The sequence below is a fragment of the Cetorhinus maximus genome, chromosome 10 (assembly GCF_964194155.1).
Source record: "Cetorhinus maximus chromosome 10, sCetMax3.hap1.1, whole genome shotgun sequence".
Lineage (NCBI taxonomy): Eukaryota > Metazoa > Chordata > Chondrichthyes > Lamniformes > Cetorhinidae > Cetorhinus > Cetorhinus maximus.
In genome coordinates this window covers 31,165,589-31,453,946 of record NC_135888.1, presented here as the reverse complement: position 1 = coordinate 31,453,946, position 288,358 = coordinate 31,165,589, and the positions used below count along the sequence as shown (strand labels likewise).

Genomic DNA, 288,358 nt, shown 5'->3' with positions numbered 1-288,358 from the left:
CGAGCCGCCTCAAAAGGCTGTTCTTTTGGTCTTCATCAGAGGCAAATATACATTCTGCTGTCAATTTCTTCTAGTTGCAGGTGGTTTGAGCATACAACCCACCATGTAGGCTGGTCGTGTGGTTTCCTGCAAAGTCCACTATGTGCAGACCACCTTCAGGTATCAGGGAAAGGATATGGCTACAAGGAAAAGCTACGATTTATAAGTTTGCTTGTTACTCTTTGTATTGTGGAAGCTGACTCCCAATATAAATAAAATGCTAGTGTGTCTGTAATATAAAGCACATTAAAGGAGCGCAGTAGAGTGAAAGGCTCTGCAAGAACAAATGGTTGAGCTGCACTCCTGAGATCAATGCATAGAAATCAGCAAGATATTGCAGAGGAGTGTCCATCCAGCTCACCCTTCTATGGAATCCTACAGTCCTAATCATGACAGCATCTCGGGTGTGGATTGGACAAAAAAATGGTGAACAGAGCTTTGCCCAATTCCAAAAGCTTGAAGGATGCAGAATGGGTAACAGGACTTGCCCCTTCTCATGATGTGAAATGTGCTAGAAAACTATTTAACTCTTTATTTGATGAATTCTGCTCATTTGTGTATTGATGTATGGAAAGCCAGCTGATGCTGAGCATGATGTAGGCTAAACTCCCTTGACATTGCTCATGATTAGTCAAATGAGTATGCAGCATCACAAATGTTGGCCTGTCTAGACAACTTGAGGTCATGCCATTTACAAAATTTTAGGTTGCTCCGGGCCTGTCACTTACCTACCAGAGCTAGAATGTTGGGCCCCAGTTAGCTGTTGGCTGCCAGGTCAACCTGTGATGGAGGGGCATTAGGCACAGAATATGATGATGGGGCATTTTGCATGGAACAGCAAGTGGAGCAAAGGAGGGATGGTAGGGGTGGTGAGTGGTGTGCATGGTGCAAAGCACTCACTAGACATGGTGAGCCAGTGTAGATAAGAGCATTGGTGCCAAGCATTTGTTTCTAGCGCTTCTCTCCCCTTCAGTGCTGGACAACTGCTCAAGTGTTAAGGGGCAGACAAAGGTCAGGAGATACTGGGTGACATATGTGGGTACCTCTCATTGCACTAGCAGATCCATTATATCTGGTAAAAATTGAAAGAAATTTTTAATAACCACCTCAACCAGAAAACAGGGCCTTGATTGATTTGTCATCTCGCCTGATGGATAGAATCTTTTGAATTAGCTGCATGTTAATTTATTGCAGTAGAGCAATTGTACCCACCTAGATTATATGTCCATGTCTTGTATTGGGACATAAATTTTCTTACTCAGAGGATCATGTCCGTTTAATATTTGGTACATTCAAGCGGCAACATCAATACTGTAACCTGGATACAGTAACTTAAAAAGAAAGTGAACTTTTCTGTATGTGATGAATAAGTTTTGTGTTGATCATGACTACAGAACTGGCTATGAGAAACATTCTAAAGATGAATTAGATTACAAACTGATTAGAATCTGCGGTTTTGTTTAACTACAAATGTGTTTTATCATAGTGAACTTGAATCCAATTGCCAAGAAATGTCATGCTCAGATCTAGACAATGCAGATAACCATGGTCAATTTGGACCATGGCCATTTGAGAGACAGCATCTCTAGATAAAGCAGAGAAGCATGCAGTGAAACAGCATGCTACAAATGTACCCTTCTGATTTTGATAAATTGAGATAGGAATATAAAAAACACATTGTGCATGGAATTTTACGGCCCTGTCACAGCAGGGGTGGGGCTGAGGTCGTAAAATGCAATGAAACATTCAAAAGTCCATTGACTTTGGAAGGAAGGAGACCTGAAGTGCCAGGTCTTTGTGACAATGGGAAAGGTGACTGTAAAATTAGTGGGAGTATTTTTAGAATTGAATACGGGAACTGTAACCAGACTTTTCTTCCCCTTTTTTAATGTAATCGTTCATTGAGCAACTCAATCCAAATCTGTCTGAAACCAATCTCACAAAAGACAAATGAAATTTGGACTGACTGCATGGATGTGACCTTTGGGCCTGGATAACTTAGAAATTGCTGTGGTAGAATCAGGACTCCAATACAATAGGAGTAAAGTAGTTTTGCACCTAAGTCTAGTATACTATTTAAGGTGTTTAGGTAACTGTTCTAGATACATCCCAACAGAGTAACTGCTCTGGTGGTTTTGATGAAATAAGTGCATTGACTGTTGGAAGAAGCATTATGCTGCCTGTCACCCTATTGTCCATACCCTGGTTAAGTGTGTTAACATTTCTGTCTTGCACCTTCAATGAATAACCTATTTTATGTTCATAAACAGAGGGAAATCAATGAAACTATAGATCTGGTCAACAAACCTTTGATCATATCACCCTGCTGATGTGTTTAACAAAGCTTACACATATTTTATAATTAAATTTAGGCTCTGATTAGCATAATTTATTCTTTGAAAGATATCTTTTAAACTCTATTATTTTCTTCCTCCAATTTTTATAGTGTGTTCATTTGTTATAAATTCTGAGAGTACTGAGAAATTGGGTCTTTGATGTTTTTTCTATGAATGTTAATGACCAGTAATTATGCTGTACTTGAAAAGGGGAGGTAAAAGCTTAACATGTGAAATTTGCAATAAGATCAGGAGCTTTTCTACAATGTACATGTCATTTACATCTGTATGTCATTGCCAGAGAATTTAAAGGCACTACTTAAAAAAGGAAAAGCATCTCATCAGTCTCAAAGTGAGCAGAATGCTGGGATCCCAAAGGAAAAAGTATATAGTTTTAGACAAGATTCTCCAGTGTGAAACCAAGATTCTACTCTGCAGCTTATTTATAGAGGCATTATGAAGCATTTAAAATTCCTGTCTTGCACTGAATTAGCTGTTTCATTCAAGTCTGAGGTTGGGGATGAAAAATCTAGCCATTTTCCCTACTTCAGAATATTATCCAAAGACTAAGGGGAGGAAAAAGCTTAAAATGCAAATTTTGCAATGTGATAAGAAGCAATAGCTTTGTTACATGTTGTAGGTATTGGATTAAGCTCTTTTCTGGTGCTCCTCGCAGTCAAATGCCCTACCAGCAGTCACTGTTATTGCTCCTAAATGAAGAGTGGCTGGCGTATGGGAAGGTAGATGGCATCTATGTATCTGTATCCCAGCATAAGACAACACCTTCAGAAGAAGTTATAGGAGCACTGTATGTCCTGACGCCAGTCAGAAGATGCCGTTGTGCACGGGCATTCACCCCGAATGCATACGCAGTTTACCCCATTGGTGATGTCACCAAACCACACCTGCCAGCTGCACGCTCTGCAGCTGCAGTGTTACAAAACATTGAAGAATAATGGCAGGGGGCATCTTCTCACTGATGGTCTGAAATCCTATGCAATATTCAACCATGGACGATTGTTACATAGTGTGCTCAAGCACTGGACTCCAGCTGATGAATTACAATGTGTTTATAGTACAGAGACAGGCCATTCAGCCCAATAGGTCCATGTTGGTGTTTATGCTTTATAGAAATCTCCTCCCATCAATCAATCAGGGGGGTGCCTGTATTGTAGAAAGATTTTAAGTGCTTTAAGAACTGTCTGCTAGGCTGTATGTTGACCACGTTTCCCTGAGTTCTGTCCTGGAATTTTAAGTTGTGTTTTATGACACCTCCTAAATTGATACCACAAAGCATTTCCCATTTGCTTTGACTTAAGAAGGTTGCCTCAAAGTTCCAGGTGAGCTGAACATTGTCAAAACAGAAAATGTTGCAAACATGCAGCAGGTATGTGTGTGTGTGTGTGTGTGTGTGTGGAGAGATATTAACGTTTCAGATATCACCCTCCATCAGAACATGGAGATTTATAGTATTTGGAATCATGATTTATAACCATGTTGCAGAAAAAAAAATTGGAAGAGTTTCTTTTTGTGGATTTTAACAACTCCAAACAAAATCAGATGCCTAGGCCTCAGTTAATAAGCCTCTAACATATAGAAGCAGGTCAAGGTTAAAAAGTGAAATTTGTTTACCTGCCGCAAAACACGGCCATTTTTTCCAGCACAGCCTGAGTGTCCTATCATAGAGCGGCACTAATGTGGTTAAATCAGGCTTCAATGGCCCATTTTGAAAATGCTCACGTTTCTCGGGGTTGGAAAACCTGGCAGTGAAAACTTGGTGGGGCTTTGCCAGTTCGTCAAGTTGAATGGCTCTTTTGGCACTCCTTGCAGTCTAGGAGGAGCTGGACTGTTTGTCCCCAGGCCGCTCAAGGAAGCTTTCAGTCTCTTAGGCCTGATCTTCAGCCCTCCTGGGCCTAGACCCTCGATTGCACTGACCAACCCCCCACCTTCTTCTTTGTTGTCCAGAGTTTTCTCACCAATACCGACCACCATCACCCACACTTCCACCCCATTCCAGCCCCAATTGTCCATTTGGCTGGCTGCTGGACAGGAGGCAGAACTACAAAATTCAAATGGGGCCCTGCCATTAGGATCGGTGGGTTCTCTCCGTGGCCAACCTTGCCATGTTTTTTCTCCATTTTCAGTCTCACCCTCTCTGCCTTCCTGCAAATATCTGGGCCATAGGCCCTGCAATTACGCTGTTACGTTGGAATGTGCTGCACAGAAATAGACCATTCAACCTACATTGGTCCATAATGTTTGTGCTCCACACAATTGCCTCTTCCCACCTTCGTCATCGAACAACATTACCTTCTATTCCTTTCTCTTTCATGTGGTTATCTCAATTCCTCTTAAATGCATCGCAAAGATTAAAATTGGTGTGTTAACCTTGGATCAGTACTAGCATTCTTGCCTCTGTGTTAGAAGGTCCCACTCAAGAGACTTGAGCATGTAATCAAGACTAGCACTTCATTGCAATAAGCAGTGCTGTACTGAGGCAGGGGCCATCCTTTGGACAAGACATTAAATCGAGCTTCTTCTGGACTCTCAGGTGGATGGAAAAGATCCCACGCCACTATTCAAAGGATAGCCAGGCCATTCTCATGATGTTCTGGCCAATACTTAACCCTCAGTTTTAAGTATTGCTTGAAAAACTGACAATCTGGACATTTATTTCTTCCCATCATTTTTATCCCTTTAGTTTTGAGCAGTCACGCATTAAAGGAGTCAGTTTTCCACTGTTTTACAGGGCTCCCTTCATTACACTCTCTGCTGAAGGATCAAACTGCATGATGCGCACGTCTAAAGAATCAACATCCAGTTAGGCTAGTTCACCAAACTGCTGGGGCACCTCCCACCTGCCGTAGTGGTATCAATGGCTTTAGCTGAGATTGCCAACTCAGCACTTTAAAGCTCCTTTAGATCAGAAGCACCTTCCTTGCTCCCTACTCAGTCAAATAGCCAGGACTGTTTGCAATTGTAGTCTATTTTACCCTGCCCTTATATTCATTCATTCATGGGGATGTAGGCATCACTGGCTGGGCCAGCATTTGTTGCCCATCCCTAATTTCTCTTGAGAAGGTGGTGATGAGCTGCCTTCTTAAACTGCTGCAGTCCATATGGTGTAGGAACACCCACAGTGCTGATAGGGAGGGAGTTCCAGGATTTTGACATGTGAACAGTAAAGGAACGGTGATATATTTCCAAGTCAGGATGGTCAGTGGCTTGTAGGAGACCTTGCAGGAGGTGAGTTACTCACTGCAGGATTCCTAGCCTCTGAATTGCTCCTGTAGCCACAGACTTTACATGGCTAGTCCAGTTCAGTTTCTAGTCAATGGTAACCCCCCCAGGATGTTGATAGTGGGGGAATCAGCGATGGTAATGCCATTGAATGTGAAGAGTCGATGGTTAGATTCTCTTTTGTTGGAGATGGTCATTGGCTGGAACTTGTGTGGTACGAATGTTACTTACCACTTGTCAGCCCAAGCCTGGATATTGCCCAAGTCTTACTGCATTTGGACATGAACTGCTTCAGTATCTGAGGAGGCATGAATGGTGCTGAACATCGTGCAATCATCAGTGAACATCCCCACTTCTGACCTTCTGATGGAAGGAAGGCCATTGCTGAAGCAGTTGAAGATGGCTGGGCCTAGGACACTACTCTGTGGAACTCCTGCAGTGATGTCCTGGAATTAAGATGATTGACCTCCAAAAACCATAACCATTTTCCTTTGTGCTAGATATGACTCCAACCAGCGGAGAGTTTTCCCCCTGATTCCCATTGACTCCAGTTTTGCTAGGGCTCCTTGATACCACATTCAGTCAAATGCTGCCTTGATGTCGAGGGCAGTCACTCTCATCTCACCTCTGGAGTTCAGCTCTTTTGTCCATGTTTCAACAAGGCTGTAATGAGGTCAGGAGTATGGATTTTCTAAAGTTGCCTACCGATGTAGGGGTTCGCACGTTAAAAGAGCATATTAGAAAGGCAGGGTCAGAGGTCAGGATGCTTACAAATTTTTTAAATCCACCCCAGAAAAAAAGCACCTTGCATTTCTATAATACAAGTCACACAACAGAATCACAGAATTGTTGCACCACAGAAGGAGGCCATTCGGCCCATTGTGTCTGCACCAGTTCTCCGAATGAGCAATTCATTTAATTCCATTCTTCCGCCTTCTCCCTGTAACCCTGCACATTCATTTCAGACAACACTCTAATTCCTTTTGAATGCTTCAAATGAACTTGCCTCCACCACACGCTAAAGCAGTGCATTCTACTCGCTGCGTGAAAAACCTTTTCCATGTGTCAATTATGCTTCTTCCACCAAATACTTTCAACCTGTGCCCTCTCATTCTTAATCCTGTCACGAATGGGAACAGTTTCACGCTACCGACTCTGTCAAAACGCCTCATGATGTTGAATGTCCTAAGGTGCTTCACAGCTCCTTTCACCATGTCCTGCATTAACTGCATATTCACACCAATATTGCTTTGTATTATGTTTTAAGGCCTCCTTGACCAATAACAGTTTTGAGGTTAAAAACCACATAGTTCAGCTTCACTCAAAGTAGATACAAGAAAGTAGCATTAGGAACAACAGATCACAAACTATGTTTAATTATATCTAATCCCAAAAAACTTTATTCATTTAAAAGCTTAGTGCAAAGCCCCCTTTGTTCTGAAATGGTCTGGTGTAGTCATGGCAACTGTTATAAATATGATCAACATAACTAGTGCTGAAGTGGAGCTTGTGGTGTTTTTCTGCCAATTTACACAAGCGCTAGTTCTGTATTTTGTAACTCATTATGCAGGTTGCCATGATACATATCACATATTTTCTTATCACATTAGGTTTCATGTATCAGTTTTTAAAAGGACAAACATGGATCTTTAAAATAAATCAAATATTGTACTCTATTGTGCAATGCCCCTCCTATACCTTTCACTTTTCCTCAGGCAATATATATCTGCTAACTGAGATTTTTGTTTGTAAAATCTTATTGATGCCAAACATGTAGAAGCCTGATGGAGTGTTTTGATACTTGTCCTTTGTGACACAGTGAGGAGCATAGTGTGGTAAGCATAGTGCCCCAGATAAGTTAATGAGTCCAGTCATACTGTGGCTATTGTACCTGAGTACTGTGCAGTCAAAGTGCACTCTACCTGCAATGGCAAAACCCTCATGTATTTTTGGTTCAACCATTTTAAACAGCCAGGTGCTCGCCAGCACATCTGCCAGAGCCAAAGGCTTGGATATGGCCCAGCAAATCCTGTCTCCGTGGTCAGGGTAAGCTGACAGATGTCCAGAAACACCAGCCAGAAACCCCTTAACACTGGGCCCTGGCCCAAAGAACCTGAGTTACTTACCTTTACGGCTTTTGTGTTTGCTGCCTTCCTTGAGGTATATTACTTAGCATCCCAATTACCTTCTCTACACAGTGAAAGTCGCCTCTTCCAGGAATTTGTCCAAATGCCTTTTGAATGCTTCCAGAGAATTTTTACCCACTCGTTCTAAAAAAATCAATGAAACCCAGGGCTTGGGGAGGGAGTGTTGGATGTGTGCTTGAGTGTGTGGGAATGGGAAAAGGAAAATCTCCTGATCTAGTCTAGTCCTGTGCTTTCATAACTGGATTGTATGTCCTGGCATTTTTCCTAATTTATCAAATTCCAATAAGCTGCAGGTACACAGTCTCGTCACACCTTTCGTTTAAATACTTGAGTCAGGTCTCCTTAAAGTCTACGGGCAGAATTTTCCGTTTGCCGGTCGGGCAGGCCTGACCAACTCAGCGGCGGGCGGGCGGCCAATTGCTGCTGGCGAAACAGGCCGCACCGCCATTTTCCATGGCTGGGCCAATTAAGGCCCACCCAGCGGGTAATCGGCTTCCTTGGAGAACGGGAAAATAGTCGCGGGGGTGGGCGGCCTCAGACTGCCGGTTCCAATGGGGAGCCGACAGCCTGTGTAAAGAGTGGCCAGGCAGCCTGCTTGAGGCAGTGCACCATGGCCACTCATAGCGAAGGACATGCTGGATTGAGGGCAGAGGAGGAGGAGGAGGGAGGGGGCGGAGGAGGGCAGGCTGCAGGAGAGGCCAGCGGGGGGCCCACTGTGCCCCCCGATTTTCCGATGCATGCCTTGCTGTCCTCCTGCAAGAGGTGGCTATCCGTCGGCACCTGCTGTACCCTGAGGATGGGAGGAGGAGGGCCCCCCCATGTAACCAGCCAGGCGTGGGAGAAGGTGGGCGAGGCTGTAAGTGCCCATGATGATGTGCAGCGCACTGGCACACAGTGCAGGAAACAATTCAATGATTTGCTGCGCTCTGGACGGGTGAGTACCATGTCTGTCTTGGCCATTTGACCCAGAAGGCAGCCTTAGCCTTTGACCCTCCCCCACCATGTCTTGCTGTCGTTACTGCATAGGGCATCTGTCGCACGCTGGGTGGGCAAATGGGTACTGACCATGCTTACACCAGCCTCAGTGGTTGAGGAGAAGATGGATTCTCCCCGCAGCATATGTTGGTCTTTGTGACATTTGAGTAGTCTGGGGCAACCTGCAGGGGAGGCCGCACGACACATACTCAGAACTCCAACACATGTCATATTGATGGTAATGAGCTGGTGCAAGGGGTGCCTCAAGGTGTTTTGGGCAAGTGCCATCTGCTGGCATTGGCACCGCACCTAGTTGCGCCTCCTTGCCATGGGCACTAAGAGCCGTGTGATATTCAAAGTGCTGGACACCGAAAGTGATCAAGGTAGCTATTGGGTGAGGGGGTTGGGACCAGCCGTACTGTCTTCTGGGGACTGATCACCAGTAGTGGAGGCCTCAGGTGGGCCACTGTGGTTGGGGTGCGGTGTGCGCGTGCAGACTACATGAGCGAGCAGCCCCAATAAATCCTCTTCTCTGTTTTTCAGGCAAAAACTCACCACAATGCCCGGGAGCGCCAGAGGACTGGAGGTGGGCGCGCCCTCCTGCAACGCCTCATGCCTTTTGAAGAGCAGGCCATGGAGCTGGGCAGCAGTCAGGAGGCCAGGGCGGCCGGGGGTAGCGAGGCTGGGGTCCAGCGGGCAGGTATTTGAGGTCCACAGTCCCATCCACTCTGTCTGCCCACCATCCAAACCACTGATGATTGTTGAAATCGTTAATGCTGAAACAATGCTCATTCACAGACTGATACAGTCAGACGTGTGGGTCATACAGAAGGGACCCTCGTCCCCTTGAAGAATCGCGTCTCCACCACCTTCCAAAGTCACCTTATCCCATTTGTGACCACTATCACCATGGTCTAACATGCCATTGGATCGCTGCTGCACAGCCAAAGACTTATTTCATCTGAGGGGGTTTGGGACCTCCAGCACCCTTTCAGCCAGTGTGCCCCACATTACTTTGTCCAAAAGGTCCTCAGCACCTCAGCTGTGAACCTCATGGCACTCAACTTAGATGAATGCCACCACGTTACTCATCCCTGTGCCAAGGGGAAATGTTGCCTTCTGCCCACCCGGTCTATGCCCCTCGTTATGGAATGAAGGCCAATAATGTGACCCCTCAGTCTCCTGTGATGGACAGCAAATGTCACAACTGTTTGCGATGTTTCCTCAGCCCCGCAACTATCCAGGCCACAATGCATCCAGGTCAGGTACCTCTGCACTCTCCCCACTCCTATGGTTCATAATATGCCATGTGGCATTCCTGAGGCCATCTGACCAGCCTGTCTGCATGTGCGTTTAATGTTTGGGGCTCGTCTTGACTCTTTTCCACCTCACCAATGTTCTACTTCTTAGAGTCTTGAAGGGTGAGTGACTTATGAGGGTCAGGGGGAAAGGGATGAAAGGTTGAACTGAATGCACGCTAACTGATGCATTGTCCTTGTTGTTAATTTCAGCATCACCACCAGAGCGACCCACACCTCGACCCCGCAGCACCCCCTCCACACCTGAGGGGCAACATGTGCAACTTGCAGCACATCATTTCAGCCAGCCAGGCACCAGCGCAGACACACACACCTCGGTGGGGACTTTACCGTCGGCTAGTGTCCCGGGTAACAGTGGAGTGGGCACATCACGATCGCTGGAGGAGATGGTAGGGGCAGAGAGTGCCAATGGCTCCAGCAGCCGGAGGGCTGCAGGGGACGAGGTACATGCTGAGTCCGGCACTGATGACGTGCCTCTGGAGTTGTCCCCATTGCAGCAACTGCAGGAAAGGCGGCAGGAAGTGCGTTTGCATCTGGTTGCATGAGGGAATGGTTCAGTTGCTCTCTGCGACGGAGGAGTCTAGGCAGAGTGAACGTGAAGGTTTGGCCCTCAGGGCAGAGCATCAGGCTTCCTTCAATGAGAGATTGGCGACTCTCATAGAGAAGGGCTTCAATCGAATAGAACATTTTATGATTGGGATACTCTCTGACCTGCAAGCCCTCACAGCAGTTCTGGCCATAGGTGGTCATTCCCAATGTGGGAGATGTTGTGGACACCAAGCGTCGGCACTCAGTGCCCATGCATCTGCGATGAGCAGAGAGGTAGATTTGGACCTCACGTCGGTGCAGCAGCTGCCTGTCGTCGCTGCGAGCTCCTCTCATAGTGCTCCGGATGAGGGCAGCAGCTCCTCCGCCCCTCTGCCAGTCAACGTTTCTTCTGTTGAGGCTGCAACAACTGGGGAAGTGCCAGTTCAGGAGCTGGCCACTAGGCAGGGCCATCACAGGCTCCATGGGCCAGAGGACTCCCACCAAGGTCATCGAGCCCAATAGGACAGCAGAGTCAGCAGGCTGTCTCTCAGCCACTCCGAGCGATGGGGCGGCACTTAGATGTCGCACCCGAAAACGTAAGCATAAGGCACCTGAGGCACTCCACGGGTATGTCACTGGTGATTTTGTGTTGGCCTTAGAATAGGCACCCATATTTTTCTTATTGCAAAAAAGTGCTGTGTGCTTTTCTTTTGGACACAATAAAGCCCACCTTTGTTACCATGACTGAGGGTCTTTTGTTTGTGGTGCAGTTTTCTTTTTCACATATTTATCATGAGTGTTTGAGTGGTCATTGATGTTTCTGTACTAAGCCCTTATTTGCAGCTGAACAGGTGGAAGATGTAGCACCTAAGTGCCACGTGTGGAAGCGCCAGGCAATGCTGTTCCTGCTGATCCATGTGTGTGGAGCTAGCTGAAGGTTCTTTGGATTAAAGTGTCCCGGGTGTCCCTGCCTCCTTGGTGTAAACGCGGGTCATCGTTCTGCCCCTCATCATCGCCCTGTGATTCCTCATCCTCTGAGGCACTGCTGGATTCATCATGTGCAGCCTCATCCAGGGCGTCAAGGTCTTCGTTGTCAATTGCATCCCCCCTTTCCAGCGCAAGATTGTGCAGAGCGGAGCATGCTACCACTATCAGAGAGAAACGATCTGGGGGGTACTGGAGTGTGCCCCCAGAGCGGTCCAGGCAACGGAAGCGCATCTTGAGAAGACTGATGGCTGTCTCCACTACAGCCCTTGTGGTGCCCTGGCTCCTATTGCACCGCTGCTCAGCTTCTGTTCCTGGGCGGCGTAGTGGCGTCATGAGCCACCTTCACAGGGTACAGCCCTTGTCACCCAGCAGCCAACCATCCAGCCGAGTCAGAGCACTGAAGAGCCCCAGCACCTGGGAGTGTCTGAGGATGTAGGCATCGTGGGAGCTGCCAGGGAACCTTGCACAGACTTGTAGAATCAGCATCCTGTGATCACACACTATCTGCACGTTCATGGAGTGGAAGCCCTTCCTGTTGACAAAGGCACCGGGTTCACCTGCTGGCGCCTTGATGGCCACATGTGTGCAGTCTATAGCACCCTGGATGCGGGGGAACTCAGCAATGGCCGCGAAGCCTCTGGCTCGCTGTGCCTGACTTGCCTGGTCGCAGCGGAAGTGGATGAAGGTGGATACCCATCTGAACAGAGCGCCTGTAACCTGCTTGACACAAGTGTGGACAGCTGATTGGGAGACATTGCAAAGATCACCCACCGAGCCCTGGAAGGAGCCAGAGGCATAGAAGTGGAGGGCAACTGTGAGCTTCAGAGCCGTTGGCATGGGGTGTCCACCCACACAGTTAGGGGAGATCTCAGTGCCAATCATCTGACAGATATAGTTGACTGTCTCCCTTGAGAGTCGGAGCCTCCTTTGGCACTGCACCTCAGTCATGTTGAGGTAGCTGCTTCGCCGCCTGTATACCCTGTCAGCAGGATAGTGGCGTCTTCTGTGGCCCCTTGCACCTTAGACAACCTCTTGGCCCTGTGCCCCTTGTGCCTGCGCCTGACCTCCCAAAGGTGGCTCCCCTGGAGGCTGATTGCCCTGTCCTGGCCTCCTCTTTATTCTATCCCTCCCTTCCTCCTCAGGGGAGCTGCCTCCAGTGGAGAGGTCAGAACCCATACCCCCAGGCTAAATGGAGGCCTCCAGAAAGCTGCAGGTCCGAGAAAGATTACTGTTTGCAGACTGGTTTCAAAGCACACAAGAAGCTTTTGGAAATCAATGAGAACTACTAACAATCACACAGGCAATTTTTAAACACTTTCAGCAATTAAAACATGAACAACCCCTCTGAGTCCACATATCCTGACATTGCAAAATTTTCTTTAAAAATCTCCTACCCGCCTTCCCGTTGGGCCCATGCTCCGTCCCGAAGTTCGCACGGGCCCCTCAAAATCCAGGACAATTGGCAAGTTAAGGGTCTTAACGAGGCCTTCAATTAATGGCGGGTGAACGCCCCGCTGCTGAGCACGCCCGCCAACTGAAATATCGCAATGCCGCGCGCTGACGTCGGCACGCTTGCGCGATGTCAGCGCGCGACATATTAAGCGCTGACATGCGGGCTCCGCCACCCGCACATCAGTCGGAAAATTCTGGCCGACATTTTTCTAGGTGCTGGGGTTATTTCTATAGAAAGCTAACACAGATTTCATAGAAAGTCCTAAAATTGTGAAGGTTCTGATTGGGTGAATGGATTGGGTTTACATCATTTGTTCTGGTCTGTGAGACGGTAATGCAAGGTCATTAAGTTAAAGTCTTCACTAAGAAAATGAGGAGCATAAGCTCAGGAGAAATGCAGAGGATAGTTGGAGCAATTTATTTGAGACAGGGTGTTGCATCTTTTAAGGGAAAAGTGGACAAATGTTTGAAGCAGATGAAGATACAGGGCCATGGGGAGAAAGCCAACAATGGGATTTGTTTGCAGTGTTCTAAGCAGACAGCTTGCGCAGGTGTGATGGGGAAAATGGTCTGTTTCTTTGCTCTCAATTTCCATGGTTCTCTGAATGATCAGATGCTATTGTGCAATGAGATAGGATTAATTAATGACCTCATAGTGAAGGTGCCCCTTGGTAGCAGTGATCATAATATGGCTGAATTTTATATTCAGTCTGAGGGAGGGAAGACTGGGTCTAACATTAGTATTTTAAACTTAAATAAAGGCAATTATGAGGGCATGAAAGCAGAGCTAGCAAAAGTGAACTGGCAATTTAGGTTAGGGGTTAAGTCATTACAGATCCAGTGACAGACATTTAAGTAAATATTTCAGAATACACAGAGTAGATACATTCCGACGAGAAAGAAAAAATCCAAGGGGAGGATCCACCATCTGTGGTTAACTAAAAAAGTTAAAGATAGTATCAAACTTAAAGAAAAACTGTGCAAAGATGGGTGGCAGGTCAGAAGATTGGACAGAATATAAAAAGCTGCAAAGAATGACTAAAAGATTAATAAGGAGAGAAAAATTAGAGTACAAGTGAAAGCTAGTTAGAAATATAAAGACTGACAGTAAGAGTTTCTACAGATATTTTAAAAAGGAATGAGTTAACAAAGTGGGTGTTGGTTCTTATAAAGTAAATTTGGGGAATTAATAATGGAAAATAAGGTGATAATAAATTAATTGAATAAGTATTTTGCATCAGTCTTCACTATAGCGGCACAATTAAGACCCCAGAAATAGCTATAAATCAGGAATTGGAAGGGAGAGAGGAACTCAAGAAAATTACAATCACTAGGGAAGTGGTACTGAGCAAATTGTTGGAACTGTGGGTTGACAAGTCCCCAGGTCCTGATGGATTTCACAAGTGGCTATTGATTTAGTTGATGTGTTGGTTTTAATTTTCTAAAATTCACTTGATTCTGGGAAGGTTCCATGAGATTGGAAAAGAGAAATCATGTTTAACCATTTTATTGGAGTTCTTTGAAGAAGTAACAGGTGCTGTGGATAAAGGGGAACAGTGGATGTGCTGTACTTAGATTTTCAGAAGGCCTTTGATAAGGTGCTATATCAAAGGTTATTGCAGAAAATAAAAGCTCATGGTATAGAGGTAACTTACTGGCATGGATAGAAGATTGGCTAGCTAACAGGAAACAGAGTTGGCATAAATATTTCATTTTCAAGTTATCAGGATGTGATGAGTGGTGTGCCACAGGGATTAATGCTGGGGCCTCAACTCTCCACAATCTATAAAAATGATTTGGACGAAGGGACAGATGGTATGGTTGCTAAGTTTGCTGATGACACAAAGGTAGGTAGGAAAGTAAGTTGTGAAAAGGACATAAGGAAGCTACAAAATGATATAGATAGGTTAGGTGAGTTGGTAAAGATCTGGCAAATGGAGTACAATGTAGGGAAATGTGAGGTTGTCCATTTTGGCAGGACAAATAAAAAAGAAGCATATTATCTGAATGGTGAGAGATTGCAGAGCTCTGAGATGCGTGGGATCTGGCTGTTCTCATGCATGAATCACAAAAGATTAGTACATAGGTGCAGCAAGTGATTAGCAAAGTTAATAGAATGTTATCATTTATGGTAAGGGGATTAAATACAAGAATAGGGAGGTTATGCTTCAGTTATATAGGGCATTGGTGACACCACATCTGAAGCACCATGTACAGTATTGGTCTCCTCCTTTAAGAAAAGATGTAAATGCATTAGAAGCAGCTTAGAGAATGTTTACTAGATTAATACCTGGAATGGGCAGGTTATCTAATGAGGAAAGGCTGGGCAGGCTAGGTTTATATCCGCTGAAGTTTAGAAGAGTAAGAGGTGATTGAACCATATAAGACCCTGAGGGGACTTGACAGGGTGAATGTGGAGAGAATGCTTCCTCTTGTGGGAGAATCTAAAACTTGGGATGACTGTATCAAAATAAGGCATTGCCCATTTAGGGCAGAGATGAGGAAAACATTTTTTTCTCAGAGGGTTGTGAGACTTTGGAATTCTCTTCCTCAAAAGGTGGTTGAGGCAGAGTCCACGAATATCTTTAAGGCAGAGGTAGATAGATTCTTGATAAGCAAGGAGGTGAAAGGTTATCGGGGGTAGGCAGGGATATGAGTTTAAAATCAGATCAGCTATGATCTTATTGAATGGCGGAGCAGGCTTGAGGAGCCAAGTGATCTACTCCTGCTCCTAATACGTACGTTCATAAGTTCTCAATGTTCCAGTTTCTTTTCTTCCATTTATATTGGCTTTCTGCATTTAGTTATCTTAATCCCTGTTCTAACACAACAGAATGCCAAAATTATATCAAAAAGAACAGGGTAATGGAGCAGCTAGTAACCATCATCTGCTGCCTTTCAAAGACCTAAGAACATAAGAACATAAGAAATAAGAACAGGAGTAGACCATTTGGCCCCTCGAGCCTGCCCTGTCATTCAATAAGATCATGGCTGATCTTCTTGCATTTCGATTTCCACATCCCTATCTAACCCCAATAACCTTTGATTCCCTTGCCTAACAAGAATCTATCTACCTCTGCAAAGTCGCACAGCCCTCTGAGAGACAAAATTTCTCCTCATCTCTGTCCTAAAAGGCCGACCCCTAATTTTAAAACAGTGCCCCCTAGTTCTGGACTCACCCACAAGAGGAAACATCCTTTCCACATCCACCTTGTGAAGACCGTTCAGGATCTTAAATGCTTCATTCCAGTCACCCCTCACTCTTCTAAACTCCAGAGGAAACAAGTCCAGCCTGTCCAACCTATCCTCATAAGACAACCAACAATCCTTGTTGAATCCCAACTGCTTCTTCCAGTGGATAATCCAACTGGGTCTTTTTTCTGATAGAAGAGGATGTTTCCTTCCAAAATACAGACAATTCTATTCTCCCGCTGAAGTCGTCTCATTCTCTGAGTCATGAAGTAGACTCTGACCCTTGGTAGGAAATAACCTGCAAATCACTTCTAATACACAGGCATTCAGCCCTGGCTTGATCAATTCCAAACTATGCAAGGAAGCTTTCTCTTTCAAAAATTGAGAGGCTAAGTTGACCTGTAGTGCTGGACCTTATCAAGGCTGAAACAAGATAGAGAGAGGCTCTGGTAAAACAAGAATAGTGATCAGGCAATATACCATGGTTGGGTTTTAAAACATTGAAATTGTCTGAAGAAGGGAAGATGGTGGGTGGTGAGTGTTCCATGCTTTAATCAAATCACCCCTCACTCTTCTAAACTCCAGTGGAAGCAAACCCAATCTGTCCAACCTTTCCTCATAAGACAACCCACTCATTCCAGGTATCAATCTAGTAAACCTCCTTTGAACTGCCTCCAATGCATTTACATCCTTCCTTAAATAAGGAGACCAAAACTGCACACAATATTCAAGTTGCGATCTCACCAATGCCCTGAATAACTGAAGCATAACATCCTTATTTTTATGTTCAATCCCTCTCGTAATAAAGGATAGCATTCCATTAGCCTTCTTAATCACTTGTTGTACCTGTATACTAACTTTTTGTGACTCATGTACTAGAAAACCAAGATCCCTCTGCACCTCAGAATTATGCAGCCATTCTCCATTTAAGTAATACCCTGCTTTTTTGTTCTTCTTACCAAAATGAACAACTTCACATTTGCCAACATTAAACTCCATTTGCCAGCTCTTTGCCCACTAACTAAACCTATCTATACCCATCTGCAACCTCCTCATGTCCTATTCATGACATACTTTCCTACCTATCTTGGTGTCATCTGCAAATTTAGCTACCATGTCTTCACTCCCCACATCTAAGTCATTGATGTAAATTCTAAAAACTTGAGGCCCTAGTACAGACCCTTGTGGGACTCCACACGTCGCATCCTGCCTATCAGAAAAAGACCCATTTATGCGCACTCAGCTTTCTGCCAGCCAGCCAATCTTCTATCCATTCTAATATGTTACCCACTACACCATGCGCTTTTATTTTCCGTAATAATCTTTGATGTGGCACCTTATCAAATGTCTTCTGGAAATCCAAGTACAGTACGTCTACAGGCTCCACTTTATCCACTGCGCATGTTACTCCTTCAAAAAACTCTAATATCTAAAAGATATCTGATTGGATACAACTGAACACCCCCACACTGTGTGTGTCTCAAATTCCTTTATTACGATCTGTGAGAACAGTTCAGTGTTCTACATATTCTTGTCTTTCATTTCATTATTCATGTGGCATAGGCTAACCAACGACATTCAGGATAAGAAATCAGTTCAAGATGTTTCACAGACATTTTGTGGTATTTTTAAAACTGCAGAGGGATGAAATCATATTTACTCATGAAGCCATTCATATATCTTGATCACCTTGTGACCTCAAGAACAATCTGGCTGAATGTCCATTCTGTGGCTGCATGATCAGGCCTGCTACTGAATTAACTTGGTCTGTCACACAGGGTCACGTTATAGGCAGGTCCTTTCTGTTAGTTGTAGTCTTGCAGCATGTGAAGAACGCGGCTCCTAAGGCAATGATTTTCTTCGTATGATATTGGCTTGTGAAGCTGTTGCAGATTTTTTTATTTGGAGCAAAACCATTCAAAAGATATCTGATTGAATACAACTGAACACCCCCACACTGTGTGTGTCTCAAATACTGGGGGAACTCAGCAACGTTATTGGCCTTAAACCTTCTGGAGTTTGAGTTGCCTGACTGGCCTTAGTGGTTAGAAGTCTAATCTTGTACAGATGGTAATCTGAGCAAGTAAATCTCCAGTAGCTACCAAAATGTTCTTGTTCTTCACAGAAACCATTAACCTTGAAATGATCTTTTGAAGAAACCATCCAATCTAAAAATATCTAATTGCGCCTGGGTAGTATTCTGAATATAGTGAGATTGGTGAAAACAATGATACCTGCAATTTTTCTTCTCTTTTGGATGCAATGCTTTGCTGTTGTCCTTTTCAAATGCTTCAGATGTACGGACTTGTATTTCTTTTCATACTTCCAGCCCCTCTTCCTGTATCTCCATATCTTCAGAAACAAAGGGCTTGATTTTAACTGAAGAAAACCGGTGGGTTTGGGTTGGGTGGTGGGGGTGTTAATGAGTCAGAAATATATTTCCTGACCCGATCCTGCCTCCAACCTGTTGATTTCGAGCTTTAACGGAGGTCAGAATTTGGGCAGACGACCAACCCAATCCAGGGAGACAGGTTTGAACTTTAAATATGATAATGTGGCTGCGGGCTTCATTGTCATTCTGCTTGTGAACTTTAATTGCAGTTGACCAGGTTTCCAAAGCTTCAAGGCAAAAACTTGGTGGATTCAGGAAGTAAGTGCCTTCATGCCCACATTCTGGATCCAGGTGCCTACCTGAGGATCTTCCTCAATTGAAGCTGCTCCCAGTGACCTTTCCCAACCACAGCCTCCCTCCCCCCCTACCATAAAGGTCTCCAACCTTCCGCAACCTCCCCTCAGGGCCTGAGCCTCCCTCCCTGGGATCAGCAGCCGCCTCTGCTCCTGGCATGGACTTACCTGCTGTTGCGGCTGTCAGTTCCCCAGGCAGGGAACAAATCATGGACATAAGAGACACGCTGTGGAGTTAAAACTGTGTGAAGGAACCCCAAATGGTGGACCTGCTCCCTGAGGGTCAGGCCATTAAGAATTTGGTCCAAAGTGAGGAACAGATTTATCTCCAATAATGTTTGTCTTTGCACTCATTCTCCAAATGAGAAGATATTACAGCCAAATCTTGTCCTCATCAATACCCATATTTTTACTTTGTCAAGCATTATTGAATAACGCTCAACTGTTGGAATCCTGGTTGAATTTCCTCACCCTTTCCCATGTATGAGAAGACCAACTGTTGCACCTCAATACAAAAACAGAAACAGAAATACCTGGAAAAACTCAGCAGGTCTGGCAGCATCGGCGGAGAAGAGTACAGTTGACGTTTCGAGTCCTCATGACCCTTCAACCTCAATCACTGTTTGGTGCAGGTTAGCTGAAAGAAAGAATTTGTATTTATATATAGCACTTTCCGTGACCTCAGGATGTCACAGCCAGTGAACTACTTTTGAAATGGAGTCACGGTTGTAATGCAGGGGAACATGGCAGCCAATTTGTGCACAGCAAGGGCCCTCAAACAAACAATGTGATAATGACCGGGTAATCTGTTTTAAGTGATATTGACTGGGGTATAGATATTGAGCAGGTCGCCAGAGTTAGCTCTCCTCTTATTGAAATTGTGCCATGGGATCTTGTACATCCACCTGAGAAGGCAAGGCCATTGTTTAACATCTCACCTAAAAGACAGTACCTCAATACTGAACTGAAGTGGCTGCCTAGATTTGCTCTTGAGTTTCTGGAGTGGACTTGAATCTATAGCCTTATGACTCTGAAGCAAGTGTGGGTGCTTTTCAGAATCAGTTGCTTAAATTATACCAGAAGATGCCCGAACTGTATGATTTAATTAATTGGCTTATAAGAAGGCCACAGAAACTGCAGGAAAAGATCATTTGCTAATCATTAAAATATAGGATATCACTTAATAATGTTGTCTCTAAAGCCTTGTGCTGGTGAACGTTGTGTGACTAAATTGCTTGTATAGAAGAATGACTATCTACATCCAATGTGTTCGAAAGAAGGAAAAAACAAGCAAAAACAAAGCAAAACCTCATATATGCTGGTGTGGCATGAAATTCTTTTCGATTGGAAAGCTGACAATCAAAAACACAGAATGAATTTTTGTGGCAAATGAAGAAACAGCAGAAAGAAAGCAGGATAAGATATTCACCCTGATTAATATGAAGGCAGCTGCAATATGGGAAAAAAAATAGAATAGTGACCTCAACATTATTACACTGAGCCAGCAGAAAAATCAATGTTACATAACCCTATTGAATGAATAGGCTGCCGTGTCAGCCCATTGATTGAATAGAAAGAGCATTGGCAGCAAATCCTTTATAACCACCACGTACGATTACACAAAGTCCCAAGAACCCAGTTTTCTAACCTATTTATCTGCCAAGAATTTGTTTCTCCCTCATGTTTGGAGTCATATTGCAAATAACAATTGGCTGTTAAAAAAGCACATGGGATCCATGGCTTTATAAATAGAGGTACAGGGTACAAAAGCAAGAAAGTTATGCTAAACCCTTGTACATTACTAATTAGGCCTCAGCTGGAGACCAGTGAGTGCACGTTTAACATTGCCTCATTTCACGTTTTTTTGCTTTAACATCGATAAGTTAAAGGAACTTGTAATCCTGCTGAGCGCCACGAGATTCCATTAAATCTCATTTTCTGTGTGATCCCATTGGCACCATTTTGGAGTGACCTCTACCGCTATCTAGTTCTCCAAATTGATGTAGGAGGGTTGATCAGTAAGTTCGCAGATGGCACGAAAATTGGTGGGATGGTAAATAGTGAGGAGGATAGCCTTAGATTACAGGAGGATATAGACAGGCTGGTCAGATGGGCTGATCATAGGCAAATGGAATTTAATCTGGATAAGTGTGAGGTGATGCACTTGGGCAGGACAAACAAGGCACGGGGATACACAATGAATGGTAGGACCCTGGGAAGTACCGAAGATCAAAGGGACCTTGGTGTGCGTGTCCACAGGTAGATAAGATGGTTAAGAAGGCATATGGGATACTTGCCTTTATTAGCCGAGGCATTGAATATAAGAGCAGGGAGGTTATGCTGGAACTGTATAAAACGCCGGTTAGGCCACAGCTAGCGTATTGTGTGCAGTTCTGGATTCCGCATTATAGGAAGGATGTGATTGCACTGGAGAGAGTCCGGAGGAGATTTACCAGGATGTTGCCTGAGCTGGAGAGTTTTAGTTATGAGGAGAGATTGGATAGACTGGGGTTATTTTCCCTGGAGCAGAGGAGATTGAGGGGGCATGATTGAGGTGTACAAAATTATGAGGGGCATGGATAGGGTAGACAGGAAGGAACTTTTCCCTTTGGTGAAGGGATCAATAACCAGGGGGCATAGATTTAAGGTAAGGGGCAGGAGGTTTAGAGGGGATGTGAGGAAGAATTTTTTCACCCAGTGGGTGATGGGAATCTGGAACTCACCGCCTGAAAGGGTGGTAGAGGCAGAAACCCTCATAACATTTAAGAAGTATTTGGATGTGCACTTGCAATGCCATGGCATACAAGGCTATAGGCCTAGTGCTGGAAAATAGGATTAGAATTGTTAGGTACTTGTTTGACCGGCGCAGACTCGATGGGCCGAAGGGCTTTTTTCTGTGCTGTAGACCTTTATGACTCTATGACTATAACTTGTGGCATCTCCTTCTGCCCAACCTTCGACTTGCAGCCTCTGCCCGTGCCCAACCTCTGACTTGCAGCATCTCCTGTGCCCAACCTAGCCCTTTGTTGAACCCCTTTCTCCCTGACTCACCCTCTCACTGCTTACCTCTCCTGAAACTGCGTTCCTGTTCAAGATCCAGATCCAGAGCCCTGAGATTGTGAAAGTACAAGTTCCAAGCTGGAGCTGTCATAATCCAAGATTTTTTAAAAAGACTCAAAGCTGCTCCTCCTGCCTCTCGCAGCTCACCTCCAGAAGCCTCGCTCAGGCTGAGGGTTCAGGAAAGGGAAGAGGCAAGTGGGATCATTTAAAAAAAAACATGGATATAAGCAGTCCCAGCTCAGCACATTCACACTCTCAGGACCCACACTTTCACAACCTCGGAGATCGGATTGGATTCTGTCTGGATCTTGAACAGGAATGCAAGTTCAGGAGAGGGATGTGGTGAGAGGGTGAGCCAGGGGATGGGAGGTTCGGCTGAGAAGGTAGGTCAGGCACGAGGAGAGGCTGCGTGTCGGAGGGTCAGTGTTGGACCCTGGTCACTGATTTAGTTGGACTAATGGATCCGGGTTGCACACTTGTTTCGGGATGGCCGAGTTGGTACCGTAGACAGAGTAGACCAGCAGACAGTTCTTATGTAGAACATATTCTATTTATTTACGAAGGCACTCAGCAGCTACACTTGTGTGTTTACAACTCAAACCCTGTCTCTACATTACAGACTCGAACTCTACACTACTCACTACTGACTACTCAAGCAGCCCACGCTACTCTGCTATTGGATACTAAGATCATGTGATCTTCCATTATAACATTCCTCTTAAAGGTATATTACACATCAGATTACCACATCCCTCCGCCTTTACTCAGAAATACATTTTACAGTTACAACTACAAGTTTTTACAAAATTTAAAATTATTTACACAGTAAGTCATTTACAAATTCAGTCTTCCTGGGGGTTCCCTTATGAGAATAAAATGTCTCAGCTCTACAGCTTCAGATGCTTTGTCAGGAATCTCCTTTTCTGGTGTTGTCTGAACATCAGGTTCTTTGGTGGGCACCTGCAAATTTGTTTCCTCAGCTCTTGCAGGTACAGCTGATCCTTCAGACCCATCTGTACTCAGTTGAGTTTTTTCAACAGAAGATATTGACGCAGTCATGAACACTCGAGGAATCATTTCCTGATACCTTATTTCTCACCTGCTTATATAATCTATATGGCTCCGTACGACTTGGTCTTCCACTTTCACGTGGAAAGAGGCCCAGTCACTACATTTATTTCACCTGATAACCACTTAGGTCCTTCTCCAAAATTTTTCACATATGCCATCTCTCCTACAGTAAACTTCTGTCATGATTATGCCAGCCGTGTCAAGTTTTATGAGTTCCCTGACTCCTTTCCAACTTCCCCACTAAATTTGGCGTTATTAAGCTCAGTCTTGTTCTGAGATGGCGTTTCATCACCAGTTCCACAGGTGTGACGCCTGTTGTCATGTGAAGGGCGGTCCTATAACGGAAAAGAAAATGTGGTAGCTTGGTCACTATGGAGTCTCCAGTTAATTTCTTCATGCCAGTTTTGAATGTTTGAACCACTTTCTCGGCCAGTCCATTTGAGGAACGGCGAAGTTTTTACATGAGTGATACCATTGAGGTGGATAAACCGTCAAAACTCAGCTCTCGTAAATGCTGTGCCATTATCAGATACGACCACTTCTGGTAATCCATTGATGGCGAAACTTTGATGTAGCTTGTCAATTGTGGCAAAAGATGTTGGTGTCTTCAACTCATATATGCCCATCCATTTTGAATGAGCATCAACAATAAGGATAAACATTGTTCTCATAAAAGGTCCCACAGTCAATATGTAATCGCACCCATGGCCTTCCTGGCCACTCCCAATGGTGTAACGGAGCTGTTGGAGGTAACTTTTGCCCTTGCTGACATTGCATATAACCTCTCACTAAGCTCTCTATTTCTCCATCCATTCCAGGCCACCATAGATAGTTGCGTGCTATGGTCTTCATTTGGGAAATACCTGGATGTGCACTGTGTGGCTCAGTTAACAATGGCTTTCGTACTTTTGGAGGAACTATCACTCGTGCTCCCCACAGTAAGATACCATCCTGGCTGGTTATCTCATATCTCCTGTGAAAATAGGGTTTCATTTTGTCAGATTCCTGTTCTTGTGACCAACCGTGAAGAACTTGTTCTGGATAACTCTGGGTCTTGACTTGTCCAATCTTTGATCTGTCTAGCGCATACCAGTGATGAATCTAAGAAGTTCAATGATAGGGAGCAGCTGTTCCCCTTAGTTGAAGGGTCAGTCACAAGGGGACATAAGTTCAAGGTGAGGGGCAGGAGGTTTAGGGGGGATGTGAGGAAAAGCTTTTTTACCCAGAGAGTGGTGACAGTTTGGAATGCACTGCCTGGGAGGGTGGTGGAGGCGGGTTGCCTCACATGCTTTAAAAAGTACCTGGATGAGCACTTGGCACGTCATAACATTCAAGGCTATGGGCCAAGTGCTGGTAAATGGGATTGGGTAGATAGGTCAGGTGTTTCTCACGTGTCGGCGCAGACTCGATGGGCTGAAGGGCCTCTTCTGCACCGTGATTTCCTGTGATTCTGTGATTGTTGAGGAACTGGAACATCCTCATTGTTTTCTTTCAAAGGCAAACAGCTAAGTGCATCAGCGTTTGCAATCTGATTTCCAGGCCTGTGGATGAAAGTATACTCATACGCTGCCAGAATCAATGCCCATCTCTGTATTCTTGCTGAGGTTGTGGGTGCTATAGCCTTGTCCTCGCTGAACAACCCTAGTAAAGGCTTGTGGTCCGAAACAATAGTAAAATGATGGCCGTGTACAAACTAGTGAAATTTCTTGAAACCAAAGATGATTGACAGGCCTTCATTTTCTATCTGTGAGTATCCCTTTTCCGCTGCGTTGAGTGTTCTTGATACATATCCAATAGACCGTTCTGAGCCATTATCCATTCGATGGGAGAGCACTGCTCCCACTCCATAGGGAGATGAGTCACATGTCAAAGCTTACTCTTTTCTTTGGTCAAAATGTACTAATAGGGTGGATGAGTGTAACAGTTGTTTCACCTTTGTGAAAGCTTCTTTCTGTGGTGCCATGACCAACATTGGTTTTTCTTGAGTAGGCAATACAGGGGTGCCAGTTCTGTCGATAAATTAGGCAAGAAGCGTCCATAGTAATTGACCATCACCAAGAATGATTTGAGCTCGGAGGTGTTCTTTGGTGCTGGTGCCTCTCTCATGGCTCTCACTTTTTCCTCAACAGCTAGACGCCCTTTGAATCTACCCTGTGACCTAAATAGATTACCTCTTTCGCTTGGAACATGCACTTTTTTAAAAAACTCACTCCCACCTGTGAGAAACGTTTCAAAATTCTTCCAATTTGCTTAATGTTCCTTTTTGGTGAGTCCTGAACATCATCTGAATAAACTATAATGTGGAACAGTCCCTGTAGTAAACTTTCCATTGTACTCTGGAATATAGCACAAGCTAAGGATACACCAAAAGGCAAACGGGTATATTGGTACAATCCTTTGTGTGTATTAATTGTGACAACTTCTTGGGAGGCCTTCTCTAACTCCAATTGTTGATAAGCATGACTCATATCAAGCTTTGTGTAGGCGGTTCCACCTGCCAGCCTAGCATACAGGTCTGCAATTTTTGGTATAGGATGTCTGTCAAACTTAGCCACTTTATTAACAGTCAATATGTAGTCTACACAAATTCGAAGGCTTTGCTCGTGTTTAAGTCTGGGTACTATTGGTGCTGCCCATTCTGAGAACTTTACAGGTTGTATAACTCCCAGTTTCTCTAATCTGTCCAATGCAGCATCTACCTTTTCCCACATTGCATAAAGTACTGGTCTTGCCTTCATAAATCAGTGGTAACGTCTTGATCCACATGAATTTTTGCTTTTAGCCCCTGGATCTTCCGAAATTCTTCTTGGAAAACAGAGGCATATTTTTCTAGTAGCTCAGGTAGCCCATTGGCTCTCAGTTGGAAGAACTCAGCCCAATCCAATTTAATTTCTTTAAAACCGATTGTATCAGCCTGTTCCTGCCCCACGGAACTCATTTCTTGCTATCTTGACTCCATTCTCTCTCCCCTTGTCCAGTCCCTTCCCACCTACATCTGTGATTCCTCTGACGCCCTACATCATATCAACAATTTCCAGTTCCCTGGCCCCAACCGCCTCCTCTTCACCATGGATGTCCAATCCCTCTACACCTCCATCCCCCACCGGGATGGTCTGATGGCTCTCCGCTTCTTCCTCGAACAGAGGCCCGAACAATCCCCATCCACCACTATTCTCCTCCGTCTGGCTGAACTTGTTCTCACACTGAACAATTTCTCCTTAAACTCCTCTCACTTCCTCCAAATAAAAAGTGTGGCTATGGGTACCCGCATGGGCCCCAGTTATGCCTATCTCTTTATGGGGTATGTGGAACATTCCTTGTTCCAGTCCTACCCCAGCCCCCTCCCACAACTCTTTCTCGATTATTGCTTCGGTGCTGCTTCATGCTCTCGTCGGGACCTGGAAAAATGTATTAATTTTGCTTCCAATTTCCACCCCTCCATCATTTTCACATGGTCCATCTCTGACACTTCCCTTCCCTTCCTTGACTTCTCTGTCTCAATTTCTGGTGATAGACTGTCCACCAATATTCATTAAAAGCCTACCGACTCCCACAGCTACCTCGACTACAGCTCCTCACACCCCGCTTCCTGTAAGGACTCCATCCCATTCTCTCAGTTCCTTCACCTCCGTCGCATCTGTTCTGATGATACCACTTTCAAAAACAGTTCCTCTGACATGTCTTCCTTCTTCCTTAACCGTGGTTTTCCACCCACGGTGGTTGACAGGGCCCTCAACCGTGTCCGGCCTATCTCCCGCGCATCTGCTCTCACACCTTCCTCTCCCTCCCAGAACCATGATAAGGTCTCTCTTGTCCTCACTTATCACCCCACCAGCCTCCGCATTCAAAGGATCATCCTCCGCCATTTCCGCCAACTCCAGCATGATGCCACCACCAAACACATCTTCCCTTCACCCCCCAGGCGGCATTCCGCAGGGATCGTTCCCTCTGGGACACCCTGGTCCACTCCTCCATCACCCCCTACACCTCAACCCCCTCCCACGGCACCTTCCCATGCAACCGCAGAAGGTGCAACACCTGCCCCTTTACTTCCCCTCTCCTCACCGTCCAAGGGCCCAAACACTCCTTTCAAGTGAAGCAGCATTTCACTTGCACTTCCCTCAATTTAGTCTACTGTATTCGTTGCTCCCAATGCGGTTTCCTCTACATTGGAGAGACCAAACGCAGACTTGGTGACCCCTTTGCAGAACACCTTCGGTCTGTCCTCAAGCATGACCCAGACCTCCCTGTCGCTTGCCATTTCAACACTCCACCCTGCTCTTATGCCCACATGTCTGTCCTTGGCCTGCTGCATTGTTCCAGTGAAGCTCAACGCAAACTGGAGGGACAGCTCATCTTCCGACTAGGCACTTTACAGCCTTCCGGACTGAATATTGAGTTCAACAATTTTAGATCATGAACTCTCTCCTCCATCCCCACCCCCTTTCCAATCCCCCCCCTTTTTTTCCAATAATGTATATAGATTTTTCTTTTCCCACCTATTTCCATTATTTTTAAATGTATTTCCATCCATTGTTTTATCTCTACCTTTTAGCCTATTTCGATCCCTTCCCTTCACCCCACCCCCACTCCACTAGGGCTAACTGTACCTTGCTTGTCTTGCTTTCTACCCTTAATTAGCACATTCCTTAGATAATATCACCACCTTCAACACCACTTTGTCCTTTTGTCTATGACATCTTTTGGTTATCTCCACCTATCACTGGCCCTCTATCCAGCTCAACCCCACCCCCCCCACCACCACCTTAAACCAGCTTATATTTCACCTCTTTTCTTTTTTTACTCAGTTCTGTTGAAGAGTCATACGGACTCGAAACATTAACTGTGTTCCTCTCCGGAGATGCTGCCAGATCTGCTGAGTTTTTCCAGGTATTTTTATTTTTGTTATTAATTTCTTTCAACCAGTTTCATCAAAGGAGGCTTGACCCCTCACCTGCTACCGACATCAAGGGTAATTTTACTGACTGACTTCCATACTGTGCAGTGATCCTGGTATCCTTTGGTGTCCTCCCGCATGTAAGTTTTCAATTTGGCATGGTTCTTCCAAATTTAATTCGCATTCCCCATAATTCAGGTATTTGAAGATATGCTCACCTATTACCATAGTGGAAGCTCCTGTGTCCACCTCCATTCTGATAGGTCTATCATTCATCCTCACTGTTATATAGATTGGTTCTGTTCTTCCTACCTTTAAGTTATACAGCAAATAAATATCTGAATCTGTTACTTTAGTTTCTTCTATGTTATGGAGCTCACGGGGTTTTTTCTTTGGATTGAAAGTCTTCCTGATTCTATCCTTGCAATGTCTCATGAGGTGTCCCTTTCGATGACAGTAAAAACATTTGATTTTTTTAAACTTCCATTCAATACAAGGTTGTCTGCTTCCACCTCTGTTACCATTATTCCATGTTTTCACTGCTAAGTCATTTCTTTTTATTTGTCTGCAAGCTGTGGTTGCTTCCTGCTTATCATCAGAGCTGTACATTTTCACACCCTTTTTGGCTGGGTCTCCCCACCCAATAACAGGGTACCACCTTGACTGCTCAATTCATTCCTTCGAGTGAAAAATGGCTTCAATTCGTCAGGGACTGGTTTCTGGGACAATCCTTTCAACACTTGGTCTCTCACTCTAGACAGGACTGGATCACAATTCGTCCAGTTTCTTACCTGCCTTGTGCAGACTGGCAAGGAATCCAGGAAATTCATCACTAATACCGATATCTTGGAGAATTGGGGCATGTTCATTGCTCTCCTGAAAAGGAAGGCAACTTAGGGCATTAGAATTGGCTATATGAATCCCTGGACTGTGCACAAAAGTATATTCACATGCGGATAAAATTAGAGCCCATCTTTGAACTTGTGCTAAAGCTATGGGTAGGATAGCCTTTTCTTCACTGAACAGACCCAAGAGCGTTTTGTGGTCCAACAACATGGTAAAGTGTCAGCCATGTGCGTATTGATGGAATTTTTTAACTCCGAAAATAATCGATAATCCTTCCTTCCTTGATTTGCGAATACCTTTTTTTAAACTTGCAAAATGTCAACTCTGCAGCAAGCATTTTTTGTATTGTTAACTCTGCAGTCATTTTCTCCTTACTGTGAACTGCAGGTAGTTTTTAAGCCTTTCTTGCACTGTTTTCAAGCTTCTCTAACCCGCTGAGCTTGCAGGGCTGCCACCTATTTTATTACCTAAGTACTGATTTTTTTTCTTTTTATTTTTCCCTCTGCAGGTCCTGTTTTTACTTAAATACCAGGAGTGCTCCGGAAGATCTCTCAGCCATTTGGATCCGGTTCCTTTTTTTTAACTTAAAGCAACAGCACTTCTGTTTCTCCTCTTTGAACTCTGCAGCGTACCTGGTGAGGATATTTTCTTTATCTTCTGCTTAGACAAGATACTCACGGTCACATGGCGAGGGACCACACCAGACCCGATTTATCCTCATCACCGGTTTGTTATGGACTCGATTTTCCAGACAGTTTTCTCATTAGAAACATCGAACTTTATTTACAGGCTGCAGTAGCAGTTACATACTTCCATCAAGGTCCACAACTAGAAGAAGAACTCTCACTCTAAGGCTCCCCGTGATTAGAGCTGATTCATTCACCCTGTCATGTGATACTATACAACACAATAAGTCTTAAAGCTACAGCCACTACGTTCCTTAAAGCTACAATTACTACACTTTTGATGAGAGAAAATAAGGAGAAACTGTTTCCATTGGCAGGAGCGTTGGCAGAGCAGAGATGAGAATTTCCTTTACTCAGCAAGATGTTATGATCTACAATATAATGCCTGAAGGGCTGTGGAGGCGTTTTTAATAGTAACTTTCAAAAGAAAATTCTATTTATACTTGAAAAGGAAACATTTCCAGGACAATGAGGAAAGAACTGGCACAGGTAAAGCAGGCTGAATGGGCTCCTCTGTGTTGTATAACTCTATGAATAGGTGTTTCTGGAACATTCTGCTAGTTTTACAATACTTTTTTCCCCAAAAATATATTTTCTTCATAAAATTTGCAAAAGTACATTACGAAACATTTCAACTTGAAATTTACAGAAATTGCCATAAAGCTTGCCTTGTCTCCATGCAGTGTGTTACCTCTTAGGTGCACCTATACAATATACAATTGTAATTCTTTTGATATTTCCAATATACATTCTGTCAGGCATACAGACTGGGGCAAAACATTTCAAATTGAAAAATTACAAAAAATGCAAAAGAATTCAACTTTCCTTCATACAGTATGTCCCTCTCTGGGGTGCTTCAATAAATTTCAGTACTTTTGTATTCACATTCAATGTTTGGTATACAGCTCAAGGGGGTTCTACAAATTTTCCAGCCCTTCAGTAAGGCGGCATGGAAACTGAGGGCAGAATTTTATGGCCCTGTTTTGGCGGGGACGGGGGCCATAAAAGGCGGCGAGACATTCTAAACCTCATTGGCTTCGGCAGGAACGTAAAATCCCGCTGCCGTAAAATTTCGCCCTGAGCGTTTCCTGGGAGTGCATCAATAATGAGGCGGGCTTGGGACGATACGGCGTGAAAACCCGCCATCGCGGCCAGCGGGTAAAATGTCGCTTTACCCGCCCACTACCGCACTTAATGTAAATCTGGGACGATTCCACCTAGCGGGTGGGGGAAGAGAGCATGGAGAAGGGAGGGAATAGATGGAGGGAATGTGGAGAGAGGGTGAGAGAAGAGAGGGAGAAAGAAAGGGGTAGAGAGAGGAGTGTGGAGAGACGGGGATATGGAGACAGCGGGTGGGGTAAAGGGGGTGGAGGAGAGGTAGACTGGAACAAGAGGGGGAGAAAGGTGGAGGGGGGAGGGAGGAGTGGAGGAGAGAGAGAGGAGAGGCAAGAGGGGTAGAAGAGGGGGGAGGAAAACTGCTGCAATCTGGGGGTGTGGTGTCAGGGGGTCAGGAGAAAATTATTCCAGGAGGGTGGTAAGGGGGAAAACTGCTGCAATCCGAGGGAGGGGGGCAGGGACAGGCGTGTGCTGTACTAGTCATGGGTTATGAAGAAAAACATAAAACTAGCTTATCAAAACATATACGTTAAAATATTGTCTGCTTTTTCTAAAGGTAGCTCAGTTTTAGGATGTTTGAAGCTATTAGGATGTTTGAAGAAATTCAGAAATATGGAGAACACATTCTGATCATTTTTGGTGCCAGTACTTACTTAAGGAAAGTAATTTTGCTAATTGCAATTGTTTGAATTCTGCGGTTTGATGGCACTTGATGGCAATGATGTCAGTTGATCACTATTTGCGATGTCAAATGATAGCTAAATGACTGCTTTTGAGCACAATTGATGTAAAATGAGTGTAAATGAATGCTGTTGAATGCAAATTATGTCAAATGATGTCAATATTTTCTGGTCGGAGAGGAGTACTGGAAAAGTCTGATCATGTTGCAGGTGCTCCCATAGTCTGACTTTTATAGTTACTGTCATTTGCAATGTTTGTACCATATACTGTGCACCACTGAATGTAATTCAATCCTGAAGACAAAAGGGGAAGTTCCATGGCTGTTAAAGTCTCACAGTGCCAGATTCTCAAATCAAACCCTGCACTTCATCATTCATTACCTTTCATGTGCAAACCAAAGAACGCAGATGTTTAATTTTCCCATAAGAAGCTTTGTAAGAGTATATATACTGTACTTTTGGTAAACGTGCTTTATATTATAGGATGCATTGTTAATGTTCTTCAAGAATGATTGATAATTTCATCAGTAACCATATTGGGATTGGATTGAAAAGGAATTGCTAAATTGTTACAGGCGATGTAATTACCTTTATAATGCCATTATGATGACACTAGCAACACCTTCATTCATATATATATATATGCAGGCCTCAGCAAAGGGGCAATGAGGATTAACGGACAGGGCAGGGACGAGGGGTAAACATAGGGTGGGAAGATGTGGGGCTGGCCTTCCAATACCTCCTTGACCATTGGTAAAATTGCAGCAGGAGCAGGCATGTAGATGCTGTGAACAGTGCCAACAGACACCCCATCCCCCCGCCTGCCAACCTGCCCCCATGGTGGAGGGCTGGTAAAAACATCCAGCCCATTATCTGCACAACATTGTTATTGAGTTTTGCTTTGCTCCTATTTTTACTTGACATACTGCAAAATGTTATGACCTTGAAATTAAACCTTTTGATTCCAAATTCCTCTCTGCAGTACTTCAACATTTCATTGAAGTTGTTATTCCAAATTAACTAACGGCCATACTAAAGGAGTAGAGAACTTAAAATCAAACATGTTCTGGTCAAGTTTACAATAGTAATATCAGCGGAACCTGATGAAATCTGCTGAACTAGCACAAAAATGTGGGGAATTTTAAACCTTAGTTACACCCAATACCACCAGCATTTATGATTTGCACAACCTCTTGTTCTGCTTCAAGATTCAGTTAACCAAGTTAACAGTTAAATTGTCAGATTCCGCTGATTGAGTTGCTTCGGCTTTCAAATTATGCCAATTTTCTTAGGCTCACGGACACTAAGTAAGCAGGTTTTAATTTTGTTTTCATTTGAGAAGTAATTAATTTATAAACCTGACCAATGAAACTATTAAATTATTTATTACAGTTTTCTTTAAAGAATTTTTAGCGATTTTATATTGGGTTACTCACACGATGAGGATTGGACACCCTTATTAAAAATGCTAATTTATGGTGATATCCCATTTTCAGCTGCATCAAGTTACCACTCTTAAGTACATTAAGGATTTTTTTATTGCAAAAAGAAAAGCGAAGAAACATTTGTGATTATGTAATGAATTTTTAGCAGAAACTGTAATCTAATCTGTGGTTCAAGTGCATCCTGGCTGGATTTCCCAACCTCATTAAATATATTTTGTGGCCTGAGTTTATTTTTTTGCAAAATTTATGATCCCCTAGACTGACAAAAAGTAACATTAGTATTTTAATGTTTACAGTAATGAATGCTAACATAGTCCTGACTAGTATGATTGACAGTTTTTCAAGTGCACTGCTAGACAATTAAGGTTCATAAAGAGCAACTTTGTCAATATTATACATCAATCATTCACTAGAACTTCAACATAATAAGAAACTGAATGTTCACTGGTTCTCTATAATGGACGTGAGGATCAGTAATTTGAATCTTTGCCTTCATATTTATAAAGCATTACGATACAGGCCACCGAGGATGTTGCTACTGGTAACTTGACAACAAAACAAGCAGTGCCTGTTTTAAAAGGTTGAATTATTTTGTGTTTTATTGACCCCAAAGGAGCAGAAAAATTCTGAAAAACAAGTTTTTTGTTTCTTTCATTTAATTTTTTATGATGGCTTTGTGCTTCCAAGTTAAGAATGGAATGCTAATTTTAGAATTTAGCATTTCTAAATGGGGTGTCAAGAAGATATAAAAATTCTCATAATGTTACTGGAATTTATCGTAAAATAGAGTAATAGTGGGATGTGTCTGTGTGTGTGTGTGTGAGATTTAATTGAATTAGAGGCAGCTAGTCTGAGTGCTTTGATCTAAAGTTAGGTTTGAAATGTTAATTAGATAAACGTGGAGAAGTTTAGAATCATAGATGTCAAGGGAACATTGGCATTTTGAAATAAACCAGACTAGATTGTTTTCAAAGGAGGGGTGCAATGTGTCACCCAGTCAGGTGAAGTTTAGAAACAGTGTGTTTATTTTCTCAAAGATTATTGGTAAAACTTAATGCTATGGGAGGGGTTTATTATCAGGGAGATAAAGTCCAAAGACATAGTGAAAGAATTTGCATTCAAAGAGGAAGATATGTATAAAGAAGGAACAAGGGCTATGTGTAAGGGAAGGCATTTTTAAGATCTTACTAGTGTGTGAAAAGCCCTTCAGCATCTGTGCCTCAAGCTACTGTCTTCAAAGAACTGAACTTAAGAAATCTCATTTGGAAAACCACTTGTTCAGGGTATCCTGTTTTTTTGCCTCAGTCTTTTCAAATCTATCTATCTTACTGTTGCCTTAATGAAAGTGTAACTGGGAGTTAGATTGATTAGGAGATTTAGAAGTTATCATAGTAGTAATTTGTAGATCTATGTGTGCATTTAAAATCATTTCTCTTATTAATAAATATTCGATCTAGTTTTATAAAAAATCTATAAGGCTAGGTGGTCTGATTACTATTGAATTCAAGGCATGCATCTCAAAATTTATACAAATTGAAAATGAGTTGTGCCAGTTGTTTCAAGCTTCCCTCTGGGATTTGAACAGCTAGCATTTACCATCGGCTGTGTCATAACATGGGGTATAAGTAATGTTTCATGTTGTTCAAAAATGGGTCTAACCCACCTCTGAAGATTACCCTTACTGGACAGCATCGTCTTCAATCCCAGTAAGACCACCTTGATGATCCCCTGAGTGCTAATTTGCATGCTTAGATTTGTGTCAGATATTTTGCAGTTTGCTGCCGTTTCTTCTGGGAACTGAGTTTCCCACATTACTCTTACCCAAGCTCCTGTAACCAACCGAGAAGGGACATCTTCACCCTCACAGTGTTGAAATCCTGGTCACAGGATAATACCATACCCTGTATACACAGACACACACATTCTCTTTCAACTTTTGCAATGTTATGGCAGTTTTGAGTGTCATCATTTAATGCATATTTATATTTTTGAAACTTGGTTCATCTGTATATTTAAAGACATACAATGAAGAACATTTAGAAACCGAAGTCCTGATTTATCCTTCCTGATAGGTTTTACACTTGCCAAGTGGATTAGGTTAAAATTGGGGCTCAGGTTACTCACAAATTTTCAATCTTCTATTGAGGTCTCTACATAGCCAGAGCTGTGTAAAGTTCCTCACTTTGCCAATGTGATCAACTGTGATCAAATAGTCAGGAATTGTCTTCCTATTCCCTCACTGGAGACTTTGTGTATGTTTATTCAGTTCACATAGAGTACTTGAATAACACCTGAACTGCCAATTTCAACTGAACTGGTCAAGAAAGGGAAGGTGTGGAATTTTATACGCCCTTGTCCCAGGAGTGGGCTGGGAGGTGGGGGAGGGGGGATGAAAAATCGGGTGCCAGGATGGGGACACCGTGCCTGTCACCTACATGCCACCGGTGCTATTTTAACCCTTGGGCCAATTGAGGCCCTTAAGAGGCCAATTAATTAGGGGGGACCCACACCACATGGTGAAGCCACCAGGTGGAGCCTGGAAGCTTTGTTACGGGTTGGGCAGGTGCCTCCTGTTCAGGCATCCTATGCCCAACAGAGGCTTCCCCCTATGACACCGATGGCTGTAAAATTGGCCCAGGGTTTCCCGGTCACGGAGAGGTGGGCTTGGCCTCAACATTTGAGCTGGGGATGCGAGGCCACTGTCCTCATGTAAAATTCCATCCAGGGTGTGCAAGAACAATATTTCCTGCAAGTTGTGTGTGCGCATGGCCTTGCAGCATTGTGGAATGTGCTGTGTAGGCCGCTCACAAATTCTGATATCATGCATACATAGCAGTGCAAAGAAAATTAACATTAAAAACGTTAAGGGTAGAATTTTTCCTATGGCAGGTGGGCTGTTCGGGAGAGGGCATGGGCGGGCGCGGAGCCCATCGGCTCTGTGCTGCCATTTTACATGGGCAGGCCCAGCGTGAATCATGGTTCCCGAGAACAGCGGGAAGGGGCAGGCGCGGCATGACTACTGGGCCCAGTGGCAACCTGGCGGCCTGTTTAAAAATGGCGCAGGGAGCCTTCCAAAGGCTGCCACCGATGTCACACAGGGGGATGTCCGACAGTGCTCTCGGCGAGCAGGCCAGGCGGGAGGGCAGGTCGGCGGGGCAGTGTGCCCCAAGATTTTCAGATGAGTGCCTCGCTGCCCTCCTCGTAGAGATGGCAGCATGCTGCAACATCCTTGTGCTAAGAGATGGGAGGAGGAGGCCCCCCGACATGACAAAATGTGCCTGGGACAGCTCCCATGATGTGGTAAGATGCACCTGGGTGCAGTGCCGCAAGTGGTTCAATGACCTCTTGCGATCGGGAAGGGTGAGTACCGTGTTGGCCTGGGTCACTTAGCACAGCAGTTAGGTTGGCCCCCCCAGCCCCCACCCCCAACTCCGAATTTTTTTATTGCATTCATTCATTCACAGGGTGTGGGCTTCGCTGGGCAGTCCAGCTTTTATTGCCCATCCCTAGTTGCCTCTGAGAGGGTGGTGGTGAGCTGCCTTCTTTATCCTCTGCATGTGGTGCCAGTGCACCCACAGTACTGTTTTGGGGGCGAGCTCCAGGATCTGGATCGAGGCGCAGTGCTGGAGTGCTGAAACATTTCAAAGTCAGGATGCTGACTGACTTGGAGTGGAACTTCCAGGTGGCAGGGTAGCCATCCATCTGCTGCCCTTGCCCTTCTAGGTGGTAGTGCTCGTGGGTTTGGAAGGTCTTATAGTGTGAGTGGCAAATGTGATGGAGGCAGCATCTGGGCAAGGGGGTCAGCCTTGGTTGCTTGGAGTGAGTGTATGGCGGCTTCAGGGTCACGAATCGGATGAGCCCTGCAAGGTTTTCCTCAGGTGGGAGTGGCAGGGCTGCAATGGCAATGCAGGTACAGGGTGGACTAATCAATGCTCCTCTTTCCTTTCAGGAGAAGACAGCCCACAATAATGCCGAGCGGATGTGGACTGGCGGAGGGCAGGCCCACTATTCATACTGACCAGATACGAGCAGGAGGCACCGGGTCAACCGACTGCGGTGAGGTTGGGGTGCCAGTGGGAGGTAAGAGTGCCGTGCACTGAGATCACAATGTCTGTCATTGCAACCATTCCACTGTTGACTGTTTATTGATTTCAGCATCCAACATGGGTTTCCCATTGATAATGGAAGGAGGAGCGCATCCTGATCCGGGTGCCAGGCATGCACATTAACAGCGTAACAACTTAAATCAAATGTCCTTGTTCTTCCTTTCAGCCTCTCCGAAGCACGCCCACACTCAGGAGGCAGAGGGACTGCCACTGACCCTTGAGGGCCCAGAAGATATAAATGCATCAGCATCACACCACCTCAGCCAGGCAGGCACCAGCGCAGACACCAGCAACTCGGTAGGGGTAAGATCGTCGGCTAGAATCCCGGTGCACAACGGTGAGGGCATTTCACACTCACTTGAGGTGCAGGCGGAGACGGAGAGTGCCCAGGGTGCCGGCAGTCGGAGGGTTGCTGGGGACCAGGAACATGCTCAGTCGGTGGCTGATGATGGGCCTCTGGAGTCGTCCCTGAGACAGCAAATGCTGGACGTCCAGCTGGGTGTGCTGGAGGATCTGGTGGAGATACATGAGGGGTGTGTGTCATGGTCTCCGTGATGGACGGGTCCATGCGGAGCATGAGCAATGCAGTGACCCTCATGGCCAAGCTCACTGCCTCCTCCATGGAGAGAGTGGCGACTCTCATGGACAGGCTCCTTCAGGAGAAAAATCAGGGCTTCCTGGGGTTGCGCTCCGACCTGCAAGCCCTCACAGCGGCATTGACCTCAGCTGGTCAGTGCCAATGTGGGAGATGGATTGGGCACCCAGTATCCCAACGGTGCCCATCCATCAATGGTGAGGTCCGAAGTGACCTTATGTTGGCACACGAGCTACCTGTCGTCTCTCTGGGTTCCTCTCAGGGCACTCGGATGAGGGCAGCAGCTCCTCCGCCCCTCTGCCAGTGACTGTGGCATCTGATGAGGCTGCAACGACTGGGGAAATGCCAGCTGTGGCATTGGCCGCTCCCTCCCAGTCAGAGCCAGCTCAGGCTCCACGGGCCAGAGGATGCCCGCCAAGGTCATCAAGGCCAACAGGACAGCAGAATGAGCAGGCTGTCTCCAATGCCTGTGCCAGCGAGGGGAGAGCACTTGGACATAGCACCTGTAAATGTAAACATAAATCACCTTAGGCACACCACGGGCTTATCACTGGTGGTTTTCTTTTGCCCCCATATTGGTTGCTTTTCATTAGGTGTGCTGCTCAACACCTTTTAATGCACTTTCATTTCTGTTTTGTAGTATGCAGTCATTAAATGTTTTAGTCCTCAACAAGCCTCTGGGTACTTCATTAGTTCTGCAGGTGAAGGGGAACCCATGATGTTATGAGTGACTTGTTTGTCATTGAGCTTTATTGACAAGTCACATAGTTAATGTTCCTAACCAGGCAAATGTTGCTCTCAGTATGTGTTGGAGGTCCAACTGTGGTGTGCTAGCTGAAGGATCATTGGATCAAAGCCTCGCGGATGTCCCTACCTCCCTGGAGGTTGCCCGGTTCAGTCTCTACTCCCTCAGCATTCTCCTGACCGTGCTCGTCCTCAGACTCACTACTGGACTCATCATCTGCAGCCAGAGCATCTGCGTCTACATCTTCTTCCTCCACTGCGTCCCCCCTTTCCAGCGCCAGATTGTGGAGAGCGCAGCATGCAGCCACTATCAGTGACACACGATCTGGGGTGTATTGGAGTGCACCTCCTGAATGGTCCAGGCATCGGGAACGCATCTTAAGAAGACCAACGGTTCTCTCTACCACAGCCCTTGTGGTGGCGTGGCTCCTATTGTACCGCTGCTCAGCCTCTGTTCTTGGATGGCAGAGAGGCGTCTTGAGCCACTTTTTGAGGGATATCCCTTGTTACCTAGCAGCCATCCATCTGGCCAGGCTAGAGCACTGAACAGCCTCGGCACCTGGGACTGTCTCAGGATGTAGGCGTCGTGGGAGCTGCCTGGGTACTTTGTGCATACTTGCAGGATCTGCATCCCATGATCACACACTATCATGGAGTGGAAGCCCTTCCTGTTGACAAAGGCACCTGGCTCACCTGCTGGTGCCTTGATGGCCACGTGTGTGCAGTCTATTGCACCCTGGACACGGGGGAACCCAGCAGTCGCTGCAAAGCCTCTGGCTCGCTCGGCCTGGCTGGCCTCATCCGAGCAGTAGTGAATGAAAGTCAATGCGCACCTGAACAGAGCGACTGTCACCAGCTTGACACAAGTGTTGACAGCTGATTGGGAGACTCCGCAAAGATCACCCACCGACCTCTGGAAAGAGATGGAAGCTTAGAAGTTGAGGGCAGCTGTGACCTTCAACGCCACTGGCATGGGGTGTCCACCCACACAGTTGGCGCTGATCTCAGGGCCTATCATCTGACAGATGGAGGTCACTGTCGCCCTTGAGAGACGGGCATCCTTCAGCACTGTGCCTCAGATATATTGAGGTAGCTGCTTCATCACCTGTAAACCCTGGCAGCAGGATGGTGGCCTCTTCTGTGGCCCCTTCCACCTTGAACTTACTGTTGGCCCTGCGCCCCTTGTGCCTGCACCTGTCCTCCCAAAGGTGGCTCCGTTGGAGACCGCATATGGACTCCTGGCCTCCTCCCCCTTCTGGCCCTCTATTCCTCCTCAGAGAAGGTGCCTGCAGTGGAGAGCACAATCCCCATTCCCAGGGTAAGGGAAGGCTGCCTGGAGCCTGCAAGGCCCCAAGAATTATGTTTCCTCCAGAGTCCTTACTGAAGGCTGTTATTCCTGTCAAAGCAGCTCTGAAGAGATTTGAAGTTCTCCTGTTCACACAAGCAAGTCGCAGTAAGTTTCTAAAGTAAATGACTAACAACTCGCATTTGCGAGCCCATTCACCCTTCTCATCCCGCCTGTGGATGAGGTTTTTAAGAATGTGGCCTACCCGCCTGCCCATTGTGACACTCTGAAAATTGCACAGGCTGAGAAAAATCGCTATGTATTACTGCCTCAAGGGGCTTAAGTGGCCTGTTAATTAATGGCGAACCACCTTGGAACTCATAGCGCGCCCGCCCTCCGAAATATCGCAATGGCGTGCAGTGACGTCGGGACGCACGCCCAATGTCATCGCACGTCATTTTCCGGTCGGCGTGTCGGGCCCGCCCCCGCACGCCGACCGGAAGGTTCTGCCTTAAAAGTAAAAACATTTAAATGAACAAGTTGCAGACAATGAAAAAATTATTGGAAGGATATTGTGAAAAAGTACAAAAGATGCTGGAGTCAAACCACACCACCCAAATTAGGGTTAGCTCCTGCTAAATGTCATTTTCGCAGAGCGAAAAATGCTGGCGGTTATTGTGACAGGAAGACTGTCTCTTTGGTACTGGAATGGGTTGCTGTAATGTTGCAGTCATTTATTCTGTCTGGGATTTTTCTGCTTCCCCAGCTTTCTGGGTGTCTTTTCAGATGCTCTCGGCATCAGGTACACATGTTAACATCGATTGACACAGGATTACAGCTTCCACAAATGGATACAAGAGTTAACGGGATAGGACGTTGGCACGAGACATGTGTCCTGTATTGGCTTGAACAAGACAAATGAGTTGTGGCTTCGTCTAAACCATGTATCTCTGGAGTCTTTAGTGCATGACAGGTTTCTTCAGCATACTGATGGAAAAGAATCATCAGTTCACTCTTTGTTTTTCAGAAACTTATTCAGGTTTCTACAACTTCTAACAATGCCCAAAATACAAATTCTCTTGGAAAGTAAGCCGCCCATTCTTATATTCTAATAGTTATTAAGCCAGAAAATGTTCTAGATGAAAATTTCTGAAGACATCAGGTTTACCTAAAGACTGTAACAGTTTGCGGAAATCCACAAAGATTTAGCATGTTTCATTGCCTGAAGAAGGTCATTAACTCAGTTTTCGCTTCATAGCTTCAATGATCTTTACATTCTTGCACATTAGACTTTTTGAGATCACTTTAATTAAACCAGTTGTGTCAGATAATGCTCAGGGTTTTTCTATTTGGAATGAACATTGATACTGCCTTGTGACATCACTTGGTTGCTCGAGCCCAATATTAGCCAGGTAGGGAAGATTATTAGAGAACTTCAGTGCAGTCTGTGAATCTAAAGCTTGACAGTATCAAATAACTCATTGCCCCTTCTTCATTAATTGTCCCAGCAGTGTAACTAAGCACAACCTTTAATTCATTATCATTCTGCGCGCACAGGATTTCTCACCATCTCTCCTGAAGGCATCAGTAAGTTCTGAGATGATGGTTAAAATTTTACAGAATTGTAATGGAAGAGGCCCAAAATGTATAGTCAATTTTAACTGCATCAAATTACGTATTTCAGGTAAAACATTGGATGCTTATGGTCCACCCATATTTTAGTGGTGCAGTTATAAATCTTGTTAGTTGCACCCAGTGTTATGTATAAGCACGGCTTTCTAGCTGCGCGTGCCCCCAGTTTCATTTTATTCTTCGCCTCATCCGTCGCCTCAACAAGAAACTTTTTCTCTTTCTCTCAAGTGCTAAGGAACTCAAGCTCCAACAACTCATCGACTCCAACACCCATCTGGGACCCTCCACCCCTGCTTGTCCCTCCGTCCTCACCCCATCTTCCAATTCCAGCCCCAGCCGCGTATTCACTATACCCCCTGACCTTCCCCTCTCCAATGCTGAACGTTCAGTGCTCAGCAAAGGACTTAGTTTCATACCCCTACGCCCTCATCTCAATGAATTTCGGGCTCGGCATGATGCTGAACTCTTCTTCCGCCGTCTTCGTCTCCGTGCTCACTTCTTTGGGCAGAAGTCCTCTCCCCGTTCAATGGATCCTTTTACCCACCTCCAATATTCTCCCTCCACTTGGACCCCTCCCTCTGGATTCTTACCTTCTCTTGATCTTTTCATTGAGAACTGTCGGCGTGACATTAGCCATCTCAATTTCTCTGCTCCTCTCACCCATTCTAATCTGTCTCTCTCTGAACTCACTGCACTCCGTTCTCTCAGGTCCAACCCCAACATTGACATCAAACCCGCTGACAAGGGTGGTACTGTTGTTGTCTGGCGCATTGACCTCTACCTCGCGGAGGCTGAGCGTCAACTCGCAGACATTTCCTCCTACCTCTCCCTGGACCATGACCCCACCACAGAACATCAAGCCATTGTTTCCAGGACTGTCACTGACCTCATCTCCTCTGGAGATCTTCCTCCCACAGCTTCCAACTTGATAGTCGCCCAACCTCGGACGGCCCGCTTCTACCTCCTACCCAAAATCCACAAACAGAACTGTCCTGGCAGACCGATCATGTCAGCCTGTTCCTGCCCCACGGAACTCATTTCTCGTTATCTTGACTCCCTTCTCTCTCCCCTTGTCCAGTCCCTTCCCACCTACATCCGTGATTCCTCTGACACCTTACGTCACATCAACAATTTCCAGTTCCCTGGCCCCAACCGCTTCCTCTTCACCATGGATGTCCAATCCCTCTACGCCTCCATCCCCCACCAGGATGGTCTGAGGGCCCTTAGCTTCTTCCTTGAACAGAGGCCCCAACAATCCCCATCCACCACTACTCTCCTCCGTCTGGCTGAACTTGTTCTCACACTGAACAATTTCCCCTTTAACTCCTCTCACTTCCTCCAAATAAAAGGTGTGGCTATGGGTACCCGCATGGGCCCCAGCTATGCCTGTCTCTTTATGGGGTATGTGGAACATTCCTTGTTCAAGTCCTACTCCGGCCCCCTCCCACAACTCTTTCTCCGGTACATCGATGATTACTTCGGTGCTGCTTCATGCTCTCGTTGGGACCTGGAAAAATTTATTAATTTTGCTTCCAATCTCCACCCCTCCATCATCTTCACATGGTCCATCTCTGACACTTCTCTTCCCTTCCTTGACCTCTCTGTCTCAATTTCTGATGATAGAATGTCCACCAATATCCATTACAAGCCTACCGACTCCCACAGCTACCTCGACTACAGCTCCTCACACCCCGCTTCTTGTAAAGACTCCATCCCATTCTCTCAGTTCCTTCGCCTCCGTCGCATCTGTTCTGATGACGCTACCTTCAAAAACAGCTCCTCTGACATGTCCTCCTTCTTCCTTAACCGAGGTTTTCCATCCACGGTCGTTGACAGGGCCCTCAACCGTGTCCAGCCCATATCCCGCGCATCCTCCCTCACGCCTTCTCCTCCTTCCCAGAAACATGATAGGGTCCCCCTTGTCCTCACTTATCACCCCACCAGCCTCCGCATTCAAAGGATCATCCTCCGCCATTTCCGCCAACTCCAGCATGATGCCACCACCAAACACATCTTCCCTTCACCCCCCCTGACGGCATTCCGTAGGGATCGTTCCCTCCGGGACACCCTGGTCCACTCCTCCATCACCCCCTACTCCTCAACCCCCACTTATGGCGCCTCCCCATGCCCACGCAGAAGATGCAACACCTGCCCCTTCACTTCCTCTCTCCTCACCGTCCAAGGGCCCAAACACTCCTTTCAAGTGAAGCAGCATTTCACTTGCATTTCCCCTAACTTAGTCTACTGCATTCGTTGCTCCCAATGCGGTCTCCTCTACATTGGAGAGACCAAACGCAAACTGGGTGACCGTTTTGCAGAACACCTGCGGTCTGTCCGCAAGAAAGACCCAAACCTCCCTGTCGCTTGCCATTTTAACACTCCACCCTGTTCTCTTGCCCACATGTCTGTCCTTGGCTTGCTGCATTGTTCCAGTGAAGCCCAACGCAAACTGGAGGAACAGCACCTCATCTTCCGACTAGGCACTTTACAGCCTTCCGGGCTGAATATTGAATTCAACAACTTTAGATCTTAAACTCCCCCCATCCCCTCCCCGTTTCTTCCCCCCCCCCGCCCCGCTTTTTTTTTTTCAATATTTATATAGATTCTTCTTTCCCCACCTATTTCCATTATTTTTAAATCTAAAACTAAAACCTTGTTAGCCTTTCCACCTCACCCCCACTAGAGCTGTACTTTGAATATCCTGTCTTCCATTCTTAATTAGCACTTTTCTCAGACAAAACACCTCTTTGACCCTTTTGTCTGTGACATCTTTTGATTATCTGCTCATCTCCACAATCACCACACCCTCAATGTCTCTCTCTCCCCCCACAACCCCCCCCCCCACCCACCTTAAACCAATTTATATTTCTCCCTTCTTCTAACTATGCTTCAGTTCTGCCGAAGGGCCATGAAGGCTCGAAACGTTAACTGATTTCTTCTCCGCCGATGCTGCCAGACCTGCTGAGTTTTTCCAGGTAATTCTGTTTTTGTTTTGGATTTCCAGCATCCGCAGTAGCTTTTAGCTTTTTGTTTTTAGCTTTCTCTATTATTCAATAACATCCCCAAATTTTAATTGATTATTGTAGTATATTAATGTTTTGAAAAGTGCAAAGTTCAGCTTCTTCATTTGAAGTTATATTCATTTGTACTAGCAAAAGGAGCCTGCTAGAGTCTGCAGAAGCATTTAAATAAAGGAAACCACTCTCGCTCATGCAATTTTAATTCTAGGTGCCTCTGTCAGTTTTATCCCAAGAACTTCATAAGTATCAGAGTGATCTTACCCTAGCTGGCAAAGTAAAGTGTTTACTGAAATGACCTACAAATGGTTAACCACTTTGTCATGGCCAGCGCATTGGGAACTTCTATTTCATAGTTCTCTAAGTATTAAGGAGGGAGAGTCTTTAGGGTGTACTTCAAGATAACAGTATTTTATTTCCATCACTGCTAAATCAGTTACCACTCCCAATTCTCCCAACAGCTACCAGTAATTGCTCAGCATCAGATGGCTGTTTCTCGAAAATATATCAGAGTCCCTTTGGATGCTTCAGCACAGCAACTTGGTGGGTTGGCTTCATTGATTCCTTTCCAACCTCTCTTCTGATCGTATTGTAACAATATGTGCTTGTAATTATTGCACTCTTATTCTCTCTGCCAAATTGCTTTTCATCCCAAAGGAATGTTCTTTCTCATTGGAAGCTCAAAGATCCCATGATCGTAGAACTACAGGCTTACAGATATCACCTGCTTTATTATAAGGGAAGCATACATTGGAGCTTGGTTGTTCTTAGAAGTATTTTGACTCTTTGAAAGGTGATCAGGACCCAAGTACAAAAGAGAGCTGATAAAATCCATTCCAGAGATGGGCTGGGAGGTGGGAGGCCTTGTAAATTAGTGTCAGGAGGCCTCAAGAGGGGAATCCAATGGATATTCTCAGGGGCAGGAACCCCACTGGCATAACTGCCCACTGACCTGAGGCAGGAAGGCAATTAAACCAATTAGGGGCCAATTCCACGTCCCCTCGCTGACATTTTACAGGCATCTGGAGGGGTGGCCCCCATGTGGAAAAACTGCCAGGTAAACTCTGGTGACTTATCAAGAGAGTTCTCAGTGGGACAGCCTTCCTTTTTGGTCATTCCATGGCTGTATTCCGCTAACATTTATATGGGTAGCGCCAGCCAAATCAGGTGGCTGCAGGTGGCTGTTCCCTTCAGTCATTGAGGCTTGCCTGCCTGGCCAGGCAAAATAAAGGAAAGAACCTGCCTGACTGTCGGGGTTGCTGTAACTTGAAAGCACCTTCTTCTTCCCAGACTCAGTAGTGGCCACCTCTGTCGCTGGCGCTCCGAGCTGCTGACCCTCTGATTGGGCCAGCAGCTCTGGGAGGCAGGCCGCCATCCTCAATTGGATGGCAGTCTTGGCGATAGCCCTTTAATTGGCTGTCATCAGGAAAATGCCGTCCAGGGTCCCACCATTGCAGGTTCGAGTTCGACTTTCTGGCGGTGTGACTATTTACCTTTTGGAAACATTCCAGCATTTGTTTCTGTCAGAGTTTCCATTGGGCAGAATTTTACGTTCCGTGGGCGGGCACGCGCCAGACCCGATCGGGTGTAAAATAGCAGGCGATGACGTCGGTGAGCATCCCAACATCACGCACTCGCGCAACATTTCCATTGGTGAGCACGTGCGAGAGTTAGCAGCACACCCGTAAACAATTAAGAGACCTATTCAGGCCATTAATGTATTAATTAAGAGCGATTTTTTCGCTGCCCATCCAACTTTACGGTTGGCGGGGGGGCGAATGGGCCAGGCTGCCTTTGGATTTTTGAGGAAATCTCATCCATGGGTGGGATGAGGTTTCCGAGATTAATTTTAAAAAATAAAAATGTTTTGACAAAATTTTTATAATCTGTGTGTCCAGGTGAGTGAATCCTACGTGAGGACATTTTTTCCAGAATTTCATAATCCAGCGTGAAATCGCGGTTAGGGGGCCAATCGCGGGCAGTGGCCCGTTTCCCAACTGCTCGCGGGCCTGCCCACCACGCCCGCCCGATGACCTGAAAATCCTGCCCAATGAGTTAAGATTCCATGGCATTTGATGAGAAAAGTTTTAACTAGATCATGCCAATTATGGTTTGGAACATATCCCAACATCATGATTTGGAATGGGTATTATTTAAGCTTTCCAACAAGTCAGTAAAGACAGACACTGGGATGAAATCTCCGAAGAATGTTTAACGTACACACCCCACAGGGTGAGTTTCTTGCTATGGAGATAAATGTTGGTGACTTATGTTGAATGTGTCCTTAAATAAAAATTATCCAAAAAGAAATAAAAGCATTCAAAATAGTTTACTTCCTCTCTAAAGCCAAGATCTCAAGGCACTAATCTGTTGTAACCCCATTCCTTCTCCGGTCTATTGATCTTTAAAAAAAGATTTTAATTTCCTTGTAGATAATGTTCACTTGATTCTGATTCCAGTTCCATTTTTTGGTTTAAACAATATTAAAAACCCCATTACCCCAATTTGCCCACCCACAACTTCATGTGATCAGTGCAATATAAAGGAAAGAAAAGCCCACTTATAAGGCGATTTACGACGGTGAGCTGAGAGAAAAAGAAAAACCAAAGGGATTTATTGTTAAACTTGTGCCAGCCAAGCCTTGGTCTGTTTCAAAGCTAAAATGGGCTAAAGACATGTGCATTTGCCCCGCTGACCAGGAGGACAGGTCTACTTGGTTTACATTTTTTCTTTAGTCATGAGGAGGGGTTTGAAATTAGGTGGAGAAAGAGTTTTGCTTATCACTGTTACTCTGTACATTCTCACTGTTTATAGCATAAAGCAGCTTAACTATTTATATTTAGCCCCATCTCATTAAAGTGTCATCAGCCCAGGCACTGAAGATTGGAGAAGTACATGTGAGAACCAATGTTCCCTCTAAGCCGCTCAACTCAAAAGCTCCCCCAGAAGGCTGCACGCATGTCATTCTCGTTAATAACGTTACCTGTGCCCAGGCAATAATGTTTAAAGGATCTGCACACTTGAATGAATTGACCACGCACTACACAAAAAAAAAATAGGAGTTATGTTGATGAGGACATGTGAGAAAAACAACATCTATTTCAAATAGCAGCAGGATTCTGTTGTTAAACCCCTCCAGGTCACACAATCATATCAGCCAAAGTCCTTAAGCTCTGGAATTCCCTTCCCTAAATCTCTCCACCTCTCTCTCCTCCTTTAAAACTCTGCTTAAAGCTTTGATGCGTGACCAGGCATTTGGTCATCTGTCTTAATACTGCCTTCTTTGACTCGTATCAACTTTTGGCTGATTACAATCCTGTGAAGGACGTTTTACTATATTAAAGGTGTTTTCATAAATGCAAGTATTGCTGATTAGATTTCGGGCAGCACCGACCATTTATTGGAATGGCCACTGCCCCCAGGAGATTATCAGCAGACTTGAAAGTTGTAATGGTTATATTTTCAAAATAAATTTTTAAATATATATCAAGTTTTACTAAAGCTATCCACTGGTTGTCCCAAATACATTCATTTCTTCAATCAATAAGTAAATAAATAAAATATAAAAAATCCAACATCTCTTTCATTTGAACTTTTATTGTTTTTAAGCTATTGTATGTATTGATGGGGTGAGCAACCCCTTACTACTCTTGACTAATGTAGATACTGGAAATTAAAAAAGATAAGACGGTAAAGTAATATCCATTTTAACAAAGTATTCATTATTAAATGTTTTTAGTAATAAGTAACAGCCAACTCAAGTTTTCAACTGCAAAAGTCAAATGCAAAGCAAAAAGCAGCTTCTTGAGTATGTTCAGTTCCGCACAATGGTTTTCAATCATTTAGCACCATCTAGAACCAGCAGGCACTGATGAAAACCACATGCTTTTGACTGTAAGCATATCTATGTACATTTGGAAATGAATATATCTATATACATATTATCAGTCCACAACAGTACTATACATTATATACAATGCTTAGCTATACACAAGTGTAACAGAAAACAGGTGAGAGTAAACTCTGTGATCAAAGATCACAAAATTACAGATTGACTTCTTGGCATACATAAAGAACCAGTGAGTCAAGTGCTCCTTTGCAATGAGTCTATGTAGCTCAAAAACCACTGCAATGCAGTTTCTTACTTGTTCAACCAGTTTCACAGTTGAAATTTTGTACCAGTTTCTGATAGGTCTTATGACCCTTAATGACTTCATGTGAAAAATAGCTCCTAGATTTTTTGATTTTGATTTTACACTTTCAATACCTATTAAAGTTTTTTTTTAAATGGTCCCTATTGGTATTCATTTCCCCATCAAGGCAGCTGGCATGAAACTTATTCCCTTGACATAGTTGATGCTGAGCCAGCAGTGTTGAATTGACAGCAGCTCAAAGCGTCTCTTCTTTGAAAGGTTTTCTCAACTTCCCTGCCTGCCTCAGGGAAGAGCCCAGGTCGTACTCAGATTGCTCAATCCAAACTAAGAAATTACTTTGGAACAATGGTGGGCAAAACAAGCCCTGCCACATCCTGGCACAATATACTGGTAGTCTTTGAGAAAATATATCGCCAATATTTTACACAACTGGGCAGGTTTTTTTAATCCTATAATTTAAGAAAAGCCCAAAAATGCTCACTGGGAAGATTTCACCTTAAGGTTGCTGGTCGAATGCTCCTTTCACAAAGTAAAATAATTTGATTGCACTTGGAACAGCCAATTAAATCAGAGGGCCTCCAAGTAATACAGTATCAAAATAAATTGACCAATTTATACAGAAAATACCGTAAATTAAGAAATATGTTGCATTTCCCTCCAGTTCTCATATTCTACATTACATTAGTGTATTAAGTACTACAAATCTGCAATACAATCATACAATATTAAATGCTACAAATCTATTTTATAGTCAGCATTAGAAACATTTAAAACATTTAGTTTGTATTTGTTCTATGGCAAATAGCAGGAGGGAAATAATTCAGTAATAAATCACCTTCAGTGTCATTTAAGGAACTGTACATTAACAGTTTGTCTGTTTTCTACCTCCTGGCATTGGATTTGAAAATGGTCAGCAATGAAAACTGCTGCATCATTTCATCAGTAAATACAATAAATGCACTGTCCCAAAGCAGCAGTGGCAGATATTTTGAACCAATTGAGAATTGAGATGATGACAGTTGTATTCCACCGGTTTGGGGACATCAAAAGTGACACTAAGTGTTCAAAATCTATTTAATAAACTGCACAAAGCTTTCACCACTTTACTGAGCTATCTTTAATGTGGTTTAACAGTCTCAACATGGAGCTTAGGAAAGCCAAGGGAGAATTTTCTGACTTTAAGCTCAGGTTTTCCCTTTATCGGTATTTTTGCCCAGCTGCTAGTAATATAAAATTATCTTTGTGTTCACTTCTATCTTTTCCTTCTGCCCTCTTCTCTTGAAAATATTGACTTATGCTGGGTACGGCTGCACCTGTGCTGGGCACTCTGAGTACCATAACTGGGTGTTTGTATGTCATCCCAGAGGTGACCATTTGCAGGCTATTTTAACAATGGACAGCATCACAACTGAGCCCAGTCCTTTCATTGTCTGATTCACACAGGCATTCTTTGTGGCCAGGATCTACAAACGGGGTGGGGAGCTGGTCGCTTTATTTTTTCCAAGTACTAGCTCATTGTTGTTAAAGCCATTTATACCATTATCCTAAATGAGATTAGCTAACATAGCATAGATCAAGAACCAAGCCTACAGCCTTGTTTATCTTTATATAGACAAGTTTCAGTTTGCAGCATCCTGGCCAATATTTATCCCTCAATCAACAGTCACCTTAAAAAATAAAAACAGATTATCCCATTGGGGTGTTTTCATTCCAGGGTCTGATGCCCAGGACATTTTCTGGTCCCAATCTTGCACCATGATAGTAATGCGACACAACGTTCAAAGTGGCAGCTTCAAATTGGTCCAGAGGTGAGTTAAGCACTCATTTAGGGCAGCCCCATTTTTTTCTGATGCCTACCTGGAGGCCTTGATCGAGGCTATGGTGGACAGGTGAGCTTACTCTTCCCTTCATCTGGAAGAAGTGCTCCAGCAAGCCAGACAAAGCAAGCATGGCTAGAGTTGGCTACAGATGCCAGTAGCCCCATCTTCCTCCCAAGAGTCCAAACATTCTCTCCTCACAAAATTTAGCCTCTCAGCTCTAGCGATGGTAACTCTGTGCCATTCAATGAGCAATTGAGTTTCACTCTCCCCTTTTATGTAACTTATTGACATGAGCACTAATAGCTCTCTGCTATGTTTCCAACAGCTATACTCCAACGTGTTCCAGACCCTCCATGTTCCCCATGCTGGCCATTTGAAAATTGCTATCTGTTGCTCTTGATACTCCTAACAAGCTTTCCAAGGAGCTTTATAAACAACTAATTGGAGGCACATGAGTTGCCAGCCTTACCCTCCCATTGAAAATATAAACTGGCCATTCAGGAACCTGTGACCTCTTTTGAGTGCCTGCATGCATCCAAACTTGCTCCGATGGGCGACTGAAAATTCAGCCCATTAGTTGTGATGCTGCGTGAAAACTGGCTGCTATGGTTCCTACATTACAACAGCTACTAGACTTCAAAAGCACTTAATTGGCTGTAAAGCACTTTGAGATAACCTGAGGTTGTGAAAGGCGCTATATAAATTTAAGTTCTTAATAACTGAACCATCAAGGAAACTTATATATCCAACTCCCCTTGCTTTTCCAGTAGAACACTGAATAATCAGATTGTTTAGGATAATGAACAACTAACTCATCATTAGAGCAGATATGAATTACTTTTGATTATTTTTCAGTATGAGCAATACTTATAGCAATACTTTGATAAGGTAAGTACCGTATTGCTAAGTTAGAAGTCAATCTTTTCACATAATTAGTTTGAAAAACATATGTATCAGAGGATAATTAATTGCTAAAATTCACACTGGAATGCCATCTAATAAAGGAGGATGCCAGTTTGATACACCAGGGAACAATTCTTTCATTAGATTTAGGATAGATTTAATTGCAATGAACCTGTCTTTTTGAAAGATACTGTAATTCTTGGCTCAGGAATGTTGTCTGCTTCTATTCGCTTTTGAAGTCTAGTGGGAACACACTGCTGTATTCTTCAGGGCACACAATACAGTAATTATGAGGCATTGTTTGTTAAGGCAGACATGATATCACTGAAGGATAAACTAATCATTAGGTTCCAAAGTTGAATCCACAAGGATTTGGCTATTCTGGAGAGACTCTACCAGTATTGGCTTTATTAAGCCTTGGTCTGAATTTCCTGTCAACTGACAGATATACCTGTTTAGAATTCAGACCCATACCTGCTGTATCTTTCTCTTGCACAATAATTGCCTGTGGGTGAGGCACTTCCATGGATCAAAACTGACCTTGGTGTTTGATGGGTGGCAGTTGGGTTGAACCAAGATCAGTTCACTAACATTACAGCTAACCCACGGGGGTCATTTTCCTTTGAACAAAAATAAAAATTCAAGAAATACTGCTCATACAAATTTAAGGTGGCAATCTTGCTTCTTTCTTTGATGCTTGCTTTAAATTATTCAAAATTTGTTCAGCATGATGTGATTAAAACGCATACTGAAAGACACTGCAGAGAAAATACACCAATGAAAGAGTGAGTCAGTCCACTGACTCTTGGGCCAGGATTTTGCCCTGGTCGGGCGGGCTCGGCAGGGGCGAGTGGGAGGGGTCTGGAGGCCGACCGCTGCCCGCGAACGGGCCGCAACCGTGATTTCACGCTGGCGGGCACAGAGCTGCCTCAGGGAGATGAAGATTTTGAAGAATAAAAAAAGGAATTTAAAAATGTTAACAACATGTCCCCTCATGTGACTCTATCACATGAGCAGGGACATGTTAGAAATTAGTTTGAAAATTTTTTGCTTTTTTTTAAATGACGGATTGAAACCTCATCCCATCCATGGATGGCTGGATGGGCAGCGAAAAATTTAATTCAATTTGCTTTTCAATGGCCTTAATAGGCCGGTTAATTGTCAGTGGGTGTGCTGCCGACTCCCAGACGCGCCTGCCGACCGGAATATGGCGTGAGTGCGCGACGATGTCGGAACGCTTGCCCGAAGTCATTGCGCATCATTTTACGCTTGTTTGGGTCGGGTGCACGCCCGCCCGATGAGCAGAAAATTCTGCCCTTGTTGTATCGATAGCTTTAGCTTCACAGAAGTTGCATCTCCTATGAGTGTAGTTTTCAGTATGTACATTACAGTCCATCAAGTATAATGGATTAAATGAAAACACTTATCTGCCTGGTGACCCAGGACACAGATTTGTAATGGCAGTTTTCCATAAAATGCCACATATTAATACCTTGAATTCTGTTTAGTGAAGGTGGGATAATTTGGACTTTGAGTAATGGTGAGAAACAAGGTGATATCAAATCAGCTGCCCATTATCCATTGTTCCCAAATTTAATTTCCATTAATGGAAAAAAAGGTCAAGAGAGATGTATAACTGGTGGTTAAATCAATACTGCCCATTTAACTTTAAATTCAAAGTCCAGATTGCACCACTCCCCATGAACAAATTGATGTAGTTAGGCGATTGTGTGTCTTTTCACTATCTTGAGTGAATCAGCTTTTTCCAACGCACACTCAATTCCCACGGGTCAGAGATCCATTTTTCCTCTTTTTTTTTTCCAATACACTATATGATGATAACAGTAAAGGCTGTCACCCACGTAAGGCCTTGTGGCAGAGTCAAACACTGACAGATTCACACGCGATCTGATTGTCCTTATTTGGTTCCAAGCTTTCAGCTACCTCCTCAAGTTGGTCCAGTAATTCAGAGAAGGATGGCCTCTTAAAGGCATCGATCTGTGGAGGGAAAAGCAAAGGGCATGTTTGAGTTCTGGTTCCTGTTTAGGGACATCTGAAATGATTTATTATTTTAAAGAAAAAGTATGAACATGGTGTACAGCTAAAAAGAGACTGTACAGACAGGAATAAAAAATATCAAATTATGGCTGCCTTGCATAAAAATTTTGCATTTTAAAAAAAAATTCCTATAATTTTGAATTACTTTTTTCCCCACAGTAGTGAGGCTTTAATGTATCAAACATAAGATATCTTACTCTGGGGTGTTGTTAGTGAAGTCTAGACTCCACATATCATGGATAAATAAAAATTGTACAATTGGGAATATCGAAGGGACACCCAGTTCTAAGGCATTAAATAATATTTCATTTATCAAAAACATGCTGTGTGGTCTTGTTCCATTTGTTAACCAGCCATTATGTCATTTGTGATACCTGTTCCAGCTGTCAACCATTTATATTGACCTCTGCTTTTCCACTAGCAATACTTCCAATCTTCATAACTTGTCTTTAATACATTAATTTTCATGCCATAAGCTTTCGCTACTTAGTTCATTCTATCCATTAGTATCTGTCGATCTTCTGCTGTGCTAGCCATGAGGGCCTGGTCATCTGCAAATCTCACTGCCTTCACCAACAGACGGCCTACTTTGACACCTTACTGGAATTCACCTAGTGCTTTCCTTACCATGGCTTCCGAATAAATGTTGAACAGCAATGGTGATAGCGGACAACGTTTTCTCACCCTGCACCCAATTACCCCTGGTACAGTTTCACTAAATACTGTCCTGATTGTAGCAGTCAGTCCCATGTGTAGAACTACAATTGTTCTTTTATCTCTTCAGTCAACATAGCATAGATGTTGCTAAGTTAGAAACATCTATGCTCAGCTCCAGGACTTTCAACAGCTTTTGCCACTTCACCCAGTCAAAAATTTTTTTTTTCATAATCCACTAAGGAGCTGTAAACTGGTATTCTATGTTTCTTTCACACTCATCACTTCTTTAGCCTTTCTAGTTCACAACATTTCCTAAAACCAAACTGATCATAGCCAATGTAATAACTTGCTTTGGCTTCCAATTAAGTACCTAGGAAACATGTTGTCAGACAATGGTTGCTGCCACAAAGAAATTACAGTTGGAATAGCAATGGCAAACAATGCATTCTCCAGGCCTGAATTTTTAGCTCAGCGGCCAGGCGCAATTGGTCGGGAAATGGACCGCAGACCGCGATCGGCCCCCGACTGCGATTTCACGCCGGCTGGCCAGTTAACGGCCAGCCAGCGTGAAACGCGCACTGAAAAGCTCAGCGCTGCTGGAGTAGGAGTGGGAAGAGGGCGGGCGATGACATCAATGCGGGCAAGGGCAAGCGCTGAGAGAAAGCTCCCTGAAGGCAGAGAGCTGCCTCAGGGAGCTGCAGGCCCGAAAACCATCAAATAAAGTTTCAAAAAGCTGGGAAAAAAATACCCAAGCATCAGAATCAGGCACCTGGAAATATATAGATGATAAAAATGCTGCCCACAGATTTTTATTTTTATTTTATTTCATAACGGAAGCCTCATCCCGCCCTTGGATGAGGTTTCATGAAAAATGTAAAGGCCGACTGCCCGGGTAGCCCGACGGCAACCTTAAGGTTGGACAGACCATGAAAAATCGGAGTCAACTGTTCCACTAATAGGCTTAATTGCCCTCTTAATTTTCAGCGTGCGCAAAAGTGAGCGTGGGATGACGACGGGACTCTTGCCTGACATCATCTTGTGCAATTTCACGTCTGATCGGGTCGGGCACACGCGTAAAATTCTGCCTATAGAATTGCTTAGCATATGACTGAGTAGCAAGCTTAAGAAAAGAATTATCAAGACTGTGATTTGGAATGTCTTTTATGGGGCTGAAGCATGGAGGCTGAGTAAAGCGGACACCTAAAGATTAGAAAGTTGTGAAAAAGGATGGAGCAGGTCAGTTCAACAACAAAAGCAATGAGGAAGTTCTCAGGATGGGTGAAGAAGGAATGATTGTTCGTGAATATCCTCAAGAAAAGGTAATAAAGTTGGATTGGCCACATTCTAAGAACTTGCTAAAAAGAGGTGAGTGAAGGAAGATTAGAGGGATTGGATTAGACCAAGAGGGAGAAAGAGAATGATGATGTTAGACAACTTGAAATTGAAAATGCGAGGCTCCTACAAGCAACTGAAGAGGAAAGCACAAGGCCGCGAGGTATGAGGAAATAAGCAAAGGAACTGCGCTTGGCAGACCACCACTACATTCTGTCATTTGCTGCCATGTTAGAACGGCCAGGACAGTGAGAGTTTCATTAAAAGGTTAGGAGTCAATATTGAGAGTCTCCTTTGCCTGATGTTTCGACAAAAACATTAACACTTTTGCCTTTGTGACCCATGAACTGCTGTAGTAAAGGAAGAAAACTTTAAAGGGCCTGCCCCACTTATTGTACCAGTTCTGCCAGAATGTCTCACCTGTAACATTCATCTACCTTTCTCTCGCCAATATTAGCTAACCTACCAAGAATATTATTTTGTGCACCAAAACCTTTTCTTCCTTGGAAGCACATTTAATTGAGAAAGAACAGTGTTTCATGTTGTTGCTGGCCTTTAGTAAGGTTTTACTGTTACAATGGGCAGAATCTTTTGTTTGGCGTGTGGGGGTGGGCCCCGCATGCCGACGCGTAAAATGACACGCGGTGATGTCGGGCGTGCATCCCGACGTCACTGCGCGTCTTCTTGATCTTTAGTTCGGTGGGCGCGCACCAGAGTCGGCTGCACGCCCGCCGAACTGCCAAAGGCCTGTTAAGGCCATTAACAAATTAATTAAAGTAATTGTCAGGGCTGCCTGTCCAACTTTAAGGTTGGCGGGCAGGCAAAGAGGGTTTCATGAAGGATTTATTAATGAAATAAAAATTATCAAAATTCACAATCAAATTAATAATTATCAAAAATCACTGTCACATGAGGGGGCATGTCTGGATAATTTTATTTTTTCTTTATTTCAATGTTTCATTATGAAATTAATCTCCCTGAGGCAGCTCCGTGCCTCAGGGAGATTTTGCGCCAAAGAGCGCAGGCCCCAACTCTACCTCCTCTCCCCCGCCCGCACAGGTAGCGCTGAGCGCTACTGGGCACACGTCACGCTGGGCGGGCCTTAAATGGCATCGCACAGCCAATCGCGGGCGGCAATCAGCTCCGAGCCTGCCCGCACCCGACCCGCCCACCCAACAGGGAGAAAATTCTCCCCCACATCTTCTTGTCTTACCATACCTTGATGAGGCTTTGCTTCTACTATGACAGACTTGAGATAGTTGGTATAGTTTAACTTCAAATAATTTATTAAGAACTATTTATAAAGACCTCAGGGTAAGCACTGGTATTCAGGGCACAGGCTATTCTGTGCTTAGCTCTCTTGGTGCCCCCTGGTCATCTGACCTTTGATGTCACTATTACATCATTAATCCCTTCATTACATCAACAAACAGCTTACTAACTTTGCCCAGATATGGTTCCTACCATGGTCATGGTCTGTATAATACAACTAACACCGGGGCAGTTAGTTAATCCTGTCGAAAGAATGGTGGCAAGTCATAAATACTCCATACCTTACAGCAATTAACAGTTAATTCCAAGACTTGTTTTGGGCAGCCATTCACCATTTCCTTGAACGCTTCAGCATTGAGTCCATAATCCTAGAAAATGTTTGAAGAAAAACTATTTAAGAATTATGTACAGCTTTGCTACCTGCTAAGTTAAACCACTTATAAACACATGGTATTAGTATTTTATTTTCCTAGGCAATAGCTTTAAATTGCATCATTGGTATTAGCCAACATTTTGACAAGTAGATGCTAAGTTGGTAATTATATAGGTTCATCAGTTTTTATAAAAATTAATTTCAGTAAACTTTCTCTAATATATATACTATGGGCTGGATTTTGTGGTCAGTGGCGAAATGATAGCACTCGGCACTGACCACCAAAAAGCTGCTCACAAAGATCCAGTGATCGCTGGGGCGTGGATTTTGCTTTTCCTGATGTTAATTTCATTCCAGTATCAATCATAGGGGTCTCTGATGGCCAACAACAATGATGGCATCATGTAAGCCAAGCAACCACTGAAACATGGAAGAATTTTCAGGCAGCAAACTAGGAAAGAAAATGCACTTGATTATTCTTCACTTTTAATCATTTTACCGGGAGTGAAATAAAGATCGGGCAGACACCTAAGGTAGAAGCCAAAATATCATGACAAACGTAAAAAATGTTTTTAAAATGTACTTTTTTGTTATCATAATGGAGACATTTGATATTCCATGAATATAAAATTAGTTTGTCAGGGGCAGAGACATTGTTCAGCAGCAATCATGACTTAATAGGACATTTAGAACCCAGGGTGGAATTGTCCCAGATTTGCGCCAAGTGCGGTAGCGGGTGGGTAAAACGATGTTTTACCCGCCGGCCACAATGGCGGTTTTTCACACCCTATCATCCAAACCTGCCACATTAATTATGCATTCCCGGGAAATATGCCGTTTCCATGGTGGGCGGGCTCTCATTCGCCCGCCACGCCATCACCTCGCCGCTTCATCACGCCGGGCATCATATTTAAAGTCCAGCCGCATGCAAACACCTCAGTGCTTCCAGCCCACGACGGCTGCAAAGATGTCATTGCCCTGAAAGGCAAAAAGACTGCAGCCCCCAGGGCCCTCAAGCGCCTTTGGGATGCAGTCAAGGTTCACTGTGACATCCTCCACCCCGACTCTGGTAGCATAACGGACAGCAGCCTCACTAATCTGGCTTGGGGGGTGGTGGCAGCGGTAGTCAGCGCCAATGCCCTGCAAAAGAGGACAGCCACCCGGTGCCACTACAGGATGAATGGTCTCATCCTTTCCGCAGAGGTAATTCACTCTTCTCATCGCTCTCAACTCTCACACTTACAAACCCATCACACATCCAGAGCAATCTCACACCGCAAGGGACAACACCACTAACTCTCACACACACCCTCACATCTCCATCAGGCTCATACCCTCGTATCCTCACCCTGTCCATGGCTCCGCTCACCACACAAACATTCCATGCAGTGCCATGCATCTTGCTCACACTCTCTCCATCTGTTTCCATGCAGGAGAAGTTGGCTCACAGCAGCAGGGAGAGGTCCAGACAGGGTTTGGAGTGGCCCACATTAGGCCCCTCACTCACTCTGGGGAGTGTGCCATCGCACTGATTGGTGAGGACATGGACCGTGCCTATGGCGAGGTTGAGGTCAGCGGGATACACCCTCATGAGGATCCTGCACCACATCATCCCTCAACGCAATTCTGAGCGCTCTCTCTCCTGTTTTTGACTCTGCTGCCATGTACTACTTATGTCTAACTTTGGTTCACAGGGAGCTCTGCCAAGCGACCGACACCCTCAGCCAGCCAGTCCCTCAGCTCCATTGACACCCTCACCTCCAGCCAAGACGACACCTCTGCCATTGAAGAGCTGGAAATAAGCAGCCTGGAAGACCCATCACAGCGCTTACCTACACCCTCCACCAGCGCAGAGACACACACCTCAGTGGGACCTAGATCAGGCTCGGGTTCACAATCTGGTGGTGACCGCACAGACACATGTCCGCAGCAGGAAGAAGCAGGTTTGTGTGAGCTCCCTGGCACTCAGAGGGCTGCTGGGGAAGAGGCATCTGTGAAGTCAGAGTCAGATGATGAGCCTCTGGACTTGGCCTTCCGACTCATCCTGGAGAGTCAGCAGAAGGCAAGGGAACATTACGCGGAGCTGTTGAAAGCCCTCAGCAGAGTGGCATGTGAGTCGGAGGTGTGCATCCACCTGCTCTCTGATCTCGCCCACCACGACTCTCGTTTCACTTTCAATTTGGACAGCATAGTCTGGATTCAGTTTTTTGTGTGCTGCCCCCGGCTTTTCTCCTCCCCCAGTCACCCATTCCCATTTCCAGGCATCACCATCCACCTCCATGACCTACCAGCCACAACCCTTTTCCTTTGAGGATGTCCAGGTGAACGTGCACATTCCCTTCCTTCCTGTAAATCCCACCCCCATCCACATTCACCTCCTTGACCTCCTCCTTCCCACCCCCAGGGACTGTGGCTTCCTCCGGGTCCCCACCAACCACCCTCACCGTCCCTTCTACTGCTACCGTCGAACCCTCACCCACCCACCCTACTAATGCACTGTGCCCTCGGTCATTCTCACCATTCCCTCATATCACGGCCACCCTCAGTTCGCTCCCCAGCAGGCAGTCATAGACCCATCAGACTTGCACATTCACCTGGAGATTACCCCCCTCTTGACCCCTCCCCCCATCTGGACCCCTTCCCCTCTTTGGACCCCTTCTCCCTGGAACCCCTTTCCCCCCCCCCACTCCGGAACTGCTACCCCCCCTTAGTCCTCCCATCCTCCCCCCGCTATCCCGCACCCCCCAGGCAACCCCCTCCCCCTTCCTAACTCCCTCAGACACCCTCACTTCTTCCTCCAGTTTTACTCCTTCCCCCATCCTGACTCCCTCAGACACCCTTACTTCTTCCTCCGTCCTTACTCTCTCCCCTCTCGACACACCTTCCTCCCCTCACCCTCCCGACACCATCATTCCATCCCTCCCAACCTCACCCCCCCGACACCTTGAATCACCCCCTCCTAACCTCACCACCCACCCCGACACCTTCATTCCACTCCTCCCATCTCACCCCGTCCCCATCCCCCCCGACACCTTCATTCCCCCCTCACCCCACCCTGACCACCCCTGGACACTTCTTCCCCCAGTTGATCCTAGACCTTCCTCTCTCATCCCCTCGACCATCGTCCATTGTGAGTATTAATGGTGACTTTCAAACTTGCGTGAGCTGCTTCATAGCAGAACCATGTCCATGAGAATCTTCCCAGCATGTCATGGACGTTCCTCCAGGATCCTGTTGTTGTCGGGCTCCAGTATCTTCTGCTCCTCGGGTGTCCGCGATGTGAGCAAGGCCCTGGCGGTAAGACCCAACATTTCTGCACGCACACATTGTCAAGAGGTGTTCTGCACTGGCATGTTTTCCCGCTGACATGGGTGAACGATCCAGCAGGTGGGTGGGGGGGGTGGGGGATGTTGAGTCTGGCGGGCTGGCCTTATAATGACGTGCTGATGTATTACAATGGGGTTCCTGATGTCCAAAGGCGGGAAACGCGACCCAGCTGAGCAGACGGTCGCAAACTGGTTTCACAATGTAGTGAAACCGATTTTTGGTCTTCTCGCCATACTGTCCACTCACGCCACCGAACACGCCCGACGCCACCGGGCACAGAAAATTACCGCCCCAGTTACACCTATTTCAACAAAGTGCAAGCTTTCTAAGGGTTTTTGTTCTGAGACCAACAGCATAAAAAGTGGAAGTTCCTGTCAAATCAAATTATTTCTAACATTACCATCTGTAAAGACTTCAACAGTGCACCCTAAAGAGGAGTTGTGAATCAATGAGAGCAGCTTCTGGATTTCCTTGCCCAATTGTGCATATGCAGGTGCGAAAAGTTTCTGACAGTTTCACAAAGTAATGACAGTGAATGCTGATAGTTTCTTCACATTACAAAAGTGACTACAACTCAAAAGTACTTTAACCACCGTAAAGCACTTTGGGAAGTCCTGAAGCCCTAAAAGATGCTATATAAATGCAAGTCTGTCTTTCTTTCATTTCTTTTTTCCTTCTTTCTTTACATTCACAACAGTAAAAATCTGGACATTCCCAACAAAAGATTCTTCAACCCCCCTTTAACCAGTTCACAAAAACTGTTTCTTGCCATCTATGTGAGCATCCACATTCATCATGTCACAATTTATTCTGGTAACACAGGGTTACTGCAGGTTAGGTTCAGCCTTTGTGAGCACCTGTCGTAGGCTTTTACATGAGACCAGCAGAAAATGAACACTTGTTTTTGTATATTGATGGGCCTGCAGTAATGAAAAGGTACCATATTACTGTTTGTTAAGCTTGTTGATACATGCATAGCCAAACAGAAGAACACTGGTAAATTTTCTCCTAAATGTTCACTACAGAGGATGTTGCTTGATTGATACTGATTTGTTTTCGAAGTTATTACAAATGTATGATTGTTCATTCTTCCACATCCATGTCAGATATTATCTTATCATGAACTTTGCTGTCAAATCATAGTTTCACATCAAGTGCAAAATATTCAGTTTTATGTTTAGAATTACCATTTATCTTTTCTCTCTTATTGTTTAATTAATCCTGCCTGCTGGTAGTTGTGTAATTGTTGTTCTGTGACCGTGAGCCAGGAAGGATATTGGTGAACCATATACTGGTTTTCATTGATATATAAGCATCTAATTTCATTCCCATCTAGTTAGTTCAATATGGAAATTAAACAAAATTAAATATCTTGCTGCTGACCTCCACAACTCACCCACCTCAATGAGATGATCGTATCAGGTTTTCATTGTGTTAAGCAATAAAGTTCAACCATTCTACAGTTTCAATGATGCAAAACTCAAATTTACGATCACGTTTTTGGAGTTGGTCCCATCCCACTGAAAATGGCTTCACCTTGCGCTTAAAATTACTATTGTCCCGCTATTCTAAGGGTCAAGTGCAGACTGCTCACCAGTCAGTTATAGGTACCTGCGTTCTGGGTAGAAATTCAGGATCAGCGGTGACTCTGCCAAGGATTTCACACAATACTATACCAAAGGAAAAAACATCAACCTGAAAGATATGTAACAGTTAAGAACAACTGTCAGTCCAATACCAGATTTGATGCCAGACATTAACATACCTTTAAAAACAATAACATTCATGGATAAATCAGGCCATAGCATTTATAACAGTCGACAATGCACTTCCAAATAATAGATCACTTAAAACTTTGGATTTATAGGACAAAGAAACCTTGGTAAAAGTAAAACATAATTCACAGGTTTTGCATTAGTACCAGCAACTCTCTTCAGTCTCTCTGAACAAGAATATCCCCCTTCCAAGTGGTTAGTGCTAAAATGGAACCTCCTCAGAGCTCCAATCATGTTATCCTAGATGGTGCATTTTAGTATTCAAGGTAGTAGTTATACAACTAGAATGTAATATAAATGGAAAATGCAGAGTAGCTGTTTCTAAAAGCAGTGTGAATTCAGTTTAACTTGCATTAATAGCGCATATCTACTCTACGAATGGAATTTTCTTGTCCTGCCCCAACAGATTTTGTGGCGGGCAGAAGCGGAGAATCTAGCGGCATCCAAAAAATCATAAAGCCGCTGACGTAAAAGTAGTTTGCTATTCTCCCGATGACGGGTCAATGGCAGGTTGGGTATCCCGCTGAGTAATGGCGTGAACGCAATTTGCATTCATCGTCATCTCATGAATGCTCATTAAATTAACTTCTCACCAGAATCAGGTGCCACCTTCCAATTTTGCATCACGCCAGCGGGAAATGACGTTGGTCTGAATCTCATTTGAAAGAGAGTGGCGTGCACCGGTTGCACCTCACTTCGCTTGCGAATTCAAGGCGAGTGCAACATCCATAGCCTACTTGCCACAGCGCTGTGCCAATCTCGTTGCAATGCCAGTGGAATGCCACACTGCTGGGGGTGTAGGGTTGGTCTGCTCCCAGTGGCTGCCTCCATAGTCACAAGGACACTGTGCAGTGGTGCTCAGGTAGGGCTCAACATTCAGATCAACATTGAGAGCGAGACCAGTACTGCCACCGGGAGGAAGGCAGTGTAGGGTTGATCTGCGCCAGGCAGCTGCCACCATTGTCCTAAAGGACATAACTGTGCAGCGGAACTCAGACAAGACTGAACATTCAGAGACCAGCATTTCAACCGGGGGTGGGGGGCTGCAAGGATAACAAGCACATGGGGGATTAACAGAGCAGCAAGCTGACACACAAGAGGGAGAGGTCACAGACCGGTGGAGGAATGCCTGAAATCAAGGTCCTCACGGACTTTGAAAATAGAGCCATCCAGCTGGCCAGTGATGATCTGGACAGTTCCTGTGCTGACGGTGCAGTTTGCGCTGCTCTACCACGTGAGGATCCAGCAGTGCAACATCCATCAGACAACCATGCTGTGACAGATGTGTCCTGTTTCACAAGCCACTGCCATGCATTAATTATCTCCCCTTGCTTTCACAGGCACGTCTGAGAAACAGCCGATGGAGTCCCAGGCCCTCCAATCAAGCCCCAAAGAAACCTCTGAAGAGGAATCTGGAGGCACCCTCCTTGATGTCTCATCACAGCACTCACCCACACCCTCCACCAAAACAGAGACACACACTTCAGTGGGATCTAGCTTTAGAGCAGCCTCGGGATTGCAATCTGGTGAGCACATCACACTGTCTGATCCACAGCAGGAGGAGGCAGGGGTTTCCCTGGTCTCCGGCACTCAGAGGGCTGCTGGAGGCCAGAAGTCTGCTGAGTCCCAGTCAGATGATGAGCCTCTGGACTCGGTCATGTCACAGTTGCTGCAGCTGCAAAGGCAAGCTCGGGAACATCAGGAAGAGATGTCCGCTGCACCCCTCAGATTGCAAGGCACAATGGAGGAGTCTGTCTGCCTTCAGGCTGAGGTGACAGCGCCGGCATGCCAACGCACTGAGGCAGGAATGCGGCCGCCATGGAGACCTTGGTCCAGGACTTCGCTCCTGCACTGCTGCACGGGCTCAACTCCATTGTTGATGCCATAGTTTGCCTCCGAGAATGATTATGCAAGAGGGGTGCCGGGCAGCTCGATCTCCCTCCAGCTACCCCTGCTCCTCAAGGAGTCAGCAGGGGCTCTTGGGCACCTATAGGGAGCAGGGTCAGCAGATGTACGCCCCGGAGGCCATCCACCCAGGTGACTCCGGGAGTGTCCGGCCTATCCGAATCCCCTCTCCTGTGACCTCAGCAGTTCCAGCTCCACAGGCCGAGGAGAGTGCCACTGCCACACCACAGGACCCCGAAAGCAGGTCGGGGCCCTGCAGGTCTCAGTCAACTGGATGACACCTGCCAAGATCATCACAGACTGGGCGCAACAGTCAACCTCCACTGTGGATGCCTGGGGAGCACCAAGACATAGCGGCAGGGTTAGGAAGGTTAAGAAGATGTACTTGCACAGCCTGGGCATGGATGTTAATCACTTGGGCATACTATTCACTATTGTCAATAAACTCCCAAGAATGTCTCCCTGCCTATAGCTCCTTGTTCTGATGAGCAGTGTTCTTGTCACTCAGACGTAAAACCTTTCTGCACAAGATAAAGGCAGGTGTCTCAGTCCAGGGCCTCTTTCCTTGTGCTTTGTGCAGCCTTCAGACCAAAGTGATGATCCGGTCTCACACTCACTGGACACATTAGTGATGCCTGTACCTTAATGGCGCTGGTCATTGCTGCCAGAATGTCGTGGGCAGGTGTCACAGAGTTCCATCATTCTCTCTGTGTGCTCTCAGCACCTTTAAGGTGGGACTGGCCCCCATCTCTTCAGCATCTGTGACCAGTGATGCTGTGCTCCTGAAGGGGTCAGGTGTTGAAGGCAAACAAAGGATCGGGTGCTTTTAAAGCTTCATGGCTGCAACTCCACATGACCTGATCACAGAGCGCAGGTGAGCTGCCCTCAGCCAGACAGGAGTCAGACATTCTCAGAGGCTATGTGAAGATCTATGGAGTGTCCTCACTGCATGTCATCATCGTCCTCCAGCAATTGAGCAATTCTTAGGGCCTCCACTAAGTCTCCATGACAGGAGCATAATCACAGAGGGAATGGGCATTGCCATAAGCCAGACTGGAGCCAAACATTCATAGATGCAATGGGAGGATCTATGGGGTCTCCCCACTGCATGTCGTCATCATCCTCCACAAATCCAGCAGCTATGAGGGCCTCCCGAGTGTGCCTGCCTCATCTGGCCAGTGGGAGAGCCTCATCCCTGTCATCTTCACCTTCGAGGACCTCCTTACCCTCATCCCAGTCAGTGTCCTCCTCATTAGAGGAGACCTCCAGCTCCTCCATCTCCTCCTCAGCCAGCTCCACTCCGCTTGGCAGCGCCAGGTTGTAAAGGGTGCAGCAGATGATGACGATGCGTGACACCCTCTGTGGACTATATTGCAGGGCTCCATCAGACCAGTCCAGGCACTAGAACCTCATTTTCAGCATCCTGATGGTTTGCTCCACCAAGTTGCAGCATGAGCCTTATTATACCGTCGCTCTGCTGCAGTCTGAGGCCGCCTCACGGGTGTCATCAGCCACGTCCTCTGTGGGTAGCCATTGTCCCCGAGGAGCCATCCCTGCAGCTTCTTGGACCCTCTTGGCTCTGCATTTTGGATTAGATTACTGTCTTCCAAAGTTTTAAGTTATTATTAACTTCTTTGTGATTCTCAGTGGGTGAGATAAATTTCAGTTGTGAGTTCAACAGAAGCAAATTATATCTGACACATGAAATCAGTATGATTCAGAATTGCACTAAATCTATAAGGGAACATAGGAACATGATTAGGCCATTCAGCCCCTCTGCCTTGCTCTGCCAATACATTAAATTAAATCATGACTGATCTGCACCTCAACGTTTGCTTTCTCTCAATATCCCTTAATATCTTTATCTAACAAAAACCTGCCCATCTCACTGTTGAAGATTTCAATAGACTCAGCACTCATAGCTTTTTGGGAAAGAGAATTCCAGATTTACACTTCTTTGTATGAAAGGGCTCTATTTTTAAGATTCCACTCTTGTGTTTTGGGTATCTCCCATCGGACAAAATAGTTTCCTCATAGCAACTGTATCAGATCCTTTTATCATTTTGAATGCCTGGAGTGGATCACCTCTCAACCTCCTAAACTTAAGGGAATACAAACCAAGTTTATATAATTTGTCATCATAATTTAGCCCTTTAATTCCTGGTCTAATTCTGGTGACTTGGCATTGCATCCCTTCTGAGGCCAATAAATCTTTGCTGAGGTTCAGCATCCAATACTAATGCAGTTCTCCAGATAGGATCTGACTTCACTTCCTTCATTCCCCAAACCCTTTGTTGATAAAGGCCAGTATTCGATTCATCTTTTTGATGATGTTTTGTACCTATACACTAGCTTTTAATGATTTATGCACATGGACACCTAAGACCTGTTGCTCTTCCACAGCTTCTAGTCTCACCATTAAGAAAATATGCTGATCTATCTTTCACTGATGCAAAGTGGATGACCTCCTCATATGAAACTCTGTCTGCCATAAGGATTGCTGGTGAAGGAGCAACATGAAGATTAGTGTTCTGAACAGCTAAATGTGATTCCAAGCCTGTTTCAACGAGGCCTGAAAGAGAGTGGAAATTTGCTGGCTTCCTCGTGAATTAGGCAGTTAATGGTTTAAAATTTCCCTCGTTGTGTGAATCTTAGCCCAATGGTTAATGTATTCCCGAAGAAAACCTGGCTTTCTGCTACTTTGGCAGAATGACCAACCTGTTTCAAATAAAATTAACAGCTGTGTTCAACTAGTGCGGACAGGAATATGCGAGAATACATTAAGCAGTGCATTAAGGGTAGTGCACAGATTAAATTAAAACACCCAATGGGGGGAAAAAAGCCATGGCAGCGTTGATAAAATCTTCCTAATTAAATCCTTCATGGACACAATGAAGTATGATTTGTATTAAATGTATAATTAGATTTTATTCAATAGAAAAGATTAGTCACAAAAATTGGCCACAATAACGGGAAATTCCTATGAAAGGAGTGGCCCATAATGTTCCATCCTTCTTGAATGTAGACTTATTGAATAAGGAATTACTCATTAATGATTTACATATTTTTTATTGGTTTGGAATATATTCAGTAGGCCCTTTAGAGGCTCAAAAGTTAAAAGAAGCTGCATCATTAACCAATAAAAATTGGCATCTTATGACATTAATTGGACCCCAAAGCAATTTTTTTTAAGCATTCCTTGGGCATGAGCCTCACTGGGAAGGCTGGCATTTATTGCCCATCCCCACTTGCCCTTGAAAACGTGGTAGTGAGTCTTCCTCTTGAACCACTGCAGTCCATGTGGTGAAGGTGCTCCCAATTGGCTAGGGAATTGGCCCAGCAATGGCAACATATGTCCAAGTCAGGATGGTATGTGACTTGAAAGTGGTCTTCCAGGTGTTGGAGATTGAAGGTTTGGGAGGTGCTACTGAGGAAGCCTTGTCAAGTTGCTGCAGTGCATCCTGTAGTTAGTACACACTGCAGCTGTGGTATGTTGTTGTGGAGGAATTTTTTATTAAGGTGGTGGATGGGTTCATAACCACATGGACTGCTTTGTCCTTTTATTCAATATGAAAAATACTCCTTTTCACTCCAGGAGTGCTCTGCCTGACTCCATGGATATCACAATCAACCCCAGCACAATCATCCACCTCCTGGGACTGACTATTGAGATAAAGCCTGTGAAATAAGCAGCCCAATATTCATCATCTTCAATGCACAAACTCCCTGTGGTAGTGCGACAGGCATTGGCAGCTTGTACAACAGATGTTAATGTGGTCCGATGCCTAATTCCAGGCCTCCCAGTTAGTGCTGTGGCAAGTCTCTTAATCTCCAAACCATTGAGTCCCGAAACGGTTAAAGCTAAACCACTGGTTAAACCAAACAAGTAAGAACATGAAAGGAAAGTACAGAATAATATTCCATGTGAGAGGCAAAGCTCTAAGAAAACTTAAACTGGATCTAGTCCAAAGCCCAAAGAGTTATTGTGATATCGTGTTATGTTTGTACTTCTACCCCTTTTAAGATTTTATTTTGCATATTTTTAAAGCTACGCATTCAATTAAGTTTATATCTTGTTATAGTGCGAAAAAGGTGAGTGTCCAAATTTAAAACCGTGGGAAGATTGGTCACACTTTACCTTTCTGTCATAAGGTTCACCACGCAACATTTCGGGTGCCATCCAGAAAGCTGATCCGACCAAGGACAGCTTCCGTTCAAGATCCTTCGTAGGCAGCTCAACTACTTCTCGTGCCAGCCCAAAGTCTGTAACTAATGCCTCTCTCCCCCGTGATGTTACCCTGATCAAGCAGTTCTGACATAAAATAAAATACATGCAAATTAATAAGAGCATGAAGTTAGGTAATGTTGGTATTTGGGAATTATGAATTGCTCTAAAATAATTTTAAAAAAACACTTTTTTGAAATTTGAAATAGATAACCTCTGTAGAAGTATACAGATGAAACATACACAATTCAATCATTTTATAGTAAAGTTGGAACTAAAGTTGAATACTATAATGAAGTAAATCCATGGATTCCTAGCTTATAAATCAGCAAAGGGTCTTTTGTGCCATACATACACACATTCAGGAAAATCTAACTCTAACAAAACAAAAGTATTCAACTACGATGTTGAAGAAAATAATGTTGAAAGCTTCTTGAACAAAGCCCAGGATTGCACACTTTGGGACAATGCAATGTTTGTACTGAGTTTGTATAAAGCCATTTGACTTCAGGCATACCAATTAGTAGTTGGGTCCACAGCAAAAGATTTCAATATTTGGCCAGATGTACATACACTGTGCCAATAGCATGATTCCACACCTCACTGCAGAATAAACTGAAAGCAAAGATACCTTTGATATATCATGGTTGAACTGTGGTAACTGTTTGTGTTGTCCTTTGGGTTAAACTGCTGGATCAACTATTGTTGGTGCAAGTGATTTTGTTATTAATCAGAAGTGGCATTTTTATTACTTCCAGGACTTGTATACAAAGTACAATTACAGTACAATTTATACAAAATTAGTTTTTATATAAAATTACAAGAAAGCAAACGTGATAATTATAGTTTAAAAAATAATACTGTATATGTGAGGTATGCTGAAAAATACACATGCCAAAATGGCAGCTTCTAGTTCAAGCCTTCAAATAAACATTCGTAATCTGTAAAAAAATGATTTAAAAAAACAAAACATTAATAGTATGCAGGCAACAATTTGCACCACCAGGATTATTTGAACAGTAACTTCTGTACAAGACATACTGTGACCTAGATAGTGCAAGTTAACCTATTTTCATGTGTAATTTATTTACATGAGATCCTCTATCCCTAATGGCTCCTTTCTCCCTTCCCTAATCTCCATGGGAAAGCTTTACTATTCTGCTATCAATTTATTTCCATGCTGTATCATTTGGATCAGCTGAAAGCAACAATTCCATGTGGCAATGCACCATAGCATTGCTCAATGCATCAATGTCAACGGATACGAGTTGTGTTGTTCTAGCAATTGTTCACATGCAACAAACTATTAGGGAATTGGGGAAACTTTTCTGCCACCGACAGCTTTCAGACTTATTAATAAAAATGTTACTTTTACTGACCCTCTCCCATGATAATATAAATCCTATATAAGGAAATAATTGCTGATTAGCACTGTTGGGACGACTGCTTTTTATCCCATTGATGCAAACTGAAATTTTGTTGCAATTCACATTGGGCATGTGATTACCATGAAATCTGATATGTATATAAATAATAACCCTATTTTAATCATGCTGGTTTCTAAGTCCTTCTATTTACGTTCAGATATAAAAGTATATATGCAGGTGTGCAAAGTCACATGAGCGGACATGTTTCATTCAATTTTTATTCTCTTCATTTTTTGAAGGCAGCGCTCAGCACTGACGCTCGTGATCCACACAGGGTGGGCCTTGAAATCGCGGTGCAGAGCTGATTGCGGGCGGCTGTCGGCTTCCCGACCACCCCCGCCCCCACCAAGCACCCCCACCAAGTGCAAAATCCTGCCCCAAGTCTAAGTCCATTCTGGGATTTCCTAGTCAGCATCATGAGGGACACCCAGCCCCTTTACAAAACCAATGACATTACTGAGTAGCCTTGAGGCAAAAGCCCAAGCAGGGATCCCTCGACTTGGACTTCCCACCTCCCTGGCTCAGGTTTGCTGACTGAGATAAGGGTCATCCCTCTCCCAATTTTTTTTTAAGATCAAAATTGGAAAGGCTCCCCTTCATGGACCAAGGGAAGGACCAATGGAGTCTTTGGGAGGGGGTTGGCATCCTCCCTCCAATATGGCAGGCTGGTGCCTAATTTCCCAGCTGAATGGTGGCATTTGTGCCCGCCAGTCCCATGTAAAAGAGGATGCCTCCTGCTGACTCTGTAAACTTTGGTGGGATCAGCACTGGCCAGTACTGGTGGGAACAATCGTAGAGGGTATTTAGTGCTCATAGGGGTAATTTTCCAGGTATATGATGACAGCAAGGAATCTTGTCCAGTACAGGAAAACTGTGGCCAGTATGCACTGGTGGTAAGGAAGGTTCCTTGTCATTGGCAAGTACTTGGAAAATGACACCCATATAGAAGAATTAAAGAATATTTTATTAAAGTTAAAGGATTGGTGTCATTCTCTTTAGTATGTAATAGTGTGATGTAAAGTGAAACACAAGCTGTTTGTATCAATGTAGTATGAGTCAGCTTCTATCTCCCAGTACTGCAAGCAATAAAAGTGAGTATTTTTTTCTTCAGGTATTTTTCAACTTAGCAAAACCCAAAATTGTGTACTTTGTAGACAACAAATTGCCACAAGATGTAACGTACTCTCAGACTCAAAAATGCCCTATTCACCACATCAATCAAAGCATTACAGAAGAGTACAATGGCAAATACAGCACTTTGTGTATATCCCAAGTATCACAAGTTGCTTTACTTTTTGCATTTATTTCAGTTCAATAATTTTCTACCAAATTAGATTGGCTTTGTCTGAAAAATTGGAAAATGTACAGAAATAATGGGGGGAAATATGTAGAACTTTACTAGCCAAAAATTGGGATCAGGGAATCATTGCTTGAGAGCACTTAAATCGACATGCATTTATTTACTTTCCTTTTTTTTTTGTTTTCAATGTAAACGAATTCTGAACAATCTTGCTTTTGGTTTACATTATTTACTGATTTTTGTTGTATAAAGAAATGTCAAAAAATAGTGCTCGTAATAGTCACAAACTGGAAAACTAGCAAAACCTGATCAACTCATCAACTCTTAGAAGTAGACCTTTGACAGTGACACTACAGTGGGCATGGGGTTGTCAAACATATTAACATCTCCAGCAAAAGATACTGAGTGGAGAATAAGTACATACAAATTACAGACATAAAATCAAATCCCAATCACTTACAGGCATCATTGATGGGGCAATTATGTAATAGTCCACATTCTGGCCTGGATTTGTGGTGTCACTATCTGCAACCATCACTTCTTGATGTCATGCTTCAAGCAAGGACCCACCAGGATGACATATTACAACAGAGGTGTGTATAACCCCCTGGTCAGAAATTCCAGTATGCACTTAGATGTGACAGACTCTGAACCGCAAGCTTCTGGATTCATGTCCCACTCCAGAAACTTGAGCACATTACCTAATCTGGCATTTCATTGGAGTACTGTACTGAGGGAGTGCTGCACTGTCAGAGGAGACATTAAAATAAGGCCCAATCTTCCAAAAAAAAGTATAGTATTACTTAAATGGAGAACGGCTGCATAATTCTGAGGCGTAAAGGGATCTAGGTATTCTAGTACAAGAGTCACAAAAAGTTAGTATGCAGGTACACCAAGTAATTAAGAAGGCTAATGGAATACAATCCTTTATTATGAAAGGGATTGAACATAAAAGTAAGGATGTTATGCTTTAGTTATGCAGGGCATTGGTGAGACCGCACTTCAAATACTGTGTGTAGTTTTGGTTTCCTTATTTAAGGAAGGAGACAAATGCATTGGAGGCGGTTCAAAGGAGGTTTACTAGATTGATACCTGGAATGAGTGGGTTGTCTTATGAGGAAAGGTTCGACAGACTGGGCTCGTTTCCACTGGAGTTTAGAAGAGTGAGGGGTGATTTGATTGACATATGCAAGATCCTGAACGGCCTTGACAAGGTGTACGTCAAAAGGATGTTCCCTCTTGTGGGTGAGTCCAGAACTAGGGGGCACTGTTTTAAAATTAGGGGACGCCCTTTTAGGACAGAGGTGAGGAGAAATTTCTTCTCTCAGAGGGTTGTGTAACTTTGGAATTCTCTGCCTCAGAATATGGAGAAGGCGGGATCATTTAATGTTTTTAAGGGAGAGGTAGATTGATTCTCTTGCCCAACAAGAATCTAAGGTTATCGGGTTGGATGGGAATGTGGAAATCGAAACACAAGCAGATCAGCCATGATCTTATTGAATGGCGGAGCAGGCTCGAAGGGCCGAATGGTCTACTCCTGTTCCTATTTCTTAAGTTCTTATGCCCTCTTAGATGGATGTAAAAGATCCCATGGTATTATTTTGGAACAGAGCAAGGGAATTCTCCCTGGTATCCTGGTCAATATTTATTCCTCAACCAATATTATTGAAACAGGTTATCTGGCCAATATCACATTGACGCATGTGGGGTTTTGCTGTGCACAAATTGGCCCTATGCTTCCGACATTAAAATAGCAACTGCAACCTCAAAAATACTTCATTGGCTGTAAAGCACTTTGGGAAGCCCATAGGGCATGAAAAGTGCTACATAAATGCAACTAGAAGTAATTGGTTGAGTTTTATCTCTCCTACTTTCTGGACATAGAGGTTACAAAATGCACAACTCTAAATACTGTGAATCCCCTAATGTGTAAGTGCAATCACCTTTCCTTGTCTACTTCCTGTAACCTTTGTTAGCAAGATGAAATGGAATATTCTATGTGAATCTTCCTTTTTCTGATCTGGATCAGCGGTGTTTCATGTTTAAGGGTGAACATGCTGTACATTATGGGAGCATATCTTTGTATCCTTCAAGAATGATTCAACAATATCCTATAACACCACATGAACAGCAGTCGATGTTTTGTGTGATACCAGGAGCTGGCAAACTTAACAGTGCAATTCCAGTTAAATAATAGCTTTCAAAAAATACATTGAAAGAGAGGGTGAATAAAAGCAACCCGGTTCCTGTGAATAGGAAAGAAAATCCTTATTATCTGCCTCATACACAACATGTTTTCACCACATGATAAAGAGGAAATGATCTTTATTGGACTCAATAAAGGATATTATTCATTTACAGATATCTGAAAATTGAATAGAACACTTATAAATATTTCACAGAAAAGCTTATAAATATTACATTCTATTTTGGTATCTCTGAATTGTTGAAGATTAGTTGTATTTAGGCAGCAACCTTGATATTTCTTTGGATAATTGGGTTGTTGATCATCCTATATTTTCCATTCACAAGTTGCACCTACTTCAACCTTTTTAAACCTATTCTACAGTTAAAGGAGGAAAGCAAGGCACTAGATCAATTTCAGATTCTTTATATTTTTACATAGTATTTGCAGCGCAGAAACGGGCCATTTGACCATACTGGCTTTGTTACCTGTAATTGTCTGTCATGCTGTTTATTCATTTTCACTATCTGATCAGTCAATCCTTTATTCACAACAATTCAAAGGTTTTTTTTCTGAAAAGCTATGATCATTTCAAGGTTGTGATATTCAGAAATGCGGTAATGCCTTTAATTCCTTTTTTTTGCTTTTCCTAAAACCTCTGACCCATGCTGACCTAAGATGTGAGCTTTCTATTTTTTAAACTTTCTTTGTGGCTAGTTTGACAAGATTGTCCATTTAAGGGTCATTTGCAGAGAAGCAGCATATGCAGATTTACCCTATTCAGCTAACTAGAAATTCACGTGAGACTGCCCAAACAGTTTGAGTTAATGAATCCAGAAAGAGAGAAGTATTTCATTAATGTGGCCTAGATTCAAACCCAAGTCTCAGGAATGAAACACTAGTAATTTAACACACAGCTCTACCTAATTGCTCACTTAAAAGCAACTCTGATTTAGGGACTGGGAAATAAACATAAATTATTGTTCTAGTAATTAATGACCTTCAGATGCAAGAAGGAAAAAACAAAAAATAAAAATAAGTTGAGGTTTTTAGGAACATTTTTTTTTGAGTTAATTTGAAGATATGAATATTTAAGTACATGAAGGCACAATCTGTTACCTTGGAGTTTAAGTCCCTGTGATAGATATTCTTTGAGTGTAGATATACCATTCCTCGTGTAATGTCTGATGCAAGATCCACTTTTTCCTTCCAAGTCAGGTTAAGCTCCTTATTGGCTAGAAGTTCTTCCAGGCATCCACCATTAATATACTGTGAAGCAGTGCACATGAAAACATTTGAGAACACAACTCCACCATTTGTTTGTCTCTTATTTACATTGTATTTGTGAAGTAAAATGATGTTTATATGTAATGGTATTTACCTCAAGCATAGGGTACAGTTTATCTTCTTTAACACACACCCCCAGGTATCTGAAAAAAGTCAATATAAGATTTTTTTGTACAGCAGGTCACAAGTTGCATTAATGTATGTGACGCAGCAAATTCTTCCAGTGTTGATTTGGCGGTTGGAGTTGAGATTACAATTTTTGACCTTGAGATAGTAAATGATATCTTCCCACCTAGTTTCCTGGGTAACTAACGCGTTTCTGGTAAGCAAGCAGGATGGACTTTGGGCCGGAAAATTCCTTGGAGCTGCTTCCCCACTCCGCTGACATTACTTCACAGGAAGTGCTGTGTAAATGGAGTTTTAGCTCCAGTCCCAGCAAATTAGTGCTGACAGAACGGGAGCAGCTCCAGGGAACTCCCTGGCTTTGATAACCAGAGGTGGTGTGTGACGACCATCCTGATGGTTCGGAGCAGGCTGCCTATTAGAGAAACTAGATGATTCTGCTTTCCATTGATTTTAAAATAAAAGTCAGGTGATACAGTTACTGTAACAGGCAGCTGAGTCATAATGCTGGTCATAAGGCCATAATGTATGTTTAAACTCTGCCCTCATGTCTTAGTATTTTTAATTTTTCTTCTGCCTCTATTTCTCCTTTACATTGTTTTTACTAGTTTCACCATCAGTATTTTCTATAAAAAAAACACTTCTACTGGTCTCTAGTCCAAGGAATGCAAATTGTAGGCATTATACAGTGCAAAATCAGAAAAATTGTTCTTTATCTTTCTGCCTTGTAACAGCTTCTTGTAATGATAGTTATCATCACAAGGCTTTCTTTCTCTTGCCCTTTCTTTCTAAAACTTCATTTTCCTTTCCGTGCATAGCAACCTCATCTGCTTCCAAGTGGCACAGTTCAACACTTTCCAAATGTGCAATTGTAACAAGTCTTGCTTTGCCAGTCATATAGCTCTTTAGGTTTAAAGATGTTTTCCATTAATAGTGAAAGAGATAAGAACAATCATAAAGGCTTTCAGTTATCATTGTTCTTACGCTGTTGGGACTGTGGAAATTACAACTTTCGAATGTAATACATCAGAGTTGGTAATTCAGATTATAAGGTTGCATTAACAGTTTGGAGTTTCATCAATGACTTCTGGGGGTAGCTCTAGAAATAGATCCTCCTAGAGGTTTGTTTTAGGACTGTTGCTTCTGTCAAAAATTTGGATTGATAGAGTCCAGTATAGTGCAAATTTGAGTGCACTCTTAAGGAGGAGCAGATTTGGTGGGCTAAGAAACTTTTGATGTTCCATACTTTGCGGGTTCCTATTTCTAGGTTGTAAGTTCCACCTGCTTTTGTACTTGTGATATGTTTGTCAGAATGTCCAAAAACCTGCAATCACCATCATATTGAAGGACAAGGGCAGCAGGAAAGCTGGCCTTGCCAGTGATGCCCATGATTTGAGAACCAAAAAAAAACTAACAACATATTAATTCCAAACATTTAATGAATATGGTACATATTCAAATTATACCTTAATATAAAAAGAAAACCCTTGGAACCGGTTGGTATCCATCACATCAGACATCATGCATTGCGTCACACTTTATTACAGATAAGAAAACAATTAACTTAAAAGTATAGAGAAAGAATGCCAACCATCGCCTGCTGTTTTTTTCTACCTTGGTAATCTGGCATCTCCCTAAGGGCAATTATCAACCTACTAGAGATTTGCTTAACAATGAGTATCTAATTGCCATCAGGATGGCTCTTCAATCAGTTTGCCACAAGGGTACTTGAACAGTGGCCTCAAAGGGATAGCAAGTTAAACGCAGATGTCTCTTTGCATTTAAACAGCACAATCAATCTCCAGATGTAGACTACCCACGAGTAACCACAAGGAAGATCATTTACTGCATTTCTAAATGGGAGCTATGCTTGCAATGAAGCATAAAATCTGAATCTAGTACAGTCTGACAGAAATGTCTTATGTGCAATGTAAAAATACTAATAAAGTTCTAATAAAATCAATTCTTGAGCGGGGAGTTTATAATTTGACGGCAATGCAGAGGTAAAGAAAGCACACTTTGAGGGTAGTGGAAATAAAAATCTGGAGAAATGTAAAACAAGCAGCCGATTTTCTACCACACATTTAACACAATGGCACAGTCAAATATCGACCATTGAGTTAAGCTTAGACTTTTTTTTCCATTTTCCCAGCCAGTTGGGATTCTGAATAACTTCTTACTGCAATGCTCAGTTCTGCCTGCATATTATTATCACTTAATATTCCTTTTCTCTTTGCTAATTATTAAAATTTTTTCATAATTTTAGGATACCATTGAGTTGCATACTATGCATGTGCTAGCAAAGCCGTCTGTACTTAGATCAGGATAAGGTAAATTGTCAAAAGGGTTCTGCAGTAATACAGTTTGGCTGCTGTATTTCTCACTGTACTTCTCACAGTATGAATCCAGAGTAAATAATGAAACTCCTCACTATTCCCCTCATTACTGAGAAACACAACATACTGAAAGTGTTTACTAATAACACACAATAATTCCAGAAAGGTTTTCATTAAAATATATGGTCTTATTATTGCATCACCATATGTTTGTTTAAATTTTTGCATCTGTGTACCGAAGAGTTAATCAATTTGTTCCATATGTAGTGACATTATTAAAACAGAACAGTATTATTTTCCCAACACTTGAGTGAGACAAATTTAGATTGGCAAATTTTCATCTGATAGACTTTACTCCTGGGCAACACCATACAGATTATCTTCTATTTAATGGTTTGTTAGATGCAATTATGGGAATTATGGTTTTGGAACTGGATACATCCTTTTTGTCCGTCTTTCCCTGTTTAGCATGTCAGCATTTTTCACCCGTATCCTAACTTTGTGTATAGGATCTAACTGGTGGCCCAAGTTGGTAATTGGCTATTGAGCCCTTTGGACTGGAAAATCCCAAAGATCTGTGTGGAGTTTACTGATCTCAGGTAGGCGGTGGTAGGGGCACTATAATTGCTTTAGTGCCATGGACTATGGAGAAGAAAAGCAGCCTATGGTCCCTGTTGGAGATTGCTCACCTGGACATTAGGAGAGGATCAAGACCTGACTCAACTGTGAAGTCTGACAGGAAGATATAATAATTTTCATAATGTCATTTGGAATTTATTATAAAGTAGAGTAATAGTGGGGTCTGTGTCTATGGTATGTGTGTGTGTCTGTGTGTGGGGGACTTAATTGAATTAGAGACAGCTGGTCTGAAAGCTTTGATGTAAGAAGAGAAGCTAGGTTTGAAATGCTAAATAGGTAAACATGGGTGCAGTTTTAGAACGTGAGGTCTAAAGGGAACACTTGCATTTTTTAATAAACCAGAGTAGCTTGAATTCAAAAGAGTGGGTGAAATTTGTCACCTAGCCAGGAGTTGAGAAACAGTGGGCAGAATTTTTAGCTTGGCGAGTGGGCGCGCGCCTGACCCGAGCATTAAGTAAAGCGCGTTGATATCAACACGCACTCTCGCAATATTTTGTTTCACAAGTCAAAACAAAACAAATGTTGGAACAAGCTGTTGGTTTCTGGCATCAGTGGAACAAAAGATCAGATACATAGGAATAATGCGCAAATTATAAAACCAAAATTTCAAATTTTTGAGTTTGAATAAGATAACCTCAAATAAATGCATTGTGGGCTAAACAGGTTAGTAATGATGTTGTATACTGGGTAGTTGGCCTGTTATCAGGAGTAAAGGGCAAAGCTGATAGTAGGCTCCAATCCTCAACTTTCAGTCAAATATGAGTTCCTTTGCACTATTCAATCACACTCTAATCCTGGTGCCCTTCATTCTATTTGCTGCTGCCTCGATGATGTATTCTCAGGTAATGGAATGAAAGAAGGGGTCAGTGGGTTTTTTTCTGGTCAAGTTATTGAGCTTTCATTATTCATTGTTATCATTGTACTGCCACAAAAGAATTAAGATTTTGGAAGTGCAATGTTCAATCTATCAGAATGTGTCAGATTTGTTTAGATATTTAGATTTTAAAAAGCTAATCACTTGTAAGTTACTACCTATTTCTTGTAATTCCAGATCCTAAATGTCTGAAACTAAATCCGTTAGTAAGACTACTTGATTAATTCAGCGATCCTGCACTCCCAGCAGGGAGCTACATACTAACAAATCACAGGTCAAAGAATTGACACAGAAGTCGATAGCCTGATCAATTTCTCTTTTATTATAGATCCCTGTTAGCAGAGTAGATTTAGTGAATTGACCACTATACCCTCACTTTTAAGCCATTTTATTGAAGTAGGAGAAATGGAATGATCAGACTGAGCTGAACTGTTATTTCATTACTACATGGCCCATGTTGTTATTATTTAGACTTTTAATATCTATGTAATGATATGCCAGACCATTACAAGCTTTATAAGCCATTAATTTTACAATGCACTTATCAGCTTGATAGTTTCACAAGAAAAATGGGCTTTTCCTTTGAGATTGGAGTCTGTCAGTGTCAAAGTGACAAACGTCAGCTTCTTAAACTTGTTAAACTCGCATTCAGCTTTTTAACCATGTTGCAGCCTGTTAGCATTTCAAAGAAAAATGAACCTTCTTTTCATTGGGACTAATGCTTTCATTTTCATCCAACTGAAGGTCATTGCTGAAGCCTGACTGAATCAGCCATATGGGCTGGAGGGCATGAGTCAGGCTGAAACTATTTAGTATCAGTTGGATCATTTGAAAGATGGTTTGCAAGCCTGTTCAAGCCAATCAAACCCAAACTAATTTCTACCACTGTTGGCTGTACAAATCTTGGAGAGAATAGATGTAAGATGAGCTGATGGTTTCTGAGAGAAATAAGCCTATTTCTATGGGATCAAATGATGGGGGATGAGGAATTCCAACAATAGCAGGGCAGATTTTGATCTGCACCATCTAGGTGTTAGGCATCGTCTGGAAGCCACAGAGAGGAATGTCCAGCGAGGTAGTTCACATGCCAGTAACAAACCTGTCTGATTTTACTTCCACATAAATGAATAGGAGAATCTAATGGATTTGGTAAGACCAGGGCAAACCTGCACTCTGTGCAGGCCAATTACAGGGCAAGAGCTGAAGGAATTTACAGTGAACTAGCAGCTAATCATGAATCCTTGATCCCTGCCCATAGAGCAGACCAGGCTATGAAGATCAGCAACATCTATAGAAAATAACTAGCCTTCTCTTCCTTCATACCTTTGATACTTTGTGGAGTCTGAGATGTGATATCCATATAATAGACACAGGATATACAGATATGTGCAGATAGAAATACACAAAGATATTCTTGGTATGGTAGTGCAGTAGTACTGTTGCAAGACTGGTAAATTTTAAAATTAAATTCAATATATCTGGTAATTTGTAGCCTTAAAGCTGTGTTTTTTTTGTCAAAAATTTAACTGGTTCAATAATGTCCTTTAATGGAAGGGAATCTGCTAATCCATACCCAGTGCGGGCTTCAGGTGACCCCAGGCTCACACTCTGCTGTGGACCCTTACTACCTTCTTAAGTTGTCCAGCAAGTTACTAGGTTATAAAACAAAAATTGCTAGGGCCACTAAAAGGCCAATTGCCAATGTCACACACATTCTAAGAACAAGCAAAAACATGAATGATTTTCTGGCTTTTTGCATAGCTACTATTGGGGCAAAGGGATGTCACTCAATTTTATAATTACCGTTATTTAATGCACTCGCAATAAAGAACTTTTGGAACAATTAATCAGGAATTAAAATCCCTGACTTTTACCTGACTATGTTAGGATGAGAGAGTTTCTGGAGAAGGCTGATCTCCCGTACAATGGCATCCTGGTCAACATCCTGCTTGTAAATTTTTACCACCATAACTTTATGAGTTGTATTGTGAGTCACCTGTTGAGAGAAAAAAAGAAAGTACTACAACAGGAGCACCAAAAAGAAGGTAGCGTTAGGTGACAATACTGCATTTTCCCCAGCATACTTTGTTGCCTCCACCCAGGGTTAGAAATTCAATGGCCTACATTTTGCTCTCAGTAGCTAATGAACTGTGCCAGCCAATCATCCCACTTGTGATGACCTTTTGCAAAGGAACTTATGGTAATTAGAAATCCAAAACAGGGCAATGCACTCTACGGGGTATCTGGGATCTGTGTGATCAGGACAAGTAACTGTGTATCTGCATAACCAATCAGATTGGAGAATAGAAGCATAGTCTGAACTTAGTTAGAATATTGAATTCAATTCCTACGTCCATTCAGAGGATACATACTGCTATTTTTTTTAACAATGTTACCGTACATTTGCTGATAATGATTTAAATCTGCCACATTTGAGCCCAATCCCCTTTCTTCTCAATTTATCTTTGAGGCTTCCTATAGTTCTCTAAAAATAATTAACTGTACCTCACATTTCATTTTCATCCATGAATTTTGGCACTGTTGTAATATGCCTTTAAAAGTTAGAAGCATGACACCACCAGAAGGGAAGTGTGTCATGTGATCCAGTCTCAGTTTCACTTTTGCTTCTGAGCACAGCATACACAGAATTGTTACGATGTAGAAGAAGGCCATTCAGCCCATCATGTCTACACCGGCTCTCTGAGCATTTTAACTTAGTGCCAATCTCCTGTCTTTTCCCCATCACCCTGCACAATGTTTCTATTTAGATAATCATCCAATGCCCTCTTGAATGCCTCAATTGAACCTGCCTCCACCACACTTCCAGGCAGTGCATTCCAAATCCCTACTACTCACTGTGTGAAAAAGTTTTCTCTCACCTCGCATTTGCTTCTTTTGCAAAACACTTTAAGACTGTGTCCTCTGGTTTTCGATCTGTTTGCTAGCAGGAACAGTTTCTCCTTATCTACTCTGTCCAGGCCCTCATTATTTTGAAAATTTCTATCCAGTCTCCTCTCAGCCTTCTCCTCTCCAAGGAAAACAGTCCCAACTTCTCCAATCTTCCCTCATAACTGAAGTGTCTCATCCTGGAACCATTCTCATAAACCTCTTCTGCACTCTCTCCAATGTGTTCACATCCTTCCTATAGTGCAGCGACCAGAACTGTACACAATACTCCAGCTAAGTTCTAACCTCCCTGCTCTTGTACTCTATGCCCTTATTAATGAAGCCTAGAATACTGTATGCTTTAGAAACAGCTCTCTCTACCTGTCCTGCCACCTTTAATGACTTATGTACATATATACCCAGGTCTCTCTGCTCCTGCGCGCCCTTTAGAATAGTATCCTTTATTTTATACTGTCTCTCCATTTTCTTTGTAACAAAGTGTATTACCTCACAGTCCTCCACATTGAACTTCATCTGCCCTCTCCACCAATGTGTCAATGCCCCCTTGAAGTTCTACACTGTCCTCCTCACAGTTTACAATTCTCCCAAGTTTTGTGTCATCTGAAAACTTTGAAATTGTCCCCGAACACCAAGATCTAGATCATTTATATATATCAGGAAGAGCAAGGGCCCCAATACTGACCCCTGTGGAACTCCACTACAAACCTTCTTCCAGCCCAAAAAATGTCCATTACTCTCTGTTTCCCATCCCTCAGCCAATGCTGATGTCTTCAAGATTTCTACCTATGTATGTGCCTAGTTTAAATAAATGAAGCCACAATGTGTTTACCCATCCATTATGAGTGATTAGCACCTTTATATCATGATAACAACACAACATTGTGCTCAGCAGTGGTCAAACAGCGTGGCAGCAAAATTAAGTACAGATACAACATGGTGAACAACCTTAGATCGTGCTACATGGCATGGGACGACCCTCAATGTTCTGGTCAGACCGTACAGCATTGCAGCATCAGAGAGTGTTGAAATCACAGGGCTGAATTTCACGTTGATCAGGGGGGTGTGAAATTGCACGAGATGACGTTGGGCGAGCTTCCTGACGTCATCGCACACTCGTACAATATTCCGGTTGGCAGGTGCGCAAAAGTCAGAAGCACGCCCACCAACATTTAAGGGGGCAATTAAGCCCATTAACAGTGCAGTTGTCTGCTATTTTTCGTCGCCCGCCAACCTAATGGTTGGCGGACAGGTGAATCGGCCAGGCGGCATTTACATTTCTCATGAAACCTCATCCAAGGGCGGTTTCCGTTATGAAATAGAATAAAAAGAAAAATCTGTGGGCAGCATTTTTATCATCTATGTTTCCAGGTGCCTGATCATGATGCTTGGACATTTTTTTCTGGTTTTTAAAACTTCATTGGAACATTTTTGGGTCTGCAGCTCCCTAAGGCAGCTCTCCGCCTTCAAGGAGCTTTCTCTCAGCAATCGCCCACGCGGGCATCATCTCCCACTCTCCCCCCGCCCCCACCCTGGCATCGCTGAGCTTTTCAGTGCGCGCTTTACACTGGCTGACCATTAATCGGCCAGCCAGTGTGAAATCGTGGTCGGGGGTCGATCGTGGGCAGCAGTCTGTTTCCCAGCCGATCCCGGGCCTACCAATTGCGCCTTCCCGCCGAGCTGAAAATTCAGGCCACAGTGTGGTGACTGCACAAAAAAGCTTTTAACAAAACAAAGAGCTGGTAAGCAGATGTGCCCCTTGTGGTGCATTTGCAGTGCACCGCCTGTCAGTTCAGTGAGTGGGACAGTGTGTTAAGAGGACCAGCACCAGGTTAGTTCAATCAGGGCAGGCAAGTGACCAGGGTGTGGGACGGATCAATAGTGAGTATGGGAGAGTCACACAAAAAAAAAACATTAAAATTGGGCCAGCGAAGGTTGCGATTATAATGGGCAGAACTTTGAAAAGCATGTAAAAGCACTACAATAACACTTATCCCAGGTACTATAGGAGAAGGAAGGTCAAAGAGATATTGTCAGAATGTCCACAAAATTCCCCAGTTTGAATTGGGATGAAGCCGACCCACTATTAGAATTCAAAATATTTAAACAGCGTACAGTGCTATGGTTTCTAGATTCAGGTGTGTCTGAACCAGACAGGCGTATCATAAAAATTCACCCAGCAATTGGGAATGAAGGTCTAGACAGGCTGAACACATCAGGATTAACAGAAGAAGAGCTAAAGGATCCCCAAAAGATACACTGGAAGACCAGTTCAGAATCAAGTTCATGTCATTTTGACAACAGCCTACAGAATCCATAGACCACTTTGTCAGCAGATACAGAGAAAAGGGTACGTTCTGTAACTTTTCAAATGCAGAGGGAACAGACAGAATTGTTGAGTTGGAGATCGTATCCACCCCTATCGAAGCATTCCAGAAAGATCTGCTGGACAAACCAAAAACGTGTAGCATCGAAGTGATACTCAAGGATGGATGCAAGTATGAAGCAATCCTCGCAGGTCGATGAAGCTTACAGGTCCTATGTACCACCCGAATGTTGACACACTCACAAAAGAACCTAAATGTAGCAAGACATGTGGAAGGTGTGGCCTTCTGCACGCACCAAAGAAATGCCCAATTTTCCAGCAATTGTGCAAGGCACATGGCAGACAGGGCCATTGGTAGTGGCACCGCACTAGAGCAAAGGCTGATGCGGCTACAAGGAGCTGTGCACTGATCCAAACAGGAGCAAGTGCCAACATACTATCTCTGCGTATTCTAAAAGATATGTCTCCACACATGGAAGGCCATGGTGAAACCTACCATTGTGATGTGCAATGGTTCACTAATTCTATGTGCAGGATCCATAGTTCTGAAGTGTAAGTACAATCAATCCTCCTGGATGTCATAGATGTTCTACATCATGGAAACTAAAGGCCCAGTATTTGCAGGTTTACCGGCAGGCTGTGACCTCGCACTAATGACAATCCATGGAATGGGTCAGACCTCATATGGCAGATCAATCTCAGAAACCCCTCCTATCACCTCAATTCATGACCTAACATCGAAACATCCTGATTATTTTGACAAAATTGTCAGTTTCAAGGGAGCTGCAACATTACACTTTTAGGAGAATGCGAGTCCACTAACTGATCAGGCAAATGACCGCAGCTACAAGAAGAAAAGGCGAAAAGTTCCACACTACCGAAACTGTGGAAAACTATCATTGAAGGATGGCCTGATTCAACTCAGCATGTCCAGGAACATGTGAGATCAATTTAGCCTTATGGGAACAAGCCAGGTATCTCCTAGGGAGTCATTTTTAAAGGAAAGCTGGTTGTCATACCAGAATCTTTGCCTGATATTCTTCAAAACTTCATCACTGATACATGGGCATAGATCAGACATGAAGACTCACAAGAGAGACAGTCTATTGGCCAGGAATGAACATTGACATTGAAGCCATCATCAAGAAGTGTGAGGCAAGTCAAGAGCATATGCCAAGTCAGCACAAAGCACCATTGATTGCACATGAAGTTCCTACCCATCCTTGGTCCAAAATCGCATCCGACCTCTTTCATGTCCATGACACTGACTTCATCATTATTGTTGACTACTTTATCAAGTATTAAAGTATTATTCGACAATTGCACAATATGCCAAGCACAACTGTCGTGCACACTCAGTGCTATTTTCAGTTTATTCAGTGTGCCTAGAGAGATCATTATGTAAAAGGGCCGCAGTTTATTGGTAAGCCGTTTCAGAGTATGTGTCAAAAGTGGACTATCAATCACACTACTTTATCTCCTCATTGCCCTTGGTCTAACGGCCTAGCTGAACAAATGATTCGCACGGTGAAATCCCAAATTCTCAAATGTAGACAGACCAAGCAAGATCTACACATTACAATGTTACATCTGAGAATGACGCCTTTAAGTGTGACACCTCTCCGGTGCCTGGATGAGTGCAGCTCCAACAACACTCAAGAAGCTTTACACCATCCAGGACAATGCAGCCCACTTGATTGGCATCCCTTCTACAAACATTCACTCCCTCCGCCACCGGTGAACAGTAGCAGCAGTGTGTACCATCTACAGGATGCACTGCACAAATTCACCAAGGTTCCTTAGGCAGCACCTTCCAAACCCACGACCACTGCCATCTAGGAGGACAAGGGCAGCAGACACCACCACCTGGAAGTTCCCCTCCAAGCCACTCACCATCCTGACTTGGAAATATATCACCGTTCCTTCACTGTTGCTGGGTCAAAATCCTGGAACTCCATCCCTAACAGCACTGTGAGTGTACCTACACCACATGGACTGCAGCAGTTCAAGAAAGCAGCTCACCACCACCTTCTCAAGCGCAATTAGGGATGGGCAATAAATGCTGGCCTAGCCAGCAATGTCCACATCCCATAAATGATTTTTAAAAAGTAACTATTCCATTGCTGGCAGAGCTCATGTCCGGCAGACCATTACATACCAATTTATCTACTCTTACCCATTCTACTCTCTCAGGAACTAGAGAGCAACTTTTAAAACTGCAAGACAAGATGGCAAATGTGCGTGATAAAAATGCAAGTTCAGGATTGCCAAGTTTACAGTTGGGACAAGGAGTTCGCATCCAGGATCCAGAAGGTATGTGGTAACCAGCCTAAGTGACAAGGATTGTTTGGAACCAAGGTCCTATGAAGTCATTACACATAAAGGTGCAATGGTGACACATAACCGAGGACAAATCAGATCCATTCCAGCTCGTCGACCACACTGCGGTCCTATCGCATCAAGGACAAGATCCCAAATGCAACCAGGAACAACTTCTAACAATGACAATCCCACAGGTCACTGTGGGCAATCAAAGAAACCTCCAAACGAGGTTACCATTACAAGATTGGACCTATCAGGAGATTATCTCTATGATTTAGAGACTTATAGATTCTTCAGTTCTATATACTTATGTAATAGTAACTAAACATGAACATGTATTGTAAATATTTCTTTGGAAGGGGGGAAAGTATATTTAAAAGAAAGGGGAAATGTTGTAATATGCCTTTAAGGGATAGCAGGATGACATCACTAGAAGGAAAGTGTGTCATGTGATCCAGTCTTAGTTTCACTTTTGCTCTGAGCAGAGCACACACACACAGCTCTGCTGCTGGTATCTTCAAGGTTTCCACCCATGTACAGCTGTTCTTATGTGCCTAGTCTAAATAAATGAACCCACAACATGTTTGCCTAATCCCTTATGAACAATTAGTGCCTTTATATCATGATAACAACATGACAGGCACCATTCCCTCTAGGCCTATATCCATATTTTGGAATCCATTGAAACAACAGTTTTGGTGTTGGTGAAATAAACAAAACATTTACAAGATCACCATGCCCTTTAACTCTTTACCAAATGTTGTATCCTGCTCACTCTTCACAGATCTTAAACTGAAAGCTGCAATGGCTGCTTTGTAGTGTTTCCCTGGTAGCAGACATTTATCCTCAGAAAAGCATTCTAAGCCCTGAAGCATTTCTCACACATTTCATTCGCTGCTGTTCAAACACCGAGTTTCTGAGGCATTAACTGTTGCATCAGTGTTCCTAAAACTGCTGCCAACACCGGTACCATTAATAATCTGCATAGCCAGTAGACTGCTTTTATCTTCTAAAATTTTCAAATGTTAACTCTGTAACAACAACAGCAGAGGTGCCCAGGAAACATGCTCAAAGTGCCTGTCCCTTGGGGCTAAGAGTGCTAAGATCTTAAACTCAGGCTCTTACAAATTAATAAGGTCGTAAGAGAGACAGCCTAAGCACTCTCTTGTATGATAGATAGTCCAGGTATGGTTGTTTAGTAGTCATGTTACTGGACTAATAATCTAAAGGCCCAGGTAAATGATCAGGAGGCATGAATTCAAATCCCACCACAGCAGCTATAGAATTTAAATTCAGTTAATTAAATAAAATTTGGAAAAAAAAACTAGTATCAGCAATGGTTGCCACAAAACTATCAAACCGTCATAAAAACCCTTCTGGTTCTCTAATGCCCTTTAGAGCAGGAATTTTGCTGTTCTGCAGTTCAAGAAGATGGCCCACCATCTCAAAAGCAATTTGGGATGGGCAATAATACCCACTTCCCATGAATGAACAAAAAAAAAGGCTGAAGCAGTAAAGTTCTAATACTGTCAGTTTAGAGATGCATAACCACATTTAAATTCTAGACTTAAGTATTTTCGAGCAAAGCTGAAGACCAACTATCCACTGTTTTAAACTCTTCTGGCTCTGATTTTACAATCTGTAATTGAAAACGAGTTTCTCTACAGAGTATATTTAGTGTTTCAAGGGGAAATTGTATCTAATGGTGTGTTGCGTATCAATCCATTAACACAAAGGTAGAAACATTACAACAAAGATAAGTAGTTTCATCAAGTTGTCAAGGTATGAACTATTCTTTCCTTTAATCACAGAACAATTATTGTCGTTACAATCTATGCATAATCAGGAGCACGGAGAAATCACCTTTATTTACTGTATAATTGTGTTCTTTACTGATATGTGTAAGAAAACTATTTTCAGTCAATGAGCATGTGATTTTCTATTCTTTTAAATTCATTTACAGGATGTGGATGTTGCTGGCTAGGCCAGCATTTATTGCCCATCCCTAATTGCCCTTGAGAAGGTGGTGGTGAGCTGCCTTCTTGAACCGCTGCAGTCCCTGTAGTGTAAGTATGCCCGCAGTTCTGTTAGGGAGGGAGTTCAGGATTTTGATCCAGCAACAATGGTTAGCAAAATATGTTGTTTGTTTTTTTAACTATAAAAGTTCCATTTTTCAGCATGCAAAATTACATAGATTTATGCAGTGCATTTCAGTCCAGGCTTCCATTGCAATCTACAATATTAGACTCCCTACAGGAACGCAATATTTAAGTATGGCTCTATTTGAAGTAGTAAATTTTCTCTGCTGGGGAGAGGTAGAGATTGAACCAAATGGGAACTATTAGAACAACCTATAACATTGTTCCCTTGTACCCATTCCATGAGGAGTCATAAACATGGCTACAGTCAACAGTTTTAGTTCAACGGGGAAAATGGCATGAAAATCACCACTGGGCTTAAACTCATTGATCTATTGCTTATGTTGTAATGTAGTGATCTAATCCATTCCATTGTTCGCAATAGCTCCATTCCATGTTTTGGTCAGCAAGGTGACTAACCGGATTAAACAGGTATGAGCAGCAAGCTGAAGTGTAATGAACAGCCTGGCTATTCAGCCATATTTAAGCTGTTTTAAACAGAATGTATTAAATATTACATTTACAATGTCTAGTCTGGAAAAGTAAAATTAAAATAATCACATCTGAATACTTGTTGCAGTCAATCTTGCTTTTAAGAATTTCTACAATCCAGGCACTTTTATGTTCTGTAAATCCCTTTACCACCACCTCATCACTGCTAATCCAGATTTATGAATATTTGAGTGCCAGACAAGCACCATAACTACAAGCTGTATGACTTCCAGCAATAATAATGGAATTGTGATGCAAGTATAAATAGTGCTCCATTGCATATCAATTCATAATTTCTCATAACAGTGTGCCCAAGCCAAATAAACCTCTGTATAAATTTAGTTTAATTCAGCTGCGTTGTTGCTCTTCAAAACCGTTTAACTCTTGATTTTATGACATCTCTGTTCCAGTAGCAAACTAATGGGCATTTAGTCAGCACTTCAATAGAAGTATCTCTTCACAATTAGCTGGAATTTTGAAATAAATATCTTAGTGCTGAACTAAATGGCCTTGATTACATAAAGCCGTGAAATAGTTTCACCATTCTCCAAGAAAATTGACAATGCTTGGCCAATTGCTCCTTCACAATTTAGTTTAACAGCACATCAGTTCAGCACAGACAACACAACTTTATTATTTAAAGGTTTTAATATTTAAAAGTGTGCTCTTTGAAATATTATACCAATATTAACATGCTCCTTTTGGTACATCTTCATTAAACATTGATTTGCTTTGGATGTGTTGGGCTGACTGGTATTGTTTAATCTGGTTAATAAACATAATGAGCTCAGAGTGGTTTCCCTCAGCATGAACTTTGTAAATACTTTATATTTCCTAAGCAATTAAACAGCAATCCTCTTTTATCCTTAAAAAGCTACATATTTTATGCCAATTATTTCTTTACACTAAGGAGTAAAATATTCCTCCAAAATACAAGTTACTGATCTGTGTATAAGGATATTATAGGTGACAGAACACACTTGAGCTTTCAGAAAGCTTTTGACAATATTGGTGATTCACAGCCATTGTGAGAGGTTATGGAACAGGATTTGTATAAATCCTGTGAATAAAATAAAATTCTAAGGATGAGGGGCTTTAGTTTTGATAAGAAGCTACTGAGAAACTGAAGCTGATTTCACTAGGCCAAGGATTAAGAGGAGAACTAATAATGGTGTTTAAAATTGTGAAAAATTAAATAAGATAAATAAATTATTTAAATGAATGGAAACTTGGGAAGGGCCCTTGAGAACTGTGCAGTTCTCACTGCCTCATTTTCCTCTGCATTCCATCCTTGACGATTGTTATGATCCCCATAGGGACCTATAACTTACCAAAAAAGATATTTGAATTTCTAGTGACTGACTGGAAGGATCACATGACAAGAGTTCAAGTTTTAAGACTTTTACTGTAACAAACAAGCTAAATACAGCAGATAAACACTATTTTTGTGGGCATTTTAAACTCTAGACTACAGAAAGGCTTCCCCTATTTAACTTATAAAATGACTAAAAATCCCCCACCACAGCTAGACTTTACCCTGTCCCTGAAGTAGACACTTTATTCTCCTAGAACAAGTCCAAAGCTATTGTCCATTCCCATTGACGTGCTTCCTTTTTCCTTTCCTAACTGGGCAACTTATAACCCCGAAACATTCGCGGTGAGGATCACCCTGGAGATTCCGCCCTCTAGTCAAAGCTGGGCAAATCTTCCAACCTCGATTAAATCCTCACAAACTTGGTATCTTCAATCTGAACGTGAGTACCTTCAAGCAAAAGGTGTGAGCAAAATTTATACCTTCTCTGCGGTTAAGAATAAAGACACAATTTTCACTGCTTCAGGTGCAGGACTGGCAGCTTCCACCTCTCTCTCTCTCTCCTCACTTTCTCTCTCGGATTCCTATAGACTGACTTGGGTCTGTGAGCTTCAGTAACGTCTTAGGAAACTCTGTAATCCAATAACACAATGATTTGCTCTAGACTATTCCCCTCTCAAAACACATCTCCATGGCAGCATGAATCATATGGAGCCTTGTATCCAGGTAGAAATGCTAATTAGCTATCCTCTAGACCCCCAACTCCATTCTATCTTGGAATTAAATAGGCAACTTAAAGTATAACTATTAATTAAACCTGATATTCTAACAACACCTTCTGAGACCTGGAGTCCAACAGTCTACCCACAACCAGCTCAGATGCTCTTGCCATTGTCTACAGGTGTGAATATCTTGTACCTTCTTCCCAGTAAATCAGCCCCTCTTTAAAAACCAAGCCACTCAAGCAGGTCACATGACCCCCTTCATTCCACCAATTTCCCCTAAATTAAAGCAAAAGTCCCAAAACATAACTATTTTATAAACTTTGCATTTGTAACATGGTTATTCAAGCCTTTAGAAAATACAGCTTCAATTAGAATCTTGCACTCAGTCTACCTTGATGCTAGCATTGTTTTTATTTGTTCAATAGCCTTCATAGCCTCAAAAAGCTTAAGGGAAGACAATATGCCGCATTCAGGTATGTATATGACCGGCAGTGACAAAGTTAGAAATGCAGGCCCCTTTAAGAGTAAACCAGGCCAAGCTTCAGAGTGAATCGAGAGCAGATGATGCTCATTGAAGCCTGTACTTAAGAGCTGGGTTTGTCCTCTGTAAGGGGGAAAGGGTCCAGAAGGGAAGAGTGGAAATTGGTATTTGTACTAAACTATAGTCTAACTATAAAACAGTCATGATTCACAGAATGTCTTCTGCTGCCTGATTTGGTAAATGACATCCATCTATTAAACAAGCAGTTTCTTTTTGTAATCAAGTTGGCAATTACTTAAATCTAGCAAGCTCAGCAAATGTCTGAGGGCTACATATATAGGTCCAATGTTCAAATCATTAAGTCAATTAGATATTGCGGATCAGTATTAGGAGCACTGCTTTTTCTTGATCTATTTCAATCACTTAGAGAGGTGTCAGCTGTGGCTCAGTTCATAGCACCCTCGCCTTTGAATCAGAGGGTTGTGGGTTCATGTCCCACTCCCGGAAACCAAGAACTGTGATTGTACTCGAAAGAGTTGCAATCTGTGACTGTTGATAACTCGAAAGAGTTTCAATCACTTAGACTTGGGTGTGCAGGGCACACAATTGCAAAATTTGCAGATCTCACAACTTGGAAGTGTTGTGAACTATAAGGAGGACACTGATTGATAGACTTGAATTCAACAGGTCATAGGTAGGCTGGTGGAATGGGTGGGCATGTGGCAGATGAAGTTTAATGTAAAGAAGTGTAAAGTGATACATTTTGGAAGGATGAGGAGAGGCAATATAAAATAAATGACACAGTTTTGAAGGGGGTACAGGAACTGAGAGGCCGGGGGTATATGCTCCTTTGAAAGAATGTTAGTCAATTAAATAAATGAATAAAAGGGGTGACAGCCCCTGATGGGGCACTGTAACAAAAATAAAACTTCAAAAGGAAATTTAACTAATTAAATTAAAATGTTGTTCCCAGGGCTGACAATGTACTCCAGCCCCTGTGGTGCCCGCCAGTCACAGAAGGCATCAAGCACACCAGTAGACACCATGTGCTCCCTCCAGGTCATGGGAGTATATGTGCATAAATCATTGAAGGGCAGGTTGCGAAAGTGGTTATTAAGGTATATGGGAACCTTGGCTTTATGAACAGAGGCATAAAGTACAAAAATAAGAAAGTTATAAAACACTGGTTCAGCCTCAATTGCAGTATTATGCCCAATTCTGGGAACCACACCTTAGGAAGGATCTGCAGGCATTGGAGAGCGTGCAGCGAAGACTTGCTGTACGAGAATAGTTCCAGGTATGAGAAACTACAGTTAGGTGGATAGATTGGCTTAGCTGGGATTGTTCTCCTTAGAGAAAAGACAGCTGAGAGGAGATTTGATAGGGGTGTTCAGAATCTTGAGGGGTCTGAATAGAGTAGAGAGAAATTGTTCCCAATTGGTAGAAGGGTCAAGAACCAGGGGACATTAATTTAAAGTGATTGGCAAAAGAAGCAGAGATCACATGAGGATAAACATTTTTACACAGCATCTGGAATGCACAGCTTGAAAGTGCAAATTCAATCATGGCTTTCATAAGCAAAATGGGATAATTATCTGAAGAGGAAAGATTTGTAGGGCCATGGAGAAAAGGCCGGGGATTGGGACTAGCTGAGCTGCTCTCGCAGAGAGTTGGCGCTGTAACGTGACAGGCTGAATGGCCTTCTGTGCTGTAGTCATTCTGTAATTCTATAATTGTAACCATCAGTGAGATAGGTTGAGGCAAGTTACTCGGCAGTTGGAAAGGCTATAGGAATACTGCATAAATAAAGGTTAACCACAAAATAAAAGGTTAACACTTAGGTCAAGTTCATCAATTGTTATTGTTGTTCATGATGTTGCAGGCAATTGATACAGCAACCCAACGCTTATTGAATGGCACTTCAAGTGGACAAGAATCAGCATCACAGCATGTCCAGAAGGATTTGTAGGTTTGACCCTCCATTTATCTCTTACTGTTACTGGTTGCCAGCTGTAAACTGCATGCTGGCTGCAGATGTCCTTGCAGCAGTTGGTTCAGATTTGCAATTTCTGCTTCATTGGCCCAGGCCCACTGATGCACAGATGACCTTACAACTGCTTATTAACTCTTCTTACTACGCCCTTTAAATGAACTTCCATTCGCAGCTGATCATTGAGTGATTCTGACATCCATTTATACCGGGGCAAGATTTGTACTCGACATTCTGCGAGGTGCAACATCAAAGAATAAAACAGAACATAGGATGAAATTAAATCATCACAGTCTCATTTTAAGATTCTCATGAAATATCTCCAGTTTAAGGTGGAAACATCGTGGCCTCTATTTCTAACTTGAACGAGAGTACACAAACAGGGTGGAAATCCTTTTCTTTATGCCTGGTACACTCGGTCACATAGAACACCACCTTTTAAAAATGCCAATGTGTAAATCAGGCATACACAGTTTGTATGTGATGTGCTTGTCCTTCAACTGACCTGCCTCTAACAAGATATTTAAGAGGTTTAGTCCAGTGATAAATATTAAACTGTTTAATTTCCTTTTTACTTATTCATTCGCCGGAGCATGACTTGTGAATTTCTGTACATGAGCAGGTATTGTTTCAAAGTAAATAGGTAAGTTGTTCAGAATAAAAACTGTCAATCCATTTCTTACTTGTAAACAGAGCTAAGCAATTAATAATAAAATGAAAGCAGGAAGTGCAGGAAATACTCAGTATGCCTGGCAGCATCTGTGGAGCGAGAAACAAAGTTAATGTTTTGAGTGGAATAACACTCTTCTTCAGAACAGAACTAATCAAATAATGATTGATTGACAGATCAGTTATTACTCTTCAGTGTCCACGTGAAAGGAATTTCAACCTAGTCTTTAGTTGAATTTTCAAAGTGTTCATCTCCACAAAATGAAGAAGGCACCTCATTATTGGCATAAGTAAACCCAACATTATTTGTGAAACAATGAAAGGCACTGTTAAAATGGTGAGTAATGGTTCTCTTACCTTATATACTTTAGAAAAAAACCCACATCCTGCCAGTTCAGCATTGAAGTTTTCCCAGAATTCTAGCTTCCTGACAGCTGTTCGGAGCTTTTGCCAGCGGTCCACACGATAGTATGAATCGGAGGATTCGCCGTAGTATGATGATGGGCTTGTGGGTTCATTTGATATTATTTCTGTTTCACACATGATGGCAATGCCTAGAATGGGAAAATGAGAAAGACACTATAACAATCTAATGTATGCAGTAAAGTACTGAAGTTAAATATTATAAAAAGTAAATAAAGATTTGCATCGAGTTAGTACTATTCATGACCTCAGAAATCCCAAAAGCACTTTTACAACCAATGAAGTATTTTTGAAGTATAGCCACTGTTGTAATGTAGAGAATGCAGCTATCAACTTGCACACAGCAAATTCCCATAAACAGCATTGAAATAAGTGGCCAGCTATTGGTTGAGGGATAAATGTTGCCTAGGGTACTAGGAGAACTCCCCTTCTCTTCTTCGAATAGTTCCTTGGAATCTTTTATGTCCACCTGAGATGGCAGAGGAAGCTTCAGTTTAACACCTCATCTGAAATACTGCACCTTATTTTCATCATTGATGATCTGCTTGGGTCTCTGGAGCAGGACTTGAGCACACAAACGTCTGACTCAGAGACAAGAATGCCACCACTGACATACAACTGATGCACAACGTTTTAGACCCCTAACAAAATACACAGACACATTTCCCTTCTCTGCAACAACCTGATACTGTAACAGAGAGATGCTTTATTTCATGGTGATTTTGCCCACTTATATATCCTTCTCTTGAGATTAGGACTCAATCCTATCCATTTTAATGACGACATATGTCAGCTGAGTTTTCACGGGATCACACCACAGGCTGCCATTCTGAATTACTGCATCATAACCATTGATAAGACAAGGATATTGAGCAGGAGATAAAGGGCAGCATTTCCAGTGGACTTTGGAACCCAAAGTCAGAATCAAACGAGGTTCCCAAGCCTGCACTTGCTGGAAGCAAGATCAACATCAAAATCTTCCGGAAGGCTGCCTCCTAATTGGCCAGCTCCATGCTCACTGTCCTTACTCCTGATGTTGCTGGCCCAATCAGAGGGCTGTCAACTCTCAAACCTTTCAATCCCACTGGGAGAGGTGGACACTGCTGAGGCAGGTCAGAAATCGTGAGGATGCCTCAAGATAGAGGCACTTTCAGTGGCCTGAACACAAGCATCAAATAATTGGCATCTAGACTGGTAGGTGAATTGCACTAGAGGGTGAATCTCCTTCACTGGATCAGTCTCGGCCGTGATTGTGGATTTTCAGGAATGCAGCCACCTCTTTGTGACATGGGGGCCTCCTGGTCCGCTGGACCCTTAGCCTGCAGCGGGGAGGGCACCCCACTGAGCTGGAGGCCTCCATATGTGGTGGGGGGAGGGGTGCTGCTCCATTACTGGAATGCTGGACAGGCCACAAAATCGTTCCCCTGCATCCGCGGAGCAGGCAGCTGATCTGCTTACCAGCCCGCCCTTGGGAAAGTTGCCCAGAGGCGGGAATGCATTGGGGAGCTCCCTCTCTGTTCCTGGCCTCTGTGCCTCCAAGTCCGCACATCATGGGGCTGGGAAAATTCAGCCAACAGAGTTCCAAGACAATCAGATCAGCAGTGTAGTTCGGTGTAATTGTCTTCACCTTCCCTTGTTGAATTCCAAGCAAAACTTGCTCCTGCGTTCATTCCAAGTTTGGAGGTCCCATTCACACCATCGTCACTTAAACCTGGTCTGAGTTTATGTGGTTTCCTTTGTTGGAGGTGCAATGTCAGATGATTACTTTTTTGAAGTTTTTTTTTTGTTTTGGTACATTTGCGACCCGATTTACAGAAGCTATTGTGTTTATACCGAGGTGTGTGACCAAATGCTCTTCAGAATAAAATAAATCTTATCCAAAATAAGTTGCATTAATAAATGCAGCACCTAAGCCTGTCGCTCATAAATTTTTCAGGAAGCTTCTCAAGCAAGGGTAAAATGATCAATCTAACCATCTGAGCAGGTGGTTGCACTTAAAAACAGCATGGATCAGAGATAGGTCCACACAGCAATGCAGCAATGGTTCTCAGACTCCTGCTTCCATTGAGTACAGCTATCCAATCACCACAAGATTGGTGAGTCAATATTTTTGACACACACAAATGCAAATAAGAGTTGCAACACACAAACAGCTCCTTTTGCTCAACCAGTCCATTTCGATGTTACCTTCCGTGCAAGCAAAACACCCACTCAAACACCCACTCACATTTACCTGCTCTGTTCCAACAACACTTCAACACTTCTTTCATCCCGCTACCCAATGTAACCTTGATGGTTAACATAGTTTCTGCCTGTAAAGTGAGTTCCTCAGCATTATAGGGCTGAATTTTACATTCCCCCATTGGCAGGGGTGGGGCCTGTAAAATTTCCTGGATGGCCTTCCCACTGCTCTCCCTCCCATCCTGATCTCTCGGCAATTATACAGTGGGATGGGTGAGGCATAGGCCAGCAGATGTACCCTTGCCCCAGTTGAGGTCCTTACATGAGCAATTGATGACCACTTAGAGGCCATTTCCTGCCTAGCCTCAATTTTCTGGCTGGTGGGAGGAGATCAGGAGCAAGGGGGAGGCCCGGAAAGTCACCATGCTCAGGCTTGGGCAAAAAGGATTGGGGCGGGGGAGGGGCCTTCAAAGGCCTCCTTTCCACATCCGGCACCCCTCCCACAAGGTCTCCCCCTTCTCCACTCCCTCTTCCCCTCCCCCACCAAGACCTCCACCTCCTCTCCTCACCTCCCTTGGGCCTCACCTCCCTTCCCTGCCATGAGACCACTGGCACTTACATGGTCCTGGACTCCGGCACTTTTAATCTGGGGACTGCTCGTACTTCCAGTCCTGGTCAACATGCTACTGGTGTTGCTGGAGCTACCGAGCGACTGGCCAATCTGATTGGCCAATGGCTCTCAGAGGCAGGACTTCCTCCCGAGTGAGGGGCGGATGTCCAGTCTCCAGCCAAATTTGGCTGCAGGGCAGCCAGTATCGATGGGAATACGTTCCCTGCTGACTCTTCAGGTGACGTGGTGGAAAACCCCATCCTCCGAAAAATCCTGTTTGTCAATAAAATATTCTCTGCCCTATATTCTAATTCTCTCACATTTAATCTTGCTTCTTTAGTATTCCATTCTTGACCCCACAACTACAGGGTCCACACTGCTTCTATCTACCCTGCCAAGTCCTTCTATAATTTTAAACACTTATATTATGGACAGTATAATAGGTGTTGCTGTAATGAAAAAAGACCCTATTTTTCAAGTCCGTTTTCATATTTGTATTACCTCATACAAGGCGGTATCCTTGTGGGTGTGTGCTATACCCTCTGTGAGGCAACAAAATCCTTCCAGAAGAGTGGTCTTTAAGAATACACACGGTATTCACACTGAGGTCCTGTTAAGATTTTACATGGGCTTACCATTATCTGCCGTGACTGCAGTGTATGCAAATGTGGCAGCCATTTCACACAGCAAGATCCCACAAACAGTAATGAGAAAGAGCCACTGTCGCAGTTCCTAATATTTGTTAGCCTAAGCCCATTTTCTGAAGCAACCAGGAGAAGAAGTCCAAAAAGCTATCAAACAAGATTTGTTGGCTGCTGAGAAAGGTTATATAGTATATGTAGGTTTCAAGAGTGCAGTTCTCCAATGCAACTTCAACACTGTGAAGTAGTTTTGACATTTGTTATGACCGCTGGACATTCCAAGACAGTTATTTTTTTAAACTGACTCTTTTAATTCAAGATAATATGGAGAGAGACAGGGAAATCACAGCTGCCGCGAACAGCAGGAGAAAAGGCTACTCTCTGTTAACTACCAGGGCGGATGCTGGTGGGAGCACATTCTCTGGTTGAAGAGACAGAGCCTGTGGAAATTTAAGGACATTGGAAGATTTGCATTGCGTGGCCGGGTGAAGGAGTCACCTGAATGGCCTTGCTGCTGAAAATCGATTTGGGAGTTCTCAAAAGACTGAGTGGATGTTATCAGCCTGTTTTAAGCCAGAAGTAACTTTAAACTGATTCCTCTAAAGGCTACAAATTTGCAGGAAACCTGGCATGGGTTTTTTGGTTGCACTAAGAAGTTAAGGGAGGATACCGTTTCTATAATTTAGCGTATTTGTTGCCTGCTAGGTAATGTTTAGTGGCTGATGACTTTAGTTTGTTTGTTACAGTAAACATCTTAAAACGTGAAATCTTGTATAATCCTTTGAGTCGGTCACTGGGAATTCAAATCTTTTCCTAAAAGTTATTAGTCTCTATGGGGCTCGTAACACATTGATATCAAATGGTAGCGTAACTGAAGAAAAATTGACCAGAATTCTGAGATCACCTGAGCATAAAGCCATCTCGATACAGTTTCATATTACAATAGGTTTCCTTTTGCATATCTAATATTGGTAAACAGTCAACAGGGCCATAAGCTCTTCGTTAACTTTAAAAATGTTACCATTATTTGAACAATGGTTAGCTGCACCTATTCTGGCAGTTCACATTGTTCAGTATTCAGCTTTTCCCCCATTTGGGTGAAGTGAGAACCTGGCAGCTTGTAGGTGCTTTCAGCTAACAGTGCTCAAAACCAGATACCAGTATCACACAAGAGGATGCAGTCCAACAATAGTGTTATTTCACACAAACTATCGCAATGCAGCTCTTAAGCACTTAGAAATTTTAACAGCACTAAGCCTAATTAGCATCATAATTACATAAATGCACATTTCATAAACTTCCTTGACATACCACACAAGTCAGTTTATCAGGATGGCAATAACCTTGTAATTCCTACGGGGGTTCATTCAACTTTGTCAATGAAATTTCTCCTGTTCAGAATTTTAAACAATACGAGTTATTTAAAAAAAAGAGCAACCATTCCGTGTCTACTACTTTTTCACTCCCAGGGATCAGACATTTCCAAAAACAGGCAAACTTTGCAAACTTTTAAAACTGATCATCTGAGCATATTAGAGCTACATGCCAGGGTGTATGTAAACATCCCCTTTAATAATAAGACTGGACAAGAAAAATGAGCAGCTTAGCTCATTCCAGATAATCACAATAAATGTGTAAACAGAAAAATGATCAAGGTGCTTGCACACAGGAGACAAATAAGAAACTTAAAAGAGGGAAAATAGGATAGATTAATGCCAACCAAGAAAGAAAATTTGTCACTATTCTAAACTAAGCTCATTCTAAACTGCATACAAATTCCTAAACTTGGATGCAAGTGTCATTGCCAAGGCCAGCATTTGTTGCCCATCCCTAAGTGCCTAACGTAACTTGCTTTCAGGTCAGTCTGGAGTCACATGTAGGCCAGATCAGGTCTCCCTCCCTAAAGGACATCAGTGAACCAGATGGGGTTTTACAACTGGAAATTTCCCTGCTCTATCTTAGCTACATGGATAGCCACAGATGATTATCAAGCAAAGCAAGAGATCGCAACAGATGTTGACTGAGCACAAACTGAAGCAAAGAATATAACAGCCAGGCAATACCTTCAAGGGTCTGACAAAGAGGACCTCCGCCTTGCACATTTGAATCTATTAACTTTGCTGCTATTTCAAGCACAGCATTGCAAACAATTAGAGCGACTGCCTGTTTCTGACAGGAAGGACTCAGTCAAGCCACAACGAGCATCTGAGCAAGCGAGAACCACCAGAATGAGCAAGCGAGAACCACCAGAAAGCAAAAGCATTAGGTTTCACCCTGCTAATGACTTTTGAGACGGGTACAACTATCACACCACACTGACTCATGCATGAAGCCAGGCAAGTTACCGTGCTAAAACTCCACAGGTAGCTCTTGTTCCTTGCATCGCAAATTGTGAACTCTTCAAAACTGAAAGATTGAAGCTGTAACCTAGGCAGCTGGTGTGAACAAACTCAAATGTAACTGGATGAGTAAATATGCTCAGTAAATGATGCAGATTAGAATCTCATTGCTCTGCACCGTTTGACAGGTGTGGCTAATCTTTGAAAATTCAAGAGCTGGGAAGAGAAGACGTAGCTGACATAGAGACACAGTTTTAGCTATTTCATATGTTGTATGCTAGATAATTTCACTTATTTCAAGTGCACCATGCAAGAAGTCTTGAAACCAAGGACAAGTGTAACTTTTGACACATTCTGCACACGTGCTATCCCATGCTGAATCGCACTCACCTATCAGCAATCCCCCTCACTGACCTCGCTCACTGACCCTCATGCTTATGCCCCTCTCGCTAACTGCCCATCACACACGCTTCCTCTCCCGCACATAGCCTCTCCTGCTCACTGCCCGTTCCATTCACTGCCCCTTCCGCACTTGCCAACAGTCCGGCTAGCCACCTCTCCTGCTTCACGAACCCCTGTCTTCCTGCCTCTCCCATTCGCTGCCCCTCACACCCGCTGCTTCTCCCACTCATCAACACTCCGGCTTGCTGCCTGCCTTGCTTCCCAACCCTCTGGCGTACTGCCCCTCTCACTCACTGGCTCTCTGCCTCACCGACATTCCAGCTCGCTGCCTCTGCCACCCACTGGCCCTCCCATTCGCTGAAAACCCGCTGAACCTCCCAGTTATCACACATCCTGCTCCCCGATCCTACCTCTTGCTGCCAATCATCTCTCTCGTCAAACCTCCTGCTCCCCACCTCTCCCACTCGCTGTTCCCCTCTCCAAATCCTTGATGTGAGCAAGAGCCCAGGAGATGAGAGGCAAGAGGCAGGGAGAGCAGCTTTGGAGGGAGAGCAGCTTCACGTTGCAGGGTTGTGGAGGTAAGCTGCTTGCTGGAGGGCTGGTAAGTGGGACGGTCAGTGAGATGGAGAGTCAGGGAGCTGGGGTGTTGGTAAGTGGGGGTATCGGTGAGCGGGAGAATCGGCGAGCGGAGTATTGGCAAGCGGGAGGGTCTCAGTCGGCAAGTGGGTCAGTCAGCGAGCAGGAGGGTCAAGGAGCAGGAGTGTCGGCAAGTGGGAGGATTGGTGAGTGGGAGGGGTTGGCTAGCTGGATGGTCAGCGAGTGGGAGTGCCGGCGAGTGGGGGGGGGGGTCAGCGAGCAGCAGGGTCGGCGAGCAGGAGGGTCGGCGAGCTGGAGGGTCGGCGAGCTGGAGGGTCGGCGAGCTGGAGGGTCGGCGAGCTGGAGGGTCGGCGAGCTGGAGGGTCGGCGAGCTGGAGGGTTGGTTAGCAGGAGGGTCGGCAAGCGTGGAGTTAGAAAGCAGGAAGGTTGGCGAGCAGGAGGGTTGGCGAGCGGGAGGGTCAGCGAGGAGGAGGGCTGGTGAGTGGGAGGGTCAGCATGCAGGAGGGTCGGTGATCGGGAGGGTCAGAGAGAAGGAGGGCTAACGAGCGGGTGGGTCGGCGAGCATAGAGTTAGAAAGCAGGAGGGTTGGCGAGTGGAAGGGTCGGCGAGGGAAGTGTTGGTCAGCAATGGGGCAGCAAGTGGGAGGGTTGGAGAGAGGGCGGGTGTGCAGCGACCGTGAAGGTAAGGAGCATAGAGGCCGCTCCAAAATGACCCCAATTAGGTCACACGACCCTACATCAGACCTGGCATGAAACAACATTAAAACAAAACTCCTGATGCTAAATGTGAACACCAGCCCTTATGAATTGTGCAACACTGAAGCAGAAAGACTTAAACAGGGAATTATTGTATGTCGCGAGTAAGAGGATTATAGGGTTCTGACTGACTATCCTTAGACCTATCCCACACTTAATGTTCATGCCCAAGAAGACAAAGATTGCAAGCTTCAGCCAGCAGCAGCTATGATTACACCTTCAGTATTTTTTTAATGTACATCTACGGTGTCACAGTGGTTGTGGCATAGAACTGGTAATCAGAGGTTATTGGTTGAAAATCCCACCATAGCAAGTTGTGAAGCTAAATTTAATAAATCAGATCATGTATTGCCTGGCTCAAGAAAACAAAATGGTAATGAAAACTCTGGAATTATTATAAAAACTCAAAGGTTTTGTGTTGTTCATGGACGGAAGATTTCTATCCTACCTGCGATTGCCTACTCATGACTCTAGTCCCACAAACTGATTGACTTTTAATGTCTTCAGAAGTGACCTATGAAATTTTCCAAAAAAAGCAATCGCTTCTCAGAAAAGCAGGGCCATTACCACCTCCTCAGCATAACTAGGCAGATTAGTCAGCATTCATAAAGAGAAAAGACAGGGGTTATGATGCTTTGTAGTGTACCTATGCTTTGACTGATACATATCCGCTATGAGTTTTGAACCAAAAATAAAGAGAAAAACCATGAATGCTGGGATTTTGAAATATATATAAGAAATGTGGAAGTGCGCAGCAAACTGATCAGCATCGGAAAAAAATAGATATTTCAGTGTGTGAGAAAGGATTTCACCCAGAATGTTAACTCCCATTCCTTTATCAGGTTATTCTGTTTTCTTTTCTCATCAGTATTTTCCGGATAAATTAGGAAACAGTAAGGGAACATTCGGCACAATGCTGGGCATTCAAGGCATGTTGGCGCCTCAGCAATCAATAAGCAAAACTAATGGCAACAAACTGAGTCAAAGCAGATTATAAAAGTATATTCAAATACTGTAATATGGAGAAACAAGATATCCTTTGTATATGTGTGTGGGTGGGAGAGCCGTAAACTAGCTCCTAGTATTCCCTCTTATAATCTAAACATACACTATAGCCTTTTTCCTTCAGGAAATCTTGCATCTCTCAGATCAAATGCAACTCAAGTAACTGGGGACTGTTGGTAGCATTGCAAATCAATTTTGTTTACTTATAACAGGACCTACAGGATTATAATGAATTAAACCAGGTCTGAGCCGAATTCAAATCAACTACAACAACAGCTTTTGTTTATTTAATGCCTTTAACTTCATAAATGTTCCAAATTGCTTCACAGGAATGACATCAGACATAAAATGACACATTTTGGAGCCTTGGAAATAAACATGAGGACTGGTGACCGAATGCTTGGTCAAAGATGTTGGTTCGATGCAGAGTGTCCGAAAGGAGGAGAGAGAGGTGGCAAGGTGAAGAAGTTTGGGTTGGAAATTCCAGAGTTCAGGACCAAAACGGCTGAAGATACAGCCACCAATAGTGGGGAGAAGGCAGTGGGGGATGCACAAGAAGCCAGAGTAAGAGGAACGCAGAACTTTTGGAGGGATGCAGGGCTGGAGGAGGTTACGGACATAGGAGCGGCATGAGGAGAGATTTGAAAACGAGGATATAAATTTTACAATCTAGATATTAGCCGAGATTTTCTGGCCTCACCATGGCTGGACCCACCGTGGTGATGTTACGGCCCAGCCAAAAGTCCACTGACTTTCGGCAGGGCCAGGCGATCCCAGCGGTGTGTGGGGCTAGAAAATCCCGCCCATTGAAATTCATCCTTATGCCTAAGTGAAATAAAGTATGGTGAGGTGCCCACATTTTGATGTATTGTGTCCTTTCACATTGACTACAAGCAATTGTGATTGTTTCCCGCTTAAGCAATCTGGTTTTTAATAAACACATATTTAATTGTCATTTTCAAAGCAATAAATTATTCCATTATCATAATTAGTTAAAATCCACTAATTTTCCATAACATTGACAGTCACATTAAGAAACCGCGGCAGTTAGTAGCTAAGGCTGAGCAGGCTTTAACAATTAACATTTTTGAAATGTTACTCATTGCCTAATGACCGGAAGATGTGAGCAAGATTTAATTCCAAGATTAGGTGTCAGGTGAGGGTTTTGTTTAACCCTACAGTAGGATTTCTTGACATATTACATAAATATGAAATCTATAATGAGTACCATCTTGTCTTTTTTATAACAATTACAGGTTGACACACATTTGAGTTATTCTGTGAAATAGTAACGTGCATCTAAAATACATCCTGTGGTTTATGTGCAATGTTAGCCTCTCATCACAGGACATAACAGTTCTGCCTTAGTGTTTCTGCAAACCTTCACGTTTAGTAACTCAATATTTGATGCAACTAACACTACAATGGAGATTTACAATACAGTTCTGCTCATTGCAAAAATCCAGGACATGGCTGGAAATGCAGGAATTGTCTGTGGGGTGTGTTTACAATTATATAAAGTAGTTTAATGAATTTTTGAGGAAATACAGTAAAGTCCTGCTGTTTGCGACGGCTTCTTTTGCGAATTTGCTTGCCCGCGCAAAAGCCCTTGTGCACACAATCGTCCATTGTAGCCCCAAATCTTTACCTATCCATGATTCAAACATTAAAAGTTTGTATCTGAACATATACTGATCCTGAAATAAAGAAAAAAACAGCACTTAAAAGATAGAAAATCCTAGGTTTCTGTAGTGTATTTCCCTCAGTAGGAAATTGCGCGTGCGTTGTCTGTAACTGTATGTGGGTTGCTGTGATTTACAGGATACAATAACTCCTGACCAGTATTTTACAGTAGAGGTACAGTACAACACTTTACTAAAAATGAGTGAGTCAGAGCCATGCAGAAAGCGTCCCAGAAAAGTGATGACACTTGCACAGAAAGTCACAATCTTAGACTGAAAAATGGTGCAAGTGCTACCATGTTGGCCAGGGAATACAGTGTCAATGAAAATACAATCAAGTACATGATGCAGTCTGAAGAAAAAATAGGGGCCAGTGTTAATGTTTCTGGTAATCGTACTGCCAGGTTATCTTTTTAGTAGGAGTGATCCACACTTAGACGAAATGGAGAAGTTACTAAATGTGTGGATACAGCACCATCATCAAAGGAGGACTCCAGGTAATGGTCCAATCATTAGAAATAAGGTGCTTGAATTGTACCCGCACATAAAAAGTAGTAAAGAGGGTGGTGTTGGTATCACTGGTGATAATAGCGATGATGAAGGTGACACAGAAGGTGCCTCTCCTTTGTCTTCCAAAGGATTCTCAGCCAGTACAGGATGATTTGATCGCTTCGGGCTGTATAATGTGAAGTTGGTGAGGGAGGCTGCATCAGCTGTCCATGCAGCTGCAGGAGAGTTTCCCTAGGTGCTGCAGGAATACATTGAGGAGAGAGGCTACCAGGCAGAGCAGGTCTTCAACACAGATGAAACTGGCCCGTTCTGGAAGAAAGTGCCAAATAGGACTTACATATCCAAAGAAGAAAGGACAGCTCCTGGTTCTAAAGCTGCAAAGGACAGGCTGACCCTTCTGCTATGTGCCAACGTGGCTGGTTTTAATTGAAAACCAATGCTGGTTTGTAGGTCTGAAAACCCTCGAGCTTTTAAAGGGAAAAATAAATCTCATCTGCCAGTCTTTCGGAAGGCTAACAGTAATGTCTAAGTTACATAGTAGCATTTGAAGACAGGTTTGAGAATTGCTTTCTTCCAGAAGTCAGGACTTATCTGAGGGAAAAGAACCTGTCTTTCAAAGTCCTACTTATCCTCAATAATGCACCTGGACATCCAGTCTCTCTTGCAGATAGCCATCCAGATGTTGACGTTTTACTTTTACCCCGAAATATGTCCTCACTTATCCGGTCAATGGACCAGGGGGTCATTGCATTCTTCAAGGCTTACTATGCCTATAGAGATATCAGCCACATTCTTAATCTTATGGTAGCAGACCCTTCAAGCACAGTTCCTGCTTTCTGGAAAGAATTCAACAACCTCATTGCAGTAGGCATAATTAAGGACTCATGGGATGAGGTTAGAGCTTCAACCATGAATGCCTGCTGGAACAAAATTTAGCCTGAGGCTGTGAATGATTTCACAGGGCTCCCCAGTGTGGGTACTGAAGTGGCCAGGATTGTTGAGTTGGCAAAACAAGTTGGAGGGGAAGGATTAGAAGACATGACCACAGCTGAAGTGGGTGAGTTGCTTCAATGTCATCAAGAGGAACTCTCTACGGAAGAATTGGTTGAACTGATGAGATTAATTGAGTCTAAACAGGAGTAGGAGCGGGAAGAAGAGACTAAAAAGGCGCAGTTCACAACCTAGATGATGGCAGGTCTCATAAGATCAACTGACGATTTGAAAAAGCAGGGGACAGACCATGGAACAAGCATGGAAAGAAGCCTCGTCTTTTGTAGAGTGATTGACACAGCTATTGCCCCTTACCGAGAACCTTACAAAATTGAAAAGCAAAAGGCAAAGCAGTCAACAATAACATTGTTCTTTTTATCCACATGAACGTCTACATTAGCCCATTCACCCCTCCAATCTCAAGTACTGTACTGTAATTTCTACTGTAAGTAGGACACATTTCGCATTGTTCTTGTTTTCTTGCTTTGTTAAACAATTTCCCCAGTAAAATTGTCTTGAATTTACTCAAAAACGTAGTGTGGAATTTTTCGCCGGTGGGATTGTAAAATTAACGGACTTTTGAATGCCTTGCCGCATTTTACAGCCCTGGCCCCACTTGGACGGGGCCATAACATTCCACCCACAGTTTTTATTGCCTCTGTGCCTTCAAAAAAGTCAAATTTTGGGATGGCTGGAACCTATCTAATTCACTCCCATAATAAAGCATGTTCGCTGTTCATAATTTTGCCCTTTGCGAGAATTCACAGCAACGCATCCCCGCGAATGGCAGGATTTCACTGCACTAAATTTAGAATAAATAAGAAATGAGTGCTTGCAATACGGATTTTGTCCTCACCACCCCCGCAAAAAAAGTCACTTAATATCTGCAATAAAAAGCTAGTATCAGTAATAGTGACCATGGAACTACTAGATTGTCATAAAAACCTATCTGGTTCACTAATGTCCTTTAGGAAAGGTGATATGCTGCTCTTACCCAGTCTGGCCTATATATGCGAGTCTAGGCCTACAGGAATATGGTTGACTCTTAACTACCAGCCACAACGGTCTAGTAAGTTACTCAGTTGTATTCAAGAAGGTGGTTCTTTGCAAGGGTAATTAGGGATAGGATTTATTGTCCAGGCAATAAATGCAGCCTTGCCAGTGCTGCCCACATCCTTTAAATGAATAAAACAAATGTAAAAATACAGTGAAGCAAAATTGCTCTTTATATTTCTGCTGCTGTGACATTTGCATGTTGTACTTCCTCCCACTTTCTTGTGGCATGGTCAATAACTAATGTGGTCAATAACTAAAGAAGGGCTTGCATTTATATAATGCCTTTTATGGAACCAGGATGTCCAAAAGTGCTTTACCACCAACAACATTATTCTGTAAACTATAACACAAAGATAACCAGGGTATGGTGGTGCAGTGATTATGTTTCTGGACTAGTAATCCAAAGGGCTTAGTTAGTGATCTGGACATAGGCATTCAAATCCCACCATGACAGCCAGTTTAATTAAATAAAACCTGGAATTAAAAAGTTTGTATCAGTAATGGCCACTATGAAACCACTGGACTGTTGTAAAAATCCATCTGGTTCACAAACATCCTTTAGGGAAAGGAAATCTGCCAACCTTACCAGTCTGGTCAAAATGGTTGTCTCTTAGTTACCCTCCGAAATGGCCAAGCAAGCCACTCAGTTGTATCCTAGAAGGTGGTTCACCACCAACTACTCACGGGGATTGGGCAATAAATGCTGGCCTTGCCAGTAATGCCCACATCCTGTGAATGAGTAAAGAAAGAGATAAATATATCAGATATTAATATTCCACACCAACTATTTTACTCATCCTTTTATGTACAGACTAACCATGTACATAGTGTGGAGACAGTGGAGGGGGAAAGGGCAACAGCAAATGCAAAAAGATGAAGAAAGAAAAGCTGCAATTTTAATTGCATTTGGCGATGCAAACTGCCCTCCAGATTGCACGTACACTTACAGTGGCATGCCAAGAAGTTCAACTACTTTGACTTGAGCTGCCTTCAGGAGCTTCTGAAGACAGATGGCAGGGCAAAACACCAGACACTGAGGTGCTCACCCAAGCTGGCCTGACCAGCATCCACACCATATTGAGACAGTCACAAGTGAGTTGGACTGGTCACGTAGCCAGAACGCCTGATACTCGCTTACCAAAATGAGCCTCCAATTGAGAGCTTGAGTCTGGGCTGCAGTCTCATGGCTGTTAAGGGAAGCAATACAAGGACACTCTGAAGGCTTTGCTCAGGGGTTTTGCTAATGACCCTGAGTCCTGGGAGAAGCTCACCCAGGATGGTTGCACCAATTTAAAAGGTTTCCGTCTCCTTCGAAAACAAGCACGTTTCAGAGGCAGAGAGAAAACGCAGGGAAAGGAAATCCTGAGCAAACAATTTGTCCAAAACTCAATCATCTGCGGTACCCTGTCTTATTTGCAGCAGAGCGTCTGAACGCAGTTCAGCCTGAGCAGTCGCCTGCGTACCCACTGGAACCTGACCAAACACCCCAGATGGTGGATATGGTCATCTATGCCTCGAAGGATGAACAATACTGATAAAATAAAATATCAGTTTTATGTTTTTGCTCATAATTGTGAAAATATTAAAAGTAAATGCATCAGTTCAAAGGGTTTGCTTGTTTGCAGCACAGTTTTTGCCAGTAATGATTTTATCCATGCTGATTCCAGAATGTACTGTTCTTTTCTTCCATTTTATGATGAAAATTGTCGCATACAGACAGCAATTTGTAAAGACAGAACCATAAAAAAATGTACGTCTGATGTCATTGTATGTTGCTAGCTGTCTATATTCCTTCTCCTAATTACAGATAAAATAACGTAAAGCATACTGCACAGATGATAATGAATTTCAGTCTTCCTTAAAAAGTGCAAATGATGCACTTCAACAATTGCTGGCTTTATACTGGAAGTGAAAAACCTTTGCTTTCTGATACAAAAGTGCTAGGGAGTGCCAGCAATAAGTATAGAAACAAGGGGGAAAGCATTACAATTTGTCTGGTGCCCTTTGGAATATATCTTTCCTCTCACTTACCCCTTATGGCTGCCAACTGACTCAAGGGGCGGAATTTTCCAATTATGAGACTAAGTGCGGTGGTGGGTAGTTTTGGCGGCGCTCACCCTACTGGCCAGAATGGCTGGAACTTGTGCCTGATTCCGCACTTGGAGGGTCATTAATTATGCACAGACAAGTATCAGGCCAAATCATCTAGTGGGTCGGGAGCTGATTCGTCTACCCACCATCAGTTGGCTCTTAAATGCCCTCTGAAATGGCCTAGCCACTCAGATGTAACAAACCGCTACAAAGTCTCAAAACAGGAATGAAACCAGACAGACCACCCAACATCGACCTAGGCACCAGAAACGACAACGGTAACCTCTGCCCTACCGACCCTGCAAAGTCCTCCTTACCAACATCTGGGGGTTAGTGCCGAAATTGGGAGAGCAGTCTCATAGACTAGTCAAGCAACATATTCATCCTCACGGAATCATATCTTACAGATAATGTCCCAGACACCACCATCACCACCGACAGGACAGGCCCAGCAGAGGTGGTGGCACAGTGGTATACAGTCAGGAGGGAGTTGCCCTGGGAGTCCTCAACATCGACCCTGGATCCCATGAAGTCTCATGGCATCAGGTCAAACATGGGCTGATTACCACGTACCGCCTTCCCTCAGCTGATGAATCAGTGCTGCTCCACATTGAACACCAATTGGAGGAAGCACTGAGGGTGGCAAGGGTGAAGAATGTACTCTGGGTGGGGAAGTTCAATGTCCAACACCAAGATTGGCTCGGTAGCACCACTACTGACCGAGCTGACTGACTCCTAAATGACAAAGCTGCTAGACTGGGTCTGCGGCAGGTGATGAGGGAGCCAACAAGAGGGAAAAACATACTTGAGCTCATCCTCACTAACCTGCCGGCCGCAGACGCATCTGTCCATGACAGTATCGGTAGGAGTGACCACCACACAGTCATTGTGGAGACGAAGCCCCATCTTCACATTGAGGATACCTTCCATCATTTTGTGTGGCACTACCACTATGCTAAATGGGATAGATTTCAAACAGATTTAGCAACTTAAGACTGGGCATCCATGAAGCACTGTGGGCCATCAGCAGCAGCAGAATTGTACTCGAGCACAATCTGTAACCTCCTGACCCAGCACATCCCCAACTCCACCATTACCATCAAGCCAGGTGATCAACCCTGGTTCAATGAAGAGTGCAGGAGGGCATTCCAGGAGCAGCACCAGGTATACCTAAAAATGAGGTGTCAACCTGGTGAAGCTATAACACAGGAATACTTGAATGCCAAACAGCATAAGCAGCAAGTGAGACAGGGCTATACAATCCCACAACCAAAGGATCAGGTCTAAGCTCTGCAGTCCTGTCATATCCAGTCATGAATGGTGGTGGACAATTAAACAACTCACTGGAGGAGGAGGCTCCACAAATATCCCTATTCTCAATGATGGTAGAGCCCAGCACATCAGTGCAAAAGATAAGGCTGAAGTATTCGCAACAATCAGCCAGAAGTGCGGAGTGGATGATCCATCTCAGCCTCCTCCGGAGGTCCCCAGCATCACAGATGCCAGTCTTCAGCTAATTCGATTCACTCCACGTGATATCAAGAAATGGCTGAAGGCACTGGATACTGCAAAGGCTATGGGCCCTGACAACATTTCAGCAATAGTACTGAAGACTTGTGCTCCAGAACTTGCCGCACCTCTAGCCAAGCTGTTCCACTACAGCTACAACACTGGCATCTACCCGGCTATGTGGAAAATTGCCCAGGTATGTCCTGTACACAAAAAGCAGGACAAATCCAACCTGGCCAATTACCACCCCATTAGTCTACTCTCGATCATCAGTAAAGTAATGGAAGGGGTCATCAACAGTGCTATCAAGCAGCACTTGCTTAGCAATAACCTGCTCACTGATGCCCAGTTTGGGTTCTGCCAGAGTCGCTCAGCTCCTGACCTCATTACAGCCTTGGTTCAAACATGGACAAAAGAGCTGAACTCCCAAGGTGAGGTGAGAGTGTCTGCCCTTGACATCAAGGCAGCATTTGACTGGGTGCAGCATCAAGGAGCCCTAGCAAATCTCCAATCAATGGGAATCAGGGGGTAAACTCTCCGCTGGCTAGAGTCATACCTCGCACAAAGGAAGATGGTTGTGGTTGTTGGAGGTCAGTCATCTCAGCTCCAGGACATCAATGCTGGAGTTCCTCAGGGTAGTGTCCTAGGCCCAAACATCTTCAGCTGCTTCATCAATGACCTTCCTTCCATCAAAAGGTCAGCGGTGGGTATGTTTGCTGATGATTGCATAATGTTCAGCACCATTCGTGACTCCTCAGATACTGATACAGTGCATGTCCAAATGCAGCAAGACCTGGACAATATCCAGGGTTGGGCTGGCAAGTAGCAAGTAACATTCGTGCCACACTAGTGCCAGGCAACGACCATCTCCAACAAGAGAGAATCCAACCATCGCCCCTTGATGTTCAATGGCATTACCATCACTGAATCCCCCACTATCAACATCCCGGGGGTTACCATTGACCTGAAATTGAACTGGACTAGCCATATAAATACTGTGGCTACAAGAGCAGGTCAGAGGCTAGGAATCATGCTATGAGTAACTCACTTCCTGACTTCCCAAAGCCTGTTCCCCAGTTACAAGGCACAAATCTGGAGTGTGATGAAATACTCCCCACTTGCCTGGATGAGTGCAGCTCCCACAACACTCAAGAAGCTTGAGACCATCCAGAACAAAGCAGCCCGCTTGATTGGCACCACATCCACAAATATTCACTCCCTCCACCACCAACGCACAGTAGCAGCAGTGTGTACCATCTACAAGATGCACTGCAGAAATCCACCAATGCTTCTTTGACAGCACCTTCCAAACTCATGACTACTGCTATCTAGAAGGACAAGGGCAGCAGATAGATGGGAACACCATACCTAGAAGTTCCTCTCCAAGTCACTCACTATCCTGACTTGGAAATATATTGCCGTTCCTTCACTGTCGTTGGGTCAAAATCCTGGAACTCCCTTCCTAACAGCACTGTGGGCGTACCTACACCACATGGACTGCAGCAGTTCAAGGAGGCAGCTCACCAACACCTTCTCAAGGGCAAGTAGGGATGGGCAATGAATGCTGGCTCAGCCAACGAAGCCCACATCCCATAAATGATTTTTTTAAAAACCGAAGGCGTTGTGATATTGCACTTTGGAATCCTCTTATTTCAAGGTTTAGCCTTGCTCCCACTCAGTGACAGTGTCCCACTGTGAGATTCACATTGCTGTGATGTGTGATGTAACCGTTTCTAACCCTCCTTCCTCAAGGAACACCAGTGAGTGAGGGCAGCTCATCAGCATTGATATTCTAGCAGCATTTGTGTCTCCTCAGTGGTAGTGGCAGAAGAAAAGACATGCACGGGAGGAGGAGATTCCTAGGCATGTCCACATCTCAGCCACAGCAGTGTTTGCATCATTAGATGGCAGTGAATGCTTCAAGTCTTTTCTTGCATCGATCTTGTTCCTCTCAGTGGGCTCTCCGTTCCCAGAGTGAGCTCACTCACCGGGCACCGAGGACCAAAGCAAAGATCATGGCCTGGTGATTCATTTGGCCAGAATGCATAAGTGTGAATGCGGAACTCGTTCTCGCTGCGAGTGGTTGGACATCCCTGGAGATGAAATTAAATGGCCTTGAGGGCTAGGAAAAATGTGGCCATATGCCCTCACTTAACTTTACTCTTCCTGGAACCTGTCAGCAATTAGCGTATCACAGGCACATGTCCCAAATCTTCCTTCTTCCATGGCGTGATTGCACTCATGCTGACCCACAGCAGCCTCCCTAGCCTTCTTGGGCCTCAGGATCTTCATCCTCCTCCAGCTCATCTGGCAGGGAGTCACCTCTTTGCATAGCCAGGTTGTGAAGGGCGCAACACTCTGCAATGAGGCGGGAAATCCTGTCGGGAGTCTATTGTAGTGAGCCTCCTGAGCAGTCCAAGCATCTAAAGCAGATCTTTAGAAGCTCTATGGTCTGCTCTCTAAGGGGCCACGTGGAGTTGCGAGCAGCATTGTACCTCTCCTTGGAATGACTCTGAGGGCAACGCACTGGTGTCATCATTTGTAAATAGGAGAATCTTCTAGGATATACCATCGGTCTGGCGATTCACCCCCATTGCCTTGGTCTCTCCTCCTGACCCTCCTGTTCATGCTCTGACTCTGCCTCACCATGTCCCTCCTGTAGGAGCTGCACATGCAGTCACCTCTCCCTCCTTCGCCTCCTCCATTGCACTAGGACCCTGACAAAGACAGCATTGAGCCCTGGATCTATATGTACTTTTGCCTTCTCTCTGAAAGGAAACATTGAAGACATTAATGATTCAAGGGGCAAGAAAGTGAAGCTCAGAAGATGAAGCGTATGGAAATTGTAAGGGTCCGTAGTTTTTCTTGCCCTACTTGCATGGTGGCTGATACCACTTTGTTCCTGAGACACTGGCACACACAGTGAGGTGACCAAGAGGCATCGCAGGTATGTAACATCTTGAGCCCTGTGTGGGATGCTAACATTTAATTGAGATAAGTGACCCAACCTAGCTCTGTGCTCCAATCTCTGATGTGGCGTATTAATGACCAGTTTTTTTTATTCATCTATGGGATGTGGGCATCGCTGGACTTGTGCCTTGTAGATGGCGGACAGGCTTTGGGGAGTCAGGAGGTGAATTTCTCACCCCAGGATTCCCAGCCTCTGGCCTGCTCTTGTAGCCACAGTATTTATATGGCTAGTCCAGTTCTGTTTCTGGTCAATGGTAACCTCCAGGATGTTGATAGTGAGGGATTCATCAATTCAGCCACTGAATGTCAAGGGGAGGATGGTTAAGTTCTCTTTTGTTGGGTGTGGTCATTGCCTGGCACTTGTGTGGAGTGAATGTTACTTGCCACTTGTCAGCCCAAGCCTGGATATTATCCAGGTCTTGCTGCATTTGGACATGGACTGCTTCAATATCTGAGGAGTCATGAATGGTGCTGAACTTTGTGCAATCGTCAGCGAACATTCCATGTAATGGCAGGTAGATGGTAAATGCCAAGCTGCTCAAATCCAAGAGGGAAACTTGAAGCAACTGCCACAACTATTTGCAATTTTTATTTATTTCAAGATATGGGCTTTGAATTCAGTAAAAAGGCAGCTTAGAGGTTTTTTTACAAATCTAAATTAAACATTTATTAATAAAAAAGACTGTAAGCCCATACATATTACCACTACAGATTACCACTATAATAACTTCTAAATCCCCTAATTAATCTAACTCCCAGTTACACCTCTGTTAAGGCAACAGTAAAACACATAGTTTTTAAAAGGCCTAGGCAAAGTAACACGATACCCTGAGCAGTCGAATTCAAAGTGAGTTTCCTTCACTTCAGATCGTGTGGACAGCAATTTGAGGCTTAGAGGCTGGAAGCTTTTCACACTTGTTAGATCTTAGAAATCTTTCTTTCCTACACACAACCCTCTCGCCTTTATACATATCTTCCCCTTTGAATGCAAATTCCCACTGTTTCGCTACGTCTTTGGATTTTCCCTCTCTAATTATAAAAATCTATCATAGTACCAATTTTACCAGTAATAATTGGGAAAAATAAGCACACTTGTTTCTTAACTTCTCCTGGCTAGGTGAAACATTTCACCCCCTCTTTGAATTCAAGCGACTCTGGTTTTTTTAAAAATGCAAATGTTCCCTTTACACCTCACATTCTAAAACTTCACCCATGTTTACCTATTTAGCATTTCAAACCTAGCTTTTCTTCTCACATCAAAGCCTTCAGACCAGCTGTCTCTAATTCAATTAAATCCTATACACACAGACACACACACAGACACACACATACATAGACACAGACCACACTATTACTCTACTTTATAATAAATTCCAAATAACATTATGAAAATTATTATATCTTCCTGACAGCCCTACTTTTGATCTTATGGTAGAAGGAAAGTCATTGATGAAGCAGCTTAAGGTGGTTGGGCCTAGGACACTACCCTGAGGAACTCCCAGCAGTGATATCCTGGAGCTGAGATGATTGTCCTCCAACCACCACAACGGGTGAATGAGTCATTGTCCTTTGGCTCGTTTGGAGTGTGAATGCCATATATGATACAACTGTGCCTCCTTCACTATTAGCTGCATTCCCAAATTCTACATTCCTATGTTTTACTCTTGAGATGCAGCGATTGTGATGTGAAGCCACTGAGTTCTGAGTCGCCCTTTAACAGTGCTAATGAAGCCATTGGATTTCAGCGGTTTTCCTCCTTTCTTTCTAAGCAGACTTCTGCTCACTCCTGCGGCAACAAGAGGTTAAAGAGCAACCCCAGAAAGGCCCCCTCATGTTCACCCTTCCACCTCACTGCCATGCCACAGCCTTCCCACCCCATTGCTCCCCTTGTATTCGTTCATCCTCCTCACTGCCGTTCCACAGCCTTCCTTCCCCATTGTCCACCTCATGTTCATCAGCCCCACCCTCGCCTCATAGCCCACCCCTGGTTGAAGTGCTAGTTTCTGAAAATGGAGGCCTGCATGAGTACCAGAGCACAGTGGTATTCCTTGGGACAACGTAGGCAAAGAGCAGGAGCAGACCAATCCCACAGCCCCAGCAGCCCAGCAGTGTGGAGTTCATCACAATAAGACCGGCGCAGCAGTATAGCAGGTAGGCTATGTATGTTCCACTCACCTCCAAGTTACCAGCGAACTGCTCTGACTTGTGCATGTCACCCCTTTTCAAATGGGCTTGAGGCCGATGTAAGATTGGAAGGCGTGACAAGATTCCGACAAGCAGCTGTTTTAATGAGCATTCATGACATGTTACTGAATGCAAATGGCGTTCACGCCATTAGTCAGCAGGATAACTGACCCGCCATAACCTGACTGTTTGCCTGCCGCTGGATCCTCCACTCCCGCCCGGCACGAAACCTGCCATGGTCACGATGGGAAAATTCCACCCAAGGAAACTCCTCTCCCCTGGGTCAGCTAGTTCTGTTTGCTTTCAATTCATGCTCAGTTATATTACAGGTCATAAAGACTCCAGTGGAGTTTGCAGTACAGTAATATTTATTATAAACTTCTCAAATCCCTAAAACATAATTTCATGTAAAATGCAAACTATATTCTTGGATTGTCATATTTCATGCTATTCTCTCTTCTATCAGTTTCCTCTTTTAATGTTTAACAGTAATCCATGATATATCTATATCTATCTTTATCCTTTTCACCTATTGTTTCATTTGCTGAAAACTAGTTTTCATGAGTAGCTTGTCTTTTTTAGCACATTGGAAACCTAAATACTGCAGGATAACAATTGCATTATAAGGGTGAACAGGGCAATATCTATTCATGAAAACATATGTAAACTGACTCAAAGCCTTAATAAAAGCGCAGGAATAGGTCAATCCATCCTAACGATAATAACTTTGATGCTAATCCACCTACATTTTGCAATGTCTCTCACTAATATCAAACAGCTGGGGCGCAGATGGTTCTCTTGGCAACAGGCAGTACTGAGTGGTTGCTACCGCATATAATTCTTATCTCTCCATGTAGCCTGAATTAGTTCATGAATTTAATACTGCCCCATGCCTAAATATTCGGCCATCTTCAGAAAAGAGGATAGGGATGAAGCTTTAAATTATAGACCTGGAAGCCTTGCTTCCACTGTTGGGAAAGTGTTTAAAAGTATCATGAGGGACAATATAAGGGAGCATTTTGAGAAGCATGGGCTAACATGAGATAGTCAGGATATTGTTAGCAGCAGGAGATCATAATTTATTGTATTTTTTGATGAGATAACACATCTAGTAGATAGGGCAGAGACAGTAGTTATTACCTACCTAGATTTCAGGAAGGCATTTCACACTGTCCCACATAATAGGCAAATACAAAGGGTCCAAGTCCATAGGATGAATGGGAATGTATTAAAATAGCTTTGCAAATGGCTGGTCGCTAAACAACAATGAGAAGCACTGGGTGGGTACACATCTGGTTGATAGCCAGTTACCAGAGGAGTGCCACAAGGTTCAGTTTTGGGACCGCTGTTGTTTATCATTTTATAAATTATTTGGAGGACAGAATTACGTGCCATGTGTCCAAATTTGCAAATGATATTAAATTTGGAGCAGCAACAAGTAATGAATATCAATGTGTACTAATTCACAGCTAATCAATGAACACAGAAATTGCAGATGCAGTACAATTCACTCAGAGAACATTTAGGGCTATGACATTTGGCAGAGAAAAGGTTGATATAGATTATGTGCTAAATCAGAATGCACTCTAGGTGTTGAAATCATAGAAACTCACCAGGGCTCCTTTAACAGCACCTTCCAAACTCACAACCTTTAACACCTCAAAGGACAAGGGCAGCAGATGCATGGGAACACCACTACCTGCAAGTGTGCCTCCAAGCCACTCACCATTCTGACTTGGAACTATATCACCATTTGTTATCTGTCATGGATCAAAATATTGGAACTCTCCCTCAGAAAGCACTGTGGGTGTACCTACACCACATGGACTACAACACTTTAAAATGGCTCACCATCACCTTCTCAAGGGCAATTAGTTTTGGGCAACAAATGCTACCCTGGCCAGCAATACGCACATTCCATGAAAGAATAAAAACAAATTGGATATGTTAAGTTCCTTCTATCAGGTTGCTTTGCACACCTATCTACTGGTATATGAGTTGGTAAACAAGGTACTGCAGACACAGAGACCAATGTAAGATGAAGCACATGCTGTTTAGTAATACAAGTAACAGGGCACTAACACAATGTGTGCTTCTCCATCCAGACCCTATTCTAAACTACTCATTAACATTGTAGCCCATGCTACACAGCAATTGGGTAATACCATCAGAGGTCAATCTGCTCACATTCTCCTAAAAGTGTATTGAACCTCAGATTACCACATCCCTCCCCCTTTACTCAAAAGTACAATTTACAATCTTTACAATATGTCAATTATTTACATGAATAAACTGTTTACAAATTCAGTCTCTCTGGAGGCTTCTTCAAATATGTCGAATGTTGTAGTTCTACGACTTCGGATGGTTTACCGAGGTCTCCCACTCAGGAGTCATCTGTCCACTAGGCTCCCCAGTGGGAACCTGTAAGTGTGTTTCTTTGACTTTCTCAGGCTCAATGGATCCTACAGGCACTTCCAAACCAAGTGGAGTTCCTTCCACATGTGGTGTAGACTTCAACGGGAATGCTTGGCGCACCCTTTCTTGTAAATCTGTTTCCCTTTTCCTGAGCTGATCTATGTGTCTCCTGATTATCCGACTTTCAAACGATATGATTGGAAAGGGGTCCTGTCACAGCACTAACTTCACCTGATAGCCATTTGGTCCCATCTCCAAAGTTCTCAGCAAAAACTGTGTCTCCAACAGTGAAGTTTCTATCACAACTGTGGTAATTGTGTCCATTTTTCTGGGCCTCCTTCTCTCTACCTTCCCCCCTAAATTCAGCCTGATGAGACTCAAACGTGTTCTTAGATGTCTCTTCATCAATAACTCTGTGGGGGCAATGCCAGTGGTCGTGTGTGGCGTAGTCCTATAGCTGAGTAGGAAATGTGATAATCTAGTTGCAATAAAATCTCCATCCAGTTTTTTTCATTCCGGACTGGAAGGTCTGGACTGCACACTTGGCCTAACCATTGGATGCAGGGTGGTATGGTGAGGTTTTAACATGTGTTATGCCATTGAGACCTGCAAATCTTTGGAATTCCCCACTGGTGAATGCCATTCCATTATCAGTCGCTCTTATCTCCGGTAACCCAAATGTTGCAAAACTCTGACGTAATCTGTCTATGGTGGTGGAAGATGTGGCTGATCTCACCTCATATACATCCATCCATTTAAAGTGAGTGTCCATGATCAAGAGGAACATTGCACCCAAAAAAGGTCCCACGTAGTCAACATGGAGGCAGACCCATGGCATTCCCGGCCATTCCCAGGGATGCAATGGAGCAGAAGGGGGCAATTTCTATGCCTGTTGGCACTGTATGCAGCTCTTGACTAAGTTTTCAATTTCTGTATCCATCCCTGGCCACCATAAGTAGCTCCGCGCCAACATTTTCATTCTAGAGATGCCGGGGCGAGCACTATGCAATTCAGTCAATAGTGGCCTTATTCCCCTCGGAGGCACAATGACTCTCCCTCCCCACAGTAAGATGCCATCCTGACAGGTGAGCTCGTATCTCCTATTAAAATAGGACTTCATTTCGTCAGACTTTGGCTCGTTAGACCATCCCTGTAAGACTTGTTCCCTTACGTGAGACAAAACTGGATCACGGTCTGTCCACATTTTTACTTGTTTGGCATGTACTGGTGATGAATCCAGAAAGTTTAATAACAAGACAAGTTCTTGAGGAATTGGGATGTTCATATTGTTGTCTTTTAGAGGTAATTGGCTCAGTGCATCAGCATTTGCTATCTGGCTTCCCATCCGATGGATAAAAGTATATTCATAAGTGGCTAGGATCTGTGCCCACCTTTGGATGCGTGCAAAGGCAATTGGGGGTATTGTCTTACCTTCCCCAAATAAGCCGAGTAGTGACTTGTGGTCGAATACAATGGTAAAGTGGCGACCATGGATGTATTGGCGGAACTTCTTAATGCCAAATACGATGGATAAGCCTTCTTTCTCTATTTGTGAGTATCTTCGTTCTGCAATACAGAGTGTACTTGAAACGTAACCAATGGGCCGTTCAGAGCCATCTGCCATCAAGTGGGAGAGTACTGCCCTACTCCGTAAGGGATACATCGCAGGTCAAAATTAATTCTCTCTTTGGGTCGAAATGTACCAACAGGGCCAATAAATGTAGCAAATGCTTTACTGTTGTAAAAGCCTGTTGTTGCGGAGCTTGCCAAGTCCACCTGTGGTTTTTCTTTAGTAAACTGTATAATGGAGCCAGTACTGTTGACAAATTTGAGAGAAAACAGCCATAATAGTTAATCATTCCCAAGAAGGACTTGAGCTCTATGGCGTTTTTCAGTGCTGGCACCTCACGAATAGCTCTGACCTTTTCTTCGACTGGGTGAAGGCCCTGCGAGTTGACCCCATGACCCAGGTAAACTACTTCTTTTGCTTGGAAGATACATTTTTCTCTTTTCAAATGTACCTCAGCTTCTGAGAAATGCTTCAATACCTCTTGCAGGTTAGCCAGATGTTCTTCATCAATTAGTCCTGTTATTAGGACATCATCGAGATAAACCACAACTTGGGGCAAACCTTGAAGTAAATTCCCCATTGTCCGTTGGAAAAGGGCACAAGCCGATGAGACTCCAAAGGGTAACCTGGTATATTGGTATAATCCCCATGTGTGTTGATAGTCACAAAATCCCGAGAAGCCTTTTCTAGCTCGACTCGCTGGTAAGCGTGGCTCACGTCGAGCTTCGTATACGCAGTTCCCCCAGCCAACCTGGAGTACAATTCATCAGTTTTTGGTAGAGGGTACCTATCAAGTCTGGCCACTTTGTTATTGGTCAACTTGTAGTCCCCACATATTTGCACACTCTGGTCAGGCTTTAGTCCTGGAACTATGGGTGCTGTCCATTCGGAAAATCGTACAGGTTGTAAGACTCCCCCAACTTTTCCAGCCTGTCTAATTCGAGATCAACTTTTTCTCATAATGCACAGGGGACTGGCCTCGCCTTCAAAAATCTGGGGGTTGCCCCGGGATCCACGTGAATTCTAGTTCACAGCCCTTGAATCTTCCCAAGCTCTTCCCTGAAGACAGAGGTATATTTCTGTAATAATCTTTGCAGATCTTTCATTCTGAGTTGAAAAATCTCGGTCCACTCCAACTTTATTTCCTTAAGCCAGTACCAATCAAGTAGACTTGGACCCTCCCCCGCTACCATTATCAGGGGTAAATTAACAGACTTATTTCCATACCGTATTGGAACCTTGCATACACCTCTTACTCGTATGTCTTCACCAGTACACATCTTTAATTTAGCATCTGAATTTTTCAGATTTAATGAGTGGTCTCCTCCATTCAAATATTTTAATGTATGTTCCCCTATAAATGTCATGCATGCCCCTGTATCCACCTCCATTCAGATGGGTTTCCCTCGACTTTCACTGCCACATAGATTGGCTCTATTTTACCCATTTTTAAGTTGTGTAGTGAGTAAATATCTGACTCTATTTCTTCTGGTTCCTCTATAATGTGGATTTCACGATTTTTCCCTTTTTGTTTAAAGTTTTGTCTTAATCTGTCTTTACAATATCGCATAATGTGCCCATTGCAATGGCAGTAAAAACACTCGATTCTTTTAAATTGACATTCACTTGCAGGCTGTCTGGTTCCATTTCTGCCTTTATTATTGTGGGTTTTCTCTGTTAAACTATTGCTTTTTGCTGGTCTGTTAACGGTCGTTGTTTCCCACCTTTCTGCAGAGCCCAGCGCTTCTGCACCATTTCTAACCAGTTCTTCTCTCCCGATGAGAAGGATGGCGCCATTTTGTATCCCCTTGATTGGTTCTGAACCCGACTGTGCTCTACGTTGCAACCGCCAACTCCAGCGCCTTGCTAAGTCTACATTTGTTTCTGAAAACAACCTTTTTTGAATGGCATCTTCATTAATCCCACATACTAATCAATCTCTCAACACGTCATTAATGGACGGCCAGAACTGTCAGTGCTCTGTCAGTTATTTTAAGGCTGCTACACAGCAAACAGCTCTCTCTTCAGGGGCGCGACATCGCAAATTAAATTTAAAACGCTGCGTTGTTACTGAGGGTTTTGGCTGAAAGTGGCTTTTCACAAGATTTACCAACTCATCAAAGCTCTTGGAATCTGGGGCACTGGGTGCCGTTAGACTATGAATTAGGCCATGTGTTTTACTGCCACGCGTCGATAAGAGGGTCACTCGCCTCTTCTCCTCCCCCGACATGTCGTCGGCCAAAAAGAAAAACACGAGGCGTTCAATATAATGTGACCAGTCACTGGTGGTCTGATCAAATGGTTCGATACAGCTAAACTATGGCATACCATAGAGAAAACTTCGATGACAATGATGAAGGCTGTACTTACAATTGTCTTGCAAGGTAGGCTGATGTAATTCTGTTTAATTTTCACAGCTTTCTTTGGTGTCATTGACTGGTCATGTTTTGCCTCGTTGACAGTTGTTATGTTCCTTTTATCGGGTCACTTTGCTCAGTGAACACGGTTGCACACCTATCTACTGATGTGTGAGTTGGTAAACAAGTTACTGCAGACGCAAAGACTAATGTAAGATGAAGCACATGCTGTTGATTAACGCAAGTAACAGAGCGCTAATGCAATGTGTGCTTCTCCAACCAGACCCTATTCTAAACTACCGATTAACATTATAGCCCGCGCTACACAGCAATTGGGTAATGCAATCACTGGTCAATCTGCTCACATTCTCTTAAAGGTGTATTGCATCTTAGATTACCACAGGATAAATCACCAAAGCCTTCAACACAATGTTCCCAGGCTGTTGCAAAAAAACAAGTAGAAAGTTGTGATGCTAAGTGAGGGGTGAACATATAAATTCACAGAGCTCATTTTAAAACTGTCTTTAGCTGTGGTTTTACCACGTGCTTGATTTTTAGGCCTCCCTGGTCCAGGAACCGAGGCAGGCAGATGCTAAAAATTGCGCTGCCAGGCTGTGTGTCAGTTCACGACCCCATCCTGCCCCCAGGCCATTTTCCGTAGGATGGGGAGGGCAGGACCACAGCTAGCCGTTTAAAGTAGTTAATGACCGATTAAGGCTTGTTAACAAAGGTCAACTGGATTTACCAGTCAGCCTCCAGGCTTCCACAGGCGGCAGAACAGGGAACAAGTTTAACTCCCTAATTGCAGTCCCCTGGCAGCAGACTCAGCACTCCAGGCAGGATGGAAGCCCTCCCCATCTGTCTGGGTGCAGGAGCAGCTGCAGATGCCCTAGAAGGGATTGTACACCACCACTCCCCAACCAACAGTTGCTTGAATGAAAAAAAAGGTTGGAGAGTGCAGGCCTTCAAGTTGAAGCCCTGTCTCACTCACTTACCTTCCATTGTATCCTGCTGCAGCTTTCAAGCTGGAAGACCTCTGATTGGCCCTCCAGCTTTGAGAGCCCACCTACTATCCATAATTGGAAAACAAGCTTGCCCTCTGGCCATTAATTTGTCACTCCAGGGAATATCACATTGAGTTAAAAACAAAAAACTGCGGATGCTGGAAATCCAAAACAAAAACAGAATTACCTGGAAAAACTCAGCAGGTCTGGCAGCATCGGCGGAGAAGAATAAAGTTGACGTTTCGAGTCCTCATGACCCTTCAACAGAACTGAGTAAAATTAGGAGAGGGGTGAAATATAAGCTGGTTTAAGGTGGGGGGCGGAGGGGAGAGAAGTTGAGGGTGGGGTGGTTGTAGGGACAAGCAAGCAGTGATAGGAGCAGATAACCAAAAGAAGTCACAGACAAAGGAACAAAGAGGTGTTGAAGGTGGTGATATTAACTAAGAGAGTGTGCTAATTAAGAATGGATGGCAGGACACACAAGGTACAGCTCTAGTGGGGGTGGGGTGAAATAAGACTAACAGGGCATAAAGGGTATAAATTTAAAATAATGGAAATAGGTGGGAAAAGAAAAATCTATATAAATTATTGGAAAAAACAAAAGGGAGGGGGAAGAAATGGAAAGGGGGTGGGGATGGAGGAGGGAGTTCAAGATCTAAAGTTGTTGAATTCAATATTCAGTCCGGAAGGCTGTAAAGTGCCTAGTCAGAAGATGAGGTGCTGTTCCTCCAGTTTGCGTTGAGCTTCACTAGAACAATGCAGCAAGCCAAGGACAGACATGTGGGCAAGAGAGCAGGGTGGAGTGTTAAAATGACAAGCGACAGGGAGGTTTGAGTCTTTCTTGTGGACAGACCGCAGGTGTTCTGCAAAGCGGTCGCCCAGTTTGCGTTTGGTCTCTCCAATGTAGCGGAGACCGCGTTGGGAGCAACGAATGCAGTAGACTAAGTTAGGGGAAATGCAAGTGAAATGCTGCTTCACTTGAAAGGAGTGTTTGGGCCCTTGGACGGTGAGGAGAGAGGAAGTGAAGGGGCAGGTGTTGCATCTTTTGCGTATGCATGGGGAGGTGCCGTAGGTGGGGGTTGAGGAGTAGGGGGTGATGGAGGAGTGGACCAGTGTGTCCCGGAGGGAACGATACCTAAGGAATGCCGCCGGGGGGGGGTGAAGGGAAGATGTGTTTGGTGGTGGCATCATGCTGGAGTTGGCGGAAATGGTGGAGGATGATCCTTTGAATGCGGAGGCTGGTGGGGTGATAAGTGAGGACAAGGGGGACCCTATCATGTACAACTGTGACTTCTTTTGATTATCTGCTCCTATCACTGCTTGCTTGTCCCTACAACCACACCCCTGCTCCCCCCCACTTCTCTCCCCCTATCCACCCACCCCCCACCCCCCCCACCCCTCCCCCACCACCTTAAACCAGCTTATATTTCACCCCTCTCCTAATTTTACTCAGTTCTGTTGAAGGGTCATGAGGACTCGAAACGTCAACTTTATTCTTCTCCGCCGATGCTGCCAGACCTGCTGAGTTTTTCCAGGTAATTTTGTTTTTGTTTTGAATATCACATTGAGTGACTGTTTCCCACATGCTGCTGTTTTCTGACCCACATCTCAGCCTGACGGCGGGGTACAGTAGCCTGCATGGAAAATTCTGCCCAACATCTTCAACACTATGTGCAATTTTATTTTCTTACCGAGGAGAGACAGAGAAGGGTCACACAATTGACCCGAAAACTTAAGGGAATGATGTATAAGGGAAGATTAATTGAAAAGAAAAGTGAGAGTACTAGGAACAGGCAGTTTATCCCCTTGATTGGGTAACAGTGTTGCAGAAAGAGAAAAAGAAACTACATGTTAAGGTCAGGACATTAAAAACAAATCCGTGCCCTTCTTTGTATAATACTGTACAGTGGTATTCAAGAAGAAAGCCTAAGGTCATAGTTATAAAAAATATTTGTAATTTTTCTCTACCAGGATTTGCATCAAAACCGTGCTGAAACCACTTTACATCAGTACAAAGTGTAACTGTCTTAATGATAATGTGATCAGAGACTCGTGTACTTATATTGTGCTGATGGAACAGTGCTCCTAACGTCAGCAGCACATTATTTATAGGAGGTAAGCTCCATGCATAGAGTGGGGCACAAGGCTCAAATTTTTGTCAATCCCAAAAACAGAAGTCCAAAGAACTGACAACAAATGCCTCAGAATTACACAGAAATGACAACATGACCAGGCATTGGTCCAGCCTGTCTGTGTTGGTGTTTATCCTGCACATGAACTGTAACCCTAATTACAAATGCCTTCTCCATTCCTTTAACTCTCTTCCCATTTCCTTCAGTTCCCTTTCTAGCCTATTCTTAAATATTGATATGGTCTAAGCTTCGATCTTTAACTTTGGTAGTACATTCCACAACCTGTGAATGTGAAAAAAAGGTCTCTTCTGCTCTGTCGTAAATCTTTTACATTTAATCATAGATCTATATCCCCTTTTTCTATGTCCCTCAACCACTTAAAACAGTATGTTATTACTTACACTGTTCCATCCTTTGTGGTTGTGGAATTGAAGGAGGTTGAGAGAAGCTTGGGTGTCATCAGAATACATGGGCAGCATTTGACATCCCGTGGGCAAGCGCGTGCCCGACCCGATTGGGCGTAAAATAGTGCGCACTGATGGTGGGTGAGCGTCCCAACGCCATCGCGCATTTGCGCGATATTTCGGTCGGTGGGTGCATGCGAGAATCGGTAGTGCGCCCGCCGACAATTAAGAGGCCTATTAGGGGCCCTTAATCAATTAATTTAAACCTATTTTTCACTGCCCGTCCAAACGTACGGTTGGCGGGCAGGTGAATCAGCCAGGCAGCCTTTTGATTTTTTAGCAAACCTCATCCACGGGCGGGATGAGGTTTCCGCAAATAAATTAAAAAATAAATATACAATTTCGGGCAGAATTTTTATTCTGTTAGCGTTATTGTGAGTGAGTCCCATGTTGGGACATTTTTTCAGATTTTAAAAATATTTATTTTTGGTGTTAAAATTGTTCAGCTCCCTGCCTTGGGAGCTTTCAGTGCGCGCTCCCCAGCGCATGCGCAGACTTTATCGCTTGCACTCCTCCCGCCCCCACCCCGGCCGTGCTGAGCTTCTCACTGGCTGGCTGGCTGTTAATTGGCTAGCCGGCGTGAAATCGTGGTTGGGGGCCGATCACGGGCGCAGTCCGTTTCCCGGCTGTTCCCAGGCCAGCCCACCGCGCCCGTCCGACAACCCGAAAATCCTGCCCCATATGAAAACTGATGGTTTCCCGTAAATGAGAAAAAGGAGGGGAACAAGAATGGAATTTTTTGGGTGCTGTGAAGATGACGGTGCAGGGGTGACTGGAGATACCATTTCTGGAGATGTGCTGGCACAGACAAGTATGGAACCAAGTGTGGGTGCTCTTCTAAAGCTGAACCACAGCGGAACAATGGTAGAGGAGGGTGAAATGATCAACCACAAACAGGTCAAGGGATAACGCGCCTTGGTTGTAGTCATAAAGGATCTTCTTAGTAACCTAGATTAATGTGATGGGCAGGGTCAAAACCAGATTGTAGGGATTCAAAAAGAAACATTTGGAAGAGGAAAGCATGAAGTTAGGTGGCAAGAAAATGATCAAAATTTCTGATGAGCAAAATGGGATTAGATATGGAACAATAGTTATAAAGAATGGAGGGGTATGAAATCCCTATCAGGCATTGAATAGCTCCTTGCATTCTAATCTCCAGTAATGGAAAACTAAATGCACTGTACCCTCTTAAACTAACAACATTAGGAAGCTTTATAGTGGCTTAGTGCATTACCATTTATCATTCACCTATCCACAACCCATCTTATTAAATGGATGTTTGTATGGCATACCATTTTTATTCACATCATTGACAATTCAAAAGTGAACACCATGACATCTGTTCAGCTTTCTATTTTTGTAGCACTTGAATAAAACCTCACGAGTGGAAATTAACTTCCACTTCACCCATACAGTCCTGTGGAAATTACCTGTCACTTTTTGTTTGGTTTTTACTCCCTTAAGCTAAATAAAACTACTCCTTGAGCTGAATTTTGCCCTTGTCAGGCAGGCGTGGCGGGCGAGCTCGGGAGCGGCTGTGAAAGCGACCACCGCCCGCGACCAGGCCCCGACCGCAATTTCATGCTGGGCGGGCCAAGCAAGGCCCGCCCAGTGTGAAATGTGGCTCGTCACTGGCCGGGGAGGCCCGAGCAGGGGCCTGTTAGCCACTGGATCCAATGGCGGCCCAGTGGCCAGTATAAAGAAGGCCCAGGAAGGCCCAGAAAGGCTGCCAGGGAAGGACGTCTTGCTGCCCTTCGGATGATGCTTTTGAGTGTGGCAGCAAACACCAGGCAGGTGGGCAGGTCGGGTGGGCAATCTGCCCCCCCTGCTATTGTGACGAGTGCCTCGCCGTCCTGCTGGAGGAGGTGGCTGCCAGGAGGGACACCCTTGTCCCCAGAGATGGGAGGAGGAGGAGGCCAGCACACCTCACCAAGAGGGCATGGGAGGAGGTGGCATCCCAGGTGAGCAGCCATGGTGTGTTGCGGCGCACATGGGTACAGTGCTTTAATGACCTGCTGCGCTCAGGAAGAGTACCGTGTTGACATGGGTCAGTGTGCAGAAGTATTCTTAATGTGGTCATCCCTCCATGGACCGCAACGGTGCTAAAGTATGAGTGCCAACTGTCAATGACGCCGGAGCTGGCCAAGGGGGTGATCCCTGGCTGCTTGGACTGAATGCGCTGCGGCTCGAGGGCTGCGACTCGGATGTGCCCTGGGACGTATTCCTCAGCTGGGATTGGCCAGGCTGCAATGGCGCTGCAGGTAGAGAGTGGACTAATCAATGCTCCTCTGTCCTTTCAGGAGATGTCGAGCCATAAGCAAGCCGAGAGAGCACGTACAGGCGGAGGCCCGTCCAACCTGCCTAATAGGACACCCGTCCTAGTTCCAGCCCTTGAGCTGGAAAGCCAGCACACTCCCCCTACAACTGGGCATGGAGAGGCGGGGATGCCAGACGAGGGTAAGAGCACAGTGCACAGAGGTGAGGCTCTCAGATTGTGCAATCATTCTAGTGCAGTCTCCACAATGGTGAGCCTCGAATCTTGAGTCCCCATTGATCATTGGAAGACAATGGCACCGTGATGCAGATCTCCATTGTCTCACCAGGGTGCCTGGCATGCGCAGTGACAGTGTATGACTTTAATGACATCTCTTCCTTCTCCCTTTTAGGTTCGCCAGCAGGCGTTCCATCCATAGACCCCGAAGGGTCACCCCTGATGCCAGAGGGCCATCGGGCGTCACTGTCACCTGCATCACACCCGTTCTCTGAAACAGGCGCCAGCGCAGATACCAGCATCTTAGTGAGCATTAGTTCAGCGGCTAGTGTCTTGGTGTACATTGGTGAGGGCAATTCACACTCGTTTAAGGTGCAGGCAGAAGAGGAGAGTGCCAGCGCGCCAGCAGTCAGAGGAGTGCTGGGCACCAGGACGATGCTCAGTCAAAAGCTGACGATCAGCCTTTGGAGTCGTCCATTAAGTGGCAGATGTTGGATGTCCAGCAAGATGTGCGGGAACATTTGGCAGAGATCCATGAGGTATGCATGCCGTGGTCTCCATGATGGAGGAATCCATGTGGAGCATGAGCACTGTATTGACAGTCATGGGCAAGTGCACTGCCTCCTCCATTGAGAGACTGGTAACTCTCATGGAGAGGCAGCTCCAGGGACAGAGTCAGGGGTTCCTGGAGTTGTGCTCGGACCTGCAAGCCCTCACACAGGGACTGACCTCAGGTAGTCAGTGTCAGTGTGGGAGATGGATGAGGCACCCAGTATCCCAACTAGGTACTCCTCCATCAATGGTGAGCAGGGAGGTCCACAGTGACCTTACGTTGGCGCACAAGCTGCCTGACGTCTCTATGGGCTTCTCTCAGGGTGCTCTGGATGACGGCAGCAGCTCCTCCGCCTGTCAGCCAGTGACCATGGCATCTGATGAGGCTGCAGCGACTGGGGAGATGCCAACCATGGCACTGGCCACTCCCTCCCAGGCAGGGTTAGCATGGGCTCCACTGGGCAAAGGACAACAGCCAAGGTCACCAAGGCCAACAAGACAGCATGATCAGCAGGCTGTCTCCAAAGCCGGTGCCAGTGATGGGGGAAGCACCAGACGTAGTACTCGCAAGTGTTAAGTTAAAGGCACCGTGAGCACAAGAGGGACAGGTCACGGATGAGTTTATGTTCATTTATGTTTAGTTATTGTATACTGGGCTGGGACTTAAAACCAGAGAGGTTGATGTAAATAGTCTGTACTTGTCAAAATGATATAAATCCGGTTGTGTGATCGTGGCCTGAGTATGCTTCACCTTTTTATTTCATTGGTGCAGGGTACACCAGTTTGAAATGCTGGACGTATGTAACTCTGAACTTTATTGCACAGGTGTTGAGTGTTCTTTATGTTCAAATGAAAGGGTCCTTTCAGACATCCGGGATGGAGAAGGTAGCCCTGGCATGCGCTTGAAGCTGATTTTTGGTAGCCTAGCTGAATGGGCATTGGATCACGGTGTCCGTGCCTCCATGGAGGTTACAGAGGTCAGCCTCCATGCCCTCAGCATTCTCCTCACCGTGCTCATCTTCAGACTCACCACTGGACTCATCATCTGTGGCCTGTGCAGCTGTGTCAAGATCCTCTTCCTCCAATGGGTCCCCACTTGCCAGTGCCAGATTGGGGAGAGTGCAGCATGCAACCGTGATCAGTGACACCCGCTCTGGGGGGCGTTATAGTGCTCCCACTGAACAGTCCAGGCATTGGAAGCGCATCTTGAGAAGACCTATGTTCCTCTATACCACGGCCCTTGTGGAGCCATGATTCGTATTGTAACGCTCCTCCGCCTCTGTTCTTGGGTGGCGGGGAGGTGTCATGAGCCACCTCTTCAACAGATTGCTCTTGTCACCCAGCAGCCTTCCATCCAGTCGGGCTGGAGCACTGAAGAGCCTCGACACCTGGGAGTGTCTCAGGATGTAAGTGTCATGGGTGCTGCCAGGGTACCTTGCACACATTTGCAGAATGTGTATCCTGTGATCACACACTATCTGCACTTTCATGGAGTGAAATCCCTTCCTGTTGACGAAGGCACCCAATTGACCGGTTGGTGCCTTATTGGCCACATGTGTGCAGTCGTTTGCAGCCTGGACCTGGGGGAATCCAGCAATCGCTGCAAAGCCTCTGGCTCGCTTAGCCTGGCTGGCCTTGTCTATATGGAAATGAAGGAAAGGCAATACCTGCCTGAACAGAGCGAGCATCTGTCACCAGCTTGATGCAACAATAGACAGCTGATTGGGAGACTCCACACAGATCCCCCACTGAGCCCTGGAAAGAGCTGGAAGCATAGAAGTTGAGGTTCACTGTGACCTTCAGAGCCACTGGCATGGGGTGTCCACCCACACAGTCGCAGCTGATCTCAGGCTCAATCATCTGGCAAATGGAGGTGACGGTCTCCCTTGAGAGGGGGAGCCTCCTTCGGCATTGCGCCTCGGACACATTGAGGTAGCTGCATCACTGCCTGTAAACCCTGGCAGTGGGATAGTGGTGTCTTCTGCGGCCCCTTCCATTTTGGACTTGCTGCTGGCCCTGTGCCCCTTGTGCCTGCACCTCTCCTCCCACAGGTCGCTCTCCTGGAAGCTGCATAGGGGAACGTGGCCTCCTCTCTCTTCTGCCCCTCTCTTCCTCCTCAGAGGAGATGCCTCCAGAGGGGACCACAATCCCATTACCAAGGTAACGGAAGGATGTCTGCTATGTGGAAGGGTCCACACAGTCTGAATCCTCCAGGGGTCTGGAGGACAGCAATGAGTCCTGAAATGAGGTCTGGATATGCTAAAGAATGAAGCCCCGAACTTCATTGAAGTTGCCAAATACCAATAAGCAACCAGCTGCAAACTATCTCCAAAACTGCTCACCACTCACACCAGCGATGCTGCTGACCCTTTTCATCCTGCCCTTGGATGAAGTTTGAGGAAATGTCAGCTGGCCGCCTGCCCGCTTTCCCTGTGCGACGGGCAGAAAATTGCACGGGCAATGAAAAATCACAGACAACTACATTGTTAAGGGCCTTAAGTGGCCTCTTCATTAATGGTACCCGCACGCGCCTGCCAAGCAAAATATCGCGAGAGTGTGCAATGACATTGGGACGCTCACCTGACGTCATCGTGCAATATTTTACTCTTGTTCGGGTCAGGTGCGCGCCCGCCCGACGAGGGATAAATTCTGAAGAGATAAAGGCAAAATAGCCCCTCGATCCTGCAAAAAGATGGAAAATTTAAAGTACCAGTGACTCTGAGGTGCTTGTGTGGACCTTTCACTCATTGGCTTACCTTGGCTTCAGGTCCACCAATGCCTCAATTTAAAACTTATCATCCTCATGTGCAAATCCCTTTATGGCCTCACCCCCCTCAACCCCATATCTCTGTAACCCTTCCAGTCCTACAACCTTCCGAGAACTCTGCTTTCCTCCATGGGGGCTTAAAGCTCCCCACAAAATGCCAAAATGTCTTAAAATCTGGTTATCGGCTTGTCTGATAAAAGTTTGTTTTTTGAACTGGTTTGTGAGTATTCACACACGTGACTATATTCTAATAGATGTGTGCACTACGTATTCCCATTTGTTCTTTAGATTTTGATTAGGTCTTAAACATTTGAAAAATTTGTCATTTTACATTTCTAATTTGAAACATGCAAGCTATTTTTCCTGCTAATCTGCCTCAATCGATGCTTGGTGTTCGCAATCACTGCATCTAACAGAATGGTGATGGCGAAACCGGCTGAAACTAATCAATATTCTACAGATCTGGCTGCTGAACTCATCCTTTTACTGAGCTATTATATCTCTTCTCATGCAGAACTATGTTATCTTATGCTTGTTCCCTCCATTGTCATGTGTCACAGACTGTGATAAAATGTTCCAGTTAATTGAACAATTGTAGCATTTGGGCTCCTATTATCTTGTTGGGGAGGTGGTGGCATAGTGGTATTGTCACTGGGCTAGTTAGTATTCCAGTGACCCAGGATAATGCTCTGGGGACCTGGGTTTAAATCCCACCATAGCAGATGTTAAAATTTGAATTGAATAAAAATCTGGAATTAAAAGATCTGGTGATGACTGTGAAACCATTGTCATATCCTTTAGGGAAAGAAATCCGCTATCCTTACCTGGTCTGGCCTAGATGTGACTCCAGACCTACATCAATGTGGTTGACTCTTAAAATGCCCCCTGAACAAGAGCAATTAGGGATGGGCAATAAATGCTGGCCTAGCCAGCGACACCTGCATTTCATGAATGAATTTTAAAAATCTTCCATGCTCACTAACAACATAAACTTAGAGCCCAGTCTGCTCTTTATGAGAGTTGTGCTGTATTTCATATAGTGAAAACTCAATCAGAAAAATGTATATATTTTTTAAATTTTCTTCCCTAATTTGAATGTTCTCCATTGTTGCAAGGTTCTAGTAGTCCACAGACATCTTCAGAAACAACACTACTGTAGGAACTTATTTTCCTCTTAGCAAGTTTTTCCTTTCCATGACAATTTGGCTCAAATTGTCAAACTTGCTCTTTGGAGAATCACAAGTGTAAATACCCATTGATATAGAGATTTGAACATGGGTCTCCTGGTTAGAAACCCTGATGTTGCAGCCTGTATTCCTCATTATTTTTATTGATAAATAGCTGTTCAGTAGTACAGAACTTGAGTACTGCTGGAAGAAGGGACATGCTGTCGAAGGTTTTTGTCTTGCCCTTATCAGGACAGAATTCACAAGAACACCTATTATAAAGGGAACCTTTTTTAACCTGCATGAGAAAATAATGCTGATTGGTTGGCAAGTGGACTCTGATTGGCAGAGGCGTTGCCATGGAGAATGCATCAGGGAGCATTATGTTTTGAGTTTTGCAAGCATGGGCTGGCTGGGGACAGTCAGTATTTTGCCTGTTGTGAACAAGCAAAGGAATGTGCTATTTGATATGATCCGCCAGCCTTTGAGGCATATGGCCTACATACCTGGCTTCACACCAGCACTAAAATTCATATACCACTTAACTCATTTGTGTGATGGGCATAACGTATTTTTGGCCTGACAGCAGCATCCTGTTAGTGGAGAATACCACTCGTATACTATGCTCATATAATGTCCAACATTAGATGTGATTCTGAATTGGACAACATTTGCTAAACAATCCTGATTGTGCTAAGAAATACACCGACAACCAATTTAAGACTGTCAGACTCTCAGTGTGGATCACTTATGCATTCTAGAAGTTACATACACTCACACACACAGGGCCCTGTCCTTTACAGTCAGAGGAGCATGTCCAGGCATTGTGCCTATTTCAACCAAACAAAACCTTGGGGGAAAGCCATTCTCTTGTTCTTTCCCCATGGCAATGCCTTGACCAGAGTCGACCTGTCTGCTTTGAATTTAAACAAAAGCTCAACAGTGAACTGCTCTTTGGTGCATTCTCCACGGCAATGCCTTGACCAATCAGAGTCCACGTGCCAACCAATCAGCACTCTGTTCTCAAGCCGTACAAATTGTTGTTCCCTTTACAATTGGTATCCTTCTGAATTCTGTCCTACTTCGACGGTATGTCTCTTTTTATTGATAGTTTCTGAAAAATGAGTCATTTCAACCCTTAACAGTTACCTGCATTTAGCTAGTTACAAGTCTAGGTCACTTCCTACTATCAGCAACATTTTTTATCTCAACAAGAAAGAGGAAACAGCTATCTCTCAGCAGCTTGATTATAATTCTGCTCTTTATTTTCAAGAACTAATTTAATCAATTTCACGCTGATTAATTTGTATACGTGTGTTCCTTTTTATAATAAAATCAAAAATGTTCTGCTCAGTGTAAAACTCCTTTTACACAAATGGAAACAAATTTATTACAGGTGCACTACTTCCTTCTTTTAATTCTATCACCATCACAATTTATCTCCCGTAGCCTTCTTCACTTAAACATTTACGACACTAAGCTTGTGCCTTTCCACAAATATTTCAATGTTAAACATAGAAACAAGAATAGGTCACTCAGCCCCTCGAGCCTGGTCTACCATTCAATTAGAACATGGCTGATCTGTATCTTAACTTCATTCTTCTGCCTTGACTCCATAATCCTTAATGTTCTTAACTTGATAAGTGTTTACCTGCATCATTTTGAATACTGAACAAAGTAAGTGGAAACAGTGTTAATATTAGTAACTGAAGTCTTAAAAGTTCATTCAAAGGATATCATTCAAAGAAACGTATTTATTCAAAAATCTACAGAAACAGCACAACTTTAATAATGTAGCTGCTCAATGAACCCAGTGATCGCCTCAGCCTATGCTCAGTTCTTAAGAGGAAGGGGAGGAAAAACCTTCATAAAGTTAACGTAGGCTGCATCTCGTCCAATGGTGGGAAGCAATAAGGGGTGAGAGAATGGTTCGTAATCCTTATGACTGCAAACAAAACAGCAAATAAAACAAAAAAAAAATCAGGCCAATAAACAAAGCTGGTGGAGGTCAAATTGTGAGGAATTGACAGATGTAAAGAGTGAGGCACCACAGCATTACCAGTGGTAGGAGCTCCGCAACTATGGGCGGAATCCTTCCATCCAGAACCACGTCCCGTGGCGGGGACGGGGGGTGTTTCCCGCCACAGAGACCAGCGGGAATTCACAGCACAATGTGTGATCCCGGCTTCATTTATTATGCAGTTGGGGGTTTTCCGATGTATCACGTGGTGGGGGCAGGCTAGGTGGCACGCTCTCCGCCTTCATTCCCTGGCGTCAAATTTAAACGGCACCCAGGCAGCAACTTATTCACCATGCCGATTGAGATGGCAAGAAGGTGACAGGGACCTCCAGCGCCCAAGTTCAGCAACGCCTCCCTGAGCGGTGGAGGCCAGGAGGGACGTCCTGTTTCCAGCTGATGGGAGGAGACCACTGATCAGGGACAGCAACCCTGCATGGGAGCCTGTCTCCAAAGTAGTCAGTGCCCAGGGCCTCCAGCAGAGGACTGCCCTCCAGTGCTGCAAGATGGTAAATGACCTCTGGGATGGGCAATAAATGCTGGCCTAGCCAGCGACGCCCACATCCCATGAATGAATAAATAATCTACACCGCGAGGGTAATTGAACCCTCAGCCGCTCACACTAATCTCAATGAAATGTACAGGGGACATGGGCCTCAGTGGCAATACATTAAAGACATGCCTCATAGCCCCACTGCAGTCCATCCGCTCTGCAGGCGGAGAGGCCACTGTGGCTCCCTCACCCTTCCACACAGGGAGCTCACAATACTGTCTGTAAAGGAGGTGGGGGGAAGGGGCTCAGCCGTTCAGGGCACCAGAAAGCTTTGCAAATTACATGCCACTCTGAGCCTTATCCTTATATCTGCATGGACTCACTGCTCTGGAGGGTACTGACCCAGAACCCTTCTGGACAACCTGCAGTGCATCAATCACATCCCACACAATCTAGTGGGTATTTCTAAGACATAGGCCACTTGGCCCTTCAAGCCTGCTCCGCTGTTCAATATGATCATGGCTGATCTGATTATAATCTTCTACCTACCCCGATAACCTTTCACCCTCTTGTTAATCAAGACTCTATCTAGCTCTGCCTTAAAAATATTCAAAGACCCTGCTTCCCCTGCCTTTTGAGGAAGAGAGTTCCAAAGACTCATGACCCTCAGAAACATTTTTTCCTCATTTCTGTCTTAAATGAGAAGATACATGAAATTGCTTTATACAATTGGATGCTAAATACAATTCCTTTCAACCCTATCTTCTCTATTTTCTTTGCACAGAAGTTAAGCCATAATCGCCGAGAGAGAGAAGATGGGGGGGGTGGGGTCTGCCACACTTGAAAGAAGTCACTTAATTCTGAAGGGAGGGTTGCACACTCCGGTGGTCACCACATGGACAGGGTCTGCAGGAGGAGGAGGCAGGATCAGCCGAGATCACCAGCACTTGGAGTGCTGGGAAGAGGCATCTGTGAGGGCCGTGTCCAATGACAGGCCTTTGGAATTGGCCTTCAAATTAATGGTGGAGAGTCAGCAAGAGACGGGGGAACATCAGGCTGAGGCGTTGGAGGCCCTCAACAAAGTGGCACGCGAGGCAGAGGAGGCCGTCCACCTACTCGCTGATGAAGCAGTGCCGACCTGTGCACACATCAAGGTCTCCATGGGGAGGGTGGAGGAATCCTTGGAGATCTTAATCCAGCAGATTCTGCCAGAGATAGGTGGACCTACACTCCACCGTGATAGGCATGGGTGAGCTTCTGCAGTGGCTCCATGAGAAGGGGACAGGGCACCTCAACCTCCCTCCAGGTGCTGCCCCCCTGCCCCCACCCCCCCCCCCCCCCACCCCAAAGGAGTCAGGCAGGGGCTTTCAGGCACCCAAAGGGAGGAGGAGCGGCTGTTGGACACCCCTGGAACCTTCACTCAGGACTCTCTGAGGTTATCCAGCCCTTCCGAATCCCTTTTGCCTGCGACCCCTTCAATTTCGTCCTCTGTGAACGCAGAGGGAGTAGCTGCCCCACAGCAGGAAAGGCAAAGTAAAGGGGCCATCCAGGCCTCAGGTCTTCAGAAGACGGATGCCAAGGTCATCCAAGACAACACGGCAAAGTGGTCAGCAGGCTGCCTCCACCTCTGCTCCAGATGTCAGGGAAGCACTTAGAACAAGTGGCAGGGAGAGAAAAATTAAGAAATACTAAATTCACAAGTGGTTGCATGGGTGCATGAATGTCACAGATATCGAACTTTTGTAAATATATCCACTTGTACTTTAATCATGTCTAATGTGGCATATTTGTGATAGTCCTTAAGCCTTTGCACTCTCCCCAACCCCCTTCATCTTCCTGAGGACACCTCGTCCCCTGGAATGAGGCATCTGCAGGGAGGCAAAGGTATTTGCCAGGGCTCTTGCAAGCCATGTGGAAGAAGACTCCCACGCACATTGAGGCTTTGCCCTTCACACTCTCATCTGTCCCTGGGCCCTAGCATTGTGAAAACTACATGCTGGGGTTCCCCTTCAGTTGTCCAGTCGAGCTGACCTGCATCTTTGCCCATCCCCGATGACCCAACTCCCATGCAGCATCTCGAGATCGCCATCACGAGTTTCCGCATAGTTGCGACTAGCCCAGTCACGGTGGTAGTGACATTCTATCTGTGCTCTAACACCCTTTTTCCCCTCCCCCAGTCACCCACACCCTCTCCCCCATAATCATTGATGCACTAGGAATCACGCTCGACCTCCCCTCCGTCACCTTTCAATCCTCCCCCATCACCTTCAGTAACATCCAGGTTAAAGTAAAGGTCCCCTTCCTGTCCGAGAATCACACCTCCATAACTGTAGACTTGCCTGCCCTCATCCTTCTGATGCCCTAAATCCGAGTCACTTTCTACACCTCCACCAACAACCCTCGGCACCCCTTTGCACAACATCATCGCACCCTCATCCTCCCACCCTACTGGCTCCCACTGCCCCGTTTAACCCTCAGCATCCCCTCCAACCACAGTTGCCCTCAGTTTGCCTCCCTGGAATCCACTATTAACTCGTCCTGAGAACACCATCACACCTCTACATCCCCCCATGCCCCTTCAGACCTCTATAGCGCGCCCACCACATGCCACTCAGACCTGCACAAACACCTCTCCTCACCCAAAACCCAACATGGCCCTTCCCACCCTCCCGCTCTGTACCAGCTGACCCACTGAAAAACCCCCTCTGATTCTCTCTATTCCCCCAGAACCCCACCCAGGTCTGAACCCTCGCCTCAATTCTTCATTTCTCTTCTCCCACCTTTTGCCATCCCCTTCCAACACACAGGCCCTTGCCACCCAATAGTGCCCTCTGCAGCTCGAAGGCCCGACCCCTGCAAGAAGTTGCTGGTTGAAGGCCTGATCCCTGGGAGAAGTTGCTACACCGAGAACAATCACCTCCTGCTCCTGCTGCGCAGGGAAGATCCACATGGTTGATGCTCCACCCACCCAGTACTGCACATGGTGTTCCAGAGTCCGGTCACTGGAGGCCTCCATCTTGTCCTCATCTCCATGAGTTGCCTTCTTAAGTAAGTCCTGACTTTTACATGCCACGTTGCTCCAGATGTGTTTTGGACCAACGTGATTTCCCACTGACGTCACGGACAATCAGACGTGGGAGGGCGACTCCAGTCGGGCCTTCATCTGCATCCCACTAGTGGGATGCAAATCGGTTTCATGCTGCCATGGCAGGCAGGAGTGGAAGATCCAGCTGTCATTTTACGCCAGCATGAAACCGCTTTTTTGGACCTGCCGCAGCCTGCCATTAAACCCACCGCAGGGGCCACGGGTGAATTCCGCCCTACATTGTGACAGATAAATGTTTACATTGGAAATTTCCATTATAAATGTTTACATTGGCACATTCAAACTAAAAGTTGACATAAAGGTCAAAAATTATAATAGGAATTTAGACAAGAAATGCACTCCCCTTAAACAGTATACATTTTATCACATTTCCACTTCTCTTCAGCTCTGAAGAAGGATCATATGGACTCGAAGCATTAACTGTTTCTCTCTCCACGGATGCTGCTAGACCTGCTGAATTTTTCTGGCATTTTCTGTTTTTGTTTCAGATTTCCAGCATCCGCAGAATTTTGCTTTTATCTTAGCCTTTAATACTTAGTTACCCTGTAAACTCACCTATTTATTTTTTGGATTGTTTGTCCCATTGTGGCACTGGCTATTTTTTGCACCTGAAAATCGGTATTGAGAAGCAATGTACTAATGAAGTAACACAATCAGGAAATGAATTAAATGCATAGCAATGCCCAAATATCTTTGGCCAGGTACTCTGTATTCTGACATTAAATATGTACCTATACATACCTAAACATATGTACCTATACATATGTCTTTTGCATAAATGCAGAGCTGAAGAGAAGTGGAAATGTGATGAAATTTATACTGTTTAAGGGGGGTGGAGCAGGTGAAGCTGGATAGAAGGCCAGCGATAGGTGGGGACAAAGGAGAGATTGACAAAAATGTCAAGAACTAAAGGACAAAGAGAGTGCTAATGGTAGTGGTGAGGGCTAAAAAAGGTACTGACAGTGGCATAAAGGTAAGAAAGCTGAATATGATAATAGCAGAACAAGGATAGCATTGTGTGAAAGACCAGCATGGAACAAGTAACAGATGGCCATTTTGGGGATGGGGTGGGGGGAGGGGGCAGTGGTGGGGAAAAAAGAATAGAAAATGGGATAGAAGGGAAGATAAAAAAAGACGATAAAACCAGCGATAAATGAATAAAAATAAAAATAAAAGTGGATAAGAAATAAAAATGAATGGAGGAAAAAGGGAGATTAAAAAAGGGGTGAGGATAGAGGAAAGAGTTCATGGTCTGAAGTTGTTGAGCTCAATGTTAAGTCCGGAAGACTGTAAAGTGCCTAATCAGAAGATTAGGAAGACTGGAACATGGCAGCAGTCCAAGGACGGACGTGTGGGCATGAGAGCAGGGTGGTGTGTTGAAATCGCAGGAAGATCTGGGTCATGCTTGCGGACAGACCGGAGATTTTCCGCAAAGCGGTCACCAAGTCTGCATTTGGTCTCCCCAGTGTTGGGAGCAGCGAATGCAGTAGACCAAATTGAAGGAGGTGCAAGTGAAGCACAGCTTCACCTAAGAGGAGTGTTTGGGCCCTTGGACGGTGAGGCGGGAGGAGGTAAAGGGGCAGGTGTTGCAATTTTCAGTTCCCTGGATTCCCCTGATGACCTCCGTCATATGAACAATTTCCAGTTTTCTGGCCCTAATCGCCTCCTCTTCACCGTGGACGTCCAATCCCTCTACACCTCCGTCCCCCACCAGGATGGTCTGAGGGCTCTCCGCTTCTTCCTTGAACTGTGGTGGCCTAGTCAAATAGGGAACCCACTTAGTACTAAAAGGGTTAATGGAGAAATTGAATTAAATGCCTAGGCCTAAGAGAAAAATACTGCAACCTTGAAGAACAATACCATCTTGTCTGACCACTGTTGTAGGATGAGCCCTGAGACATTCTGTGTTGTTCTTTCTCAGGCCGAATGTAATCAAAGTTATGATAACCAAGTGCGTGGGCACCGCACCTGTTGTGGTGGGAATGGAAATTAACTAAAACATGGATTGGTCAGTTAACGTATGCAAATAAGCCGATTGAGATGTGCAAAATTTACTGATTGGTTGTAAAATGCTTTTAAGCAAGTGTTTGTGTATTCTGCTTTGAGACGGTACAATAACTCTCGCTGTATTGTTCTCCCTTGTGCACAAGTAATAAATGGGGTTTATACGTCAAAATGATGCCTTGGTGTGATTAATCTCCGACAGAACAGAGGCCCAAACAATCCCCATCCACCACCACTCTCCTCCACCTGGCTGAACTTGTTCTCTCACTGAACAATTTCTCCTTACACTTGTCTCACTTCCTCCAAATAAAAGGTGTGGCTATGGGTACCCACATGGGCCCCAGTTATGCCTGTCTCTTTATGGGGTATGTGGAACATTCCTGGTTCCAGTCCTACTCAGGCCCCCTCCCACAACTCTTTTTTCAGTACATCAATGACTGTTTCAATGTCGCTTCATGCTCTCGTCTAGAACTGGAAAAATTTATTAATTTTGCTGCCAATTTCCACCCCTCTATCACCTTCACAATCCATATTCGACACTTCCCTTCCCTTCCTTGACCTCTCTGTCTCCACTTCTGGTGATAGACTGTCCACCAATATTCATTACAAGCCCACTGACTCCCACACTACCTCAACTACAGCTACTCTCACCCTGCTTCCTTTAAGGACTCCATCCCATTCTCTCAGTTCCTTCGCCTCCATCGCATCTGTTCCAATGATGCCACTTTGCAAAACGGCGCTTCTGACCTGTCTTTCTCTTTCCTTAACCGAGGTTCCCCCCTCCCCCCTACCCCTCCGTGAGTGACAGGGCCCTCAACCGTGTCCGACCCATCTCCCACACCTCTGCCCTCACACCTTCCCCTCCCTCCCAGAACCATGAGAGTCCCCCTTGTCCTCATTTCTCACCCCACCAGCCTCCGCATTCAAAGGATCATCCTCCGCCATTTCCGCCAACTCCAGCATGATGCCACCACCAAACACATCTTCCCTTCACCCCCCAGGCGGCATTCCGCAGGGATCGTTCCCTCCGGGACACCCTGGTCCACTCCTCCATCACCCCCTACACCTCAACCCCCTCCCACGGCACCTTCCCATGCAATCGCAGAAGGTGCAACGCCTGCCCCTTTACTTCCCACCTCCTCAGCATCCGAGGGCCCAAACACTTCTTTCAAGTGAAGCAGTGCTTCACTTGCACTTCCCTTAATTTGGTCTACTGCATTCACTGCTCCCAATGCAGTTTCCTCTACATTGGAGAGATCAAACGCAGACTGGGTGACCGCTTTGCGGAACACCTTCAGTCTGTCCGCAAGCATGACCCAGACCTTCCTGTCGCTTGCCATTTCAACACACCACCCTGCTCTCATGCCCACATGTCCGTCCTTGGCCTGCTGCAATGTTCCAGTGAAGCTCAACGCAAACTGGAGGAACAGCACCTCATCTTCCGACTAGGCACTTTGCAGCCTTCCAGACTTAACATTAAGTTCAACAACTTCAGATCATGAACTTACCCCTTTTTGATCCCTTTTTTTCAAACATTTATTTTTGAATTTTTATATATTTTTTCCCACCTATTTTTATTATTATTTTTAAAATTTATTTCCATTCATTGTTTTATCGCCACCTTTTAGCCTATTTCGACCTTTTTTCCCCAAGCCATTTCCCCCCAATCCCACCCCCACTAGGGCCATCTGCCACTTGCTCATTCTGCTTTCTACTCTTAATGTCACCATTAGCACATCCTTTAGCCAGTATTACCACCATCAACACCCCTTCAACCTTTTGTTTAAGACATCTTTTGCAATCTCTTCTTTGCCTCCACCTATCACTGGCCTTCTATCAGGCTTCACCTGTCCCACCCACCCCCTTAAACAGTATATATTTCACCGCATTTTTACTTCTCTTTAGTTTTGAAGAAAAGTCATACGGACTCAAAACGTTAACTGTCTTTCTCTCCACAGATGCTGTCAGACCTGTTGTGTTTTTCCAGCAATTTTTGTTTTTGGTTCAGATTTCCAGCATCCACAGCATTTTGTTTTTATCATTTTTGTGTGAAGTTGTGTCTTATTTGCACAGATAACAAAATAAATCTTGTTGTCACTTACCTTCAGAATATTTTTCAAGTGTTCTCCAACAAGCATACCAGCTTACTTCTCCCTTCATTTGGAATCTCACTACCCTTCCAGGGTCATAGTGGTACTGTCACTGGACTAGTGTTCCAGAGACCCAGTGTAATGCTCTGGGGACCTGGGTTTGAATCCCGTCATGGCAGGTGGTGAAATCTGAATTCAATAAAAGCCTAGAATTTAAAGTCTACTGATGATCATGAACCAATTGTTGTAAGAACCTATGTGGTTCATTCATGTCCTTTAGAGAAGAAAATCTGCAGTCTCTCCCTGGTCTCGCCTACATGTGACTCCAGACCCACAGCAATGTGTTTGACTCTTTAAAAAAAATGCCCTCGGAACAAGGGCAATTAGGGATGAGCAATAAATGCTGGCTGAGCCAACAATGCCCACATCCCATGAACGAATTAAAAAAAAACTCTGAAGTATGTTTTAAATGTATTTCTTCTCCATCTTTTCATAACACAGTTTTGGTGTTTAATCACTTGGAGATTCAGGTTCTTTATTTTGAATTGAAAATGGCTTATGGAAAAATAACATTACCGGAATTAATTGTTCTTGGACAAGTAGCTGTCAAACTGGCTGGTTTTGCTAATAATCATTCCATTTTATCAAAAGAAGATCATGTTTTAGTATTGTCTCCATGGTAATCTACCTACAGTCTTTTGTAAAAAGTACATTTTCCCATCTTTTATACCTTTTAAATATCAAGGAGTAATTTATGAACTGCATTGTGTGGAGGCAATATTTTAAATTCAGAAAATATAACAACATGTATTTATATGATGCCTTTTATGCAATAATATGTTCCAAGGAACTTCACTGAAGAGATGGAAAGCAAAACTTGGCACCAAGCCGTATGTGGAGATATTAAGACACATGGCCCAAAGCTTGGTCAAAGGGACAGGATCTAAGGAGCATCTCAAAGGATGAAAGAGAGGCAGAGTGTTGGAGTAGTTTAAGAAATGAATTCCAGAGCAATGGTAGAGCAAATAAAATCGAGGATGCTCAAGAGGCCAGAATCAAAGAAGGGCAGATATCCTGGAGAGTCATGGAGCTGGAGGTGATTATAGAGACCGGGGGAAAGGGGAGGGCAGGGGGAGGGGGCATGGGTGTGAGGTCACGGAGGGATTTGAAAGCAAGGATAAAAAGTTTTAAATTGAGACATGGCTTAACCATTAGTCAAAGAGGGCCAGTAAGCACAAGGGTGACGGGTGAAGAGTTCATTGCAAATAAAGGAGCAGGCAGCAAAGTTTTGAATGACCTCAAGTTTATGGAAGGTGGAATTTAGGAGGCCAGCCAGGCATGCTTTGGAATAGTCAAGTATAAATGCAATAAAGGCATGGATGAGGGTTTCGGCATCAGATAAGCTGAGGCAGGGGTGGAGTTGGGCAATGCTACAGAGCTGGAAATAGACGATCATAGTGATGGTATGGTGTGTGGCTGGCAGCTTATGTTGGTGTCAAATATGACACTAAGGTTGTGAACAGTCTCATTCAGAATCAGACAGTTTCCAGAGAGAGGGATAGAGCTGGTGTCTATGGAACAGAGTTTGAAGCACAAATGGAAGACAACGACTTCAGTGCTTCCAATATTTAAATGGAGGAAATTTCTGCTCATCCAGCGCTAGATGTCAGACAATTAAAAGCGGAGGGGTCGAGAGAGGTGGTGATGAGACAGAGCTGGCATCATCAGTGTACATGTGGAAACTGATGCTGCTTCAGATAATGTGGCAAGCGACATCATGTAGATGAGATTTAGGGGACCAAGGATGAATCTTTAGGGGACACCAGAAGTAGTAGTCAGGAGTAGGAGCAGATGTTATTGCAGATGGTTCACTGGCTACAATGAGATAGATAAAAATGGAAGCAGGAAAAAGTGATTGATGTGATTTAAGAACAGGTACAATTTATAATCTCTACTGCAGCACAGAAAGTAATTTAGGACATTGCTGTTTTTTTCCCTCTTCCCATTTTCTCTCCTTTTCTGTAGGCACTTTGAGGTATGGATTCTCAGCTACTGGTCACCCTCTACCCATCCTTTATGTATGAATCTAGACAGTGAGTGAGATAGGATGATTGAACGTTGGGCTGCGAGGGACACGGGGCATCACTGTCAAATTTGATCCTTCTTTATCCAAAGACAATATGCCCTTTCTAGCAGGAGTCACTGGACAATGAACAAGTGCATAAACCATGGCCAATGATTGCCCTACACTAGCTTATAGACACTAAGGTCAGAATAGCATTCCCAGTACCAGTTCAGCTAACAGGTAACTCAGCACAGTGTAGGGATTAAACTCGGGCAAAAATTTCCAAACCCTTGCCTCATGGCGGGCCCTCAGAGAACGGACAATTAAATAAAAGGGCGGGAAATCGCAGGCACTGCACGTACAATTTCCAGATATATTGCCTGCTGCATGCCAAGCACCTGGCAAAAAAATCTAACTCTGTAGCTCAGTTCCAAACTCGGCGGTACATTTGTCAGCTGAGTCATTCGGGTGGGCTTTCACGTAAATTATGGACCAGTTCTTCCCACTCTAAGCACAAATAAGCTATCAGTTTCTTTACATCGCCGGATTACTATTTTTAGTTGATAGCCATTTTTGCCACAGGATGTGAGTGTGATTATAATTATCATCCCCGCAAATAATTTGCGCAGTTCTCATGTTCACACTGCAAAGTGCTGACTGCAAAACAGTACAGAGCAGAGACAGTGACCACTTAAATAGCCTCCATATTAATTTGGTTTATTCTGTAATAACAACCATTTAATAGAGTATAATTTAGTGCCAACTGAGCCATCATTTCAATTGTTTGCTGGCCTGAAAGCATTTTCTTAGAGCTCTGTGTTCTTTAAGTGATGTTGAACAACAACGTTTTAAAAAAATCATTATCACTGATTGATAAAAACAAAAAACTACTGTGGATGCTGGAAATCCAAAACAAAAACAAAAACAAAATTACCTGGAAAAACTCAGCAGGTCTGGCAGCATCGGCGGAGAAGAGTCGACGTTTCGAGTCCTCATGACCCTTCAGCAGAACTGAGTGAAGTTAGGAGAGGGGTGAAATATAATAAACCAGCTTATATTTCACCCCTCTCCTAACTTTACTCAGTTCTGCTGAAGGGTCATGAGGACTCGAAACGTCGACTCTTTTCTTCTCCGCCGATGCTGCCAGACCTGCTGAGTTTTTCCAGGTAATTTTGTTTTTGTTTTTGTATTATCACTGATTGATTGACTCAACTAAGCTCAGTCTGCTACCCTGCACAACCAATGTAAACGGAATAATGAAATCTGATTTGCAGATACTCCACCCTGTAAACACAGTCTCCATGTGGTGCAAATCAATTTAGCAAATTTTGACCTCCCTCTGTCACATTCTACCACTCAGTCTTCAAGATGTTAATTGTGCACAGGAAATTGAAATATTCCGCCACATTAGAGTGTTTTCTGCTTTCAGGTTTAATAAAGCTAATGTCCTTGCATGTGAAATCCAATCAGTGTTCAGCTATTTGTTAACTGTATACCAATTGGGGGTTAAAATTGTATTCAGGTAGTGGGCATTAATTGGGGATTCATCTTTGCTTATAGATACAGGAGCAATCTGAATGTGTGGTCATTGGTTTGGAGGTGAATGTCATGTAATGTGTGTCTCTAAATCAAAGTTGCACGTGTATAATGATGAGGCTCCAGTTCTATCCTTTACCACCTAGCTACCTAAGTTGAAATACCAACACAATCAAACACTGCTTTTATGCTATTAATACCTGAAAGTGGGACAATCTGGACCCATTCCGAGAATGGCAATTTTACTTCCTTGGGACTTTTTACCTTGGATATTTTTTTTCCCTCAGATCAGAACCAAACACTATTCCTATTCCTTTGAGCCAAAATGTGCCTTTGCCTGCCAAGCATCGAGGTAATTGTAATCAGTGCAAAGATTAAACAAAGCCTGATACGTTGGAGACGCCTGGCTAGTGACAACAAACTCTAAAAATTGCACCCATACAGTTAGAGCTGCCGTCCAAAAGTAGTTGCTTCTTATAGCTCCCAGTAGAGGTGTTACAGTGTATATATAGCGATTCACTCTGGGCATTGTGCTTCAGTTAATCACCCTTTGAGAGTACAATGGCAATTCCTAAGTATGTGGAGCTGAAAGACAGACTGCTGTGCAATTGTTTTACAGAAAAACGTAACTCCATTTGAATTATAGCATAGAAAGGTCGAGCACCATTCCATGACTGTGATTCTTTCTCAATTTCTGATGTTTTTTTTTGAACTGATGGCCATTGCATTTTCCACTTTGCCTCACAGGGCACACTTTCCAATAATAATATGACATGTTACACTTGCATCTATATGGTTAAAAAAAAACAGAAAAAAATTTTACCTGACTATTTTAAAAAATTGTTGCCAGTATATCACGTTCAAATCCTGAATTGGGCCAGATCTTGCTTGAGCAGAGCAACTGGCAGCTTGCACTATTAAGCGCACTGGCCGGAACTTTCCATCCCCATTGGCGTCGGGCATCATCGTGGGTGTGAGTGGACAATATGGCGAGAAGGCCAAAAACCAGTTCAACTGACGAGCTGAAATTCGAGGGGAACTCGGAGGTGAGTGCACAGTAACGTTGTGCAACTCTTGCAAGGGTCGCCTGTTTGACTTCAAGGCATTTAGGTGAGGGCACAGGCAAGTCACTTTTTCCCAGCTGGCTGACAGTGAGGTGCGGGGGCAAGGGCTGCACTGTGGTGGGGGTGAGTTGGTGGTGGGCGGGGGAGGGGGGGCAAGGCAGCACGGCCTGATGCAAGTTGATGGGACAAGGCAGCACGGTCTGATGGTAGTGCACAAGCACATGCGGGGCGGAGAGGGAAGCAGCCGCGCATTAGGGAAACCTTGTATAAAGTGACCATTCCTCTGCAGCCAAGACAGTTCAGGCGCAGCCACATTGACGTGCTTGGAGTTGGGTCTCTAGCTTATCTGCCCATTCAAGCAATGTAGAGGCATGAAAGTGCCACCAAATGCTCCTGAACTTTTCACCCCTCGGGCACAGACTGAAAACTAATGAGCATTTTAGTGGACTGCAGATCAGTTGGGTGACTGGGCATGTTGTACAATCTCCTTGCGAAAGCTGTCCATGGAGCAGTCACTGGCGGAGGCGCTCATAGCCCCTTGAAATGTCATCATTCAGGTTTGGACTAGTCTCCCCCATGGTTCAAGCTAACAGTGCAGCCTTGCAGTGTGGGTTAGGAGAATGCCTGTGCCTGAGCTGAGAGCGCAGCACGCAGTCCAATGGGCAAGGCTGCTGCCAATCGGTCAGGTTGAGTGGGGCGGAGATGGTGGGGTTTCGGGCAGCCATGCAGCACAATAAACTTTGGCCATCCAAGTGGTGGCCAGCACTCACTGGGATGTGTTAAGGGGCCTTCAGACTTAACCAGAAGAGGTTCTTTGTACATCCAAGCTAACCCACGTGCCTCTCTCTTTCATCCAGGAGCATGGAGCCTGGTGACCCAGCTGTATGCCTCATGGTTTACAGGAAGAGGAGATGAAGGAGAAGTGAGCAATGGAGGCACTTGGCTAGGCAGAGGGAGGAGCAGCACCCTCTGGAAGAAGGGGTGGCTGGGGCTCCTGTGCATGCCACTAAAGAGCCACAATGAGCTGTCACTGGTCGGCACCTAGCTAGACCCAGGGTCTATAGACAGTGCCTGTCATTCCTGCAGATTACGGAGAACCAGTGTCGCCAAAGACTGCGTATGTCTAGAGAACTAGTCACATTTCCAGCTACTGCAGGATTTGGCGCCACAGGGACACGGAGAGCATCCACTGCCAGTGGCTGTGAAAGTGAAAGCGGCGGTCAATTTCTACACCAGTGGGTCCTTTCAGGGCTCCACAAGTGAGCTCTGTGGGATCACACAAGCCTCCATACACAAATGCATCCAGGAGATCACGGATGCCATATTCGCGAAAGCAAGGAACTTTGTGCATTTCGCCCAGGATCAGGAAAGCCAGAAAGCAAGAGCACTGGGATTTGCACAATTTTCAGGTTTCCCACAGGCGCAGGGTGCCATCGACTGCACTCACATAGTGTTTAGATCTCCGTGGCAACCCATGGTCAACTATGACAATCATAAGGGCTTCCACTTGCTGAATGTTCAGCTGGTATGCGATCACCACAAATGCATCCTGCAGGTTTGCGCACGGTTTCCAGGGAGACTCCTACATTCTTAGTAGGCCTCAGATCCCTGACATCTTCCAGGTCTAGAGAGGCTGCAGGGTTGGCTCCTCGGGGACAAGGGCTATCCGTAGACGACATGGCTGATGACACCCGTATGGTGGCCTCAGAGTGAAGCAGAGAGAAGGTATAACAAGGCTCATGCTGCTGTTTGCACTTTTGGTGCAGCAAACCATCAGGATGCTGAAAATTAGTCCAGGCACTAGAACCTGTCTGGTGGAGACCTGCAATGCAGTCCACAGAGCTTGTCACACATTGTTGTTGCCTGCTGCACCCTTCACAACCTGGTGCGGCAACAGGGAGAGGAGTTAGCTGAGGAGGAGATGGAGGAGCTGCACGTCTCCTCCGATGAGGAGGACGTTGACAGGGATGAGGGTGGGGAAGTCATCGAAGGCGAGGATGACCATTGCACTGGTCAGACGAAGCAGGTGCGCTTGGGAGGCCCTCATAGCTGCTAGATTCATGGAGTATGATAACAACATGCAGTGAGACACCATAGATCATCACATTGCATCTGTGAACATTTGACTCCTGTCTGGCTGATGGCAGTGCACATACCCTCCATGATAAGGCTCCTATCATGGGCTCTGGAATAGGGGAAGTGACTCACAGCATGACTGCCTGGTGGATGTTGCACTGCTGGATCCTCACTTGATTGACCACCGCTGACCACACCGTCAGCACAGGTGCGGTCCAGATCGTCGCCAGCCAGCTATATGACTCTATTTTCAAAGTCCGTGAGAACCTTGATTTCAGGCATTGCTCCACCAGTCTGCAACCTCTCCCTTTTGTAGTGTGCCAACTTGTCCTGCATGAATACAGATGAAGAGAGTGTAAGCAGGACGTCTGCCAGGCCAAATGACAAGGATGCCTGGCATGTGTGGGTGGTGAGTGGTGGCATGGATGGGATGAGGACACAATGCGCAGGGTAAATGCAGGTGTGTGTGAGAAAGTGAATGGTGATGTCCCTTGAACTGGCAGTGAATGAGATCCCTGTGGATGTGTGATGGGATTGTGAGTGTGGGAGTTGAGTGTGATGAAAAGAGTGACTTACTCTGGTGGAACAGAGAAGATCATTCATCCTTTCGGCACTGGGAGGCTGTCTTCTTTTGCAGGGTGTTGGTGCTGACCACCACTGCCACCAGTTCCCATGCAGGATTGGTGACCTTGCTTGCTGGTCTTCTCCCAGAGTAGGGGGCAGAGGACTTCATGGCGGGCCTCCACTGCATCCAGTAGGTGCTCGACGGAGGCTTCACTAAATCTGGGGGCAGCATGTTTCCTCCCTTTGGCAACCCATCAGTTCCCAGCAGCTTCCTATCCCTTGAAGAGTGCTAACTCTTTGCAGGGGCAGCCTTTAAATATGACATCTGCTTTACTGAAGGCCTGAGGTGATGGCAGGGTGGATGAATCAGAGGCTGCCCCACTAGTGACCCAGCATGTTTACTGGGCATACATAATGAATGAGACAGGAATGGGACGATACAGTGTGAAAAGCCACCATTGCTGCCTTTTCTCACCCCCTATCGCACTTAGTGCAAATCTGGGACGATTCCGCCCACTGTTTCCTGTACCTTTCAGTTAGCATGTTTTTGCACTGTAGCTTTCTGGAATGTGAACGAGGGCAATGGGGTATCTGGGACCTTAATGAACCGTGGAATCTATAGTGTACCTTTTTAACCAATGTGATTTAAGGGTTGAGAAAGGAACAGAAACAACAGAGAAGGAGATAAATTAGAGTCAAATAAGGTGCACAAGGAGAAATAATGCGACAGGCAAAAAGAAAAACAAGACTGCTAAAATTTTAAAATTATAAATATCTAACAACAATTTATTACATGCACGAAGGAGATTGGGCCAGAATGGTTGATGGCATTGCACTTGGTTGATGGCATTGCATTAACAATTATCATATTGATAGAAAAGTGCTTGCACTTTTTGACACCAGACTTCATTTTCTGTGGAATGTTTAACAGGCAATGATTGTGCAAGTCCAGAAAATTCCTAAAAACCACAGGTAGGCTAAGGGTAAGATTTGATTGTGTTAAGCAAACAAGGAGCAGTGTCAATCAACCAGCCAGTTCTGGAAATTTGCATCATGTGCTGTTGACGTGCAATTATTTTTCCAGCAAAATCCAGTCTTTTATTTGAGATTGAGCTCCTTCTACTCAGTCAATCTGATGAAAATAATTTTCTTTTCAAAACGTTTTTCAGTAATACTCAGACATGGAGGCTGATTCTCCTGTTGTTCTCATCATTTGCTCACTGGTCAGCTTGTGACGAATAATGGCTTGATAAAATGGGTGGAGGCAGATTTACAGTTTGCATTCCTTTTGTACATGATGTGAATTTCTGGTGGATAAACAGGTAACATTGGAAATTTCCTACCTGAAACTGGCAAGAGCTTGCAAATCATGTGGTAACGACATGGAAGTGATGTAGTTACGGTTCACATAAATGGGTGTCCAGGGTTCTTGCTCATTGAGCAGTGTACAGTCAATTATAGTTTGCATTTATGCACAGCACATTTAATGTAATACATCACATCATGACCGTGTAATTTTAATTTTTATTCATTCGTGTGATGCGGGCTTCGTTGGCTGGGCCACCATTTATTGTCCATCCCTACTTGCCCTTGAGAAGGTGGTGATGAGCTGCCTTCTTGAACCGCTGCAGTCCATGTCGTATAGGTACACCCACAGTGCTGTTAGGAAGGGAGTTCCAGGATTTTGACCCAATGACAGTGAAGGAACGGTGATATCTTTCCAAGTCAGGATGGTGAGTGACTTGGAGGGGAACTTCCAGATGGTGGTATTCCCATCTATCAGCTGCCCTTGTCCTTCTAGATGGTAGTGGTCGTGGGTTTGGAAGGTGCTGTCTAAGGAGCCTTGGTAAATTCCTGCATTGCATCTGCAGTGCATCAATTGGAAATACATGGATGTAGAGTCAAAGATATTAGAAGGGTAACCAAAAACTATGGGCAAAGATGTGGATATTAGGGAGCGTCTTAAGGATTTCTGCTGCTATAGTGCAGCATAGAGCTGCAATGACCAGTGACAGTACCAGTCACTTATTACTCAGGTCTGCATCCACCTCCTTTAAAGAAAACTGCACTGCTGGTTTAACGTGATGATGCTATAGGATGTGACTTAGGGCAATCCTATTCATAAATCACAGTAAACGATACCACCTTCACTTTAACAGTTAGAAAATAGGTCAGTTTCTGGGCTGCTCCATTGCTGGCCTACATGTTCATTGCTAGCTCATGAGGTTTGCTTCCCTTTCACCTTGTGCCTTATCCTTTAATCCTCTGTCCCTGCAACCTTGACAAAAGTTACCACTTGATAAGATGCATTTTGATCCTTTTTGTAATTGTCACCCAATTGTGATGATTCCTTTTAACAGTCTCATTCTTTTAAATTTCACGTACACATAATTTTCTTCAGCAGCCACCCAATGCCCCCACAATTCCCAAAATTTGCACCTGGATTTGTAAACAACTGTGCTAATAGACTGATACAGAAATTTTTGAGTTCTATTAGTATTTGTCATTTCAGCAGAATTAGCACCAGCTCTTCAATATTTAGAAATAGTTGGAATAGGTGAAAAAATGCCCCCTGAAGTCTGAAACAGTAACAGCATGAACCGTTGACCACAAGTTCTGCTAAAGAGCTCCACATTCACTGCAAAGTAATACAGTTCTGGAAACATCATCACACCCAGAATAAGCTAGAATATTCCACCTGCAGGAAATATCATAATATCCACTCCCAATTTTCTCCCATCGCTCTTAAAGTTTGTGACTTTTGCTGAGCATACAACAGGGGTTTTGGGGTGGGTGGGGGGGGGTCATTTTCCATTATTAGCATCTCACACACACACATTCTCCGATAAAGATGTGAACCCTGGCTTTTATTTTTTCTCCCCTCTGTAGCCTGAGATGCTAGGTCCAATTAAAGTCCTTGCACTACCTTCTTAGAGATCAGCTAACTCAATGCAGATCAGAGTTTTAACCTGATCTCTAGTTTCCATGGGTCAGTCATATCCCACAAGCTGTTCACTGATTAAGCCATAGAAAAGCAATCTCTGCTCAGTTGGCCACCTAATTTAGTACTTAAAAAAAACATGTGAGGTTGACCTGTTTAATTTCCACCACTGCACCAGCAAATGTAATCTCTAAGGTATTACTGAAAACTCTAAATGAAATACCACACTGACAATGACTAGTGTGCTTTGTTTCCTCTAGCACAAGTCACCTGACATTAAAACTCCTTGCATTATCTTATCCTGAGCATGTATTAAAGATTAAAGTGAATGGTCCAGAAGGTGTTATGATGGCATGCGAATACAAAGTTAATTAACATGCTATTCTCTTGCCCAGTCTGTAATTAACTTTCTGCCCCATGCTTAGAAAACCTGCTACAACACACAGCTCTATATCAGCTCAAGATTCCTGTCTTGAAACTGTCCATGAATATCATCTGTGAGCTCATCCGCAGCAGTTTCTTTGCACCCTACTGCTTTCACATCGCTTTTGTTTGGTTTTGCTGAATACAGGGCCTGTTACCCAGCACACAGTGTTGTCTTTGTAATGGAGTTAGGCAATGTCAGCAGTAGAGAATTCTAAGAACGCTTTTCCCCAATCACCAACATCTTTCTCCTGATACTTTAAAAAGGAAATGCTTTGTACTGGTGATGCTCGTTCTTCAATAATCTTATATGAGGCGATTCAGAAAAGCCAATATTCTTTCCACCCAGTGTCCAGTGTTTTAAGGTTTCATTGCTTATGTTACATAGAAGATGCTATAAAGGTTTCTTGTTACACCCTTCATGTAATATTATTTCAAAAACTTTTTTCTCACTCAATTCACCTTCAATTCTCCATGCTCTATCCTATCTGTCAAATTCTAAATTGGCGAGACTAAATAAGTGATGATTGCAATATGTATCCATTAGAAAGTAATTTCAGCTCCACCTACAGCTTTATTTCAGACATAGTAGTGTCAATATTTCAGTGCATTGTTGCATACACAGTCACCAAATATTGCCTGAAATAAGTACATATATGCAGTTTGATAAGCATTTTCATTAAAAAAAAATCTGTTTACAACCTCCGAGATTTAAAGAACTTTCATTTGTAGATATATTTTTTGCGGAGAAAGTAAATAATTAGCTGCGTGTTGAACTTACTGGCAATACAATTTCTAAAATATACAAATGGCACAATTGATTGTTGTATCAGAAATAATAAAGGACAGATAACTTAGGTGTGGGTTGACAATACTGTTGTGGATGGGGAGAGATATATGGGATAATTTTCCCTTTTCCTCACCTCTCAGTTGACTGCAACAAGATGTATTTTTGAAAAGGCGTGCTTTAACCCCCTGAATGATGTGACTTTAAAGGACAGATGCAAAACAGGTTTTCTTGTAAGTGTAATTCAAAAGAAAGAATGAATGTTTATTTCTCACAATGATCAAAAGTAATTGCTACAACACTCACTCCTCACGCAATACTAGACACACACACAAGAACAGATGATTTATAAAGATGTAACATGCACTTAAATTACTTAAAGGATTAAAAAGGGTCACTTCAAATCAGTCCTCAAGATAGTAGTTGAAGTAATGCAGGCCTGAAACAGTTTCTCTTGGTGCACTGAAGAAAAATGATGGTCAGGTTTCTGATGATGAATTCACACTGGTTCACCCCAAACAACAGCAAGCGCCTGGCTTTTCAGTTGAAGTTGGTCAAGCCCCTGTAGTGAAGAACTATACTCTGGCAGGTAAAAGGAATAAGCCCCTCTTCTCTGCCTAAGGTGACATTTGAGGCAAGGTCCTCCCTTATGCTAGGCAAGAGATGGCTTCCCTCTAGCCTTCATATCCCAGACTGACCTGCTGGGCTGCCCTTGTATATTGGCTCTCTCTCCAGCCAGTTTCAATCACGTGATGACAGTATTTATGTATTCTATTGTGCACATAATGCATTGAAACTGATGTCATTGACACACATGGGAGAATGTTGGTTATCTCATCAACATTTCAGCTATGATTATCCTCCTGAATGACTTTATTTGTAATTCCATCTTCATGGGGCTGGCAGGTCTAGCAGCCATTGTCATTTTAAGTCTCATTGAAATGGTTAATCAGCACCTGGGGAAAACCATTTGCATTTTAAGTAGCCCCCACTAGGGCTATCTGAACCTTTATTATCACATTCCATATATAATATCACCAGCTTCAACACCTCTTTGTCCTTTTGTCTATGACATCTTTTGGTTATCTCCACCTATCACTGGCCCTCTATCCAGCTCTACTTGTCTCACCCCCCCCCCGCCCTTAAACCAGCTTATATTTCACCTCTTTTCTATTTTTCCTTAGTTCTGTTGAAGAGTCATACGGACTCGAAACGTTAACCGTGTTCCTCTCCGCAGATGCTGACAGACCTGCTGAATTTTTCCAGGTATTTGTTTTTGTTGTGCATTTTAAGTAACTTCCCAGGGGTATATTCAGACATGTCTGTCTCTGTATAGAAACCACAAAAGAATCAGTCGACTCCCTTGGAGTCCATTTTGTGAAGATACAGTGTCAATATTACATTGATTTTTCATAAGAAATAATGTCTGTCTCCCTACCAGCTTTATGGGCATATGATATTGATCTTATAAGTGTTAATATTATGCTATATTATATCACAGTATTGTCACTAGGTTGCTTTGCAGCAGTGTTGTAGTATAAATGTTGTGGTATTAGTGCTACTGTGACACTGATTACCACCCCAAGAGGCAGTTGTAAACACTCCAGGCACAACGTCATTGGCTGCCTGCCTAAACAGATGCTGTTATTGCTCCTGGACTCTGCAAGTCGCACTCTCTGGCCATGGGTGGGCTGAGCACTCACTCTGCTCAGATAGGACAGCAGTGTGGTCTTCATGTTATTGGCATATCAAGATTTATCTCTTGACAGCAAGGAAGATCTGCGACCACAAAATTAAGGACACAAGTGCTGCAACTTTCAATCAAGTTATACAATGAATTTTGCATTGCCATTGGTGCACTGAAATCCAGCCAACAATTTGAACAGGACAGATTCCACAGTACTAGGAGGTAATGCAGCTCTGCACAATGTAAGCTTGCCATTATTTTGCTAATCCCTACATCTGTCATTGATATCAATACAGGATATCTGACGGATTGAGTGAATATGATTTCACCTCTGTGATGTGCTTTCGAATCATCCTCTGGATTTACAGGGTTCTGGTCTCCGCTCTGACAGCTAATAAAGACCAAAATGAAACCAACGCTGAAACATATTCATTCAGTTCATAGTGAAGAAGCTGAGAACACAAAAGTGTCTTTGAATTCTATGCTAATTAGAACTACAACAATATCTCCCTAGAACAGTACATGGGGAATAGAAATGACACTGCAGTAGCAGAAGTTCTTTGTAAATTGTGTTGGGAATACATTGTTAAACTAATGTATAGTTTGGTGTGCAGCATACCCAACTGGCATCTGAAACATGTCCATCAGGAATTTGGAATGAGTGTTGGTTTATTTTCTGTGTACATTTGCATATTTAAAAAAAAAATCAGAGTTGCCATCAATCCAGTTTTACGGGTGTTTGGAAATGCCGTTTTAGAAATGCTGTTTCTTTGTAGCTGTGGAGTCATAACGTCTCCTGTGTTGCCTTGATATCAAACTAGCAGCAACAACATCTTGCATTTATTTAGCACTTTTAACATAGTAAAACATCCTGAGGCACTTCACAAAAGCACTGTCCAACAAAATTTGACACCAGCCATGTAAAATGTTATTAGGGAAGATGACCAAAAGCTTGGTCAAAGAGGTGTGTTTAAAAGGTGTGCTTTACAAGGGAAAAACAGGTAGAATGGTGGGGAGGTTTAGGGAGGGAATTCCAGGACTTAGGTCCTCAGAAGCTGAGGCCTGGCCACCAATGGTAGTGTGATTAAAACTGGCAGCCAGAAAAGAGACCAGAATTGGAAGGCCCAGATGTTTCAGAGGGTTGTAGGACTGGAGATTACAAAGATAAGGAGGGGTGATGCCATGATTGGATTTGAAAACAAGGAGGAGGACTTTAAAATCAAAGCTTTGCTCATTCAGGAGCCAAATACATGTCAGCGAGCACAGGGATAATGGCTGAATGGGACCTGATGTGGCCTAGGCTATGCTATGGTGGCAGAGTTTTGGTGATCTTAAGTTTGAGCAGAACAAAAACAGAATTACCTGGAAAAATTCAGCAGGTCTGGCAGCATCGGTGGAGAAGAAATCAGTTAACGTTTCGAGTCTTCACGACCCTTCGGTTCTGCCATTTCTGCCATTCTGCCATCTGCATTGTGTTCTGCCGAAGGGTCGTGAAGACTCGAAACGTTAACTGACTTCTTCTCCACCGATGCTGCCAGACCTGCTGAGTTTTTCCAGGTAATTCTGTTTTTGTTTTGGAATGCCAGCATCCGCAGTAGCTTTTAGCTTTTTGTTTTTATCTCTTAAGTTTGAGCAGGTTGGGAGTAATGAATCTAACCAGGAGAGCACTGGAATAGTCAAGTCTAGAACTAACAAAAGGCAGACATGAGGGTTTCAGCAGCAGATGAGCGGAAGCAGGCTAGATAATGAATCTCTTGATCCTCCAACATCCTGTCACAGATTTGAAATATGATTTGCCAAAACCCCGTTGTAGACCGGAACAAAAGGTGGCAACTCTACAGTATCATACTCGGACACAAATCTACATAATGCATGATGGCAAAGGCTACTGCTGTGAAATGAAATATTAAAAAGAGGCCACCCATACATTTACAACTGGCACCTTCATGCTGCTGTCACTCTCTGGCAATGTTAGTGCCCTGAGACTATTTTTCTTAAGGTGTTGAAATGATAAAATCACTAAAGATCGAGACAAAATGTTCGCCATAAATTTGTAGAGAAAGAATTTGCTGTTGTGTTTCTAATCAATCCACAGCCTTCATGCTCATTTATTGAGCGAGCAGACATTGTATTGAAGGCTACACAAATACCTATTTGCTCCTGCACGTTACACAACAACAAACTTGCATTTATATGGCGCCTTTAACTTTAGCTGACGACCTGGCTCCAATGAGTTTCGTGACCTGTTGGTGCGCTCCGATAGTTAACATGGCACCGAGATAAAACGGCCATTCCTGATCAATATTGTCGAGAGAAACTTCGCTACAACTATGTACTGTAAAACTACATAATAGTTCTAATGATATGAAAACTTTATCCCCTCTCCCATCCCCCCACCCCAGTTTAAAACAGAAATCCTTCTCAGACTTGAGGTTATGGAGTAAACCCTGAAAATAAAAACACAGGACTTGTAAAGCAAGTTTGAGAGCACTGTACCAAAGTGCAAAGCTGAATTCACAACCTACCCTCGGTAGTAAGTTGTAAGATACGAAAGGCTCAGCCACAGTAGCGAGCGGCTGGGAAGTGACTATCTCCTCGCTCCAAGTTGAGTTCAGTCTCGGCTTCAAATATCCGCGATGGAAAACTCCTCCCGATCGCCTCCCGATTCAGTTCCACTTTCCAAAGGTCTCTCGGACTGGGTGCATTGCGGCAGGTGATTCGATCCCATTTACGAGGATGCTCGCACGGTTATTCCCAGGCGCCGACTTGCTCTGGTTGCCCAGCCTCTGCTAATTGTGATGCAAGCGCCGCATTTCCCCGGCTGCTCTCCGAGGTTGTCCTAGAAACTCGGGCTGAGCTGTGGCCGTTCACAAGAACAGGGTCAGATCACAGGATCAGCGCATGTATTCAGCGCATGTCACACACACAGCGACAGGGCTGTACTTTCCAGAGCCATTCACAGACAGACCCAGCAACGCCCTCAAACTAAAACACACCTGTGTTGTTCACTTGTGGGTGTTCGTCTCAAAAAATCTACAAATAAAAAGTAACAGAGGCGAGACCACGCTGAAAATACAAACGTCTATAAGGACAAGAGAGTTCAAGCTTTTGTCTTCTACCTTCTATAAACTTGAGCTCAGGCTAAAATTCTTTATTTCTCTATCCTAACTGGCAGCTGCGTTGTCACCTTCATCCTTCACTCTTGGAGTCAGTGATCGACATTGGCTCTCAGTCCAGCAACACCTCATAACCTCTGCTTGCTCCCTCTCTATCTCTGTAACCTTCAGCTCCACAACCCTCCGTAAACTCTGTAGTCCTCCTCTGGCTGTGGCTCAGTTGGCAGTACACTTCCCTCTAAGTTACAAGGTTCCAGTCCCCTTCTAAAGCTTGAGCTCAAATATCAAGACTGACACTCTGCACAGGATTTACAGTACAGTTTACATTTGGCCCATCTTGTCTGCACTGGCTCTCCAAATGAACAATTCACTTAGTGCCATTCTCCCACCTTCTCCTGTAGCTGCGCACATTCTTCCTTTTCAGATAACAGTCTAATTCCCTTTTGAATGCTTCAGCTGAACCTGCACCCACCACACTCTCAGGCAGTGCATTCCAGACCTTAACCACTCGCTGCATGTAGAAGTTTTTCTCCATCCACTTTTGCTTCTTTTGCCAATTACTTTAGATGTGTGCCCTTTCATTCTTGATCCTTTCATGAGTGGAACTGTTTCTCACCATCTACTCTGTCCAGACCCCACATGATTTTGAATACCTCTGTCAAATCTCCTCTCAACCTTCTCTCCAAGAAAAACAGTCGCAACTTCTCCAATTTATCTTCATAACTGAAGTTCCTCACCCCTAGAACCATTCTCATGAATCTTTTCTGCACCCTCTCTAATGCCTTCACATCCTTTATAAAGAGTGGTGGCCAAAAGTGGATGCAGTACTCCAGCTGAGGTAAATGTAGCATCTTATACAAGTTCAACTTCTTTGTTTTTGTACTCTATGCCCCTCTTATAAAGCCTAGGATAATATATGCTTTACTAACTGCTCTCTCAATCTACCCTGCCACCTTCAATGAATTATGCACATAAACACCTAGGTCCCTCTGTTCCTGCACCCTTTTTAAAGTTGTATCCTTTGTTTTATGTTGTCTCTCCAAGTTTGTCCTACCAAAATGAATCACTTCACATTTCTCTGCATTGAACTTCATCTGCCACCTGTCTGCTCATTCCACCAACTTGTCCACGTCCTTTTGAAGTTCTAAACTATCCTCCTCGTGGTTCACAATGCTTCCAAGTTTCATATCATCTGCAAATTTTAAAATTATGCCCTGTACACCAAGGTCTAGGTCATTAATATATGTCAAGAAAAGCAAGGGTCCCAACACTGACCTCTGGGGAACTCAACTACAAACCTTCTTCCAGCCTAAAATACATCCCTTAACCACTACTCCTCTGTCTACTGCCACTCAACTAATTTTGTATCCATGTTGCCACTGTTCCTTTTATTCCATGAGCTATAACTTTGCTCACAAGTCTGTTGTGTGGCACTGTATCAAATGCCTTTTGAAAGTCCATGTACACCACATCAACAGCATTGCCCTCATGAACCCTCTCTGTTAGCTCTTCAAAAAAACTCCACCAAGTTTTCCCTTAAGAAATCTATGCTGGCTTTCCTTAATTAACACACATTTGTCCACGTGACTATTAATTGTTATGATCCCAGCTATGTACTTCTGGACAAGCTGGATCCCAGGGTGGAACCCAGCTTGATAGATCCTAACTTTTATTTGTTGCTTAGAAATGTGGAGAGTGGCTACTGAACAGAGTCACAGGAGTCAGCTGATGAACTTTTAACAAAAGAATAAAACATCTATTAAACAAGAAAAGATGAACTATATTATGATAGTCCTTCACCCACAACTAAACCTTTGCAGATATATACAGAATCAAAAGGATAACACAAGTTACAAAAACTATCTTATACTCTAATGTTACCAGTAAGTACACAGACCATGTAAACCAATACGTGACCTGTGGTCAGACACACCACACTCTGAAACTAAGTGTTCAGATGCCATCCCAAACAGATGCTGTGGATTTCCCATCAACTCCCCCTGGACGCTTGTCACACCATGAGCCAACCGGTCTCACTGAACTCCGCCTTTCACATGAGGATTTCCAATCTCCACTCTCGAAAATTCACTTGGAATCTTCTCTCAAACAACGTTGTCTCTCAAACGCCTTCTGCAAGGGTCCACCTCCAAGGTTTCAACTCTCCTTACGATGTTTCTCTCCCCTGGATCACCACGTGAATTCAAGCTTCCACACACTTTCTCTCAGATACTCAGCCGTGCCAACAGAACACCACTCACCACTGTTTCACATGCCCACAGTAAGGAGTCACCAACCTTTGGCTGTCTCCTCGGATCCTTGGCTTCTTGCAAGCCCACTTTGCCTTGAGTCTGCTTCTTGCAGCTTTCTCTCTTTAACTCAGAGCCTTTCCCTCTGCTCCTTGCTTTCACTTCCACTGAGCAGGATCTTGTTCCAGATTCCTGTCCTTGTCCTTTGACTTAACTTAAAGATCTTCTTGGGATCTTTCTCTTTTTCCTTTAGGACCTGCCCCCTGCAATTCACTCTCCCAGTCGACTGCTGACAACTTAGTATCTCTTTGAGATCCAGGACTCACTCGACATTCACTGTTACTTTAACTTTACAGCAACTCATCTAGAATTCTTAGACTTATTTTCCTCAGCACTCTGCTAGTATGTCCATCTAGAAAGGACTTAAACTGTTTTCTTCACTTTAGACCATAATCACCAACTGAACTTAAACTGCTTTCTGTTTCTCTGCATCTGTCTGCTCCTGTTGCTAGGCAATGGCCCAGTTTTTCTACTTTGTTTTAACTTCCCTAAACCACTTCGAGAATCATAAAATCTTATTAAAAATGCAGGTATACCAGCAAACCCACAGACTTGCAGGCAACATTCTTTAAAGTGAAACTAGACCCAGATTTCACCTTTTAAACCTACAAGTAAAACATATAACTTACTTAAACCTAAAGCTAAAACTTAAACTTAAAGCTATAGCTTATTCCTAACACCCACAAATACAAATATAACTTACTTAAACTATATCTACTTCTTAACATAATTTTGTCTTGAATTATTGTTTCTAGAACTTTCCCCATCACCAAAGTTAAACCGACTGGCCTACAGTTGCTGGGCTTATCTTTACACCCTTTTTTGAACAAGGGTATAATGTTTGCAATTCTCCAGTCCTCTGGCACATCAGAACATAAGAAACTGGAGCAAAAGCAGACCACACAGCCCATTGAGGCTGCTCTGTTATTCAATACGATCATGGCTGATCTTGGGCTTCAACTCCATCTTCCCACCCACTCCCCATATCCCTTATTTCCCTGAGAAACCAAAAATCTGTCAATCTCAGCCTTAAATGTATTCACCGATGGAGCATCCACTATTCTCTGGGGTAGAGGATTCCAAAGATTCACAATCCTTTAAACTGATCCTTTAAAGATTCACAATCCTGTTAAACTGAAGCCTCCAGTGGATGTAAAAGATCTCATGGCAGACTAATTTGAAGAGCGGGAATTATTATCCCGCTTTCCTGGCCAATATTTATCCCTCAATCAACATCACAAAAACAGATTTTCTGGTCAATATCTCATTGCTGTTTGTGAGAGGTTGCTGTGTACAAATTGTCTGTTGTGCTTCCAACATCACAAAAAGCAAGTTATCTCTCTCTCTCTCTGCATGATTACCACTTGGAAACTGATGGCATGGATAACGCTGGTGGTGAAGAAGTCATCTTCCAGAGAAACCTAGTTCTTAAAGGAATAACCATCCCAACATAAACTAGTTTTTTTCCCCACAAGCACATGGGCCATCACAACAGTCGCAATCTGACTTCCAATGCTTCAGAGTTACAGTGATTCACAAATACATGGATCAGCCATGTCTCTGCATCTTGGCCTGCATGTTGAAGGCAGAACCAAGACAGCTGTTGATCAAATCAACAGTGGGGATGGTGTTGTGATGGGAAGGGGCCACAGAAGGGGAATTGGGATTCAGACAATAGCTAGTCATGGGGGAAAAGTGGGATGGTGAAGTTAGTCATGTTGGAGAAGTGAATGTTGAGGGAGATGTGGGAGTGATTGTAGATAACTGAAAACTCCCAAAAGATTAACTTATTTGCTGATGGTGGGTTCTTGCCATGCAAGTTGACTGCTGCATTTGCATAACAATAGTGACAGCAAAAGTAATTCTTGGTGAATTTGCATCTTATATAAATGCAAATTATTTCTTTCTTGTCAGTAATCAAGATCGCAGAGTTAATGAGGCCACATGAAATCTTGATGGACTGGAAAAGATATGAATGGGGGAGTTAATGTGAAGAGTGGGGAATTGATGTTGATGGAGCACAGAGAAATTAAAGGAGAGTGAACAAGGTATATCAAGGTAGGAAGATGAATTGCTCAACTGCTGAAAGAGGAAAGAATGAGATTTAGCCAAGGGAATTGTGTGGCTTGCCATTGTGGTAGATAATGAAAATCTTACAAGGCAGGAGAGATGGACGAAAGTAATGTGTTTGTACAAGGGAAAGGTGCCTAAGGAGTGGGGAGAGATGTTGAATGTACACAACAATGTGAGACACAGAATTAGTGCAGCCTCCTGGATGAGGGAAGGGGTGGTTTAGATCTGGGGTAGTTTAGGCTTAGCATCTGTGAGCCAGGTTCCTGTGGGGCAACAGACATCAAAATACTTACCCACAATCAGGTTGTAGGTGCCAAGACTTTCATTCACAAAGAAAAGTTTTTTGTAGGCAATATTAGAAGAATAATACTAGATGACCACCAGACATTGGGGGAAAAAAGGGTAATGGGGAAGAGATTAGAGAGGTGACCTCCTCGGAGGGGATTCAAATGGATTTTTTGCTTGGAATGGGCTATGAGGCAGTTAGGGGTAGACTGGAAGAGCTAGATGTTTAAGATGGAGCAGAAGAAATATGCAGCTGCATCGAGAAGACATGCTTGCTCGGATAGCAGTAGGAGAAACAGTCAGCTGAAGAGCACTATCAGATGAGGCATGGAGAGAGGCAAGGTACTCATGTGAAGTTAGGAAGGGAGGGAGAGAGACATGGAAGTATTGGGGAAGGGACAGAGGCTTCAAGTGAAGGGAAAGGAAAAGAAAACAGTAGGGCTAAAAGGCAACCAACAGAGGAGCCATGGAGGAGATCACGATACGTTGATTAATCAATTCCAGTATAAGTGGGTTGGAGCCTGTGAATAGTGAGTATGTACATCTTGATGAATGCATTGATCAACAAGATAATGGATAGGATTGGATGATAAGTGGAGAAAATTATTGATTATATTGTACAGAGGCATAATGTTCAATGGCACAAAGCCCTGAAACATCTGAGTTACTGTAAAAGGTTCAGATGATGTGTAAGTCATCAGCTGCATGATAGATTTGAAAGTATATTAGGCAGCTGTGAGCATAGTGCGCAGTGCCAGACTATATAATAAATGCTCTGTTTCCTGAAATTGCCATCACAGAAGAAATATCTTTAGACACAACCTCGTAAAACAACAAATTTTGTTTGTTACATTCCTGAAGCTGAATTTGTGCTACAATTAAACTATGGACTGAAAATCTAGTACAAGCTTTTCCTGTCATCAACTAGCTCCTGGGGAAAAGCGTTAAAATATTTTTTGAATTTAAATCAACCAAATTGGAAAAGAATTCAACCATTTGGCAAATTCACTGTGAATTAGTGTGGATTATTTGCATTTAGAATGAATAGGCCTTTAAGAAAACCATGGCACAGATATGGTGTGGCAATTTGTTTGTTTCTATTGTTGCAGTGCTTGTCTGCTTCCAGTGTGGAACAATCTCAGAATAAGAATTCAGCCTTTTAGGGCTGAGATGGGAGAAATTTCTTCACTCAAAGGGGTGAAAACCTTTGGAATTCTGTACCACTGGAACTATGGATACTCAACCATTGAAATCAACAGATTTTTGGATATTGTGGGAATAAAACGATTTGGGGATAGAATGGCAAAGTGCAACTGAATTAGAAGGTCGGGTAGGATCTTATTGGATGGCGGAGCAAGCTCAAAGCACTGAATGGCCTACTGCTGCCCCTACTACTTATGTTCTGCTCAGTATTAGAGACATGTGCAACTTAATGTTTACCCATTTCCTTGGTGGGACAGAAGAGACTGAATGAATTAACCCTTTTTTAGCAATTATCAAAGAAGTGGACAACAAAATCATGAACCATCACTTATTTATTAGCCTTAGAATTACAGATAATTGGTAGATAGGATCAATTAATAAAATATAGAATAAAGTTTACAAAGACAGTTTGGGTACTGGATGTCCAGGGTGCTTCACATGTCCTGGATAACCATTTGTGCAGGAAGTGTCATCAGTTGCAGCAGCTTGAGCTCTGGGTTTTGGATCTTGAGCAGCAGCTGGCGTCACTGAGGTGCATCTGTGAGGCTGAGAACTATGTGGATAGCACATTTATAAATGCGGTCACTCCACAGATTAAGAGTGTGCAGGGAGAGAAGGAATAGGTGACCATTAGGCAGTCAAAAAAGACCAGGCAGGTAATACAAGAGTCCCCCAAGTGCATCCCACTCTCCAACCAGTATTCAGTTCTGAATACTGATGAGAGTGATAGTTCAGCTGAGGAGTGCAGCCACATCCAAATCCATGGCACCAAGGGTGGCTCAGCTGCACAGGAGGGTGTAAGGAAGACTGGAGGAGCCATAGTGATAGGTGATTCGATAGTTTGGGAAGCAGATAGATGTTTCTGTGGCTGCAAACGTGATTCCAGGATGGTGTGTTGCCTCCCTGGTACCAGGGTCCAGGATGCTACTGGGCAGCTGCAGAGCACCCTGAGGGGGGAGGGTGAACAGCCAGCAGTCATGGTCTACATCGGAACCAATGACATAAGTAGAAAGAGGGATGTGGTCCTACAGTCAGAATTTAGTGAGCTAGATAGAAATTTAGCAAGCAAGACCTCAAAAGTAGTAATCTCTGGATTACTCCCAGTGTCACATGCAAGTGAGTACAGGAATAGGATAAGATAGATGAATGCATGGCTGGAAAGCTGTGCAGGAGGGAGGGCTTTAGATTCTTGGGACAGTAGGACTGGCTCTGGGCAAGATGGGACCTGGACAGAGCCAGAACTGAGTTCCTTGTGGGATGTTTGGCTAGTGCTGTTGGGGTTGGCAGGGTTTAAACTAGTTTGAGGACCCAAGGGTAGAATGCGTCAGGACAAAATCAGAAATGAAAATGGAAGGCAGAAAACTAATGAATGAGTCTGGAAGGTGAAGGAAACGAAGGTTAGGAAATAAAAAAAGAGTTTGGCAGTGCTCAAGGATATATACTTCAATGCAAGGAGTATAGCAAATAAAGCAGACGAGCTGAGGGCACAGATAGAAACATGGCAGTATGATATTATAGCTATTACAAAAACATGGCTAAAAGAGAGACAGGAATGGAAGCTCAACTTTCCTGGTTACAGGGTTTTCAAATGAGATAGATAGGGGGATAAAAAAGGTTGTTGGGGGTGGGTGGCAATTTTGGTCAAAGAAACAATCGTGGCTGTGAGTGGGGATGATATGTTAGAAGGATCATCATATGGATTGAGCTAAGAAAAGGGGCAGTCACACTACTGGAAGTATACTATAGACCCCCAAACAGTCAGAGGGAGATAGAAGAGCAAATATGTAGGCAAATTTCTAAGAAGTGCAAAAACAATAGGGCAGTAATAGTAGGGGATTTTAACCGCCCCAATATTAACTGGGATAGTTTTAGTGTGAAAGGAATTGAGGGAGCAGAATTCTTAGGGTGCATTCAAGAGAACTTCTTTGGCCAGTATGCAGCAAGTCCAACAACAGAGGGTGCAATTCTGGACTAAGTTTTTGGAAATGAAACTGGGCAGGTGGAAGGAGTGACAGTAGGAGACCATTTTGATGGTAGTGATCATAATTCAGTTAGTTTTAACATGATTATGGAAAAATACACAGGAGTTAGAGTTCTAAATTGGGGCAAGGCCAATTTTACCAAGCTGAGGAGTGATTTAGTAAAGTGGACTGGAAACAGCTCCTTGAAGGTAAATCGGTGTCAGAACAGTGGAAGGCATTCAAAGGGGTGATTCAGGTGGTTCAGAGTAAATAGGAAAGAAAAAGGGTGGGATGGCTAAAATTGGAGCCCCCTGGATGACAAGGAGCTTACAGGGTAAGAGAAGGCAGAAAAGGAAAGCTTATGTCTGACACTGAGAACTCAATACTACAGAAATCTGAGAGGAGTATAGAAAGTGGAGGGGCGAAATCAAAAAGGAAATTAGGAAAGCAAAGAGAGGGCATGAAAAAATATTGACAAGCGAAATCAAGGTGAACCCAAAGATGTTTTATCAATTCATTAAGAGTGAGCGGATAGCTAAGGAAAGAGTAGGGCCCATAAATGAGCAAAAAGGTAAGCTTGATGTAGAGGCAGAGGATGTTGGTTTGGTTCTTAATTAATACTTTGTGTCTGTCTTTACAAAAGAGGGGAATAATGCAGATATTACAGTTAAGGAGGAGGAGTGTGAAGTATTAGATGTGTTAAACATAGGGAGAGAGGATGTATTAATGGAATTACCATCCTTGAAAGTGGTTAAATCACCAGAGCTGGATCAGACGTACCACAGGCTGTTAAAAGAAGCCAGGGAGGAAATAGTGGAAGGTCTGACCATCATTTTCCAATTCTCTCTGGATATAGGTGCGGTGCCTGAGGATTGAAGGACTGCTAATGTTGTAACTTTGCTTTAGAAGGGAGCAAGGGATGGACCAAATAATTACAGGCCAGTCAGTCTAAGATCGGTATTGGGCAGATTATTGGAATCAATTCTGAGAGACAAGATAAGCTGTCACTTAGAAAGGTACAGATTAATCAAAAACAAAAGCAAAATACTGTGGATGCTAGAAATCTGAAACTAAAACAAAAAAAGCTGGAAAAACTCAGCAGGTCTTGACAGCATCTGTGGAGAGGAACACAGTAAACATTTCGAGTCCATATGACTCTTCATCAGAACAAGGATAGTCAGCATGTATTTGTTAAGGGAATATTGTGTCTGATTAGCTTGATTGAATTTTTTTGAGGAAGGAGGAGGATTGATGAGGGTATTGCATTTGGTGTGGTCTACATGGATTTTAGCAAGGCTTTTGACAACATGGCAGACTTGTTAAAAAAATAAAAGCCAATGGGATCCAGGGGAATGTAGCAAAAAATGGATACAAAACTAGCTCAGCGACAGGAAACAAAGGGTAATTGTCGACAAGTGTTTTTGCAACTGGAAGGCTGTTTCCAGTAGGGTTCTGCAGAATTCAGTGTTAGGTCCCTTGCTTTTTGTGATATATATTAATGATTTGGCATAAATGTAGGGGGCATGATAAAGAAGTTTTCAGATGACGTAAAAATTGGCGGTGTGGTTGATAGTGAGGAGGATAGCTGTAGACTGCAGAAAGATATTAATGGTCTGGTCAGATGCGTAGAAAAGTGGCAAATGGAATTCAACCGGGAGAAGTGTGAGGTGATGCACCTGGGGAGGTCAAACAAAGCAATGGAATACACAAAGAATGGGAGAATAGTGAAAGGTGTAGAGGAAGTGAGGGACCTTGGAGTGAATGTCCACAGATCCCTGAAGGTAGCAGGACAGGTTGATAAGGTGGTTATGAAGCCCTGCGGAACCCCTTTCCTTTATTAGCTGAGGTATAGAATATAAGAGCAGGGAGGTTATGCTGGAACTGTACAAATCATTAATTAGGCCACAGCTTGAGTGCTGTGTACAGTTCTGGCCACCCCATTACAAAAAGGATATAATTGCACTAGAGAGGGTACAGAGGAGATCAACGAGGATATTACCAGGACCTGAAAAATGTAGCTATGAGGAAAGATTGGATAGGCTGGGGTTGTTCTCCTTGGAACAGAGGAGGCTGAGGGAAGATTTGATTGAGATGTACAAAATTGTGAGGGGCCTGGATAGAGTGGATGAGAAGGGCCCATTTACTTTAGCAGAGAGGCCAGTGACGAGGGGGCATAGATTCAAAGGGATACGTGGAAATATTAGAGGGAAGGTGACGAAAAATCTTTTCACCCAGAGGGTAGTAGGGATCTGGAACTCTCTGCCTGAAAGGATGATTGAGGCAGAAACTCTGAACTCATTCAAAAGGTATCTGGATATGCATCTCAAGTGCCATAACCTGTGGGACTACGGATTAAATGCTGGAAAGTGGGATTAGGTTGGGTGGCTCGATTTTTATCTGGCACAGTCATGATGGGCCCAAGTGGCCTCTTTCTGGGCCATAAACTTTCTATAATTCTATATCACAATAATCAACTGCTTGCTGGTTAGAAAATTACAGTTGAGATAAATGTTTGAAATTGATTTAATTTTTTAGATCAATTTAAGATTAAACTCCTTAGGTAAGTTAGCATCATTATATAGTCATTCTAATGATATTTTGAAGACCATTTGCTTACATTTAGCAATGTTTCCAGAAATTGTATGGCGTTGGCCTTAGAAGCTGGTGATGAACTGGTTCCTTTGCCTTCCTCTGGAACAATGACATTAACCTTCTGAGATATCACAGTAATGAGACTCGCTTCATAGAAATGCTATCAGTTTCTCTTGGGTTCCCTGCTCCTGTGTAAACTTAACTTCTGCTTTGGCAGTTGTTTCTGGGCTGGCTGACTTAAATATCACCTCTATTGATTTCAAGGAACTTGGAAATCTAAGTGACACCTTTATATCAGCCCATATTTAGCTGGAATAACCATACAATTTTAACATCAGAGATGGACTTTCTGATTTTGACAAGACACCTTTTCTATATATTCAAAATAAAAACTTCTGCACTTCTTTCATTACAAAGGCTACTACATGAACTATAAAGAAGAAAGATTAGACTAAGGATAAGACCTAGGGGTGAAAGCTGAGGACTTTAATGTAAAAAACACCATCTTATATATACCTAATTTCCAAAGAAACCTCTTCAAGTTTATTGACTTATCTGCATGACACATTAGAAAAGTTCTGCTCCTCTGCTGCCAATCACCTTACACAACCCTGTTTCTACTCCTGATGGCATCCAAGTCAATGAAGCATTAGCACATAGATACACCAATGCCTTGATGGCTTCTCTTTTATCCCTGGTAAGGCATTTTCTATATATGAGGATTTCGCTGGATGGCGACTTGGGAGGCCTCAGTTCCTCACTTGCCGAGTGTGACCTCATCTGTCCTTTGACAGCGGTTCTCATCTACGCCATTGGTGTTTATTTGTGCTGATGCCATCTTGAGCTGTTTTATTGGCTATTTTCAGTGGTGGTTTGCCATTGCCTTCCACTGTGTTGTCGGTTTAGTCGTCAACAATTCAACCATTGGACAGGTGGTACTAGGCTACAGTGATACCGGTAGCAGACCTCACATGTCTGAACAGGGAGTAGCAGTAATGCTAGGCAGAGAAGCTGCAAAATGTGAGAGTGAGGTGAAATGCGATTCAGATAAACTGATGTTAGTGAAACTAAAGAGGAAACCAGTGGACATTATCATTCAAGAATGCACGCCCACAAGCGAACACCCAGCTGAGGAGGTTGATGAAATGTTGTCATGAATATATAATAATTTTCATAATATTAGTGTGATTTATTTTAAAGGTAGGTTAATAGTGGGGTTTGGATTAGTTTCTGAGTGTGTATAGGGGATTTAATTGAATAGAGACTAGTCTGGAGCTTTTGAGTGATCAAAGGGGAGCTACATTTGAAATGCTAAATACGTAAACACGGTTGAAGTTTTAGTATGTGAGGTGTGAATAATATTTGCATTTTTAGATAAACCAGAGTAGTGAATTTCAAAAAGATGGTAAGATGTTACACCTAGCCATAAGAGGCTAAGCCAAACAGAGTATATATTTTAGCCAAAGGTTACTGATAATAAGTACTATGGAAGATTTATATTATGGAAAAAGTAGTTGCAAAGACATATAAAAGGGAGAAACATGTATAAAGGAGATGAGGTTATGTGTAAGGAGGAAGGAATTCTAAGATTTAACATCTGTGAAAAGCTTCCAGCTTCTATGTACCAAGCTGCTGTCTCCAGGAACTAAAGCTAAGAAAACTCACTTTGAATGTCACTGTCCAGGGTATTGTGTGCTTTGCCTGGGTCTGTTAAAATCTATTTTTGTTTTACTGTTGCCTTAAGAGAGGTGTAACTGGGAGTCAGACTAATTAGGGGAGCTAGGAGTTATCATAGAAGTAATTTGTAGACCTATGTATGTGCTTAACATCTTTCCTTTTATCAATAAACATTTAATTTAGTTTTGTGAAAAATCTCTAAGACTCGGTGGACTTATTACTGCTGAATTCAAGGCACGCATCTCAAAATAAAAATACAAATTGCAAAACAGTTATGGCAGCTGTGTCAAGTTTCCCTCTGGGATTTGAGCAGCTTAGCATTTATCATCCACTGTGTCGCAACAAATGAATAATAGAATTGAAAGACTAATCGAACAGGAGAGTGGGGAGAGCTATGTAATTGTTATGGGAGATTGGAATAGCATAGTTGGAGAAGGAAGAGGTGACAAAGAAGTAGGACCATATGGTCTTGGAAAAAGGAATGTGCAAGGCCAGAAACCAGTAGAAGTTTGAAGAGCAGGACTCATGATAACAAATAAACGAGATAGGCATCATAAAAGTGGACAATATACTTGGGAAATGTTTGGCGATACAGGAAGATTTCAACTGGATTATATAATGGTGAGACAAAGATACTAGAATAATGTTAAAAACTCGAAGGCTCAGCTGGGAGCTGACACAGACTCAGATCATAAACTTGTGAAAATGGAACGGTACTCCGGCTGAAGAAGATCCAAGGTGGAAAATGCAGAAAATAGTGGAACCTAGAGAGGTCGAAACAAGTAAATGAAGAATTTGTAAATGAAGTAAACAAACCACTAGATAGAAAAGACAAGGATACCACCAACATGAATAATAAGTAACATGTGCCATCAATAAAGATGGATGTGCTGTACTTAGATTTCCAGAAGGCATTTGATAAAGGCGTCATATCAAAGGTTATTGCGGAAAATAAAAAGTCATGGTGTAGGGGGTAACATATTGACATGCATAGAAGATTGGCGAACTAACAGAAAACAGAGTAGGCATAAATGGGTCATCTTCTGCTGGGAAAGATGTAACGAGTGGTGTGCCATAGGGGTCAGTGCAGCGGCCTCAAATGTTTACAATTTATATAAGTGACTTAGATGAAGGGACCAAAGGAATGTTTGCTAAATTTGCTGATGACACAAAGATAGGCAGGAAAGTAAGTTGTGAAAAGGGCATAAAGAGGCTACAAAGGGATATAGATAGATTAAGTGAGTGGGCTAAGAGTTGGCAAATGGAGTGTAATGTGGGAAAATGTGAAATTGTCCATTTTGGCAAGAAGAATAAAAAAAAGTATAATTATCTAAATGATGAGAGATTGCAGAGCTCTGAGATGTAAGATGACAATCTAAGTACAGCACATCCATCTTTATTGATGGCACATGTTACTTATTATTCATGTTGGTGGTATCCTTGTCTTTTCTATCTAGTGGTTTGTTTACTTCATTTACAATCTGGGTTTCCTAGTGCATGAATCGCACTAAGTTAGAATGCAGGTACAGCAAGTAATTAGGAAAGCTAATAGAATGTTATTGTTTATTGCAAGGGGAATTGAATACAAGAATAGAGAGGTTAAGCTTCAGTTATACCTGGCATTGGTGAAATCACATCTGGAGTATTGTGCACAGTACTGGTCTCCTTGTTTAAGGAAGGATGCAAATGCTTTGGAAGCAGTTCAGAGAAGGTTTACTAGACTAATACCTGGAATGGTTGTCTTGAGGAAAGGTTGGGTAGTCTAGACTTGTATCCGCTGGAGTTTAGAAGAGTAAAAGGTGACTTGATTGAAACATATAAGATCCTGAGGGGTCTTGACAGGGTGGATGTGGAAAGAATCTAGAACCAGGGTCACTGTTTAAAAATAAGGGATTGCCCATTTAAGATCGAGATGAGGAGAGTTTTTTACTCTGAGCCTTTGGAACTCTCTTCCTCAAAAAGCAGTCGAAGCAGACTCTTTGAATATTTTTGAGGCAGAGCTAGATTGATTTTTGATAAGCAAGGGGGTGACAGGTTAGCAGGGTAGGTGGGAATGTGAAGTTGAGGTTACAATCAGATCTGCCTTGATCTTATTGAATGGCGGAGCAGGCTCAAGGGGCCAAGTGGCCTACTCCTGCTCCTAATTCATATGCTCGTATGTAATGGACACAGACCAAAGAATCTGTCAAGAAGGAGTGGCAAACAGCCTGGGACTTTTAAGAGGAAAAAGGATCAAGAAACCGTGGGTTATGACTGCAATGTTGCAAAAAATAGAAGAAAGGAGACAATGAAAGAATATCAATAGTGGAAGGCAGTAAGTTAAGAAGAAAAATGGAAAAGGCACAAAAACAATGGTTAAAAGAGCAGTGTGATATACTTGAAGAATTGGATCGACAAGGAAGGGTAGACCTTATGCAAAAGCAAAGGATATAAGTGGCACTCAGCATAAAGGACTGAAAACAATAATATAGAGTAAGGAATGTGTTAAGAAACCCAGATAAAAGAAGATGGAAGAAGCATACTGAAGAACCATTTGCAAAAAAATGAAAAACCTGAAATAATTGAGCTAGAAGAGAGTAACGTTGACATCGATTTTATTAGACCAGGAATATTAGAGAGGGAGATAAGAGCAGCAATAAATGAGGTAAAAGCTGGAAAAGCAGCTGGAATAGGTGAAATACCTACAGAATTGACTAACAACATGGGAACTAACAGCATCAATGTTAACTAAGTTGTGCAAAGATATTTACTTTTCAGGAGAATGGCCAAAGGACTTCGTGCAGACAATGATGATCAACCCAAGAAAGAAGGCAAAGGCATGCTGATGTTCTGACTTTAGTACAATTGTTCTGAGCGCCCAAGCACCGAAGGTTGTGTTGAGAGCTGTAACAAAGACAGTGGGTGGGAGGGCACAGAACTGCATTGGAGATAATCAGTTTGAATCCCAGGGAGGAAGAGCAAGAGAATGGGGTTGAGAAACTTATCAGCCATGATTGAATGGCGGAGCAGACCTGATGGGCCGAATGGCCTAATTTCTGCTCCAATGTCTTATAGTCTTATCGAGAAGCAATCAGCATTATGAGATTATTGAGTGAACACAGTTCAGAGTTTGGACAGGAATAATATTTTTATTTTGTACATTTTGAAAAGGCATTCAATCAGGTTCTGCTGAAGGGTCATGAGGACTCGAAACGTCAACTCTTTTCTCCGCCGATGCTGCCAGACCTGCTGAGTTTTTCCAGATATTCTGTTTTTGTATTCAATCAGGTTGACTGGATTAAGCTCTTGACAATGCTGAAAGACACTGGGGTAGACCAGAGATAGATGACTCATCAAAAATCGGTACATGGAACATGCAGCAACAGTGAGAGTAACCAAAGCGGAGCGTAATTGGAAGAGGAGTTTGACAACGGTAAAAGCAAAATACTGTGGATGCTGGAAATCTGAAACAAAAAAACAACAAAAATAGCTGGAAAAACTCAGCAGGTCCGACAGCATCTGCGGAGAAAATACAGTTAACGTTTCGAGTCCAGATGACTCTTCGTCAGTACTAAAGAAAAATAGAAATTAGGTGAAATATAAGCTGGTTGAGGGGGGTGGGACAGATAGAGCTGGATAGAGGGCCAGTGATAGGTGGAGGCAAAGAAGAGATTGCCAAAGACGTCATAGACAAAAGGACAAAGGGGTGTTGACGGTGGTGATATTAGCCATGGAATGTGCTAAGGGTACATTAAGGGTAGAAAGCAGGACGAGCAAGTGACAGATGGCCCTAGTAGGGCTGGGGTGGGGGGGAAGGGATCGAAATGGGCGAAAAGGTGGAGACAAAACAATGGATGGAAATAAATTTAAAAATAATAGAAATAGGTGGGAAAAGAAAAATATATTTTTTTAAATAATAAATTATTTTTAAAAGGGGGATCTGAAAGGGAGTGGGGATAGAGGAGAGAGTTCATGATCTGAAGTTGGTGAACTCAATGTTAAGTCTGGAAGGCTGTAAAGTGCCTTGTCGGAAGAGGAGGTGTTGTTCCTCCAGTTTGCGTTGAGCTTCACTGGAACATTGCAGCGGTGTTGTTCATCACCAGTCCTCTTCAATGCAGAAGCAATGATCAAAGGAGCACAGAATCTGGTGTTATCTTTGGTGGTGGGGGGGTGGCGTTGAGCATAGTTGTGGGGAGAGATCAAAGCTGGGTGTGGGGGTCAGCACATTTGGGAGGAGGGGGGGGTGGCGCGGTGAGCACTGTCAGGGAGGCCTGAGCGCTGCCGGTGGGGGGAGGGCCGAGCGCTGCCGGTGGGGGGAGGGCCGAGCGCTGCCGGGAGGGGGGGTGAGCGCTGTTGGGAGGGGGAGGGTGAGCGCTGTTGGGAGGGGGAGGGTGAGCACTGTCGGGAGGGGGGGTGAGCACTGTCGGGAGGGGGGGGGGGGAGGGTGAGCACTGTGGGGGGGGGGGGTGAGCACTGTCGGGAGGGGGGGTGAGCACTGTTGGGGGGTGGTGAGCACTGTCGGGAGGGGGGTCATGAGCACTGTCGGGGGGTTGAGCACTGTCGGGGGGGGGGTGAGCACTGTCGGGAGGGGGCGGTGAGCACTGTCGGGAGGGGGGGTGAGAACTGTCGGGAGGGGGCGGTGAGCACTGTCGGGAGGGGGGTGAGAACTGTCGGGGTGCAGGATAGGGTGAACATTGTCGGGAGGGGGGGTGAGCACTGTCGGGAGAAGGGGGTGGTGAGAACTGTCGGGGAGGGGGGTGAGCACTGTCGGGAGGGGGGATGAGCACTGTCGGGAGTGGGGGGCACTGTCGGGAGGGGGGGTGAGTACTGTCGGGAGGGGGGGAGAGCACAGTCGGGAGGGGGGGGTGAGCACTGTCGGGAGGGGGGGTGAGCACTGTCGGGAGGGGGGTGGTGAGCACTGTCGGGAGGGGGGTGGTGAGCACTGTCGGGAGGGGGGTGAGCACTGTCGGGAGGGGGGGTGAGCACTGTCGGGAGGGGGGGTGAGCACTGTCGGGAGGGGGGGTGAGCACTGTCGGGAGGGGGGGTGAGCACTGTCGGGAGGGGGGGGTGAGCACTGTCGGGGGGGGGGTGGTGAGCACTGTCGGGAGCGGGGGCTGAGCACTGTCGGGGGGGGGGGGGGTGAGCACTGTCGGGAGGGGGGGGTGAGCACTGTCGGGAGGGGGGGTGAGCACTGTCGGGAGGGGGGGGTGAGCACTGTCGGTGGGGGGGGGGGAGAGCACTGTCGGGGGGGGGTTGAGCACTGTCGGGGGGGGGTGAGCACTGTCGGGAGGGGGGAGTGAGCACTGTCGGGGGTGCGGGATAGGGTGAACATTGTCAGGAAGGGGGTGAATGGTGAACATTGCGGCGGGTTCTCGAGTGCTTTGACACTGCAGCTGATTTACTGAGAGTTACTCCGGCTTTATAGCCGCTGAGGAAAAACTCGAAGTATATCCGTGTCAAAACCAGGGTAATTAAGGCCAAAATGCCCATGTCGCTGTGGTTCTGGCCAATCAAAGAGCAATCTGGGCAGAGTTAAACCTCCCGCGTGAATACCGGGGATGTGCTTACTTCGAGACTTCCAAGAGGTCCCGCGGGAATCTTTCGGGGTGTCCGGTCTCTGACTATCAGAAGAGATGAAGATTCTCCACCCCCCCTCCCGACAGTGCTCACTCCCCCACCCCCCTCCCGACAGTGCTCACCACCCCCCTCCCGACAGTGCTCGCCTCCCCGTCCAAGGGCCCAAACACTCCTTTCAAGTGAAGCAGCATTTCACTTGCATTTCCCCTAACTTAGTCTACTGCATTCGTTGCTCCCAATGCGGTCTCCTCTACGTTGGAGAGACCAAACGCAAACTGGGCGACCGCTTTGCAGAACACCTGCGGTCTGTCCGCAAGAAAGACCCAAACCTCCCTGTCGCTTGCCATTTTAACACTCCACCCTGTTCTCTTGCCCACATGTCTGTCCTTGGCTTGCTGCATTGTTCCAGTGAAGCCCAACGCAAACTGGAGGAACAGCACCTCATCTTCCGACTAGGCACTTTACAGCCTTCCGGGCTGAATATTGAATTCAACAATTTTAGATCTTAAACTCCCCCTCCCCCCATCCCCACCTCTCCCCCCTCCCTTTTTTTTCAATAATTTAGAAAGATTCTTCTTTTCCCACCTATTTCCATTATTTTTAAATCTAAAACTAAAACTTTGTTAGTCGTTCCACCCCACCCCCACTAGAGCTGTACCTTGAGTATCCTGCCTTCCATTCTTAATTAGCACTTTTCTTAGACAAATATCACCACCTTCAACACCTCTTTGATCCTTTTGTCTGTGACATCTTTTGATTATCTGCTCCTATCACGGCTTGCTTATCCCTACAACCACCCCACCCTCAACTTCTCTCCCACCCCACCCACCTTAAACCAGCTTATATTTCACCTTTCTCCTAACTATGCTCCAGTTCTGCCGAAGGGTCGTGAAGACTCGAAACGTTAACTGTTTTCTTCTCCACCGATGCTGCCAGACCTGCTGAGTTTTTCCAGGTAATTCTGTTTTTGTTGTAGATGAACATTATGCCTGTTGCTCCTCACACAGGCGCTTCCAAATGCGCAGCTGCAGCAACCGGCGCCGGTCGCTGTGCCGGCTCGAGCTGAGCCTCCGGCGCAGCCGGCGCCCGCGATTTTGCCGGCAGGAGCCGAGCCGCGGCGGCGGTGGTGGTGCGCACGCGCGTTCCAAAAGCGTGTCAACAATGGGCTGACGGTTGGTCACGTGGCGGCGGGGTGTCACGCGCGGCCGCTTGGACATGGCGCCTGCGGCCATGAAGTGGAGCGGGCCGTTCAGTTTGCTCTTGGTGTTGTGGCTCACCGCGCCGTCCGGTCAGCGGGTCGTGCCGCCCGGGGCGGTGACCAGCCCGGCTGGCGAGGAGGCGCTGTCAGCCACGCAGGCCACCAAGGCGGACAGCAGCACGCTGTCGCTGCTCGTCGAGCTGGACGAAGAGGAGAAGGAGGAGGAAAGTGGCCGGACGACGACGACGACCGGCCTCACCTCCACCAGCTTGGCGCCGCCGCCGCCGCTCAGAATCGAGATCGACGAGGGGGAGACGCTGGAGAACGTCACCGGCTCCCCGCCGGGCTCCACCGTGCCGGCCTGGCACCCCTACCTCATCAAGATATCGTCGGGCACGGCGACGCCCGGCACCCCGGAGCCGGCGACCACGCAGCTGCCCACCCTGATGGAGGAGACCATCGTGATGGAGCTGCCCGAGTCCAGCTCCGTGTCTGAGAGCAGCACGGCCACCGCGTCCCCACGGCTGATCATCGTGGAGCTGACCCCCAGCACCCCGCCGCCGGCTGCCCAGGCGAGCGAAGCCCCTACCCCGGGGCTGGTGCTGGAGAGCCAGCCCGAGCGGCAGCATCTTCAGGAGCAGGGCGGTGGTCCCAAGAAGAAAAGGCAGAAGCAGCCCACGGGGCAAGGGGAGTCGGAGAAACCCAAGCCCCTGACCCCACCCGGAAAGCAGAAATTCGCCCCGCCGGTCAAAAAGTCGAAATCCATACCCGTGTTCGGGAATGACACCAAACCTCACTCCTTGTTGCCTCCTGTCGCCAAAGCCTCCAACGGCAGTGTGTCGAATGCCCCGCAAGTGTTCCTTGTGATCAAGGAAGTTGATCGCAACTCGACCGCCCTTCAGCAGGAGCGTGAGCTTCCAGTGGCTATTCAAATTATTGACACCATCACCAAGGATGCAGGCACCAGTGCCCCAGGCACTAGTGTCAACAGTACAGACTATGTTACTAGTGCCTCAGGCAACAGCATCAAAACAGACACCACCACCAAAGCCCCAGACCCCAGCAGCCAGGGTATGGTCACCAACAGCAATGCCACAGGTACCAGCATCATGGATACAGGCAACATCATGAAAACCACAAGCGTCAAAGATATGGTAACCAGTGTGAAGGATTCAGATATTGTCACCAGAACCCCAGACATCAGTGTCCGGGATATTGTCATTGGCACTACTACACCAGACATCACCAGCATCCCAGGCATCATTTTAATGGATGCGGACCCTGTCACCAGAGCTCCAGACATCAGTATCACAGATATAGACATTGTGTCCAGCACCCCAAGCATTACCACCAACGCCATGGTCACCAGCACCAAAGACACCAATACTGATGTCGATAATAAATCTGAAGTTGATGATACAGTCATTAGCATCAGTGACACAGGAATAAGTTTCACGGACATTATGACTAGAGTAACAGTTCCAGAACCACATTTCAAGGAGCTCTATTTTGATCAGCTTGTAGACCACTTCAGTTTCACCGCCCATCAAAAACTCTATCGTCAAAGATACCTTCTAACTGGTAAGGGAGGGGCATTCCTTTGAAGCTTTCATTCTGGCATTGATACTGCTACACCATTGCATGATGTGGCTTTCTGAATGATTTTACTGGGTAAATGCCTCAGCCACTGTGGTGATGTACGATACAGACCATGCAAAGTTTGCTTGGTGCTGAATTAGCTGATCTCATATAAGGTATTTGGGTGGGAGAAGGGAAGAATGCTACAATTACATTACGTCACATCAACAATTTCCAGTTCCCTGGCCCCAACCGCTTCCTCTTCACCATGGATGTCCAATCCCTCTACACCTCCATCTCCCACCAGGATGGTCTGAGGGCCCTTAGATTCTTCCTTGAACAGAGACCCGAACAGTCCCCATCCACCACTACTCTCCTCCGTCTGGCTGAACTCGTTCTCACACTGAACAATTTCTCCTTTAACTCCTCTCACTTCCTCCAAATAAAAGGTGTGGCTATGGGTACCCGCATGGGCCCCAGCTATGCCTGTCTCTTTATGGGGTATGTGGAACATTCCTTGTTCCAGTCGTACTCCGGCCCCCTCCCACAACTCTTTCTCCGGTACATCGATGATTACTTCGGTGCTGCTTCATGCTCTCGTCGGGGCCTGGAAAAATTTATTAATTTTGCTTCCAATTTCCACCCCTCCATCATTTTCACATGGTCCATCTCTGACACTTCTCTTCCCTTCCTTGACCTCTCTGTCTCAATTTCTGACGATAGACTGCCCACCAATATCCATTACAAGCCTACCGACTCCCACAGCTACCTCGACTACAGCTCCTCACACCCCGCTTCCTGTAAGGACTCCATCCCATTCTCTCAGTTCCATCGCCTCCGTCGCATCTATTCTGATGACGCTACCTTCAAAAACAGTTCCTCTGACATGTCCTCCTCCTTCCTTAACCGAGGTTTTCCACCCACGGTCGTTGACAGGGCCCTCAACCGTGTCCGGCCCATCTCCCGCGCATCCACCCTCACACCTTCTCTCTCCCAGAAACATGATAGGGTCCCCCTTGTCCTCACTTATCACCCCACCAGCCTCCGCATTCAAAGGATCATCCTCCGCCATTTCTGCCAACTCCAGCATGATGCCACCACCAAACACATCTTCCCTTCACCCCCCTGGCGGCATTCCGTAGGGATCATTCCCTCCGGGACACCCTGGTCCACTCCTCCATCACCCCCTACTCCTCAACCCCCACCTATGGCACCTCCCCATGCCCACGCAGAAGATGCAACACCTGCCCCTTCACTTCCTCTCTCCTCACCATCCAAGGGCCCAAACACTCCTTTCAAGTGAAGCAGCATTTCACTTGCATTTCCCCTAACTTAGTCTACTGCATTCGTTGCTCCCAATGCGGTCTCCTCTACGTTGGAGAGACCAAACGCAAACTGGGCGACCGCTTTGCAGAACACCTGCGGTCTGTCCGCAAGAAAGACCCAAACCTCCCTGTCGCTTGCCATTTTAACACTCCACCCTGTTCTCTTGCCCACATGTCTGTCCTTGGCTTGCTGCATTGTTCCAGTGAAGTCCAACGCAAACTGGAGGAACAGCAGCTCATCTTCCGACTAGGCACTTTACAGCCTTCTGGGCTGAATATTAAATTCAACAACTTTAGATCTTAAACTCCCCATCCCCACCCCGTTTCCTCCCCCTCCCTTTTGTTTTTTTTTTGTTTTTTTTTCAATAATTTATATAGATTTTTCTTTTCCCACCTGTTTCCATTATTTTTAAATCTACAACTAATACCTTGTCAGTCTTTCCACCCCACCCCCACTAGAGCTGTACCTTGAGTGTCCTGCCATCCATTCTTAATTAGCACTTTTCTTAGATAATATCACCACCTTCAACACCTCTTTGATCCTTTTGTCTGTGACATCTTTTGATTATCTGCTCCTATCACTGCTTGCTTGTCCCTACAACCATCCCACCCTCAACTTCTCTCCCCCCGCCCCCCCACCTTAAACCAGCTTATATTTCACCCCTCCCCTAACTATACTTCAGTTCTATTGAAGGGTCATGTGGACCCGAAACGTCGACTCTTTTCTTCTCCACCGATGCTGCCAGACCTACTGAGTTTTTCCAGGTAATTCTGTTTTTGTTTTGGATTTCCAGCATTCGCAGTAGTTTTTTGTTTTTATATTAGAAGGATAAGGTGCTAGTTGGAATCACACCCTGATAAAAATAGAATGAAACACTTCATCAAAATATTGCCAGGTCAGTCTTCATTAGCAGTGTGAAGTGCATGGATGTCAGCTTTTTATTTCGACATTGTCGCGTACGATAATTCTAGGTATTTGAATCTGAGATCATTTTTTATTAATTTGCTCATGTCCTATGTATGATCCTGAGAAGGCTGCTTTTATTCTCTGTTCTTAGTTGCCTTTGGAAAGTAGTGGTGGGCATTCTTATTGAAGCACTGGAGTCCTTATATGCCCACAATGGTGTGTCTCAGAAATTATGAAACAGAAACAGGCTGTTCAGCCCAACCAGTCTATGTTGGTGCTAATCCTTCATACAATCCCATCTGGTAGGCCAATGCCCCATCCCATCGGCCCCTGTAGATTCATCTCCCTCACCTATCTATTCTTAAAAGTTACTTTTCCTCTGTGCCTCAAATCGCTTATATTTGGTATGGAATTCCAACATTTAACACAGTTCAGTTTCTGGTCAATGGTAACCCCCAGGATGTTGCTGGTTTGGGATTCTGTGATGATAATTCCATTGAATATCAATGGCGATGGTTAGATTCTCCCTTGTTGGAGTTCACAGAATCAGAATCACAGTGCAGAAGAGGCCCTTTGGCTCATCGAGTCTGCACCGACACGTGAGAAACACCTGACTTACCTACCTAATCCCATTTACCAGCACTTGGCCCGTAGCCTTGAATGTTATGATGTGCCAAGTGCTCATCCAGGTACTTTTTAAAGGATATGAGGCAACCTGCCTCCACTACCCTCCCAGGCAACACATTCCAGACCGTCACCACCCTCTGGGTAAAAAAGTTTTTCCTCACATCCCCCCTAAACCTCCTGCCCCTCACCTTGAACTTATGTCCCCTTGTGACTGACTCTTCAACTAAGGGGAACAACTGCTCCCTATTCACCCTGTCCATGCCCCTCCTAATCTTGTACACTTCGATCAGGTTGCCCCCTCAGTCTTCTCTGCTCCAATGAAAACAACCCAAGCCTATCCAACCTCTCTTCATAACTTAAATGTTTCATCCCAAGCAACATCCTGGTGAATCTCCTCTGCACCCCCTCCAGTGCAATCACATCCTTCCTATAATGTGGCGACCAGAACTGCACACAGTACTCCAGCTGTGGCCTCACCAAGGTTCTATACAACTCCACAGTTAGTCATTGTCTCGCACTTGTGTGTCACGAATGTTACTTGTCGCTTGTTAGTTCAAGTCAGGATACCGCCCAGGTCTTGCTGCATTCGGACATGGACTACTTCAGTGTCTGAGGCGTCACGAATGGTGCTGAACATTGTGCAATCATCTGACCTTATGATGGAAGGAAGGTCATTGATGAAGCAGCTGAAGATGATTGGGCCGAGGACACTACTCTGAGGAACTCCTGCAGTGATATCCTGGAACTGAGATGATTGACCTCCAACGACCACAGCCATCTTCCTTTGTGTTAGGTGTGACTCTAACTAGCAGAGAGTTTTTCCCCCAGATTCCCATCGGCTCCAGTTTTGCTAGGACTCCTTGATGACACACAGTCAGATGCTGTCTTGATGTCAATAGCAGAATAAAGTTCACTGTCTGAAAGCAAAACATGAGAACAAGATACAGAACTGGCACCTGGGGGGTGGTGGCAGGGGGGAATTCATAACAGAGGATAGAGTTTGTGGTCTGAAGTTGTTGAACTTTTTTCTGCCATTAACACATTGTTATTTTGCTTTCAGGCAGTGCTGACTTTTATTCTGCTATTAACACCCATTCTAGACCACAACTTTTTGCTTTCAAGCAGTGCTGATCTTTATTACTACTTTAATACTATTATTACTACTCCCTTTGTCTTTTGTCCCATAGCATCTTTGTCATTTAATCTCTCCTGCCCTCCAACCTATCCCTGACCTTCTGTTTTGCTCCATCTGCCCCCCTTCCTTTTTCAACAGCATAAACCCATCACACTCCTACCCCGCCCCAATTCTGAAGAAGAGTCATATTGGACTCAACATTAACTGTTTCTCGCTTCAAAGTTGCTGTCAGACCTGCTGAGATTTTCCACCATTTTGTTTTTATTTCAGATTTCCAGCATCCACAGTATTTTGCTTGTATTCATACTATGGAAACCTGGATTGATTTCTGTTACACACTTTAGGTCTGTACTAGATATTTTCTCTGATTCGTCTTCGCCAATTGCTTCAGTAAGTGGACCCTGCGTGCACTGTTCCAAAGAAGAGTCACATTGGACTCGAAACGTTAACTCTTTCTCTTTCCAGAGGCTGCCAAATCTGCTGAGTTTTCCAGCACTTTGTTTTTATTCCTGCATCCATTGTGATCTTGTCAGTACTTTTATTGCTTGATATTTAATTAGATGATTGTGTGCCTTGGGTACATAATAATAAGACTTCTGTTTGTTCATACTAGGTACTTCAATTTCTCAAGCATTTTTCCTATTTATTTGGAAAATGGACTGAGATCAGTGAGACGAGATCAATTATAAAACAATCAAACTCATTTACATTACATATATGAATGAACAGAACACTGTTCTGACAGCAAAACTTATTCAGTTGTTGTGATTTTGTTATAATATCAAAATAAGGTTATGTATGATTCATCCTTGTTATAGGTTAAACTAATTTTACCAGTCAGGATTTAAAGAAAAAATTGTTGTTTATCTTGAAAAGTCACAGCCTGGCTATCTGACTTCTCCAGTCTCACCCTTATTGGAGACCGCCCTTCCAAAAGTTTCCAAATCCCCTCCCTCAGTTTCAGCTTCTCTGGAATGTTGGCAATGTAATCCAGGGAACACACTACATGTTGGTTCAGCCCACATGTGTGTTTTATCAGGATGGTGATAATGGTCATAACAAGCAATCACTCTTGTCTTTCTGGCTTCATGCCCATGGGCACAGGTAGCCCCAGGAAAATAGGATGTTGAGACCAACATAGCTTGAGTGGCTTCCTGTGCTAATACATATTGAACCTCCTGATAGTTGCAGGGAAAGCATTCTCTTTAAAGAACACCACCAGCTGACAGCTAATGGAGCACTCGCATTGACGTAGGATTTCAGAAAAAACCCATGCTCTCGTCTGAAATCCTGTGGTCCCTACTGGAACACATCTCTCTCCCTACAAAAAACCCCACCTCTCTGGCACACCCCCTAGTTGACTGTAAACACCATCAACCACAACCTGGTAACTGACCTGAGTGAAGTTCCAAGTTCCAACCTTCCATGGAAAATTTGGATAACTCAACTGTGTGAAGATATACCAGGGATGATGCGGCCACTTGCTCCGTAAGCTGACACTATTCGAAACTAGGGTGAAAAGAATGGGAGCAGCTAGAGTATTCAAAGATATTGCACTTCAACTTGTCATTTATACCACTCTGAATATTTTGCCTTTATGTTGTGGGGGATAGAAATGTAAGAGTGTAGATGATGGCTAAAATGATTCGGTTGAATATTTTCTCAATAGCAATGCTTTAGTCTCAGCACTGCAAGTCAAATCATACATTGGGATTGAGAGCCCATGAATTGATGGCTGAAGCAATGGAATAATTCAAAATTCATGCTTTCTGCCAAATAACCAATGCCACGTCTGACATGTACAATTTATATTGTGTGGATCCGAAATCCACCAGCAGTTTCTAGTTGGAAATTATTTGCCTATATAATGCAGTAATTCCATTGAACAAGTCAAACGAGTTTGGACTCAGCCTTGAAGCACATTGAAACTCGTGCAGGAACTATTGTAGTTCCTAGCAAGTTATATCAAAACAGAACTTCCAACAGCTATTAAGGAAGTGATGACATACATGACTATATTGGAGCATGAGGGACAAAGAGGCAGCACCTTTTGGGGAGAGGGCAATAAAAAAAAGACCAGGAAGATATTGAAAAGTTAACCACTTGCCAGAAACGTTTTAGTTTGTTGGATGAGCAATATGTGATACTTTGTTGCTGATGTTGCCACTTGGTCACTGATCTCACTCAAACAGTAATAGCTGATTCCCATTTTCAGTCCTTTAGCCTTGCCAAAGATAAAATCGAGCCCAATGTTTCAATTGTAACTGTATTTAAGTGATTGGGTTTTGAGTGAATTAAAATCCTGTCCATAGTTTTTTCCGTTGATCCTATAGCCAATATGAAGGCCTTTCCACAAATGCAAAAAACAATTGCATTGATATCAATTTCAAAGTTGCCTGATAGTGTCCCAAAGTGTTCTTTTTTTTTGAGCAGAAATAGCTGTATTGTGCGCCTGGAGAACTTAATGAGTTATCTTCCTTTTTCACATTGATCATTGTGGAGCTGTATTTCAATTAAGCTTAAAAGGAGGCAGTGTCACAACCAGAAAGGATTCCAAACACCTGCTGTAGGATCTTTCTGTTGGTCAACGGCCATTACACGTTTATATACCTGAAACTGTAAATTTATGTACTCTTTGGCGCTGCAAGTTAGTAACTTTCACCTGATGGACTGATTTCGACTCAGGGTAACAATCTGACTATAGAAAAGTGTAATGGGGAAACTGGAACTAATTTCTGGACTCCAATCTGCTGCACAGAAATTAAGTCAGATTAGTAGTTTGTGAGAGTGCATTTGATGGTTAGTATGTGCAGTTCCAGGTCAAAGAAAGATGTGGTTATTGCCCTTGAGAAAACATATAAGTCTCTGAATATTGTTCCAGTTGACCTGTCAGGTAACCCTACAAGTTCAACTGGCAGTATTTTTTTAGGAGGAGGTCAGGTAGCTTCAGATGATAGCTGAGATTAGTGATAGCTCCAATTGACAGTACATTAGCCTGTTACGTGTAGACCCTTCATCAGAATGGAAATAGAGGGTGATGTTTGGTCATCCTTGTTCATTAGCTGGTATTTTTTGAGAATGAGCCAGTTTTCCTTGAGGGAAAAAATGATCTTCCTCTTATGCTGCTGAAAACCTGTATCTCTCCAATCTGTTGAATCTAAGGAATGAAAAATAAGAACAGGAAATACTAGAAATACTCGACAAGTTTTCTACACCTGAAAACCCTGTAGGTGGGTAATATTTCAGACTCTTTATCTGTAATAAGAGATCTGGCTATCAGTGCACAACCCTGTATAAGTGCATGGAGTTTAATGAAAGTATATCACTGATTTTTTTCATCCCTCTGGTCCTGCTATGCATCTTGGAGTTGGGCACAGTTGACCTACTTGTAGACCTCCGCTTCAGCGTCTTTTGTATTAGTCAGAGGAGGATTGTAGGATGATCTTTAGGTGACCCTTATTAATAATTTAATGCCATTCGCTGTGGTGATGTGTTGGATATTTGTTTAGTTACCTCCCCCACAGCAGACTAGCTGAGAATAGCAGTTAGGACTAAGGGAATCAAACATGCATTCACTATTTGTACAACTGACTTTTCGTTTAGGGAGTTGGCATATTCCTAAACTAGAATTGTATGATCTGGCTCATTGTGTGGCTATCATATCTCTTTATCTCTGATCAAGTTGCTTGTCAAATGTTCGGCAGTCCAGGAACTTAATGTCAGTTTCCATTAAAAGCTGATTTAAGTTATCAGGCCATGAGCACTGAACATTATAAAAGACCAAAATGAAATTGTTATTATGCATGGACCAGATTTTCCTGGGTACTTGCGCCATAATGATGCATCTATGGATAAGGACACAAGCAAATGAAAGAAGGAATTATGGAGTAAGTGACTTATACAATTACTGACTCCATGCCATATTTTCCTGGGACACTTGTGCTGAAAATAGTGATATTAATTATCCTATTTATGTTCACTATTAAAATCAATAGCAATACAAATATTCCTGGATTGAGGTCAGTTTCAATGCTGCTTAGACTCTCAAACTGGTCTTTATTGTGCTTAGACCTTTTAAACCATATTTCCACTGCTCATTGAAAATTTATAATCCACTTTAGCAACAGTAGTTGAGTTCGAAGTATTGCATCTGTGGCTTGAAATCATTGCTCAGCGAGTACAACAGGCACTCTTTCCTGTGTGTAATATTGAGTTATTGTACTGCCTCTCAACTGAAGCTGTCACTCCTTTTATTGCGCTGAATTCTCCTCTGAGCTCAGTAAAACTCGACTTACACACTTTCACAGCTTGCAAAGTGCACACCCGACTCATCCATGACTTCACACGCCATTTTTAATCTTTTTGCATCAGGGCCAGGTTCACAGCACAGTTTGTGAGCCATGCTGGAGTATGTAATGAGTGTGGGTTGGGAGGTGGGCCAGTTAGAAGACCCGTTTCAGTTCTCTAACACAATGTCCCAGCTTCTAACAATATTTAAAGGCCCCCTAAACTTCACCCGCTTCCCCCCCCCCCCCCCCCCCCCCCCACAGTATCCTCCGTAGCCACTCACCCAGTATACACTATGTACTGTCCTCCGATTCCATGTAATATCAATGGAAAATATTTCACATTCCTTGGGGGTTGGGGGGAGGGAGTAAACCTCTCACCATCTAATAAAAGGCTCCACATCATTGAATCTGAGAAGAAAAAATCATTCTGCCATGTGAAAAAAAAACCTTGTATACTGTGTCAAAAAAACAGAAACCAAATTAAAGGGACACTCTTATTACAACTTCTTGAAACTGTCATTCGTTCTCAGATGAATGGAACATTTGCCAATGAATGGAACACCATTAGTACTTGAAACTCAGTCAAGCATTGATAATGGCCACAGCTGTCCAAACAATAAACTACTCTCTAGGAAGGAAAGAACAGCAAGTGCTCATTTTAATTTCAAAGCAGAATGCCTGCCAATCAATCAATGTAAGGGAGCAGGAGGCTAGATTTTCATGTGTCAAAACCAGTTTCTTTTAATCAGCCAGAGCCATTTAAATCCCAGTAGAAAAGATGAGTACAGATTGACAGGACATATTGTAACACTTTTCACTGCATTGTGATACTTTCTCCATTGGAAAAGCACTAATGCACGTGAGCAAATACACAAGGCTGGTCAACTTACTTTTAGAGGACATTTCCCTATGATTAATCATAACATTAAAAACGCATCTACGTTACAATACAGCAGCTGATAGTGACATTTGAAAATACTTTACACTTACATTTCAGAATGTTCCAGACTCCTCAGCAGGCTTCCTATTTTCTTCATAAACGTCAAACCTGGCATGCTTTTCATGGGCTTCCAAAATCCCGCTTCACCATCAAAAATGGTGTGCAGGAAGCTATCCGGTTTTCGTCCTACGTTTAGGGGAACCCGACTTTGGTGGGGGCTACGTTTTTCCGACTCGCAAGGCGGCCAGAGGAAAATGGTGTGGGGTTGGGAATATGGAAGAAAATCAGATTTCCTCCAAAGAAAAGCTTAAGTGTGGCCATTCAAGCTTCGAAACATGCCTCCACACCCAGGTGAAAAATTCGAACAAATCACTTGCATTTCTGCCTTATTGATTATCTTGTATTTCTGATCACTTTTTAAAAACTTTAAACATTTTGAATTGTCTTCACCGTTTTAGCTCAGTATCCCAGGTAGCTATCACCAGTTGATATGAATTTCAGGTCTAGTGTAAATCTTGATGGATCCAGAGGTCTCAATCCAAATGACTTCTGGTCAAGATACTGAAGCAGTCTGTGTCCATATGCAGCGAGACCTGGACAAAATTCAGGCTTGGGCTGATGAATGACAAGTAATGTTCATGTCACACAAGTGCCAGGCGATGACCATTTCCACAAGAGAGAATTTAACCATCTCCCCATTGCATATGGTGGCATTAACATTGCTGAATCAACCACCATCAATAGCCTAGGGGTTATAATTGACCAGAATTTAACTGGATTGGCCATATAAATACTGTGGCTACCAGAGTAGTTCACAAGCTAGGACATATGTGGCAAGTAATTCATCTCCTGTCTCCTCAAAGCCTGTCCACGAGGCTCAAGTTTGGAGTGTGTTGGAATACTCTCCACTTGCCTGGTTGTGTGTAGCGCCAACAACCCTTGTAAAACTTGACAACATCTAGCTCAAAGCAGGCCACTTGATCAGCTTCCTATTCACCAACTTAAAATTTCACTCCCTTCATCATTGCACAGTGACAGCAGTGTGTACCATTTACAAGATGCGCTGCAGCAAATCCCTATGACTTCTTCGACAGTACTTTCTAAATCCATGACCTCGGACACCGATAAGGATAAGGGCAGCAGATGCATGGGAACACCACCATCTGCAAATTAAGCTTCAAGCCACACACCATCCTGACTCGGAAATGTATCACCATTCCTTCACTGTCGTTGGGTCAACTTCTTGGAACTCTCTAAAAGCACTGTGGTTGTACCTATGTCAGATGGACTGTACCAGTTTAAGAAGGCGACTCACCACCACCACCTTAAGTGCAACAGAGGATGTGCGACAAATGCTGGCCTTTTCATCAATACTCACATCCATGAAAGAGTTTTAAAAAAAATCGGTGGATCTCCCTTTCTGATTTGAACCAGGTATGTGTGTCAAATGCAGGTATATATATTCAATCACTCTGAAGGCAAATAAAGTAAGAGATTAGATGAGGAAAAGCTTAGTTCAAAAAAAGTAATTGAGATGCTTTAACCCACAGTAAGGTGAATATACAGAGCAATAGTTATGAATTGATACAATTTTTTTCAACAACAGTAATGTGCTTTTAATGTAAGCAATGCCCCGAGATGCATCACAGAAATGTAACAACACAAAAGTCAAAGGAGATATCAGGACCAGTGATTAAAATCTTGAGGTTTCAAAGAGCATCTTAACAAAAGAGGCGAAGAAGTTGAGGCGGGGAGTTCAAGCTTCTGGCATTGATCACTGCGCATCATCAGTGGTGGGGCAAAGCAAATTGCACAGGTTGTCAGTGTTGGTGAAATGCAGAATTTTTGAAGGGTAATAGGGCTGAAGGAGGTTAGAGATGGTGAAAGATGAGATTATGGAAGAAGTTGAACAGGGTAGATCAGGAGCCAATGTATTGAGAGCATAGCAGTAGTGGATAAGCAGCTTAGAAATTGGGTAGTAGAATTTCTCCATAAAATAATGAAGTTACTCCACTGCTGCCCAGTTTGTTATCTTGGCTGGCTTAAACAAACTATCTTCCCTGCATTCTGCCCTACAGCCCAGGGTAGTAGCTTCTTCCCCCTATAATGTCCTATTATTTGCCTGATGATCTATACAATATTCTGTTTTGAAAAGCCACATTACCTTTTTTTATTTCTCTTTTATCCTCCATATTATGCACAGACAGGGATCACGAGGTTACCAACATAACAGGTGCAACGTTAACAAATTATTTTCTGCTGAGACTCTGGAGGAGAAAAAAACCCCTTCAGTTTAGCATATTAACCATACTGTCTGGATGTTGCGACAAATATCTCCTTCATGGTACATGTTAATATTTTGGAGGTGATTTTTTGTTCTGGGAAGATTAAAGTTTAAATGTAGAAGGTGGAATAAATGCAACTAAAGCGGCTTGGGATCTATTACACTTAAAAGGTTGGGGCCATGTTGACTTAAGGGGTTAACAGCTAGAAAGGGAAGAGGCATAAAAATAGCAGGTGGGCTTACTTAGCTGGAGAAATTGCAAAGGAGGGATAATTGGCTTGGAGGCCAATTTGAGGATAGACCAGAGCAGGCTATGTCATCATGGAGAAGGGTGGAGCTTAAAATTCTCTGGTTTCATTTTATCTGTGTGCTTGCTGGGAGATTGAGTATTCTGCAGCAGGGCAAGAGGTTGGATACTGAAAGGGTGCTGCTGTTAGCAGGTTCCAGGCAGTTAGGGCTCAAGGAAGGCCTGGGAACCATTGGTGCAGCTGTTAGTTGTAGTCTGGACTTCGTTTGCAGCTCACAGAGAAGCCATGTGAGCTGTTCGATGCAGTTAGGGCTCAGGAGAAATCCTGTGGGGATGCGAAGGTGATGAAAGGTACCTGGTTCCGTGCTGGAGAGGGTTAGAGCTCAGAAGAAGCCGTGGGATCCATTTATTGCTCGGTGCAGCCGGTAGACTGGAGTTCGGAGGAACCTGGGGCAGTGCCAGCTTATTGAAGCTAGTGGCCTGCAAAAGAGTTGGAAATGTGCTGATAATTAGAAGCGAGAGTGAAGCTTTGTGAATCCCATTGGACGCAGTCTCAGGAGAAGAGATTGAAGCATCAACAGGTGAGCAGTCATTGAGCCAGTCCGAGTCAGAGTGGCTTTTGAGGGAATTTGGAGACTAGATCTTCAAAAGCCAAGAGCTGAAATCCCTCATGACTGAGAATTTTAGGAGATATTATGAATCTGTGGCCAGTGACATTTGGGTGGGTTGCTCAGAATCCACGGGATCTGATTTAGTCGTATCTGACATTTAATGTGCAGTATGGTATATTTGACCAGTTTGCCTGTTAGTTCTTATCTCAACAATTCTGAATGTTAAGAGTATAAGATAGCTATTTTAGATTGTTTTACTTTTCTGACTTTGTATAGTAAAGTTTATTTTGTGTAAAACCATGGAATGTTGTGGCTTTATTCTCCTAGTGGATAACTAAGATTTCAAACTTTTTGTCTACTGCAAACAAAAAGTTCCTAGTCCCTAATTGGAGCATAATAATACCCAAACACAGCAGTGAAAGTAACTTTTTTCCAAATTGTGCTGTTTTGCTCTATTGCTTGCAATAAGGATTTGAGGTTCTAAGGGAAAGCCAAATCTGGTTCCCTAACATGAAGAATCTGTACTGTATTTAAAATATTCTTTCCTGGGATGTTAGTGGTGAAAATATTTTGATTATTTTTCTATGATTTATGTTGCTGTTTTTTTTAAAGCAATTTTCCTTAGAGGCAAATTTACAAAAGATTAAACTCCATCTTGCGACCATAGAATGGAGCAGCTGGTACCAAGGAAGATTTTATATGAGCAGTGCTTGAAACTCAACAATCAGGGACTATAGGGGAGTTATTTGTGAGAGACGGTTTGGTTTATTCACTCAAAGTTGGGGAGTGGTGGGGTGTGGATTGGAGTCGACTGGGGCTGTGCAGGTAATGATCTCTGCCTGAATGGACAAGCCTGAGGTTCACAGTATTATCATTGAACTGATGAGCTGTGGAACCCAGGTAGTTCTTCAGCGAAAGACACCCCAAAGATTGGGTCGCTAAATTTTTAGCAAGTATATTCATTACTGCAGTTCCTCTGGTAAGTCAAAATTAGGAACTATACTTTGGCAATAGTTTACTTTCTACTTCAAAAGGCACTTGAAATCTGTTTATTTTGTTTTATAATTAGGTACAATGATTTCATTCATACATGCTGCAGTAGTGAAGTATTTTATTTTGTTTTCAATCAAAATTTTGACATTGCAATACAGAAGAGTTAGACCTTTTTCAAACAATTATATCTTGGAGCAAGTTAATGTAAATCGATCTTTTTAATGTGATGAAAGGTATACCAACATTTTTCTTTGAACAGTAGATTAGTTTGTACATGATAGCTCCTTTTAAACTATCACTGGCCATAATCTATTCAGTTTATACTACTTTTGTACTCAGAAACAAACCATTTAGAATTTAATAATTGTATAAGTGTACCACATTTATGAACAGATTGTGAAACATTTAATCGAACAGTATACTTTTTAAAATACTCATCCTTGGGATATGGGCATCAGTAGCAAGACAGACAGTTATTGCCCATCCCTAGTTGTCTTCAAAAATGGTGGGGAGCCACCTTCTCCACCTTGAGTTGCTACAGTCTGATGAAGGTAATGCTATCAGGAAGGGAATTCTGGGATTTTGGCCCAGTGACCATGAAGTAACCACAATATATGTCCAAGGAAAGTTGGTGTGAGAGTTGGAAGGGAACTTGGAGGTGGTGGTGTTCCTCTGTAAAGGTTTGGGTTGGGAGATTGTGTTGAAGAAGCTTTGAGGTGTTGCCACAGTGTCTCCTGTAGATAGTACACAGCGCAACCAGGGTATGATGGGAGGATGTTAAGACACAATGAAGTTGAAGCTGATATTTTGTAGTGAAAAATATTTATTTAAACTTCTTCCATTTCTTATTGAAGTGACTATAAAGTAGAAGTTACCTCATTGAATGCCTAAGCATTTTATTTCACAAGAGCTTTACTGGGCTATTCAGCTTCCCCCTTTTTTAATTATATGCTGTCCATAATATTATGTAAAAAAAAATTGCATACCAATTTTTTTTAATATTGCAGATCAATTCTGGGCCAAGAGCTTTGGACCAATATTCCTGTATACTGGAAATGAAGGTGATATATGGGACTTTGCCAATAGCTCCAGGTTCATCATTGAATTAGCGTCAGAGCAACAGGCCATGGTCATCTTTGCTGAGCATGTAAGTTTCATCCTAGTCGTCTTCATTAATAAATTTTAGCTACTGGTTCGAAATTAACTTCAGATTGTTTTTAATGTTTTTTACCGGGCGAGACTAACAAAAACTATTGTATTAAGTCTAAAAGCTGGCTATTGACCAGGCAAGCTTACACTAAATGACCTGTATTTATTCCTGTATTTATTAATCTAAGTGAACTGTTGAACAGTAAATACAAAAAAGCAAGGCTGCTTCTACTTTGAAAATACTTCAGTATATTCATTACACAGTTCCTTCCAAGCACACTGTGTTGTATACCATTTACCTAGAATTATGTATTGGAGTGAATTTTGAAGCTATGCTCCTAGCATGTTGTCTTTCTTCAGCTACAGCATGATTTGCAGAAGAAATCCTATAGTCTCCAGTTACTGCAGTTCAATCAAGCTAGTCATCTTTGACAAAATAACAAAGTTAATCAGAAAAGGAAATCAGTGAATTTTGCGAGGCTATGTTCCCCAGACTCCTGCATGGAATCTTTTAAAATTTGCGGTTTTCTCTTCCATGGTAAAGATTTTGCTAATTTATTAAATGGTAATTACTGTGTGAAAATTATTTTCTCTTTGCATCCAGTTTCTGGATTAAGCGTTTGCAGATCATGGGCTGTAACTTTGGTGTAATGGAAATTGAGTCGGATTGCCACTCCACTCATAATTACTTAACTTGAAATTCAGCCGCTGCTATCTTGCCCGGCCTTTTGACTCAGGCTGGGTGAGATCACTGCAGCGCGGTGGGTTCCCAAGGCCTACAGTTGAGGGTAACTCGGTTGTAGGTATATAAGCCACACTCCCTTTTTTAGTGGTCTGGGGGAGGTGATCTCGGGTGGCTAGGGGGGAGAATGGTCCAGGGTGGTTGGAGGGGTGGGTGTCAGCTGGTCCATGATGGTTGGGTGGGGGGGACGGGGATATTGGAAGGGGTCGGGTGGGGGAGGGGTTCAGGTGGTCTGGGGTGGTTGGAGTGGGAGGGGGTTGGTGGGGGAGGAAGGGGATGGGTGGTCCAGAGTGGTTTTGGTGAGGGGAGGGGGCAGAGTTGTCCGAGGTAATTGGAGGGGGATGGGAGGGGGTCGGGTGGTTGTGGGGAGAAGTGGAGGGGGTCGGGTGGCCCGTTGTGGTTGGGGTTTCAGGGGTGGGGTTTGGGTGGTCCGGTGTGGTTGTTGGGTGGGGTGGGGTGGGGGTCATGTGGTCCGGGGAGAGGTGGGGTAGGGTGGTGCGGGGGGGTTGGATTGGGTTGTCCAGGGTCGGCGGGGACGGCCAGGTGGTCCGTGTGGTTGGTGGCGGGGGCCAGATGGTCCAGGCTGGTTGGATGTGGTTATCTGTTCAGGTTATCCGGGGTGAGGGTGGGGTGGTCTGCGTTGGTTGGGGCTTGTTGGTGGGGGGTGTTGGTGGATGGTCCAATGTGTTTGGTGGGTGTGGTTCAGGGGTTGAGGGGGGTGCGGGGGTGGGGTGAGGTTGGGGGGTCTGGGGTGAGGGGAGCAGCTGGGGTGTCCATGTGGGATAGGGAAGATTAGGACCTTGAGGTGAGGGTGGGGTATGGATGGCAGGGGGGAGGGTAGTCAGGGTGTACTGTGGGGGCGGGTGGGTGGTGTAGTGGGGCAGTCAGGTGTCCCATAGGGGCTCGCTGGAGGTCAGTACAGTAGTTACCCAGGAGCTCAAAGTGGTTTTAATTCTTATAACTTGTTCTGGATAACTATTGCTGTATGACAATTGGAACCTTCCGAAGTTTGTGCTTTAAATCGCATTTCGAATGGTTCCCAGTGCAGGGCACCTGTCCATTGGAAGTTTGAACTTCCCAGGCAATTGCCATGCAGTTCTTACTTGGGAACTTCTGCGTGGGGAATGGCAGTGGTTGGGGGATGGTTCCCCAGCACATCTTTGGGGTAACCCCCGATATGCTGTCCTGGAGCTCAGAAGTTATGGGCCCATTTGTAAAAATAGGTTTGATGGCTTCCTCCAATGGTTCAATGTGCAGTTTGACTGTATGAACAGGAAGGTCCCAGATTTAATCCAAGATCATCTGTGTACTAGCAGATCAAAGCTGGGTGACAGGAGGGCTAGGTTGATTTGGAAATATTTCCTGAGTTTTGTGTGACTATTGATTTATTAACACGGGCACATCATTGGATTGTCATACTGCAGTTGGTTTGAAAGGCTGTTTTCTTCCCATCTCCTATAAGTATGATATCTCATGGGTGTTCTTCCAGATCCAAATTTCCAAAGTTCATGGTGTGTATCTCAGGAGTTTACTCCCAGTGCTTAAGATCTTCAGTAGCCATTAAAATAATGACATGTTATGTGAATTTTGTGGGTCCAACAGAACTCCACAAATTTATTATTAAAAACTCAAATACTGGTTGGATATGAAAGAGATTTGGTGAAGGATTGCGTTTTTTTGGAATTGAACTGCAGATGAATTCAGTAAACTGTAATATTGTCTATGGATACTGCTTATCTGTTGAGAAAACTGTTTTATGGTTTAGAGGTTAAACCATGGTCTAGAGAATAAATGTTAGCGTTTTCTAGGAGGTCATGAGGGGTAAAAGATCTAGGTGTCCTCGTACATGAATCTCAAAATGTTGGCATGCAGATATAGCAAGTAATCAGGAAGGCAAATGGAATATTGGCCTTTATTGCAAGGGGAATGGAGTATAAAAGTAGGGAATAAAAACAAAGTGTTGGAAAAACTCAGCAGGCCTTCGGAAGAAGGGTCATATTGGACTCAACATTAATTCTGTTTCTATTTTCACAGATGCTGCCAGATCTGCTGAGTATTTCCAGCACTTCCTGTTTTTATTTCAGATTTCCAGCATCTGCAGTATTTTGCTTTTATAAAAGCAGGGAAGTCTTGCTACAACTGTACAGGGCATTGGTGAGACCACATTTAGATAACTGTGCAGTTTTAGTCTCCTTATTTAAGGAGAGATGTGCTTGCATTGGAAACAGTTCAGAGAAAGTTTCTAGGTTGATTTCTGGAATGAAGGAGTTGGCTTATGAGGAGAAGTTGAGCAGGTTGGGCCTATACTCATTGGAGTTCAGAAGAATGAGAGGTGATCTTATTGAAACAAATAAGATTCTTAGGGGGCTTGACAGAGAAGGTGCTTGAGAGGATGTTCTCTCTCATGGGAGAATATAGAACTCAGGGGCATAGTTTCAGAATAAGGGGTCTCCCATTTAAAGAGATGAGGAGGAAGTCCGCTGGGTCCTTCATCTGTGGCATTCTCTGCCCCAGAGATCAGTGGAAGCTGGGTCATTGAGTATATTCAAGCCTGAGTTGGACCAGATTTTTGATCTACAAAAAATGAAGGGTTATGGGGGACAGGCAAGATAGTGGAGTTGAGGCACAATCAGATAAGCCATAATCTTATTGAATGTTGAAGCAAGCTCGAAGGGGCCAAATGGCTACCTCCTGTTCCTATTTCCTATATTCTTAAGATAAATACAGCAGAGCTTTCTGTAAATGTACCAAGATCTTGGGCTGTATTTTTTTATTCGTTCATGAGATGTGGATGTTGCTGGCTTGGCCAGCATTTATTGCCCATCCCTAGTTGCCCTTGTTCAAAGGGCATTTAGGAGTCAACCACACTGCTGTAGGCCTGGAGTCACATATAGGCCAGACCAGGTAAGGACAACAGATTTCCTTTCCTAAAGGACATTAGTGAACCAGATGGGTTTTTAAAATAATCGGCAATGGTTTTGTGGTCATCACCACACTTTTAATTCCAGATTTTTATTGAATTAAAATTTCACCATTTGCTGCGGTGGGATTCAAACCCAGAGGATTACCCTGGGTTTCTGGAATACTAGTACAGTGACAATACCACTATAGCACCACCTCCCCTAATGTAAGGTCACACTTCACTTTGTAGGGTATTAGAAGGTGCTTAAGGGAATGTTGTTTGATGCTTGACATACAAGAAATATTTAAACAAAATCCAAAAATGTAAAATGGATGTATTAGTGCCCAAACTAAGAGTGCCAATATAATGAAGCTGGACAGCCATCTTGGTCTGTGCAAGAACGAAAAGTGGGACTTGTTTTTTTTGCTGATATGACACTGTTTATTCTTAAAATGTGCTTGCGATAGGATGATATATAATTTAAGTCCCCACTTAACATTGACTCAATTAATGTTGTTTTACTTTAATGTCATTAACAAAGTAATGTCAATATATCAATTTAATGTTGCTTGTTTCATTTTAATGTCATTTGCCACAAAATTCCTCTTCTCTGGCCTGCCTGCTCACATGACCTTTCCTGCAGCACTTCAGCTCTCACTGTCAGTCCTCCTTCTCCCACTGCCAGCCCTGCCTCTTTGTTGCTGTTCTTAGCTTAATCCTCAAGTCTGTTCTTGCTGCTCCGTTCTTGGCTGCTGCTGGCTTCGCTCCGGGCTGCATTCCTGGCTTAGCTCCGGTGCACTCTTGGCTTAGCTGCTGATTTTGCATTGAGTTTGTGGGCTCCATCTAGTGCAGAAGTTGATCAATGCATTTAGTCCTTGGACTTCAGCTGTTACTTGCACCAACCAACTTCTGCCACTAGATGGAACCAAGTCAAACTAAAAGCACTGCAGTACTGTAGATGAGTGTACTGTAATTCTAAACATTTTACATTATTGTATTCTATATTTAGTGATGTATCTTATTTCAAGTTGTTTCAGCTAGGAATACACAGTACACATGTTTGGTACAGTATTTCAACTTGTACATTGTTTTTCTGGGCAAGAAATGTCTGAAGGAGCTTAACTCTGGCTTTAACATTGATTCCTGTGAGAACCTATGATTCACTTAAGTTTTTTCACTTAAAAGTCGCAATTTTCAGGAACGCAACCATAACTTTAAGGGAGGACTCACTGTACTAAGGCGATACTGAAATAAACAGCAATGATGATAATATTTGCATGGAAAAATAATAGTTATTTCAGTGACAACTTCAACAGTTGGCCTATAAAGTTTTCAACATTTAACCTGTATTGCTTGCATATTAATGTTCACAGGTACTTGGTTTTATATATATATATATGGATTGTTGCTTTTGGAGGGGGAAGGAAATTCTAATTCTAGACTGACACAATGGGTTGCCTTATATGTGAGCATGTATGATAGGCTAAACTACACATTTTTAATTGCAGTAACACCCCTCAATTAATGCTGAACTTCATGCACCAATAACTTAGCACATAGTCATTATATGTTTATGTAATTAATACTGGTGTTAAGGGTTACATTTTGTTTAATTAATAGCTGATTATTTATTTTGAAGCCCAAGACTCCTTGGTAGTTTTCTATATTAGTACCTTGTAATTTATAGTTTTGTTTTAATTAAGCATTTGCAATTCATTGCTTGTATTTTGAACCAAACCATAGATTGCAAGAGTTGCATTTCAAAAATAATTTCACTAACATTTTCCATCTTCATTCTGCAGCGATACTATGGCAAATCCCTCCCTTTTGGGAAGAAATCATATGAAAAGTCAAATATTGAATTTTTGACAGTGGAACAAGCCGTGGCGGATTACGTGGTTCTTATTACAAAACTGAAAGCTGATCTTGATGCTAAAAATTGTGCGGTAATTGCATTTGGTGGCAGGTAAATATATATAACGAGAATATATTTAATTGAAATTAAAGTTCAGCTGCTTTTAGAATAATCAAGAAGTTCAGTTTTTCTTTGGATTATTGTAGCCTCACTTCCAAAGTATCTATAGATGTGCTGTTCTGCTTTTGACTAATTTTATATGATTCATCACTCATTCATCTACATAGATAAACTGGTGCATTATCCAAAAGCACTACTTGTATTTTGATGTGCCATAAAAGACCTGCAGAACTTGAATGCTGATAAAACTTGGAGTGCAAAACATATAGCAATATCTGAGGATCTCTCATGTATTATAGGATTTCTACAGTACAACTGACAACGTTCTGTTTCAAAACTAGCCACTGGTTCGTAATACTATATTGCTTTTTTGACACTGGTGGAACTTTTGACTCCCTCATGCATTGTACACGCTACCTGTGTGGCACTCATCTTTACTTTTTCAAAACACATTGAATCTAAGGCAGCCATGTGAATTATTAACCTTCAGTTGCATTATTCCTGTGTAGCACATCAAAGAGACATTGAAGCAACCGTTTTGGACTGCTCAGGCTGTGAGTTCCTCCATGTTCCAGCCAAATTCTGCAAAGGAATTGCTGTTATCTGCTGCACAATTTTTGAGTGGGCATACAGCAGGACAATGAGCAGTCACATGGGGCACAGGAAGAAAAGGAGCATGTGACATGGGAGGGACTTGGTGCACAGGTAGAGAGATTACAGAACAGTAAAATTCCATCCAGTAACTGACGAAACATGCCACCGATCAGCTGTGCCTGTGATATTGTTTCCCATGAATGTACCGTGCATTCCCTCTAATCAAGCTGAACCCTAGTGTCTGCCTAAGGGTCTTAGTGGAGTGACAGGAAATGCAGACACTTGAGAGGAAAGCTGCTTCTCAGACGCATCTCACTGCCCAGCAGTCAGTGTAAGAACAGCCCGTGCGGTGTCCTGGCTGCAGGTAAAGCCTGCTGTCATGACTCTTTCCAAATATTCACCCAGTGTTTCAAATCCAGTAACTGGGTGCCTAAAGTGTTAACTATCTTGGTACAGTAGCATACAGGTTATGTTACTGGCCTAATAATCCAGAGGTTTGTGTTCAAATTCCACCACAGCTTTTGGAAAAGTTAAATTTGTTAATTAAACAAATCTGAAATAAGTCAGTGTCTGTAATGGTGACTGTGAAAATATTGATTTGCCATTAAAAACCCATTTGGTTCATCAGTGCCCTTTAGGGAAGGAAACCCGCCAGCCTGTCTGTGAATCCAGACCCACAGCAATGTGGTTGACTCTTGACTGCTTTCTGAAATGGGTTTACAGTTGCCTCATTTTAATCAAACTGCTGCAAAAACTATATTAAAAATAAACTGGACAGACTGCCCAACATTGACCTAGGTGCTTCATTTGGACATGGCAAAGGTAAATTCCACCCAGTCAACTCTGCAAGATCTCTTATCAAATTTGGAAGATCTGTCCCACAGATTAGCCGAGCAATAGCCTGACATCATCATACGCGCAGAATAATACCTTTCAGCTAACGTTCCAGACTCTTCCATCACTATCCCTAGATATGTTCTGTCCCACCGGCAGGATTGACCCAATGCAGGCAGTGGTATACAGTTGGAAGGATGTGGTCCTGGGAGCCTCAACATTGACTCATGAAATCTAATGGCATCAGACATGGGCAAGGAAACCTTTTGCTGATTACCATCTATACCCCTCTGAATAACAACAACTACTTGTATTTGTACAGCACCTTTTAGCATAGAAAAATTTCTAAGGAGTATTATCAAATAAAATTTGACAAGCCACACAGAGATTTGGGGCAGAGGACCAAAAGCTTGATTAAAGAGCCAGGTATTAAGGAGCACCTTAAAGAAAAAAAAAATAGCGAGGCAGAAAAGTTTACTGAAGGACTTTGAAGACATGGCCTCCAGCAACGGAGCTAGTAAAGTTGGGATGTTCAGGACGCAAGAGTTAGAGGAGTGTAGACATGTTGGAGTGTTATGAAGGTGGGTAGACCATGGAGGGATTTGAAGACGAGATTGAGAATTTTAAAATCGGAAGTCAGTTTTGGTCAATAAGCAGAGGGGTGATATGTGAACAGGACTTGGTGTGAGTTAGGACACGGGGAGCAGAGTTTTGGATGACCTGGTTTATGAAGGATAGAATGTGGGAAGTTGGCAAAGAGTATGTTGGAATAGTCAAGTCTAGGAGTAACAAAGGCATAGCTGAGGGTTTCAGCATCATGTGAGCTGAGGCAGAGCAGAGTCAGAACATGTTATGGTGATAAAAGTTGGTGGCTTTGGTGATGGTGCGTATATGTGGTCGGAAGCTCAACTAGGGGTCAAGTACGGCACAATGGTTGGAAACAATCTGATTTAGTCCTAGAGAGTTGCCAGGAAGAAGGACAGTGGCTAGGGAATGGAGTTTGTTCAGGGATTGAAGACTATGGCTTTGCTTTTTCCAATACTTAGCTAGAGGAAATTTCTACACATTTACTGGAAGTTGGACAAGTAGGAGGGGTTGAGGGAGGAGATGGTGAGGGTGGTGCCAGTGTACATGTGACAAGGGTACAGAATATACTCTAGCTGGGCACTTCAATATCCATCACCAAGAGTGGCTCAATAGCACCACCAGTAGTGACCAAGCTGGCTGAATCCTAAAGGTCCTAGCTGCTAGACTGGGCATGTGGTAGGTGGAGAGATAACCAACTAAGGGGAGAATCTACTTGACCACATCCTCAACAATCTGTTGCAGGTGTATCTAACTATGACAATGTTGGTAGGAGTGACCACTACACGTTTCTGGTGGACACACTGAGGGCAGCTTCCATCATGAGTGTGGCTTTACCACTCTGTTAAATAGCATAGATTCAGAACAGATCAAACAGCTCAAAACTGGACAGCCATGCAGCACTGTGGATTATCAGCAGTAAGTATTCACCATACTCTTTAAATTCATGACCTGGATATCCCTCACTTTACCCTTATCATCAAGCCAGGTGACCAACCCTGGTTCATTAAGGAGTATAGAAGAGCATGCCAGAAGTAACGCCAAGTATACTTAAAAATGAGGTGCCAGGTGAAGCTACAGCACAGGAGTATGTGGATGCGAGCAGTGGAAGCAGCATGCTTTAAACAGTGCTACGTGTTTCCCACAACCAGTTGGTCAGATTAAAGCTGTACGACCCTAACATATCCAGTCTTTAATGGTAGTGGACAATTAAACAACTAACTAGAGGAAACTTCATGAATGGCCCCCATACCCAATGTTGGCGGATCCAGCATGTGACTGCAAACGAGAAAGCTGCCGTTTGCAACTATCTTCAGCCAGAAGTACTGAGTGGATGATCCTGTTTGGCCTTTTCCCACCATCATGGATGCCAGTCTTCACCCAATTCGATGCAGTCAAAATGAAGAAGTGGCTGCGCATTCTGGATACAGTAAAAACTGTAGATCCTGACAGCATCCCCACTGTGTTGCTGAAGATATGTGCTTCAGAACTAACTGTGCCTCCAGCCAAGCTGTTCCAGTACAGCTACAAAACTGGCATCTACCTGAAAAAGTGGAAAATTGCCCAGGTCTGCCATAAAAAGCAGGACAAATCCAAGCTGGCCAAATACCACTCCTTCAGCCTACTTTGAATCATCAGCAAAGTGATGAAAGGGGTCAGCGACAATGCTGTCAAGCAGCACTTGCTCATCAGTAACAGTTCTCTGTTGCTCAGTTTGGATTCTGCCAGGACCACTCAGCTCCAGGCCTCATTGCAATCTCGGTCCAAACCTGGACTAAAGAACTGAATTATAGAAATAAATTAAAAGTGGCTTTCCTTGATATCAACATAGTATTTGACTGCGCGTGGTATTAAGGAGCCCTAGTTAAAATTGAAGTTAGTGCGATTCAGGGGGTAAACTCTCCACTGGCTGGAGTCATACCTAGTACAGAGGAAGATGGTTGTGGGTGTTGGAGGCCAATCATCTCAGCCCCAGGATGTCGCTACAGCTGTTCCTCAGGGTAGTGTCCTAGGCCTGACCATCTTTAGCTTCGTTAATGACCTTCCCTCCATCACAAGGTCAGAAGTGGGGATGTTCATTGATTATTCGGTTCAATTCACAACTCCTCAGATAATGAAGCTGCCTGTAATTGCATTCAGGTTTGGGCTAATAAGTGACAAGTAACGTTCATGTCGCACAAGTACTAAGTAGTGACTACCTCCAACAAAGGTGGGGGCTGACCGCCACCTTTTGACATTCAATGACATTACCCATGTCAAATCCCCTACTATCAGCATCGTAGCTTGCCATTGAACAGGAACTTAACTCAGTCAGCCACAATAATACTGTGGCTATAACAGCAGGTCAGAGGCAGCCCTTTCAAAGGCTCAACTCAGGAGTGTGATGGAATACTCTCCACTTGTTTGGTATGAACGTAGCTCCAACAACACTTGAAGCTCAAAGACGTCTAGGACAAAGCAAACTGCTTGATCACCTATCCACTACCTCTGTTCATTCCCTCTACTGCTGGCACACAGTGGCAGCAGTGTGTACCGATTACAAGATGAATTGCAGTAACTCACCGAGGCTTCTTTAACAGCACCTGCCAAGCCTGTGAGCTCTACCACCTAGAAGGGCAAGGCACATCAGGTGGATGGGAACACCACCATCTCCAAATTTGCATCCAAGTCACAAACCATCCTGACCTGAAAATATATCACTGCTCTTTCATTGTTACTGGATGAGATCCTAGAACTCCCTTCCTAATAGTCCTATGTGAGTGCCTTCAGCACACTGCAGCTTTTCAAGAAGGTGGTGCTGACCTTGCCAGTGATACCCACGTGCCATGAATAAATGAATACAGAAAACTCTCAGTATTCCAGAAAAAAAGCTGCTGTTTTCATTGTTTAGCCTGTTCTTGCAGATTCGTGTGAAGTCACTTGCTCTTAATGCTCTTTCCACGTATCCCTCTTGTAGGTCTACATTTCATGTGGGAAATGCATAGCTGTACACAATCTTCCAGTGTTTGCAGGCTGCTCATGGTGGATTCAAAAGATATGGTAAATGGCTTTTGCTCCTGCATAAGCTGCCTGTGAGCAGGTGCAGTAAGATACCAATCCCTGCCTAATAGAGTACACATGTAATGATTTGGCCACATCTTTTCCTCTCCTTTCACTTGTTCCTTCTCGCAAATCAGTCATGCGTGTCCCTGGGGTGTTAATATTTGTGATAGCTGATACAATATGTTATAAAGTCTCTGGGCCCATGGTGGCACTTGCTCTGACCCTCTTGGAAGAGAAAAGGAGTAATGTTTACAGTGCATGCCCTACATGTTGATTTTAAACATAGGTAAGATCTTAGGACATTTTGTGGCCCATGCAGCTAATTTTCAGTTGTAATGTCAGATAATTTAGAAAGTAAGTCAGTATATAAAGGATTGCAATAAACGGATGGTATTTTCTGGGTGGTGAAGCCTCATCTTGAAACGTGCCTTCATAGGATTCTCTGGCCAGAAAACGCTTTACTTAATAGATGCTTGTTACAGCAGACCTGTGATTCTGCATTCACTCAATTGGGCTACCTCCAAACATGCAGTTTGCACCTGGAATTTTACAGATAGGAGCTTCTCAACAGCAAACCATACAACCATCTTAACTGCAATTCCTGTAATAAAGCTTCCAATATCCGTGACTGAAGCATCAATCTCATCCAGAAAAGTAACAAAGATTGCAGTTGAGAAATATGAAAAATCACACTTGTGCAGAAGGGTTTTTTTTTGAGGTTGGAGATTAAACATCTGGCCTGTGGTAAATCTGGTTTAGGAGTTTTATCTGTTGTTTACACCAAGTGCAAAAGCTTGACATATTTTGCTCTGCAACATTGATATTTTCCACCTTGATTAAATGAAAAAGTCAGCAACATTCTAAAAAATGCAGTTCTGATATTTTTTGTTCTAATTGTCTTTTCCAGTTATGGAGGAATGTTAAGTGCCTACATGAGAATAAAGTATCCGAATGTTGTAGATGGTGCTCTAGCTTCAAGTGCACCTGTGGTCTCCACAGCTAATCTTGGAGATAGTCGACAATTCTTTCATGATGTAACTAAAGTGAGTATGAGTGTGTGTGCCTGTGCCTATATGCATTCAGTTCTTTTCGCTCCATCATGGAGCAAACGTCGAACAGTCGTTTTTCATGATTTCCTAGTTTCTCCAGAAATCTGGCCATTCTGAAAACTCCATTAAGTCACAACACCTCTGAGGACAGTTCATCCCCGCATTTAAACGATCCATCTAATTTTTGTTGTCACTTTTTTATGCTTCATAAATTGGTAGCAATGGTGTAGTGGTATTGTCGCTAGACTAGTAATCCAGAGACCCAAGGTATTGCTCTGGGGACCCAGGTTCGAATCCTGCTATGGTAGATGGTGGAATTTGAACTCAGTAAAAACTAAAAGTCTATTGATGACCATGAAACCATTGCCGATTGTTGTAAAAATCCATCTGGTTCACTAATGCCCTTTAGGGAAGGAAATCTGCCACCCTTACCTGGTCTGGCCTACATGTGACTCCAGACCCATAGCAATATGGTTGACTCTGACATGCCCTCTGAACTAGGGCAACTAGGGATGGGTAATAAATGCTGGCCTGGCCAGTGACACCCACCCATAAACGAATTTTTAAAAAAGCAGAGCCCTCTGCTGGATATTCTATTTCAGTTTGGAATTAAAACATGCCACATAATGGCAAGAAGCAGGTTTACATCAGACTATCCTTGTTCAATGTTCATGATCTTTAAGGACTTTTACAAGTCCATTTTTACTGCTAATTTAAAATCGTGGGATTTTATTGTTTTTTTTCTATCATGGGACAATCAAGGGGAAAAATACAACCCCCAAGACAATTAATTTGGAGTAAATCAGTAAAAGTCTTTGTTCTACATGTCATTAAACCTCAAGAAAATAAGCAAGAGACTAAGAAGGCACGATTAAGTTAAATGTCTACAATTATTTGCACATTCACAGGTGCCACTTTCATAGTGGTAGTTCCAAAAGTAGCCTTAAGTTTGCTTAATCACAAACTTGTCAAGGTTATTTTAGCTGTAAACTACAATGATTTGTGGAACTCACTGCTGCATAGAGTGGTTGGAACGGGTATTGCATTGACCTGCTTGAGGGGAGGCCTGAGCATATATGAAAGAGAGGGAATGGCGACATAATGGGGCAGGAGTGGGAAGAGATAATTAGGAGGAGACTACTGGGGTATAATTAGACTAGTTGGAATCCATGTGAAAGAGATTGAATAGACTGGGGACTATATTCCCTGGAATTTAGAAGCACGAGAGGTGATTTAATTGAAACCATTCTTAAAGGGCTGATAGGTAAACGCTGGAAGGATATTTTCCCTGGCTGGGATGACCAGAACTGGGGGGGTGGGGGTTGGTTACAGTCTCGGAATAAGCGGTCAGCCATTTAGGACTGAGAGGAGAAATTTCTTGTGGATCTTGGAATTCTGTGACCCAGAAGGATGTTGAACATATTCAAGATACAGATGGATATATTTTTGGATACTATGATAATAAAAGGGATATGGGGATGGTGCAAGAAGGTGATTTTGAGGTAGAAAATCAATCATGATCATATTGAATGGCAGAGCAGACTCTGGGTCAGATGGCCTTCTCTTGCTTCTGTTTCTTGTTTTCTTATGTCCTGTTTCTGTGCTGTAAAATTTGTAATTCAATAAATTATAAAAAGTCTTGAAGTCTGCCCAAGGAATATAGTTGTTTGAATTGTAATTTTGAAGTAGGTGCTGTGAACATTCTGTTATCGTTATGTGTAATGTATCTATTTTAACATTGCTGAAAGTGCTATTAAGACTCTCTAACGTATGTCCTTATGTAATGCGCAACCATGTCTAGACCTGATTTTTTGATAAAGCAATAGGAATTTTTGGAGATTTTCTTCAAATTTGAGAAGAAATTAATTCTTAATAGTTCTTGGCTCAAAAAAAGCTTGCGGTGATAAATTAAATTGCAGAGCCCGGCGAACAGTACAAATGCCAGACGGATCCAAAGGATAGAGAAAGTAAATAGAGTTCTTTCAGTGCTTAACATTTTCATTTCATTAATTTTGAACTTTCTTCTGTTTTGTCTCCACAATCCACTAACTTTACAACGTATCACATTTTAGTCTTTAGTGATTTGGAGGATAAACTTAATGTAAGACATCTGTGGATTTAAATAATGTACAATTTCAACTTTCCAATCATCATCGTCTTCTTCAGTTCTCTGCCCAAAGGTAGGCCTGACCCACGGTGCCATGATCTCCTCCACGGGTAGGGCAAGGCGGTAGGCCCAGATCCAGCCCAGCAGGAACCGGAGCGAACTCTACTGTTGACTCCAATCTTATCCACTCTGGCCATCCAGCCAGAGTTGCTGTGGTAACATACACTTTTACATGTGGAGCTATTGATAGTGATGGTAGAGGCTCCTTCCATTCTATCAGCCTTGATATTGGCAATTTGTGAACTGTAAACCTAGCATTTGATTAGATCTCAAACAAGCCTTCTAATTAAAGTCCACCAGAATATAAAAATTGAGTTGTTAATATCATTAGATGATCCTAAGGGACTTCTCCAGTATTTTCTTAGGATTTTTATATTGATTCTATGTGCTTTGTACTATAATCTAAAAGAAGCACATTGATTATAATCGTATCTTTTTTCCAGAATCTTTAGTACTACGAAGGTTCTAATAATGTGTCAATGAATTATGCATTTTTTCCAATGTCCATTTGACTCATTCATAAAGCACTTGCATCTGAGTTAGAAAGCTACAAGTTTGAGCTCCACCCCAGAACTTCAAATCTAACCCAGGCTTACTCTCTCAGATGAGTCATTAAACAAATGTCCCCTTTACCCCCTCGGGGATTCCATGGCACTGTTTGTAGAAGAATGGGGTGTTCGTTTGGTCTTGGCTAACATTCATCCCTCAACCATTGCCCTTGGACAGATTAACTGGACAAATGCTGTTCTTGGAACCTTCCTTTGTTAACTTACAAAATAACCGTGACTATGCTTAAGAATTAGCTCATTGGCTGTGAGGTGTTTTGGGACATGAAAGGTGCTATACAAGTGCAACTTTTTACTTGTGACTAAATTTTGAATTTGCTGTTACTCACTGGCATGTATTATATAATAGTTTTTAATTCTTTGATTAGGATTTTGAGCGTAACTCACCTGACTGTGTTTTGACAATCCGGAAAGGGTTTCAGGAGCTTGAAGCTTTGGCACAGCAACAAGGTATGGGGTATCTGTCATGCTCAGAAGAATTTCATATTCTTCTGGATCACAAGACGTGTACATAATTTCAGGCTTCTTATTACTGAATATTAAAGGAAGTGCGCAATCATTATATGCAGGAACTAGCGAGCACATTATAAACACATACAAAGAAGAAAAATATCTCAAGTGGAGACCCATTTGTCCTTGGTGCCCAATGTTGCTATAGAGGTGGAAGCAGAAAGTTCATTATTTTAAATCCAAAAACACTGAGTGATCAACTGCTTTAGCAGCAAATTCAAACTTTAAAAATAATAAAGTTTACATCAGGTTGGGGTTTGCCAGCAGTACTGCCCTCTGAAGCTTACAGCAGCCAGGTATTTTTAGTGGAAATAGGGGAACCTACCAAGGTTATGCAAATTGACCTACACTAGAAAATTGGCCTGGGTCAGGGGTGCATCTAAATTTGCAAACCTGTCAATAATTTTTTTTCCATGCCATAAATTTAATGGCCCTACTATGTGTACCTATTTTTTTTTTACATTGATATATATGAATAGTTCATTGTATAGCACTTACTTCCCACCTTGTCTGATACTTAAATTTCCTGAATGGATCAAGCCTCTAAGTCTTGCTCATCATTTCATTTCCGTAGTAGAATGAAATATAAGGAAATCAAACACAAACTTTGGTTTCCATGCCTATAAACCTGTGTTTTACAGCATGGAGTAAGATCACCAGTAAGCTGTCTCTGTGCAAGTCAGTGAAATCTAAGAAAGAAGTTGATCATCTCTATGGATGGGCACGAAATGCATTTACTTACTTAGCAATGTTCAACTACCCATACAAGACCGAAGTAGGATTACATTTCCCTGCAAACCCAGTGGATGTAAGTAATCTAATTTCCTGAAGAATGAAAAATGTTATTCATATAACATTTTTTAAAAATGAGCTACATTAAGTGAATGAATTGTGAAAAAAAATTCAGATTTATCAATTTTAAAATGAAGTCATATTTTATATATACACTAATACACATGTTCATGTTAATGCTAATTTCCCAAGGTTGCCTGTCATTACATTCTGATGAAAAGTGATCATATTGAAGGCTTGCTAGATATTTTGGGTAAGTGTGTTATTTAAATTATAAAGAAATTGAGACCTGAACAGAGAATAAAGTTGAAGAAGTTTAGATATGTATCTCCGGTGACTCAATTATAAGCGTTCATTATGATAGAGCTAGTGCATAAAACCACTGGTATAACACCAGTCGCCCTTGAGTTATCTTTTCAAAGACAATTTCCCCTGGAGGAAGATGTGAAATATCTAAATTACCATGAGTAATCTTTCTTACTTCTAGGGAAAGGGTCCGCTACATTGGTATAGGTCATGTATTCACTGCTCTTTGTCACTGGCTTTGAAGTATTACTGATTTGCAGTAATAACTGTAAATTATTTAAATGAGGAGTTAGATGAGATATTGTATGTTTTTGGGTGCTTCTTTATTTCTCCTATGCCACATATATCAGCACAGGTCTCTCTTGTTTCATGTCCTTGATCACTGCTTCCATTTCTTTATAAATGTGTGTACCCATTTAAAAAAATCTATGCCCTTCCTCTTAACAGGACTGACATTGGAACTGAGCATATTGAGTTATCGAAGCAAGTCTTTACTCTGTAGCACCACTCTGTATTTAGTTTTGATAAGAATAAACTCAGCTATTAAAGAGATTCTTGTAGATTATGTTTTGGAGTTTTTGCTTCCACCCATTGTACAGCATTTCTATATCTGGATATCATCCTTGCCAAATCTGTATGTTTCACATCATCTGCATTGCCAGTTATATTGTGTGAGCTTTGGATGAAACAATTAAAACAATTGCAATAAGTTGATTATTGAAGTGCGTGTAGTGCAATCTGCACTGTCATTTCAGAATGGCATAAATGTCAAATGCGGAATTTATCTCTCAACCTCCTCCAGATGTGCAGGCTTCAATGATTTGGTGTTTCCTTTATAAAAAATATCACTTAGCTGTGGTACTCAGAACCTATTTTATTATTAAAAGTAAAACAATAAAGAACAATTATATACAACTCTTTTAAAAGAAGTAACTGTTTATAAATCAAACTCCTTGCAATAAGTCATCAGATTTCAGTGTTCCTTTGAGCATTCTTCAGAGAGAAGTATGCAGTAGGGCCATGCAGTGGTTAGTATTAGGAACATTTATTTTCCTATTTGACCGAGATTGGGTATGGAGTGTGAAATTTTGAAGTTTGTGTATGATACAAAATTTGGCAACATAACTAGCAAGCAGGATTGTAGCAGACTTCAGGAGACTATAGACAGACTTGTGAAAAGAGCACATACCCAACAGATGCAATTTAATATGGATGTGTGAAGTGATGCACTTAACAAAAAAAGTATGGACATGGAGTATAATCTAAATGGTAGCTTTTGGAAGGGGTACAGAGTAGAAGGACTTAGGACTGCATATTTACAAACCTTTAAAGGTGGCAGGGCAAGTTGAGGTGGTGGTTAAAGTGTATGGGATATTTGGCTTTGTAAACAGGGCATTAAATACAGAAACAAGGAAATCCTGATGAATCTTTACAAATCTCAGGTTGGGCTCAGCTGGAGTATTGTGTACAATTCTGGGCATCACAATTTTAGGAAGGATGTCTAGGTCTTGGAGAGGGTACAGAAGACATTTACCAGGCTGACACCAGGACTGAGATACTTCAGTTATGTGGAAAGATTGGAGAAGCTTGGATTGTTCTCCTGAGAGCAGAGAAATTTAGGTGGAGATCTATTAGGGGTATGCAAAATTGAGAAGTTTTGATAGAGCCAGTAGGGCACACTCCTGGTAAGTGGGTAAGTCAGCAGAGATCATGGATTCAAAATAATTGACAGAAGAACTAGATGGAAAATTAGGAGAAATCTTTTCATGTGGGAACACACTATCTGAAAGAGTAGTGGAATCTGATCCATAGGAACTTTAAAAAGCATTTGGGCGTGTACTTGAGAAGACCAATTTGCAGCATTTAAGGGATAAGGTGAGTTGTGGGACCAAATTGGACAGTTTAAACAGCTAGCTCAGGCGCAATGGTCTGAATGCTGTAAGATTCTGTGATTCTATAAAGAGTTTTAACTGGGAAAATGAAGTTCTATCATTGACACTCAACATTGGTGAGACCAAAATGATAAAACACTGTCTCAATTTCATTGCTGATTCTTCCCCTGCTGGAATTGATGAAAATGAAAATCTTTTATTTCTTGGGATGAACTCAGCAAAGTACTTAGCAAACAGTATACATATCATCAGAGGCATTAAAACAGTGAAAAATAACCCTTTATTCTGTGGAGTTTAAACAGAGTTCACATTTTCAATATCTGTTTAATAATGTGCTGATCTAGCGCAAAAGATGTTGCAGATGTCAGATTTTGTAAATTATTTTATTCATTGTAATTTGCCATTCATTGTTTAGGGGAGACATGACCAATAATGGTTTTGTAATGTCTTGTGATCCATTGCCAAATGTAATGGTTATAGAATTCCAAATTACTCAGGACTGCATACATAGTGTACTCTTGCTTTTTGTAACTGTGTATACATGTATTTTACCTTGCCTTATGCTGTAAAACCAGCAGCTTCACAGACAATAGCAGTCATGTGTTGTTAGTCAAATCTCACATCGCAGTTAATTTCAGAGATTTTATTAACAAGGAAAATATCTTGATTTATAGCTTGATTTTCAGGAAATTCATGCTGAGAACGTAACTTGTACATATAATCAACTCTACATGAGCACAAACGTTTGTAGACAAAAGGCAAGCTACTAGCTTTTTTACATGGCTTTGCAATCCTTAGTATGTGTAGTTTAATTTTTGACTTTTGTATTGTGTATATGTTAATCGGTGACAAATAGATTGAGGGTTGAACTTTTTTTTGTTCCAAGAAGTGGATGTGTGCACTCCTCACTTTTTAATTTGCGTAAAATCTCTCCAGAAAGTTTAACCATGCAGGCAGCATGGTCCATCAGAGGCAGAGGTAAGGCACCTGCTCTTCCCCACCGTCTGGCTTCTGGATCATAGATAAAAACACTATCCTTTTTGGTCATTTGGCGGATGGACCCCCCACCAGTGATGTACAGTTTGGAATTGTGCACAGAGGTGCTAAATTGACAGCAGTCGAAAGGTGATACCTTAAGTGTAGTCCACTGGTCAGCTACAGGGATGTAATACTCTGTTTCATTTACGTGAAACCACTCATCTGACTGGAAGAAATTAATAAATTTCAGTTAAATTGCAAAAGTTAACATTACAACATTTGTTTCATTGTAATTAACATGTCACCTCCCCCTCACAGTATTAAGTAGTGCATAGATTGAGACATCTATTTCTGTGGAATTTGGATTAGGAAATAGCAGTTTGTCAATGTTCTTTAGAAGTTCCTAGATTGAACAAATAGATCACCGAGGTATATTCTTGGGCTGGGCTGCATTAGTACATAAAATAGTTGTTCTGCGTGTTTTCTTGGTACCTGAGTTTGAGTCTATCTGTGTGAAAGAGAATTTTTTTGATTTAAAATTTACTTATGAATTTTAATTCTTCTGTAGATAACATAGCTAAATTATTTTTGTTTCTGTTCCTATCTCTAGAATTTGTTACCAATTTAGTAATGTTTGTAGTTTTCTGTTTATCCACTATTGCAATGTACTCTGTCCCCATTTCTGCACATAATCTCCCAAGCTGGCTGAGCTGACACAAAGAACTAACATTGTAGGAAATGATGATTCCCAGTATTTGAATACTTGGACACACCTGGCTATCTGCCAGTTGGGTAACTTAATTGCTATAACTGCATTATTATTATTTTATGCTGACCTATGTGGCAGTGTTATGGTTCAATTAAAGCAGTGTGTTTTTAGTAATCCCCTCTTACGCAGTGTAAAGCTACATGCTAAAACAATTGTTTGAGAATTTGTACCCAAAATGTTAAAAAAAACAGTTATTAACTTTGGTAGTGAAGGTTTGGGATTGAGTGCAATTGGGGAAAGGTGGCCCCAACAGTTAAGCTATATGGGCAAAGGCTGACAAGTAATATGTAAAAATGATTTAAATGTCATTTGCATATTAGAATTGTTAGCTTAACGAAATGTGGTTATTTGGGCTAACAGCCTTTTTTCCTTTATAGCTGCTTTGATGACTTGAGGCCAGTGCCTTTGAGGTGCCATACCTCAGGTATGGTGCGCAGCTAAAGATACAAGGCTTTTAATTATAATTAGCTTGCACTTAAATGTACTGTCCTCCAAGTCGTCAATAATTGCCATCAAACATAAATAGTTTGGGTGTTAGTCAAATAATGCTGTGGTCGTAAGCTGAAAAGCTCATGTTTTTTGTATAAGTTGACTTATTTGAAAACAAAGTATAACGGTTGGCTTTTTCTGTCATGGTGCTATTGTATAATATTGCCTATCCTTTTTACTAAAATAAAGAGAAGCTGCAGTTTAGTAATCTCTGGATGAATACCACTATAATGACAACACCTTGTATAATTTTGTATTTTTTGAACATGATATAAATGAGATCTGGTGACAGTGACATTATGATGGCACCAATAACAGTCCATAATCCATCCAGCAGTATAGTGTGCTTCCATCTTATTATTTTAAATAGTTAATATTTAATATAAGCAGGCCTACAGGATCTCATTGATTCCCAAGGGCAAAATCTTCGGGTCGGTGAGCGGGGGCGGGCCCCGCTTGCCGACGCATAAAACGACGTGCGTCCCGACGTCACCACACGTCATTCAGATATTTAGTTCGGCGGGCGCGCACCAGAGTCGGCTGCACGCCTACCAAACTGTCAAAGGCCTATTAAGGCCATTTAAATTCCAATTGAAATAATTAACTTAGGTGCTGGCCCAACCTTAAGTTTGGCGGGCAGGCGAAGAGCCCAGGCGGCTTTCGCATTTATCATGAAACCTCATCCATGAGCAGGACGAGGTTTCACGACGGTTTTAAATCATTAATAGAAATTTTCAATAAAATTCATAGACATGTCCTTGCTCATGTGACATTGTCACATGAGGGGACATGTCTTTAAATTTTTTTTTCCTTTATTAAAATTTTTACAAATCAAAAGTAGTCTCCCTGAGGCAGCAGGCTTCGCCTCAGCCTACACCCCCCGCACGCACAGGGAGCGCACAGCGCTTCCAGATGCGTGTCACGCTGGATGGGCCTTAATTGGCCCGCCCACGTAAAATGGCGGTGCGCAGCCCGCTCCCGCCCAACACCCCCCCCCCCCCCCCCCCCCCACACCGGACGGGGAGAAAAGTCTCCCCCGAAAGGTTTTGATTATGCATTCGCTATTTTCATCAGTTTTAGTCAGTTTCACTGTAAACCACGGGCAGAGCCCAATTGCTTGTCAATTTCTTTTCACAATTTGGTACTGCCTAATATATTGGTAAATGCTCTTAGAAAGGTTTCTTGGTATTGCTACAGGAGTTGTAATTAAAGCTGTAACCACACTGTTGACCGGTTTATAAAAAAATATTTAAATTTAAAGTTAACAACACGAAGTTTTAAAATTTTTCTTACTGAGTTTAAAGTCCTTCCTCCTACACAGAATATTTTGTCTCCAATAGTAGCCATGCCATGGTCACAACGGGCAAATGTCATGGACTGGTTAATGATCCATCGTTGCAGCCTTGGGAGGTAGCTGTGCAGATCTTTTCCAGCTTTTCCAGCTGAGAATCCACCTGACGGTAGTGATAATATAGCTAAATATATATGCTGTTAAAATTCACATACTCTGTTTTGAAATAAACAATTACATATAGTTCTTGCAGAATACACTGTTGCCTGAACATATGGTTTCAGACATCATCTAGTGTATTGTTCAGATTAGAATAGAATGTCACAGCACAGAAGAGGATTAATTCACTTTTTTATTCTGTTATGGCATGTAAGCATCGCTAGCAAGGCAAGCATTTATTGCCATCCCTAATTGCCCTTGGAAAAATGGTGGTGAGCAGCTTTCTAGAACCACTGCAGTACATCTAGTGCAGGTACACCCACAGTGCTGTTACGAAAGGAGTTCCAGGATTTTGATCCAGTGACAGTGAAAGAACAGCAATGTAGTACCAGGTCAGGGTGCTGTATCACTTGGAGGTGAACTTGCAATTGGTGATGTTTTCATGCATCTGCTGCCTTGTCCTTCTAGGTAGTAAGAAGTCAGGGGTCTGGAAAGTGCTGTCAAAGAAAGCACGGTGAGTCGCTGCAGTGCAACTTGCATATGGTGCATCGGCGGTGGAGGGAGTGAATGCTTAAGGTGGTGGGGTGCCGATCAAGCAGGTTGCCTTGTCCTGGATGAAAAACTTACTGGGAGTAATGCAGAGTCTAATGCAGCAGTTTCTCATTTGTGGGTTCTCTTGATGGCCATTGGCAAGCAGATGCCAAGTACCCATGCATATATGTGAAAACTGAGTCACTAGGGCCAACTATCTTAACATTGAACTGATAAGCAGTACTATAAAAAGTCAAGGAGTGGGTCCCAAAATGAATAGGGTTGTGGAAAAATAAATTGATGACCTTTCACCAGAGTTCTTCTGATCTCTTCCAAAAACCTGATCTTGAACTTGATATTGTTGCCCAGAGCTGTGACTGTGAGCTAAATTTGATTTTGTAGTCTGATCAAGTTTAGTGTATTTAATTTCCCTGGACACGTCATTACTGTTTATTTAGCTTTACTGAAGGACTTTTTAATATAACCTCTAGTGATTTCTAATCAGTTTTTCTTTATGAAATTTGTCATCTTGTTTTCCAAAAACATGAAGGATTACTTAAGTAGAATTTATATTAGGCTTTTTGTTTTATATGATGGGCAAGTGACAGAGACATGATAACAAAAGGCAAAATACTACAGATGTTGATAATCTGTAACACAATGCTGGAATCATACAGCATTTAAACAATACAGATGTTAATGTTGTGGGCCCTTCTAAACTTAAAGAAACTCAAAGCTGGGAGAAGCTCTTAATACAGTCAGAAAAAAGTGGTGGGGGTAGGTTGGGCAGGTGGAATTTAAAAATAGATGACAATTTTGAGCTGAATTTTGGAACAGATTGCTGTACCTTAGTCCAGTAATAGGCAGAAACAGCCAAGGCATTAAAGAGACATAATGTGTAAATTAAGCTACAACATGGGAGGCCTGAGGAAACAGAAATATGGAAAACCTGGGGGTTGGTTACAGGGGAAGAAAAAGTGAAAATTGGATCTCGTTACGGTCTGAAGTTACTGAAGCAATTGTTCAGATCTAGAGGGTATAAGGTGCCCAGGAGATAGATAAGATACTGCTATTGAAGCTTGCATCAAGCACCCATTTTCTTGTACCAGAGGGTGGGAAATGAACTGATGAGGGTCGCATTTTCCCACAATCTCCACTCAAGTGTAACCTTCAGGCAATGGCGGCTCATTTCTTGCCATACAACACCATACCATCCATCAATTCCAGCTTGCAGGAGAAGCGGATGGGGACTGAGCAAAGCACTGAAAGAGACATAAGCAGGAGTTGATACAAAGAGAAATAGCAGCAGGTAAGACCATATTCTCCAGCTAACCATGTGGAACACCACAAGACATTAACAAATCATACTACTTTTATTTATTTAGCACCTTTTTAATTTTGTAAAAGTATTTCATGGTGCTTCACAGGAGCATAATCAGACAAAATTTGACACTGAACCATATGAGATATTAGGATGAGGTGACCAAAATGTTGGTCAGAGAGGTTTTAAGATCCATCTTAGAGGAGAGAGGGTTTTAAGGAGAGAACTGCAGAGTTTATTTCCTAGGCGGCTAAAGTTAGAGCATCAATGGTGCTGCAAAGGAAACCTTGTATGCACAAGGCTAAAATCAGAGTTCTTGAAATGCTTTATGGAGAGAAGAAGTTACAGAAATGGGGAGAGGCAAGGGATTTGAATGCAAGGATGAAAGTTTTCAATTTGAGGTATTGCTGGACCAGGAACCAATGTAAGTAACAATATAAAACCTTTTTACTGTGTGCTATATAAGTACCTCTACATAGTCAGTGCATAACTGTAGTGACCAGTTTGTTAAATGTTAATCATTGAGGGTTGATTAACTAAACTGAAATTTCTGTTTTTGCAGTTGGAAGACTTGCGCTTGGTCGTATCACTGTAATAACTGATGTTTGTATTCAGCTTTCCATAGAAATGACATTTTTTTAAGCTGGTGCACTCAATTGTATTTATTGGCTAGTTAAATACTATTCCAAGCAACACTGCTGTTAGAAGTTTAACTTTCTGCAAATTGTCCTTTTTTTCCCCTTCTCTTTTCTCTTCTCAAGCGTATCTCAGACATGTATTAGCAGGCAACCTACGCAATGCATATGGATGTGTTGCTGTTATACTAGAATATGTACAAAAATGTTCCTATCAATGGTATCACTAAATATCCTCCCTCACAATGTTTCTTTTAATGCAGCTTATTTTATTAGTAGGGTTTGGGGTTGCGATGAAGTATTACTTCTGGCAAAAGTCAGCATAAGAACTCAACATTTTAAGATGAAAGTTCTCAAAATACCACTCTTCCAAATATTACGTACAGTTGCTTTTTTCATTTCCTCTGTCCTTACCTGAAATATACAGAATGCCTTTATGTACAGCCCCAGCGTGGTCTGCTACCACTACTGGGAAAGGTGCTACAAACTCCCACTTGTTCTCTTCAGACTTGTATTCTTCCACTGTATTTGTGAGGTTCCCTAAAAGTGTCCCTCCTGCCACAGAAATAATGTTTTCTAAAACTACATCCACATAAAATCGCGTGCGCCTTTCCAGCATGCCAGCAACCTGAAGCCATGAGCTATTTCTTGGATCAAACCGATAAACCTGGGGAAAGAAAATAAACTAAGCGTGATCATTGTAATAGCTGAACTTTTTGATTTTTCTGAAGTATATGCTGACAGGGAACCTGACCATGGAAGAGTAACTGATATTCAGAAAATTAGCTTATTAATACCACATCACGTCAATAAATATTAACACTATCAAAGCAGTCTGCAATTTACTGGTAAGCTTTTGACATTTTTGTTTCATTTACACAGTTTTCTTGTTAACCCCCTGGGTTGTATGTTATTTGTTTTACGTTTACCAATTTTCTTGCTTTCTCTTTTCCAAAAATGCAAATGGACATCACAGCTGTGTCTCATCCTAATCTCATCATGTAGCCACACACACGCATTTTGCATCAGGAATGTATCTGATAATCAAGATGACAAACCCATTGTGGATTTTCACCAAGATTGTTTCAATTGTTAGTCATTGAAGGGCTGAGATCAATTGATTCAATAGTGACCAGGAATCAAGCCTGAGCCTTTGATCTGTATGACACTGCTTCTAACTGTAAACCTGCTAACAATCTGGGGAGATTTCATCCCTCTTATTTTCCTCCATTACACCCTGTCTCTGACACTACTCTTTGGTTGTACATCATTTTGTAAACTTGACAGAGGGCAACCTGTTCATTAACATTGTCCTGCAAATCTATCTTTAGGGAAGTGTCAGGGTGATTCCATGTCCTCATGCTTTTTTAAGAATGTTTGAAAAGGGCTTTTAAGAGTTTGCATCAATTGTAAAGGAATCAATTGCAATGTTCTTGGATAATCGGAAATACTGGTTCATGTGACCTGGCAGTAACAACAAGAAGGAAGTTAAGAAAGAAGCCATGTAGCTGATAGACACAAAGGAGAGCTACAGACACAAAGAGCTACAAAGCAGAGGAACTTGAGGATGAAGGTAATCATTGCACAATGCAGACATAAAGTGAAAGCAGACCCAGACAGAAACAGGAACACAAAATTCTTCTGTGGAGAAGAAACAAATTACTCTCCGGAAGAGGTCAGTTGTGCTGTTTGGCAGAAAAGGAGACAGGAGCTCTTGGAGGTACTGTCTGAGTTGGCTAAAAAGGTCTAAAACCTTGAAAGCTGTGTGAATGGCTCTGAGGTGTTTTCCCGGAAGTGGCCAAACCATGAACCAGGGTGCTATTGGTTGGTTAAAAAGGAACTCTGGAAATTTACACCATCAGGACTTCTGTGGTCTGAGGGGGAGAGGATTTGTTGTGGAACACTGTCGATACGTAATGACATACATGCTGAAGGGGAGTGCTTATGATTGTGTAGGACATATTTCTGTTGTGTCGACTATTTAAAGTTTAAAAAATAGCATTGACTATTTTTATTCGAAGCATCTTAATCCTTGTTTAATTTACATTCTGAGTCATGTTAAAGTAAAAAGTTACATAAAGTGAAATCTTGTTGGTAATTTCTTCCTTTGAGGATCATTTAGTAAATTTGGTTATTTTGGTTTACGGTTTCCCCAAAGGGATCATAACAGTACCTACCACGTTTTGTTGAAATCAGTCTATTAGTTTTCAAGATGTATTGTTTGTGGACAAACAGACTAACAAACGGATGAAAACGTTACCTCCTCCTACCTACAGTGGCGGAGGTAATAAGTACATGGGTGCATGCATGTGTAACTAGTTTATATTGATACATTCCCTGCTATTATAGCAACACATAAGTGTGAACTTGAATATAATTTCTAGTGAAACACTGAAATTTGGAGCATCTTCAAATTAATAAACTGATTTGATACCACACAGTTGACTCTTCTACATAAATTCAATACCGCACAGATTTTATCTTCCTTCTTGGTTTTACCGGTGTAGAAATATTTCTTTCTTTGGACTGCAATGCATTTTGTCTTTCCGTAGCATTTTACTGCCAAATCAGTACTTGGACAAAGCAATGTCAAACATTGGCAATGAACTCTTGATAATACCTTCCTATAATTCTGTAGGGAAGCTGGTTCCTCAAGTTGATGTTCTACAATTTGTGGTGGCTAGATTTGTTGGCCAGAATTTTTAGAAGTAAGCAGCTCGGCTATATTGCACATGTGGCAACGTTTTGTTTTACCACAGGAAGGTCTAGTTATTGGCTCAGCATAGACTAAACTCGGGTTTACTCAGTCTGTGCTGAGTGTTAGGGTGGTATTTAAGGGAGTGCCAAAGTGAATCAATTGTCTTTGATTGCAACCTCATGACTCCTACTGGAAAATGCACATATGTGGATGTCAAATGTGCTTTAAGATCCTACTGAACTGTGATACCCATTATGCTTCAGGTCTGCTGTCAGTGTGGAAGTCTGTCACACGGAGGAAGCAAGAAGGTACGGGTGAGGTAGCTGAGGATATCTAGCACCTGTAAGCGTCATCGCACTAAGGGGAGGGAGAGGAGAAAATTGTGGGTTGTGGGACTAGGGTGAAGTAAGTTGGGGGAATGAAAGGATTTTTAAAAATCAATTTTTGAGAAATGCCTAGCTTTGCCTGGATATCTGTCTTTGTAGTTTAACTTGCAGTAGACCATGGCTATAAATTGAATCGTTTTTTTCTTTAAAAAAGTGCAGCTAATGATGCCAAGTTTTTAAATGTTTCTTGTAGCATCAATTTAGAAATATTTGTTATAATGGAGACAAAACAAAGAACTCCGCAGTTTGTGTGTCCTGGCAATGACATTTGGTCATACTACGTTTTGGATACAGAAGCAAATGGAGGTCAGCAAATCTGAGCTCCAGTAAGTGACTTCATAAGCAAGGCTAAACCAGATAACAGCTTAGATTCATATGGGGCCAGAACTTCTGAGGAGTGGCAATCACAGTTAGATTGCCACTCTGCTGCTTTTTATTTACCTTAGGTGGGAGCTGCACACTTTTCGCCCGACCTTCCGACTCAGGCCTGCTAAGAAATGTGCAGCATACTGGCTCCTGGGAATCCGCTGTGCAGTGCAAGAGAGTTGGGGGATATGAAACCGTCGCAATTTTATGGCACTGGATAAGTTTAAAGGTTCCAGCCAATTTGAGAAGCCAGGGAGAATGTAAGTGTATAAGGTCAGTGGGTAGGATGGGTTGAGGAGAGGTGGGGAGGTGGGGTGCTTAGGTGATTAGTTGGGTTGGAAGGGTAGTCGGGTCCAGTGGAGGATTAGGGGCGTCACTAGTATAGTTACCCAGCAGTTAGAAGTGATTTTAATCCTTATAACTTTTCTGGGGTAACTGTTCTGCTAAGAGACTCAGAACTATCCAAAGTCTCTGATTTAAATTGGAGTTTCAGATGATTCCCAGTGCAGGTTAATTGCCCATGGAAGGCTGAACTTCCCAGGCAATTCCTGCACAGTCCACGCATGAGAACATCTGGGGGGGTCCCCAAGCACACCTTCTCGGGTACCTCCTGGATACGACCCCTGGGGGAACGGAAGTTTTGGGCCATTGTGTCAGAGTGAGATGTGCAGAGGTTCAAGCTGATATTGAGCTGAGGAGTTTTGGAAAGTGACTGAATGTCAAGGAGGCAGGTTTTGACGATGATTTTGAAGGCAGGAGGAAGAAAAATGATGCTGGAAAGAGGTGGGTTAGAAGAATGCAAAGGAAGCCATACTTGGAAGAGTAGAAATCATGGTGCTGGAGAAGGTTATTGAAGTACAGAAAACTAAGGCTATAGAATGATTTGCAGATGAGGCTAGAATCTTTGAATTTGATGTGTTGGGAGATGGAAAGCTAGTAAAGACAATGGAGATGAGGCAAGGTAATGGTGGCAATGTGGAAGAGATAAAAATAAGTAAGTTTACTCATGAATAATATGCTAAGTTTTGACGCTATGCTTAAATGGCGGTGACTAGTGGGGTACTGCAGGATTCAGTGCTTGGGCCCCAGCTATTCACAATATATATCAATGATTTAGATGAGGGAACCAAATGTAATATTTCCAAGTTTGCTGACAACTCGAATGTAAGCGATGAGGAGCGTGTTAGGAAGCTTCAAGGTGACTTAGACAGGTTGAGTGAGTGGGCGAATACATGACAGATGTAGATAAGTGTGAAGTTAACTGCTTTGTTAGGAAAAACAGAATGGCAGAGTATTATTTAAATGATGATTGGGAAATGTTGATGTACAAAGGGACCTGGGTGTCCTTGTACACCAATCACTGAAAGCAAGCAAGTATGCTGGTGCAGCAAGCAGCTAAGGTGGCAAATGATATGTTGGCCTTCATTGCGAGAGGACTTGAGTACAGGAGCAATGATGTCTTACTGCAGCTGCACAGGGCCTTGGTAGACCACACCTGGAGTATTGTGTGCAGTTTTGGTCTCCTTACCTAAGAAAGGATATACTTTCCGTAGAGGGAGTGCAGCGAAGGTTCACCAGACTGATTCCTGGGATGACAGAATTGTTGTATGAGGAGAGATTGGGCTGACTAAGCCTCTATTCACTGGAGTTTAGAAGAATGAGAGGGGATCTCATTGAAACATATAAAATTCTGACAGGGATGGACAGACTAGATGCAAGGAGGATGTTTCTTCTGGCTGGGGGTCTAGAACAAGGGGTCACAATCTCAGGATACAGGGTCGACCGTTTAGGACTGAGATGAGAAACTTCATCACTCAGAGGGTGGTGAACCTATGGAATTCTGTACCACAGAAGGCTGTGGAGACCAAGTCACTGAATATATTTAAGAAGGAAATAGATTCCTGGACTCTAAAGACGTCAAGGGGTATGGGGAACGCACAGGATTAAGGCGTTGAGATAGCGGATCAGTTATGATATTGAATGGCGGAGCAGGCTACAAGGGCTGAATGACGTACTCCTATTTTCTGTTTGTTTTTGGCAGGAGGATAACAATCAAATATGGTTACAGAGAGGTGACACTTAAATGTCTTTAGTATCCATATGTGTCAAAATAGTTGTGGCCAGCATTGCAAGTGTCGAAATCTCAGTCAATAATTAATTATTAATTGTTTTCACTCAAAATTAGTTGCAACTGAAGTGAAACAAATCAGTGTAAGTTACATTGAATGTACAACACAAGAAGCACCAGTGGGCACTGACTCCAGGGCACCACTTCTGCCAGTCTGAGATCCTTCCCTGAAATCAAACTGTTTTGCAGCCATCTTTCAATCCGTTCTGCCACCTAGCCCTTGACTGCATGTACCTTGATCTTTGTCTTAAGCCTTGTGAAAAGCCTCCTGAAAGCATGCCTCTTGTAATCAACTCATAAGGAGACATTCAGTTATCCTAGCATCATACTCTACTAAAGATGCCCCCTTTTAAGAAGGGCACAACTAATAAAATCACAAAAAAGATAAATGTATCAAATTAAATGTTATAACTATTATCCATTATACCCTCTAGTCCCTGACAAGCTCACTGCTCATGGAAAACCTCAGGTCTGCCAGTGGACACTGCTTCTTCTCCAAGGCCACCTGGGTGCGGACAAGAGAGGTAGGCAGCCAGATTGACCATTCCAATGAGCTGTGTCCACCTTGGACATGTGGGTGGTCACTTTGCAAGATCCAGAAGCAGACTCAGAAGGAAATCCTTTCACTTGGCTGCCAGTGCCACCGCCTCCACACCAGGTGGTTAGACATCCAGAGCATAGAACCAAAGTGCAGACATACTTTCAGATGTAAAAACAAAAAACTACTGCGGATGCTGGAAATCCAAAACAAAAACAGAATTACCTGGAAAAACTCAGCAGGTCTGGCAGCATCGGCGGAGAAGAAAAGAGTTGACGTTTCGAGTCCTCATGACCCTTCAGCAGAACTGAGTATAGTTAGGAGAGGGGTGAAATATAAGCTGGTTTAAGGTGGGGTGGGGGGGGTGGTTGTAGGGACAAGCAAGCAGTGATAGGAGCAGATAATCAAAAGATGTCACAGACAAAAGGATCAAAGAGGTGTTGAAGGTGGTGATATTATCTAAGAAATTAGCACATTTTCTTAGATAATATCACCACCTTCAACACCTCTTTGATCCTTTTGTCTGTGACATCTTTTGATTATCTGCTCCTATCACTGCTTGCTTGTCCCTACAACCACCGCCCCCCCCCCCCCTCAACTTCTCTTCCCCCCCCCCCCTTAAACCAGCTTATATTTCACCCCTCTCCTAACTATACTCAGTTCTGCTGAAGGGTCATGAGGACTCGAAACGTCAACTCTTTTCTTCTCCGGCGATGCTGCCAGACCTGCTGAGTTTTTCCAGGTAATTTTGTTTTTGTTTCAGATGTAACCCTTGCAAATTTCTGGTAATGATTTTTAAAAAGTCACTATTAATGCAAGTTGAAGAATATACCTCATTTGATGGGTGGTTTCCAGTGGCATCGAATCTGTTTTGTCCACCTATAACAAATACAAAATTATTCACAACCACTACCCCATGATTGTATAAAGGAACAGGCATTTCTCCAAGTTTTCTCCAACAGCTGCCAGTGTCATCAGCAACCCAAATATCACTGCAAACATTGTTATTTGTTGTGCGGCCTCCAAGGATCAACATACTTTCAGAGTTTGACCGAATCCGTGTATGCTCGGACGGCAGTATGGGCTGAGCATATAACCGAGAATGGTAACTAAGTGCTTCCTGGAGGTACTTGTAACATTGGGAATCAGTTTTCATAATTGAGATTTCTTGAACATATTTCTGTAAATCTGTAGCTGAAATGAGGCCAAATCGAATCCTTTTCAGGACATAAGCTGCATCTTTCAGCCTGTTCTTATCGTGATATAACCATTTTGTTGCATAATTAAATAGTTCCAGTTCACTGTACTCTTGTATGTCATTGTTCTGTAGAATATTGCACAGAGTTGTTTTGTCCAGTTCCACCAGATGACAAGGATTGTCTAGTATATATCTGTAGCGCTGATCCAAATACAAAAATGCTTTTTGTTTTAACTCCTCGGGTCCAAATTTTTGAGTTATTTTAAAGATATCCAAGCAGTTTCTCTGGTTGAGATGGTCTTCAAGGAATCTAAAGCATAGTTTGATTGCATCCTGAACCAATAATCTCTCTGCAGCTTTTAATACATCTTCAATGGTTTCTAAAGTAAGCTCTAGTCTGTTTGAATAAATAAAATCCAACACGTGCTTGAGTCCTCTTGCAGTGACATTCAACTTGATAACTTTAGTATGTTGGCTCTCTAATAATAATTTGCAGTAACTACTCACAGATGCTAGAATGACTTTGTGTGCAGGAAAGGTGACTCCTTCAGCCTCCAACATAATGTCGCACAGAATGTTCCTTATCCGTAAATTGAGGAGCTCTTCAAGTAACCTACAAGGATAGGTGTCTGAAACAAGTGGTTGGTGCTCCACACTGCAGTGGAAACTGGCCGCCATGTTTCTAAGGTAGATACAGATTCCTTCTGTAGAGTTCTGGTTTCTAAGTTTGCTTCCAATTGTTTCTTTTGTTACAAGCTCCAACTTGGTAGAAAGCAAACACCGTGTCTCATGCTGTAGTGTACTGATCCTTTATAAGTTCCAGTGTCTTAAAAACGAAATGTCTGTAGTGTCCACTAACTTTAGTCATAATAGTGAAGATCTCGTCAGACTGCATACTTTTGCAAAGATTGTTTGATTATTGACCATGAGAGTGCCAGTTACAAACAACGTTCAGTAAATGTTAAGTAGCCCTGAAGTCTTTCAAAAGTAAATGTTTAATTATTTTCAGTTTACTTTTACACTTTGATATGTTGAATCATTTTGTTAAAGTATATGTTAAACTACAATTATGGTGCTTAACTCACAACAATCCTGCTGCTGGCTCTTGAAGTTCTGTAATCCTTAGAAGCTATTCTTTGTTGCTTACATTGTGTTTCCTTTCTGCTTCATTAATCTGTAGTTATGGAGATGTTCAGCTAGTAAAGGTGTTGAAAGTGCACCATTATACAAGAACTGAGTTGCCTTTGTTCCCAGTTGTTTGTTAATAGCCAGTGGTCCGGCATTACAACACTAAATGCCGTTAGGTTATCTGTGTGACAACATGGGCTCACTGCTTTCTTCTTCATGCTGACCTTTTTGGTATAGTGACCAGAGTGGAATGTTTTCTAACTTGCTGCTTGGTTTCAATAGTGCTTTATCTCATACAGTTATAAAAATGTCAGCTGGACTTGCCTGGACATGCCCAAATGTTTTAACTCTACAAATGAAATGCTATCAGAGTTCAGGTGTACATCATATGACCAACGCAATTTGTTTTCAGCATTCCATAAGTTTGTTTATGGATGTCAAAAATACCTGTTTAATGTTTTTACAAATAAAAGGAGTTTGAATCATGTGCAAAGAATCCTTGCTACTTGTTAAAGAGCAGTGTTTATCAATTGAAGTGCCGCCAGAAAGGGGCTGCAGTAAACCTAAATGGTTTAATTTATCTCTGGCTGAATGCAAAATTATTCTGGTTTACAGATCTCTTTAGATTTCTGTCAACCTTTTGCCCAGATAGATATTTGGATTTACATATCTATTTTGATCATTTGCAAATTTCTGGGTTTTTTGAGCAGACTATCAATGTAAAAGGAACCCTAAAAATCATTCATAAAAAATGAAATGCTGGAAATACCCAGCAGTTCTGGCAACATCTGTGAAGAGAGAAACAGAGCTAACATTTCCGGTCTGTGACCTTTCATCGGAAAAATCAGTTTTTGTTTCTGTTTGTCCAATTTTTGGCATTTTTTTCTTTTATATTGGTACAGGATTCACAATAAAATATCAAAACTAGGTTACTCGAGCTATTCCAGTGGCTTCAAAAACATTACATTCTAAAGTGAAAATGAAGTTCAATTAGACTTAATGCTGTTTTCAAAGTTTTTCCTGGTGCCACCCCCTTCCTACCTGCTGGTTTGAGACTTGGCCTTTTCAAATAACTGCCAGCTTTGCTATTAATTTAATAATCTTTATGTTGAAAACTGTACAGCTCAGAACTTGGATATCTGGAACTTTAACATGTGTAAGGAATCAGCATTTTAGCAATACAATGTATTTGCAATAATGAAGTTCCTACAGTATAGGATAAAGTTGATATAACATGCATTGTTCATTGTTAATATATTCAAATATGCTGTATTTGTGGTGATCAAATCTGTCAAATTATATAAGACTCCCTGATTTTTACTGTTATGTGAAATTCTGGGAGCTTATTGGTTTTCAGGAGGTTCATATCTTAATTGCATAGAACACTGTACTTAAGCTTATATTTTTATCACCAAGGCAAACTTCTGAAAGATTAGTTAGAAAAGGAAGATTTACTTAGTTCGACTAATGATTGAAGCTTCTCAAGTTTGTTGTACAGTATAATCAACATTGTAAATGGCTGTAAGACTGAAACCCAGTTGTGTGGTTAACTGTCACTGGCATTTGAGATGTTGGTGATTTGCAAATTGGCAGAGCTGTCAATTACAAATAAAATGGTCAGTTGAAGAAGTTATTAAGTGAAGTAAATGTTACCAATTATACACTTTTTCAATGTTTGAATACTTTATTTAACAGGTATGTTTTATAATTCAACCGGGAACAAAAAATGCTTTGATATCTATACTGAGTACATACATTGTTCCGATCCGACAGGATGTGGTTTGGGCTCTGCAAGTCAAGCATGGGATTTTCAGGTACCAGCACTTTATGTATTTATGAAACTTACTGTGCAACTTTTCTTAAACAGTTTTTGAGGGCTCTTCCCAATTTAATGTAGCATATTGTGCAATGTACAGTGTGAAATATTAGTCATGTAGAAGTGGAGATTGAACACTTGGAATTTTTCATGATGTTGTCACAGTGGGTGAATTTGGGGGTAGATTTTAACTCTTGGTGGCTGTCTGGGGCAGTGCACTGGGCTACCTACCCAACCCTACTGTATAGCCCAAATAGGTGTCCCTGTGCAACTTACTGTCTTTGGGCTAGTGCAATATTTTGTAGCAAAGTTTCTGATTCAGGTGATTGCAATGGCAAGAGCCCGAGGCAGCAGCGGCCATGATAATTCTTATGGAACTAGGAGGTTCACTCCTGCTGCACAAAAATGTGTATTAACCTTTCTTTGAGCCCTTTTCTTTATTCACTTTGAACTTAAAAAGAGGCAATATAAAAATGTTGCAATTTTAAAGAGGTTGCAGAAATGGAGACATGGGGTGTACATACACAAGTCTTTGAAAGTGCCTGGACAAGTTGAGAAAACTATTTTAAAAGGCATACGGGATCCTTGGCTTTGAGTAAACAAAAAAGCAAGAACATTATGCTAAACCTTTAAAACACTTGTTAGGTCCCAGTTAGAATATTCTAAACACAAAACAATGGGAAGGTTGTCAAGTCCTTAGAGTGGGTTGCAGAGAAAGTTTACCAGAATGGTACCAGAGATGATGGACTTCAGAGACTAGAGAAATTAGGGTTGTTCTCTTTAACCAGATGATTACGGAGAAGGTGTTCAGGTGCTAGAAGTGTGATAATTTGGGGGTGGATCCTCACATTCTGGTGATCTTCGGCAGCACTCGTTTCAGTTCGACTAAGTTGGCAGCCGTCTGAAGTGTTTGGTTGTTAGCTAGTAGCACTTATCAAGTCTCAGGGACATTGAGGTATGCATGCACACATTTGCCTTTTCAGATAAGGCCTATTTTGAAGATCTTTTAATAAGCCGCCTTTGTCTTAGTCCTGATTTTGACTGTCTAGCTTTATATGGGAACAATTTACTTCTCAAAAGAGTTATCACAGTTCAGCAGTTCTAAGAAAAGTAAAACAAAAACAGAATTACCTGGAAAAACTCAGCAGGTCTGGCAGCGTCGGTGGAGAAGAAAAGAGTTGACGTTTCGAGTCCAACATGACCCTTCAACAGAACTGAAGTATAGTTAGGAGAGGGGTGAAATATAAGCTGGTTTAAGGTGGGGGGGCGGGGGGGAGAGAGAAGTTGAGGGTGGGGTGGTTGTGGGGACAAGCAAGCAGTGATAGGAGCAGATAATCAAAAGATGTCACAGACAAAAGGATCAAAGAGGTGTTGAAGGTGGTGATATTATCTAAGAAAAGTGCTAATTAAGAATGGATGGCAGGACACTCAAGGTACAGCTCTAGTTGGGGTGGAGTGGAAAGACTAACAAGGTATTAGTTGTAGATTTAAAAATAATGGAAATAGGTTGGAAAAGAAGAATCTATATAAATTATTGGAGAAAAAAAAACACAAGGGAGGGGGAAGAAACGGGGTGGGGATGGGGGGATGGGGAGTTTAAGATCTAAAGTTGTTGAATTCAATATTCAGCCCGGAAGGCTGTAAAGTGCCTAGTTGGAAGATGAGGTGCTGTTCTTCCAGTTTGCGTTGGGCTTCACTGGAACAATGCAGCAAGCCAAGGACAGACATGTGGGCAAGAGAGCAGGGTGGAGTGTTAAAATGACAAGGGACAGGGAGGTTTGAGTCTTTCTTGCGGACAGACCGCAGGTGTTCTGCAAAGCGGTCGCCCAGTTTGCGTTTGGTCTCTCCAATGTAGCGGAGACCGCGTTGGGAGCAACGAATGCAGTAGACTAAGTTAGGGGAAATGCAAGTGAAATGCTGCTTCACTTGAAAGGAGTGTTTGGGCCCTCGGACGGTGAGGAGAGAGGAAGTGAAGGGGCAGGTGTTGCATCTTCTGCGTGGGCATGGGGAGGTGCCATAGGTGGGGGTTGAGGAGTAGGGGGTGATGGAGGAGTGGACCAGGGTGTCCCGGAGGGAACGATCCCTACGGAATGCCGCCAGGGGGGGTGAAGGGAAGATGTGTTTGGTGGTGGCATCATGCTGGAGTTGGCGGAAATGGCGGAGGATGATCCTTTGAATGCGGAGGCTGGTGGGGTGATAAGTGAGGACAAGGGGGACCCTATCATGTTTCTGGGAGGGAGGAGAAGGCGTGAGGGCGGATGCGCAGGAGATGGGCCGGACACAGTTGACGGCCCTGTCAACGACCGTGGGTGGAAAACCTCGGTTAAGGAAGAAGGAGGACATGTCAGAGGAGCTGTTTTTGAAGGTAGCGTCATCAGAACAGATGCGATGGAGGCGAAGGAACTGAGAGAATGGGATGGAGTCCTTACAGGAAGTGGGGTGTGAGGAGCTGTAGTCGAGGTAGCTGTGGGAGTCGGTAGGCTTGTAATGGATATTGGTGGACAGTCTATCATCAGAAATTGAGACAGAGAGGTCAAGGAAGGGAAGAGAAGTGTCAGAGATGGACCATGTGAAAATAATGGAGGGGCGGAGATTGGAAGCAAAATTAATAAAAAAATTTCCAGGTCCCGACGAGAGCATGAAGCAGCACCGAAGTAATCATCGATGTACCGGAGAAAGAGTTGTGGGAGGGGGCCGGAGTAGGACTGGGACAAGGAATGTTCCACATACCCCATAAAGAGACAGGCATAGCTGGGGCCAACTACCCATAGCCACACCTTTTATTTGGAGGAAGTGAGAGGAGTTAAAGGAGAAATTGTTCAGTGTGAGAACAAGTTCAGCCAGACGGAGGAGAGTAGTGGTGGATGGGGATTGTTCGGGCCTCTGTTCAAGGAAGAAGCTAAGGGCCCTCAGACCATCCTGGTGGGGGATGGAGGTGTAGAGGGATTGGACATCCATGGTGAAGAGGAAGCGGTTGGGGCCGGGGAACTGGAAATTGTTGATGTGACGTAAGGTGTCAGAGGAATCACGGATGTAGGTGGGAAGGGACTGGACAAGGGGAGAGAGGATGGAGTCAAGATAACGAGAAATGAGTTCCGTGGGGCAGGAACAGGCTGACACGATCGGTCTGCCAGGACAGTTCTGTTTGTGGATTTTGGGTAGGAGGTAGAAGCGGGCCGTCCGAGGTTGGGCGACTATCAGGTTGGAAGCTGTGGGAGGAAGATCTCCAGAGGAGATGAGGTCAGTGACAGTCCTGGAAACAATGGCTTGATGTTCTGTGGTGGGGTCATGGTCCAGGGAGAGGTAGGAGGAAGTCTGCGAGTTGATGCTCAGCCTCTGCGAGGTAGAGGTCAGTGCGCCAGACAACAACAGCACCACCCTTGTCAGCGGGTTTGATGACAATGTTGGGGTTGGACCTGAGAGAACGGAGTGCAGTAAGTTCAGAGACAGATTAGAATGGGTGAGAGGAGCAGAAAAATTGAGATGGCTAATGTCACGCCGACAGTTCTCAATGAAAAGATCAAGAGAAGGTAAGAATCCAGAGGGAGGGGTCCAGGTGGAGGGAGAATATTGGAGGTGGGTAAAAGGATCCGTTGAACGGGGAGAGGACTCCTGCCCAAAGAAATGAGCACGGAGGTGAAGACGGCGGAAGAAGAGTTCAGCATCATGCCGAGCCCAAAATTCATTGAGTTGAGGGCGTAAGGGTATGAAACTAAGTCCTTTGCTGAGCACTGAACGTTCAGCATCGGAGAGGGGAAGGTCAGGGGGTATAGCGAATACGCGGCTGGGGCTGGGATTGGAAGATGGGGTGGGGACGGAGGGACAAGCAGGGGTGGAGGGTCCCAGATGGGTGTTGGTGTCGATGAGTTGTTGGAGCTTGCGTTCCTTAGCACTTGAGAGAAAGAGAAAAAGTTTCTTGTTGAGGCGTTGGATGAGGCGAAGAATAAAATGAAACTGGGGGCACGTGCAGCTTTGAAAAAGGGTGCGGCTGGAGGGAGAGGTCGAGTGTGTTCATATGGCAGCGCATGGCACTGAGTGTGGATCTCAGAATGCGACGGGAACAGCAGTCTGAGAAAAGTAAGCAGTTTCCTATCAGAGCTGCTGCTCTCAAATGTCTCAATGCACGATAGACTAGGTTGCTCAGGCTTAAGCATGTGCACTTAGTCCACAGTGCGGCCGCATATGCATGCAAGACTGTTCCTGATGCCCCTCTATTTGGTGGGAGGAGCATCAGAGGTGCGTAAATGGCTGTAGATTCCCTTACCTAACAAGAAGCTAGCTCAACTTTCATGCCTACATAGTTGCCCTTATTTAAGTGAAAACTATTAGCCTTAGACCCACTCTTCTCCCTTTCATACTGGATATACAATTCATATTGTGGTCGCTGCGACCTTGGATGCCTTTACCCTGAGGTCCTTAATTAATCCTGTCAATTTGCACAATACCAAGTCTAATATAACCTGCTCTCTGGTTGGTTCCAGAACGTACTGCTCTAAGAAATATCTTAAATGCATTCTATGAACTCCTCATTCAGGCTACTGCTGCAAATCTGATTTTTCCAGTTTTTTTGTAGATTAAAGTCACCCATGATTATTGCTGTCCATTTATCACGAGCACCTAATATTTCTTCTTGTATACTTTGTCCTACCTTTTTGTTACTGTTTGGGGGGCCTGTAGACCAATCATACTAGTGACTTCCTTCCCCTATTATTTCTCACCTCCACACAAACCAATTCTACATCCTGATCTCCTGAACCAATGTCATCTCTAACTATTGCACCAATGTCATTTTAGTTAACAGTGCTAACCCTTCATCTAACATCTTCCTCCTCTTGGAGGTCATACACCCCTCAATATTCAGGACCCAATCCTTGTCATCTTGCAGCCACATCTTTGTAATGGCTATCAGATCATATTTATTCACTTCAATGTGCGCTATTAATAATAATCTAGAGTTTATATTATAACCTTTGAGGTTCTGCTATTCAATTTTGTACCTAGCTCCTCATACTCTTTGTACAGAACCTCTATCCTAGTTCTATGTCGTTGATACCTACATGGACCACAAGAACCAGATCCTCTCCCTCCCACTGCAAGTTCCCTTCCAGCCCAAAGCAGATGTCCCGAACCCTTGTACTAAGGCAGGCAACACAGCTGTCTGGACTTTCACTCATTGCTGCAGTGTGTCATTCCCTCTCTCTATACTGACCCCTACTACTACAACATTTCTTATGGCTCCCTATACCACAGTGCCATGGTCACTGCTCATCCAGCTTGCCCCGCTTTCGTCGAAACTGAGAACACCACTAACCTATTGAACAATTGCAGCGGCTCACACTCCTGCCATCTGGGGCCCCTTACCTGCCTCACTCTCAGTCATACCCTCCTGTCCCTGACCACTGACCAAATCAGAAAACCTAAGTGGCATGACTGCCTCCTGGTACAAAGCATCCAGGTAACTTTCCCCCTCCCTGATGTATCACAGAGTCTACAGCTAGAACTCCAGCTCAATAACTCTGAGCCAAAGTTCCTCGAGTGCAAACACTTACTGCAGATGTGTTTGTCCTGGATGACCATATTATCCAGGAGTTCCCACGTGCTGCAGCCTTGACACATCACCTCTCCTGCCATCCTTAATGTGTTTTAAATATTATTCACTTATTTATGTTGCTTTTTTATATATTTTATTAACTTTGCCACCAGTTGTATACTACTTTAAACCTTGAAAATAGAATTGACTTTAGACCTTAACTCACCAAAGAGCTAGCTCCTTTCCATGTAGAGCAAAAACCAATTCCTACAAGATGAGAAAGATAGAAAAAGGAAACAAACACCACCTCTCCCCCGCCCCCACACTCAGATTCCTGCTTTATTATTCATAAGAAACTTGTTGCATTTGCAATGCATTCATTGATGGTATAAGTAATAGGCTTTGTGAAGGCAATTCCCAGTTGGTAGTTAATGGGGCTCTTAACCCTAGAGTCACATTGGGCAATGACTTTATTTAATGTTTATTTATATAGTGAAGAATACATTAATTTGTAGAAAATATTGAACGTTAATAAATAATGCAAGATGGAGTATGCCTATATATTATGATGCTTCTGAGTCCTTTTGATGGCATGTGCAAAAAGTCCTATTTTAAAAAAAGCAATACTCTGATATAATGATGACCAACAAATGAACCAAACAGTTTGTGGAGCAGTAAATCCTAACATTGTTTTAGTTTACTGTCTAGTACCAGGTTTCAGTTTGTAACTCAACTTAATTTAGGATGTCTGTCTGATTGCAAGTGATAAGAGTCACTATCTGTGTATGCACAGGATGTGCTCCTCTGGTGTTGCAGTACAAATAAATGCAGCCTTTAATATGTGAAGACAATACCTTTCCTGCTTTAGAATTTTCAGCTCATTAATATGTCAATCGTAACCTACTCATTTTATCCTGCCAATAATCCTTGCCTATTCTCTGTTTTATCATCCTACATTTTAAGATGGAGAAAAGGGTTTAAGCAGTTGAAGTCTAACAACTTTTTCTTATCCTATTTGACATTTTTTATAGGCTTGTACAGAGATCAATCTGCTATATGAAAGCAACAATGACACAGATATGTTCCCTGCCATTCCGTTTACTGAAGCAATGAGGGAGAGTTATTGTCACAGTAAATGGGGTGTGTACCCAAGTCCAGAATGGCTAAAAATCCAATACTGGGGAGATGGTAATAGCACATTTTATTTTTCTTTACTGTTACTTTGGGTGTAATGAGTTTTAATTTAACCATGATGTTGTCGATATTGTAGATTACAAAGCCGCAAGCAATATAATATTTTCCAACGGTGACTTGGATCCCTGGGCAAATGGTGGTGTAAGTATCTACAGTGCTGATGACTAAAATAGAGATGAGTATGGTGCAAAACCAGTAATTATTTTTCCCTATGTGAAACAGATTCTCAATACTGTGAATCCTTCGGTGATTTCTTTCATTATAGAGGGAGCTGCACATCATCTAGATCTGAGGTGAGTGATAGGAGTTGCTGCAGTTAGTTGTTCCATGTTAATTATATAACATGGAGCACCTTGTTCAGCAAGCTTTAGGAGCTGTAAACATTTTTTTAAAGCTGCTAGCATTTATGTTGTTTAGGCACATTGTCAACATTAGGCTTTTTTCAATTTTTCCTCTTTCAGAGCTTCAAATGCTGCTGATCCACCATCAGTTACTGTAGTTCGTAAAATGGAATCAAGCATCATCAGAGACTGGGTGAAAAATCATCAGCTTCGTTTTGTTTAACACGAATCAGATGTTACATCTGATAATGTTGAACCAAAGATGTGTACAAGCAAAGGATGTTTTTTGTTGGCTGTGTTAACGTTTGAAACAAACTAATGTTGGAGAGACAAATAATTTTGTATTTGCACTGGTACTGAAAAAAATTTTATACAGTTGTCATGTTTTAAATGAAATAAACAATTTACAGAACAATTTTATTTACAATGTTTTTGAGAAAGGAAAAAAATAAGCAAAGGTCTGCTAACTGATCAAAATTACATCTAAAAACCCTGTCCAACATTTTATAACAGTACATTCACTGAAAGGAATGATAGATAAGGATCTACATTAAAAGCCATATTCTGAAGTATTTAAAGAAAATAGTTTTACATAAAGGGATGGACGTTCATTGGATAGCTCTACTAAGGAGCAAGCGCAGGCACAATGTTTTAAATGGTTTCCTGTGTTGTAAGTGCTGATGCAAGGAATCTAAATTGGGCTACTTCATATACTTAACCTTTCCGCCATAGGTGGAAAGTACATATGTACTGTTGATACGTCCATGGAGTTCACAAGGAAGTACATAATAGATCTGCATCCCCTATTTCAAGGGATCAGGACAGCATTCAGTAAATGCCCCGAAATCCTCCTTAGTTCACTGAAGAATTCAATGTATCTGCATTTCAAAAGCACACTTTTGATATTCCTTATCTGGATGGGTCTCAAGTTGTAGCCATTTAAATTATTTACTGGCACATAGCACTACCAGTGATCTTCTAAACTAATCTGTAATTACTGCCCAGTTTCTTTAAGTGCATTGTAAATCAAATCATTAAAAAGTAAAGGATTTCTGGACACAATCATCCATGCATTAAGAAACTGGATCAGATCATCATTTGCTACTGGTTGCACAAAATCTAGGGATCTAAACAACAGGCATTCGTACACACAAAATGATTGTGATCTAAAAGGCCATCAAATCAAGTTTTACAACAACTTCAAAGATTGAATTAGGTTACTGATTCTCAGACAAATTGCACAACTGAAATATTATGGCTCATTTCCTAAGTTATAACCGTGTTTACAATAGATTAAAATATTCTCATATTGCATCCTATTTGAATCCTTCCTCCATCAGCAACAGACCAACTTTCTGTAAAAGCTGCCTGAATCTTTAATTTGTACGATGTAGAGAAAAAGAAAATTCATCTACCAATGAAAAAATAAACCCTTTTAGACAACAGCTGCTATGGCAAAACACTTTGGAAATGTATTGCCAAATGATATTCATTCATGTATTTCAAATATAGCTGTAGCTCCACACCTGAAGCGTGGCAGAGAAAAGCACAATAAGCATTTTATTTACAGAAAAACAACCCTGGAAAGAGTGCTATTGGGTTAGAGGATATGCTGGGAAATAAAATCTAAACAGCAGCTGTGCTAACAGAATAAACTTAGTCCAATGGATTAGTCGAACTACCCTTCATAAGTAAACCAGCAGCCTACATAAATAAAGGTGGGACCCGCATTTTATCTTTTATCATATTTCACACTCCTATCCATTGAAATATTGTTATTAATATATTTACATAAACTTACCAGTATTTTAGACTATAATGGTCATGTGTGAATCCATTTTGATTGGTCAGTATTTTACCCAAGGAGAATATTAAATATATCAGTGACCATGGCAATTATGAGAATTCCACCCTTGTCAATCTAGTCTGTCTACAAAAATTGTTCTCCTATTTGTATTCAGACCGCTTAATAAATCTTTTAATATAAAAAAAATGGATGTTAAGATGTTAAATCTCAACTGACATCAAATCTTAAGACCCATTAATTTTGTAGAAGACATTAAATACACAAATGCCATTTTCCTTTGCAAAGACCTTTGTAGTATACAAACCCATACATACTCATCTGTTGGACTGAATTGGGCAAGCAGGAAGGAATCAATGAATGGACAGGAGGCAACGTGTGGTAAGCGAGTTTTGTAATGTAGAAACAGGCCATTTTGAGTGCAACAGTTCACGTAAATATTTGTTCCCTGGTTTATCGTTTTTGTTATGTTCACATTTTTTTACACATCTGTGTTGGTACGGACTTTCACAGTGATCGATACAAAGTAGAACAAAACCTCCTCCACATTGTGGTTATCTCCAGCTGATATCATAGATCCCACAACCAAGATGTGCCGTGTATTAGGACAACATTCAAATCATTCCAACATTCATCAGGTTGTCCATATTGGAAGAACATGTGCTTCAGTATTAAAAATATATTTGTCCAGGCTGATTAAGTTGAAATCATCAGAAAATAGAAGGAAGAAATACTTCAGTGTCTCTCCAAGGAAGAAGCTTTCCATTTTATCCCTGGGTTCAGGGTTCTCAGAACTCCTCACATTATTGATAGAAGTGTATCCTCCAGTATCTACCTGTGTAAAGTTACAAGCAACCAAATTGAAGGTGGCTGTAAAAAGCTCTACAATAAATTAATAAGTCATCTGCACTTATAGATAGCACCTTTTATGATTTCAAGACATCCCAAAATGAAATGCAGCCACTGCTGTAATAATAATGAAATAACACCAGATAATCTCTTTTAGTGGTCAGTTCAGGAATAAATATTGGTCTGAGCTCCCCTGCTGCTCTTTAAAAAGTGCTATGGATCTTTATGTCCACCTGAGAGGATAGAGGGTGCTTTGGTTTCATGTCTCATTGGAAAGCCATAAGACTAAGTCAGCCTTATAACACTGTAGAAGTTTCCACAGACTTGCATCTCTTTGCCTTCTCATCTCATCTCGTCTCCTTCACAACTTTCTCGTCCCAAAAGTAAGGGGTATTTAGAAACCTCTTAATGTCTTTTGACATTAAATGATGAGTTTTAGGAGTAAGTTTCATCATTTTAACACAATTTAATTTATGTATTTGTTATTTATATGCAATGTCATAGCTGGACCAGAAATCAAGATAGTGCTGGAACCATTTTGTAAAAATAAGTTACTTTCCTCATCTACATTTCAGTAAAGTTAAGCTCATTATTTGAACTTTAAAAAAAGAATTGTTGACAGATTCATTGTGTCACCCCAAATTATTTGGTATCCTATAAGCAATTTGACAGCTGATGAACCAAAAATCAGCACATTTTACTCACTCTGGTAAACTTGTTAAAGTTTTGGAGAATTTTCCAGCCCCAGTCCTGGTATTTTTTATCACGTGTGAATCTATACATGTAGAAAAGGCTTTCTACTGTCTCAGGCCTGAGAAGGTTGTGTCTGTCTGCAGGCTGTCAAAAAGATTGAGAATTACCTGAAACAACACTTTGAAAAGCCATTAAAATGACATACATACCTAGATACACACATATGGAAAGTAAGGACTTTCACTGAACTAGCAACAATTAATGTTTACACTGAACTGGCATGCTTGTTCTAATCAAATTGTATGCTACAGTTTCAGCTTCATTAACTGATTGTTTATAACACCATGATATGCATTTTGGTATATCATTCTTGCATGGGGGCCTGTAATTCTGTAGTTCCGAAAACAGGGCTCCAGCATTCCAAAACTGCAGCCTATATTATGCACAACGGTTAACGGCCTCAACATTAAATAAAACTTAACACTGAATTAAAATTCATTCTATTTGTCAACCTAAGTGGGAACATTCACCAGTTAAGAAAACAATGTTCAACAACTACAGCACCGCAATGTTGAACGCATCGTCACTTCATTATTTCTCCATTGTGTATTGAGCTGATTTAGTTTTACATCCGGATGCTTGTTTGAGATTTACGTATAGTTCTGGTTTTAGCGTGCAATTTTTCAAGATTTTAGACTGAAACACTTGTTTGATGCGACATTTGCACCCACTACTGATTCAAATGGGAACGAGTACAGTGCAAGTATATCTTTTATAAAAATGTACATTTCTGGAAGGTTTAGAAACATAGAAAATAGGAGCAAGAGTAGGCCATTCAGCCCTTCGAGCCTGCTCCGCCATTCGTCATGATCATGGCTGATCATCCAACTCAATAGCCTGCTCCCACTTTCTCCCCATATCTTTTGATCCCTTTCGCCCCAAGAGTTATATCCAACTCCTTGAAAACATTCAATGTTTTGGCCTCAACTACTTTCTGTGGTAGTGAATTCCACAGGCTCACCACTCTCGGTGAAGAAATTTCTTCTCATCTCAGTCCTAAATGGTCTACCCCGTATCCTCAGACTGTGACCCCTGGTTCTGGACTCCCTCACCATCAGGAACATCCTTCCTGCATCCACCCTGTCTAGTGCTGTTAGAATTTTAAAGGTTTCTATGAGATCCCCCCTCATTCTTCTGAACTCCAGCGAATATAATCCTAACCGACTCAATCTCTCCTCATATGTTAGTTCCGCCATCCCAGGAATCAATCTGGTATGCCTTCGCTGCACTCCCTCTATAACATCCTTCCTTAGATAGACCAAAACTGTACACAATATTCCAGGTGTGGTCTCACCAAGGCCCTGTATAATTGCAGCAAGACATCCCTGCTCCTGTACTCGAATCCTCTCGCTATGAAGGCCAACATACCATTTGCCTTGCCATCAAGCGCCCTGCAATACTAGCAAAGTTAAAAAAGACCAATTTCCAGCATTTTCTGTTTTTATTTCAGATTTCCAGCATCCGTAGTATTTTGCTTTTATCCCATTGCACCTACCTTAACTTCTACATCCTTACTATTGTGTGGACTCAGATTGAAGTGTACAATCTCTGGGCTTAGTCCAGTTTCTATTTGTGCGTACATTTGATAGCAGGTTTCCATCAGCTCCTTTGCCAGTTCCATGTGATCTGCATTAAGCCCATGGTGAGCTCCTAAAGCTAGGGTCCCAGGGAGGAAACACACCAAATGATCCTTTAAAAACAAGGAAGAAATAACTTGGATCAACAAAATCTATACTGGCAATACACAAAGCTCTTCTGGGTGCATCCGTGACTCTAAAGTTTTGTTTTTAATGGAAAACCAGGGGGGGCCAGGTTTGACTTGAAATAATAATCCACTTTACACTAATGGAAACATTTTAGTTCCGAATCTATAGCAGGGTAAAGTGCGTTTCGAGGCAACTGTTTTTTTCAGCGCAAACCATCTTGGTGTCTGATCACACAAGTCACTTATCCCATTGGTTTCTATCTCATCTAGTAATTAATTTAGAAAATGAAGATTATATATTTTTTTTAAATGCATAAACACTAAAGTTGACAGTCTCTGCAAAGTTATGAAATGCAACTTCTCATTGCAGTACATCAGCTTAGGACAGAACCTGCAGTAAGGAACAGGTGACCTTCAGCTTGTTTATTTTTTAAAAAATACTAATCTAGTAATAACTCGCACATCCATAAACCAGCCCCATTAAACCCCTAAGATAAATAATCTGAGCACAGATTATCACATTCTGCTTCGTAAATACATCAACTGAGTGAACATCAGAAACCTGTGGATATTCTGTTCTGCATATATTTATAATAGAGTCGCAGAGTCATCATGGGACAGGAAGAGGCCATTTGGCATATCAAATCCATGCCAGCTCTCTAAGGCATTTGAGTCAGTCCCCACCCCCCCGCCCCCCCACTCACCCCCCTCCCCCGCTCTATTCCTGTAGTCTTGCAAATTTATTTCCTTCCATCCAATTTCCTTTTGAAATCATTCTTCATGTCCTCTTCCACAAGGGCAGTGAGTTCCAGGTCATTACCAAGAAGTGGAAAAGTTCTTCCTCACATCCCCCCACAGCTCTTGCTCAAAACTTTAAATCCAAGTCCCCTCATCCTTATGCCATTTGCTAAAGGGAACACTTTTCCTTTGAGTACCTTACCTAAACCTTCCATGATCTTGTACAACCCTAACAAATCTCCCCTCAGTCTCCTTAGTTACATGGGGAACAGCCCTAACTTCTCCAACTTAACCTTGTAGCAAAAATCCCCCATTTTTAGAGCCATTCTGGTAAATCTCCTTTGCACCCTCTCAAGGCCCCTCTCATCCTTCCTAAAGTGTGGTGACCAGGACTGAATGTAATACTCTAGTTGTGCCTAACTAGAGTTTTATAAAGATTTAGCATAGCTTCCCCACTTTGGAATTCAATATCTCTATTTATAAAGCTCAAGATTTGTCATAGTAGCAGATAGCAGTTATTTGCAGAAAAAGCCCATGAACAACAATTAATCAGAGCTTGCTGCAATATTAATTATACAAGAACATCTTTCCTTACTGAATAAAGAAAAACATTTTTTGATTGTGGTAGCCAAGCTTTGCAAGCTTAATTAATATTTGCTCGGTCATCCCAGCTCAACAAACAGTGCAACCAAAACTTTCTAAATGCCTTAGCAGAAAACAAGTCACTCAAGCCAAGATCAAATAGCTTGCAGGAATAAGACTACATATAAAGTCTTTTATTCTGTCACCAGGGTGACCCAAATCCAAAGCACACAGAATGCTTTTTGAAATTAGCATTTTAACACACAGGTTTCCTGAAAACAAAGCAAAGAAGCACAACCTTTGAAGGCAAATAGATTCTTTCTTATTCTTTTATGGGATGTGGGCATTGCTGGCAAGACCAGCATTTGTTGCCCATCCCTAACTGCCCTTGAGAAGGAAGTGGTGAGTCAGAGTCAATCTTGTATTGATTAATTAAGTGGTACAAGGCAGGTAAATTACATTGAGTCAAGTGAGATGCAAAAAATCCAACTGAAAGACAGACATGTTTTGAAACAAATGGCAGTACTAAGTACTCTACTCAAATAGATGGTTATTCCATATCAATCTGGCTCGTATGTTTCGTGGGCCTGTTCAAGGCAGTGTAACTGTGGCTACCTATTCTTGGAATAAACTGTTGCTGATATTCTCTCTCAGCACTGGAATGGTTATTAAATATATGGTGAAAATCCCAGCTATAAAAATTATCCAAAAGTGGCACATGTTGATCTGGATGAAATTATTAATTCAGTCCTTCAGGTGACATTTACCATCAGAAAAGCTTTACAGCACAGCAAGTGGCAAAGAACAAGCCAGTTTCATTAACAATGTATTCATTGGTTCAACTAGTAATGGGCATCAAAGCTACTTACCATCTTTGGACTGAACTGATTATGAGACAATTCACCCACAAAGGTCAGTTTTCTTGGTTCTGACTTCCGAATCAAGTTCTTCTTGACACCTTCGATGGCATCCATGTAATCATTTAACAAACTGACAATTAAACGCAAAAATGCAAATCAGCATAAGCCTTCAACATGTACTATCCTAGATATTAATAGGAAAATGGGTTAAATGGCACCCTGACAGTGAGAGATATTGATATAATATTTAGCATTATAATTGGATTATTGCTTCACCATAAATCATCTTCCTAGTACAACATGTGGTTAGATAGTATTGCTGACTAAGATGTCCAGTATCTGCTCAGCATGGTCACACACTTCAAAATAATAAAAGCATCTAGGATGAACTGGGAATGCAGTGAGAACTTAACATTAAAAGAAAAATTGTAACATTTCATACTTAGTGATAATTTTTACAAAATAATCACTGAAAGTTGATTAGCTACTTAAAACAAAGTTTAGTAGTATTTCTCACATTGCACAAAATTAACAAGGAACTCAGAAACTCTGTTATAGACCAGTTACACTGCACTACTTGTATTCTTGTGAAGTCATTTCAGCTTTTTATCAGTGCAAGCTGTGAAGCATAACATGACTGAAGCTAGCTAGGTCAAATTCTTGCAGGATAGATGATAGCATGATTAGGAGCGACGTCACACTGCTTCTGCTTGGCACCAGCTACTAGCTCAACTGGTACACAAAAATTAAGTTGTCACATTTTACAGATTTTTTTAAAAAATCATTTATTTCAATAGACAGATAAAATAAAATAAAGAAATTGAAAAATGAGTGATAGAAGCCACTCTGGTTGCATTAATTTGAATTATGTATCACTTACTCTGCTTCTTTCCTTCCTCCCTGGATCCACTGTTTAAGCAGATACTCATAGTAGCTGTCAGCCCTGGCACCAAGTGTATAGACACCAAGGTGGCTAAACTGTCCAGTGTTGGTGTTTATGAACATTGGAACTAATCCATCCTTTTTCCCTCCAAGTTTGTGAATGTGTTTCATTACTTCATTTACTGCTACCTGTTTTGGAGGAAAGAAAAATCAGATTATTTATTTGAAAATTAACACAAAGGCTTGCATTTATATAATCTCTTTCCCAACCACAGGACTTCTTAAAGTGCTTTACAGTCAGTAAAGTACTTTCGAAGCATAGTCACTGTTGTAATGTAGGAACCATGACAGTCAATTTGGGCTCAGTGAACTCCCACAAACAGCAATGCGATAATGGCCAGATAATCTGTTTTTGTGATGTTGATTGATGGATAAATATTGGCTTCCAGAATACTAGAGATAATCCTCCTGTTCTTCTTTGAAATAGTGCTGTGGGATCTTTTACATTCACCCAAGAGGGCAGACGAGACTGTGGGGGTTTAATGCATCATCCGAAAGATCTTGAAAATCCCACCTGACGGGGACTCACTTTGACCCTATAAGTTCTGATTCTTTAAAGAATCAGAATATCATGAGATCCGCTTGATACTCAAATACTTATGGAGGAGGAAAGAAGGAGGAGCTGAACACACACTGTCCAATCACAGAGCCTGCCCTGCAACCACAATGTGCTGAAGTGCAAATGTGGAGTCAAAGGCTTGAATAAAATATAACAGATAAAAAGTCAAACGGCAAAAGTTAAAATAAAGCAAAAGATAATAATGGCCGAGGTAAAAAAAAAATTGATTGTTGATTCAGGTCCATGCTTCTATCTAGGCCAGTGACTTGAAAATTTGAATCACCATTTTTGTTTTAAATACTAAACTTTCCTTATCCAACAACAAGAGCAAGGAAATAATTTGGTACTCCCTCTACAACACCAACCATTTATATTTATATAGCGCCTTTAAGGTAATAAAAGGTCCCAAGGTGCTTCATAGGAATATATAAAAAAATATGGTACCTCTAACCACATAACTAGGGCATTGGTAGGAGAGACCACCGCACAGTCGTTGTGGAGACGAAGTCCCAGTTTCACATTGAGGATACCCTCCATCGTGTTGTGTGGCACTACCACCATGCTAAATGGGACAGATTTCGAACAGATCTAGCATCTCAAGACTGGGTACCCATGAGGCGCTGTGGGCCATCAGCAGCAGCAGAATTGTACTCGAACACCACCTGTAACCTCATGGCCTGGCACATCCCCCACTTTACCATTACCATCAAGCCAGGTGATCAACCCTGGTTCAATGGAGAGTGTAGGATGGCATGCCAGGAGCAGCAACAGGCATACCTAAAAATGAGGTGTCAACCTAGTGAAGCTATAATACAGGACTAATTGTGTGCCAAACAGCATAAGCAGCAAGTGACAGACAAAGCAAAGAGATCCCACAACCAATGGATCAGATCTAAGCTCTGCAGTCCTGCCACACCCAGTCATGAATGGTGGTGGACAATTAAACATCTCACTGGAGGAGGAGGCTCCACAAATATCCCCATCCTCAACGATGAGGGAGCCCAGCACATCAGTGCAAAAGATAAGGCTGAAGCATTTGCTACAAGCTTCAGCCAGACGTGCCGAGTGGATGATCCATCTCGGCCTCCTCCTGAGGTCCCCAGCATCACAGATGCCAGTCTCCAGCCAATGCGATTTACTCCATATATCATCAAGAAACAGCTGAAGGCACTGGATAGTGCAAAGGCTATGGGTCCTGACAATATTCCAGCAATAGCACCGAAGACTTGTGCTCCAGAACTTGCCGTGTCCCGAGGCAAGCTGTTCCGGTACAGCTACAACACTGGCATCTATCTGGCTATGTGGAAAATTGTCCAGGTATGATCTGTACACAAAAAGCAGGGCAAAACCAACGTAGCCAATTACCGCCCCATCAGTCTAATCTCAATCATCAGTAAAGTAATGCAAGGGGTCATCAACAGTGCTAACAGACAGCACTTGCTTTACCAATAACCTGTCCACTGACACTTAGTTTGGGTTCCGCCAAGATCACTCAGCTCCTGACCTCATTACAGACTTGGTTCAAACATGGACAAAAGAGCTGAACTCCCGAGGTGAGGTGAGAGTGACTGCCCTGGACATCAAGGCAGCATTTGACCGAATGTGGCATCAAGGAGCCCTAGCAAAATTAGATTCAATAGGAATCAGGGGGAAAACTCTCCACTGGTTGGAGTCACACCTAGCACAAAGGAAGATGGTTGTGGTTGTTGGAGGTCAGTCATCTCAGCTCCAGGATATCACTGCAGGAGCTCCTCAGGGTAGTGTCCTCGGCCCAGCCATCTCAGCTCCTTCATCAATGACCTTCCTTCCATCATAAGGTCAGAAGTGGGGATGTTCGCTGACGATTGCACAATGTTCAGCACCATTCGCAACTCCTCAGATCCTGAAGCAGTCCATGTCGACATGCAGCAAGACCTGGACAATATCCAGGCTTGGGCTGACAAGTGGCAAGTAGCATTTGCGTCAGATAAATGTCTGGCAATGACCATCCCTAACAAGAGAGAATATAACCATCGTCCCATGACATTCAATGGCATTACCATCACTGAATCCCCTACTATCGACATCCTGGGGCTTACCATTGACCAGAAACTGAACTGGACTAGCCATATAAATACTGTGGCTACAAGAGCAGGTCAGAGGCTAGAAATCCTGTGACAAGTAACTCACCTGCTGACTCCCCAAAGCCTGTCCACCATCTACAAGGCACAAATCAGGAATGTGATGGAATACTCGCCACTTGCCTGGATGAGTGCAGCTCCAAAAACACTCAAGAAGCTCAACACCATCCAGGACCAAGCAGCCCGCTTGATTGGCACCTCATCCACAAACATTCACTCCCTCCACCACCGATGCACAGTGGCAGCAGTGTGTACCGTCTACAAGATGCACTCCAGGAATTCATCAAGGCTCCTTAGACAGCACCTGCCAAACCCACGAGCATTACCATGTAGAAGGACAAGGGCAACAAAAAGATGGGAACACCACCACCTGGAAATTCTCCTCCAATCCAGTCACCATCCTGACTTGGAAATATATCGCTGTTCCTTCACTGCCGCTGGTCAAAATCCTGGAACTCCCTTCTTAACAGCACTATATCACATGGACTGCAGCGGCTCAGGAAGGCAGCTCACCACCACCTTCTCAAGGGCAATTAGGGATAGGCAATAAATGCTGACCCAGCCAGCAAAGCCCACATCTCATGAATGAATACATTTTAAAAGATTAAGCTTTGTCAAACATGTAGGTTTTAAGGAGAACAGTGCGGTTCACACCGGAAGCAAGTCCACAGCTTAGGGCCCAGGCAACTGAAGGTGCAGGCACCAATGATGGAGCGATTAAAATCGGGGCTGCTCCAGGGGCCAGAATTAGAAGGGCACAGATATCTCGGAGGACTGTGGGGCTGGAGGAAATTATAGTGTTAGGGAGAAACAAGGCTATGGAGGGATTTGAAAACAAGGAGAAAAGTTTTAAAATCAAGGCGTTGCTTGATCGGGAGCCAATGTAGGTCAGCGAGCACAGGGCTGATAAATGAACAGGATTTGGTACGAGTTCAAACACGAGCAGCAGATTTTTTTGATAATCTCAAGTTTACATGGGGTAGATCTGGGAGACCAACCAGGAATGCGTTGGAATAGCCAAGTTCAGAGGGAGCAAAGACTTTTAGCAGCAGATGAGCTGAGACAAGGGAGAAGTCGGGAGGTGTTAATGAGGTGGAAATAGGCGGTGTTAGTGTTGACACAGTTCAGAAGCTCGCCTTAGGGTCAATTATGGACCTACGGTTGAGAATAGTCAGGTTCCATCTTAAGACAGTTGCCAGGGAGAGGAATAGAATTGGTAGCTGTAGTACAAGGGTACCTAGCACAACAAGGGTGAACGTGGAACTGGGAAACAGTACCGCCCACAGTGTGATGTAAAGAGAAGCAGACCCAAGACTAGAGTCAGCTCTGGACTGGATCGAGACCTGTGCAGAAGCAAGCATGTTCATGTTAAATGTTCATGCATAAAAGACGCAGAACCTCTTCATGAGACCTACTGAACATCAGCAGTATGTAACCATATTTGTGATAGGGACCAAGAGCAATGGTTTCAGTCTTCCCAATATTTAAATATTCTGCATTCAAAATTGCATACAGCTCATCTTAAAAAGCTGACAGATACAAAATCATAACCGTAAACAAATCTAGGCTAACAGATATCAAATATAATTGAAACGACAAATATTCAGGGCAAAAAAAAATGTCACTACATTACAAACCATTACAACAGTTGAAATGTGGGTGTAGGGGGTGTAACTGGAAATTCTGCAAAACTGCTTTTGGAGTTTTGGTCCTTGTTGACTGCAGTTTTCTTCTCTTGCTGTCTCTCCCCAGGTACCATATCTTAAGAGGGCAATGGTGACCATGCAGCTCCACATTAATCTTGCTCTAGAGGTGTGGCTCAGCTTCGTTGGCGGTACATTCGTTTGCGAGGCTCTTTAGAAAGATCGTTGTCTACCTCGATCTCTTTTACCATCGATCTTTCCCATCAGCATTAGACTTTCTAAATCATGATTTAGTTCATGCCCAAGAAATTCCAGCTGTCTCTTCCTGATCTTGGTCAGCAGAGTTCTTTTGGTTTCATATTTTACTAGTACCTCTGCATTGGTAGCGTGAATTCTCCAAGATATCTTCATTATTCGCCTCAGTTCTTCTCTGCACTGCTTCACTGATTGTTTCCATATGTCAAAATTGGTGAGGCAGCATTCCAGGAATCTCAGCTTTGTTTTCATGGCTCATTTTGAGTTGATTCATAATCTTTTTCATTTTTTCAAATGCATCTTTGGCCATTCCAATCCTTCGTCTTATTTCTTGGTCACACTTTCTGTCCGATGTTGACGTACTTCATGGGTAACAAAATTCGTCTACCTGTTTGAGCTTTTCATTCTTCACTGTGATCTTACATTCTGGTATGATTTTCTTTTGGACACTACCAGAGATTTTGTTTTCTTACAATTTACACTCAGCCCTTTCTTTTCACTTTCACTCACTGCTTTATCCAAAATCTTTTGCATTCCCTCTTCAATAAGAACGATATATGAGAAAGTTGTAGCCTCCAACTAATAATCCAGGAAGGTCTTCAATCTCTCTAAGAATATTTTCACGATACAAATTTAATAAATCTATGGAGAAAACACATCCCTGTCTGACACCCTCTTTTAATCTTCACAAAATCACTCAGATTGTTCTCAACTTTTACAGCTGCAGTTTGTTCCCAATAAAGGTTTTTTTATCACTCCAGCATCTTTGCCATTAAGATCAAGAGACTCTAACATGCTCATCAGTTCCTCATGTTTCACGTTATCAAATGTCTTACTATAATTAATAAAACACACAAATACATCTTTTTTTCATCTCTGTGGCTCTTTCTGATAGCATGCGCACCATAAATATAACATTTCTTGCTCCTCCATCTTCTACAAAACCACACTGAAGGGCCGAAATTTCTTGCTTTCTCTTGCTCCTGGCCCTATTCACCAGTATTCAAAGATCTTAGTAACGTGATTCATCTGACTGATGGTGCGATGGAGTTCACGTTTAATTGCTCCTGGCTTTTTAGGGAGCACAACACATATTGATTAAGCCTTCAGGGATTTCTCCCATGTCGTAAACTTCATTAAAAATGAGATGGCTCATCTTTGTCTATTCCAAAGTCTTCTAATCTTTTAATTTGTTCAGCGACTATTTCAGCTGTGCCTTTGGCTTCATTGTTTTTCATCTTATTTATTGCTGCTCTTACTTCATCTTTCATGATCTTTGGACCATCGATGTTTTTCTTAATCCTTGGCTTTTCTTCTTGTCTATTGCCCTCAAATATGTCTCGTATGTATTCAATCCATCTTGCAAGCACCTGGTCCCTTTCTCCCTTCTTCAACTTGGTCATTTTTAAGTGTAGATATTGACTGTCATTTACTGGCTTTAATTAACATGAAGTTTGAACCAATTGTGATTCACTTCAGGCATGTGTAAAGGGTCAAAGGTAATGGTAATGGACTGATACAGCAAAGGTCAACTGCTCAGTGGTTTCTTTATGTTACTATGGGTGTTGATTTACAGCAGCGTAAATCTGGCTCAGTTTAGACCCCACTGCTTTGATCTCCCATGGCAACAGAGGGCCCTTTTAAACCATTCCCAGACTGACCAAGACCTCTATGCAGCCACCCAACATCAGTTGGGTCTCCAAGACAAGCCAGGCTGCAGCTGTGGTGCATTGATTGTCTGAATTGTTGAGGAGTGTCTGCTGATTAACCTTGAAGCCAGGATTAAAGAGCTCCATCTGACAAGGCTATTGTTTGGCTCTGTAACTATGCACACACTGAATAAACAAACAATGGACTGGTACAGCTAAGAGACCAGCTGCTCAGTAAGTGCCTTTTTGCTCCCAAAGATCTTCGTTTACAGCAGTGAACCAGAGCTGGAGTACAATTTAAAATTCACTGAAAATAGCCTACTTTCATCTAAAAAAGGTTTTCATCTAAAAAGTAAGATTACCTAACCCACTTTTTCCGTGGGTATATGTGAAATTTACGGTGATGTGTGTTCGAACAGTCTAGAATGTTAAGTATAGGGAAAACTAAACTTTCTTGACATTGATATAAACAATTAGAATTCAAAAGAACAATAAATGTAGCTTAGAACTAAAAACATAGATATGAAACAGGGAAATTATTAAAACCTGCAGGATAGTTATATGATAGCTTTTGTACTCCTTTATTAGCTATTTGCAGTAAGGTTGCTATTAAGTATACTGAATACTGTTCAGAAAATATAAACCCCACTAGAAGTCTCAGCATTGTCAGAGAATTAGAGATCAAATACCATGAAATAGGTCAGCCTAATGCAACATTGTAGATCTTCTCAGTTGATAAATCACAAAACCACAATTAGCGCTTAATCTTAAAGACTAAATTCAAGGCATGATAAACCAGCAGAGATTCACAATCTAGTTTACCTGGTACTTCTCTTCTTTAGTCAGGCGAGTGAGCTCTCGAAATTCCAGCTGAATGCTGGTCACTTCTGCAACTGTGCTGTCGGAGGTCCAACGTGGAGGATGGGCAGTTCCACGGCCAACATTTACATCAGAATACGGAATTTTGGACGGAGTGTTGAAAGCTGGCATAAGACGATTCCCCAGCTCACTCTAGTGTTACAGGAAACCAAAACATTTGATTGATTAAAAAAACAACTTCCCCACATTATTTTTGTGGTTTCGCTCACCAGTAGAGTTGTGTGGAACTTATAAAGGACCGAACAAATCTTGGATTTTAGACGAACATACCAAACAGGAGCAGAAGTAGGCCAATCGGCCCCTCGAGCCTGCTCCGTCACTCAATAAGATTGTGGCTGATCGTGTTTGTGTTTCGAATTCCACATTCCCATCTACCCCTGATAACCTTTGATTCCCTTGCCTAACAAGAATTTATCTACCTCTGCCTTAAAAATATTCAATGACTCCGCCACCACTGCCTTCTAAGGTAGAGTGTCCCAGAGTCCCACAACCCTCAGAAATAATTTCTCCTCATCTCTGTCCTAAAAGGGTGCCCCCTAATTTTAAAACAGTGCCTTCTAGTTCTGGACTCATCAACAAAAGGAAACATCATTTTTGTGTCCACCTTGTCAAGACCATTCAGGATCTTAAATACTTCAATCAAGTCACCCCTCACTCTTCTAAATTCCAGTGGAAACAAGCCCAGTCTGTCTAGTCTTTCCTCACAAGACAATCCACTCATTCCAGATATCAACCTAGTAAACCTCCTCTGAACCGCCTCCAACACATTTACATCCTTCCTTAAATAAGGAGACCAAAACTGCACACAGTATTCGAGATGTGGTCTCATCAATGCCATGTATAACTGAAGCATAACATCCTTAATTTTTATGTTGAATTCCTCTTGTAATAAAAGATAGCATTCCACTAGCCTTCTTAATTACTTGTTGTACCTGCATACAAACTTCTCATGACTTGTGCACCAGAACACCTAGATCCCTCTGCACCTCAGAATTCTGCAGTTGTTCTCCATTTAAGTAATACTCTGCTTTTTTATTCTTCCTGCCAAAGTGAACAACTTCACATTTTCCCACATTGTACTCCATCTGCCAGATTTTTGCCCACTTACTCAACCTATCTATATCCATCTGCAACCTCCTTATGTCCTCGTCACAATATACTTTCCTACCTATCTTTGTGTCATAGAATATTAATTAGCTCCAACAATAAGGAATGGGTAACTGGGTTACTGACATGGTCAAATTGAAACCAATTCTGGATAGGGACAAAGGACAAAGTAAAACAGACAAAGCAATTAGGGTCATAAATATAGACAAATTTATCCTCTTGTATAAATACCTTCTCTCTTCCTTATTTTTTAAAACGGACAATGTCAAAAGGGAATTGAAGAGGGAAAATTTGCAGGGCTAAAGGGAAAAAGCAGGAGGTTTAGGGCTAATTGGATAGCTCTTCCAAAGGGCCAACACAAGCACAACTGGCCGAATAACCTCCTTCTGTGTGAAAAAAAATTCATAATAGGTAGATATAGCGAGTAGCAAAACCAAAACTAAGAAAATATACATAAAATATAGTGGTAAACAGTCTAGAGAAGAAGCAAAAATAGAAGTGCTGTTGATAAATTTCTGAGCATTAACACTCCATTCCTTTATCACATGTTAGAGGCTGAACTTCATCAAGAGGGCCAATCTTGATTAAAACTACACCACTATACTTCTTTTAAAATTAAGATTTACTTCTTAAAGGTTAAAACAAATATGCTCCTCTCTTAATCTAACAAGGGCGTGAGCAGCCAAGCATTTGTGTGCAAGAAGGTAAATACTAAAGAAAAACCCTCAGAAAATCAGAAGGCAGGTATAAAAAAGACTAGGGGCAGAATTTTACACCTACAGTATTTTACAGTCCCGCTGAAGTCAATGGATTTTAGAATGCCTCGCCACATTTTACAGGCTCAGCCCCACTGCAGCAGGGCCGTAAAATTCAGGCCTAGGAAATCACATCTGACTGAAAATATTTAATGCTAACTTGCTCCAGCATCACTGGGCAGGTAGATGGCAGCAGAAGCACTGGTGAATGCAATTTCAGTAGAAGAGCTTTACATCTGTGGGCCTGAATCTTTCGTTCGCCGGGCACGCGGTGGGCCCAGAAGCAGACGGGAAATGGGCCTCTGGCTGCGATCAGTTCCCGACCGCGATTTCATGCTGGCTGGCCAATTAATGGCCAGCCAGCGTGAGACTCGAGCTGAGAAATGTTCAGCGCTGCTGGGGTGGGGACAGGCGCCGACCTAATTGAGGGTGGGGGGGGTGAGCACTTCTAGTGAGCTCCCCGAAGGGAGACAGTTGCCCCAGGGAGCTGCGGACCTCCACAGAACAAAGGAAACGGCAAAAAATGTGGCAAAATACGTCCATGCAGCACAATCAAGCATATCTCATAAAAAACCAGCCCCCCGATATCTCTTTTCATTTTATTTCCCTGCGGAGGTTTCATTCCGCCCTGAACCGAGGTTTGGGCAAAAACGTGAAAGCTGCCTGGGAGAACGACCCGCCCACAGACCATGAAAAATCGCTGCTAACTGCATCGTTAATGGGCTTAACTGCCCGCTTAATTGTTGGCTTGCGCACCTCTGACTGCCGCGCCGAGTGAAATATTTCGCAAGTGCGCAATAACGTCGGGACACAGGCCCGATGCCATCTCGTATTATTTCGCGTCCGTTCCAGTTGGGCGCATGCCCGCCCCCGGGACGTAAAATTCTGGCCATGATGTTTAGACCTCATGGACTTTATAACTATTATGGGAACAGACTCATCAACAACAACATTGTACTGTGCCAACAAAAACAGGGATGGGCATTTTCACCAACTCTCAAGGTGACTTAGGTGAATTTACTGAGGTGAATAATGATCCCATGCAAGTAACTGCCATAAAAACTATAAAACAGTACTTTATGCCAAATACCCTAATTACGAAGTACAAAACTAAGTTGACTAAAATTGAAAGAGGCATCCAGAAGGCTTTGGGTTCATATTAGATGGTTGTTTGTAATAGACACAGAGATGGGCCTCTTATGAATTAATTCTGTTGACTTTTGGAACCACAAAGATACATTATTTTATACAATCTCACTGTTGAAACTAAAAGATATTGGCGGAGAGTGACAATGGTAATTGAACACAAACAAACACTGGTTCCAAAGCAAGTCACTTCTTAGCTATAAAAGAATTCGAAACAGGAAAATCAGTGACCATTTAAACCTGAAGATAATGCTACAGTGATGTGTTCAGGCTGTTTTCTTTCTTTTCCCTCCCCTCATAAAGGCATCCGTTTTTGCTGGAATATTATTCCACTGACTCTTAGCAGCCTTTTGCCACCTTGTCCAAGTGGTTATTCCTCATGCATGAACCTAGAGACTGTGTCAAGAAGTAATCTCACTGTGGAGGTCATTCCAGCAAAGCTGGATACTCTTTTCACCTGATAGAACCATAAAAGCCTACAGCTTAGAAAGGAGCCTCTCTCTGCTGGCTCTTTGTGGGAGCTCCCTAAACTAATTCCACTGCCCAAGCAATTTCCTCTGCTTCAACTACTTGGCCAATTTTCCCAATGGCAAAACATTCCATGCTAAGATATTTTGTCCAAGTTTCCCCCCCAATCCTCTAGGTTACGAATTTATACTAATAATCCCTCATTACTGACCCTCAATGAGAGAAAATAATCCTTGCCCATCAAAGACCTTCATAATATAGAGAAATTCTCAATTAAATCTCTACTGAGCCTTTTCTGCTCCAATGGAAATAGACCCAGTATTTCAAGCCCCCAGAAGTTCTCACCCTGATGTGCTTGTCAGGAGATGCTAGTAGGCAACGGACCCTGGTTAATTCTATCCTACTCTGTCCAACTAATCAAAATGCAACACTTCAACAGTAACTTACAAGAGGATTAACTAACTCAGTACAAAATGAAAATCAACACTGGACCCTTCTGTTCCAGACGGTAGCACACAAGTTACTAAGGAGCCAGTGGAAATGTTTCACTCTATTGACTTACTGTTAAGAATCATAGACATTTTCATGATTTTCAAAGCACATTACTTAGCTGATTTGGATCCGATTCACAGAACAGTAATTAATGTTAAGGGTTAAGGCCTTGCACATTGTGCTGATATACCAGACACAAACTTCTCTTAAAAACAGATAGAAAATCTGGTGTCTGCCTTATGTGGCACAGGCATGGGCACCTGCTAACCCATGTAAATTACGTGCCCAACTGATGGTCAACATTGGAGGGCAACCCTAACCTAAACGTCAGGTTCTTTGATGGGCAGATTATTGAGGCCATTTTCACCACATTGTGCTGAATTGCTTTAAAATAAAATGCGGTGTAATACATCTGCAGCTTTAACATGGTAACCGCTATGTATATTCAGAAAAGTAAGGAGATAGGAACTGTACTGGATCAGACTATAACTATTTTGTATCAGCAGTTTCTTTAACATCAAACATTAAATAGCTTCAAATGAGTGCAATTACAGTGAAAAGAAAAATCCTTACTGCTTTGTCGAGGAAGACCTGGTCTCCAGTCAGATTGTATACACTAAGTAATCCACCTAGAATACGAATTGTGGTCTCGAACAAATTCACATCCACATTTTTAGCAAGATTCAGTTCATTAACCACCCACTTCTTGGCTTCCTCAAATTCTAAAATTACAAAATAATAAGTTAGTTATGTACACATTTACTTTTTTAAAGAGGAAGAATTTAAAGAGAAGTTAGAAATTACAAATTGACTTGATATCATGAGTGACCTTCTGCAGTACAGGACGTTCAATTTAACATTTTTTTTAAACAACTGTCAAATGTGTTCTCTCTGACCTAAAACACAAGTGTACTCAATTAAAAGGCTATTTCCCTAATGAAATGAGGCACATTGGTGCTGAGGAAAAGGGACATTTAGCAGATACATCACCAAATGTTCCAAGGTCTGTAGGTATATAACAGCCAGGTGCAAAAATAAATTCCTTTTACAGTGCCTCAGCACTGTACTTAACCTTCAATCTAAGAGGGACGTCCCTGAACTGTTCTGAGAGTTCCCTGAAATGAGAGAACAGTACAGACCTGTCAACCTCATTTTCTAAATGTAAAAAGCACAAGTGCAATAAAGAACCGCTGCTTATAAATGTGAAAGATTTTGAATTTTCTCAACTTTTCTAAAGTTTACTGCAATAGACAACTAAACACCTATAGAAAACCATGACATTTCTGTTACATAATTCAATGAAGAAACCTTTGTGCTGTCCCAGAATCCACATCGTGTCCAAGGCATCAACCAGAGTCAGTCCTAAGCCAAACCATTCACTGTAAGTCTTAGAAATGGGCTTCAGTTCGTCGTGACCCCAGGCATACTGTTTGTATCCCTTCCATGCATGCTGGAATGCTTCTATCACTGCCATCTGTCGTTCATTCAGAGCTCCTGTAAGAGAACAGGACTGAATTAAGAAGGCTGCTGCAGTCATTATTATTTCTGATGTGCTACAGTTTATCAGCAGATTGAAGATTAAAAAAAAAACTACTTAGCATTACCCGTCAAAAAGCATAGCTTCAAAATAGCGCAGTTCACGCTCCTGCCTGATCCCCTGCCTAGTTTGTCTCTTTTGCTCCCCACCTCTCCTGGTTCTTGTTAGGAATGGGTTCGGCTTGTGCTGGCAATTTTCGAATACCTCAAGTTTAAAGATAAGCAGGCTATTTAGACAAAATTCAATCATGTTCTTCTTGTGGTGACCACATACAACCCCTTCCGAGCAGAAGTAACTAAGCAGTAATTAGAAGTAGGAGTCTCGATTTTTTCCCCCCCTTTTCCTAGTCAAGTGGTCAAGTTTGCAGATGATGCCAGACTAAAGAAGGAACTTGCATTTAAATAGCACTCTTCATAATCTCAGGACATCTCAAAACACTTGACAGCCAGTTAAATACTTTTGAAGTGTAGTCTAATGTAAAAGCGTCAGTGAAATTGGAAGTGGCAACTCAAATTGTTGGAATATTTAGTGGCCAGGAATTTATCGCAAAGGCAAAATATGCAACATAGAAAGAAAATTTAAGTACTATGTGTACTCCCTGAATTGTATTGGAATAGTAAAGAATAAAGCCAAAAGATTCCTGGGAGTTTTAGTCGATTCAAACACTCAACATGTCCAAACAAGCAGCAAACAAAACCAATAGAACGTTAAACAAGAAGTCAGCCTTGGCTCAGTGGGTAGCGTTCCTGCTCGAATCAGAAAGTTGTGGGTTCAAGTCCCACTTTAGAAATCCAAGCACTTTTTTTTGTTGAGTGCAGTGCCACGGGAATGCTGAACTGTTGGAGGTGCCATTTTTCAGCAGTGATACCAAAAGTTAAATATCTGCTCTCTCAGGTGGGTGCAAAAGCTCCCGTGGCTCAAAAAAGAGCTGGAGAGTTCTCCCCCTTCTCCTGGCTAAAATTTATCCTGCAACCAATACCACTAAAACTATGATTGTTGTCATGGTTTCATCATGATGTTTGTGGGATCTTACTGTACTTAAATAAGCTGCTGTGTTTCCCTACCTTAAAACAGTAACCACACTTCAAAAGTACTTCATTGGCTGTAAAGCACCTGGGATGCCCTGAGGTCGTGAAAGACGCTATATAAATGGAAGTCCTTTCCTTAAATAGAGAAAACAGCAGAATACAAGTCAGAAGTTGATACCAAACTGTACAGCGCTCTGATCAGACGTCACTTAAGAGCATTCTGTTCAGCTCCAATCACTGAGGGAAAACATACAGCTTTAAAATATTGAAAAGAAGAGCAATAAATGCTGATCCCTAGTGCCAAAGATGAAAGAATGAAGGTACTTGTGTTTTTCCAAACTGGAAAAGAGGCACCTAATGCATATGTATATAAGAGAATGGAAAATGGAAATGGAGCATATTCATTGGTTAAGTGGGCATAAAATCAGACTAGTAAAGTTTAATTTAGGACTGACGTCAGGCATTTCATATTTACACACAAGAGTGATCAATGTACGAAATAGGCATGCGGTAAAGTGCTGCAAGCAAAATTCCTAAAATCTTTTAAGAAGCAACTGAATGCTGAAATGGGAGACTTTAAGGGTGGTATGCTATCTTGGAAGTCTGCAGATTGGGTTAGCATTTTTTTTTGATTTAGGGGAGATAATGGATAGAACACAACTTACCAAATAAATTGCTGTCTACAGTGCCCTTCGTCCCTTTCCTAGTCATCTATTGCCTGATTCACCTCAGCTCTTCTCAACCTTGGTGGTACCCAGCATGGCTTCATGCATTATACAATAAAAATGGTACATTTCAAAGGTATTGGACAATTAGGTGGTGCTGTAAACATAACATTACGTGACAAAGTTAGGTAACAAGGAACCCATCTTTGGAAACACGCAAGAGTAATTAAAAATGTGTTAGAGATTTTAAAACAGAAAATGCTTAATCCCTGTAGAGTAATTAAGTTAAAGATTAAGCTTAAAAGCATTTGCAAACAGCAACACAACCTGCAAAATGTATTGCGAACTCATCAACTCATATCAGAACCAGCAAAGTGGCCAAGTCAAAAAATTCTGCTCTAAACAAATTCCACCTCCTCAATGCTAATACGACATCTGACGACTTCCTCACCCCATCACAGGCAACATTCACACTCCTCCGCCTCCATCTCACCTCTCTTTCTTTCCCATTCGACTTCTAATCTTCCCTCTCTCCTTCTGTCTTTCACCCCATCATTTTGCTTCCCTCCTCCTCTCACCAGGACTACTGCGTTGCTCCTTTCTCCTGACCACTCACTCCACTCTTACCTTCCAACTCTTTCCCATCACTCCTCTATCATCCCGTACCCAGTTAACATTTCCTATACTCACTGCTGTCCTCAACCTCCTAGCACCTCAGCCCATCTCCCTTTTCCACCCATTCATTTTCTCTATGCCCTCTGTGGTTCCCTCCTCTACCCACCCCCACCCCCCCAAAACTTCACTCAGTCCCTAACTTCAATCCCATCCTACCCATCATTGCTTCCTCTCCTCGCCTGCTTGAATTAATTTCCTGCCTTATAACGTTGCTAGACCTGAAAAGTGCCCTGGTCTTGACTCTCCGCATGCAGTGCCATAAAAAATCAACCAGTACTTGAACAAAATCAAGCTTTGGCCAAAGAGTGGATGTTGATTAGTTCATGGTTGACTGCTACTTGTTAATGCTGAAAGTACATGCTGCTATTGGAGAGAACCAATTAGCTTAATGTCTCTGCAGATGAATATCAAGGGAATTAGCTTTTCCAAGTAGCCAGTGACATTGTGGGACTGCAGGTAATCGGCAGCTGCATGGCTCAGGTAGCTAACTTTCAGTAATGCAATTTATGAAATCTAGTGTTGTAAAATTAACAATGTTATTAATGTTCAAATGAGCAATTGAATAATTACCTACCTCCTGCTGTGTCACCTGGACACAGATGACACAGCAGAAATACAACATCTAGATAGGAAAATCAAGTGTTGATTTTCTACAAAGTGAGATGACAAAAGAACAAAAACATACTAAAAATATCAGTTAGTTTAACCAAGAAAATCGCTAGCAGATCTGTGGCATTACCCACAGTGAGTCAAGGGCGAGGGTGTTAGAGGTACATGAGTGGTGGTGAACATCTTGACTGAGAGGAATTGGAAAGAGATAAGCTCAGAAAAAATTGTTTTTTTAAAATTTGTTCCTAGAAACAAGTGTTCTCCTTATCCACAGTTATATAAATAAACAAATGCATGCCTCACAGCATACTGCTTTCAAACCTCCTTAACAGCCAGACTTCAAGAAGATTAATTCAGATGATGAATCTGTCACCAGTCATTAGCTGGTGAATGTCTCAGTGGTGAGATGGTTTATTTTTTGCCAATCCAACTTGCTAGGATTCCAAATTTATCTAGGAGGTGCTAAAACTATCCAATTTGAAATTTACTCAGCAACAAATATATGAGTAGCAGTGATCAATGATGACTAACCGAAAGCTTAGAACTTAATACTATCCTGCAGAATGAGCTACCTGTCCTCAATTCCTCAGTTATCTATTGCTGCTCATTAAACTGTTGACTCTAACCACATTAGATTGAAAAGCTTTGACCACCAGTACAAGTATACCTTATATGGGCATGCTACCTGGTTCTTTGATGTTTGAGTTTTCATTAGGCACTGGCTCCTGTTTTTTAGTGTCAGGTAAAGCTGGAGTAACCTGTTCAGGTTCAATCTTCATTCCACGCCAACTGCAAGCAAAGAAATTATAGTTATGGATAGATTGCTTCCATGTGAGAGTGGAGAGCAAGGTTGGGGTGAAATGGTGCAAGAACCAGTGTTGGAATTAGAGGGCGAGTTGAACAGGGAAAGCAGAAAAAGCTCAAAAGTGATGCCACAGTTGCAGAGGAAGTGGATTGGTGAGTAATTAAGTGTTATTTGTTCGTTTCTTCACTTAATTGTTTTATCACCGTTGGTTATTCATCTGATGGTAATTTTCATTGTGCTAAAATACCAGTGTTCTAATCCCAGTGTTTTTAGTTAACCATTTGACTATCTCAGTCTTTTAGAGATCAGTTTCTGAGATTGAGTTCAATGTTAAATGTTTTAGGGGTCAGGGTCTCGGTGATTTAGAGAACAATGGATTGACTGCCATGGCAGTCCAGCAAGATCCCACTGTATCCTGTTCTATATGGGAACTCGGCACACTACACATTTCCTGGATAAACACATGTGCAGCAAGTGCTGCAAGTTGCTCAAGTTCATAATCCCAGTTTCGGAGTTTGACGAGCAGCTGGCAGCATTGCTATTCATCTGGGAGTTTCCTGGATCACACGTTCCAAGAAGTAGTCATCCTACTAACAGAGCAGATGCCAGAGATGAGAGGGTGGATGTCTATCAGACAGAGTAGGAGGAAGACACAGGTAGTGCAGGAATCCCCAAGTCAGTGGCACTCTCTAACCAATTTTCAGTTTTGAATAACAATCAGTCATGTGAAGATTGCAGCAAGAATCAAACCACCTGTAGCCTGAGAGATTTGAGTGCATACAGGAGAAGAAGTGTAGAAAAGTCATAGGGAGTTTGCTAGTTAGGAGCATAGCCATTTCTGCACCCACAAGCATACTGCCTCCCTGGTGAGGTAAATATATCACTGAACGGGTGCAGAGTATTCTGCAAGGGCAAGTAGAATGGCAAGGAGCGGTGATCACTGTTAAAAAACAATTACTCAGGTAGAAAAAGGCACAGTTTCAGGTGTTGGGAAGAGATTAAACAACAAGACTGCAAAGGTAGTAATCCCAGAGTTATTCCCAATGCCACATACTAGTGAGTATAGAAACAGGAAGACAGTACGGGCAAATGCATGATTGGAGAAATGGTGCAAGTGGCAAGGTTTCAAATTCCTGGGGCATTGGGCAGGTTCTGGGGAAGGGGCAACCATATAAGATGGACGGGTTGCAAATATACAGATCAAAGGCTAATGTTCCCGCTAAGAAGTTAAGTAGTCTTGATGGAGGGGGCTTAAACTAATTGAGCAGGGGGTGAGGGTGGGGGCGCACAGGGATCTAGAAATAGCAGAAAGGAGCAGAGACAAAGGGCTGGATTTTGTGGTCCCAAATTGGGACTGCGTGGAGTCGGGCTGGAGAAAAAAACGGTGGGAGGTTGTCAGCACCTTTCTAGAAGTGAGCATTTCGGAACTTCTTCAGTTTTCATTAGTCACGTTTTGGAAGCCTCTGTAAATCACACCTGGTGAGTGGAGATGTGAATCATGGGTTGGAGGTGAGAATAGTCTAAAAGATCAGTAAAAGTGCTGTTGCCTCCTTTTGAGTTCATCATGAAATTCCGTAGCCTGTGTTCTATTTATGTTTACTCAAGTGAGTCATGGCAATGCTATGATTGGAAAAGGTAAGTGACCATTAAATAGTGTGGTTGCCAGGTTGTTACTTCTGTCAACTGAAACTGCCAAGTTAAAGAACAGAATTACAAAAGTGGAAAAGTCTTTCCACTTCGGCTCCTTTTTCTGTGCTGTAGACCTCTATGACTCTTTGGATGCATTAGAATAGGGCATCCATACTATTCTGAATTGTACTGTATTGAAAGCATAGCTCAATGTGAAATCAAAAGCCAATTGTTTAAAATTTTCCCACAGCTTTTCATGCATTGTTTAAAAAATCTCAATCATCTGTTAGCATGTTTCAAAGCTTTGACATGCATCTAAGCTTTCATACATTGTTTTTTAAAAAACAGCTCAGCCATCTGTTTGGCTATTTCAAAGCTTTGGCAGATGTCTGTGCTTTCATTAATTATTTAAAGGTCAGCTTGGCTATCTGTTTGGCTGTTTCAAAGCTTTGACAGATAGCTGTCTTCAAAGTCACTAAAAGATTCTGTACTGCAGAGTTTATTTACACAGCTGTGTTGGGGAATGTCAGTTTGATGGCTTGGCTTCCTTCTAAACCACAAATGGATTCTGCATTTATAGGGTTTATTTACCCAGGTGTCTAGTGGAGTGAAGGCTTATGTTGACAGCTTTATGAGCCTTTCAAAGATATCCAAAAGTTATTATAGGGCCTTGAGTTCTGTATGTAAAATAGGTACCGGGTGATTGGATGAGGGGGCGGGGGGGGCGGCATGAAGGTGATGGGGGATTTCCACTGATCTGCAAAACTGGGTCCATGTCTCAGTGAACCGAGTTGGGCCTTTTAACCTGGTCGCCTTGGCATCGGCCGCCTCCAACTCCACCATCTCGGGCTACGCCAAGGTATTGAAGCTGGGGTATTGGACCAAGTACAATTGATCTTTCAAACAGTCAGCAGACATGACGGGGCAGCCCTGACTTCAGACTTTCCATGCTTCCCCCGGATGAAAATCCTGCCTGCTGGCACTGCCAGCATGGAGGTGGGATTGCAATGTCGGGAACATTTCTGACTCTCCATTCCCACTTCAATGATGAAAATCCGATCCATAATTTTGAAATAGAGAGAAGCATGGCAGATGGAGTCCAATGCAAAGAGTGAAGTGAGAGGACTAATATGGGAATAAAGTATATCATAAATAGCATAATTTTGAAAAGTACATGCGCAAAAAGAAGTGTCCATAAACACAAATCCTAAAAAGTGGCAGGGCAAGATGATAAAGGTGCATGAAATAGCACATGGGTTACTTGTGTTTATGAATAGCGATATAGGACATAAAAGTCAAGCAATCATGCCAAAATTGTATAAATCACTGGCTAAGCCTCAGCTGGACTATTGGACAATTCCATGTACCACAGTACAGGAAAGATGTAAAAGCTTTAGAAAGGGGAAAGAGGAGGTCTACTAGCATGTTCATATGTATGTTACCAGGGATGAGGGGCTTCAGTTGTGAGGAGAAGTTTGAAAAGAGGGCGTTTTTTTCCTTTGGAACAGGGAAGGTTAAGGAGTGACATAGAAAAGGTTTTCAAGGTGATGAAAGCTTTTGATAAGAGTATGAGAGAGAAAAACTGTTTCCATGCTGAGAGAGTCAATAACCAGAGATCACAGGTTTAAAAATCATTGGCAAAAGATTTAATGGAAAGATGAAGAGATATGTTTTCATTCAGATGTCAGGATCTGGGACAATTTATTAAAAAGGTTATGGAAGCTGATTCTATAACCAATTTTAAAAAGGAGTTGGACAAGGTACTTAAGGATGCGGGAGCTATAAGGATATGGACAAAAAGCAGGGGTATTGAACTAAGCACAACTGACCTTTCAAAAAGTCAGCTCAGACATGACTGGCCAAATAGTCTCCTTCAGTGCTGTAAGTTTCTCTGATTCAAAGTTGATGATTTCAGGATCCCTTAGCCAAAACATTCTTAAAACCAGTTTTTGTTTCTGTAACTGCTTGCCATTTTTACATCTTTTATAGTTTACAAGAGAGCCTGATCACCAACACAAATCTTTCACTGTTGATTCCACAAGCACAATGTGGATGTATACAAATGTACTGAAGCAGACAAGATAAACTGGATCATACTTGATCTTTCCTGAGCAATGCCAAGATAGCTCTGGGCACAAATTCTAAGATACAGCCAATGGGGGTGGGTGGGGTTGGGGGAAGATGACAAAGGAAATACAACAGCTGGAAAAACATGTCAGGAAATTATGAAGCAGAACACTAAACTGTATCCTGAACAAATTTCAATGCAGTGAGAAAGGCAGCAGTCATTTCCAGAGAGGCCCATTTATAAAGATGACAATCTTGATCTTCATTAATTCTTTAATTTAAATTGTGATAATTAAGTTTTTGATTACTAAACTGTCATTCTGCAATGCTACTTATGTTGCGTAATTCAAACTGGGTCCTTCAATTTGTTTTGCACGACAAATGACTGAATTAATAGACTGTATTATCTGGATAAAAACTTTGATTTAATAGCTCATTAATCTGCATACTGTTGTCAGCCAGTTAACGTGTTTTGGCAGTGCAGGCCTTAGTAGGCCTCTGATTTTAGTCTTCAGGGTTCCTAAGTTCTCTCTCAAAATCATGCCTTTAGTTTAATCTGATTGCTTTAATGATATGACAAGGTCAAAACGTTCATGTCCCACAATGTCCTTAGAGCCAATTTAGTTAATTAGGAGCCAACATTATTGAAGGCCAACGAAGAAAAGCTAAAATATACATTTAAAAAAAGGAAGTAAAGATTATTGGGAATTACCTGTCCATAACTAGCATATTTTCTCCTAATTGAAACCTTTCTTCAACTATGGTTGTCACTAAACTTTTATTAAAGGCTGTTTAATTACCAAGAGTTGCATTTTCTTCCATTTACTTTTTATTTTTAAAAATTGCTTTAGGCATGAAATCCAGTTATACTCAGATATTTTCACTGAAATTGATGACAATTTTGAAAAATAGTCTACAGTTTTCCCAACTGATTAAAATAACACCCATTCTTAAAGGCTCACAGAGAAATCACATAAGATGGAATGTTCAGAAGGAAATAAAACATCACAGAGCCCCATTCGATATGGACAAAGAACATATTGTAATCCTGAGTCGACAATATACTTCAGCTTCCGGAAACAGATGCAATGATGGTGGATGCACTTATTAAATATAATTTGCATAATTACATAACCACCATATTCCCAAAATAGTTCCAATCATTACGTTTTCTTTTCAACTGAAAGGTCAGATCCAGACTAGGACACTACCAATGTTTAAAAAAAAGTAAAGAAAAAGAACAAAATAAATCAGAGAAAATGTGAGAAACTACAATTGGATTTTAAAAATCTTAGGATTGTAGAACAAGGCAAAGGAACTTGAGGATTTCCACAGTATGAGGTGTCAGGATGGAATATTGCAGGTATTCAGGAGGAGATTGTACAGTCAGTGGGGATCCAGGAGTGTACCTTCAGAGCGTGGAAAGGACAGTGGAGTCAAGTTCATCCACCTTGAATTGATTTGTACCTGTATGCTGTTGCCAATTTTCTGTTAATAAAAATTACATCTGAACGTGCTACAAATGCTATTGGTTAGCCTTGAAAAGGCCACCAATTAGTTACTTCATTTGATATCTTAAAAATAGATATATGAAACACAGAGTGGTTGGAGGACTTTTCAGAATCTGAGGCCTATTAGGCACAAAGCAATTCAAACTAGTGAACAGTAAAATATCACATGGCCCAGCAAGCATGTTATTCAATGTCAGCCTAACCTTTGCCTGTCAGCAAAGTACAATAGCTGGTTACTTATTTTGTCATGAGCAAATGGTACAATTAAGATGTCGAGGGTGGGTGCTGAAAACTTAGTATTCCCCTGCACAAGGCAAAAATCAAAGATAATAATAAAACTGAACTGATCTCCCTGTTTTATGCATTAATGGCACTATGTCCCAATTCAATCAGAATTCAAAGCTTGCATCTGGTGAAATAAATAGGCCCTGTATCTAGTGACATAACTATCCTGATTAACTTTTTGCAGCAGGTCTGCTCAATTCTTATCACAACCAAGTTCAGTCATTTCTTTTGTCACCAGTAAAGACAACAAAATAACTATTGCATTACTAATGGTATTAAACAAGAGGGATATCCATCTGTGTCTAAAACCTAGATATCCTGCAAATTACAGCTTAGCCTGTGACTGTAAGGTGGAACTTTTGATACATTGGGAAAGGGAGAGCAAGCATGGGGTGGGGGTGGTGGTTGAGAAGAGGGGAAGGGAATGCGGGGGGGCAGAGAGGGAGTGAGAGAAAGAGGGAAAATACACTGACAGAAAATAAAGGATAACATAATAAATGATTGCCGAGAGGAAAAGCACAGGTACACACAGGCTGGGGAGAGGAGAGGTGATCAACAATTATCCAGGATCAATATCTGATCCAAGAAAGTTGCTCACGCAGGCAAGTTTATAAAATATAATTTTGCTCCACAGCTTCAAGAATTTTTCAAAAACCAAATGGGGTGGGTCCAGGAGGGAAGTGTAGAAGGGCTTCCTCAGATGTTCAAGTCTCAGCTGAGTGTTGTTAAGTGGAAAATAAATATTTTGCATAAAAGAGGAAAGTCTAAACCCCAGAATGCAACTTTAGCAATAGCAGAGCTGAAAGGATTCCATTTGAGATAGAGCGATAGTAAAGTCCTGAAAATAGATCAAGGTAAAAAGATAAAGCTATTAATAGTAAGAGATAGCAGCCATCGCTTCTGCTTGCCGAAGGCGTGAAAGGAAAACAAATTTTGAAGAAACAAGGAACAATATTTCCAAAATACTTCAGCGAATGGCATGGGCATCAAGATGCAGCGATCCAGCCAATTCACCGTGATCGGACTCATAGTTGTGAATATGGAAAACATGCACCTCGGAGGATAGTAATAAAACCACAAGTGATGGTAGGATATCATTCATCGAGTACCTGATCATTTTATCTTTCTCTTCTTCCTTGTCATTGGGTATTGCTTCAGCTTCATTTTCTTTCTTATTGATTTTAGGTTCCTCTGCATTGTCTTTCTTCGACAATCTCTTCTGTAAAAATGGTGGCCCTCGCTTATTCAGATTTGGTCTTCTAGGTTTCTGGATTAAAATATACCTGTTAGTTAAACATAGGCTAAAATAACCCATAGCATTTTATTTGTAACAAATAAGGAAAGTACTCTGCATCCGTCCCAGCCCTGTTCAGTCCATGAAACAGTATACCTTTCACTGGTCAAATCACACTAGTTTCATGATTACAACAGTATTTTATGTTGCTAAAGATATAGGAAAAGCTTTAAGTTATTTAACACTCCAACAACAGATAAATTGTCATACAAATATATTTCTCATTTAGAATAATCATAATAAAGTAATGTCTGTTTTCCCAAATCTTTGGCAGAATATTAAGCAACAGGGAAGTTGCCGAAAGTGAACAATAACTAAGAAGAATATCTGTTTTTATATATTCTATCCTGGCATGTGGATGTGACTCGCTAGGCTTGCATTTATTGTCCATTTCTTATTACCCTTGAGAAGGTGGTTGTGAGCCACCCTTTTGAACCATTGCAGCCCACGTGATGAAGGTACTTGCACAGTGCTGTTAACAGGGAGTTTCAGGGTTTTGACCCAGAGACATTGAAAGAAGGTTTGGCAGGTGCTGTCAAATAAGCCTTGGCAAGTTGCTGCAGCACATCTTGTAGATGGTACACACTGCTGCCACTGTGCACTAGTAGTGGAAGGAGTGAATGTTTAAGGTGGTGGATGGGGTGCCGATCAAGCGGACTACTTTGTCCTGGATGGTGTTGAGCTTCAAGTGTTGTTGGAGCAGTACTCATTCAAACAAGTGGAGATTTGTTCATGGGGTGTGGGTGTCACGGGCTGGGCTAGCATTTGTTGCCCATCCCTAATCGTACTTGAGAAGGTGGTCATGAGTTGCCTTCTTGAACCGCTGCAGTCCATGTGTTGTGGGAACCCCTATAGTGCTGTTAAGAAGGGAGTTCCAGGCTTTTAACCAAGGGACAGTGAAGTTATATGATTCCAAGTCAGGATGGTGAGAGACTCGGAGAGGAAATCGCAGGTGGTGGTGTTCCCGTGCATCTGTTTGCCCTTGTCCTCCTAGGTGGTAGAGGTCGCAGGTTTGGAAGGTGCTGTTGAAGGAGGGTTGATGAGTTGCATCACGCCCGTGACTTGTGCCTTGCAAAGACTGGACAGGCTTTGGGGAGACAGGTGGTGAGTCACTAGTTACAGAATATTCGGACCTGCTCTTGCAGCCATATTAAGTCATGTGGCTGGTTCAATTAAGTTTCTGGTCAATGGCAACTCCCAGGATGCTGGCAATGGGGGAATTCAACAATGGTAATGCTATTGAATATGAACACAGGAGCAGGACACAGCCATTCGGCCCTTCAAGCCTGCTCTGGATCGTGGCCAATCTTCCTGCTCAACGCCATCTTCCCACAGTACTGCAATATCCCCGATGTCATTGGTATCTGGAAATCTATCGACCTCTGCTTTGAACATATGCAATGATTGAGCTTTCACAGCCCTCGGGGTATAGAATTCCAAAGATTCACCACCTTCTGACTGAAGAAATTCCTCCTCATCTCGGTCTCTTATCCGGAAACTGTCCACCCTGGTTCTAGATTCCCAAACCAGGGGACACATCCCTCTTGCATCTACCCCATGGAGCCCTGTAAGAATTTTGTACACTTCAATGAGGTCACCTCTCATTCTTCTGAACTCTAGAGAATCTAGGCCCAGTCTCCTCAATCTCTCCTCATAGGACAATCCCACCATCCCAGGGATTAGTCTGGTCAACCTTTGTTGCACTCCCTCTATGGCCTTCCTTAGGTAAGGAGGCCAAAACTGCACTCAATACTCCAGATGTGATCTCATCAAGGCTCTATGCAACTGCAGAAATGCTTCCTTATTCCTGTACTCAAATCCCCTTGCATTGCAAAGACTAACATACTATTTGCCTTCCTAATTGCTTGTTGCACCTGCACGTTAGCTTTCAGTGACTTATGAACAAGAACACCCAGGTCCTTTTGGACATCAACACTTCCCAATCTCTCCCCATTTAAGAAATACTCTGCATTTCTGTTTTTCCCACCAATGTGGATAACTTCACATTTTTCGACATTAAGTTCTATCTGCCATTTTCTTGCCCACTCACTTAGCCTGTCTAAATCATCTTGAAGCCTCTTTGCAGCCTTCTTGCAACTCACATTCCCATCAAGTTTTGTACATCAGCAAACTTGGAAATATTACATTTGGTTCCCACATGCAAGTATTGATATAGATTGTGAGTAGCTGGGGCCCAAGTACTGATCCTTGTGGTATTCCATTAGTCACAGCCTGCCAACCCGAGAATGATCCATTTATGCCTACTCTGCTTTCTGTCCGTTAACCTCTGACAAGGTGAGGTGGTTAGATTTTCTCTTGCTAGAGATGATCATGTCCTCGCACTTGTATTGGGCGATGTTCAGGCTTGGGCCTGAATATCGCCCGGATCTTACTACATGCAGTATCTGATGAAACACAAATGTCACTTAACACTGTGCAATCATTAGCGAACATCAAGGATTCTTTAATGCCACATTCAGTCAAATGCTGCCTTGATGTCAAGAGCAGTAACTCTGACCACACCTCTGAAATTCAGCTCTTTTGTCCATGTTTGGGCCAAGGCTGTAAAGAGGTCTGGGACTGAGAGGTCCTTGCAGGACCTAAACTGAGTTTCAGTGAGCTAGCTATTGCTGAGTAAGTCTGCCTGATAGCACTATTGACAACACCATTAGTTTGCTAGTGATTGAGAGTAGACTGACAGGGCAGCAACTGACAGACTGTATTTGCCCTGGCTTTTGTAGTTGGGACACACTAGGACAATTTTCCACTTTGTTGGGTAGATGCCAGTGTTGGAGCTGTACTGGAACAGCTCAATTAGAGGTACGGTTTGTTCTGGAACACAAGTCTTTAGCACTGCAGCTGGGGAGTTGTCAAGACTTTGCTGTATCCAGTGCAGTCAACAAAATCAGAATTGTTACGGTGCAGGAGGCCATTCAGCCCATTGTGTCTGCACCTGCTCTGAGCATTTTAACTTAGTGCCATTCTCCTGCCTTTTCCCCGTAACTCTGCACATTGTTTCTATTTAAATAATAATCCAATGCCCTCTTGAATGCCTCAATCGAACCTGCCTCCACCACACTTAATGGCAGTGCATTCTAAACCCTAACTACTCACTGTGTGAAAAAAGTATTTTCTTACCTCGCATCTGCTTCTTTTGCAAAACACTTTAAAACTGTGCCCTCTGGTTCTCAATCCGTTTATGAGTGGGGACAGTCACTCTGTCCAGACCCCTCATGATTTTGAAAACTTCTATCAAGTCTCCTCTTTGCCTTCTCCTCTCCAAGGAAAAGAATCCCAACTTCTCCAATCTTTCCTCATAACTCAAGTGGCTCATCCCTGGAACCATTCTCAGAAACCTCTTCTGCACTCTCTCCTCTGCATTCACATCCTTCCTATAATGTGGTGCCCAGAACTGTACACAACACTCCAGCTGAGGTCTAACCGGTGTCTTATATAAGTTCAGCAAAACCTGCCTGCTTTTATACTCTATGCCCCTATTAATGAAGCCTAGAATACTATTTCTTGATACCACAAAGTGAATCAAATTTGCTGAAGACCGGTTTCTGTAATAGTGAAGAACTCAGGGGAGGTTGAGATAGATCATCCACTTGCCACTTCTGGCTGAAGACAACTGCAAATGCTTCATGCTTGTCTTTTGCACTCACCTGCTGGCTCTGCCAGCATTGAGGCTAGACATGTTCATAAAGCCTCTTCCTCTTGCTAGCTGTTAAATTGTCCGCTGCCATTGCCAAGCCACTCTTGGTGATAAACATTGAAGTCCCCCACCCAGCTACATTCTCAGCCCAAAAAGACATTAAATAATACCACAAGGAAAAATTAAATGTTAAAGATTAATGATAACAAAACACTGAACTCTTTCAAGTAAAGCTAGCTGCATGCTGTTTTTGTTTCTTAGCCAATATTTTGAAATAAATCTTTTCACAAATGAGTGGCATGTGCCAAGTAGTGAGTAGCATCTTGTGTTCTTCAGATTGAACTGAAGATCTAGGTTCCTCTAACTGATTAGTTTACTATCTTCTCCAAGTCAAATTTTTGTTGCCATCGGTACTTACTGTTCAAACTTACTAACAGCCTTCCTGTGTCCAACATGCAATGATTCTGTGATACTCAAGGCAGCCAAAATAAACTTACTATCAAATTTAATTACAGTCAGTTCTAACTGATTGTTCAGTTACCTGTGGTTGTGTGAAAGGCGGTGCCCTGGGGAATAGCACAGCTACTCCTGGTCCAACTGCTGGCTTGGCTTGCTTCAACTCTCCATCATGATAACTTTCATCTGTTAAACACAAAGAAACATACTTTATAACATTTTAACAAACTTCAGTACAATCTAGTTTGTGTGGTCCTGGAAAAAAAATAAGGCATAATCTTACTCTCAACATATGAACTTGATATTGCTCAAAAATTAGTCTCTGCACAAAAAATTGCTTGTGAAACTTGCTTGCTTTCTCAGGTTGGTCAACAGGGCAATGTTGATTTTATAATTAATTCAAACTAACAGCTCCTGAAATCATCAGCAAATCACCTAGTTCTGACATGACTTAATAATTACTGCCAGAGAAGGAAAGGAACTCGGGGAAGAGGAAAACTGCAGCAAACACAGGAGGGTAACAGCTGGTTCTCAAAGATGACTACTTTGCTATTGGGATTTTAGCCAGTATTTGCAACAATAATCAGCACCAAGGGGTGGCCATCATTAAGCAAATATTGCAATAGTTAATGGTCCCTTACCACAAAATTTAAAACTACCCATGAAACGACCATTTCCAAAGTCTTAATTTTTATACTACAGTAATATTTCTCAAAGTGAAGTCTTTCAGAAATCATGCCAATAAAAATCCCATCAAGGCTGCAACCGTGTTTCGACAAACAAATATTTCATGTCCAGTACTTGTTTTCAAGTCCACTGTCAGTCTTTAAAATGACAAATAGTAAATGCCTTATATTGTTTTAACTGGAAGGAAATTGCAAATGCTTTTTAAAGAATGCCATGATATAAGTTACAAAGGCATGGAAAGGGTTGAGCCTAATTTTAATACTGATACACCTTTATTAAAAAAGGCTGGTCCTGCCAGGAGCCCTGGTGGCGCTCAGTGAAATTGAAGTGACAGAAGCAAAATGAAGTCCTTCCTTACACCCTCACTTCTTCAAATACCATACCATTCTCCAATGCAGAAGTAGATAAGTAACACAGGATGCAATTAGCCGTTAGCAAGTGAAGAGTGTTGTTCAACTTTAGCACGTAGTACTTATATCCTAATTGCAAAATCGCCATTCTACATGTTTTTGTAGCTATTTCATTCATGTTATGACTGATGTAGTTGGTAAAGCAGAGTTATTCAAAAATCCCGAGGGAAACTTTAAACAACTGTCATTAAATATGATTAAGTGTTATGTTTGAGATGCAACTCTAAATTCAGGAATCAGACCATCAGCTCTTGAGGTTTTATGTTAAACGAATTGAAACATTTTATTAATTTACACAGGTTAAAATATATACACATGGCTATGAATTACTACTATCATAACTTGTAACAAATTCCCAAACTAATCTCCATTAAGGCAACAGCAACCCATAGACTTAACCAAACACCAGGCAAAGCATTCTCACCTTACAAATTCAAAATGAGGTTCTTTTCACTGTGGAGCCAGTTGGAGGCTTGCAGCTGCCTTTTGGCCTTACATTGCCTCTCCTCTGCACACCCAAAAACTACTGAAGTTATACCTACCACCGCTGATTGAATTCAAATGCTCATTGTCTCGCCAGCCTCTTTGAACTTTACCTTTTAACAATGAAGCCCCTTTCATAGTACCAATTTTATTAGTAATATAAACATATTGCTTGGTAGCTGCTAGAAAGGCATCAAGTTTTCACCTCACTTCTTGAATGCTCTATTCAAAAAATGCAAATGCACTCTACCCTCTCTGTTTACGTCTCAAATGAGTACATATCAAAGCACCCAGACTAGCTGACTTTAATCTAATTAAGACACACCCGCAGACTAAACTTCTGTTTTAAAAGAAAAATACTTTCCAAAATATTGTATACATTAATAGCTTCATGACATTCAGCTTTACTTCAATTAGTCATATAATCTGAGGAAATTCAAGTGCATTAAGGATACATAGATGCACCCTGTGTGTGAGTAAAACGTAAAAGAATGTGGCCATTATGGGAAAGTTCAGGCAAGATAGAATACAAATACATGTTTATCCCTAATCCATATCTTCTTGATTTAAATTCCATGATAATCATGTGGTATGATCCCAGTAGCAATATCCATATTGATTTATACACATCAAGGAACTATTTACTGTGAATGCTAAATAGAATGGGATAGAAAAGGAATACTTCAAATAAAAAAAATCTAATCCGAGTTCCATTAACCCTGTCATATTAAAACTGGAGATGGCATGCACAAAAGTATAATATTCATTCACTGGGCAGCATATATCAATATGATGTGGCACCAGGGTTTCAATTTCTTTGGTTTACTATATAATTTTGTTATTAAACAGGAGACTTTAATAACATTGCACTAAGAACTGCTCTTTATAATTTCAACAGATTAAATTTAGAACACTTCCTTTAACAAAGTGCAGCTCCTGATTTGTAACCACACCAAAGTTTAAGCAGTTAACTAAAAGCACATGAAGAAAGCAAAAGAGCTTGCATGTGGCACCTTTCCTCGGAACATAGGAACAGGAGGCCATTCGGTCCCTTAAATCTGTCCTATCATTCAATTTGACCTTGGCTGATCTGTACCTCAGCTCTATTGACATGTTTTTGATCCATATCCCTCGATTCCCTTACCCTACACAGTTCTATTGATTAGTCTTGGAAATTTCAATTGGCCAAGTACCCACATCCTTTGGGAGAGAGAATTCCACATTTCCATTTTACTTTGTGTGAAAATATATTTCATGATTTAACTCCTGAATGGCCTACCTCTAATTTAAAGGTTGTGCTTCCTAGTTCTGGATTCCACAACCAGAGGAATTAGTTTCTCGGGACCTAGTTCATATCCTCATCATTTTCAACACCTCAATTAGATCACACTCGACCTTCTAAACTGAAGGAAATAGAAGTCAAGTTTATGAAATCTATCCCATCGTGATGCTCCAGTATAAGTCCGGTTAAGTGTGCACTACATCTGATACAAAGCCAATGTATCCTTCCAGAGGTGCAGTGTTTAAAACTGAATGCAGTATTTCAAGGTTCTGAAGTATGCCATGATGTCAAATATACATTAGTTACAATGGCATGGAAAAGATTGAGCCTAATTTTAATGCTGATACACTTTATTATGCAGTACCCAGGCTCTGTACAGTTAGGAATAACTTCCTGCCCCTTGTATTCCAGCCTCCTTGAGGCCGGAGCTGTGCAATAATTTGTGTAGAACCTTGTCAAGCACCTTTTATGATCTTAGAATATCCCAACTCAATTCACAGCCACAATCCTCTGCTGCAGAAGCCAGTACGATCACTGGGTGAAGGTTAACTTTGATCACTAGCTAATAACCTCTGCAAAACCATGCATTGTCAAAAGGGAACAGGGGAGGGCACAGCTATGATAGCATTAGGGGTCAAATACCCTGCCCAGGTCAAACTTTCAGCTCATGCATGATGAGTGATCACTTGGTTAAGATGCCAGAGGGCTTACACCTGTGAAACTGCTCCAGCAAGAATGAGTATGGTCACGAGACAGGTGCAGAAAATTGTCCAGGAGAGAAATGGATAAAACTTGTATCATTAAAGTAAAAGCAAAATACTGCGGGTGCTGTAAATCTGAAACAAAAACAAAAGTAGCTGGAAAAACTCAGCTGGTCTGACAGCATCTGCGGAGAGGAACACAGTTAGCATTTCAAGTCCGTATGACTCTTCAACAGAACTAAGGAAAAATAGAAATGAGATGAAATATAAGCTGGTTGAGGGGGGTGGGACAGGTAGAGCTGGATAGAGGGCCAGTGATAGATGGAGGCAAAGAAGAGATTGCCAAAGATGTCATAGACAAAAGGGCAAAGGGGTGTTGTCAGTAATGATATTAGCTATAGAATGTGCTAATGGTGACATTAAGGGTAGAAAGCAGGACGAGCAAATGATAGATGGCCCTAGTGGGAAGGGATCGAAATGGGCTAAAAGGTGGAGATTAAAACAATGAATGGAAATACATTTAAAAATAATAGAAATAGGTGGGAAAAGAAAAATATATATAAAAGAGATATATATATATATATATATAAAAAATATATAAATTATTGGAAAAAGGGGGATCGTAAAGGGAGTGGGGATAGAGGAGAGAATTCATGAACTGAAGTTGTTGAACTCAATGTTAAGTCCGGAAGGCTGTAAAGTGCCTAATCGAAAGATGAGGTGCTGTTCCTCCAGTTTGCTTTAAGCTTCACTGGAACATTGCAGCAGGCCAAGGACAGACTTGAGGGCATGAGAGCAGGGTGGAGTGTTGAAATGGCAAGTGACAGGGAGGTCCAGGTCATGCTTGCGGACAGACCGAAGGTGTTCCGCAAAGCGGTCACCCAGTCTGCATTTGGTCTCTCCAATGTAGAGGAGACCACATTGGGAGCGATGAATGCAGTAGACTAAATTGCGGGAAGTGCAAGTGAAATGCTGCTTCACTTGAAAGGAGTGTTTGGGCCCTTGGACGGCGAGGAGATGGGAAGTAAAGGGGCAGGTGTTGCACCTTCTGCAGTTGCATGGGAAGGTGCCGTGGGAGGAGGTTGAGGTGTAGGGTGTGATGGGGGAGTGGACCAGGGTGTCTCAGACTGTCCACCAATATTTATTACAAGCCTACCGACTCCCACAGCTACCTCGACCACAGCTCCTCACACCCTGTTTCCTGAAAGGACTCCATCCCACTCTCTCAGTTCCTTCACCTCCGTCGCATCTGTTCCGATGATGGCAATTTCCAAAACAGTTCCTCTGACATGTCTTCCTTCTTCCTTAACCGAGGTTTTCCACCCACGGTGGTTGACAGGGCCCTCAACAGTGTTCGGCCCATCTCCCGCGCATCTGCCCTCACACCTTCCTCTCCCTCCCAGAACCATGATAGGGTCTCCCTTGTCCTCACTTATCACCCCACCAGCCTCCGCATTCAAAGGATCATCCTTCGCCATTTCCGCCAACTCCAGCATGATGCCACCACCAAACACATCTTCCCTTCACCCTCCTGTCGGTATTCTACAGGGACCGTTCCGGGACACCCCGGTCCACTCCTCCATCACCCCCTACACCTCAAATCCCTCCCACGGCACCTTCCCATGCAACCGCAGAAGGTGCAACACCTGCCCCTTTACTGCCCCCCTCCTCACCGTCCAAGGGCCCAAACACTCCTTTCAAGTGAAGCAGCATTTCATTTGCACTTCCCTCAATTTAGTCTACTGCATTCGCTGCTCCCAATGCGGTCTCCTCTACATTGGAGAGACCAAACGCAGACTGGGTGACCGCTTTGCGGAACACCTTCGGTCTGTCCGCAAGCATGACCCGGACCTCCCTGTCGCTTGCCATTACAACACACCACCCTGCTCTCATGCCCACATGTCCGTCCTTGGCCTGCTGCAATGTTCCAGTGAAGCTCAACGCAAACTGGAGGAACAGCACCTCATCTTTCGATCAGGCACTTTGCAGCCTTCCAGACTTAACAGAGTTCAACAACTTCAGATCATGAACTCTCTCCTCCATCCCCACCCCCTTTCCGATCCCCCCCTTTCCAATAATTCATATATTTTTAATATATATATTTTTCTTTTCCCACCTATTTCTATTATTTTTAAATGCATTTCCATTCATTGTTTTATCTCCACCTTTTAGCCCATTTCGATCCCTTCCCCCTATCCTACACCCACTAGGGCCATCTGTCACCTGCTCGTCCTGCTTTCTATCTTTAATGTCACCATTAGCACACTCTATAGCTAACATCACCACCGTCAACACTCCTTTGTCCTTTTGTCTAGGACATCTTTGGCAATCTCTTCTTTGCCTCCACAATCACTGGCCCTCTACCCAGCTCTACCTGTCCCACCCCCCTCAACCAGCTTATATTTCATCTCATTTCTATTTTTACTTAGTTCTGTTGAAGGGTCATACAGACTCGAAACGTTAACTGTGTTCCGCTCCGCAGATGCTGTCAGACCAGCTGAGTTTTTCCAGCTATTTTTGTTTTTGTATCATTATAGTAACTCCAGCTGCAAAACTGCTAGTTACTTTCCCACTTCCTCTTTTGCATTTCTGTGAAAATTTAATCATGGCACACATTCCACACTAGAACATTAAAGAAAAAGTTAAGGCAGGCCTATGAGCTAGCTGTACCCTGAAAAACATTAGCTTGCGCATCACTAGTTACTCCTGAATATTAAGTGCCTGGAATACAGCAATGTTACATGTATTATAAGCCCTGCTTTGCATCCACTTCAACAAGGCATAGTGCAATATATGACATGACAAGGAGTGTCTTCATGTGCAAAGACATGGATGTATTTTGAAACAAAACATGATCAAACAAACAATGATCTTATATGGTCAACTGAAGAAAAGTTGTTTTGTTTTCCTTTTGGGAAGGAAGAGAATAGAACAGAAAGAAAATAAATATGTCTGGCCCATTAGATGGCTATGGGTTTGGCTACATGTTATGATGCTATAAACATCAATCTAATGAGCTGCATCTGCTGCCAAAGTGAAAATCTTTTATTTGTAGAGCTATTCAGTTGTAGGCCAATGGGAATCAGGTTAGTGTAAAATGGCATGATTGACTGCTGTAGTTCGATATTATAAAACAAACAAATAATTGCAAGGGTCATAGATGTACTCAATCATGCTGCAGATACAGTGACTGCTCTAAGATTTTAGAATCCTGCTACAGGGCTTAAGTTTCTGCAATCACAGGCGCTGTTATAGAATTTGTAACGCTGGATAAAACTGAAATATCTGAAGTTGTAATTAAAGGATTTTATTCAGCGCAAAGTTAGCAATATTTAACCAACTACATCAGTGCGCACTTCAGTTGGAGGATTCTAACCACCAGCATCCCAGAACTCTAAATGCTTTCATCAGTATGTAATATGCAGCCTGGCATATGTAAGCCTTAGTACAACACATCTTCAATTGGGTGATACATGTTTTAAGGGTCTGATGTTTAAAGTAGCATAATAATATGACAGATCCATGTTTGGCCTGGGAGTAGGAAGTGCTGACAAGTTTCTCCAGCATTCTAGTTGAAAAATAAAAAGCAACATTAAAAGGCATGATAAATTGGCCATGAACAGAGAACATGCTCCGGACCCAAACGTTCGCTATTCACATGAAACGTCAAGAATCTCCCCAGCTGCTGTTCAGATCAGTGAATGGTGTCACTGTGGGAAACACACAAGGCACCTGGAGATCAAAAAATTGCAAGGGGGGGAACAATGCCGGTTAACTGAATATATTCAAGGCAGAGTTAGATAGATATTTGATTGACAAGGGAGTAAAGGATTCTGAGGGGCAGACAGGGAAGTGGAGTTGAAGCCACAGTCAGATCAACCATTATTTTATCGAATAGCAGGGCAGGCTTGAGGGGCCGAAAAGCTACTCCTGTTCTTAATTCTTGTAATGCTGCTAAGACATAAGGGAGGCAATTATGTTCAAAATTAAATCCATGGGGGAGTACTTTGTTGTTAAAGAAAATTTCCTTCTTTAAGGCTGCATAGCACACAAATTGCACTTTAATTTTCTAACTTACTGGTGCCAAGATAATGAAGGAGTGCTCACATGATAATATGTCTGTTTTCATATGCTATAACTTCTATTAAGCAGAATGGTCATTTTCACTCTCCTTGAACCCAGCAGCTCACTTTTTTCCCAGAAGCACTCCCTTCATAGTCTGTGTTTGAACACACATGACTGTGTTTGAACACACATTCTCTGGAGGCTGACAGCAAAGGGGGTTAAAATCCAAATATGGAGGTGCAGAACTGGTGGTAGTGGGTCAGCATCCGTTAAATACTCTGCCAGATTCTTTGTTCCATTGAAGTCAATCAAGTCAATCCACTACTAGGCAAATTTTATCTCCAGTGACTGCATCCCCCAGTTACAAGGGTAAAGCTGCAATTTGCATCTACATCTATACTTTTGCAGAGCTGACCATATCATCGGTTTGGGATTGCAAATTAGATCTTTGATAACGTCTTGGGGCTTTGCTCTCAAGAAATGTGTTTTGCCTTTGTACTTATAAATCAGTACATTTTAGATCAGAAAATGAGGCTTATAACTCAATTTGCGAAATCAAAGATGCAGATATGAAATTCCATTTCACTTTACCATCAGTTGAGAGCAATTTAGCTAAATGAACAGAATTTAAAGCTCCCACCCACCATTTCACATCCACCATTCATTTCCACCAAGTCACATAAAAATTAAGAGCACTTGGGGATTTGTTTGCTAACATCTGTTGTTGGTGGCAAAGCATCAGACTTCATTTGAAACCGTCAAGGCCTGCATTCACAAAGTGCTGTGAGGTAAAAGTTTCTATGGTACCCTTTCACTGTCAGGCGATGTTCCTACACTGCTTTATCAAAGGCATGGGAATAGGTCTCCAACCCTTCCTCTTGGCCGGGCAAGGTGTGCGGTGCAGGGAGACTACAGGAGAGGGAAATAGGGAAGAAACAAAATAAGATTAGCTTATAAAAACTGCACATGGGCTTTATAAATATCACACTTGCTTGGCATTATAAAGATTCGTTCTGTACAAAACTTGTATCAGTGTGAGCTGGGTCTATGCATCAGGTCCTCATGGTCGCTGTGGGTTGTTTGGGTCAGGTCGCCCTTGTATACCTGATGCATCTTGACAGAGAGTTGGGGCATGTGGCCTACGCTCAACTCTCTACCAATTTTTCAGGCTTGGCTGTTGAGGAGGATCAGTAGACCGCAGTCTCTAATATTTTCCTTCTTCAAATGAATCTCCCCCCAATGTACCATTTAGGCATTTCCATATAGCCCTGATGAAATTAGCAACTTGTAATGTGTTAAAATCACCTGGGCGATGTTAACGCACACCATCTGACACTTCCATACTGTTGTTTTCTTCAATCTGTCAATAGCTTCCAGGAGTGCCTTTCTTTCAGAGAGGTACACAGTATGATAAAACACAGTCCCACCTCCAGAATGCTGTGGGAAACAGTTAAGGTTTGATATTTGCAGCTTCTTGGGGCTCTGCTCTCAAGAAATGTGTTTTTACATTTGTACTTATAAATCAGTATTTTTTAGGTCAGAAAATGAGGCTTATAACTTAATTTGTGAAATCAAAGATGCCGATGCTGTCCAAGATTCCATTCAGTCAAATTAGGAAGGGTTGCCAAACAGAACGATTCGCCAAAGGGCAAAAAAAATCAACAAGAACAAACACCTCCAGCCAACCTCCCAGAAGGAAGGATGGGAAATATGTTATCATCCAAAATTTGAAGTTTGTATGTTTTGCTGAAAAGAATTCAAAATTTTCCAGTGATTTTCACAAAATCACATTTTAACAAAACGTACATGGAAGGCTTTTTTTGCGCAAGTTCGATCCGAATTTAACAAATGGTTTCAAGTAAACAATTGGTTTTTTTTATTCGTCCATGTGATGTGGCAAGCATTTATTGCCCATCCCAAATTGCTCTTGTTCAATGAGCCAACCACATTGCTGTAGGCCAGACCAGATAAGGGCAGCAGATTTCCTTCCTTAAAGGACATTAGTGAACCAGATGGGTTTTTATAACAACCAACAATGGTTTCATGGTCATCAGTAAGACTTTTACTTCCAGATTTTTATTGAATTCAAATTCCACCATCTGCCACTGTGGGATTCAAACCCAAGTCCCCAGAGCATTACCCTGGGTCTCTGGATTATTAGCCCAGCGGCAATACCACTAGACCTTCACCTCCCCTAAGTGTAGGCTGCATTAACTTTGGCTATTACTGAGCCACCGTACAACCACCTCCTGGGTCACTTGCCTTGTCTGCTCGTCTAACCTTTCAGGACCAATCTAAAGTAAAATATGGTGCCAAGGGAGTCTACAGCAGCAATTTAAACTCACAGCAAAAGTTTGGGTTGCAAATGTTAAAACTAGCTCATGAGGTGGAGCACAGACAATGGAGAGAAAAGAAATGCAACAAGCACAAAAGTTACAGGTAGTGATAGACCTGGCAAGGAGAAGACTGGGTATTAGAATTGGCATGCAGTATAAGCAATTTAGCAGGCTACACAGAAATAGTGCTCCAGGTTACAATATAGCAAATCATTTTACACTGTAACATAGTTATTGAATAACACTAAGTAAATGTCATTTATGAATGACCCAAGCAGAACAAATATTTCTAGAATACAAAAATTTTCCGGGGCAATGCACCATCATGTCACACAGGGCCAAAACTTCTTTTATACATTAAAAGAAAAATACCATTGATGCTGGAAATCTGAAATAAAAACAGAATATGCTGGAAATGCTCAGCAGGTCAAGCAGCATCAGTGAAGCAAGAAACAGAGTTAAGGGCCCACAGTTTATGGGCCGTGAAGGAGCAGGACTCACCATTTATCATGCTGACAGCTGCTCACAAACCTTTGGCGAGCTTTCGAATGGAAAGTTGCACTATCTGGAGATCATTTCTGACATTGCACCCTCTTCAGGGGATATGTGGCTTCTGAGAGTAGGACAAGTAACAGCAAGGCTCTTCAACCAATTAGACTGAAAATTCCTCACTGAGCCGTGCAGAGTCAAAACGAGGAAGGATAAATTAGATTTAATTCAATTTAAAAACATGCACAGAAAGTAAAATAAAGATTGGCAAAAAAGATGGAATTAAAGGAGAGATATATAAAAGACAGACAGGAACATTAAAAATAAAATCTTCAACATTAATTAAGTTCTGAAGGATTGAGAATGCCAACTTGTAAAATAAAACTTTCGAGGTCAGAGGGGTTGTTGTCTGTACTTACTACTATCATGCGATTCAACATTCATCTACACTAACCACATCTTTTTCTGACCTGTTTAGTAGATAACTACTTGATGAGTACCCCAATTTCACCTCATTACATCGACTTCAATGCTGTGTCCATCAGCGAGGACTGATACAGCATACCTTGTGGAGAGGTAGGGCAACTCGGACTGCAACTTTTAGATTTCCATTTTTAAACATGCATATGCAGACTCCGGAAGTTGCTGTTTGATTTACTTTGTAATAACGGTAAGCACCGTTAGCGTTACTGTTCCACTTAGCACAAAATTCTGACCAATGTTTAAGGTCTGACAAAAGATCTTAACCAGAAACATTAACTCTGTTTCTCTCTCCATGGATGCTGCCTAACTTGCTAAGTGTTTACAGAATTTTCAGTTTTACTTCTATTATGTACATTTACCTTAGACATATTACTAACATAAAAAGATATATCATCACAAATGTGATATAAAGTAACTTCAAACTGTACCACTGTCAAAATGCTCATCATTTTTAAGCAAAACTAACATATTACTATTGGAACTATGTTCCAATTGACAGCTTAAGAAAAACTCCATTCCAAATAGCTGGGACGATTCCTACCTTGCCAGCGTTCAGACAGGTTAGGGTATGCCGCAATACCACAAACCACCATGAAGACAAACAAGAATGCAATTAGGCTCCGCTGCAATCTTGACAGTTGTTTCCATTTCTAATTTGAAAAGTGAATTGTATTTAAAAAGATATAGAGGTGGAAATGAACGTAATTACTTGACAGCTAATGATGGCAAATTCTTAACAGTAAACATTTTTTAAAAAAATCATCATTCTTTCCAAGTTTCAGGGGCATATTTTCTCCAGGTGAATGTATTTTCTTTTGCACTGTAAAGTATTCTTACACCACATCCCTTCCCCTGCCCAAGAAAACAGGCTGAGACTGACCCAAAGTCCATCAAAGGCATACTTTAGTCATCCATCAGGAGATGTGCAAGGTTAGTATGATTCTCTCTCCTTTTTGCTGGAAAAGCACTATCCTCTATTCAGCAAGATCACATGAAGGTTAGCATTGGAATATTGACTAAAGCACAAGCCCATACACACAACGTCTGAGAAGTACTGCAAAGTTATTGTGTTTGGAAAACTTGTTTTGGGTGGAGGGCGAGAGATTGCAAAGCAGCTCAATTAACTTTGGACTCTCAGAATTCAGTAGGATTTTAACCTCCATGCTGTGTTTGAATGCAAATTTTTGCTACTGAACCTTGGCCGACTTTTTCCCCTTCCCCAGGCCAGGTTTCCTGTGGCCAATCGGAACACCCCAGAATAGATCAGGGATTGAAACAGTGCCCTGCTGCTCACTGTACCAGACCTTTACATTGAGCTGTCAAAAGATTTCAGCTCTGACAGCTAGTCCCTGAAGACCAGATATCGCGACCTCATCAGCACTTACCTTTCTTATTTGGTTTGTCCTGTTCAAATTGTGTGAGGGTGAAGATTTGGAAAGAAGTTATTTTAACATTGTTATCTCATTGGTGGATGAATCCTACAAAAGGTCACCACGTTTGTTTGCATCAGCAATAGGTGCCAATTAGTGGGAATGTGTCCTTACCCTGTATACATGGTCACCAAGCTCTAAGGCAGGCACGTGTAGTCCACAAAAACAAAAGCTTGGACACCCTAAACTAGGTCAGTGGGACAACTTGAAGGAAACAGCAATGCAGCAGCTCCTGAACAGAACATTCCCTCCCAGAGCAACAACATATATACTCTTATTAGCAAAGGCAGTTTTAAGAAAGCACAGGTCAGTGACATACACTAATTCTACAAACTCCCCCTGTTTCCAATCATAAAGTAGCACTGCTAAGTGGGATCCAGTCTCAATATCCATCGAGTGCCCAGACTTAGATAACTATTGCATGGACAATGCAAACTAACACTGAAGACCAAGAATTCCCCACCCCACCCACCCCTACCCACCCCTATTCAAGAGACCAATAATGCAATGAGACACAGGGCTCTTAAAACAAGCCAGTTGCTAAATAATGAAGCTGTTTTGTCCTTACATTGGACTAAAGACACTGTCTCCCGAGGCTATTGAGGAAGGATACTGCGCGATTTGTCTTACCCGCCAGCAGGATTGCCTCCTCCATGTCTTACTGTTGTCATAGGTCCTTCCAGCCTGACTACCCAGCGTCACTGATATAAAGTCCCTCCGCTGCGGTGAATACATCCTTCAAATCTTTTGGGAGGGTGACACTTTCCAGTGCACTGCAAATTGATTCAATGAAAAAACATTGATACTTGCCTTATTTTTAAACTTACAAGAGCTCCATGGGAACAATCACATTTGTCTTTCTCAATACAGAATAAGATTATAGTTTTCAAGGTTCACAAAAATACTTTGTATAATGTATGATGTAGCAATCTTCATAAATGTGCTTGGAGTTGGGATCGAGTAGGCAGAAGGTAGTAGGAGGAATACAGCAGGTAGCATTCAGCCTCTCACGCCTGTTCTTTTATTCAATTAGATAATGGCTGATTTGTACCTTAAACTCTATCTACCCATCTTGGTTCCGTAATCTTTAAAAAAAAAAACTGTTTCAAAATTGATCTAGCCTCAACAGCTTTTTTTGAGGGAAAGGAGTTCCAGATTTAAATGACCCCATCGAGTGAAGAAGTGCTTCCTGACATCATCCCAAAACAGCCTAACACTAATGTAAAGGTTATGCCCTCCAGTTCTGGCCTCCCCAACTACAGGAAAGTAGGGGCAGAAGCTTCAACCTCTGATGTGTACCTTTCCACAATTCTTCAATAGCCAATATGAATCTTAAAGTCATTCATATATGGTCCCTGTCTGCCTGGTTTCTTTAAGCTAACCAAAGAACATCATGATTTGCTACATTCTTGTTAAAAAGGACACAATCCAATGATGTCCCTTGGTTAGCACAAAGTAATTAGGGAGGCTTGGACCATCAAAATTATAGTTTGCATTTTTTCTAAGACCATTCAAGTTATAGTTTTGCTCATTCACAGGGATGCTCTTCCTTCACCACCCCCATTTCTCTTGGGGTGGGTTCTACAAGTTGAAATTGAAAGCACCTCGGGTAGCACATAGCAAACACAGGTAACAGCAGGACAGTGGTTATGATATTGGGCTAGTAATCCAGAGGCCTGGACTAACAGCCCAGAGAGACATGAGTTTGAATGCCACCATGGCAGCTGGGGAATTTAAATTTAATTTATAAAAAATGTGGAATCATGTCACTGCTGGATTGTGTAACAGCCCATCTGGATCACTAACGTCCTTACCTGGTCTGGCCGGAATGTGACTGATTCTCAACTGCCCTCTGCAATGGCCTAGCAAGCCACTCAGTTAAGGGCAATTAAGGGTGGGCAATAAATGCTGGCCTTGCCAGCAATGTCCACAATTCATGAACAAAAAAAAAAATTACCTTAACACTTGAATTTCTGGTTTACAGCCCAGAAGTTTCACAATGTTCATACCAATGCATATTAATAATCATTCCACCAGTTATATAAATCCAAAACATTAAAAGTTGTTCATTAGCTAAGAGCGGCGAACTTAAGATAGCTGAAAGCTTCACACCTGGGTCATTTTGAAAAAAATAACATTTTGTAGAGAAATGATGGCCAAACAGTCAACGTCAGCATCCACACTAAGCAGATTTGATTAGACATGAGTTTCATAAAATCTCACCTGTTGAGAGATTTGCCCATAAAGTGCTTTGACAAAGAGCAACAGGTGAGACTTTACATCTGGCAACACAATCATACAATTTCCTACTCTATTCTCCTTCGTGTGTTTATCTAGCAACCCCTTCGATGCATTTATACTGTTCAACTCATCTGCTCTTTGTGTTGCCGAGTTCCACGTTTAAATCACCCTTTGGGTAAAGAAGTTTCTCTGAATTCCCAACTGCATTTATTAGCGACTGTTTGATATTTACAGTCTCTAATTTTAGTCTCTGAACAAAAACATTTTCGTTATGTCTACCCTATCCTTTTAATAAAGCATTCGACCTTCATTAAGTCACTCCTCACCTTTCTTGCTCTTACAGAAAAGAGCCCCAGCCTATTTAAACTTCCTTGATAGCTATAAACTCTCAATTCTCACATCTTTCTAGTAAATTGTTTTGCACCTTTGCCAATACCTCTATAATCTTTTAGTGATTTGGAGACCAGGAATGTGCAGTCATCCAACTGTGGTCAAACCAAGGTTCTATACAAGTTTAGCATAATCTTTCTACTTTCAATTCTATCCTTTGAAAAATGAACCCCACTGCCTTCTTTGGCTTATTTTATGGCATTATTAACCTGTGTCAATACTTTTGAGTGATGTGCGTGTCTGTACCCCTAGATCTCTTTGCTCCTCTATCCCACTTAAGATAATTATTTTCCAAGGAGTAATATGTGCCTCTATTCTTCCCAACAAAATGTATCCATCACATTTATTGCTCAATATTAACCACACTCCTGATGTCACCCCCAAATTTTGAAATTGTACACCAATTCTGAAATAATTTATACTTCCATAAAATATGTGTGCTACATATGCACAAATAACCTCACCACAGTAAAATAAAACTGCGGTAAATCATCAACAGCAGCAATTTTCACTGCACCCTGATGTATGAAGCTGTAAATTTTTCTTCCCAATCACTATCTGACAAGGAAGAGGAAGGAAGGTAATAGAACATTGTAAAAGTACATTAGGAAGAGGAGCATTTTAAACATCAGCAGAAAAGTTTATCTGGTAAAGATGTGGAGCGAGACGGGCAGGTATTAAAAAATACAATTGTAGAGTGAAGCATGAAGCTACAACCTCCCTATTCTTCACTTAGTCACCAAATGCCTACTTGCTGTACCACAAGGACAAATGCAAGTAGAAATTATTTTCAGGTGTTATTAGTTACATTCACAATTTTCACTTCTAACCAAAGACACATTGATAGAAGTTATAGAAATATATCATAAAATAGTCAAGATGCCATGAAAAATACACAAGATGCAAGCTAGATTCAATTTTCAGAATTATTGCTCTTCTGCACTGGGTTCTAATGCCTTTTGTCCAGGTATAACTTATGCAGCACACTGATTTTCAAAACTGCCTTCTGGAATTGTGTTAAGCATTTCAGTATAGCACAAATGTACTGTGATGTCTAGGGGTCGAGTTAGTGATCATTAACACCCAAGTGGAAAATTCATGCAATGCCAAACCTTAAACTAAGCCCAATGCGCAATGAGACAATCACTTTAAAATATTTAAATCCATATGGTTTTCATTAACTGCAGCAATAACTTGTTTTTTCACACCTTTACCATTGAAAAACAACCCAAAACACTATCTTAAATAATTTAACAGGAGATGATTAAACACAAATAAATCTGATTTATAATTGTTCTGTCGGAAACCACTATTCCACACAAGATGGTGAAAAATGAAAGGTTACTTTTAAATATATTAGTTTAAGCTAAAATACATATCTTTGTAGAGACATTTCCCTAGTTAAATACCAGCTTCTTGGCAGTTTCTTCAACAGATGGTTAGTTAACCAGTGTGCTTTAAATGCTTTACAGTAGGTAAAGTTTCCTCAGACGCTCGCATCGTCAAAGCTCGGAAACAATATAATTTGTAAAAAAAATTAAAACAGATCCCTGTAAATAATGCTCACTTTCATTAACAATGGAACTATGAACAACCTACCTTAACAAACAAAAAATAAAAAGTTAAAGTAAAAAGCAGCAACTTAAATCTTATGTTATTGATAGTCATGAGTTTCAGGAATCAGGAATTTAGTTGTATCAAGTCACTAACCGAGGTGGGGTGGGGTGAATTCCTGAACTTGACATGAAGGAACCAATTTTGTCCAAATTACAAACGATTTGTTTCTAAGGAGAGCTGACCATTTAGAAAGTTGGAGTAACATCTGCAGCAAGCAGTGATACGATGGAACTTTCCCCCTTCCGTGCCCACTAATCTTATCTTACGCTACACCACAAGCAACCATATTTCCTGTGGCTGTTGTTCAGCTGCACAGTCAGAAGGCTGGGAGCACGCCACCTGCACAATGTTCACACGAGCAAAACACTGGAAAGGGTAGTGAAAATCAGCCCAGAATGGTACTGTGAAAATTTGTCAACCTTTTTAAAAGACATGACAATTTTTGAATCAAAATGGGCATCGGTCACTCCCAATAAGCATCAATGGAGATATAGCCTGTAACGTGACGGAATGGGGGAAGAAAGTGAAATGGGGGGAAAAAAGAATACACATTGCAAACAAAAAGTGGAAAACAAACTGAGAAACATAGGAAAATAACACTTTAACTGGTAACTCAATCTTCCTCGGTTGTGCACTGCTCTGGGGATAATCTTACTCATAAAACCCAAACATAAGCAAATGAAATAATGTCCATTTTCAGGGATGACATTTAAAATGGTTAGGTTTAATATATGTCCTCCTGGCAGGTCCATCGAATGGGGCAGGGTGAAGATTAAACCCAGTTAGATTACAAGTAGCATTTCCCTGAAATGAAACTGCCAACATTAGGAGTGAGATTTGGGTTTGAAGGCAGAAGCAGCATTAAAATCTCATTTAAACACAACAAGGATTGTGCTTCAGGAATTTAATGCATTGATTATGTAATTTAGTCTGAATGAAAACAGGTTAAAGTCAGGAGTGGTCTGAGTGACCTGGCCAATGGGGGGGAGGGGAGGGGAGGGGAGGGGAGGGGGGAGCAGCAGTAAACCCCGCCATCCCAGCTGCTACGCCGGGGCCGCTCTCTACTCGAGCAGCCGGTCAGAGCCGCGGCCTAGCGACCGAGTCCCGAGTCCCACTCCGGGGGTGTCGCTCTGCCACAGCCCCCGGGGGTCAGGGCTGCCCCCTGTCCAGAGCGCTGGTCACACGCCGTCTGTCCGCCCTCCTTCCCCCCGTCCCCAGGTCCTCACCTTCCAGCCTCAGCCTCTTGTCCCTGTCCCCAGCTCCGCCACAGCGTCACTGCCGCTGGAACAAGACACCTCTCACTGAACAGCAGCCTGACCTCTCCCAAGCAGCACATCAGCAACAAGCATGGCAATATCAGCCGGGGTTGTAAAAACAATAAACATTGCAGCAAAATAAGGATTGCAATGACACCAAGTATAATAACCTTAAGGATTTTAATAGCAATACGTATTACAACAACAATAAGGTTTGTAATAACAGCAAGTATAATAACAAGCTCTGTAATAAAAACATTGTAACAACAAACAGTGCAATAACAATCAGCACTGAAATAACAATAAGCATTGTAATAACAATAAGAATTGTAATA

The 288,358-nt window shown here is 43.0% G+C and overlaps 4 protein-coding genes and 1 long non-coding RNA gene across 9 annotated transcripts; 1 reads left to right on the top strand and 4 right to left on the bottom strand.

The window, feature by feature from the left end:
• Positions 1-52,016: 52,016 nt before the first annotated feature.
• Positions 52,017-158,052, bottom strand: LOC144685219 (dual specificity testis-specific protein kinase 2). 2 transcript variants are annotated; one of them, XM_078549651.1, is made up of 9 exons: positions 157,653-158,052; positions 93,769-93,965; positions 79,927-80,048; positions 74,175-74,223; positions 73,913-74,062; positions 67,795-67,968; positions 61,588-61,671; positions 56,558-56,644; positions 52,017-52,955 (listed from the first exon to the last, which is right to left on the bottom strand). In XM_078549651.1, the coding sequence occupies exons 2-9, from the start codon at positions 93,952-93,954 to the stop codon at positions 52,839-52,841; spliced, it is 969 nt and encodes a 322-aa protein (XP_078405777.1). In that variant the 5' UTR covers positions 93,955-93,965; positions 157,653-158,052; the 3' UTR covers positions 52,017-52,838. The 2 variants fall into 2 exon arrangements, with proteins under 2 accessions (XP_078405777.1, XP_078405778.1); XM_078549652.1 differs by lacking the exon at positions 157,653-158,052 and adding an exon at positions 99,330-99,449.
• A 12,842-nt stretch (positions 158,053-170,894) lies between these two features.
• LOC144685618 (uncharacterized) lies at positions 170,895-175,960 on the bottom strand. Its single transcript, XR_013577750.1, has 2 exons — positions 175,888-175,960; positions 170,895-171,104 (listed from the first exon to the last, which is right to left on the bottom strand). It is a non-coding gene; the product is annotated as an uncharacterized LOC144685618 (long non-coding RNA).
• A 1,093-nt stretch (positions 175,961-177,053) lies between these two features.
• On the top strand, positions 177,054-237,080 carry LOC144685616 (uncharacterized). Of its 4 annotated transcripts, none has more exons than XM_078550321.1 (12): positions 177,054-178,675; positions 193,038-193,177; positions 198,626-198,789; positions 204,761-204,896; positions 208,004-208,085; positions 208,787-208,953; positions 209,130-209,190; positions 227,446-227,564; positions 234,128-234,284; positions 234,367-234,431; positions 234,556-234,583; positions 236,949-237,080. In XM_078550321.1, the coding sequence occupies exons 1-11, from the start codon at positions 177,112-177,114 to the stop codon at positions 234,574-234,576; spliced, it is 2,676 nt and encodes an 891-aa protein (XP_078406447.1). In that variant the 5' UTR covers positions 177,054-177,111; the 3' UTR covers positions 234,577-234,583; positions 236,949-237,080. The 4 variants fall into 4 exon arrangements, with proteins under 4 accessions (XP_078406447.1, XP_078406445.1, XP_078406446.1 ...); XM_078550319.1 differs by having other exon boundaries at positions 234,513-234,583; XM_078550320.1 differs by lacking the exon at positions 236,949-237,080 and adding an exon at positions 234,752-234,890.
• Positions 216,538-225,300, bottom strand: LOC144686087 (kelch-like protein 13). Its single transcript, XM_078551244.1, has 3 exons — positions 224,257-225,300; positions 217,723-217,975; positions 216,538-216,614 (listed from the first exon to the last, which is right to left on the bottom strand). Exons 1-3 carry the CDS (start codon positions 225,298-225,300, stop codon positions 216,538-216,540), a joined length of 1,374 nt encoding a protein of 457 aa, XP_078407370.1.
• Positions 234,953-288,110, bottom strand: man1b1b (mannosidase, alpha, class 1B, member 1b). The gene is made up of 14 exons (XM_078550322.1): positions 287,994-288,110; positions 283,150-283,292; positions 281,631-281,739; positions 270,239-270,339; positions 265,858-266,015; positions 259,137-259,240; positions 255,246-255,431; positions 254,511-254,659; positions 249,913-250,101; positions 242,803-242,993; positions 241,932-242,052; positions 239,533-239,727; positions 237,990-238,121; positions 234,953-237,270 (listed from the first exon to the last, which is right to left on the bottom strand). Exons 2-14 carry the CDS (start codon positions 283,252-283,254, stop codon positions 237,070-237,072), a joined length of 1,941 nt encoding a protein of 646 aa, XP_078406448.1. The 5' UTR covers positions 283,255-283,292; positions 287,994-288,110; the 3' UTR covers positions 234,953-237,069.
• Between the last annotated feature and the right edge of the window lie 248 nt (positions 288,111-288,358).

What these genes read in the sequence shown, in the direction of transcription:
- LOC144685219 (XM_078549651.1), bottom strand. Translation starts at nt 93,954, where the DNA reads ATGTGTGAAACAGAAATAATATCAAATGAACCCACAAGCCCATCATCA. An exon ending in TCTCATCCTAACATAGTCAG is followed by an intron (nt 74,224 to 79,926) that starts GTAAAAGTCAGG and finishes GACTTTTTTCAG; the next exon opens with ATACCTGGGGGTGTGTGTTA. An exon ending in AATTTCTACCCAGAACGCAG is followed by an intron (nt 56,645 to 61,587) that starts GTACCTATAACT and finishes AACATTTTCTAG; the next exon opens with GATTATGGACTCAATGCTGA.
- LOC144685616 (XM_078550318.1), top strand. Translation starts at nt 177,112, where the DNA reads ATGGCGCCTGCGGCCATGAAGTGGAGCGGGCCGTTCAGTTTGCTCTTG. An exon ending in TGGTCATCTTTGCTGAGCAT is followed by an intron (nt 193,178 to 198,625) that starts GTAAGTTTCATC and finishes TTCATTCTGCAG; the next exon opens with CGATACTATGGCAAATCCCT. An exon ending in GTCAAGCATGGGATTTTCAG is followed by an intron (nt 227,565 to 234,127) that starts GTACCAGCACTT and finishes CATTTTTTATAG; the next exon opens with GCTTGTACAGAGATCAATCT.
- LOC144686087 (XM_078551244.1), bottom strand. Translation starts at nt 225,300, where the DNA reads ATGGCGGCCAGTTTCCACTGCAGTGTGGAGCACCAACCACTTGTTTCA. An exon ending in GAAACCACCCATCAAATGAG is followed by an intron (nt 217,976 to 224,256) that starts GTATATTCTTCA and finishes TTCTTTCCCCAG; the next exon opens with GTTTATCGGTTTGATCCAAG. An exon ending in AGGCATTCTGTATATTTCAG is followed by an intron (nt 216,615 to 217,722) that starts GTAAGGACAGAG and finishes TGTCTCTTTCAG; the next exon opens with TGCTTTGCTCAGTCCCCATC.
- man1b1b (XM_078550322.1), bottom strand. Translation starts at nt 283,254, where the DNA reads ATGTATTCACCGCAGCGGAGGGACTTTATATCAGTGACGCTGGGTAGT. An exon ending in GGAGGCAATCCTGCTGGCGG is followed by an intron (nt 281,740 to 283,149) that starts GTAAGACAAATC and finishes TTTTCAAATTAG; the next exon opens with AAATGGAAACAACTGTCAAG. An exon ending in GTAAGGATGTAGAAGTTAAG is followed by an intron (nt 238,122 to 239,532) that starts GTAGGTGCAATG and finishes TCTTTTTGACAG; the next exon opens with CCTGCAGACAGACACAACCT.